The following is a 246,317-nucleotide window of genomic DNA, read 5'->3' as shown; positions in this document are numbered from 1 at the left end:
TATTTCATGCTTACTATAATGAACAAATAAAAAATATATTTTGTTAAATGTACTATTTATCAGATTGAACACTAATTCATTAATATATAATGAACGTGACATTCGTAGGTGTGTTTCACTATTTAAATGTGTACACTTAATCAATATTTAAAAGGTTTCTCATGCTTTTACACCATGAACTACATCACTTGGATATTCGATCAGTTGTTGAACAAGTCCACACCTATGTCCTAATAACACTTTGACATAACATTTTGGACATCTTGGATTTGTTAACATATATTAAACATTAATAATATAAAGAAATTGTGTACGTAATGTTTGATTTGTCCACAAAATTAATTTCTTACTGCCATGGTTTTTAGATTTAAGTATTTCAGTATTTTCACCAAACTTTATACCGTTCATTAGCATTAATAAGAGTACTACATTAAGCTGTGTGTAACATTTTCACAACTGTATTTTTAGGTTAAAATACACACTTTGCAAAATTTAAAAAAATAAGTTGAATATTTATTATTGTCACATTAAAATTGTAATAATTTAACATTCACCCTCTACATGCGGAAGAAGGACGTTTTAAATACCAAGCCATGCATTAAACCAGTACTTGAGATGTATGCGGGTTCCTGTTAACAAGGAAAATTATATACAGCTGGTCTGTTGATAGCGAGAATTGTTCAATAAATTTAAGTTATGTCGGAAACACAAGTACACTACAACCATTGTCATGTTCTCGAATATGTTTCTTCGCCCTCAGAAAGATCTATGGTTGGTAAAGAAGTTTGTTTTCAGTAAATTCAAGATGTGCACGTGTTATTGTGGCTCAGTTTAAACAATATCCACAAGAAGCTATGCAAAGTACTTTTATTTGACTGACATTTATATTAGTTTAAACCTATTTATTTTATCTCGATTGCATCGAAAGCCTTAGGTTTTTATATAAGCTCTCGAGTCCGTTTCCTGGGCCTAGAACCAATACTTGGTGTCGGTGAGGGAGATCTAAAGAACGCTCCCGCGGTGGGGATAGAACCCGAGACTTCCCGGTCGCTAGGCGGACACCATATCCATTACACCACGGCGACCTATATTCTAGCCGCTTGCTTCATAGATGTCCCCCACACACGCACATACACCGCCATGATAAAATTTCTTGCCCATCATTGTATACAAATTTGTAAGGATTACATTTCAATGATTGTAATATCTCGATATAAGAAGTCAATATCTTTTTTTATTATTAATCTTGTTTACAAATTAAGTTTATTCCATATTATAGCAGCGTTTCAGTTGCTATACCAGGTTTAGGATTCAGCTGCGAATAGCAGTATCAGTAAACGATATGCATTAAGCAATTCTGAGTAAAGTAAAAAAAATTCTAGTAATTATTTCGTCAAACAAATATACCAAGTATAAATTGTATATGCTATCAAATCGTGTGCTTTAACGTGACTCACAACTTCCTGTGGCACACACAGCGAGGCTAAGTGGATTTCAGTGACAGTACAGGTCAAGTGAAGACAATGATTTTGTTGCTGACAGCTTACTCTGTATCAGGCTAAATTAAAACAGACGTTTCATAATCTAGTTTAATTTTTGACAGAATAGTACTATAATGATGATTCCATTTTAATAAGCAGTTGAAAACTGGGCATGTTTGTAAATCCGTTTAGGATAAAGATTTATAAATGGCGTTCGGAAAATGTGGCATACTATGACAGCGCTCTTGCTAGTGTATTATGAGTGGGCGCGTGGGCTGTTGAATACGTGTTTGTTTAATTTTACCCAGCATGAATGTGTCTTCAAATAACTAAGCTTAAGTAACAAGCTTAAGAAGAAATTGTGAATCTTGCAAAAGTAGGCCCCTATTTCCAAAATCACATTTAAAGGTCAAGGGTCAAATGTAATGAACACTTATCCCTTTGCATGGAGAAACAATCTATCCATAAATAGAGTTTCAACTTATTTTCCACAAGCTGCCAGCATTGTGAGACAGGGTGACTTTCACAAGAACCATGTCCCTTTTTAAAGGTCCAAGGCAATGAATTGTCTGGATTATTAACATGTTAAGCATGGATGATTTTACTCTAAGCAGAAGTTAGAAGAATATATAGTGTACAATCAACGAACCCGAACCCTTTGAGCAAAGGCCAATGTTACACCAAATTTCACAGTTAAGGAACATTCGTTGTTCAGCTTATTATATATTAACAAGCATAACTGAACATGGTCTCGACATGTTGCAGACAAGCGTCTAGCTATGTCATAAAACATATCGATATCTTGAAAGTGACCTTGTTAATAATACATTATGCTTGCATTAACAACTCTGAGCTGTATGTCATAAATAACTTGAGACGAAACATTCAGTTAAGCAGGCTCAATTCTTAAAAAGTTACATCCTTATAGCAATCGGACAGCATTTCGGTCTACATCGACAACAGTTGAGGCTAAATTGTTAAAAGATTTGTTTCGGTTGTTTTTGATGCGTGTGTATTTTTTTCACTTTTGTATTTTAAATACATATTCTGTAAATGATATATTTGCCTTTCTATTAGTATGTCTGGGATAAAACTTCTAAGTTATTGTTTGAAGACAAGTACGCTGTACTTTATATCGTTTGTAAATAGTAACCGCGATCTACGGCTTCCGCTTTTAATAAAGATGCTTCTCTTGACGAGGGTCATTGAGATGACGTCAGACGGAATCCGGTTTTGCACACGCTACAATTAAACTATTTTGCACACGGTCATTCGAACGACGATAGGGAAGTTAATAACTAGTCAAGTACATTGGTATTAAAAGCTGAATGAATACTATTGTCTCGCAGTCTTTAAATATTTAGTGTTTACTGTTTATTTACAATAACAATTAAAGTTTATCTTTTTATTAATTGATAGTTCAAGATGAATCAAATTATGTGACCGCATATGTTTTCTTAGTTTCTGATAATGTTCGGTGCGGTATCTTTTAAAATATATTTAAACATCAGCAAATAGCTGACACATAGTTATTTCTATGTAAGGATGAAAAACAGCCAAACGCAATGCAATACTGGGAAGTTTAAGTCGTCAGGACGATGATGGAAGTAGACGTTTAGATATAAAAGTATGTGATTTCTTGAAATACTTATGATCTATGTTTGGACTTTCGGAAAACCGATCGATATATTATGGGATCCATGAATAATAAGGATACGCACAAATTAAAGTGATAGCGTGTGCTCTAGGTAAGTACTATGAGCTCGCAATTACAATTATAAACATTAAATTGCATATTCTAATGTGAATGCGTGCCACTAATATTGTTATGACGAAAACTTGTATCATGGAGTTAATGTTGAATTTGTCGTTCATCATTCATCAAAGAGTTTATTTTTCATCATTTGTCAGAGTTTATGGTAAATAATTTCATCATGGAGTCAATCGCTCATCATGTAGGTAGACTCTTATCATTCATCATTAAGTTAATGGTTAATCATTCATTAGGGAGTAAATGGTTCGTAATGAATCATAGATTTAAAGGTTAATCGTTCATCATGGAGTTAATCGTTCATCCTTTATCACGGAGTTTATGGTTCATCATCAAACATATACTTATTGGTTCATCATTCAGCATGGATTTCATCATTCATCATATTTGCAATTATCCATCATTTACTAATGAGTAATTTGTTCATCATTATTCATGGAGGTATCCGTTCATCATAGAGTTTTCGTTCAATAATTTTTTTTTCAAAGCATTAATTGTTTATTATTTATCATTGAGTCAATCGTACATCAATCATCATATATTACATTGTTTCTCATTCATGACATAGTTAATGTTAAATCATTAATCATATAGTTTATATTTTCACCATTATTCATAGTTTTAATCGTTCATCATTTATCATATAGGTAATCATTAGATTATTCGGTCATCATAGGGTTAATGATTCAATCAGTCGTCATAGGGTTAATTAGTCATCATTCCTTGTGAAGTAAACTGCTCATCCTATATCACGTAGATAATGGTTCATGAGTTTATCATTCAACATTTATTATTGAGATAATCAGTCACCATTCACCTTATATTTTATCGTTCGTCTTTCATATTAGCACATCGTCTTGTAGTTTGAGGACAAACCCAGTGGGCACCCAAACGTTGCTGCAACGTTGTTTTTAGGTTGCAGTCAAACGTTGCAGTTTGGTTGTACATATGGTGTATATGAATGTTTTTCCGACGTCTTTTCAAAACGTTGCTTCAACGTTGTATTTAGGTCGCATTAAAACGCAGTATTTTAAAATTCAATTTAAAATAATATATATATATATATATATATATAATATATATATATATATATATATATATATATATATATATATATATATATATATATATATATATATATATATATATATATATAATGATATTTAAAAAAATGCTCAGTGTGTGGAATTCGAACCCACCAACTCCCGATCGCTAGGCGGACACCTCATCCACTACACCCCGGGGACTGTTCTAATTGACAAAAATGTTGAATATTCATTTTTGGTTGAAACTTTGAAACTAGATTCTACCATTTTAATGGATAACACAACTTAAACAATATATTTTATCCGGCGATTTTGAGTTAAAGTGCATCTTTAGCATCTTTAAGTTTAAGCAACTGATTTGTAATTTAAAAAAATTGAATTTCTAAAATTTACAAGAAATCATATCTTCATTGATGCTATGCATGAACTGTATTATTATAAAGTACGATCCTACTCGGGGAGCGTTTCATTATCACCTCTGTAGACACCAAGTACTTGTTCTTTCTAGGAAATGGACTCGCCAGTGTGCATATCTGCCGATAATACTCGAAAGGGCGGTTGGCAGTAAATAGTTTGTATTTGTATATTATTTTAAAAAAAGAATTAAAAAATACTACGTTTGAATACAACCTTAATACAACGTTGCAGCAACGTTGGAAAAAAACGTCGGGAAAACTTTCATATACACCATTGTGACAACCAAACTGCAACGTTTATATGCAACCTAAATACAACATTGTAGCAACGTTGGAAAAAAACGTCGGGAAAACTTTCATATACACCATTGTGACAACCAAACTGCAACGTTCGAATGCAACCTAAATACAACATTGCAGCAACGTTGGAAAAAAAAGTTGGGAAAACTTTCATATACACCATTGTGACAACCATTCTGCAACGTTTGATGAAACGTCCGGGTAATGTTTTGTATGCAACGTTGTGGCAACGTTCGGTAATTGTTGCCGACGTTGCGACCTAAATATAATGTTGCATCAACGTTCGCAAAACGTTTGATGCCCACTGGGAAGGCGGGACAGTGTCGGTAAAAAACAGAATACGCTGCTTTGATTAGTTTATTAATATTCATCTGTATGAATATAAAATTCAAGTCAATGTATATTCTAAACGTAATTTGATAATACAGATAAAACAAAAACAACACAACACTGTGTGTAAATAACAACTTAGTGAATATAAGGGATATTGTAAATGATTGATTAGAAATTTGGTCAATTCACTAACATGTAGGTAACTGGGTCAATTTAAAGGAAACGCGTGTAAACATACAAGATATCACATTGAAAGCCACAGCTTTATAAAACTTGGTCAAATCGTAATTTCCAATAAATCTACAGAGTTTTAATCACGGCCACGTAGGTTGACAAAATTTGCAGGGCGTCACATTTAAGAAAAAAAGCTTGTGAACACAATTGAAGTCACAATAATTGCCAAACATTAATGGAACATGGTCGAAAATTTTTGTTCTAATTAGTTGATTTTGAAATCTATTTGTCTACAGTTAAAGATTGTGAATATTACCTTCTCATACAAACAACTTATTACAGTACTTCACCCTGAAACTTAAAAACTATTCGGGATTAAATACTAATGTTAATGATTAATAACATGCTTCGATAAGAAACTCCCATACTTACCCTTATTTTTCATTCATGACTACAGCCTTATCTATAGGTAACCCCCATTAGAAGTAGCGTTATGTACATCTTGATAATCCGCATCCTTAAAGAACTGAATGCCTGACAGATTATATATAGCGCATGTTTTGCATTATTATTTGATTGAATTTCATTAAGAAAATGAACCAGGAAACATATGAAATATTCATAATTGTACATAACTTATATAATGTAAACACACAAAAAAGGGATTTTTTCCAAAATTATGTATCCAATACCATTACTATTTGTAATGCATACACAATTTACATGAACCTTGTTGTTGTAATCTTATTAAAAATAAAGAACACAATTGTATTATTTTGTTTATGATAAAAACAAACATCCATAGAAAGTAATCGCATTTATATTTTAATTGAACATGATTTAAAGAAAAAAAAACATATCACAAATAACAAAATATAACTTTATCAAATTAAGATAAATAAAAAAAAACATCGTTTATAAAAATAATTCAATACGGATACATGATATGTTTTGATATTTAAGTCTTATTTTCATTACAAAAGAAGACTTAACAAATAAATGGCCAGATTCAGCAAGTATTTGTAACTAGACCTCTCATGGGTTGGAAATCTATCTAAAAATAAAGAACTCTGTTTATCAGGCATAGTTTTACATCATAATGCATTCAGAGCTACACCCTACAAAGGTGTCGCATTATTAAATCATTAAGAAATCACTGTGCTTTATCGGACAGATTTATACGACGTTATAATTTAGAAAATCATTGTAGTTTATTATACATTTATGCGACATTAAGAATTTACTGTAGTTTATCAGATTTATACGGCAGTAGAAACACCAGCTTACCTTTAAGAGCGAGGCTGAATAATTGAGATGGCCTGAATACAATGAAGACGATAAAATGGGGACGGAGATATTTTACCAGAATGCTTTATATTTGGGTTAATTTGGTCACATTTTACAAGCGGATGACGGCCAAAAATAATTGCAGACAAATGCAATACTTCTGTTGATTGTAACATTTGCATTAGTTGTGTAATTTGCAGGTTATACACAATATTTTGGTAATACAATAATGTGTTAATAGTTTTTGGTTCATATCATTTTTGGTATGATATCTATTAGAGTCATTTTTGGTAATCCGATTATATTTTGAAAATAAGTGTTTTGTTACGTAATGCTATTATACAATAAAGTTCTTTATGGAATAATGCCTTGTAAACAAAAATTGTGTGACAAGTTTTTTGGGGCCAAGAATGTACAATTCATATTCAATGCCATCGTCTAAAACCCACGTTTGAACCATTCCGTTGCTCTTCATTTATCGACCGTGGGACATTACGAACTCTTTTCACCGTTTTAGGGTGTGTCAAATCCAGTAATTTCATTGGTTCCCTCACGATTTCATGAGGATTTTTTACTAATGATACAACGCGTTCTATAGAGACTTCGGGTTTGTTGTCAAAATAGCGTCGTCTGTAGTAATGTAATTACTTCGTGGATGCGAATACTTTAAAATTGACAATTTAGACGACTTTCAGAGTATAATTGTTCCCTTTTATAATGCTACAACAAAACACACATTTACTTTATATGGCGACCGCCATTATCCAGGCGAAGCAATTACACTTCCAAAGCGAAGAGTATTATTTTGTAAACTGCGATTTCATTGGTCTTCCGAAAGATTACAGTAAATGTCAAAACGACGTGTATTGCTTATATTGTCTGCTTATGTTGTCTCACGGCTAATGCTTGAGAGTAACGGAATGAATTAGTCGTGGGTAACCGACGATGATTCAATGCGTACAAATGGAAATGTGACGTTATCCACAAATATATCCATGCAATAAAGACCATGCAATATGTATAATATCCTATTTTCGGACATTGTATTTTGGCAATAATTGTGTGCAACTAAATTTCGGTACAGGAACAAAGTATTTTAAAACATCCGAAAACTTGGAGAAATATCATATGTCCCTCAACATACTTACATTTGAGCGGTAATTTTTATTTCAGCGAGATGGCCGCCAGCACCAACGTTTTCACCAACAATGAGACCAATAACTGGTTCAAGGCATGCTTAGCACTCAATATAACGAAGGAAGGGCTAGCTAACTTTCTGGTGTCAGAATTACAGAAAGTTCACGTAACCGTTGGTAGTAGTTGTGGTAACTGCTGCATTGAAACACTCATCCCGTGTCCAACGCAACCGTATTGTAGCAAGCTGAAAAAGTCTTATTGCCCTTTCCACAAATCACAGAAACCGCAGCAATGCTTTACGTGTGATAAAGTAAAAAAGAATATAACATCAAATCACAGATACAATAACCCGTCCTGGCGGAACACAGATGCGAAAAAATGGGCAAGCGATTATTGGGAAATAGGCAAATGTTTCCTCCCTCCAGACGGATATAGCAGCGTTTTATCGGTCCAAGAATCGGACTTCAATGGCGTGATAAGCATCCTGTTGAACTGCACACATTTCCAGAACTGTCTCTCCCCTTCATGTCTATCTCCTCCACCACCGAATAAGCAATGTCCGCTCGAAATGGTATTTTTCAAGCAAGAGGTTTAATGCATACAAAACATTATGTTTATTAATTTTACTGGTTACTAAATTTATTTGCGATGAGTCATTTTAAATTGTTGTAGTATAATTTATATTATTATTTTATATAATATGGGGTCTTAAACACTGCATAAAGTAATATTTGAAATTAGATAAACATAGCACTTGATCATTTCCCACAATGTTTCCATAATTGTTGCTTAGGTCCGTCAGATAGGCCGAGATGTGCGTCACACTTCCGACTGCAAGGTTACAGACGCTGATCTCCAGGGATATTTCCAGAGACTGTCCACGCTACTGGCTGATCCAAAGTGCTTACTACATGACCATTCAGCCACGATAGCGCTTACTAGACTTAATGATGTAAGTCCATGAATAACAAGGACCTGTTTACGTATTTGTTCAAAACAGTTTGTAAAATTAAAAAAAAAATCACAGCAAATTATTTATTATGGCACACTATTGTAAACGACGAAAATAAAACTAAGTCAATAAAAAATAAGTTATGAAAAGGATTGTTTATAATTGTAGGAAATAGCATACACAGCATTTAATTTCCTCACAAAGTGGGAGGCATCAAACATTGAACTTGCCTGTACGTATAAACATAAGAACATAAAGAGGTTGTGCGGACGTTATTATTTGTTAAACAATGTTCTGGTGGAGAAATATATTATACAAACATGAACATTACCAGAAAATAATCGGACGTTGCACAAAACGTGAGCAACACTAAAATGGATGTGTATTTATTATTTTTATATTAATATCTCTGATATATACATACTGGTTTAATCTAATATTTTGGACACGGCCTCATTATTTACAAATTTCAATAATAATATATTCCAATGAAGATGTTAATTTTATTAAGTGAAAACACTTTGTGATGGTAAGTGTTGTTTTTTTATTTTACCTAGAGGGAAATGATACCGTGTGAAAAATTTAACTTTTGCCTGGAACCAAATCTTGTTTTTTTCATAATGCGTAACGTGCTCATCGTAAGCTTTTCTAATGGCCCATTGTTCGTCGTCTGCTGTCAACATTTGCCCAGAGATCAATTGAGAAGCCTCATGTTTAGCCCATTCTTTACAAAACTAGCTAAGAACATTTGTCTTGGTTATATCTCGGCCGAGAGCCATGCCGGGTCAAAACAAGGAAATATTGTGAAAACTCTGAAACCTTTATTGCCCTTTTTTCATTGAATTTGGTCAGAACCTTTGACTTTTGATATCTTTGCTGAATTCATATATTGTTCTCAGCCGTTGAAAATCATGCCCGCCATGGGTCAGGGCTGTAATCATTATATGGATTAATCTAAAGTGAAGCTGTGAAGCTTGAAAACACTCCTAAGTTCGCACGTATTGCTCAATCTTCATGAATTTTGCTCACAACATTATGTCCTCATTACTTATCAACTGACTTCAAAACTGTGTCGCATGTTGAGAACATTAAGGTTACAATTCAAATAAATGAACAAGCGTTTACACACTTTAGAGGCCACATTTATTTCCGATTCTTCATACTGCTAGATCAGAATATTGGTCCTTATGATGTTGGTCGTTTAGTTGCAATTCGGGTCTGTAGAAGACAATAAAAAGGCCAGTAGGTCTATTTAAATAACAAACCTTAAGAATACTCTAGCGGACACTTACATTTCCCTATCTACATGAAACTTTATCAGACCGTTTGTCCAAATATATTTTACACGAGTTTGAAACTAGTTTAAGCGGGGTCAATACTAAGTTAAATTTATTAAAACCTTCTTTGACTCTCTAGGTCACATGTATTGCCCAACATACACGAAATATCTTCAGAACATTTGAATTTCGGCGGTTATCGAAATTTGTTTATATGAAATAAACAACTAGGTCACTAAGTCAAATCAAAGAAAACGCTTGTAAAAACTCTAGAAGCAACAGTCATTGTTCAATATTTGCTAAATTAGTCGTGCATGAGAATGAAATAAAAGTGATATAAGTTGGTTTCAGATTTAGATCGTATTGCCATTAAATAGTTATCATAGTGGTCATACACTAAAAATCCGAAACTCATGAACATATGTTCTGTATGACCACTATGAAATGATAATACACTCGTATTAATATGTACGTTATATAAACAATGAAATGTGTATACTAATGTTTGTTTGGAGGAAGAAAAGATACAACAAAAAAATAGGATTTGCATATAGTTGCAGAATGATCGGCTGTCCCAAACAGACCTGGGCGAGCTGTTAAAAGAGGCCTATCAAACACTTAAACATGCGAACAAAACAGGCGAACGTGTAGCTAAGGAGGCAGAAAGAACCCTAACAGAAGCTTTGCAAAAATTTGAAAGCAAGACTCTTGATGTTGAAAAACGAATTGAAACGAAGGGACACGATGTGGAACAATGCCTTGAAAGAAAACTAAAGGACGGGATACAACACATCACTCGCCATGTTCAGGATGGTATTGTGAGCTTGCAGCAGGCAGCGAACAAAACTGAAGCAGAAGACTATGAACGAGGCGTAGCAGGTTTGTAAATTGTTTTCTTTTTAACGCAGGTTAGTCTCAATACACTAAATGCATGAACGCATTATCATTAAAAAAACTTAACAAACCTTATGTGGCCTAAAATTTGGAAAATTAATCCATAGTTCATTTGTTGATTGGTACGTTTTGATATAGACTAAAGCCCTAATACGTTTGTTAAGCTACACGTCTGCCTTTTTTATCCGTGTGGTGTTCTGATTAAGGCTTGTTATTTGGCTTCTTAACATCTATATAATTATATGTAACTACTTCACTTGAAACTTAACATATGGCTGATGTAAGGTAACTGAAAAGGGCTCATCAATCTGTTCTGCTATTGATAAGAGTTGAAATCATTTTCTTCAACTAAGATAATCAATTTATAGTTCTTCGTGATAAGCCTTTACATCGATGTATGTATGTATGTGAACTGATAATGAAAATAATGAATTACAACTTCAAACTTATTAGGTGTCTTTGTTTAAGATCATGGACCAAGGACCATATTGTACAATGATTTCCAAGAACATGCCTCAGTAACATTTAGAATGTAAAGTTTACAAGTTATGTGTCAATTTATATATTTTTTATTTATTAATTTCAATACATATAAATTTGACATATAAACACACACTGTTTACATATAACAAATTAAACATTATATTAATTTGCACAAACAAGTGTATTTAGTATAATAAGTTAGCAGCATAATAGTCGATCGCATTATTTTAGGATATTTGTCAGACAAATTTATTATTCCTTCACTGATACATATAAGCCGTTTTTCTCACCAGTTTGACCTCGTTGGCTATATAACCTGGTTAAGTTTTACACGAAACAACTGCAAATCTGCTAAAAATAAATTTATTCAATGGAAAATTCGCAATCTTACTATAAATCATTATATAAGGTCCTGCAAATTATGCAGAATTATGCCCCATTTTGGTACTAAGAAAAACCAGATTAACTTCGCACAATGAAAATACAGTTATGATTTACATACAAATGTACATTTAACTACTTTACATACGCACATATGCAGTTGAAATGTAAAATCACATGCTGCATAGACCAAGGCCCATAACTGACTTAGAAATTTAGCTCATGTAATTATATGCCGCTTCTTACACTTAAAATGTTAAAAGTAGTTTTTAGGCAGGACATTTATTGAGGAAATTTCAAAAAGCTTATATGTTCTGACACAAGTTAGATTAAGTTTTGCTTGATGCTTTCATTCTGTATTTTAAAACTATATCTAAATAAAACTCAACACTTCTGTACAGTCTTTATTTAAGGATTTTAAGAAGTCCCATATATTGGATTTGCATTATATACTGTTATCGTTCGTGTGAATTTTCATAAGAATGACAGGTTAAGGTTTGCGTGTAACACCATTATATCTGTGTAAATATTTCATGTACTGAATGTACTCTAATGCTGCTTATTACCAAGTAGTCTACAGACTCGGGCTCATAACTCGTATCTGAAATCAAGCAAGATATTCTTATATGTAAAAATTGTATGCTCTAATAAGGGTAGATGTGTAATAAACTTAAGGCATAACTTTAAAACGTTCCATGTTGCTCTGTAACAACTTCAACTTAACTTGTGTAACATATCATATGAACAGTAAAGCGCATTTGATAATGGCCACTTATCGTGTTCTTATATATTATTACACATGTTTAGAATTTAACGTACCTGTCATTAGCCGCTGATGTGCTATAATTTCAGATCTTCTGTAACACTTGATACTGCTGTACAATGACAAACTTGTTATGTGCCACTTTCAACATTAGATCAAAGTCATGATAAGCAAATAACAGACATATATGCAACGCCCAAACTACACCAAATCAAAATAGAAAAAGATGGGAAACACGTGAAAACAGACAAACAAATACTGACTTACAAAGAACTATTTTAAACTGACGATAAAGCAAATATGTACAGAGCGAACCTGGTAGAGGAAAATCTACGTTTGCTGTTAAGTTACTTCATTATTGGTGTAACGATAATTAGCCTTCACGAATCTTCCTTGATTTCCCAATTTGTGTTTAAAAAAATCCCAATTGAAGGTTTCTTAACAAACACACAAAAACCGCAACATTTAGTTTCTACGGAATCCGGATAGTGCCATATATAATCTCGCCCTTCCTCATCAAGGGCGACACACGACAAACGAAGCGATACACGATATTTTGCGCGAAAGTCGCGGTGACGCATGATATTTTGCGCGACAGTCGCGGCGAGACACGATGTTTTGCGCGATACACGAAGCGACGCTCGAGAATGTACCCCGAAATATCGCCCTTGTGTAGGTAGCCCAAAAAGGCGATATATCGTGTTGAATAAGTTTTTGCGACACGCGATATTTATACTCTTCAAATATCGCTGAAATAATATCCCCTGTCGACTGTCGCGTTTTTTTAAACGGTGTTACAGTAAATTTTAACCATTTATTATTAATATGGCTGCCCTCGACACACTTATAAAAGATCATTCTAGCATTAATAAACCGAGTACAAAGAAATTAATTTTCATAATAATATTGATATATATTGATAAGTATATATGTTAAAAACTATTCAGAAATTTGAATTATGAAGTTAACTTTCTATCAATTTAAAGATAATATATCATTATAATCTGTATCACATCCAAAAGGATTGCAGATTTGTAGATAACGTTTAACTCCAAGTAAGACATCAATATGAAACCAGAAGATTTCTTTTTAGTACATCATCTTTTATAGGTTATCCAAATTATTCACGAGCAACATTAATGTCCAGTCTATTAATACATTAATTAGACGGTATTTTTGTTGCTGGTATTGTTTTACCTTTTAAATACCTTTTATTATGCTTTATCAAACATATTATCGGCATAAATAAAACTTAATACAGTGCAAACAACAATTTTATAATATTTATATTGGCAAACACAAACGCTTTTGAAGGGCGCAAAACGTTTGTTTCATATTGCTTAACAGGGGACCATATATAAATGACTATTATATAATTATATTCAGATAAAGACCACACTGTTACTTTTGTGCATGTCTAATATGATTTAAAAAAAAGCACGTAATTCACGTTTAACCGTATAATCGAACAACTAATAACTCAATCTAGGAAACTAAGTGTTATATTCACAATCGTTACTTCAAGCGATTTTCCTATCATCAAATATACGTTTATATAAAATAATTATGTAATATTGAATATTTATTGATGGCCAGATTGAAGTATAAGAAGCGAATAGCTTGCTATATCAATAATATACATTTCAATTGCTGATCAGACATAAATATTATTATAAAATAATATTATATCCAAAAGATATATATACGACATGCTACACATGCTTGATGACGTAAAGATATCCCCTTTTTGTCTCCCCTGATTTTTTTGAAAACGGTACAGTCGGCAGGCGATATTATTACAGCGGTATTGAACAGTACAAATATCGAGTGTTGCCGCGACTGTCGCGCAAGTTATCGAGTATCGCTTCGTGCGTCGTGTGTCGTGGTCTGAAATTAGACGCAATACACGAGATTCAGATAATATGGGCGATATTTGAATAATAAAATTTCGTGCGTCGCCGCGACTGTCGCACAAAATATCGTGCGTCGTTTCGTGTGTCGCCCTTTGAACGCGAGACACGACACACGAAGCGATACACGAAATTTTGAGCGACAGTGGCGGCAACGCAATATATTTTGCGCGACGGTCGCGGCAACGCACGATATTTTGCGTGACCCTCGCGGCGACGCTCGATTTATTTAACACGATAAATCGCCTTTTGGGCTACTTACACAAGGGTGATATTTCGTGGTACATTCTCGCACGTCGCTTCGTGTATCGCGCAAAATATCGTGCGTCGCTGCGACTGTCGCGCAAAATATCGTGTATCGCTTCGTGTGTCGTGTGTCGCCCTTGATGAACGAAGGGCGAGATTATAGATGGCACTATCCGGATTTCGTAAGTTTCCATATGCAGCTTTATGGCTTGAACCTCAGTAAATATAATATTGATAACTTGACAACATTTAGTTATCAAGTTTAAAGTATTTGGGAGCAAAACTCAAATACACCAATTTCCAAATATGAAGACTTCATGTCGCGAATTTTCCAAATGTCAGTGTTTTTTCGCAAAATTTTCCAAAAAAATCACTTGGCTATAGTAAATACTTGTTAACACTCTAATTGTCACATTTATTGTCCAATCTACATAATTCTTGGTCAGAACATTTGTTTTAATGATATCTTGGATCATTTCGAAAATAGAACCAGTCTGTTAAAAAACATGGCTGACAGGGGTCGGGGAATTTATTCTAATATGCCTATAGTAAACCTTGTAAGCACTCTAAAAGTCACATGTATATTTCACTCTTCATGAAACTTGGTCAGAGCATTTGTTCTAATGATAACTTGGGGCTGCACTGAGCAGGTCAGTTCCTTTGTATATCAGGTGAGCGACTTGTGGCCTTTCAGGCCCTCCTGTTTTCGTATATACAATTAAAACTCAGTACGTCTTTTGGAGTCTTAGTTTAGGGCCATTACCAACGTGAATAACATTTCATTAAACAGACTGAGTGTTATTTTTCTTTTTGAACGCATATATCAGGTTAAGGTTTGCGTGCAACTGCATTATATGTATGACTTGTACTCATTAGCAAGTTCTGCCTATCCTCAAGGTTGCCGAATCAGGCTCACACCTCTTTATCTGCAATGAAGCAGAAAAATGTATATACTGTAAAATATTGGTTCAAATAAAGGTGTTTGTTTTATATACGAAGAAATAACTTAGGATCACTATAAACAGTAAACTCAATTAACATATTATATGTACAACTTATAAGTACAACTAAAACTTGATCTCTTTCTTTGTATCATTGCACATGTTTTTAATTTGACGTACCTTTTATAAACCATTGATGTGCTATAATTTCAGATCTTCGACAACGTTTGATGAGACATTACGATGACAAGACTTGCAATGTACCTCTTTCAATGCTAGATGACAGTCTTGATAAGCGAATAACAGACGTATATGCAACGCCTAAATTACACCAAATCAAAATAGAAAAAGATGGGAAACGCGTGAAACATGTACAAGTACTGACCTACAAAGAACTATTTTACACTGACGATAAATCAAATCAACGTATATACATACAGGGCGAACCCGGTAGAGGGAAATCTACATTTGCAGTAAAGTTAGTTCATGATTGGTGCAAACAAAATCAGACTGCATCGGCAGCTCCAATAGAAAATGCAGCGTTTGGAGATTTGTTAACCATTCACAAATTCAAGTTGTTATTTTTCATCACGTTGAGAAATTCTAGGGAAAAGACAGACGTGGCGGAGATGATAAAGGAGCAGCTAATTAATGAAATGTTTTTAGAAGCCAAACGCGCCGATGTGTACACACTTTTGGATAAAATAATAGAAACTGAAATTTGCCTTGTAGTACGAGAAGGTCTAGATGAATGGGTGTCTCCTGGTAGTAAAGACCTACCTGAACCTTCCATGGCTGGATTTCCAAAGGAAACGTGCACGGTACTTACAACATCTCGACCATGGAAGCTTGTTGATGAACGTATCAAAAACTCACAAATCGACAGTCTGATAGAGATCGAGGGGATAAGCGATGCATATTTATTTAGTGAAACTATACTTCGATGCATAATTGATCAGAGGAAAAATCTAGAAGAAACAGTGAACAAATTTAACGATTTCGCAGAACGTCGTAAGCTCAAATCGTTATCATCTTCACCAATGTTGTACGTGTTGGTCATATATATCTGGGAACACACAATTGATGAACGGGAACATTTGAAATCATGGTCATTGTGTTCTCTGTACACTGCTATGCTTGAAAGTCTGTGTAAAAAGGCTCACAGTGCCCCTGGATATTTTAACCGCCCACCAGTGCAATGTTTTTCCAATCCAAGTTACCTACAGCCAAACATTGAACACTTAGATAACGTAGCTGAAGTAGCGTGTCAATTGCTCTTCTCTTCTGAAAGAGAATCTTCGATTGTTTTCGATGACAACACATTGTCAAACCATCCTAAAACGTTTGCAGATTGCAAGATGTTCGCTCTTAGGGCAGGAATATTTACAAACAGGAAAAATAAATGTTGGAAAGGGAGCTCGATTTCGTTCATACACAAAACTGTGCAGGAATTTCTCGCAGCATATCATATCGCCTGTAATCCAAATGTCATTGATGACATCATTTCCAGATATCTTAACTGCTACAATAATTCATATCTGGAAATATCGCAAGTTTTCATATTTTTGTGTGGAATGAACATTTCTGCTGCGAATAAACTGTCGGCTTTGATGAATCAATGCGACATTGATCATTGTAACTATGATCCTTGTTATTCTAAGGAGTTTCGTCCCTGTGCTTTTCAAAAAATCATTGAGTCTGGAATCAGTGAGGCATTAGCCAACAAACAGGATGGCATTTGCCTCGAACTCAGTCACGTTTGCATAGAAACAGAACAGATGACTGAACACAACAAGACACATTTAAATTTGATGCTGTCCAATGTCCAGTCATTGAGTGTATGTACCTCTTCCTCCTACTGGATGCACAATAAAGTATTTGCACGCGATAAGCCAACATCTCCTGCTGTTGAGGTAAACCTGTCATCATGCCACAAGTTGAAACTGTTGAAATTAAAGGGGGAAAACATATGGCTTAGAGGTAAATTAGTAACATTTACGATATATCATAAATGCATTTAAGGTTGGTTTATATCAAGATTATTTTGATAAGTTCTATACCTGTTTTTTCAATCGTCACTGACATGGAATGTATGTTTATAAGCTGCAGTTAGGTGTTTGTTGTTTTGTGACTGATAATAGATACACATACTTTTCGTTAATTGAAATTGCAGTTAATCATAAAACCTCCCTTACAAACATTAACACTAGCACCAATATTACTCATATTGGTGCTAGCGGTAACATAGAACAATTAATCGCACTTGATAAATATTTGTCAAATAATTCCAGTTTAAGAAACATATAACAGAAAAAGCGTTGATTGTAAAATTGTCTCATTTTATTTGTAAAACATATTAAAATAGTTTATAATTAAGACTATGTAGTTAATCAATATGACTGAACATAACACAGATCGAATACCCGTATTGTGTTAATGAAATTTTAAATAATACTTATCACTAATAAAAAATATCATTTAACAACAAAAGTTGTCTTTGAGTTTAGAAAACTGCCTGTTTTACTTCATTTGAATTGGTCAAAAAGGGATCAATATTTCAGTCAAAACAGACGCTAACGCTGAAAATACATCAGTGTTTTTAAATCATATGTATGCCTTTTTATCATCACTCTCTTCTTAGGTTTAGAATTTTGTATTTGTGTCATTGATTTAATGTTTTTATATATATCGTCAGTTTGAAATGCCATGGTTGTTTAAACGAATCGTTATTTTATTTATAGACGCATGGTTTTAACATGCAGTTCACGATGATATCCGAAACCGACGCAACCAAATCGTCTTGTATTAAACAAGTAGAAATCAGTAGATGGCTAGACATGTGTGATAAACATACCACACGATTTATTCTGTACGACATGCAGTTGTTTATGGACCGATTAATAATGAACAAAATTAAAACTAAGTTATATAAACACGATCCTACTAGTTATGGCTGTATAATGATTAAATGAAAGCGTGTGTCAACATCAAATAACTCAAAGTAGTTGTACGGGCGATGATAAGGTGACGAACATAAATTTAAAAATAATTTGGTTAGTTCTACGTGAATCTACGTACTTAAAAATTTGACTGATGCAATATGTTCATTGACGCAACGAGGGAATTTCAAACAAGAAAATCAGATCAATACTAATAGTAAGGAGTGCCTACCTTAACCACAAAATGGGTTCTTTATGGAATAAACGTAGAATATTGTCTAATTATTGATGTTTCTTAGCTACATTTTGTATTGAGAAACAAATAAAAATCAGATAGGCATCAAATTATTAATGACATTTAAAATTGCTAGAGCATTCCGCCCTGAGAAATGTGCAAGTACTGTAATACATGTTTATTGTATTTTTCATGTTTTGCGAAATGATTGTTGATTGGTACCTGTAATCGCTTTAATAACTAGATTTTACGTTTTGTTCTATCACATTTTAATTTGTGAATGCCAACTATATGCATATTATTATAGGTTGAAGATAAATTGCATTTAATTAAAAACAAGTTACAAATAAGAATGATAAAATATTATGAATGGATCAAGTTATGACGTTCACAATAAAGGGGTATTAACCGCTGCGAAAACATTAGAAAGGTAACAACATGTTTTTTCTCCATTCGACAATAATTTTATTGCACGTGTGCTGATTTATAACTTTAACTGTGATATAGCCGTTTAACAAAAACAAAAACATGTTTAAATGCATGCGTGTAATGTAGGTAGCGTGCAATGTTGTAAATATTGCCATCTATTATACATGTACGTATCAGCAATTTAATTATAAAATTAATTAACTACACACATGGCTGCCGTGGCTGATGGATATGGTGTCCGCCTAGCGACCGGGAGGTCATAAGTTCGATCCCTACTGTGGGGGCGTTCTTTAGATCTCCCCCATGAACGCCAAGTACTGGTTCTAGTCCAAGGAAACGGACACGAGAGCGTTTCAAATAAGCCGAAGGCCTTCTATGCAATCGAGCTAAAATAAAAAGGTTTAAACTAATAAACTATTGTTTAACATTCGATCAATAGAGCTCAAAAAGTGCGTGTTTTAATTTATTTATTTATAATTTAACACACACTGTTTTTATTGCGATTTCTTAGAATTGGTTTAAATTAAATAAATGTGTGCCACTTACAATCAAAGCAACTCTAATTGACATTTTCGTAGCCGATAAACATTGAAATTAGTAAATATTTTGCAGATACAGCCATTTCGGACACATCGCAGCATCCGGTCTCCATTGTTCTAAACAATGCAGAACAAGTCCAGTGTGCAGACCCTCGTCCAGTACTGCCCTCACTAGAACGCATTGATTTAGATGATGTCGCATGCTCCTCTACCTGGCTACATAGTCTGTTCAGCACTCTGTTGACATGCGATCACGAGGTGGTGTGTGAGCTGAAACGTGTCATAACTTTGTGTACTGAGTGCGTTTCATCCAACATACAGACGGGTAAACGTGCATTTAACATGCGCATGAGTAACAACCCCGGTCTGTGGAAGGCTCTCCATGGTCTGAATATTAAGAGTCTGACTCTGAGTTGTTGTATGGAACGTTTGTACGTGAATCATGTAGAGTTGTTGTCGCAGACACTATCATCGCTCAAACAGCTCGAATCGCTTAGTATTGATATGAGTGGTTTGGATAAACGTTTGCAAGTGAATCATGTAGAGTCGTTGTCACAGACACTATCATCGCTCAAACAGCTGGAAACGCTTAGTATTGATATATATAACAGCCCCTTTCTGTGTGAGGCTCTCCATGGCCTGAATATTAAGTGTCTGACTTTGAGTGGTGGGATGGATGATTTCGAAGTGAATCATGCAGAGCCTTTGTCGCAGACACTATCATCGCTCAAACAGCTCGAATCGCTTAGTATTGATATGTATATCAGTCCCATTCCGTGGAAGGCTCTCCATGGTCTGAATATTAAGAGTCTGACTCTGAGTTGTTGGATGTATGATTCCGAAGTGAATCATGTACAGTTGTCGCAGACACTATCATCGCTCAAACAGCTGGAATCGCTTAGTATTGATATGTGTATCAGTCCCTTTCTGTGGAAGGCTCTCCGTGGTCTGAATATTAAGAGTCTGACTCTGAGTGGTTGGAATGAACGTTTGAAACTGTATCATGTAGAGTCTTTGTCGAAGACACTATTATCTCTCAAACAGCTCAAAACGCTTACCATATGCGTATTTAACTATATCGACATACATACCGATTTTCGCAAACTTGCAGAAACACTGTCAGCATGTGATCAGAAAATTGAGGGAAGACTGGAATTCGGCTGTTCATTCAGATATTCGTTTTCAAATAATTTCGTTTTTAAACCAGTCCCAGTGGAGGAATACATGGCCAACCGACAGGAACTGGAGGCGCTGAAGAATGTTGCAGTAAAACGATTCCGAATATTTAATAGGATAAAACCCAAATCGCGGACTGGTGATGCAGCTTCTAACTGGTCTGTACGTGGTATTCGTAATGCCGAGGACGATCATGAGGATTTTCGCAAACTTGCAGAAACACTGTCAGCATGTTATCAGAAATTGAGGGAAAACTGGAATTCGGCTGTTCATTCAGATATTCGTTTTCAAATAATTTCGTTTTTAAACCAATCCCAGTGGAGGAATGCATGGCCATCCGACAGGAACAGGAGGCGCTGAAGAATGTTGCAGTAAAACGATTCCAAATATTTGATAGGATAAAACCCAAATCGCGGACTGGTGATGCAGCTTCTAACTGGTCTGTACGTGGTATTCGTAATACCGAGGACGATCATGAGGATTTTGGAAACGTTCAAGATGATGTATACAGAAAATTCATTAAAACTATTGTAGATCTAAATGGCCTCGTGAATCGTATTTCAATGCGAATAGTGATACGTCCAGCTTCGATCTCATAAATCCATGATTGCGAAATGTACGAAAAGTTAATGATATGAAAAATATCATAATTTATGTATTGAACGCATTATGTAAATAAGAACACTTGATCCCACTATGATATCATAATTAGATTGTTTAGGTTATTTCTGACAAACATAAAAAAAAATAAAGTAATTATATTAGAAGTATATTGGTTAATGACCATACTATATATTCCGTAGCAAACTATCATCGAAATCTATCATTTTAATTCAAGCGACAACAAAGCCTTATTTCTTAAGGATTGTATTTGCTCGAGTTTTTCATTTAATTGACTGACAATACGACCAAATCATAATGGTAAACCCTATTTCCATAATATTCATTGATAAAAATCAAAGAACAGTATCGCGTCCTGTATATTTTTTCTTCAGTGTAGGTTACTTTAAATTTACATTAATTTTATGTAACGATTTCGTGTTTGTTGTTTGTTAATCATAATGTACACTATGTTATAGATGCCATTTTTCTTAGTTTTGCTTGCATACAAATACCATTAGATTGGTGCAATTTACATGTACCTAGTGTGCATTAATACACGTGCATTTATATGTACACATTTCGAACAATCTTCGCAACCACTTAAAAAACTGGCCCGTCTATAAATATTGCAGAATATCCAAAAATATGTGCTCATTTTCTCTGTCGCAATTTGCTTGTTATTTTGATCGTTGCGTTTTTCATAACAGTAACATGCAAATTTGTGGGAAGCGGACAACGACAACGAGCGAGGCCTGGTATAGGGGAGATAACCCTGGGTTATGGTTAGGGTAAGGGTTAGGGGTAGGGTACGGGTTAAGGTTAGGGTTAAGGCTAACCCAAACCCGACCCCTAACCCTACCCCTTACCCTAACCCTCTAACCCCTCCATGCGCATCTCGTTGTCGTTGTCCGCTTCCCAAAATTTTTCCGAGAAAAAGTGACTTGGTAGAATGTAAGAAAAAAGTAAAAAGTAAGTTGCCTACATTAAGTTCTCACAGAGTATCACTTAATGTTCAGGGACAAAAATAAACCTACACTTTAATGTAACATTTTTGTTTATTTTTGAATAGAACTCTTAGTTATATGTTTTGAAACGTATTGTTTATATAATTTTACATGTTTTGGAAATAACTTCGGGTCAAGTGTTAGATTTGGACTCCTTGAAGCCGGTTAAATTTAAACCCCCTTTGCTTTGCATTTGGCGTCCAAATGCAATTGCCATATATGTATGTATTGTGTGAGTTTTGTTGTGTATTTGTGCGTATTGTTTATTCATATTATCCATTGGTGTTTTTGTCACAATATTTGGCAATGGGCTCCTTGAAATAAATAAAGGGCCGCATGTTCTTGTCCTGGTACAGCCGCAGTTGGCCGTTTTTTTATTTAAATGAATTACAAGTTATGCTCTTTTCCTATTGATGATTTTTGTTAAAATGATGAAAAATCCAAACTATGAAATAAAATAAGTACAAATGTGTTTTTTTTTTCTTTTTCTTCTTTGTTTTAGTTATTAATTGTATTTCAACTGGATTTCAATGTGTATCCAAGATGGCCTTAACGGTATTCCGTACCTGTTACATGACCCTGAGACGATGGTCACGAGTGTTTATGACATGATGGTAACGATGATAAGAAGGAAGATAAAATGTAGAAGGAAACGGTGATTTAGTTAATGTTGGTGATGTTGACGATTACGAAGAACATGTGGAAAGATGTTGGTTGTTGACGATGCACTTTATGTGGAACTGCATGAGTGTATTTCAATACAACTGCAAATCTAATTTACTTAACTTGTTGTTGTCGTTAAGCAGGATATACATGCATTTTTAATTTAAAATTTGAATAAAAAAGAACTCCATAAAAGCAGGATTCAATATATACTTTATATACGTGATATGGCAATATTAGTCTGTTAAAAGCGTATTGCAATAACGGAGCTCAGGGATTTATTAATTGTATTGTTTGTGTACCATTTCATTGACAATCAGCTATTACTATCAAAGTATTGCCGACTTAAGTAAGGCGTGAATATCTTCTTGAATCGGTGAGAAACTTCACGGTTGCGAACACGTTAGTAATATCGCGACATTTCTATTTGGTTATTTAACGAAGAGACCAAATAATACATTAGTAAAATCGCATCTTTCACCCGATCGCAATTTCATTAAAAAATATTTCTTTTTCAATTAAATATATACAGTTTAATCGGACAGGACCGGCTTCTCCATTCGTTTTCCCCCAATCAGATTTTTGTATCGCGATTCGTGATATCTCATTTCGACTTTATTTAAAAGGCCCGTATTTGACAGAAAATCATACATGAAATGATTTAAAATGTGACGAAATAATTTAATCACATTTAAACTAATTTGATATCTATTCTCTCTTGCTGATGCACCACTTGTTGGTAAGACAGATATATGTCGTCTTTCTAAAGCCTTTATTAAACATACATACGAAATAAAAATTATATTATCAATATCACCATAATAAAAAACTGTTTACCAGCCTGTCTTGACTGGCCCTTGCGTTTGGTCAAGCTGGACATAAGTCACAATTCGGACGGACTGACTACTGGTCGAACCTCGCTCTTGAGCTATGTGCTCGTCTTAAAAACTGAAACCAATATCGACATGAACCTTTTAATTACAAGAGCAATATTAAAAAAAACGGGGCATTTGTTAATGAATGATTAACTGTTATCAAATAAATGCCGGGTTTAAAGCTCACCGGAGATTTTGGGATCACCTTTTGTCCGTCGTGCGTCGTCAACATTTTGGCTTGTTAACACTCTAGAGGCCACATTTATTGTCTGATCTTCATGAAACTTGGTGCAAAGTTTTGCCCTTATGATATCTTGGTCGAGTTCAAACTGGATCACGTGAGATCAAAAGCTAGGTCACTAGGTCAAATACAAGAAAAAGCTTGCTAACACTCTAAAAGTCACATGTCCGATCCTCATGAAAATTGGTCAGAACATCTGTTTTCAATGTTGTCCCAGCCGAGTGGGAAAATGGTTTTGGTTAGTTAAAAAACATGGCCATCAGGGTGCGGGGCAGTTTTCCTTGTATGTCTATAGTAAAACCCTGTAAACACTATAAGTAACATGTATTGTCCAATCTTCATGGGTCACAACATTTGTTCTTATGATAGCTCGGCTGAGTTCAAAAGTGGTTCCGGTACTTAAAAAAACATGGCCTCCAGGGGGCGGGGCATTTTTCATTAAATGGCGACAGTAAAATCTTGTCAACTTTTACCTTGTTAACATTTTAGAGGCCACATTAATTGCCCAATTTTCATGAAACTTGGTCAGAATATTTGTCCCATTGATATCTCAGCCGAGTTCGAAAATGGTTCCGGTCCTTTGAAATACATGTCTGCCAGAGGGCGGGTCGGTTTACAGTCAACTCGTACCTAAGTCAACTCGCACGGTAGTCAACTCGCACGTTTTTTGGTTAACTCGCACGGAAGTTAATTCGTACCTAAGTCAACTCGCACGGTAGTCAAAATATTGATGTATTAATGGGTTCTAAATGAGTAATTTATGCATAAAAACAAATGATTAATACTTTCAGAGCTAAGTTATATTTATATTGAAAAATATTTACAAAATAACAACAAAAAAATCACAAAATATTGTTTATACCATGTTAACGTTACGCTATCGGCACATTAAAACTGACATTTTAAGTACTTTTAAAAATATATTTTTTTAACAATTTGATATTTTAATTTTTATTACATTATTAATACACATTATCAAAGCTTTATAGATGTACACAAGTAGACATACATCTTCATACTTTAATTGTAATATTTATTTCAATATAGTTACACACAGTATCATAGCTTTACAATATGTACACAAGTAGACATACATTTACATACTATATTTATTGTATACTGTTAGAAACGCTTAATTTTATGTCCAGAATTGTGCATCTTATTTTCGGGTAACAATATATCAAATTAATAGAAGTTTACGCACTTGCGTTAAGACCCGATTTCTCAAAGCAATACTCATTTTGTAAACACGTTTTCCATTTGGAAGTTCAAATCATGCTTGTAATTTATGAAGTTGTAGAAATATTTAATACATGAACAAATAATAAATAGAAATGGAATTAATAAACAAATAAATAATGCATGCACATAATTATTAATAACTATTAATTATTTAGACGTTAAACAATTAATGAAGATCCCGTTACGTATGGAAAACTTATTGAGCACACAATTATAGGAAAAAACGTATAACAATAATGTCAACGTGAGTACAAATACGTATAGCTTAGCTTAGTATCATATAAACCGCGGATATATGATTATCATACCTACACATATTTAAACATGGTTGTACGAAACAATGATTAATTTTACAATAATTCTCAATCATACCATTTTACAAGAATCAAATGTTTATTTATTTAATACTTTAATAAAATTTACGAACATTTTTAAAATTTGTACATGAGTTACGGTTCTACATTAATTAATTAAATAATAAATTGTATAGCATGAACAAATAAAAAATATTTATTTAAGTATTCCATACTACAGCCTTATCTCTAGACAACCCCTATCAGTAATAGCCTTATCTACTCCTCGATCATCAGTACCCTCATCAGCTCTGAATGACTGACAGATTATCTGTTTATCGTAATTTTAGTGGTGATAAATAGGGTATTGTTACTGATTAGGTGACAGCTGTTTTCAATATCTTTCATAGGCTAATCATAGCTCATTAAAAGTAAAATATATAAGCTTATACAAAGTTTATAACAATTAAATAGAAATTAGAATACAAATAATTAAATACTTTCCACTATTATAAATCAACACGCGAAAAATTAAACGTATTTGAATTAATAATTACAAATTACATATATTCCATTATTGGTTAAAAATACTTGGATCGAGTGATAACAGTATCACAAAAACAAACATTCATCTACAATACAATACAAATAAACAACGTTTATTAAATAACTTCAAGCAAAGCTGGTATATTGAGAAAAGCTGGTATATTGAGATAACTACTTGACTTTATGACAAATCAGAAATAAGAAATACAACACACCACTAACACGATTTCGATTATCTTCACATTAATTAGAAATCTAAAGAGGTCGTTATAATAACATAATACGCGAAAATAGAAAATGTAAGTTTTGCAACGGACACACTATAGAAAATGAGTAACACTTTCCACTTGTTTGAAATATTATAGTATACAATGACATGAATGGTACTTATCGGTTTCGCATGTTCGGTGTTGCCATTTTTGGCAACTATCGCATTCAATTGCTTGCTGCCTTGGACCCACATTCCTTGAACACAATATACACGGATAATCCATCACACAAAAACCGCATGAATTCACTATACGTATGTATTCCGTAGCACATATATGTTGATTATGATAACCTATTCTTAATTTAGTCGATTTATATACATAACTAAGAAACTTTGATCTATTATGAAATAACCGCATGCAACAAACATCACCTAATTTTCGTTTTAATTTTCTTTAATTTAACTCACACCTGATTATAAAAGTAAAACATTTTAATTACAAGCTAAATTAACATTCTCCGTTTTGTGACAAACATTAAAGTATCACTGATTAATTATCATACCAATTTAGTTTAATTGATTAATGCTTTGCCATTTTAATAATTGTTAGTTGTTAATAAGACCTTTCACACCTATTACAAACATTCCTATAACCCGTGAAAAACACCGACCACAAGTGTAAAAGAGCCATTAAATGTGACAACCGTATATTCAGATTATTGAAAAAGGACATAATTATTATTATTTTTACTTAAAAACTTCTTATAAACTACTGATCATATTACATCCTTCATTTATTTCTATAATTTTTTTTGAGGCGTGCGAGTTGACTTTGAAAAGCGCGAGTTGACCAGAAATGCCGTGCGAGTTGACCAAAAAACGTGCGAGTTGACTACCGTGCGAGTTGACTTAGGTACGAGTTGACCGGCACCCGGCGGGTCAGTTTTCCTTATATTGCTGTAGTGAAACCTGGTTATCACTCTCGAAGTCACATTTATGTTCCATTCTACATGAAAATTAGTTAGAACATGTGTTCTTCTGATACATCATTGTGAAATTGGTTAAATTAATAGAATATCTAGTGTCACAGGCGACTATTAGAATGACTTTTAAACTAACAACAATCGTTTGCATGAAACTGTAAAACACCGTAGCTCCAGCAACCTTTGAATGAATAAATTATGGCCTTTCCCGCAACGTGATATTTGCGTCAGAGACACTCGACGGCTGCCTTACGTTGTCTTTCTTCATTAGGAGGCCAACGTCGACTATCAGGGCGCTGTCTTCTCATGTAAAATTTTGAACTGCGGGTATAACACCGTCGCTAAATGTAACTTGACACTGCTCCACATCTAGGTTTGAAGAATTCCACGGTTTTCCGAACATATTTTGAAGCTAATCATCAATCTACTTCGTTGATGTATCAAATATGTTGTTACATCAGTAACATTTCCGTTGGACTCCTTTTTGCTAGATTAAAGGCTTCAAGCTACACAGCGTCCCTGATAGCATCATTGAGGCTTACTGGCCATGCATGTCGGGTCCTCTCATGTCCGCTCTATGAACAGCGTCAAACGTTTCGTTCAGATCCGCTTGTCCAGAGGGATTTGCAATGTTAATAAACCTTTTAATGTCTGGCGCAAGCTTTTACATCGTCTCCGATGCTTTCTGTCTGCATTAACGTAATTGCACTCTGTACTTGCCCTTCCAGTAAGGAGGCGCATAACGTTCTTTCAATGCCTGCAGCCAGAGATGTAGTGTTTGTACCTATATCATTCCCTATCGGACCTTGATCTTTCAACTGTTGGCTTTAAAATCAATAAGCAATTTCATCTCCGAAGTAACCATCAAATCAATTTGCAGGTCACACGGATTTTGATATGTTTCGTAGTAACAAAATGTTCGACGAACTAACCATTTGAACCTATAAGTGTACCTTCATAACCCCCTTGATCTTTCACATTTCTAGATTAAAAACGTTTTCCTCCAAAGTAACATAACATTCACGGCTACTTGCAGGAATATACATGGAAGAATAGTCAAATCAACCAAAGGAGAGATGCAAACCAATAACAAAAGGCGAACACAACAATAACAATATTGGCCATAAACTTTTTTTATTGACTTGTTTTAGCAACTTAATGAGTGTTATATTCAACATAAATAATAAAGCCTATACAATACATCATAAAGAAATCAATTAAAATCGCGTAATAAAACACAATAATAAAGAAGTTTTATACTATAAACAAGAGCACCGCCTTGCGGGTGCAACCGCTCATCTATTTTCTTTTTAAAGGTGAAGGGACTCTCAATTTCAATCTCAAAGGAGGGAGGGATGGAGTGAAGAGGGGTGTATAGTGTGGGGGTGTGAACATTTATAACATTATCTTCCAAAAATGCGGAAAAAAATGCAAAAAAAATAATAAAAATTTGGGGTGGGGGATGGGGGGGGGGGTATAGTGTGAGGGTGTGGTGGTCATTGTGAGATGATCTTTAAAAAAAAGGGGGGGGGAGGGGATTCTTGGTTGCGACGGTATTTCAAAAATAAAAGTAATAAAAATAAATATTTGTGTTTTTTTTAACCGTTTCAAAATAATAAAAAAATTGGGGTGGGGGGGGGGGGGGGTATAGTGTGAGGGTGTGGTGGTCATTTGTGAGATGATCTTTAAAAAAAAAAAATTAGGGGGGGGGGATCCGGGGGGGAGGGCACGGGGGATGGTTTGTGTGGAGTCTATTGTGGTATGTCAGCTCAGAGTAGTTTTGTCAAAGTATCAATCAAATCTTAATCATAAATAAAGAAGTTATGGCAATTTTAGCAAAATTTTATAATTTTACCTTGAGAGTAAAGGTCATTCAAAGGTCATGGTAAAATTCAACTTGCCAGGTTCAGTAACCTCATGATAGCATGAAAGTATATGAAGTTTGAAAGCAATAGCCTTGATACTTTAGAAGTAAAGTGGATCGAAACACAAAATTTAACCATATATTCAAAGTTACTAAGTCAAAAAAGGGCCATAATTCCGTAAAAATGACAACCAGAGTTATGCAACTTGTCCTTTTACTGTCCCCTTATGATAGTTTGCGAGTGTTCCAAGTATGAAAGCAATATCTATGAAACTTTAGGGGTAAAGTGGACCAAAACACAAAACTTAACCAAATTTTCAATTTTCTAAGTATAAAGGGCCCATAATTCCGTCCAAATGCCAGTCAGAGTTACATAACTTTTCCTGCACAGTCCCCTTATGATAGTTAATAAGTGTTGCAAGTATGAAAGCAAAAGTGTTGATACTGTAGGAATAAAGTGGACCTACATGTATACACAAAACTTAACCAAATTTTCAATTTTCTAAGTATAAAAAGGGCACATAATTCTGGCAAAATGCCAGCCAGAGTTACATAACTTTGCCTGCTCAGTCCCCTTATGATAGTTAGTAAGTGTTGCAAGTATGAAAGCAATAGCTTTGATACTTAAGGAATAAAATGGACCTAAACACAAAACTTAACCAAAATTTTCAATTTTCTAAGTATAAAAAGGGCACATAATTCTGTCAAAATGCACACCAGAGTTATCTAACTTTGCCTGCCCAGTCCCCTCATGATAGTAAGTAAGTGTACCAAGTTTGAATGCAATAGCATTGATACTTTCTGAAAAAAGTGGACCTAAACGCAAAACTTAACCGGATGACGACGCAGACGCCAAGGTGATGACAATAGCTCATAATTTTTTTTCAAAAAATAGATGAGCTAAAAATCATCAACACTGAACATTCAAATACTGTCTTAGCAAATCAATTTCATATATCAGTAAATTGAACAAAAAAATGTCTCCATGAAAACCCAACAGGTAAGATTACTTCAATAAATCCTACCAATAAAATTGAATATGTTACATTTCCAGAACAAATGTATGCACATTTAAATCATCTCATTTTAAACCAATATTCATGGTTGTTGGTATGTTAATTTTTAGAACATATCAAATATAGTATATCACACAAACATGATTAAAATGTTAACATGATTTCTATAATTCAAACATTAACAAGGGCTGTTTGTAAAACATGCATGCCCCCCATATGGGCTGTCCGTTGTAGTGGCAGCCATTGTGTGAATACGATTTTTGTCACTGTGACCTTGACCTTTGACCTAGTGACCTGAAAATCAATAGGGGTCATCTGCGGGTCACGATCAATGTACCTATGAAGTGTCATGATCCTAGGCAAAAGCGTTCTTGAGTTATCATCCGAAAATCATTTTACTATTTCGGGTCACCGTGACCTTGACCTTTAACCTAGTGACCTCAAAATCAATAGGGGTCATCTGCGAGTCATGATTAATCTACCCATGAAGTTTCATGATCCCAGGCGTATGCGTTCTTGAGTTATCATCCGGAAACCATTTTACTATTTCGGGTCACCGTGACCTTGACCTTTGACCTAGTGACCTCAAAATCAATAGGGGTCATCTGCAAGTCATGATCAATCTACCCATGAAGTTTCATGATCCTAGGCATATGCGTTCTTGAGTTATCATTCAAAAACCATTTTACTATTTCTGGTCACCGTGACCTTGACCTTTGACCTAGTAACCTCAAAATCAATAGGGGTCATCTGCGAGTCATGATCAATGTACCTATGAAGTTTCATGATCCTAGGCCCAAGCGTTCTTGAGTTATCGTCTGACAACCACCTGGTGGACGGACAGACCAACCGACCGACCGACAGACAGACCGACATGAGCAAAGCAATATACCCCCTCTTCTTCGAAGGGGGGCATAAATAATAGTGAATAAATTGACTTTCCATAAAATATTGTTTATGTTCCAAATAAAAGGAGAAAACACAATTCAAAGGGTACATTTTTAAAACTGTCATCGAAACGAAGGCTCCTAAGCAAATTGATTATGTAAAATACAAAGCCAACGTCAAGAAATGCTACAATACATGCTCAATAATCAGTCCTTCAAAAACATCAATCATTGTATGTGAACATTTAATAAATATAGTCATCTTCGCATATAGCTATGACATTATAATAAATAACTGCATTTCACAAGGAAACGATCACCAGTACTTCAAAATATACTTAAAGAAAACTTTTGACAGTCAATGAAGTGAACTATTTTTAGCGGACAAATTCATTTAAGTTTATCCATCATAAATTTAAACACACCTTATTTCAAATTGTACCGTAAAAGAATGCAACCAGCTATAAATGGAGTCAAATTTAAAAGTGTTATATTATGCAATCTAAGAAATTCTATGACAAAATGTAAACTGGTAAAATAATAAGAGTCCGAGAACAAAATTAATCATCTTAAAAACATAGTACATTACATTTAAAATACAACTTTTATGAACATAAATGATATATTCAAGACATTGCCAACATCAAAAGTACAGAAGAAAAAGAAGACTTTCTGTCTATCAGCTGCGATTTCGAATTCTCTCCCTTACACACAGCAGGGGCAGATAATTACTTGCTATTACTCTCCTTGTCAGTATCTCTGAAACCAGACCCAAACAAATACATGTATGATAGTAGAAGAAAGGCATGCTATATTTGGATTGTTGAATATTTCTTTAGATTGTTAAAAATCCTTGGTCATAGTCGTCTTACATGTTTATAGTCAATGAATGTTGATAGTCCCTAAAAATATCAGATTCACTTCATGATTGATCAAATTCATTAAACATGGTCATAGTCATTTAAGGGTCCTTGTCAGTTAACATTGTCTTAGTCACTTAACGTGGTCATAGTTATTTATTAAGGTCATAATCATTAAACATCGTCACTCAACATGGTCATGGTCAATTAAAATGGTCAAAATCATGAATCTCATGATTATCGAGGGTGACTTATTAAATTGTTGAATACAATTCTTTCGCACCCTGAGACATATCTCATACAATACGGAAGCATCCTGAACATAACTCATCAAAAAATACAACTGATTTTTTTATTATTTACCTTTCAAACTAGAATAAAACAAGCAAATTCATTGAAATGATATCCCCGCCAATATGCTTCTGGACACAAAAGTGTTATATTTGACACTCAAAAAAGCATTTTCTCAAGATACAAAGGGCCATAACTCCGTTATTAACAGATGGTTTACAATGCCATTTGGCGTGCATCATCCTTTTATCCCTATATATACTCATACCAAGTTTCAATGAAATCCGCCAAAGCACTTTCAAAATATGGCTCTGGACAGACAGACGGAAAGACGGAAGGACGGACAACGCCATAACAATATCCCCCGCCATAGGCAAGCAGGTTGCTATGGGGTAGTAGATTCATTTTTCCTATTGCTGACCTTCAATTATGATTTCACCAGAGTTGTAATAATGGCTTTTATAAAAAAACTGTTATTCAGCCATTGTAGTGAAAACCCATACATTGCCGTATCAGTTTAAATATAATTATCTACAAGACTCATAGAATAGAAGCAAACACAAAAAGTTGATAAATAACTAATATTAAAAGACGGCCACAAAATTGCTAGCTACATGTGAAAACTCACCCATTCCTTTGCCCAGGTGCTGATAGAGAAACAACTGCAGGGGGTGTCACTCTTTTCTTCTTCACAACCACATCCTGCTCAGTGATGTCATTTCCATTGATGATGTCAGAGCTATAAATAGAACAAGCGCCTGGTCAGAGAAGCCATCACAATATCAAAGCTATAAATAGAACAGGTGCCTAGTAAAAGGCGTCATTGCCATGGATGATGTATTTATACATTTATGATGTAAGAGCTATAAATTGAACAAGAGCGAGTTCAATAATGAAATCACTATTCATGATGTAAAAGCTGATTTGTATAGCCAATGATGAAATCACCATTCTTGATGTAAGTGCAATAATTAAAACAAGAGCTGTCACCACAGGATGACTTAAGCCCCCTATAAACGCTTGATAGAAGTTATGCGCTCTTTTCGAAACCTAAACGCAGATTTCGAAACCTAAACACGGACCCTATGTTCAAGGTCAAGGTCACAGGGGTCAAAATTTTGTGCGTATGGAAAGGCCTTGTCCATATACACATGCATACCAAATATGAAGGTTATTTCTCAAGGGACAAAGAAGTTATGAGCATTTTTCAGAACCTAAACGCAGATTTGGAAACCTAAACGCGGACCCTAACTTAAAGGTCAAAGTCAAAGGGGTAAAAAATCTTGTGCGTATGGAAAGGCCTTGTCCATATACACATGCATACCAAATATGAACGTTATTTCTCAAGGGACATAGAAGTTATGAGCATTTTTCGAAACCTAAACGCAGATTTCGAAACCTAAACGCGGACTCTAAGTTCAAGGTCAAGGTCACAGGGGTAGAAATTTGTGTGCGTATGGAAAGGCCTTGTCCATTAAACATCAATGTAGATGTCAGAGCTGCAAGAAGTACAACAAAGGACATGCCTGCTAAGAGCTGCATAACTTTCCATTCCAACAGACACATACAAGCGGTTGTAAACTTAAGCACATCAAATTCTGCAAAGGAGTGTTTCAGATGGGCTCATTCAATTTTTTTATATATAATACAAAAAGTGAGTGAACCCATCTGTAAATATACTTATTTATTTATGTATTTATTTATTTATCAAAAGACAACATAATTACACACATCTAGTAAAAGCACTAAAGAAATGATACAAAAAAACACAACATATCTGTCTAATTAAGTATGAAAGAAAAATACGAAACAAGAGGGCCATTGGCCCTAAGGCGCTTACCTGAGACCCGAAGGAACTAAACTTTTTTGGGAAGGTGGAGTTCAAAATAATAAAAGTACTTCATGAAACTTAAATATTATCATAAGGTCCACAAGAAGAAATTCGCTCGCCCCTGGAAACCATGCTCTTCAGAGCACCGGAGCCATTTTTTAAGAAAATCATTATATTATAGGAACATGTGTTCTCAGCATGTTTCATTAAGATTGAACTAAAATGTGACATATAGAGAGTTCACAATGTTTCTTTTTCGAATGTTCATGACTATTTTCAAACTCGTCCGAATATCCACATAACCAATGTTTTGACCAAATTTCTTGATGATTAGGCAAAAAATGTGACTTCTAGAGTGTTCACAAACTTCTTTACTATATAAATATAAGGAAAAAGACCCCCATGGCGGCCATGTTTTTTTACTGATCCGAACCATATTCAAACTCAACCGTCGGATCCAGGAAACAAATGTTCAAATTTCATGAAGATTGGAACAAAAATGTGACTTCTAGAGTGTTCACATGTTTTCACTATATACATATAGAGAAAACTGACCTGCCCCGTGGCGGCCATGTTTTTTCACCGATCTGGACCATTTTTGAACTCGTCCAAGATATCAATGAAACCAATGTTTCCAACAAATTTCATGATGATTGGGCAAAAGTTGTGACTCCTAGAGTGTTCACAAAGATTCTCTATAGCCATATAAGGAATACTGCCCCGCCCACCGGCTGCCATGTTTTTCAACTTACCCCAACCATTTTTGAACGCAAACAACATATCACTTAGACAAACATTTTGACAAAGTTACATGAAGATTGGGCATCAAATGTGACATCTACAGTGTTAACAAGGTTTGTCCTTTTTTGACCTAGTGATCTAGTTTTTGACCCAGCATGACCCAGTTTCGAACTAAGTCGAGTTATCATTGGGACAAATGTTCTGACCAAGTTTCATGAAGATCAGACAAGAAATGTGGCCTCTTGAGTGTTCACAAGGCAACATGTTGACGACGAACGACGCACGCACAACAGACAACAGACAAAAGGCGATCCCAAAAGCTCACCATGAGCACGTTGTGCTCAGGTGAGCTAAAAAAAAAACAATACAACAAACATAGATGTGGAAATTGAGCATCACTGACCTGGGCATCTCATCAAAGCTGAGCCTCTTGGATGATGTTCTCCTCACCGTGGTTACGTAAGGCAGGTTGCCTCTCGACTTGAATGCAGCCATTGACTCATTGATACTCTTCAGCTTCTCTGCAGACTGGAAAAGTGTGATAGTCAAAGTACTTAGTGGAAATATGTGAAATGTAAAGTAGAAAGTGTGACATTCAAAGACTTGAGTGTGATGTTCAAATACTTAAGTGTAACATTCAAAGAATTAAGTGTGACATTAAAGTATTTAAGTGTGAAATTAAAACACTTCAGTAAGGCTTTCAAAGATTAAATGTGATATTCAAAGACTTAATTTTGACATTCAAAGACTAAAGCAAGACATTCAAATGCTTGAGTCTGACATTCAAAACAGACTTTCAAACACTTGAGTGTGACATTCAAAAACTTGAGTTTCACATTCAAAGACTAAAACAAAACATTCAAATGCTTGAGTGTGACATTCAAAACAGACATTCAAACACTTGAGTGTGACATTCGAAGACTTAAGTTTCACATTCAAAGACTTATGTGCCACTTCAATGACTTAAGTGTGACTTCCAAGACTTAATTGTGACATTCAAATGCTTGACTGTGACATTCAAAACAGAAATTCAAACACTTAAATGTGACATTCAAAGACTTAAGTGTGACATTCAAAGACTTAAGTGTGACTTCAAAGACAGTATGGCACTCAAAGACTTAAGTATGACACTCAAAGACTTCAGTTTGACATTCAAAGACTTAAGTGTGACTTTAAAGACAGTATGGCACTCAAAGACTTGAGTATGACACTCAAAGACTTAAGTTTGACATTTAAAGACTTCAGTGTAAATTCAAAGACTAAAGTGTGACTTCAAAGACTTAAATATGACATTCAAAGAGGAAGTGTGACATTCAAAGAGGTCAGTGTGAAATTAAACAACTTAAGTGTGACATTCAAAGACTAAATGTGAACTTCAAAGACTAAAGTATGTCATTCAAAACTGTGTTTTCTTAAAGTTAGTTATGTTTGTGTTGTTGACTTTGACGATTTATAGAAGATTGAAATTAAATATGAATCAGCGAAAAATCAATCATTAGTGGGAAACTTTTAAATGAAACATCACAGAGTAAATAAGTCAAGGAATAGCAAAACAGATTACTTATAATGTGGTTTATGTCTATTTTGATTTGTTATTTTTTAATCGAATTCTGTAGAAAAGTGTCCAGGATTAGGCACTTTATAGCAGTAGTGCAGTACATATTTAAGGACTTTTTAAAATATTAAATATTAAAATATAAAACTAATTATTTTTGTTTCATGATTTGGTTTTTGCAGAAACTGGTCAAAACCCATCAAAAGTGTCCTAATTAAAGTACTCTGCTAGCAGAAATGTTTGCCATATTTTGGGAGAAGTTTTGGTTACATTTTCGGGGAAAAATGTTACTTTGTGCCATTAAAAAACATCCTTTTTTCACTTTATGCAATCGGGCAAAAGCCTGTTAGAGGCTGTAATTAATATGAAAAAATATCCCTGCACATGCATCACAATACTCACGCCAAGCAGTTCACCAAAGCTGTAGAGTTTTCGAGATCTTGGTGTCATGTTGCCTGGAGAACTTGGGGGCTTGAAAGGCGACTCCTTCAGCGGTGAAATGTAGAAATTCTTGCGTCCAGGGATACTGTAATGGTGGATGGGAAATAGTAAGAGCCTTTCTAAGGGAAAACTTCTAAGGGGCTTAATACAACTAGTATTATCCAAGATAAGCTTATGAAGTCTGCAACACTTTCCGCAAACACTGGATTTTTGTAAGGAAAAGAACATCTTTGAGCAAAACAAGAGATGTGTTTGTCAGAAACACAATGCCCCCTTCTGCCCAACTTTGAATACATATATTTGACCTTCGACCTTGAAGGATGACCTTGAGCTTGACTTTTCACCACTCAAAATGTGCCGCTCCATGAGATACACATGCATGCCAAATATCAAGTTGCTTTCTTCAATATCTGAAGGGACAAAGAAGTCATAAGCATTTTTCGAAACCTAAATGCAGAAACCTAAACGCAAAGTGTGACGGAAAGACAGACAGACAGACAAACGGACGGACGGACAGACGTGCGGTAAGATCACTATATGCCCTCCTTCGGGGCATAAAAATCTCCATAAAAGCTGAAAGTGCCTTCCTTCAGCCGGGAAATGTAAAAATTGTTGTGTTCCGGGTAACTATAATAGAACATTCAAATAGGGATAATGAAATGGTGGATGGGTGGGTTATTATAGTAGAACATTCAACCAGGGATAATGAAAAGGTGGAGAGGTAATAAAAGCACACAATTCAGAATGTTATAAAAGACATGGACAGTGTTTAAGCTTATTTGTGTAAAATTCTTGCATCCAGGGATACTAAAAAGGTGGATGGTTAATTTTATGGGTAATAGCATAGACAAATCAGAATGTTACATATGTCAATAATTTTATAGGTGAGTCCCACAGGTTTAAATAATGAACTAATTTAAAAAATAATCGACAGGTAACCATAAACGGTATGGAGTTCAGATGCATAGGAATTAAACCACGAGGGCGTAGCCCAAGTGGTTTGATAACAAGCATCCAAACGACATACCGTTGGTTATAAACGCAATAACCAACGGCGGGGTAATAACCCACGGTAAGCTCCCTTCTCATTCTAATGTGCATGCATGTGCGACTGTGGTAGATATGTCTATAAATGATATCAAGAGATCTTAGAGAGCACACAACAAGCTTTTTCGTACATAAAACATATCAATTAATTTTAGAAATATAAGTATGTTTTTCACATATCTCAAAATAATAAGACGCTGATTAATATTGTAAAATGTCACAATACGAACACAAATTGGCATGTTTTTTATATTGCGAGTGACTTGTTCTCATTTATTGTTACAATTGACTGACTGCCAATTTAATGCAGAAAAATTCTAACTACACAAGATTTAAAGCCATTTTTCGCACTTATATTTGTCATTTTTCATGCTTATTATCGTTGCTTTTTTCATGCTTAATATTGTCGTTATTATAGAATTATGGCATATTGTTTACACCTATTAATTTGTATTGCCTTGAAAGCATAAGGCTTATTAACACACCTTCTTGTCCATTTTCAATGTAGAACAAGTACTTGGTGTTTTAGAAGAGATTGAAATAAAGCTCCCACAGTAGCCCTCAAACCCATTGGCGAACATCGTATCCACTACGCCACAGCCATATCGAATTATGACATTTAATATTAACATGAAACACTTATAACCTTTTTCTATTTTAACACATACATACCTATAGACAGGGGATGAATTCAGTGAAGAATTTACTGGCTTTGGCAATGGGGACAAGTTGGGTTGCTATAGAAACATAACATACATTTAACATGTTTTCAGTTACTTATCAATCACTGACTTTCATCATAACATTGTCTATCAAATCTATCTCTGGAAAGGCGTACTACTTTATAAGCATATAGAAAACAAGACTGATAGCCCCATTTTACTTCCAAGGAACAAAAGCAACTTGCTAAATTAAAATTTACAAAATTTACAGATAGTATTTAAGACATACATGAAAGCTTTGCCACTGGTTTCATAAAACTACACAACAAACACATGAATCTACAGTCTGGCAATTGAATTAAGATCAAATAATCCACTGATCAGCATACCAATTTCTATTTACAGAATACAAAATATACCAACCTCAGTTTGTGATACAATGTTTCAATAACAAGAGCACCGCCTTGCGGGTGCAGACCGCTCATCTATTTTCTTTTTAAAGGTGACTCTCATTTTCAATCACAAAGGAGGGAGGGGTGGAGTGAAGAGGGGTGTATAGTGTGGGGGCGTGGACATTTATTACATTATCTTCCAAAATTGCGGAAAAAAATGGAAAAAACCAGGGCTGTTTGTAAAACATGCATGCCCCCCATACGGGCTCTCAGTTGTAGTGACAGCCATTGTGTGAATATGTTTTTTGTCACAGTGACCTTGACCTTTGACCGAGTGACCTGAAAATCAATGACCAATGTACCTATGAAGTTTCATGATCCATAGCATACGGGTTCTTGAGTTATCATCCGGAAACCATTTTACTATTTCAGGTCACCATGACCTTGACCTTTGACCTAGTTACCTGAAAATCAATAGGGGTCATCTGCAAGTCATGATCAATCTACCTATCAAGTTTCATGATCCTAGGCATAAGCGTTCTTGAGTTATCATCCGGAAACCATTTTACTATTTCGGGTCACCATGACCTTGACCTTTGACCTTGTGACCTGAAAATCAATAGGGGTCATCTGCGAGTCATGATCAATCTACCTATCAAGTTTCATAATCCTAGGCATTAGCGTTCTTGAGTTATCATCCGGAAACCATTTTACTATTTCGGGTCACCGTGACCTTGACCTTTGACCTAGTTACCTGAAAATCAATAGGTGTCATCTGCGAGTAATGATCAATCTACCTATCAAGTTTCATGATCCTAGGCCTAAGCGTTCTTGAGTTATCATCCGGAAACTATTTTACTATTTCGGATCACAGTGACCTTGACCTTTGACCTAGTGATCTCAAAATCAATAGGGGTCATCTGCGAGTCATGATCAATGTTCCTATGAAGTTTCATGATCCTAGGCCCAAGCGTTCTTGAGTTATCATCTGACAACCACCTGGTGGACGGACCGACAGACCGACCGACATGAGCAAAGCAATATACCCCCTCTTCTTTGAAGGGGGGCATAAAAAATTCAGGGGGGTGGTAGGTGGGGGGGGATTTTTGGGTGCTATGGTTGGACGGTATTTCAAACATAAAATAATAAAAATAGATATTTGTTTTTCAACCGTTTAAAAAAAAATTGGGGGGGGGGATGGGGGGGGGGGGTATAGCATGAGGGTGTGGTGGTCATTTTTGAGATGATCTTACAAAAAAAAAATTAGGGGGGGGGGGTAATTCGGGGGGGGGGGAGGGGGGGAGGTGGGGGGTATTCTTGTGTTCTTGTGTGTGATGGTTGGACGGTATTTCAACCATAAAATAATAAAAATAAATATTTGTGTTTTTTACCCGTTTAAAAAAAAATTGGGGAAATGGGGTGGGGGGGTATAGTATAGTGTGAGGGTGTGGTGGTCATTTGTGAGATGATCTTAAAAAAAAAAAAATTTGGGGGGGGGGGGAATTCGGGTGGGGGGGGGGAGGGGTTGGGAGGGGTATTCTTGGGTGCAATGGTTGGACGGTATTTCAAACATAAAATAATAAAAATAAATATTTGTGTTTTTTAACCGTTTCAAAAAAAAAAATGGGGGTGGGGTGGGGGGGGGGGGTTATAGTATAGTGTGAGGGTGTGGTGGTCATTTGTGAGATGATTTAAAAAAAAAAAAAAAATTAGGGGGGGTAATTCGGGGGGGGGAGGTGGGGGTATTCTTGTGTTCTTGTGTGTGATGGTTGGACGGTATTTCAACCATAAATAATAAAAATAAATATTTGTGTTTTTTACCCGTTTAAAAAAAAAATTGGGGAAATGGGGTGGGGGGTATAGTATAGTGTGAGGGTGTGGTGGTCATTTGTGAGATGATCTTAAAAAAAAAAAAATTAGGGGGGGTAATTCGGGGGGGGGGGGGAGGGGGGGAGGTGGGGGGTATTCTTGTGTGTGATGGTTGGACGGTATTTCAACCATAAAATAATAAAAATAAATATTTGTGTTTTTTACCCGTTTAAAAAAAAAATTGGGGAAATGGGGTGGGGGGTATAGTATAGTGTGAGGGTGTGGTGGTCATTTGTGATATGATCTTAAAAAAAATAAAAATAGGGGGGGTAATTCGGGGGGGGGGGGGGAGGGGGGGAGGTGGGGGAGGTGGGGGGTATTCTTGTGTTCTTGTGTGTGATGGTTGGACGGTATTTCAACCATAAAATAATAAAAATAAATATTTGTGTTTTTTACCCGTTTAAAAAAAAATTGGGGAAATGGGGTGGGGGGGTATAGTATAGTGTGAGGGTGTGGTGGTCATTTGTGAGATGATCTTAAAAAAAAAAAAAAAATTAGGGGGGGGGGGGAATTCGGGGTGGGGGGGGAGGGGTTGGGAGGGGTATTCTTGGGTGCGATGGTTGGACGGTATTTCAAACATAAAATAATAAAAATAAATATTTGTGTTTTTTAACCGTTTCAAAAAAAATTGGGGGTGGGGTGGGGGGCGGGGTATAGTCAAGTGTGAGGGTGTGGTGGTCATTTGTGAGATGATCTTAAAAAAAAAAAAAATTAGGGGGGGATTCGGGGGGGGGGGGGGGTTGGGGTGGGGGGGGGGGAGTATAGTATAGTGTGAGGGTGTGGTGATAATTTGTGAGATGATCTTTAAAAAAAAAAATTAGGGGGGGGGGGGATTCGGGGGAGGGGGGATGGGGGGGAGGGGGGTGGGGGGGGGGTATTCTTGGGTGCGATGGTTGGACGGTATTTCAAACATAAAATAATAAAAATAAATATTTATGTTTTTTAACCGTTTCAAAAACAAGCAAATTCGTAGAATTGATATCCCCCGCAACATATGCTTTGTTTGAGGATGGGTGCAAATCGGACGGATGAACATACTGACAGATGGACGGACGGAGGACAATAACTCAAAACTAAGACAGAGGAAGGTTCTTCAGCCTTCAAAATTTACTTAGGTGAATAATAAGTCGTGCGTTTTCCACAAAAACATTCAATGTTTATATACACTCAATTTTCAGAGTGTTGCAGAGTGAACACAACATCTGTTATGTTAAAAAAGATATGGCTCCGGACACAAAAGTGCCTATAGTAAAAAGCATTTTTTCAAGATACAAAGGGCTATAACTCTGGTTTTAACAGATGGTGTACAATGCCATTTGGCGTGCATCATCCTCTTATGCTTATATATACTCATACAGAGTTTCAATGAAATACGCCAAAGCACTTCCAAGATATGGCTCCGGACACAAAAGTGACGGACGGACAGCCGGACGGACAGCACCAAAACAATATCCCTCCGCCTCTGGCAGGGGATATATACTCATACCAAGTTTCAATGAAATCCGCCAAAGCACTTCCAAGATATGGCTCCGGACACAAAAGTGCCTATAGTAAAAAGCATTTTTTCAAGATACAAAGGGCCATAACTCTGTTTTTAACAGATGGTATACAATGCCATTTGGCATGCATCATCCTCTTATGCATATATATACTCATACCAAGTTTCAATGAAATCCGCCAAAGCACTTCCAAGATATGGCTCCGGACACAAAAAAGCCTATAAGTAAAAGGCATTTTTTCAAGATACAAAGGGCCATAACTCTGTTTTTAACAGATGGCGTACAATGTCATTTGGCGTGCATCATCCTCTTATGCATATATATACTCATACTAAGTTTCAATGAAATCCGCCAAAGCACTTCCAAGATATGGCTCCGGACACAAAAGTGCATATAGTAAAAGGCATTTTTTCAAGAGACAAAGGGCCATAACTCTGTTTTTAACAGATGATGTACAATGCCATTTGGGGTGCATCATCCTCTTATGCATATATATACTCATACCAAGTTTCAATGAAATCCGCCAAAGCACTTCCAAGATATGGCTCCGGACACAAAAGTGCCTATAGTAAAAGGCATTTTTTCAAGATACAAAGGGCCATAACTCTGTTTTTAACAGATGGTGTACAATGTCATTTGGCGTGCATCATCCTCTTATGCATATATATACTCATACCAAGTTTCAATGAAATCCGCCAAAGCACTTCCAAGATATGGCTCCGGACACAAAAGTGCCGGATGGACGGACAGCCGGACGGACAACGCCAAAACAATATCCCTCCGCCTCTGGCAGGGGATAAAAACCAATTTGGGGGGGGGGGGGGGGGGTAGGTGGGGGGGGTATAGTATATTGTGTGTGATGGTCATTTGTGAGATGATCTTAAAAAAAAAATAGGGGCGGGATTCGGGGGGGGGGGGGGGCACGGGGGATGGTTTGGGTGGAGTCTATTGTGGTATGTCAGGTAAGAGTAGTTTTGTAAGAGTAGTTTTGTCAAAGTATCAATCAAATTTAATCATACATAAAGAAGTTATGGCATTTTTAGCAAAATTTAATAACTGACCTTGAGAGTCAAGGTCATTTAAAGGTCAAGGTAAAATTCAACTTGCCAGGTACAGTAACCTCATGATAGCATGAAAGTATTTGAAGTTTGAAAGCAATAGCCTTGATACTTTAGAAGTAAAGTGGATCAAAACACAAAATTTAACCATATATTCAAAGTTACTAAGTCAAAAAAGGGCCATAATTCCATAAAAATGACAACCAGAGTTATGCAACTTGTCCTTTTACTGTACCCTTATGATAGTTTGCGAGTGTTCCAAGTATGAAAGCAATATCTATGATACTTTAGGGGTAAAGTGGACCAAAACACAAAACTTAACCAACTTTTCAATTTTCTAAGTATAAAGGGCCCATAATTCCGTCCAAATGCCAGTCAGAGTCACATAACTTTGCCTGCACAGTCCCCTTATGATAGTTAATAAGTGTTGCAAGTATGAAAGCAATAGCTTTGATACTGTAGGAATAAAGTGGACCTAAACACAAAACTTAACCAAATTTTAAAATTTCTAAGTATAAAAAGGGCACATAATTCTGTCAAAATGCCAGTCAGATTTACATTACTTTGCCTGCACAGTCCCCTTATGATAGTTAGTAAGTGTTGCAAGTATGAAAGCAATAGCTTTGATACTTAAGGAATAAAATGGACCTAAACACAAAACTTAACCAAAATTTTCATTTTTCTAAGTATAAAAAGGGCACATAATTCTGTCAAAATGCACGCCAGAGTTATCTAACTTTGCCTGCCCAGTCCTCTCATGATAGTAAGTAAGTGTACCAAGTTTGAATGCAATAGCATTGATACAATCTGAGAAAAGTGGACCTAAACGCAAAACTTAACCGGACGCCAACGCCGACGCCGACGTGATGACAATAGCTCATAATTTTTTTTCAAAAAAAAAGATGAGCTAAAAAAAATGGGGTCAAAATGTGGCCCCCTTCCCTAACTCAGAATTTACATACATTTACCTTATAATAACCGTAAAATTCTCCTCTCAATTAAAGCTCTTTTAAACAAAAAAAGACAACATTTAAATATTTCGTAATAATCAGCATGTGACTGAGGTATATGGACACATCTCACAACATACCACTGGTTTTGCAAACTGCAGAATGTAGTTCTTCATACACTGCATGAACACTCGGTTGTAGAAGCTGATAATGGAGTCATGGGTGCCGTTCTCCAACAGAGCCTGCTTGTAAACCTGCGAAATTAATATAACAAAAGACAAAATTTCAATGCTAAATGTGGTCTGGAAACATAGATTTAACAAGATACAAAATGCTCTTTTTATTTTTTTGCAGAACAATATATTTAACACAAGTTCATGTGCCAAGTTAGTGTTCGTGTCACGTATGAATAGTATTCATTGCGGGAAATTAAAATGGAATAAAGTGCTCAACACCAAAATAAAACGAGCTTTTTGTATCGCTTTAAATTTATGTTGCCATAGATACCATTTTTTTCAAAATATTGTACGAAATAATCGTTGACTTAGATTATTTATGTTACTTGAAATGTATAAGAGATACTGTAACCACTAATGCCCAACAATTGCATCTTGTAAACCTGCAATGAATGTGTTGAACTTGAAACTGTACATGTAAGTATCAACGTCCACTACTGCATACTTGAAAATCAGCAATGTACAAGTTAAAACCCTGTCACATTGTTAACATGCAATGAGGATGCCACAACAAACAATGAAAGATTGTAAACCTGCATTTTACATATAAAAAAAATTGTTACAAAATAACATGTAAACCTGTACGGTAATTTAGCACATAAACACTAATATCAGCGTCCAATGTTGTCTGGGTGTAATCATGCAAAATGTACAAACTGAAACTGTAACCATCAACAGGGTTTTATATGATATTTAAATTGACCTGATACCAAAGCAAACTGACCTGATCCCAAACGGAAATTGTAAAAAAAAATCCCAATTTCTCCAAAAAGAATATTTATTAATATTTTTTTTAGAAATAAGTGTCTTATGCTAATAATATACCAGTTATTTTTTATAAACATCTAACAAAGTTTATAACTATAATTTATATGATGTGTCCTTATGTTTCAATATTTGTTGATACAAAAATCCCACTTTGGTCCATTGTGTTGATCAAAAATCCCCAAATTTGCCATTTTATCGATTTAAAAAATCCAGATTTGACAAGACTCCTTTTCCCAAAATGGCTAGAAACACCCCTAATCAATGTCTAAATAAACGAGTTTTATCAAAAGCAATGTTACCAAATTGATCCTCATCAATCTACTACAAAGCCATTGGTTCAAGACAATTTGGTTATAAACCTGCACTAAACTTGCTGAAAGCAGCAAGAAGATAACCCACTTTCAAGTACCGTGAGTATTAGTATGAACCATTTTGACAGACGACAGAATCTCCTATACAATCAGAATATGGCAGCACTGGCCCTATCTTTGCCACTAATTGCCCATCAATGTCACTAAGAACTTACGTCACACATGGCATGGGACATGGTGCTGTACTCTTTCACGATGTCTTTAAAGCGAATCTCACAGTCTGACACCTTGCAGATCCCATACACTGAGCACATCATGATCTGTAACAAGTGAGCAATTGTAACATGGATAAGCCATAACTTTCTGTTGCAAAAAAATAGTCTTTAGCAGAATTCGTCTCACTATGGCAAAATGTGTGTAATTGCTGCTATATTATGAGTTTTAATGAAGAAAAAAATGTAGCCATGTATAATTTTTTTTGCCAAATTGGGTCAATATGTAGCTATCGTCAAATTTGGCCAATGACAGAGTAAGCCCTGGACTAAATTGATTTGTTTTGAAGATCTGCAACACAGAGCACATCATAATCTTACGATATTGAGTTTAAATGTTACATTATGAAATCAAATGTCCATTTAGCACAATAATATGGTGTTAATTCAATATTTTCTACAATTAGCCTCTAATTAAAACAAGGGACAAAATTGTCACAAAACCAGGTTTTCATTGTGAAAAAAAATCTGATAAAGGGAGACAACTCAAACTGAACTTTTGAAATGAACAAACAAAATTAACCCCCTTTGTAAGTTTGTTTTAAAATAAATCTATTTTTAGTCGTGGCGACCTTGACATTGGAGATATTGACGTGATTCTTTCGTGTGACACACCGTCCCATGATGGTGAACAAATGTGTCAAATGATTTTAAAATCTCATAATGAATGACATAGTTATAGCCCAGACAAGCTCATTTATGGCTATTTTTACCTTTGAACTCAAAGTGTGACCTTGACCTTGGAGATATTGACGTAATGTTTTCGCGCGACACACCGTCTAATGATGGTTAACAAATGTGCCAAATGATTTTAAAATCTCACAATGAACGACAAAGTTATGGCCCGGACAAGCTTGTTCCGCCCGCCCGCCAGCCAGCCCGCCAGCCCGCATTCGCCAATCTAATAACCAGTTTTTTCCTTCGGAAAACCTGATTAAAAAGTTGGGAAACTCACCCTGACATTGCTCTTAACCCTTTACCACTTAGATACGTATTTTGACGCATTTGTAGTTAAATTTAATGAAATAGAGGATATTTGTTGGAGTCGGTGGATAAGCGATTTTAATTCACAAGTGATCATTGAAAACAAGTGAAAATATTTATTTTGTATGATCACGAGTTGAATTATATGTACTGTTTTTATTTCATTTTTATTTCTTGTGGATGGACAGTTGAACAGAGGAAGAAACATACCACCTGACAAATGAGAAACCTGTAGCTAAATGAGTATACCAAGTTTAATTAGAATATCTCATGCTCTCTTCAGAGTCATTACAATTTTAAGATGAGTTCTATTTTTACAAAGAACAACATGGGCTTTGACATCTGGTAAAAAAGAGCTCTTGCATAATACTCATATTGTCCTCCAAAACTATAGAAATTTTAATCAAAGTATCTTTCCTACTTTCTGAGAAATTGCTGGAACATATTATGCAGACGGATTGATAAGACAGTATACACTTATTTCATGGATGCGCGGTGAACAGTCAAAACTGTTTCCCAAGGTATCAGGGATGACTTTGGTACTGTTGCCCGAGGCCGATAGGCCGAGGGCAACAGTTCCAAATGTAAGCTCTGATACCGAGGGACAACAGTTTTGACTGTTCACCAAGCATCCATGAAATAAGTGTTTTATTACCTGATCAAATTTCCAACATAGAAATAACAGCAAACTAACTTTTTATTCACACACAACAGTAATCGATAAAAAAAATAATTTTGACTGTTAAACTGTAAAATGACGTCATTTGTTCGACGAAATGACGTCATTATTTCAGCGGGCAACAGTTCAAACTGTTGACCGGTCAACAGTTCGATATTCATCGGTAACAGTTTAAAACATTGCAAATTTCTTTTTCGACAGAATAGCAAAAATTAATTTATTATCATTTATATAAGACATCAGGTAATAAAACAACTTGCAAGGGTCTCATTAATGTAAGGTTCACCAGAGCTTTGATGAATGTCAAACCTACCAGAAGTAATTGGCCATTGGACAATTTGAATTGATCAGTTATGGGGCCTTTTTCAATATTAAATTAACCAGAGCTACGTGCTTTGCTGGATGTCAAACTTACCAGAAGTCATGACCAGATGAATTTTTCAACGCTAAACTAACCAGAGCTACAGGTCTTTGATGAAAGTCAAACTGACCTGATCCAGATGTCTGTCTTTAAGAAGTTCTGGTCGACTGATGATGCAAAACTCAAAGCATGTCCAAATCTTCTGTTGCTGTCAAAGCAGGAAATAAATTATCATAAAAGTATACATTTTAAGAAAATTCAAATAAATTATAAGTACATTTTTCAATAGCGTACTTTCATGCCAAGTACATAAGCTATCTGGACACTATGGTGTTTAAGTAACTGATCAGTCGTCCTATATTGCATTTGAATGATAGTCATATATGAGCTGAGCTCTGTGACATTCAAAGTGATGTACTGCAATAATATGTAACGTAATTGAGCCATGCTATGTGACATTCAAAGTGATGTAGGGCGATTATATGTAATATAATTGAGCCGTGCTCTGTGACATTCAAAGTGATGTACGGCAATAATATGTAATATAATTGAGCCATGCTCTGTGACATTCAAAGTGATGTACGGTGATATGTAATATAATTGAGCCATGCTCTGTGACATTCAAAGTGATGTTCAGCGATAATATGTAATATAATTGAGCTGTGCTCTGTGACATTCAAAGTGATGTACAGCGATAATATGTAATATATGTTATTGAGCTGTGCTCTGTGACATTCAAAGTGATGTACGGTGATAATATGTAATATAATTGAGCCGTGCTCTGTGACATTCGAAGTGATGTAGGGCGATAATATGTAAAATAATTGAGCCATGCTCTGTGACATTCAAAGTGATGTATGGCAATAATATGTAATATAATTGAACCATGCTATGTGACATTCAAAGTGATGTAGGGCGATAATATGTAATATAATTGAACCGTGCTATGTGACATTCAAAGTGATGTAGGGCGATAATATGTAATATAATTGAACCGTGCTATGTGACATTCAAAGTGATGTAGGGCAATAATATGTAATATAATTGAGCCATGCTCTGTGACATTCAAAGTGATGTAGGGCGATAATATGTTATATAATTGAGCCATGGTCTGTGACATTCAAAGTGATGTACGGCGATAATATGTAATATAATTGAGCTGTGCTCTGTGACATTCAAAGTGATGTACGGTGATAATATGTAATATAATTGAGCCGTGCTCTGTGACATTCAAAGTGATGTACAGCGATAATATGTAATATAATTGAGCCATGCTCTGTGACATTCAAAGTGATGTACGGTGATAATATGTAATATAATTGAGCCATGCTCTGTGACATTCAAAGTGATGTACATTGATAATATGTAATATAATTGAGCTGTGCTCTGTGACATTCAAAGTGATGTACAGCGATAATATGTAATATAATTGAGCTGTGCTTTGTGACATTCAAAGTGATGTACAGCGATAATATGTAATATAATTGAGCTGTGCTCTGTGACATTCAAAGTGATGTAGGGTGATAATATGTAATATAATTGAGCCATGCTCTGTGACATTCAAAGTGATGTTCAGCGATAATATGTAATATAATTGAGCTGTGCTCTGTGACATGCAAAGTGATGTACAGCGATAATATGTTATATAATTGAGCCGTGCTCTGTGACATTCAAAGTGATGTACAGCGATAATATGTAATATAATTGAGCCGTGCTCTGTGACATTCAAAGTGATGTAGGGCGATAATATGTAATATAATTGAGCCGTGCTCTGTGACATTCAAAGTGATATAGGGCGATAATATGTAATATAATTGAGCCGTGCTATGTGACATTCAAAGTGATGTAGGGCGATAATATGAAATATAATTGAGCTGTGCTCTGTGACATTCAAAGTGATGTTGGGCGATAATATGTAATATAATTCAGCTGTGCTCTGTGACATTCAAAGTGATGTAGGGCGATAATATGTAATATAATTGAGCTGTGCTCTGTGACATTCAAAGTGATGTACAGCAATAATAGGTAATATATGTTATTGAGCCATGCTATGTGACATTCAAAGTGATGTAGGGCGATAATATGTAATATAATTGAGCCATGCTCGGTGACATTCAAAGTGATGTAGGACGATAATATGTAATATAATTGAGCCATGCTCTGTGACATTCAAAGTGATGTATGGCAATAATATGTAATATAATTGAACCATGCTATGTGACATTCAAAGTGATGTAGGGCGATAATATGTAATATAATTGAACCGTGCTATGTGACATTCAAAGTGATGTACAGTGATAATATGTAATATAATTTAACTGTGCTCTGTGACATTCAAAGTGATGTACGGCGATAATATGTAATATAATTGACCTGTGCTCTGTGACATTCAAAGTGATGTAGGGTGATAATATGTAATATAATTGAGCCGTGCTCTGTGACATTCAAAGTGATGTACGGCGATAATATGTCATATAATTGAGCTGTGCTCTGTGACATTCAAAGTGATGTAGAGTGATAATATGTAATATAATTGAGTCGTGCTCTATGACATTCAAAGTGATGTACGTCGATAATATGTAATATAATTGAGCCATGCTATGTGACATTCAAAGTGATGTACAGCGATAATATGTAATATAATTGAGCCGTGCTCTGTGAAAAGGGGGTCTAATGCTTGTGTGTATATGCATTTTAAAGACATTTCTTGTTTCACTTGCAAGCGTGTTGTTTAACAATAACTCTATTAATAAATAACCAAACCATTCTGTGTGGAATGAGGCAAAAGCCAATTTTCTGAGTTAATTTAATCTGACAAAATTGCTAAATGTACCGAAGATCTAAGTCTTTAGATAGATAAAACTAACTAAAATATGACTTCCAGAAAGCATTTAATTCTTTAAGCATAATGATTAGTTACAAATGTTAAACTTTCCAAAGCCAACGTGCTTTTAAAATTAAAACAATAATCTTACATCAGAAAGTAAGTTTTATCAATATTTTCAAATCTTTTCAAACAAGAAAATCAAAACTTACAGTTTCCGAGGTAATACGCAAGAGATCAGCCAAGGTTTTTAATCTGTGGTAGCCAAGTCGACACACTAAAAGAAAGAAAGGTTGACTGACACTCTTAACCTTTGTTCTGTTTCAATGTATATTGAAAATAATCATCGCGAGAAAACCAATCTGTCCCTTCAAAACAAAAATTCAGTCCAGGCAGACAGGATAAATATCCCCTGACAACATAAACTCTTGGATTGTTTTATATTTCTGATATAAGACATCACACCTTAAAGAACAAGCAAATTCGTTGAATTGATATCCCCCGCCAAAATACTTCCGGACACAAAAAAGCATTTTTTCAAGATACTAAGGGCCTAAACTCCCTTATTAACAGATGGTGTACAATGCCATTTCGCGTGCATCATCCTCTTATCCATATATATACTCATATCAAGTTTCAATGAAATCCGCTAAAGCACTTCCAAGATAGGGCTCCGGACAACGCCAAAACAATATCCCTCCGCCTATGGCGGGGGATAATAATATTAGTTTCACACTAACACAAATTAAATTCGAACTTAAATTCATTGATTTTTGTAATTTCTATATATAAGACATCAAACTTAAAAAAAGAATATTGGTTTCACACTGCGACAAGACAACTGCCAACCTTTGTTGAAGAACATGGTGAGTGCGTGAGATCGTCTGGGTGTGTCAGGGGCCCGGGTCTCGGGGCTGTCCTTGCTGTAGGCCATCGTGACCCCACCTATGACCCCGCCCTTGCGAGGGGACATTATCACGATGTGGCCAGGGTGAGTACCCTTGGTTGCCTGGCCTCGACTTGGGGACATGTAGCTTAAGTAAAACATTGTGTTATAAAGCATAACAATGATAAGTAACAAATGGCATACAACAGGCTGTCAAGTGACCTTTTTTCAAAAAGTAGGAAAAAATAGGAACTACTTTTTGCAAGAAAAGTAGGAAAAAAGTAGGAAAAAGTAGGAACTTTTCCCTCAAAAGTAGGAATACATACTACTTATTTTTTAGACACAGGTCCAGGAAACATAGCTTGAAACAGAGCAGGAGTGCAATCACATGTTCTGTATGGATACCCAATTGAAGCTACCTTAAGGGCCCAGAACGATTCAGCCTTTTGTACCTGTTCCTTGTGTGATGGATGTACTTGCATACAGATAGATTTATCCCCACAACCCTGAGAGCTGCTTGGCTTTTGCGCACATCCAAACAAACGCTTTTGTGAATTATCATGCATGTATTTCATGTTTTCCTTGTGTTTTTATCCATCTGCATGACTTAAAAGTTGATTAGCACCAGAATTACTACAAGATGGACTTCATTCAGACAGTACAATATCTTGCAAACTCATTGCCGGAATCTCTTGCACCATGATCCCAGTGTTTTTCCACTGTTGTCCAACTTCTCCATCCATGAAGGGTTAAACTTTGTTTTCCCACAAGGAATTTTAGCACTTATAGTGTATCTATGATAATTAAGTTTCAAGCAAAGCTACCCTGATAAAGAAGTATACATGTAATTAGATGCTGTTCATTTTGGTGTATCATCAAATAAGTGGTTAGAGGTCTTCTGTGTATCGATATAAAAATGGTAATTATATTATGCATGTTATATCCTTAAGCAGAAGACCAAATTTATTTAGTGATACACCAACTTGTTGTACAAGATTAATACTAGTATATAAAGCAGTGTAAATGCTCTGCTACAGCTACATTGTGAAACCTTTAAATTGACAATAGGGTGCAGTTATAATGACTTAAGTTACATTCAAAATGACTGGTCATTGCAGAGCAGATTATGCAACTGGAGATAGGACCTTATCACCTGACATCTTTTATGACAGCATTGATTGGGCAATGAAACAGTTGCACTACATTGTTTATTCCAGTTTCAAATAATGGCTTTTACATTATTGATGACTTTGCGGGAGTGTAATAATGCCGTTTAATAATTTTAATACTTCGCTTTAACACCTTGAAGTTACCTCACTAGCAATGGCATCATTAGACAAGAATTGTGTTTGTCCGAAACACAATGCCCACTATTGCGCAGCTTTGAAATAAAATTTCAATATATCATTTGGCAGGTTTAGAAATTATCTCCCTTTTAAAGCTTATTACTTGCCTTGGATTGTATTTTTTAACTTTTGACCTTGAAGGATGACCTTCACCTTTCACCACTCAAAATGTGCATCTTCATGAGATACACATGCATGCCAAATATCAAGTTGCTATCTTCAATATTGCAAAAGTTATGGCCCATATTAAAGTTTTCGGACGGACACACACACACAGACAGACAGACAAACGGACTGACAGTACAACTGCAATATGCCACCCTACCGGGAGCATAAAAATGTATCAGGGCATTTAGGCTCTGTGCATTTATCTTTAATTACTAAACATGATGTACCTATGATATCAATAGAACATCATATCCGTTGTCATGTAATACAGAATTTATTACATTATATTTGTAAATGATGAAAACTCGGCAAAGCATCAGTTTTATCTTTTTTCCAATAACTTGTGTAATAAATTCCATATTACATAACCACTCATACAATACATGTATCTCTATATCTCTACATTCCAAACAGCAATATCATGTAAACATGCATAAGGTTTGGTCAAATTGTTGTCAATGGAAACAAAATAAAACTGGAATAAACAATGGGTTCCCTCAGCTCTTGCATCACTGGGAACTGTGTAAGGTAGTGAAGTCTGCAGTGTACAAATGCTAAGTAAGTAAACAAGGCACCATTGTTACTTCAAAAAAAAACTTGTCAATAATTTTAAAAGTTACATAAGAAATAAATATTTATGCTCCTAGAGAGGTGCTAGCAGACAGTCAGCATGGGTTGTCAGGTCTCATCTAGATGAATGCACATTAACAGGGATACAGTCATGCCATAGATTCATTCATCCTGCAAGTTTACTAAATTAACTCTTTAAAAAAAATAATTCTCCATTGAAAATGAAAAAGTAGGAATAGTAGGAAGATTTGGTAAAAAAATAGGAAAAAGTAGGATCCTGATGAAAAAGTAGGAAATAGTAGGAAAAAGTAGGAAAAAGTATGACCGCTTGACAGCCTGCATACAAACAAAATGGGGTATTGAATTGGATATCGTCGTAATTAAGAAATTTTTGTCAGTCTTTCCTACAGTTTTGTGTCAAGTAGGATAAAAGTAAATAAACAGAAAAATTTCCTGAGTCAATTATTTTTTTCCCCGCAGTGGGTACGACTTTGAGCATAATCTTTATGGTTACCTTGAGAAGAACAAAAAAATATCGGATTTGGTTTTGTTTAGAAAGTGTTTTTTTTTTTAAATACTGTTCAACAAGAAAGAAATAACAATTCTAATGTTTAAAGACACAAAGTTAAAACAGGTAATCATACCATGTAACAAATTGAGCCTTGTTCTAAGAAAACTGGGCTTAATGCATACATACAGAATCATCCCAGATCAGCCTGTGCAGTCTTATCAGGGACACCATTTTCCGCTTTTAAGTTTTTTTTCTGTTTTACAGAATGGTCTCTTCTAATCGAAAATCTAGTCCAGGTCGAAAGTGTTGTTCCTGATTAGCCTATGCAAACTGCACCGGCTAATCTGGGATAACACTTTACACATATTCATTAAGCCCTATTTTCCCAGAACCAGTCTTAATTGTTGATAATGTTATGTACATTGTAGTGTGTATTTACATTTCAGCTGCCTTTGCTGCGTTGTTGTTTTCTGCAGAAATGAGGTCATTGCACGGAGACACATACGCACTGCTCATGGCACCACACCGGGATAGGAGATCAAATACTGGCGAGTCCTGCAATATAACACAGACATAGCACCACACCGGGATAGGAGATCAAATACTGGCGAGTCCTGCAATATAACACAGACATGGCACCACACCGGGATAGAAGATCAAATACTGGCGAGTCCTGCAATATAACACAGACACGGCACCACACCGGGATAGGAGATCAAATACTGGAGAGTCCTGCAATATAACACAGACATGGCACCACACCGGGATAGGAGATCAAATACTGGTGAGTCCTGCAATATAACACAGACATGGCACCACACCGGGATAGGAGATCAAATACTGGAGAGTCCTGCAATATAACACAGACATGGCACCACACCGGGATAGGAGATCAAATACTGGCGAGTCCTAAAATATAACACAGACATGGCACCACACCGGGATAGGAGATCAAATACTGGCGAGTCCTGCAATATAACACAGACACGGCACCACACCCGCATAGGAGATCAAATACTGGCGAGTCCTGCAATATAACACAGACACGGCACCACACCGGGATAGGAGATCAAAGACTGGCGAATCCTGCAATATAACACAGACATGGCACCACACCGGGATAGGAGATCAAATACTGGTGAGTCCTGCAATATAACACAGACATGGCACCACACCGGGATAGGAGATCAAATACTGGCGAGTCCTGCAATATAACACAGACATGGCACCACACCGGGATAGGAGATCAAATACTGGCGAGTCCTGCAATATAACACAGACATGGCACCACACCGGGATAGAAGATCAAATACTGGCGAGTCCTGCAATATAACACAGACATGGCACCACACCGGGATAGGAGATCAAATACTGGCGAGTCCTGCAATATAACACAGACATGGCACCACACCCGGATAGGAGATCAAATACTGGCGAGTCCTGCAATATAACACAGACATGGCACCACACCGGGATAGGAGATCAAATACTGGAGAGTCCTGTAATATAACACAGACATGGCACCACACCCGGATAGGAGATCAAATACTGGAGAGTCCTGTAATATAACACAGACATGGCACCACACTGGGATAGGAGATCAAATACTGGCGAGTCCTGCAATATAACACAGACATGGCACCACACCGGGATAGGAGATCAAATACTGGCGAGTCCTGAAATATAACACAGACATGGCACCACACTGGGATAGGAGATCAAATACTGGCGAGTCCTGAAATATAACAGACATGGCACCACACGGGGATAGGAGATCAAATACTGGCGAGTCCTGAAATATAACACAGACATGGCACCACACTGGGATAGGAGATCAAATACTGGCGAGTCCTGAAATATAACACAGACATGGCACCACACCGGGATAGGAGATCAAATACTGGCGAGTCCTGCAATATAACACAGACATGGCACCACACTGGGATAGGAGATCAAATACTGGAGAGTCCTGCAATATAAAACAGACATGGCACCACACTGGGATAGGAGATCAAATACTGGCGAGTCCTGCAATATAACACAGACATGGCACCACATCGGGATAGGAGATCAAATACTGGCGAGTCCTGTAATAAAACACAGACATGGCACCACACTGGGATAGGAGATCAAATACTGGCGAGTCCTGCAATATAACACAGACATGGCACCACACTGGGATAGGAGATCAAATACTGGCGAGTCCTGCAATATAACACAGACATGGCACCACACCGGGATAGGAGATCAAATACTGGCGAGTCCTGCAATATAACACAGACACGGCACCACACCGGGATAGGAGATCAAATACTGGTGAGTCCTGCAATATAACACAGACATGGCACCACACTGGGATAGGAGATCAAATACTGGCGAGTCCTGCAATATAACAGACATGGCACCACACCGGGATAGGAGATCAAATACTGGAGAGTCCTGCAATATAACGCAGACATGGCACCACACCGGGATAGGAGATCAAATACTGGCGAGTCCTGCAATATAACACAGACATAGCACCACACTGGGATAGGAGATCAAATACTGGCGAGTCCTGAAATATAACACAGACATGGCACCACACCGGGATAGGAGATCAAATACTGGGGAGTCCTGCAATATAACACAGCCATGGCACCACACCGGGATAGGAGATCAAATACTGGCGAGTCCTGAAATATAACACAGACATGGCACCACACCGGGATAGGAGATCAAATACTGGGGAGTCCTGCAATATAACACAGACATGGCACCACACCGGGATAGATCAAATACTGGCGAGTACTGAAATATAACACAGACATGACACCACACCGGGATAGGAGATCAAATACTGGCGAGTCCTGCAATATAACACAGGCATGGCACCACACCGGGATAGGAGATCAAATACTGGCGAGTCCTGCAATATAACACAGACATGACACCACACCGGGATAGGAGATCAAATACTGGCGAGTCCTGAAATATAACGCAGACATGACACCACACCGGGATAGGAGATCAAATACTGGCGAGTCCTGCAATATAACACAGGCATGGCACCACACCGGGATAGGAGATCAAATACTGGCGAGTCCTGAAATATAACACAGACATGACACCACACCGGGATAGGAGATCAAATACTGGCGAGTCCTGCAATATAACACAGACACGGCACCACACCGGGATAGGAGATCAAATACTGGCGAGTCCTGCAATATAACACAGACATGGCACCACACCGGGATAGGAGATCAAATACTGGCGAGTACTGAAATATAACACAGACATGACACCACACCGGGATAGGAGATCAAATACTGGCGAGTCCTGCAATATAACACAGGCATGGCACCACACCGGGATAGGAGATCAAATACTGGCGAGTCCTGAAATATAACACAGACATGACACCACACCGGGATAGGAGATCAAATACTGGCGAGTCCTGCAATATAACACAGACACGGCACCACACCGGGATAGGAGATCAAATACTGGCGAGTCCTGCAATATAACACAGACATGGCACCACACCGGGATAGGAGATCAAATACTGGCGAGTCCTGCAATATAACACAGACATGGCACCACACTGGGATAGGAGATCAAATACTGGCGAGTCCTGCAATAAAACACAGACATGGCACCACAATGGGATAGGAGATCAAATACTGGCGAGTCCTGAAATATAACACAGACATGGCACCACACCGGGATAGGAGATCAAAGACTTGCGAGTCCTGCAATATAACACAGACATGGCACCACAATGGGATAGGAGATCAAATACTGGCGAGTCCTGCAATATAACACAGACATGGCACCACACCGGGATAGGAGATCAAATACTGGCGAGTCCTGCAATATAACACAGACATGGCACCACACCGGGATAGGAGATCAAATACTGGCGAGTCCTGCAATATAACACAGACATGGCACCACACTGGGATAGGAGATCAAATACTGGCGAGTCCTGCAATAAAACACAGACATGGCACCACAATGGGATAGGAGATCAAATACTGGCGAGTCCTGAAATATAACACAGACATGGCACCACACCGGGATAGGAGATCAAAGACTTGCGAGTCCTGCAATATAACACAGACATGGCACCACAATGGGATAGGAGATCAAATACTGGCGAGTCCTGCAATATAACACAGACATGGCACCACAATGGGATAGGAGATCAAATACTGGCGAGTCCTGAAATATAACACAGACATGGCACCACACCGGGATAGGAGATCAAAGACTTGCGAGTCCTGCAATAAAACACAGACATGGCACCACACTGGGATAGGAGATCAAATACTGGCGAGTCCTGCAATATAACACAGACATGGCACCACACCGGGATAGGAGATCAAATACTGGAGAGTCCTGCAATATAACACAGACATGGCACCACACCGGGATAGGAGATCAAATACTGGTGAGTCCTGCAATATAACACAGACATGGCACCACACCGGGATAGGAGATCAAATACTGTCGAGTCCTGCAATATAACACAGACATGGCACCACACCGGGATAGGAGATCAAATACTGGCGAGTCCTGCAATATAACACAGACATGGCACCACACCGGGATAGGAGATCAAATACTGGCGAGTCCTAAAATATAACACAGACATGGCACCACACCGGGATAGGAGATCAAATACTGGCGAGTCCTGCAATATAACACAGGCATGGCACCACACCGGGATAGGAGATCAAATACTGGCGAGTCCTGAAATATAACACAGACATGGCACCACACCGGGATAGGAGATCAAATACTGGCGAGTCCTGAAATATAACAGACATGGCACCACACCGGGATAGGAGATCAAATACTGGCGAGTCCTGCAATATAACACAGACATGGCACCACACCGGGATAGGAGATCAAAGACTTGCGAGTCCTTAAATATAACACAGACATGGCACCACACCGGGATAGGAGATCAAATACTGGCGAGTCCTGAAATATAACACAGACACTTAAGTACTTTTATGTGGGACAACCATAACAATAGTCAATTAACTGGACAACAACAAAATCCAAATGTATACTGGGGAGTATTGAAATATAAAACAGACACTTTGAAGTCACAGACATCATGTTGTCTATTGCTTGACATTAAAGGCAACCTAGGTCAAACGAAAGATTGGTCTGGACAAGTTAACCTTTACCACTTAGATACATATTTGTAACCCTTTACCACTTAGGCACGTATTTTAATCCTTTACCACTTAGATACTCATTTTTTAACCTTTACCACTTAGATATGTTTTTAAAGCCTTTCAAACTTAGATGGGTATTTTTAACCCTTTACCACTTAGATAGTATTTTTGACCATTAACCACTAAGATACGCATTTGTAGTCCCTTAGAAAGTTATTTTTAATTAAAGACCTTTCTTATTAGATTCAAGTTATAAAGGCTCATTTTCAACACTTAGATACTGATGAGCAGCAAACAGCATAAAACCTTAACAGACTGCGAGTTACTCCCTAGCCGTTCTGGTTTTATGCTGTTTGCACATAGCCATTTTAAATTTGCTCCAGAGTGGGAGAGGGTTAACAAAAAATCTGCTTGTCCTACGTGACAAGTGAAACATTAAAATGCAAGACATTGATTGAAAGTATGCGCAAGTACCACAGGAGAGGAGGAAAAAATCACGAAATCTGTTGAAAGAATACAGTTATTAGGATGGAATTTCTTTTAAAATATAATTGCTTACATAAGCACAAATAAGCACACCAAAGCAGGAAAAGAGTCATGTAAATTTTATTAATTTAACAGTGTGTTTTTTTCGTTCAAAATCGGGGCCACTATTCGGCCCCATTCCAAATGGCAAAAAGTAAATATTTTTCCTAAATGGGACCTAAAAATTCCCAATTGAAGGTTTCCAAAAAAAAAATCAACATTTTGTTCATCTTAGCAAAACAATAGCACTCATTACCAAATTTTTGTCAAAATGCCAGGATTTTTTCCCAATAAAAAGGGACTCTGGCCAAATCCCAACATGGTGAAAATACACTGCTCAAGTTTGGCAAGTAAAATTGTTTCTCAATTCAAACAGCTGAACACAAATTTGAGGACTGTTTAAGAAACATCATTCAATTAGAATGGATTTGATCAAGAAACAACAGAATATTTAGTTTATTAACGACTTAAGCATATACAGCTCATCTTCAAAATAACAATGAAGATTAAGAATGGATTTGATCAAAAAGCAACATACTCTATGGTAGTTCCTATATAAGGATTGTGAGATTTTGTCCCCTACCGGTTTTACCGGAGGGGACTTATGGTTTGCGCTCTGTGTGTCCGTGAGTCTGTGTGTCCGTGAGTCCGTCAGTCTGTCACACTTTTCTGGATCCTGCGATAACTTCAAAAGTTCTTAATATTTTTTCATGAAACTTGAAACATGGATAGATGGCAAATATGGACATTATGCACGTCATTTCATTTGATTCCTACGTCAAAAATTATGGTTGCTATGGCAACAAATATATAAACAAAAGATGTGTTTGTCAGAAACACAATGCCCCCTATTGCGCCGCTTTGAAGCCATGATATATTTGACCTTTGACCTTGAAGGATGACCTTGATCTTTAATCACTCAAAATGTGCAGCTCAAGGAGATAAGCATGCATTTTAATATCTTGTTGCTATCTTCAATATTGCAAAATTTGACCTTTGACATTGACACTAAACGATGACCTTGACCATTCACCACTCAAAATGTGCAGCTCCATGAGATACACATGCATGCCAAATATCAAGTTGCTATCTTCAATATTTTAACATGGTTCAAACAGAAATCTCAAACCTAAATTCAAGCACTTTTCAAGGACTTTTTAAGGCCAAATTTTCATTTTCAAGGCCGAGAACCGTACATTAGTTTCCTTTAAAAAATGCATTTTGAAGCCAGATTAAAACAGTAATAATATCATTTATTTGCTCAAACACATAAAACTCATTTCACAATAACTCATACATGTTATTTCAAGTTATTACATACAAATACATGTTATACATCAGAAGTCCAGGGCTCAACATTAACGGTTGTCCGATTGCCCCTGGCAAGTAAAAGTTGGGTTCGGGCAAGTTATTTTATAATCTAGTTGTCCGCCCGGGCAAGTGAAAAAAAGAACAAAGAAAAACATGTGTTTTTGTGGTTAAAACCTAAATAGTACAAATAATCACAAACGATTTGCCTTATCAGGGCTCAACATTAACAGTTGTCCTATTGCCCCTGGCAAGTAAAAGTTGGGTCCGGGCAAGTTATTTAATAATCTAGTTGTCCGCCCAGGCAAGTGCAAAAAAGAACAAAGAGCATAACATTTAGACTTTAATTAGACTAAAATTGCTGTAATCATTTTGTAAATGTGCAAAAATAAAAAAACGGTTTTGTGGTGTATCATTTTGATGTTGATTTAAAAATATGAGGTTTACAGTTAATGTGATATTTCATGTTAGGGCAAGTGACTTTACATTCAGGGCAAGTAGATTTTCTAAGTACTTGCCCGGCAGGGCAAGTTGGTTTTTAGGTTAATGTTGAGCTCTGCTTATGCACTATTTTACCTCGGCGATTGTTGTTTGCGGAAGTCCGAACTAACTACGCATGGTGCGCATGCATTTCCAAATTTATTTTTTGAAACGCCGTAAATGGCTTGGGATTCCAAACATCGGTTTCAAATAAATTTGTGTTTATCTTTTTCATTAATATTCAGTTACACATAACATCGTTGGTGTTTTCAGTCACGAAGAAAACTACTTAAATTATATAACTATATAGAAACAACAACAAATAGCTTCGGTATATATATATTTATATATATATATATATATATATATATATATATATATATATATATATATATATATATATACCAGGGATCATATTTTCCCGCAACATCAATCGGTCCGGATTTAAATGGGGAAAAGTGTCCGAAAATTTATATCCGAAATCATGACAAATTACGTCAAAATATATGCCATTGATTTTACTATTAATGAAGATGGTGTAATAAATGTACAAGTTAAATTCCCTTAGGCATTATCTTTAAACGGAACATACTAGTTTTCTCATTTTGTTTTATCATTTGCTATTTCATTGACATTGGTTGTTTCGTGTGCTGTTTTATCTGATCTGTTTTTCATTGTGGTCAATATTATTAGTCTGCTCAAATCTGCCGATGTTTTAAATCGTTGTCAACTTGATAATAGCTTACAAACATGCATTGAACCCAACAAATGTCTGTGCGTAGGTTTGTTACTGACAATAACAAAACCAAATATTTAAGAAATAATTCATGTTCGTTATAGTTTGTAGTCGAATAACCCACGGCCGATAGTAATGATGCGTAGGGATTATATGATTTGAAACCACGCATCTAAACTTTCGGTCGTGGGTTATTCAACAACAAACAATAAAGAACACGAATTATTTCAATTCTAACACGATTTTTACTGAAGATTTATACAATGTAAATTATTTTTCTTGTGTACTATTTTATGTGAAGTTCCGCCCATAAAAATAACTTTCGGCTGTTCTGTCGATCAGATCCGCGACTTTTATTTATTTATTGCCGAATTATTACGCTGGTGGAAAATGTATCGGCATATTTTGTTTAATTACAGCGCGTGCTTTCAGTGTATAAGGTCCGCCCACAATTATTGCAGAATATCCGATTTTCTTCTTTGTTTATATGACAGTTTACTGTATCATGCATGAAATGCACAATTTCCACGAGGATAACATCGAGGTTTGTATCTCCTAAGTAACTGTCAACGATTTTATCCTGGACACGGACTCTAGTATACACTCTGTGTTCTGGACGAGTACACCTTACGGACCGATTGTGCTAGGTATAAGCCAGTGAAATTATCGATTGATATTGACACGGGGTTATTCACGCGTGCCTAATACACAGCCGCGCGAATCTTCGCTGCTTGGGGCCATACTCTGATACTAGTCTGTTGACGTACAAAAATCTGGTCCTGACCGGTTTAGAAACTGCAGCGAATGGTTTATCACACATAATCGAGATAAGAATGTAATTAGGGTGTGCACTGTGTAATCGATTTCATGAGCAAACAGAATCAGACCGACTGTTTGGGATTTTCAATCGGTCTTTCATGACCTCAATCGGTCTAGAACCGACAAAACCGACAAAAATATGATCCCTGATATATACATGTATATATATATATATATATATATATATATATTATATTTTGCTACATACATTTTCTTTTGCTTTACGTCAATTGACATTTTTGTTACGGTTCACGTGTTGTTCACATTACTGTTAGCAGACGAGAATCTGAAATGTCTAGTTTATTTAGCTTTGTCTTAACAAGTAACTTTTAAGTCTAAGTTGCTGACGAAGACGTGGAGGAGAATGACTAATTATTTCATTTATAAACAAACATTGGCACAAATCTGCATTTAGACTTAATGAGACTTTAATTCCTGTAATCATTTTGTTAAATGTGCAAACATAAAAAAAGGTTTTGTGGGGTATCATTTTGATCTTTATTAAAATATGAGGTTTACAGTTAATGTGATATTTAATGTTTGGGCAAGTGGCTTTACGTTCAGGGTAAGTAGATTTTCTTAGTACTTGCCCGGCAGGGCAAGTTGGTTTTAAGGTGAATGTTGAGCCCTGAAGTCAGTTACTATAACATTTTGTCTTTCACAGGGCTGTTGTTGTTTATGTCTGTTTTAGATTCAACAGTTTTAACAATAGTACCTTCCTGTTTCACCAAAAAACACATCGCAGGAACGCTGTTTGCTTCTCAATTTCATGTTTTCTGTGTGGGTTCCCCTTTATCGTGGCTTTTCAAAGCGCTTTCCCCTATCCCCCCAACACCAATGGTCTTCATATAGACCCAACATAGTGCTTTTCGAATGTCATTTGTTTTCTGTACCCAGGAATATTCATAAGTTTCGCGCAAAACATAACGATTAACGTCATTTTGACAGCTTGTTTATGACCAGAAAATAGCTCCATGAATATTCATGTTTAAAGAATGTTGAGGTATCCTATAAGTTGTAATTATTTAAGCTTTTTTCTGCATATCATTGGTGTTTATGACCAGAAAGTAGGGCCAGGAATATTCAGTTAACCACCCTGGTTTGAAACGTCATTTCCCCATCGCTGCATTTCTACTCGCGAAAATTGATCACAAAGGAGAACCTCTGACGTAGTACACATAATCTGTGACGTGTACACTTAACATTTTGTACCCAATAGTGTACGAAACTTATATTTCGTACTCAACTTTTAGCGCGAAGGAATTTATGATAAATTTTCGTTATATTTCCCTTAAGAACGATTTAAGTTTATAATTAAAGCAATGATTAAAGTAATTTTGAACAGAAAAAAAAAATTCAAGGCTTTTTTACAAGAAATAAGCACTTTTCAAGCACTTTTGCAAGGCCAACACTTGTTCAAGGGCTTTTCAAGCCTTAGACTCGTTTTCAAGCTTTTTTCAAGCCCTGTGCGAACCCTGTTAAATATTTGACCTTTGACCTTGAAGGATGACCTTGACCTTGACCTTTCACCACTCAAAATGTGCAGCTTCATGAGATACACATGCATGCCAAATATCAAGTTGCTATGTTAAATATTTCAAAAGTGATTGCAAAACTTTACTTTATTAAAGTTTTTAATTTTCGACCTTTGACCTTGAAGGATGACCTTGACCTTTCACCACTCAAAATGTTCAGCTCCATGAGATACACGTGCATGCCAAATATCAAGTTGCTATGTTCAAAATTTCAAAAGTTATTGCCAAACTTTACTATATTAAAGTTTAAAATTTTTGACCTTTGACCTTGAAGGATGACCTTGACCTTTCACCACTCAAAATGTGCAGCTCCATGAGATACACATGCATGCCAAATATCAAGTTGCTATGTTCAATATTTCAAAAGTTATAGCAAAACTTTACTGTAAGGTTAAAGTTTTGGGACAGAATGACAGACTGACAGACAGACAGACAGGCCAAAAACAATATACCCCCGATCTATCGATCCGGGGGCATTACAAAATATTACTTTTTTATATATTTCTGACAATGGTGGAGCCGATAGGGGATATAAATTGCTTGGCAATAGTCTTGTTTCACATAAGCCTTCAAATCCTCTCTACTTACTGACTGCCAGGCAACACTGTCAAGTATTCTGTTCTCTATGGACGTCAAATGCTGAAAAAATATACAAACAGAAAATTCATATTTTAATTTCTATAAACAAACAAGAAACACTCAATGTAACAAAACCTGGTTTCAACACTTAACGTTATTACTAAACTTGAATAATGACCTTGACTTTACTTGGCCAGCCACATATACAATCCAAGTTTAGATCTTCATGAAAACTTGCTTTGTCCATAGTCAAGCTTGACCACGCACACTAAACCCTTTACTAATCAGAAACACACGTTGACCATGTGTAGTCAGCTGGAAAATCAAATTTATTTGAAGAACTTTCTTTATAGATTCAAGTTTTAAAGGCTTCATGTAAAAACATGTGATACTGATGAGTAGCAAACAGCATAAAACCTGAACAGCTGCAAGTTCCTTGCAGACTGTTCTGGTTTTCTGCTGGTTGCATATGATAAAGCCATTTTCATTTTGCTTCTGAGGAGGGGTTAATACATTAGAATGCTAAGGATATTTTTATTTAGGATTATGCGGGCCTGCGACATCACCTGATCGACCGCCCCCAAAACCCTAAATAATAAGAGTTTTAGGTATATCACAACAGCATATTGAAAAACAAATCCTGGGTTACCTGTTGTACAAGATAATCTTTTTATTCAGGACCGTCAAAACCCTTAATAAAACGATTCACAGTTATATCACAACAGTCCAATTGCAAACTCACTTTTCCTGAGCTAGCTGGTTGTACTAAGGGCACATACTTGTTTTTTTTGTTTGTTTTTTAAACCTATTTATTAAAGCTCGCTTGCATAACAAGCCTAGGCTTATATGAAATGCTCTCGAGTCCGTTTCCTTGCACATACTTGTGCCAGTAACTGATCACTGCCCTTCTTGATTCAGAGTAAGGAAGAGAAAGGCTGTGAAAAGGATTTCATAACCAAACCCCAATGAATGTTTATGCACCCTGGGATCGTACTTGCGATCCATTGATTTTCAGTCCTGAGTTTTAACAACTGAGTTAGCAGGCCCAGTGTAAATCTGTCAACTACTCATCAGATACAAAAGTTCAAAACAATAAACCATGATTTCGCAAAATACACCAACGTATTTCCAACAATTTATACAGATATACAAGTTAAACTAGCCTTGATAATATCCCTAGTAAGATTTGGCTCAGCTTTCAGGTAGCTTTCCAGTACTTTGTAGAAGTCAAAGGCGTACAGCTCAAACACGTCAAGCACCCAGGGGAAATGGAACTTGCTGTCGCCGCTGTTCAGAACTGAGTGAGTCATCGACCCTGAAAGTAAATGGAAACCTATTTATGTTAGCGCTATAGCATTGAAGCCCTCTCGAGTGCGTTTCCTGGCTTTAACCAGTACTTGGTGTCTTTCAGGGGGAGGGAGGAATCTAAAGAAAGCTCCCACAGTGGGTGGGCTTCATATCAACAACACGAAGGCCACCCTGAAAATTCAGTTGCATAAAAGACTTAAAAAATTACTTGCAAGTTAAGCCATTTCCTAAAAACTGCCCCAAAACAATTTATTGTTGTCCAAAAAAGACAAGCAATCGAAAAAAAAACAGTTAATTCCCATTATATAGCATCAGTCCTTCCAAAAATTATCATTTATTGCCAGCCAGGAGGTCCTATAAGCATGCACCCTCTGGCCAGCCCGGACTTACCATTGCCGGCCCAAAAAATAAAAATTAAGAAAAAAAAAATATATTAAATTAAATAATTTAATATTATCATAATACTATACTATTTAATATTAATATTCATGAATTTCACTAAAAAAATGAAACTTTATTCCTTTTAATCAAATAATGTACTTCTGAGAGCTTCACTCTATTTATTCCATTGAGAGCAAGTTAATAATTTTATTATATATTTGTTTTCGTGTTTGTTTATTTTGTTGTTGTTAACACACTGTCACAATGCTTGGGAACTGACCGGAAGGTCACAATAAACTTTGTTTATGTCCCGCTTATTATGAATTAATAGGATATAACGGGAACCAAACGCACATGGTTGATTCTATCCATTTGAGGAATGTTTTTTTTTTTTTTTTTTTTTTTTTTTTTTTTTAAATAAGAAAACTTTATTTACCTGGTCAATAGGTATGTGTAGGACGAGGCCATCCTACTCCATACCTTACAAACATTATGTGTTAGTAGCAATTAAATACAGCCTGTGTTAGTATACAACTAAATGATTTGCACGTTTATAAACAGCGGATGCAAGTTTATGTTTAGCAATATACAATGTATGCATGTATACATAGATACATAGTAGATGAAAAACTTTGTGAAAGCACAGAAAATACAAGTAGCAACTATACTTTCTATATAACACAGGGATCTTCATACTTAATATGGAGATTTGTACTACACATATCATTGTGTTCTTTTGTAAAAGGTAAAGAAAGTGTAGATTTGAACAAAAAAAAATATGTGAAAAAAAACCACAGTGTATAGTTGAAAGCATTCATTTCAGTGCACATCAATGTAAAGCAAGTACATTTTAAGTTATGGGTTCATTGATTAATAATCTTACAACTGACTAATTTGGAAATTCCGAGCCTTGGCAAATGGTGTGCTTTTGAATTTCCCATGCTAGTTGAAAACTATTTTTTAGCCCTGGTACTGTTGGGATTTTACTATGTTTTTTACAGATAAAAACATACCTTTTCATTTCAGGAAATAAAATATTAATGGGGGTCATTTTTTCAGAACAAATCCCAAGTAGAACATCTTGGCAAGAGATGTTGGGAAAATTGATGTTGTTTACATTCATTGAATATTTTATATAGTTGATAATGGGTTGAATGTGTTCACATTCCCAGAAAAGATGAGTTAAGATTTCCTCATGTTTTTTACAAAAAGAACACAGATTGTCGTTAACAATTTTCATTTTATATAACAGAGATTTTGTACCCAAGATTCTGTGTACAATTCTAGTTTGATTCCATTGTATATATGTATCTCTGGAGTTTTCAAAAAGAAAGTTATGTACAAACTTCCAGTCAATGTTATTAAATATTTCATTCCACTTATTTTGACATGTAGGTTTTTCTTTATTAAATGTATATGTGCTATATATTGATTTATTTGGTTTTGCTTTAAAAACAATAACATTCAGATAGGAAGAGATGAATACTCCAGTGGTGTTTGGCTTGTTAACAGTTGCAAAACTTGATTTTTTAATAAAATCCGATACAGTTCTTTTAACTCCTTCATAGAATAAAAAATTTAGCACTTTTCCAGTGTAATTCTCAATATCATTCTTGGTCTTAAACCCTCCAGAGGTATATAATATGTCTCTAACAAGTCTAATTTCATACATGTTCTTATCATAAATGCAATTCATACCAATTTTAAAGTTGTCATTGTAAAATAATGGCATATTAAATACATCATCAAATGTACAAATCTTAAATTTGTTAACATATATGCTATAGTAATTTAGAACATCTTTCCAAAATGTGTTAGTTAATCTTTTAACAGTTTTTTGCACATATGCATTACCCATATTTAACATTTTTTTAACATCAAACAGTGAATAGACTAATACAAAGCATTTACCTGTACATAGTGCAAGTTTCTTTATCCATGTTAGCTTCATACTTTTTTCAAATGAGTATATATCTATCATATTCAGCCCTCCCTCTTCATAAGGTTTGATAAGAACATTGTGTTTGATTTTTAAAGGACCATCCCATATGAAGTTGTAAAAACAATTGTGTATTTGATTTAATATATGTACTCCTGGACTGGGAAGAGCAATAAATAAATGAGTGAAAAGGGGGAGTAACATGGATTTAACTACAGTTATCTTTCCTAAAGGTGAGATATTTCTCCTTTTCCAAAAATTTATGATATTTTGTAACATTGTCAATTTGCTAGAATAATTATAATCAATCATTTTCTCTAGGTTGACATCAAATATGATACCTAGTACTTTGAAATTGGTTGAACCCCAAATAAGTTTGTATTTAGTTTTTATTGAGTGTGTACTATATTTCTTGGAGCCTATCCATATGAGTTTTGTTTTGTCATAGTTAATTTTTAGTCCAGATTCCAGGGCAAAGGTATGCAATAGGTCAAGTGCTGTGTTAAGAGAACTTTCAGAACCGTCTAATAAAAGTGATGTGTCGTCTGCAAATTGGGAAATTTTGTATTCAATGTTTTCAATAGTTATTCCTTTAATTTGTTTTGAGTTTCTTATCTTGATTGCCAATGTTTCTACACATAGTATAAAAATGTAAGAACTGATCGGATCGCCTTGACGGCAGCCTTTTTCAATTTTGAATGATTCAGACAGGAATCCATTGATTTGAATGGCTGACATAGTGTTGTATAAAAAAAGAGAGATCCATTTTCTGAACATTGGACCAAAGTTAAAATAAATTAGAGTTTTTTTCAATGAAATTGAATGCCAATGAGTCGAACGCCTTTTCAAAGTATAACGTTAATCAGAGTCCAGGGATTTTGTTATCTTCTGGATATTTTAGTATATCATACAATAGTCTAGTATTTTCACCTATATATCTTCCTTTTATAAATCCAGTCTGATCTTTGGAAATTAATTTGTCAAGTACTGTTTTAAGTCTGTTTGCAATTGTGCCTGAAGCTATTTTGTAAACAACATTTAGGAGAGTTAATGGTCTAAGATTGTTAAAGGTTGTTCTTGGCTTATTTTTTTTTTGGTATACAGGTGATAATACCTTGTTTTTGAGTGATTGACATAGCTCCAGAAATAAAAGCATAATTAAGACTCCTTAAAATGAAATACTTAAGATCTTTCCAGAAAACTTAAAAAAATTCTGTTGTGAAGCCATCTGAACCTGGACTTTTAAAATGTTTCATATTTTTCAAGGTAGTTGAGATTTCTTCCATTGTCAATATGCCTTCTAATGCTTGAGCTTCCTCGTTATTCAATTTTGCACTGTGTATCAAATTAAGTTCATCAAATATAGCGTTATCACTTTCTTTTGTTTCACCTTTGGAGTATAAAGTCTTGTAATATGAGGCAGCTTCTGCTAAAATTTCATTTTGATCATATATATTGTGGCCATTATTGTTTATAATATAAGGTATTGTTTTGCTAGATGAGTGTTGTTTTTCCAAATTGCAAAAGTATTTCGTGGGTTTTTCGCCTTCATCAATCCATTTAGCTTTGGATCTTATGAATGATCCTTTTATTTTAATATCACGTATATCAGATAGTTCCTGCTGTAACAAATGAAGTTCTTCAATATTATTTTCAGTAATATTTTTTTCTAGAATTTCAATTTTTTTTATAATAAAATCTTCCCTGTCTTTCCTCTGTTTAGATCTGTATGATGAAAATGAGATAGTTTTGCCCCTGATTTCCATTAACAAGGTTTCTAAAAAAAGCTGGTCATTTATGGTAAACTGAATCTCACAATCATCAATCGTGTTCAAAGAGTCATTTGAGGAATGTAATCACATAGTGATGACCTAGTGTGTTATTCACTTTGACGAAGCAGCAAAAATCTTCGCATAGCCTACATACACTTACGTCATTCAAGAAATGCAACCAATGAACCACATTATTAATTTTCATTTATAATTCTGTAAAATCTAACTTTTGCCTTGAAATATTTCTGAAAATAGTTTATGGAATTCCAACTTTGGCCATAATTTGTATAACAGGAAATGATGTCCTGCCATATTGCTTTTTCAAATTATTATCAGAAAAAAATAGATGACTGAAGGTATTTCAAAAGGACTGTAGCGAAGCAATTTTTCTAAATAAAACCTTCTTAGATATTTGTTTCAGTCTGCTTTACAAATGAAGTAGTTTTTAAAGTTGAAAAGGCCTAGCAACATACCTTTAAAATTTCATTACTTAGTTTTAAGTAGTTGCTTTTGACAAAAACAGAAGCATGTCTGGTTTGAAATTACTACTTAAAGTGATATTATGGGCATCTAACAGTTTATAGGTGTCTATCGCAACTGTTGTTTATTTGTGGTGTTTTCACTTCATATACACTTATATTTGTTAATGCACCATCAACATACTAAAACAATATCCCGCAAAGAGAAAAATAATGCATTTGAATATCAACCGTACTTTCGTTTGACAACTGATCATGCATGTACGATGTGAACCTAAATTTAGTTTTCATGCAGATTCGTTCCTACGACACAAAGACACAATTTTGTTTTACGGATCATTTCGGCTTAGAGGACTGGGTGAGTCACGTAAGAATATTGAATATAAAATATTTCTTATAAACAACAGGTAGCAAGATGAGTTGCAGATAATTGGTCAGTAACCACATTTTAACTAACTCTTTTGACCTGTTAATTCTTTTCAGCTCAATTCAACAGTGAAAAATGCCCATAATATCACTTAAATAGTTTTCCCAGTATCAGACGATGTGAACCAAATGTTATTGATTAAAGTCTAGTGCATCTGTCAAATAGCATAAAGATTATATGTCACATACCGGTGTGTGTAATTAAGGTGCAAAACAATTAAAATTGTATTTTTACAATATCTAGCATATCAACTCGCTTGATTTATCATCAAACAAAAAAAGATTAACATTTTTTTAGTAACTGTTACTAAACCAAAATAAATTACACGAAAGACGGTTTATTTACGTTAAATATATTACGTGCCCATGTATATTTCAAATGCCATGTAGAACAAGTGCTTGTTTCAATGATTCTGAAAGTATTGTATCTACATTGTGCCTAACAAAATCTCAAAACCATCAAAAGCGAACACACTAGTTAACATTTTCCCACTCAGATGTACACATGTTAGCGGGTTTTTATTCCCGTACAAAGTTCAATTAAATTAAAGAAGTTTCTACTACATTCAAGTTTTTAAGCCTTCATTTCCAACCATAAAGTACTTATGAGCAGCAAACAGCATAAAACCTGAATAGACTGTGAGTTTCATACAGGCTCTCTGGCTTTATGCTGGTTGCATATAGCCATTTCCATGGATTATTAAGTATATATTAACTTACAAGATACATTGTATGTAGTTAGGACAATCTCTGTTGAACACGCGAGCAATGAGCGATGAAAGACATCGTTGTTCAGAAGGCTGCTAAAGTCCTTTAGAGGCGCCAACCTTTCCCTCTCCTGAAAGAATAGAACAAAAACAAATTAACATGTGTATCAATATAAAATATGCAGTGTAGTAACTCATCATCGGAACCCAAGTTGACTACAACAAGTTGACTACAATACTCAATGCTTATTGATTCAGATCAGACATAACTCATTGGGTTTTTTTCAGGTGTTTCATTGGCCCAGCCAGCACAGAAATCTATCAAATGGAACCACTCGATATGAGAACAGTTATACTTTCAGTTTTGTTGACATATTGGTTCCCATAGACCTCATCCTGGTTATCCTAATTTTATCAGAGACTGGTTCCCTTAATATTATTATACTCACAATGTCGAGGAGTCTCTTCATGACCCGGTAGTACAGGTTGGTTGCCTGCCTGTACCGTTGCTCGGCAACTGCACCCTGACCATTGCCGGAAGTCTCCAGGTAGTGAGAAAGAAACTTTAGCTTCATCTGTGAAGCTCGATCTGTGATTGACCTCTCAGGGTTGCTGGCACAGTTCTAGGAATGGAATTATAAGAATACATATACCTGATAAAAAAAATTAATATGTTTAGATACATAAACTGACAAAATAACACAAGTGAAGTAAAGTGACAAGATAAAATCTTATGTGATGAATAAACAAAAGCTGTCTCCATCGGAAGACATATGCCCCCAAAAAACGCTTTTTTCGAAACCTAAATGCAGAAAGTTCAACGTCAAGGTCAAAGGGGTCAACATTTTTGTGCGTATGGAAAGACCTTGTCCATACACATGCATACCAAATATGAAGGTTACATCTGAAGCGACATAGCAGTTATGAGCATTTTTCGAAACCTAAACGCACAAGTGTGACAGAAGGACAGATAGACGGACAGTGCGTTCACTATATGCCCTCCTTCGGATGCATAAAAATATATAACCTAGACAAATTAAAACAGTGGGATAAATTTAGGAAAACTTCTTTTCTGCAGATTTCAGTTGTCAGAGATAACAGCTGGCATACATTTTGCTAGCAAGTGTGGTGCCATAATATTATTTTGTTGTTTGATGTTACATAATATGAAGTTGCCAATATCATTTAGGGTCTTTCTTTTCCATTTTTTGACACACAAAAAACAAATATTGGTGGAATGTATAGACGACAGGTTTTAAAAGTGAATCTAAATAAATCAACCTTTCTTCAGGAATAACATATTATGCACACAGACACAAAGAAGTGTTTTTCTTCATTCTAAATCAGGTCCCGTTATCGGACCATTCCCAAAATGAGAGGGTCAAAGATCGCTTCAAAAAGATGAGAAAACACGCCCTAATCAAACCTATTAGTGTTTCCTGAGCAGCTGTAGGCCGTCCATGTTGGCTAAGATCAGGTTCTTAAATATTTGTGAAACTTTAAAGTTACCTTGTTTTTTCTTTCCCTTTTTTGTATACAAACAAGAGATGTGTTTGTCAGAAACACAGAGATGTGTTTGTCAGAAACACAATGCCCCCTACTGCACCGCTTTGATTTTGTTTTTTTGACCTTTGACCTTGAAGGATGACCTTGACCTTTCAGCATTCAAAATGTGCAGCTCCATGAGATACACATGCATGCCAAATATCAAGTTGCTATCTGAAGGGACATAGAAGTTATGAGCATTTTTTGAAACCTAAACACGAAATCTAAACGCAAAGTGTGATGGAAGGACGAACGGTCTGATCACTATTTGCCCTCCTTCAGGGGCATACAAAAGACAAATATTAGGGTGATATTCAGACCACCAGGCCAGCGGTTAACTTGTATATCCGGCAATTAATAAACCTAACTAAATGACATAATATGTTCACCAAAAAAGGCATTGATCTCTACACTTCATGCTCTTACATAAAGTAATTAGTTCCAAACTTATGGGCTTCAAACTTATGGGCTCCAAACTTATGTGCTCCCATTTAATTAGCTCTAAACTAATGGGCTCTAATTTTATGGACTCAAAACTTATGGGCTCCAAACTTAAGGGCTCCAAAATTTTGGGCTCCAAACTTATGGGCTCCAAACTTTTGGGCTCTAAACTTATGGGCTCCAAACTTGTGGGCTCCAAACCCATGGGCACCAATCTTATGGTCTCTAAACTTTTTGGGCTCAAAACTTATGTGCTCCAAACTTATGGTCTCTAAACTTATGGGCTCCAAACTTAAGGGCTTCAAAATTCTGGGCTCCAAACTTAGGGGCTCCAAACTTATGGGCTTCAAACTTATAGGCTCCAAACTTAGGGGCTCCAAACTTATGGGCTCCAAACTTATGGACTCCAAACTTATGAACTCTACACACCAGACACACCCATACCTGGAAATGTTCCCTGAGCGGCTGTAGATGGTCCGTGTTGGCGGAGATGAGGTTTTTCAGTTGCTGTACAGTGTTCATGGCTGCACGCACTGGAGTCACTGGGGTATCCAGGCCATTGTGGGTGGAGCTACCTGATTGCACACTGTCAAACAGAAGTGAAGACAATGAGAGAAATGATACCTAGAATTCAAAGCTAGCATAACATGAAAGTGATTATTTTTTTTAAATGAGGCTTACAGAAACAGCTCACGCATTTTTCACATGAACAAGACTATTGCCAAGCAATATAAGTCCCCTACTGGCTCCACCATTGTCAGAATTTTTTTTTAAATATTTCATAATTTGTTGCCATAGCAACCAGAATTCTTGATGTAGGAACAAAATTTAACGACATGCATAATCTCTAGTGCTGCAACAATGCGCCAAAAACCGTATTGCAATATATTGTCAGTTCAAAAACCGTATTGAAATATATTGCTAACTTAAGAATTGTGTTAATTTCTGTTGCTTCGACTTTCCTTTTTCGTTTGAAGCATCCATTTTTCCCAGAATCTGCAACTCACTTTCTAAATCGGTCTTTCAAGTAGCATAGCGACCGTAAAGGGAAGTTACTCTTGTCTACTTTTTTAGCCAATCAAAATCGTTGTTTCTTGGGAAATGAGTTTATAGTGGCAATGCCATAACTCCGCCCATCTTATTAAATGACAAATCCGTACTGGTCGATTCGATAACGTTGAATCGTAACATCTATAGGTCATTACACACCACGCTTCAGTGATTCAGTTATCACGTAAATTGCCAAGTAACCAAAATGTTCGAAAAAGTCTGGTCGCAGTGTACAACACCAACTTTTTTTCACATTTTCACAAGCTTCATCTTAAATTTAACAGTATGACATGCAAAAGCAGATCTTGCGGACTTTTATTTAACAGGGCTACTCTGTATAATAGAGTTTTTAGAATGCTATTTTTATGTAACAATTTATTTTTACTAAACGACCATTTGTTTTGTTTACCTTGATATCATTATTTCAAATGGCTTTTATGGACAAAATGTGGCTGCATTTTTGTAGAATTTTCGTACCGGTATGCTGAAAATCGTATCGCAATACAATATGCCGATTGCGATATATACCCTGACCCATATACCGGTTTATTAATGCAGCACTAATAATCTCCATATTGCCATCTGACCATGTTTCAAGTTTCATGAAAAAATATGAAGAACTTTTAACGTTATCGCAGGATCCAGAAAAGTGTGACAGACAGACAGACAGACTCACAGACAGACGCACAAAGCGCAAACCATAAGTCCCCTCCGGTGAAACCGGTAGGGGACAATAATGAAAAGACACCTCCAAATTTTGATAACCTTACCATTCAGAACCTGGTATTGGCCTCAGAGACTCTGATTTATATTCACAGTCTGTTCTATTTAATCACTAATAAATTGTGTTATTCACTGATGTTTCAATCAATTAAATTGTATGAGAGTCGTTTGTTCTCATATAAACCTCAATGTCTTCACAATGTTGACGAATCAGCAAAAAAATAACAAATATTCAAAGACCTATATAATTTGGCAGATTGAGAAACAACAGCCCATGACATTACTTGTTACAAAAATGCAAATAGCGCAGAACCAATAGCCAATTACATCACTTGTTATAAAAATGCAAAAAGCGCAATATGCGGATAATTCTACAAGTTCTATATGTCGAGAAGTATACAAATCAGAGTTTTCAGGCCGCGTCTGAAATATGCCACAGAATCTGTCACACCCCCTTAACCCCATTTTTTTATGAATTTACAATAATCTCAGAAAAAGCGTCGGGGTCAATTGGATCTGCAGGATCCGTGGATCTTTATAAAAAACATAACTCCCCTAAAACAAGGGCTGTTTTAACATGCATGCCCCCAATATGGGCTGTCAGTTGTAGTGGCAGCCATTGTGTAAAAGCTTCATGATCCTAGGCGTAAGCTTTCTTGAGTTATCATCCGGAAACCTTTTTACTGTTTCGAGTCACTGTGACCTTGACCTTTGACCTAGTGACCTGAAAATCAATAGGGGTCATCTGCCAGTCATGATCAATGTTCCTAAAAAGTTTCATGATCATAGGCGTAAGCATTCGTGAGTTATCATCTGGAAACCATTTTACTGTTTCGAGTCACTGTGACCTTGACCTTTGACCTAGTGACCTGAAAATCAATAGGGGTCATCTGCCAGTCATGATCAATGTACCTATGAAGTTTCATGATCCTAAGCAAAAGCATTCTTGAGTTATCATCCTGAAACCATTTTATTGATTCGAGTCACTGTGACCTTGACCTTTGATTGACCTGAAAATCAATAGGGGTCATCTGCCAGTCATGACCAATGTACCTATGAAGTCTCATGATCCTAGGCGTAAGCATTCTTGAGTTATCATCCGGAAACCATTTTACTGTTTCGAGTCACTGTGACCTTGACCTTTGACCTAGAGACCTGAAAATCAATAGGGGTCATCTGCCAGTCCTGACCAATGTACCTATTAAGTTTCATGATCCTAGGCGTAAGCGTTCTTGAGTTATCATCTGGAAACCATCTGGTGGACGGACGGACATGTGCTGTTGGACGGAGGGACAGACATATGCAAAACAATATATCCCCTCTTCGTTCGAAGGGGGGGCATAATAATATTTTATGTCAGGATAATAAACAATTTATTGAACAACAAATGTGTATACCCAAAATCAACAAGGCATCCCTACCGTGAAAAATTGTTAGGCATGAGTGTGGCCTCGTGCTGAAGATACAATAACTCATCCAGGCCCCCGGACTCTTTCTGTCGACTGACATACTGGTTCTCAAGATACGTGACCTGAATTGAATGATACAGTAACTAGTTAGGTATGAGTGTGGCCTCGTGCTGAAGATACAATAACTCATCCAGGCTGCCAGACTCTTTCTGTCGACTGAGATACTGGTTCTCTAGGTACGTGACCTGAATTGAATGATACAGTAACTAGTTAGGTATGAGTGTGGCCTCGTGCTGAAGATACAATAACTCATCCAGGCTGCCAGACTCTTTCTGTCGACTGAGATACTGGTTCTCTAGGTATGTGACCTGAATTGAATGATACAGTAACTAGTTAGGTATGAGTGTGGCCTCGTGCTGAAGATACAATAACTCATCCAGGCTGCCGGACTCTTTCTGTCGACTGAGATACTGGTTCTCTAGGTATGTGACCTGAATTGAATGATACAGTAACTAGTTAGGTATGAGTGTGGCCTCGTGCTGAAGATACAATAACTCATCCAGGCTGCCAGACTCTTTCTGTCGACTGAGATACTGGTTCTCTAGGTATGTGACCTGAATTGAATGATACAGTAACTAGTTAGGCATAGAGTGGCCTCGTGCTGAAGATACAATAACTCATCCAGGCTGCCGGACTCTTTCTGTTGACTGAGATACTGGTTCTCTAGGTATGTGACCTGAATTGAATGATACAGTAACTAGTTAGGCATAGAGTGGCCTCGTGCTGAAGATACAATAACTCATCCAGGCTGCCGGACTCTTTCTGTTGACTGAGATACCGGTTCTCTAGGTACGTGACCTGAATCGAATGATACAGTAACTAGTTAGGCATAAGTGTGGCCTCGTGCTGAAGATACAATAACTCATCCAGGCTGCCGGACTCTTTCTGTTGACTGAGATACTGGTTCTCTAGGTATGTGTCCTGAATTGAATGATACAGTAACTAGTAAGGCATAAGTGTGGCCTCGTGCTGAAGATACAATAACTCATCCAGGCTGCCGGACTCTTTCTGTCAACTGAGATACTGGTTCTCCAGGTATGTGACCTGAATTGAATGATACAGTAACTAGTTAGGCATAGAGTGGCCTCGTGCTGAAGATACAATAACTCATCCAGGCTGCCAGACTCTTTCTGTCGACTGAGATACTGGTTCTCTAGGTATGTGACCTGAATTGAATGATACAGTAACTAGTTAGGTATGAGTGTGGCCTCGTGCTAAGATACAATAACTCATCCAGGCCCCCGGACTCTTTCTGTCGACTGAGATACTGGTTCTCTAGGTATGTGACCTGAATTGAATGATACAGTAACTAGTTAGGTATGAGTGTGGCCTCGTGCTGAAGATACAATAACTCATCCAGGCTGCCAGACTCTTTCTGTTGACTGAGATACTGGTTCTCTAGGTACTTGACCTGAATTGAATGATACAGTAACTAGTTAGGTATGAGTGTGGCCTCGTGCTGAAGATACAATAACTCATCCAGGCTGCCGGACTCTTTCTGTTGACTGAGATACCGGTTCTCTAGGTACGTGACCTGAATTGAATGATACAGTAACTAGTTAGGCATAAGTGTGGCCTCGTGCTGAAGATACAATAACTCATCCAGGCTGCCGGACTCTTTCTGTTGACTGAGATACTGGTTCTCTAGGTATGTGACCTGAATTGAATGATACAGTAACTAGTAAGGCATAAGTGTGGCCTCATGCTGAAGATACAATAACTCATCCAGGCTGCCGGACTCTTTCTGTCAACTGAGATACTGGTTCTCCAGGTATGTGACCTGAATTGAATGATACAGTAACTAGTTAGGCATAGAGTGGCCTCGTGCTGAAGATACAATAACTCATCCAGGCTGCCAGACTCTTTCTGTCGACTGAGATACTGGTTCTCTAGGTATGTGACCTGAATTGAATGATACAGTAACTAGTTAGGTATGAGTGTGGCCTCGTGCTAAGATACAATAACTCATCCAGGCCCCCGGACTCTTTCTGTCGACTGAGATACTGGTTCTCTAGGTATGTGACCTGAATTGAATGATACAGTAACTAGTTAGGTATGAGTGTGGCCTTGTGCTGAAGATACAATAACTCATCCAGGCTGCCGGACTCTTTCTGTCAACTGAGATACTGGTTCTCTAGGTATGTGACCTGAATTGAATGATACAGTAACTAGTAAGGTATGAGTGTGGCCTCGTGCTGAAGATACAATAATTCATCCAGGCTGCCGGACTCTTTCTGTCAACTGAGATACTGGTTCTCTAGGTATGTGACCTGAATTGAATGATACAGTAACTAGTTAGGTATGAGTGTGGCCTCGTACTGAAGATACAATAACTCATCCAGGCTTCCAGACTCTTTCTGTCAACTGAGATACTGGTTCTCTAGGTATGTGACCTGAATTGAATGATACAGTAACTAGTAAGGTATGAGTGTGGCCTCGTACTGAAGATACAATAACTCATCCAGGCTGCCAGACTCTTTCTGTTGACTGAGATACTGGTTCTCTAGGTATGTGACCTGAATTGAATGATACAGTAACTAGTAAGGTATGAGTGTGGCCTGGTGCTGAAGATACAATAACTCATCCAGGCTTCCAGACTCTTTCTGTTGACTGAGATACTGGTTCTCTAGGTATGTGACCTGAATTGAATGACACAGTAACTAGTTAGGTATGAGTGTGGCCTCGTGCTGAAGATACAATAACTCATCCAGGCTGCCAGACTCTTTCTGTTGACTGAGATACTGGTTCTCTAGGTACTTGACCTGAATTGAATGATACAGTAACTAGTTAGGTATGAGTGTGGCCTCGTGCTGAAGATACAATAACTCATCCAGGCTGCCAGACTCTTTCTGTTGACTGAGATACTGGTTCTCTAGGTATGTGACCTGAATTGAATGATACAGTAACTAGTTAGGTATGAGTGTGGCCTCGTGCTGAAGATACAATAACTCATCCAGGCTGCCAGACTCTTTCTGTCGACTGAGATACTGGTTCTCTAGGTATGTGACCTGAATTGAATGATACAGTAACTAGTTAGGTATGAGTGTGGCCTCGTGCTGAAGATACAATAACTCATCCAGGCTGCCGGACTCTTTCTGTTGACTGAGATACCGGTTCTCTAGGTACGTGACCTGAATTGAATGATACAGTAACTAGTTAGGCATAAGTGTGGCCTCGTGCTGAAGATACAATAACTCATCCAGGCTGCCGGACTCTTTCTGTTGACTGAGATACTGGTTCTCTAGGTATGTGACCTGAATTGAATGATACAGTAACTAGTTAGGCATAGAGTGGCCTCGTGCTGAAGATACAATAACTCATCCAGGCTGCCGGACTCTTTCTGTCAACTGAGATACTGGTTCTCCAGGTATGTGACCTGAATTGAATGATACAGTAACTAGTTAGGCATAGAGTGGCCTCGTGCTGAAGATACAATAACTCATCCAGGCTGCCGGACTCTTTCTGTCAACTGAGATACTGGTTCTCTAGGTATGTGACCTGAATTGAATGATACAGTAACTAGTAAGGCATAAGTGTGGCCTCGTGCTGAAGATACAATAACTCATCCAGGCTGCCGGACTCTTTCTGTCAACTGAGATACTGGTTCTCCAGGTATGTGACCTGAATTGAATGATACAGTAACTAGTAAGGCATAAGTGTGGCCTCGTGCTGAAGATACAATAACTCATCCAGGCTGCCGGACTCTTTCTGTCAACTGAGATACTGGTTCTCTAGGTATGTGACCTGAATTGAATGATACAGTAACTAGTTAGGCATAGAGTGGCCTCGTGCTGAAGATACAATAACTCATCCAGGCTGCCGGACTCTTTCTGTCAACTGAGATACTGGTTCTCTAGGTATGTGACCTGAATTGAATGATACAGTAACTAGTTAGGCATAGAGTGGCCTCGTGCTGAAGATACAATAATTCATCCAGGCTGCCGGACTCTTTCTGTCGACTGAGATACTGGTTCTCTAGGTATGTGACCTGAATTGAATGATACAGTAACTAGTTAGGTATGAGTGTGGCCTCGTGCTAAGATACAATAACTCATCCAGGCCCCCGGACTCTTTCTGTCGACTGAGATACTGGTTCTCTAGGTATGTGACCTGAATTGAATGATACAGTAACTAGTTAGGTATGAGTGTGGCCTTGTGCTGAAGATACAATAACTCATCCAGGCTGCCGGACTCTTTCTGTCAACTGAGATACTGGTTCTCTAGGTATGTGACCTGAATTGAATGATACAGTAACTAGTAAGGTATGAGTGTGGCCTCGTGCTGAAGATACAATAATTCATCCAGGCTGCCGGACTCTTTCTGTCAACTGAGATACTGGTTCTCTAGGTATGTGACCTGAATTGAATGATACAGTAACTAGTTAGGTATGAGTGTGGCCTCGTACTGAAGATACAATAACTCATCCAGGCTTCCAGACTCTTTCTGTCAACTGAGATACTGGTTCTCTAGGTATGTGACCTGAATTGAATGATACAGTAACTAGTAAGGTATGAGTGTGGCCTCGTACTGAAGATACAATAACTCATCCAGGCTGCCAGACTCTTTCTGTTGACTGAGATACTGGTTCTCTAGGTATGTGACCTGAATTGAATGATACAGTAACTAGTAAGGTATGAGTGTGGCCTCGTGCTGAAGATACAATAACTCATCCAGGCTGCCAGACTCTATCTGTCAACTGAGATACTGGTTCTCTAGGTATGTGACCTGAATTGAATGATACAGTAACTAGTTAGGTATGAGTGTGGCCTCGTGCTGAAGATACAATAACTCATCCAGGCTGCCGGACTCTTTCTGTTGACTGAGATACTGGTTCTCCAGGTATGTGACCTGAATTGAATGATACAGTAACTAGTTAGGTATGAGTGTGGCCTCGTGCTGAAGATACAATAACTCATCCAGGCTGCCAGACTCTTTCTGTTGACTGAGATACTGGTTCTCTAGGTATGTGACCTGAATTGAATGATACAGTAACTAGTAAGGTATGAGTGTGGCCTGGTGCTGAAGATACAATAACTCATCCAGGCTTCCAGACTCTTTCTGTTGACTGAGATACTGGTTCTCTAGGTACGTGACCTGAATTGAATGATACAGTAACTAGTTAGGCATAAGTGTGGCCTCGTGCTGAAGATACAATAACTCATCCAGGCTGCCAGACTCTTTCTGTTGACTGAGATACTGGTTCTCTAGGTATGTGACCTGAATTGAATGATACAGTAACTAGTTAGGTATGAGTGTGGCCTCGTGCTGAAGATACAATAACTCATCCAGGCTGCCAGACTCTTTCTGTTGACTGAGATACTGGTTCTCTAGGTATGTGACCTGAATTGAATGATACAGTAACTAGTTAGGTATGAGTGTGGCCTCGTGCTGAAGATACAATAACTCATCCAGGCTTCCAGACTCTTTCTGTCGACTGAGATACTGGTTCTCTAGGTATGTGACCTGAATTGAATGATACAGTAACTAGTTAGGTATGAGTGTGGCCTCGTGCTGAAGATACAATAACTCATCCAGGCTGCCGGACTCTTTCTGTTGACTGAGATACTGGTTCTCTAGGTACTTGACCTGAATTGAATGATACAGTCACTAGTTAGGTATGAGTGTGGCCTCGTGCTGAAGATACAATAACTCATCCAGGCTGCCGGACTCTTTCTGTTGACTGAGATACTGGTTCTCTAGGTACTTGACCTGAATTGAATGATACAGTAACTAGTTAGGCATAGAGTGTGGCCTCGTGCTGAAGATACAATAACTCATCCAGGCTGCCGGACTCTTTCTGTCAACTGAGATACTGGTTCTCCAGGTATGTGACCTGAATTGAATGATACAGAAGCTAGTAGGACTCCTCATTGCACCCTGAAATTAACATTTTTGGTTTGTGCTAGACCTATTATTTTAGTAACACTTCAAGACTTCGATCTTATCAAATATTCAGAAAAACACATTTTTCATTTAAACCATAGGCTTTGAGTTATCACAATATTCATTTTAGTTTTGCAATGATACTAGGTTTTAATATTACTTTAATAAGAAACAAGAAACTGTCGGAGACGGGTGATGCTCCCCAAAGGTTTTTTTTGTCACAATATTGCACTACATATTCAGATAAAAGAAAACATCTTGAGGGGCATAACTTTAGACAATGAATGGTTTAGCAACTTAAAAATGTCAAAGGGCCATAACTCTCTAAATAAATCATCTAACCAGAACCCTCAAATTACATGAGCATCTCCTCAAGGTAGTTAAGCTTCCCATAAAGCTTCATTGAATTCCAGTCAGTAGTTGGTGGGACAAGAATTGCACTATATGTACAGTTTATAGAAAAGGGCCATAACTCCGTGAAAAATCATCCGACCAGAACCGGCTGATAATATGCACATCTCCTCTTGGTAGTGAAGCTTCCCATAAAGTTTAATTGAATTCCGGTCATTAATTGCTGAGAAATAGCCCGAACAAAAATTGTGCACGGACTGACACACGCACGGACAGACGAAGCGGCGACTATATGCTCCCCCCAAAAATTTAGGGGGAGCATAAAAATTAGTGCAATTAGGAAGCAAACTATTGTGCTAAAAAGACTACGTCTTATTCAGTGTCTACAAATAAATTACAATATTACAGTATCCAGTGACTTGCACTCTTGTACTTACATCCAGGTTTCCATTTGCTGCCTTCAAACTCTCAAAGTAGGTCTGGGTGGTAGTCTGCATAGCCTGCAGCTGAATCATGTAACATACTGGCATGAACACAGATGCAAACATCAGAGGTGTGAGTACAAATGTGAACACACAAGTAAACACTGATCTGAAGATGCAAGTAAAAAATGATGTGGACCCATACAAAATAGTGATGTGAACACACAAGTAAACACTGATGAGAACACACAATAAATCACCGATGTGAACACTCACATAATTACTGATGTGAAAAAGCAAACAAGATGTGTTTGTGAAACACAATGTCCCCCTATATGACGTTTGACCTTGAAGGATGGCCTTGACCCTTCACCACTCAAAGTGTGCAGCTCCTTGAGATACACACGCATTTCAAATATAAAATTGCTAGCTTCAATATTGAAGAAGTGACATTACATGAGCAATTTTTACCCATATATTTGACCTTGAAGGATGACCTTGACCTTGACCTTTCACCACTCAAAATGTGCAGCTCCATGAGATACACATGCATGCCAAATATCAAGTTGCTATCTTCAATATTGCAAAAGTATTCATAAAATAAGCGATTTGGGCCACATATATTTGACCTCTGACCTTGAAGGATGACCTTGGCCTTTCACCACTCAAAATGTGCAGCTCCATGAGATACACATGCATGCCAAATATCAAGTTGCTATCTTCAATATTGCAAAGGATTCATAAAATAAGCCATTTGGGCCACATATATTTGACCTCTGACCTTGAAGGATGACCTTGACCTTGACCTTTCACCACTCAAAATGTGAAGCTCCTTGAGATACACATGCATGCCAAATATGAAGTTGCTATCTTCAATATTGCAAAAGAATTCATAAAATAAGCGATTTTGGCCACATATATTTGACCTCTGACCTCGAAGGATGACCTTGACCTTTCACCACTCAAAATGTGCAGCTTCATGAGATACACATGCATGCCAAATATGAAGTTGCTATCTTCAATATATCAAAAGTTATTGCAAAATGTTAAAGTTGGCGCAAACCAACCAACAGACCAACCAACCAACCAACCAACAGACCAACCAACAGACAGGGCAAAAACAATATGTCCCCCACTACTATAGTGGGGGACATAAAAACACTGATGTGAACATACAAGTAAACACTGATGTGAACACTCAAGTAAAACAAGGACAGTGTGTTTTTCTTTATTCAAATGTGGGTTCCGTAATTGGTAATCAATTTCAAAGCACTTTGTAGCAAAACAACAATCATTTCCCAATTTTGGTCATAACGCCGCAATTTTTTCCAATCCAAAGGGACCCGGCCCCATTCCCAAAATGGTGGAGAAAAAAACACTAACTGATATGAACTCTAAAGTTAATCACTGATGTGAACACACAATTAAATACTGGTGTGAACATCCATGTAAACACTGATGTGAATATACCAGTAAACAATTATGTGAACACACAAGTAAACACTGATGCAAACACCCAAGTAAACACTGATGTGAATAGCCAAGTAAAGACTGATGCGAACATGCAAGTAAACACTGATGTGAACATGCAAGTAAACACTGATGTGAACAGGCCAGTAAATACTGATGTGAAGATCTAATTTTACACTATATGTGAACACTGATGTGAATATCAAAGTTAACACTGTTGTGACCACCCAAGTAATCACTGATGTAAACACCCAAGTTAACACTGTTGTAAACATGCAAAGTAAACACTGATGTGAACACCATCTTTAACACTGATGTGAACATCAACTTTAACACTGATGTAAATAGCCAAGTAAACACTAATGTGAATATGCAAGAAAACATGTATGTGAACATCTAAGTAAACACTGATGTGAACAGACAAGTAAACACGGATGTGAACACCCATGAAAATAGTGATGTGAACATCAGTGCTGTGAATATTTATGTGAGAATCCATGTGAAAACTGTTGTGAACACCAGTGTGAGTATTGGTGTGAAAACAATGAAAATGTGTTTGCTAAACACCCAAGTGACTACTAATGTGAACACCCATTTAACAAGAGCTGTCACCATAGGATAACTTATGCCCCGATATAAACGCTTGATAGAAGTTATGAGCTTTTTTCGAAACCTAAACGCAGATTTCGAAACCTAAACGCGAACCCTAAGTTCAAGGTCACAGTGTTCAAAGTTTGTGTGCGTATGGAAAGGCCTTGTCCATATACACATGCATGCCAAATATGAAATTGCTATCTGAAGCGACATAGAAGTTATGAGCATTTTTCAAACCTAAACGCAGAGTGTGACAGACAGACGGACGGACGGACAGTCCGATCACTATATGCCCTCCTTTGGAGGCATAAAAACTGATTGAGACATCATGTGAATACTGATGTCAGCAGCCATGTCAAAACTGATGTGAATACACAATTACACATGTGAATATTGACATGTACATTAATGCAACTGCTAATTTTAAACCATAGTGAACATTCAAATTTTGACGTCAAATAAAGTTTCCCCCCTAATAATAGTCTTACTCGAGTTAAAATTAAAGCAAACTTGTTGCTTGCAGGCATTTTAATGTAATTAACTTCTACAAAAATATGATTATTACATTGTTTTATTGTAAAAATATGCTTACATTCTATCATTCACTGTGATTTCTAAAACCATACTCAAACATAATTTTCTGCAGTTCTTCTAAGATTTGTAAAAAAAAATGAGTGTCTGACAAGTGGCTGCATGGTTTCACATCATGCCTTACAAAAGCATGTTTACTTATAACTGCTAGCTTACCTCGTCTAAACTTGTGTGGAATTTCTCTGCCAGCCTCTGCACAAAGTTGAGACTTGGAGAGCTCCCTCCTATGGCACTGTGCTCAAGCTTCAACGAGTCTGAAATACATGTTATCTCACGTTTGAGACGCGCCCAGGGAAAACCAGCTTTTATGGATGTGCGTGAAGTGTCATATCAAATTAACCTGCACAGTCAGCACAGGCTTATCTGGTACGACACTTTGCAAAAAGACTGGATTTTTATTTTGAAGAGACTTTAAACTATAAAGAAAAATTCCATAAAAGTGTTGCCTCTGATAAGCATGTGCAGACTACAAAGGTTGATATGGGATTTCACTTTAACCTTTTCAGTGCTGGAACCGAATTTTGAAGGCCTTTGCAAACAGTTTGGATCCAGATGAGACGCCACAGAACGTGGCGTCTTGTCAGGATCCAAACTGTTTGCTTTTCTGATAGTATTCTTTGAAAAAAAAATTGCAGAAAATGCTTATTTTAGAAATTCAGCAGACGACATTTTAGCAGATGACAAATTTCCCAGCATGCAAAGGGTTAACCCTTTCCCACTCAGAAGCAAAGTGAAAATGGCTATGTGCAACAGCATAAAACAGAACAGCCTGTGAGTAACTCGCAGTCTGTTCAGGTTTTATGCTGTTTGCTGCTCATTAGTTTCTAAGGGTTGGAAATGAAGCCTTTTAAACTTGAATATAGTAAGAAAGGTATTTAATTAATTTTAGCTTTCTAAGGGACTACAAATGCCTCAAAATACATATCTAATTGGTAAAGGGTTAAAAATACGTATCTAAGTGGTAAAGGGTTAAAAATACGTATCTAAGTGGTAAAGGGTTAAAAATACAAGTGATAAAAGAGTTAAAAATATGTATCTAACTGGTAAAGGGTTAAAAATATGTATCTAAGTGGTAAAGGGTTAAAATAGAGTAAGTGGTAGAGGGTTAAAATATACGTATCTAAGTGGTAGAGGGTTAAATATACGTATCTTAGTGGTAAAGGGTTAAAAGTATGTATCTAATTGGTAAAGGGATACAAATATGTATCGAAGTGGTAAAGAGTTAAAAACACCTATCTAAGTGGTGGAGGGTTAAAAATACCTAATCTAAGTGGTAAATGGTTACAAATATGTTTCTAACTGGTAAAAGGTTAAAAACACGTCTCTTAGTTGTAGATAGTTAAAAATATAAATATAAGTGGTAGAGGGTTCAAAATACGTATCTAAGTGGTAGAGGGTTAAAAATACATATTTAAGTGGTAGAGGGTTAAAAATACGTATCTAGGTGGTAGAGGGTTAAAAATACATATCTAAGTGGTAGAGGCTTAAAAATACATATTTAAGTGGTAGAGGGTTAAAAATACATATTTAAGTGGTAGAGGGTTAAAAATACATATTTAAGTGGTAGAGGGTTAAAAATACATATTTAAGTGGTAAAGGGTTGAGCACATGCACTAAGCCTGGTTTTCCCAAGGCAAGGCTCATTTGCTAATCAACATATGTTACACATAGATATAATAATTTTTATTCAAATTTAAGTCATCTTATTTTGAAATGTATATAACAGTAACAATAATTGTTTTGACAACTTCTCCTTGATAACAGAAACATGATCTATTAAAGTTTCAAAGGATATTTGAATTTCATAAAAAAAAGGCATGAGAATAGAAAAACTTAAAACCTACGTATGCCATCAAACACAAATATTTCAAATTATTAGATTCAAACAATTCAATTAATTCAAATAAAAATTCAAATTCAAATATGTTCTTGAGATAGAATTTTTTTTTAAATGGAGTGGATAACACTTATTGAACAATTAGTATCAGAGTTCTTAGTATATATGTACAGTGTACTGTAACTTTCTCTTTCCTTCTCAGAAACAGTATGTAAAGACTTGAAAATATACTTTAAACACACTTATTATGCACTGAAGAGAACTTATTTAATAGTAAAGTGTACTTTTCACAAGGAGTTTTACGTTTGTAATGCATTTAATTGTATTAATGCTGACAAAATTCAGGGAAAAAAATCTATTCAAAGTGAATTTTGTCTAAATTTTCATGTGTATAAAATTCACACAAAAAAAGACGAAAATCATTAACTCAATGCAGCTGCTTTTAATTGGCATAAATGCAAATTTAATACACTTTTCTAGAAGGTTTCTTTACCAAAAGGTGGGTGTAACAAGAAGGCGGGTGAATCCCTCAGTATAAACTCCAGACAGCACAACAACAGGTGGTAGGTCTGTATCAACTCCTCTGTTCCAGACAGTATGTCATCTGAAAATGATGGCAATGGTCAAAGGTAAGTAGACAGTGTTTTCTGAGGGAATTGTGGGAAGGATTGACCACGGCTAGGGGAGAAAGGATTGACCACCGCTAGGCAGCCCCTGCCTGGGAAATCTGGGCTTAATCCATGAGTGTAAAGTGTCGTCTGCACAGGCTTATCAGATTCGACACTTTTCGTTTTTATGGAATTTTCGTTTAAAGAAGGTCTCATCATAACAAAAATCCCGTTTAGGCGGAAAGTGTCTTCCCTGATTAGCCTGTGCTGATTACAAAGGCTAATCTGGAACAACACTTTATGCACATGCATTAAAGTCTCTATAACGCTCAAAATCAACGAAAATTTCGTTAAGTATTTCATAAAATAAAGTTAACACCTTAACAATCAGTGTTCCTTATAGCAATATCCAAAATTTCAACCCTAGATGTGATATGATTACATAGATTTTTGTAGATACAAAATGCTCGTGTTTATTTATTTGTGGCCACAATTAATTCCCGCGAATATATCTATTCATACGACACACGAACACCATTTTAGTGTCCATGTGTCGTATGAATAGATATGCAAAACAATAATGAAAACGAGCATTTTGTATCTACAAACATCTATTTTACCAGTCCACATCTGGCGTTGAAATTTCGGCAATTGCCATAAAGAACACTGATTTTTAATTGGTTAAGTTAATTTTACGAACAATTGTATGAAATGTTCTTTGATTTTGAGAAGTAATGTTACTTTAAGCCATTTGTTTCCAAGCTTCAGTATTACTACCATTTTCTCACTGAATGATCAGAAAAAAAAAAATTGTAAAATATTAAAGTCTAAGGTTACTGTTTTTATGGATTGCCATTATCCTCATTAATATCTACATACCCATGAAGTTTCATGATGGAATCTCGTACAGAATCTAAGATATAGCCCTGAAAAGTTACATCATACAAAATAAACCAAAAAGGGCTTAAACTCTTATTTAGGAAAATGTAGAGTTATGGTTCTCTTGCATTTCACTTCTCCTCATTGATATCTATAAACCCATGAAGTTTCATGTTGAAATCTTACATAGATTCTGAGATATAGCCCTGAAAAGTTATGAAAAATGAAAGACAGAAGGCACCACAAAAGCTTACCACAAGCACATTGTCCTCAGATGAGCAAAGATGACTTCAAAGATGACATGATTTTTTTCAATCTGATAAAATGTCTTATATGAAAATAACTGCAAAGCTACACAAACCAGATTTTTAACCTAAAGGTAAATTTATTAACCACATGCTTTTTCCATATTTTTGTCTAAAAAGAATTAGGGGCGCATAGAATCTGATAGCGCATTATTAACAACATTTTACTGTAGTTTTGTATAACATCAGGTTAATATTATACAGTGCTCCAGCTAGCATTTGAAAAGGGCATGGGGGAAAGGGGAGGGGGCTATTTTTGTCAAAAGGGCACATTTGAGCGTGCAGTCTTTTGTCAAAAGGACACTTTCGAGCGTGCAGTCTTTTGTCAAGCGGGCACTTTCCAGCATGTGGTTGTATCTGGAATGCTACCTGTTGCATATTATTTTTTATATAATAAATAATTGTTAGAACACATTATTTCCATTGTTATTCAACCATGCAAATAAAATGTCTACAACGAGGTATAAATTAATAACAATGTAATAAGAGATTTATAAGTTCTAATGTCTCCAAAAAAAATATATTACTTCCCTTATTTTTATAAATACAAGGGCAGGGCCTCGGAAGGGATGGCAGGGATTTTGGAGGGCAGGGAGGGTGCCGTTCCATTTAGGCCTTGCTGGAACACTGATTTTATGTACCTTTTGCATTTAAGAATAGCAGCCAACACAGCTTCTTTGGATCCTGCACAGTTTCTGTTTCATCTACAGACCTAAAATATATAATAACATATTTTCAATCTAATGTGCTGCATTTTTATCTGCCATCATGTTAACCCTTTCCAGCTCAGAAGCAAAGTAAAAATGGCTAAATCAGAGGAGGTAATCATGTGATAGTCAAGATGGCGACGTCCATGCTGAGACATGTATTTTTCGGAATTGTCATACCCTTTATTACTTTTTAAAATAATTTAATGACGCTCACTTTCCAGCCATATCAGCAAGAAAGTGAACGTTTATTTCATACTTCTATTCATTCTATATCTTGACTTTACTCGCAAAAAAATTTCTGAGCAGGATAAAAAAATACAGCTCCGTAAAGAAAATTTGTTTAATGAAGTTTAAAGAAGATTGTGCAATAAATGTGCAGGCTTGTCAAAATTGGAAAAAATCTGCCGTTTATACATACAGGCATTTCAGAAAATGTGCCGGTCTGGAGAAAATTTAGCCGGACCGAACAAAACAACATAAAAACAACATATTGGATGTTGACCATCCAACGAAATATGTAACAGGGCATTTAATTGGTCAAACTATATTTAACTGTCCAATGATATCCATTTAGGCATGATAACAACATAAACTAAAGTAAGAAAAAGTATTGAAAATAAAATTGCGGTTAACAGACACTAACTTGTACAATGTAAAATGATAACATTTTTGGAGACCTATGACAAGTGGATGTTATAAATATATCACTAGAACAATGTTTATAATTAATAATAAACAACCATTTTAAAGCCATGCTTCATAAAGAAATTAATATTTTAATGTCCTTATCTATTCGAAAAATATGTCAAAGCTATCAAGATCTTTTTTGTTAGAACGCAGTCGCCGATTTTGCGACCGAGTTTAAAGTAGGTGTTGTGTAACCATTTGGATTAGCTAATTGCACGTAACAGACTTATTGCAAACATCAAAACAATGAGCGATTTCATTTTCATGATGTAGTTAGGGGTTTGCTCTTCGAATTTTCAACTTTAAAAAAAATTGATTTGTTTTCATACATTTAGCATTTTGCCGGTCTCCAGGACCGACATTCTTGTTAAACCTGTCAGACCAAATGGAAATCTGCCGGTCAGGACCGGCAGACAGGCAATATCGCCAAGCCTGCATGTGACCTCTATAGTGTTCACAAGCTTCCTCTTAAATTTGAGTTAGTGACCTAGTTTTTAGGTTGTCAACCAGTTTCAATCAAATTACAGGAAAATATGACTTTTTTATGGGCAAATTTAGGAGTATAGAAAATATTTACAAAAAAATGCTGGATTTTCTTGACAGTGTAGTCTTCATTTATATTGGGACAGAGATTTGGATTTTGAAGGTCTGACATTATAATGTATACATGAAACAAAATTTAGTAAAGCTAGTATTTTTCTTCCGTCACCTTATGATTAAAAACTTCGCCAGGCATAAGTTGCCAAACAACTTTTCAAACAAGTAAAACAACACTCCAATCTCTAAAAAAAAATAATTAATGTTCATATGAGATAAACATTAATTTAATTATAAAAATAAAAAATAAAAATAAAGTAAGATATTTCATCAATAAGTTTGAAAAAAAAAGCATTTTGTTTAAAATATGCTGTAACAATTAAAAACTTTCCACACCTTAAGTCCCAGCTCAATCCTGGGAAAGGCAAAAGGTTTATCTTTTTTTCTTGCAAGTTTATTAATGTAAAACTTGTTCCAAAAAATTTGATTACTAAATGTATGTGTTTGCATTTAAAACAAGAGATGTGTTTGTCAGAAACACAATGCCCCCTACTGCGCCCCTTTGATACATGTTTTTTTTACCTTTGACCTTGAAGGATGACCTTGACCTTTCACCACTCAAAATGGGCAGCTCCATGAAATACACATGCATGCCAAATATCAAGTTGCTATGTGAAGGTACATAGAAGTTATGAGCATTTTTCGAAACCTTAACGCGAAACCTAAACACAAAGTGTGACGGAAAGACGGACAGACGGTCTGATCACTATCCGTCCGAAGGAGGGCATAAAAATAATCTGTTCACAACTAAGACATAAAGAGGAAATAAATTCATCCTACTGTTCCTGGTCTTCTTCTCTGAACACAGTGCCCCATTCTCTGAAAGTGAAAAACAACATTCTAATAAGCCTCTGGGAAAACAGGGCGCAATGCATGTGCGTAGTGTCTCTCAAAAGCCTGTGAAGTCCAAAGGGAAGATCCTTTCGACTTTTATAGAAATTTTGGCTATAAGAAGCGTCTTCTAAACAAAATCCAGTCGAAGCGGAAAATGTTGGCCCTGCAGTCTGCACAGGCTTATCTGAAAGGACACTTTGTGCATGCATTAAGCCTTGTTTCCCCATCACTATTTTGATGGAAACGACAAATGTTTTTGCTGGGTTAGATCTGATGTGTTTCATAACAGTGTCTATAAACATCATACACATCATGGCACTCAGATTATCCTACTAAAAAAATATCCCAAACTAGAGGAATTCTGATGCAATACCAGTGTTTTCGCTAGGCCTTAATGTAAGAGTGCCCCAACAGTGTTTTTTTCACCATAATGTGGATGGGGTCAGGTCCCTTTAGATTGAGAAAAATTGTCGCGTTTTAACTATAATTGGGTAATTAGTGTTATTGTTGTTTTGGTAATAATGCTTCAAAAATTAAAATAAATGTGTTTACAATATTATATTTGCTAAGGTTCAACTTATACTTGTAGAGCTGGATGGGGAATGAACTCAACCTTTAGATTAAAAAAAAATAATTAAAAACACAACTTCAATTGGGAATTGTTAGGTCTTAATTGGACAGAAAATATACTTTTTTCCACTGGGAATGGGGCCGAATAACATCGCTGAATTTAAACGAAAGAAACACTGACCCTGTTACCCCTTGGGACCACCCTGCCTTATCAGGGCATCACCATTCCCCTTTTTTTGCAAGGATCACATTATTTACAGCAAATTAAAATCGTTGTTGCAGCCGAATATCAGCGTTAATTTGGGGCAAAAAAATCACTGATAGCGGAGGGATAAAACAGTATCTCTAAAATCAGACCTGTCAAACCTGTTGAATAGCTGAGAGATAAAACAGTATCTTTTAAATCATACCTGTCAAACCTGTTGAATAGCTCAGAGATAAAACAGTATCTCTAAAATCATACCTTTCAAACCTGTGGAATAGCGGAGAGATAAAACAGTATCTCTAAAATTATACCTGTCAAACCTGTAGAATAGTTCAGAGAAAATAAAGTATCTCTAAAATCATACCTGTCAAACCAGTGGAGCAGTGGAGAGATAAAACAGTATCTCTAAAATAATACCTGTTCAACCTGTGAAATAGTTGAGAGATAATACAGTATCTCTAAAAGATTACATATAAACTTGTGGAATAGCTAATAATACAGTATCTCAAAAATCATACCTGTCAAACCTGTGGTTTAGTGGAGAGATAATACAGTATCTCTAAAATCATACCTGTCAAACCTGTGGAATAGTGGAGAGTTAATACAGTATCTCTAAAATCATACCTGTCAAACCTGTGGAAAAGAGGAGAGATAATGCAGTATCTCTAAAATCATACCTGTCAAACCTGTGGAATAGTGGAGAGATAATACAGTATCTCTTCTCAACACTGCTGAAGTGTTGTCGAACCACCTCGCTGAGATCAACTCGGTCACGGAAATGCCTCATCAACTCCGAAAACTTTATAAAACTGCAAACATATTTCAAAGACATATAAGTCCTTACCCAGAAGCAAAGAAAAAACAGCTATATGCAACCAGCAGAAAAACACTACAGACTGCGAGTAACTTCGGCTGTTCAAGTTTTCAGCTGTTTGCTGCTCGTAAGCATCTAAGGATTGGAAATGCAACCTTTAAAACTTGAAATTATTAAGAAAAGTCTTTAATTGAATAAAAAAAATAGGGACTACAAACCAGTCCAAATGCGTATCTGAGTGGTAAAGGATTCACAGACGGACGGAAGCGACACACGACCGTCAACCCCATCCAGAATTCGCCATGGTTCGACTTTTTTAAAACCACACTTATTAATTTTAATGAAAACTACTGTATGTTATGTTAAAAATGTGTAAAGTCAATTGCTAGCAAGGTTAGTAAGCATATTTGTCTGCAGTATGTCACTTTTGTATGTGAAAAAAAAAGAAAAAAAAAGTATGTCTGTGTATTTTCCAAGAACAGATTAGGTGTTAAACCTTAGCCTCTGCAAATGTACTTGAAAGTGCAAAAGGTTGGTTTCATCTGAGATGTCCTGTATTGCATCCAAATAATCATGCTCAATTTTGTGTTCACCTTATTTGTGTTGATTCTTAAGTCTGCCTTGAGGAAGAATATGTGCATATTCTCATAGCTGAGATTTGACCGCCGTTCTCAGTACTCTGCTGAGTGAAACTCTATCAGGGCAATAGATATGCTTCGTTATATCATTTTTAAGATTTTTATTTGACAGAAGACGAATTGTAATAAACAAGGATATCAGTAAAACTGATGGATGCTCCCCAATGATGCTTTGTCGATATATGGTTTAATTGTGTGGAAAAAAGTGTGGCCTTGAGAAAATCTATTATTAGCCTCAGTGACCTTGACCCCAGTGACCTGAAGCCTCATCAAAAAGGTAGAGGTCCATGCAAGGTACCTACATCCCAAATATATAAGAGATCGATCAAATATTGAAGGTGCTATGAGAAACTGTAACCAAAGTGTGACCTTGAGGAAATCTATTATTAGCCTCGGTGACCTTGACCCCAATGACCTCAAACCTCATCAAAAGGTAGAGGTCCATGCAGACAGAAAAATATATTTTTAGCCTTGGTGACCTTGACCCCAATGACCTCAAACCTCATCAAAAGGTAGTTGTCCATGCAAGGTACCTACATGCCAAATATGTAAGAGAACGGTAAAATATGAAAAGCACTATGAGAAACTGTAACAAAATTGTGACAGAAAAATCTAATAATATCCTCGGTGACCTTGACGCCAGTGACCTAATCAAAAGGTAGAGGTCCATGAAAGGTACCTACATGCCAAATATGTAAGAGATCGGAAAAAATATTGAAGGTGCTATGAGAAACTGTTACAAAATTGTGACGGAAAAATCTATTATTAGCCTCAGTGACCTTGACCCCAGTGACCTCAAACATCGTCAAAAGGTAGAGGTCCATGCAAGGTACCTACACGCCAAATATGTAAGAGATCAATAAAATATTGAAGGCGCTATTGGAAACGGTAACAAAAGTGTGACAGAAGTAAGGAACCCCAAACTGGCAACTATATGCTTCCCATATATATATGGGGAGCATAAAAAATCAATCGTACTGAAAATGATAATGTTAATGGACAAACGAATTGCATTCAATTTGTGGTCGTTTTAGTTTTACCTTATCCTCCATTCCGTGTATAATTTAAATTAGAATATTTTAACCTTGCGTGTGGTTCATAGTAAGTTTATAAAGACACCAGTTCGGGGTGGTGTCTACACAAAAAGTTACTTCCGTCGCAAAAAGTTTGGGAAAATGTTTGCTGTTATGCAACATTTAGCAATTCGTTATGCAACCCGAACCAGCGAAAAAAGACATTGTGAATAGTATACTATCAGATTTAATAGTGCAGGTGGTGACAGAAATACTGTAATATTCGGCTCAAAACACTGATGCAATTCCGTGTCTGAAAAACTGATAACATCGTGATTTCCACTGGTTTGTTGTTGATGAAGAGGGTTTCGCAATATGAGTGTGTTCTGAGACTAAAAAGTAGGAGTGTAGAAACTGGTTGAAACAAAATGACTCATCATCATCCATTTGTCAATATATAATTAATACTTATATTTATTAACAACCATTGACACTGTGAATTTATAATGAACGAATAAGAATTGCTGATAATTATTAATGCCGAAAATAAAGCGCTCATCTGATCCACAAATATATGTCAGTTTTTATCAAATTGTAAAACAACTAATTGACAAATCGTTTTTAGGGAAAAAACTAATTGTTACAAAAAGCTTGTAGTAAATACTAATTGACAAGAAATCTTATCTGTTTCCCTGCTCAATTCTCATCTGAGTTGAGCTAAAAAGAGAAAGTTTATGATACTGGGCTCAGTACTTACTTGAGATCTGAGGCCTTCAGTATAGCCCCAAGACTGCAACATGGACTGGATTTATCACTGTGAGGATCCTCTGGGCCATAGGGCTGACTGCAAACAAAACATTGACACGTATATGAGCCAGTTCTGAGATATTGGGGCTTCATTCATGTGTGTAAAGTGCTCTCAGATTATCCTGTGCACTCTGCACAGGCTAAGAGTGAACAGGCTAATCAGGGAAGACAATGTCCGTGTAGACTGGATTTTGGTTTAAAATAGACATTTTTTAATTAATTCCATAAACGCAAAAAGTGTTGTCCCTGTTATTATTGTGTTAATTTATACTTCAATGAAGTTCACTTATATATATTTATATTGTCATTTAAATCTGTGTTTAAGTTGTAACAAGTATTTGGCACAGTTTTACAACATCAACTGATAACATGAGCCTTGTTATGGGACAACTGAGCTTAATGCATAAGCATAAAACATTGAACCAGATCAGCCTGTGCAGTCTGCACAGGCTTATCAATGACGACACTTTCCGCCTTATCTGGACTTTTGCTTAAAAGCCCAATTTTCTCATATTGTGTTACCTGGATTCTATTGCAGCAACATATATTACAACTGGGATCCATTGAAGTGCTTGAACACTTCCACTGTCATGCTCACTACTAACATCTTTTACTTCTTTCCACAACTGTAACGCCTTTGATTTAATGGACGCTGGTACATCAAGGTCCACACAGTACTTTCCAAGTAGTGATGAACTAGAAAGTGAAATAACATGGTTCTTATCTGGTTTTTTATCTTTATTTCTAATGTCTATCTGCTGTTTATTTATATTTCTTAGAATTCACACTACTTTCTTCTAAACATTCACACGTCCCTTAACAAGACTTATTTTCAGCTTTACTTATTAGCAAATCATCAGTTAAAGCATAAATACATCTCATACATGTTTGTGAGCTAGCTATTTCCATACTGTCATTACAATAACCGAAAAGCACCGAATAGCACCGAAAAGCACTCAATTTCTCTCTCTATATATGCAATATATCGTTTATAGTGTGTGTTAACGAGTTTAATTAGTAATAAATGGTTATATGATTGTATGTTTATACTACATTGTGCCCAAAATGGTAAATATCGGCAATTACCGACCGAAAAGCACTTCATGTGAAGACCGAAAAGCACTCAATTTCTCGCTATATATATAATATTTGCGTTCCTTTTGTGTGTAAACGGTTTAAATTAGTTATAAATGGTCATATTTCATGCATATTATACTACCTTGTGTTTATTATGAGGTATTAATGCCCAAAATTGGATAAATATCGGCAATATACCGACCGAAAAGCACTTCATGAGAAGACCGAAAAGCACTCAATTTCTCGCTATATATATAATATTTGCGTTCCTATTGTGTGTAAACGGTTTAAATTAGTTATAAATGGTTATATTTCATGCATATTTATACTACCTTGTGTTTATTATGAGGTATTAATGCCCAAAATTGGATTAATATCGGCAATATACCGACCGAAAAGCACTTCATGTGAAGACCGAAAAGCACTCAATTTCTTGCTATATATATAATATTTGCGTTCCTTTTGTGTGTAAACGGTTTAAATTAGTTATAAATGGTCATATTTCATGCATATTTATACTACCTTGTGTTTATAATGAGGTATTAATGCCCGAAATTGGATAAATATCGGCAATATACCGACCGAAAAGCACTTCATGTGAAGACCGAAAAGCACTCAATTTCTCGCTATATATATGAATATTTGCGTTTCTATTGTGTGTAAACGGATTGAATTAGTTATAAATGGTTGTTTTTCATGCATATTTATACTACCTTGTGTTTATTATGAGGTATTAATGCCCAAAATTTGATAAATATCGGCAATATACCGACCGAAAAGCACTTCATGTGAAGACCGAAAAGCACTCAATTTCTCGCTATATATATATATAATATTTGCGTTCCTATTGTGTGTAAACGGTTTAAATTAGTTATAAATGGTATTATTGCATGCATATTTATACTACCTTGTGTTTATTATGAGGTATTAATGCCCAAAATTGGTTAAATATCGGCAATATACCGACCGAAAAGCACTCCCGCGACAGCAGAGAATCACCGAAAAGCACTCAAGTTCTCTATATATACATGAAAGTTAACTATAAGGGCCGATTTTAATGGATTGAAAAGATGTACATATTTATTTAGTCAATGTCTGTTCATATTAAAACTTAATTTTAAGGTCTGAAGTCATCATTAACAACTTGTGAACGAACGGCCGGTACGCTTCTTTAATCAGCACAAAGCAGTTTGGAAATAGATTTTCGCACCTTCAATTAATTATATTCCAGATAATGATGAGAAGTTGTGTTATGATCGGCGCCTTTCATTCATGTCCGAACAGTGCGGCTCGTGTGAATTAATTTACAGTTTTGTTGAATTACATGTGCTCAATTAATTATTCGATGTACGATGTGAATCTAATCTTAGTTTTAGTGCAGATTTGTTCATACGACACAAAGACACTATTGAGGACAGTCATGTTAAATATCAAATATAATATATATTTTTTATAAACAAGAGGGCCATGATGGCCCTGAATCGCTCACCTGACTCATTAAGATCAGATGAAAACTATGACCTCTATTGTCTACACAATGTTTTTCTATGATTTGACCTAGTGACCTAGTTCCTGACTCTAGATGACCCAAATACAATCCCAATCCAGATTTCATCAAGATAAACATTCTGACCACAGTTCATAAATATTGGATGAAAACTGTGACCTCTATTGTCAACACAAGGTTTTTCTATTTATTTGACCTAGATTTTTACCCCAGATGAACCAAATACAATCCCACCAAGATTTCATCAAGAATTCTGACCAAATTTCATAAAGGTTGGATGAAAACTGTGATCTCTATTGTCTACACAAGGTTTTTCTATTATTTGACCTAGTGACCTAGTTTTTGACCCCAGATGACCCAAATAAAATCCCAACCCAGATACAAGACCAATACTTAAGAATGATCAAATGGGAAAAGGTAACCTAGCACTGGCAGTAAATATGGGGCTCATTTACAGGTCGGATTTGGAATCTCTGCTGTAAAATGAGATTTTAAATGAATTAAAGGGAGGCAAATCTGTAATAAAAAGAACATGCATAAACCGTAGTTGTTTCCCTTGTATGAACCATGCTAAATCCTTACAAGTTTGGAAAGAATTGGATGAAAAATTTGGACTTTATTGCATAAACACCATTTTCTCAATTCAAGGGGAGGTAATTCTGTACTTCATGGACCAATAATGCTCATTTTTTGTAGGGTTCGTGTCCTCATTGATATAAAGACACTGTGCAAATTTGGAAAGGATCAGACAAAAAATGTGGAAGATTTTTGAAAGTTTTCACAAAATAGGCAAAAACGAATAAACATGCAAAGTTCAACGAGCTCCTGCGGCCATGTTTTTTGACGAATCAAATTTCTTTGAACAACTTTTTCAGGGGAGCCTTCAAAGGTCATCCCTGTGAAATTTTTTGAAAATCTGATGAGCGGTTTCTGACAAGAAGATTTTTTAAGGTTTTTACCATATATGGTCATGGCGGCCATCTTGGTTATGTGATCAAATTTTTTTTAACAATTCTTTTGTCCCATGACCTAGGGATGCTCCACATGAAATTAAGTTGAAATTGGCTCAATGGTTTAGTAGAAGAAGATGTTTACAAATTGTTTACAGACAGACAGATGGACGGACGGACGGACGCCGGACGCTGAGTGATCACAATAGCTCACCCCGAGCTATCGCTCAGGTGAGCTAAAAACTGGTAGCAAGTTATAAATATATCGGCAATGTATCAACCGAAAAGCACTTCATGGTGTTTATCATCTTATACGTAAATTGATGTATATGTTTTAAGTATTTCTAATTGACGTGAAACTCTTAAATAGAAATTGCAGCATGACTTTTAGTTAATGTGCTTTGTATTAATAATAGCGATTTTAATCGTTCCATTAAAACCATTCATTGCGCGAGTATCGAGTGTACGCTGGTAACTTAACACGCCTGAGTATGGGGCCAGACCCTTATAAGCAATGTATATATATACCCATATTTTAACATGTCCTCACCACTTGATATTGTAAATTGTGTTTTTCGGTCAGGATAGCTTACAAAATGTCTGAATTTCCGTGCATTGAATGCACGTTAGAGTGCAATGAGGATACTATTCAGTGTAGTAATTGCAAAAATTGGCTTCATCGCCAGTGTACTAATTTAAATACTGAAGAATATAAATCTTGGTCAGACAGAAATTTGAATTATTTGTGTAAATATTGTGCATTCAGAGGAACGGATTATGATGCAGAAGGGTCGCTGACAAGGGTAAGTGCATTAGAACGATAAGTTGTTAATTCCTATTACTGTTTTCAAAAAACAAAACAAACAATAAAATAAGACAATGCGTTAGATCAAAGATTTAATACATGTTATAATAAAAATAATAATAATACATATATCACCAATATTACATAAACAAAATTGTAATGGAATTTAGCGTTTGACACTACATTAGGAGAGTCTTTGTAGTCGACACTGATACTTGCGCATGCCGTTGTTTCCCGGGGTACGGCTCTCCAAATGAACCTGATCTTTGGCATAGTCAGCAGGGAATTTAATATCAGGAAATTTTAGTAAATTGTTCTTAAATGTTTTGGCTAGGCACTTGTTTATTTTGATTCTCTGTCTGTCGAAGACTATTTTCTGCAAGCCCGGACTTTTTGAGAAATTTCCACGTGTCAGTATTTCTGTGATGTACACGTGCTCACATCCATTTCGTGATATGTCATTAACGATTTCGGTGATTCTTCTCACTATCTCTTTGGGTTGTGATGTAGGGGTAATGTCATTACCGCCGACAGCTACGATGACGATGTCCCCTTTTTCCTTTAACATCTTGCCGTACAGATCTGTGTTCATTCTGTCCGTTCTCAAACCGCCTTGACCGTACCATTTTACATTATAAGGCACGTGTAGTCCTTTTCTCTCGTCGCAAAAGCAACATAGACGTTTGATGTAACTATTGCCGAACAATACTACTTTAGCCATTGTAGAAAAATATTCTGCCAGTTAGATTGTGCTGTTCTTATTTATATTAGTTGATACTGTTGAGTTAAAGATGTCAGCACAATTCAAGCTGACATAATAATATCAGTTTGTAAGATTTAATCCACACCTCTCGCTTATGCAGTATTCACTCAACGTGCTGGCACAATAGTATCTGTTTTTGGATTATTGACGCAAAGCGGCAATAATACACAGTAGCCAATCTTCAGCCTAATTTGCATATTACTGCAAACTTCGGAGCACTTCTGTCTACGCCGCAGAACTAACTCTCTGTTAACGCAATTTGATTGGGTGTTGTGAAAATGTTAGTACATGCGCATTGAAAATGCACGGAAATAGCCGATATGAAAATGCACGGAAATAGCCGATCATATCGGCTATTTCCGTTATTTAACGGTGAATAGGTTGTCAAATAGTGCGGGGTTAACATGTACACAATGTCTTGCTCAGCTTTTCTTTTTCAGGATATGTAGTAACAAAATGACAAACCCAATTATTTTTTAACGTTCAGTCTATCTAACATTTGTTCCTCTCTAGGGATAAATGCAACGAATGCGCATGAATCTTTCCCGCGAATTTTTTCCCGCGAAAGATCACGTGACCCACGCTTTCTGAAGACCGAGGACGCCATCTTGTCGTAAAGAAATCAAGCAAAAATCAATACATTCCTGTCAAAAGTAAGTATTTTTGCGGTGACAATTAGTCGTAAGTTGAAGAGTATTGTGTTTTGTATACATTGTGCATGCTATTTATTAATCTTTTGCGTTAGCGTTGCTGCATTTCGCGTTTATTTGTCGAAGAAGTGACCTGGCAAAGACGATGACCATGAAATGATATTTTAAAGCATTTGGGGAATTTAAGGGCTGTGTTGACAATACAGTGACGTTATTTTTGTGAGTCAACACTGCACTGAGACAATGTAAATGTTGGTGAGTTTTCTCACGAGTTGCTGAATCCACAATTTGGCATTAAAAAAACAAACAATAAAAGTCCGAATCATTCAGGCGAAAACCGAAGGCTAAATATAACTGAGCTGAGATCCGGTGTAACATCTGCCACGAATATTCTATATTATTTGATAAAGATGAAATAAAAATGTGAAACAAGTTGCATGTTTGCGTTTCCCCATTTTTCATTTGAAGCTCATCTGGAGACCAGGAGTTATTGCACAGAATTTGACGCTGACTTGCTTGTAAGGGTGCACACTTGTTCACTGAATTTCCCCCAAATACTCCCAAAATTGTTAAAGCCTTTGTTGTGAACTAATGCAGCTGAACTTATGTAAGAAAAATACTGCTTCCAGCGAATTTGACCAATTAACTTTTGCTTCAATCAGAGACTTGCAATAATGTTTAATTAAGTCTCAGCCAGCTTGCGATATCAATTCCTGTCCGCGACTAAACTTGCCTTCATGACAAGCAAGTTGCACATTCAGTTACTCTCTTTGTTGTCACAGTCTGGTTTTAGTGATGCAGTGCGGTAATTTCCCCCAACATTGTTAAAGCTAGCAGCTCCTGTTCCAACCTGATGCAATTTATTATGTAGGAAAATATTTGCTGCGGATAAACTGAACAAGTTCAAGTTTCTTGTAATCGGAAACTTTGAATTAAGCCACGGTCAGGTTGGTAATTTGATTCCTGCTTCGGGAAGTATTCTCAAACTGTCAAAGCTGCATCTACTTGTTGTTGGGTAATTCTGGCAATTACTGCTTCTTAGGCCTTCAGTTACTGTTTTTCCAGTTTAATATCACTTCACTGATGTGTTTTATGATAGTTTAATTTGGAAATATTTGAAATGATGTTTTTTACAAAACAGTTTTGTTTCCATCAGTTTGTTGTTACCTGTATTTGAATATTTCTTGAGTTGTACCCCTTTTGCTAATTTTGCCTTCCTTTTGAAACATAGTCGTTTTTTCTAAGAATTCGGCCTATTTCAAATCTACTGGCTATTGGCAAGATTGTTCAACCCAGACGGTTCCATTATCAATACAAAACTTTTGATACATCTAGAATGTACTTCATGTATTTGAAATGTTATCTGGTCTTGAGAATCATGAAGTTCAACTTTATTTGAGAAATCATGGACATGAAATACACTTGAGAATCATGGACATGAAATACACTTGAAATACACTTGAGAATCATGGGCATGAAATACACTTGAGAATCTTGGAGATGAAATACAATTGAGAATCATGGATATGAAATTTACCTGAGAATCATGGAGATGAAATACACTTGAATATCATGGATATGAAATCTACTTGAAAATCATGGACACAAATTTTTCTTGCTAATCATGGAGATGAAATGGACTGTAATATCATTGACATAAAATTTACTTGAAAATCATTGACATGAAATTTACTTGAAAATCAAGGACATGAAATGTACACATTGCACTTGAAAACTGTGAATCTTGGACGTAACTAATCACTTAAGAAACAAACAAAACCTCTTAAGAAACAAGCAAACAGTTAATAGTTGTGTCTAATTTCTGAGCCATTGTTGACATTTTGCTGTTGAAAGTTAATTTGAGATTAATGATATCAACCATTGTGATATTCATGACAATCAATCAACTGTTTAATGGTGTTGAAATTACCTGTTGATATATTTAAAAAAAATATTCATTTACATTACGACTTTAGCTATTACGCATAGCCTACAAACCCATGAAAAATGGCATTTGCACTTTTGTGCTGTGCCGACTTTAGTCAGTCTGCAGAATGTTTACCAGTTGAAGCAAGGGGCAAGCAGTGTGTCACCAGTTGTTTGATGTATTTGATAACTGCATGTCAAACCAATCCAGTGAGCATGCAAACTAGCTGTCTAAATGATATTCTCTTTGCTGGTAGTCACATGTACTCTGCTTTGTGTGAGGCAACATGCACCTCAGGGTTGATTGATCCAGAAAATTTGCCATGTCGTTTGGTTTACAAAAGTAAAACCTGGTATGTAGTACACGAGGGTGTCAAATCTGGTTTCATACAAGGTAACTCTCTCTCCAATGTACACACCAACCATACACTTGGATATGCCTTTAGAGAGGCATGCCTTGAAGCTCGACATAAATGGAAAAAAATTATCATTGTATTCAGTGGTATGTCAGTTGGCATTTATTCTGATGGGGTTCACTTCTATGTATTTGACAGTCATGCACGTGGAAGCAATGGAATGAGTGACCCAGATGGAAAGTGTGTTCTTGGGGTCGTTAAATCAGTTGATGAACTATGTCTTTTTCTTCAATCATTGGCCAGTTCTGTAAACTCAAACACAGACAGTATGCAGTTTGATCTGCACACATTTGAATTCCCAACGAGGTACCGCTTTACCCCATTTAGCATAGAAATTCTTGACAGGCGGCAGGGGTTTACTGTCAAGAGAGTTCAGAAGAGAGTCGCTAAGCAGGATAGGATTTTTCATGCAAAGATGCTTAAACTGATGGATGGGAAGTCCTTCAGGAATGTTGTTGATGATCGGCATGATTCAAGTGGTTGCTCTGAAGTAACTCCGGGTTCGGGAATACAAAACTTACTAGAAGGCAGAAATTTGAGAGTTCTTGTTGATGACTTGCATGTTGACAAGTCACCTGGTGTGTTGGCTGGTTCTAACTATTCACAGGAGGAACTGATTGCATGTTTCACAGCGCTTGTTTCAAGTGGGCCCAATTATGTTTGTACCTGTTGTACTCAGACATTCTTTTCTCATAGCATGAAATCAGTAGATAAGTTGCAACATGACAAAAAAGCTACAATTACTCGTTATCTTACTAACTTGAAAAGTGTAGACGGGTTTGAATGGATTTGTCAAGCCTGTTTTGCGGCTGCTAGTCATCAGAAAATACCTAAATTTTGGGTACATAATGGCCTCAAATTTCCTGATAAACCAACAGAGTTGGACCTTTCGAACTTAGAGGAAAGATTGGTTTGTCCAAGGCTACCATTTATGCAGCTAAGGGAGATGCCTAGGGGCGGACAAATCAATCTGAAAGGTAATATTGTTAATGTACCTGCTGATGTCAACAACACAATTAAATCTTTGCAAAGAATGCTTAATGAAAATGAAACAATTATGTTGAAACTAAAGCGCAAATTGTCGTACAAGCATCATGTTGCTTTTGAAAACATTCGCCCAAATAAAGTATTCAATGCTGCGAGATGGTTAATTGAAAACAGTGTACTGTTCCGAAATGAAGGGATAGTTGTCAATGAAAATTGGCTACAATTTCCACATGAAATACCAGCCTTGAATGAACAATTGGAAGATGATGGAAGTGCTAGTACCAATGAAACAGGTGATGGTTGGACTGAGGATGACAGCTGCAGAGACAGACTTACTGGTAATCTCGATACATGCCTGCAAGCGATGGACTTTCGCGAGTTTAATCAGGTCTTGTCAGTAGCCCCAGGTGAAGCAAATTCTCCAATCAGTATATTTCAGGACATACATTCTGAGGCACTTTCTTTTCCTGTCATATTTTGCGGCAATGCTAGAGTAACGAATGATGATCGTTTTGTGCCTCTGCATTATAGTGAAATCTGCAAATGGGAACTCCGTAATGTTGATAGGCGTGTTGCATTGTGTGTGCCAAACATATTTTTCAAATTGAAGCGGCTACAAATAAAACAGATCAGAGACAAGGTTTCTCTTGCAGTGAGGAAATGTAAAACAAAGGGTGCAACTTTCACTGCTGGTGATATTCTTAGTCCTGGTTTTGTTGAAAAACTTACTATGCAAAATGATGGCTACCGAGTACTTCGCACACTTCGTGGCTCACCACCTTACTGGGAAGCATCTAAGCGTGATGTGTTTGCTATGATTCGTCAGCTTGGCATTCCAACCTGGTTTTGTTCTTTTTCGGCAGCTGAAACCAAATGGGTGGCTTTGTTGAGGTCACTGGCGATGCTGGTGCAAGGAAAAGAGCTTTCCACAGAGCAAATAGATAACCTGACTTGGTCTGACAAATGCCTGTTGATTAAATCTGATCCTGTAACATGTGCTAGATATTTTGACCACAGGGTTCAGAACTTCCTGAAGCATGTTCTTCACCACAAATCGCAGCCTATCGGTGAAATACTTGACTTTTTCTACAGAGTTGAATTTCAGCAGCGTGGGTCCCCGCATATTCATATGGTGATCTGGGTTAACGGTGCACCTGTACATGGAGTATCTTCTGATACAACAATAGCTGCATTTGTTGACAAATATGTTTCATGCTGTAAAGATGATACCATGCCTGAATTGATAAATTACCAGACCCACAGGCATGCCCCAACTTGCAGGAAAAATGGCAAAAGCCTCTGTCGCTTTAACTTCCCGATTCCTCCTATGCCAGAGACTATTGTTCTACAGCCGTTGATAGCTTCTGAAGGGAGTGTTGAAAATGCTGGTATGTATGAACAGGTGTTGACTGTTCTGAATGATACACAGGCTGCAGGTGATGCTTTGTCGTTCGATGATTTTCTTGGAAAGCTTGGTATTGATTACGACACATACCTTCGAGTAATACGATCGTCTTTGACTCGGGCAAAGGTATTTTTATAAACGCTCTGTCTCTGAGAATAGAGTGAATAACTATAATTGCGTACTGTTGAAAAGTTGGCAGGCCAACATGGATATCCAGTATATCCTTGATCCATTTTCATGTGTTTCATACATTGTTTCATACATTTCAAAAGGGCAGAGAGGTCTTTCTAACCTTCTCAGTGATGCATGCAGTGAGGCCCAAGAGATTGATAGTGATGTTAGACAACAGGTTAGGAGAATTGGCAATCAGTTTTTGTCTAGTGTTGAAATAGGAGCACAGGAGGCTGTATATCTGGTCCTTCAAATGCCACTACGTAGGTGTTCAAGGGAAGTGGTGTTCATTGATACAAAGAAGACAAACGATAGAACAGCTCTTATAAAACCTTTGTCTGCTCTGAAAGAACTACCAGCAAATTCCAAAAACGTGGAAATGGACAGTGTCTTGAAAAGGTACAAAAGAAGGCCAATTGTTATAGAGCTTTTGTGTTATGCTGATTTTGCATCTTGGTATCAGTGTCCAAACACTAAAGAAAAAATGCCTATATCTCGTGATGATGGTCAAGAATTGCTTGAAACAGAATATGAACATGACACAGTTGATGAATTGGATGTCGCTGATGAAGAAGTACACTTGGATGTTATACAATTTGCCTGTGGGGTTCAATTGAGAAAGAGAAAGCGTCAAAAGGTCTTATACAGCCACGTCACACCGTTAAGTCAAGATGCGGAAGAACATTACCGGGAAAAGATCATGCTGTATTCACATTGGCGGGATGATGAAACTGATCTACTAGGGACATACCAGTCATTTGAAGAGAGCTTTGATGCCAAGTCAGACGAAATAAAAAGCAATCAATCAAAGTATGAGAAAAACGACGAAAGCTTCTTTGAGAGCATAAGTGAAGATCTGGAGTCTGAGCAATTGTATTCTGCAGTTCATCCCGAGGCACATCACCAGGAGATGATCGATCAAGAAGAGACCTTGTTGAGATCCGAAATGCATGGTTGTTTTGATCCTGGGCCTTCTGCAGCAGTCGAGAATTATGATCTTGGTGAAGATTTAGGCATAAGCAGAAAACAGGCTTGTAGTGGAGTGTTGCCTCAACAAGAAATGGACAATGAAAGGTTTTTGGAGAATGTTCGCAAATTGAATTGTGAACAAAAACGTTTTTTTTACCATATCCTGCACAAAGTCAAATCCAATTCATTACCGTTTTACACTTTCTTGTCCGGAGGTGCTGGCTGTGGCAAGTCCGATGTCATTCGTTCCATCAACCAGGCTCTTGTGAAGTATTACAATCACAATCATGATGAGGGTCCAGATACTGTTAAAGTGCTGTTGTGTGCCCCCACAGGAAAAGCCGCACACAATATTGGCGGCAGCACAATACATTCTGCTTTTTGCATACCAGCTTCACAAGGTTTTCAGTTCAGACCACTTGATATGCAGCAATTGAATACAATGCGCTCTCGCTATCAGGCTTTGAAAGTTGTCATCATTGATGAAATCTCCATGGTAGGTCGGGAAATGTTAAATTTCATCAACTTAAGATTGCAAGAAGTGCAAGGATGTGCTCGTCCTTTTGGGAGTGTTAGTGTCCTTGCAGTTGGTGATTTGTTTCAGTTGAGACCTGTACAGGATGCTTGGGTTTTTTCACAAGTCTACAAAACGCCACAAATGCAATGTATGGGAACAAACTTGTGGGTAGACCTTTTCGAGTTTTTTGAATTAAAAGAGATTATGAGGCAAAAAGATGATCGTGAATATGCACTGCTTCTTAATAGGCTGCGGGAAGGGAATCATACAACAGACGATTTAGCTGTACTTGAAAAGAGGCAAGTTCAGAACTTGGCTTTGAGTGATCATGACAAAGACCATCTTCCACATTTGTTTTGCACAAGAGCTGATGTGAATGCCCACAATAGCACTGTCCTAGGCAGTATGCCTGCCTCAGATATTTTTACAATAAAGGCAATTGACACTGTTTCTGGAAATAAAGGTAATGCATTGCATGCTAGCATCCTTTCAAAGATACCAGGGGACCCATCAAAAACAATGGGCCTTCATCAAAACCTTGAACTTGGGGTTGGTATGCCAGCTGAGTTATGCTCAAATATAGACACTGCTGATGGTCTTACAAATGGTGCATCTGGCTTGATAAAGCAATTTGACTTCAGGGTTGAAAATTCATCAAGGTGCAGTATTGTCTGGGTTGAGTTTGATGATCCGACTATTGGCAAAAAGTGGCGTGTCAAGTACAAGCATTTGTATACCAGTGCAATCCCTTTGGCATGGACACCAGTACTTGAGGTATGTCGAAACTTTGCTTTCCGGCATTACAAAACATACCTTATCATTCGTCGCCAGTTTCCATTGTATTTGTCTGCAGGCAAAACAATCCACAAGGCGCAGGGCTCTACCATCAAGAGTGGAGTTTTGCATTTTGGCAAACGAAAAATAGATCATATCCACTATGTTGGCCTTAGTAGAATGAGTAGTCTATCAGGCATCCATATATTGGAATCAAATTGGAAGAAAATCAGCATTTCCACTGCTGTTGAAGCAGAGATGGTCAGACTTAGGACACAGAAGCAGATAGTGGAGTCTTTGCCAGATTTGCATTCTTACGGTGACAGTGTAATGAAAGTCTGTTTCCAAAACTGTAGATCTTTAAGAAAGCACATTGGTGATGTGAAACAAGAGCATAACATGTTGTGTGCGGATATAGTTGGATTTGTCGAAACCAGGCTTTCTGGTGAACTTGGTGAGAATTTTGAAATTGATGGGTTTGATGTTTTGTCTTCAGACCATGGTGAGTCTGCACATGGTCTTGCTGTTTACTATAGACAGGGTGTTGAAGTTAGTCACTCCTCATTCCAAACAATATCAGGTATAGAGTGTGCTGTTTTGTACTTGCCAAATGACATTTTACTATGTTTTGTGTACTGTCCACCAAACATTGCCTCTATTGCAAATTTTTCAGACTTCTTATCTGTGTTTGGAGACAGGGCATCAGCACTTTTTTGTGACTTCCTTAATGATAACATGAAGCTTGTGTTAATGGGTGATTTCAATTTCAATTATCCAGACCGTGGAAGGATTGCGAAACTTTTTAGTGAAGTTCTTGGTTTGAAGCAGCTGATTGATTCTCCAACAACCGAATATGGCAGCTGTCTTGATCACATTTACACCAGTTTGCAAGAAAGTTGCTTGAAGGACTTTGGCGTGTTGGAGACCTACTACTCTGATCATAAGCCGTTATATCTTGCATTTACACAGAGTGAAGTATAGAACCATGCAGCAGCGCTAGCCAAATCTTAACACATTTTGTATATTGTTGTATATATTGGTTTTTGTTTTCTATACCAACTGGAATTGTACAAATAACTACATGTATTTTGTTTTTTATTTTATATCATGCATTTGCCCTGATAGATAACGTGTGTATATTTTAAAAGTCTTGTTGCTAAATATTTCTTGTTTGAATATTTGTTTTTGTGAGTAACAGTGCCAATGCATTCTGATTTATGGATCTTTATACTATTATTATTATTTGCAGATGTCTATTGGACTAGCTTTTGGAAATCGGGCGTCTGGCCCATACAAGACACCTATGAGGGTGTGCATTGTGGCGGTGGATGAAGAGCCGTCCACATTCAGAGGGAAGGATGGCACAGAGCGAAAGGTGTTGGCGTGTGCCGTCAGCGACGGCTGTAAAGTGGTTCGAGTGGTCTGCTATGCGTCCAACCTGTTTGGACGACTCAAGGTATGTCAACTACCTTATTTGTAACCACGCCAAGCATAAGTTTGCCATGGTTTGTTTCATTGTTGGGAGTCATCTTGCATTCTGTCCGTTTCTTGATCATGTAGGTAACAAAAGATTGCTCAGGCCAAAAAAATGGTTTCGTTTTTTATTTCATTTTGTTAGTCATGTTTGTTTGCCTATCTGTATATTTTTGTAAAAATATTTCTCCAATGTACAGTTTCGCTTGGTTCAAAGTGGCCACATTCTCGGTTAACCCAAAGCTTTGATACTTGCAGTGATGTTGTATTGGATCGCTTATCACATACCCACATCACATGACCTCATTTGAACTTGAATTGACCTCATTTTGGACTTGGACTCATTTTGAAATGGCCAAGTTACTAGTTTGAACTGTTTAATCTGGCATCGATACTACTTGCATAGAAGAAGACAAAATTTGACAAGTGGATTTTGTGACAATGCCATTTTGGCGACATTGCAACGTTCTGTGACAAACACTTGTTAACGCCTAAGTTACATTCCTTTGAGGATATTGACCTTAGTTATTATAAATATCAGATTTGTTGAAGGTCTTATCGTAAATTTAATTTGGACACGCAATACCAGAGACTACAATTATTAGTAATGTCTTTGAATTGTTTGCTACACAAACAGATTGCAATTTGTTTGTAAATTAAGCTTTATCTTAAAAATTTCAACTTATCAACCCTATCTTTTATTGGCGTAACTAAAATTAACATGTGTCTGTTGTCCAGGTTGGATCATCCATAGCGATGAGAGAAGTCATCCGGAAGACCGATGCACGACAACCGTATATCGTTATGACAGAAAAGTCGAAGGTATTTGCAACGGCTGCTGTAAGCCACCCAGCCAGCCACACGGACGAGGGGACCACCCTTCTCAACCCTCTGCCGGCAGCAGATGTGCCAATAGCAACGGCACTATCATCTCCATCAAAACAGAAAAACAGCGTGGTGGGGAAGATTGTTCAGGTATAACACTCCCAACAATACTTTGCGTTTTAACTCAGGCTGTATGGTATTACATTTATGTCTTGTATTTGAATACATTTGTACAAGAAATTGTACCTTGACTATACAGTTGTTGATATTTAATACAAACATCGAATCTCTGCAATATTTCATTAATTGAATATCCAAATAAGAACTTCCTTACAAAATATAGGTTTTAGTTGTACTTCCTGGCTCTGCAGGTAATACTGGGAAAACCTTGGTTTTAGCAAGTCATTCAGGGTTATAAGAAACATTATCCTTTGCCCAGATAAGCTGATTTCAGGATTTTGCCCGCACAGTGAAAATCCACACAGAGCTGATAGTTTCCAAGCCTAAGTGAACAAGTATGGTGTCCGTCATTGTTATCTGTCGTCCTAGTTTCCAAGCCTAAGTGAACAAGTATGGTGTCCGTCATTGTCATCTGTCGTCCTCAACAATTTCTTTGAACGGCTTCCCTTCCTAAATGGCTTGGCAAAAAATTGATAAAACTTCATAGGAATATTCCTTGCTTAGAACTCTCCTTAAGGTTGTTCTGGTCTGTTGATTAGTTAATTAGGTCATGGGGGTACATACAGGAGTTTCAATAATGTCAATTTAACAATTTTTTCATAGGCCGAAGTCCTATAATTTTCATTTTTTTTTTTGTAGCATCTTTTGGAGGTCCTCTTTCCTCTCAGGTAACCTGTATTATATAAACTAATATAAACATAACTGGCCCCTCAGGTTTCTTATTTATTGCTACTATGCTGTTTTAGGAGGAAGCACCCCGGACCATTCGGGTCAATGATGAAGAGGTCACCATCAAGGTGGTGAAGGTGGAAGACTCCACCTCCAACTGCAATGTCACACTGTGGAGGGCCGCTGCCGCTGCAGATGTGAGGCCAGGTGACTACATCCGTGTCACAGACGTCATAGTCAACCATTACAATGGTTCAACAAGCCTGTCCACTACTGCTAGAACGAAAATTGAGGTAATTTAACATCCTGCTTGTTTTCAAGTTTAATCAAGATTGAACATAGGGATATCATGATAACCTCTGTTCAAGTTATTGTCATTCATTGTCTTTGTTGGACAGCTTTCCTCAGATTTATTCCTTAGCAACTGTAAAGGCATTTACTTAAAATTAGGTATCATTTATTCCTTCCACATGGAGCTAACATAACCAACACCACCAACCAGTCCATCTTTCAATATATAATCAAAGTATGCCTTAATTTTGGTCAGGATTTAGTTTAGCGCTAAAAGTTGCTTAGCAAACAACCGTATTGCAAAAAGTGGCATCATCCCGTGGTCACAATTGACGTATTGCGATATATGCGCACTGTGCTTAATCAGCCATTAATCAGCCAATGAAAAAAATCGATAGTCTTCAGCCCGGCGCTGCTGGTCCGACATTCGCACCTTTTTACCCTTGAAGAGTATTCATAATACATTTAATTTCTCAAATTAGGAGGGCTTGTTCACTGAAACAAGGTTGGTTTTTGTTCTTTATGGGTATTTTAGTATTTTCGCAGGCGAGTGTTTCTATTACCTCCCCTGTCTCTAAGCACTATTTACAAAAATCTGCCGTACTGTTTTCCTGCTCAGACAATAACGTTAGAGTAGTCTCCCTAAAAACACAGTGCGCGTAGCGTCACGATACGTCAATTGGCCCCATCCCAGAGACCCATAGTTTTAAAAATGAATTACAATAGGGAAAGCTTACAAAATGACTGAAAGCAAGAGGCCAAATCTTTCATATTTTTTTAAAGGCATCATCTAGTGATTCCCAACAAATATTGTTCAAATAATGCCCCTGGGATTAAAATTGGCCTGACCCAGGTTTCACCAATTCAACAAGAAACTGCAATATATCTTATCTTGTCAATGAACTGAGTTATAGGAATTGTACTTGTATGCAATACAATTACATCCATGATGCATTTATATCCTTCAGAAAACTGAAGTGCCAGTGTCTGAACGCGATGTGGTTGTTGTTGGCGCTTGTGTCGACGGTGCTACAGTCGATCTCCTATTGGATGATGACACTGAAGTGAAAGTGCCTGTGGTCATGATGCAGGGGTTAGTTGGGGACGAAGACATTGAGGAGGCATCTGCAGCAGGCTTGCAAGTGCACATAACTTCGCAAGGGCCGGATATCGTGAGCCTGGAGCTGATCGAGGAGGCCTTAATGCTTGGGTGAAAGTTTTCAGACATGCCTGAAGTTCAGGTTTTTTGAAAGGCAATTTTTTTACTTTTCTTAAGTAATTACTATTGAAAGTACCGCCATTTCATACTTTTCTGGTTTTTCAATATTTTGTACTTTCACCCATGTTAATGTGAAAGCCTAACTTGTGCACTACTCGACTGACTCTGAATGGCTAGTCATTCTTTGTGCAATTTCATTGCTGATCTCACTTACCTGTACAATAGTTGAAAGGCATAATGTTTTGTTTTTTCTGTTCTTGTCATATTTGTTCAGTTGACCACTCAATTTCTACTAAAAACATCTTGAAAAAAAGGAACATATTCAATTTATTTCAATTACTGGTCAATATATGCAAGCAAGTTGTGTTTTAAGATAAACTGAATATTTAATCATTGTTTGAAATCCATGTCAGCCTCGATATCAGAATTCACTCTTTGGTAATCTTTGCAAGTCATACCTTCCCTAAGGTTTTACCACTTTATCTCATCATCATTTATAAAAGTTACATTGTGGAAAGTTGCATGTAAAATTACATGGTGGAAAGTTGCATATATGCAATAAACAAGATAGGAAAATGACACTTCAATATATATTTTTACTTTATTAAATGTTCTTGCTAAATGTTCTTGCAAGAACCGTCACACTAGCTCAATGAAAATACACATGTAGTGTTAGTTCATTATTTTGCTCAGGCAATTGTTTTATTTGTTTCAACCTTTGAAGGTGGTCTGGTGCTGTTTTCAATTTGCTGGTAATTAGGCCAAAAAAATTGTTTGTTTCTGGTAACATTGCAAAAACTAAATAGGTATGGGGGTATTTTTAACTTTTTTTTTTATTGATTGATTTTACACAAACAATCTCATTTTTAGGCATTTTTTCCTCCAAAAAAGTCAATAAAAAGATAAGGGGAGGGGTAAAAAAATTATGCGGGGGAGGGTTACCAGAAACAAACAGCTTTTTTTACACCTTACATGTAGTAAACAATTTTCCCTGGTAGGCATCAGTGATGTCGCACGATAGTAGTAAGTTAGTCCAATATTTATATTGCATGAAAGTGTTTTTGCTATGATTTTATTTTGGATTCTTTAGAAGATGATGAACTCCAGATTGCTTGGAAAAAAGTTTGTATTCAAATGTACTACTTTTTTATAACTAACAATATATATGTGAAAAGACCATTAATTTGAAAGAAACAAAACAATTTAGTTGGAATTCTGGATCAAACTCTTTGGAGAACCTTACACTCCAAAAGCTAACTTATGCACCAATGCCACATCAATGAAAAGGCATTTGTCATTATAGAACCATTTGCTTTTTGTTTCAATAGGCTTGCAATACATCAGTATTGTAAATGTTAATGCATGCAACAAAACCAGAAAAAAATAACTTTGGCAATTTCATTTTATTTTTGCTATACAGTTCTCTGGAGTCCAGTCCCTTCAGTTTCACAACATTGTTGTTTAACCACCAGCTTCATACTTGTGACATTGTGTTGGTTTTGGGAAATGCGATCAGAGACCATGGAACAATAACGACACCATAGACTCTTGTTTTACATTACACACGGCCAGGTCAGATTTCCCAAAACACGTAATGTTTAACAGTTTTGTCCATGTACATATTTTGTTACATTTCTGTGTTATTGTTTTGTAAATCGTTGTTCATGTTTAACTCTTTAAACCGGCCCTTTTGAGACACTCTAGTCTTAAGGAGGTTTTGGCCATTAATGCTTCATTATTAACTTTAAAATATTTGAAGTTGCATTAGTCGCTTAATTGTTTTTGCATTACTTTACAGAGGTACATGTGCATATAGTGTTTCATTTATTTAGATGCACATTTGATTTAGTTCCATTTTCGTCTTTGTTTTTTATAATCATTGTATATTAAACTTCTTCGACATGCTCCAGTTCAAAGTGAGATTTTGACCACTAATACTTCACTAACAATATTTGCAGTTGAATTAGTTGATTATTTTTTCTCACTTTACTGGACATACCTTATAGAGTGGTACATGTACACATGATATTTTATGTACGTCTTCTAGAATTGAAAAAAAATGTCTCTTTGAATACCACATGGAATATAAAAAAAGTTTGATTTTTACAATGTGAAGTTTCACAATTCTATAATGGTTTATACTACAAATACTTTGATTGTTATATTTGATTCTCTGGTGCTTGTTCAAACCTGATGCAAGTTGCACAAATAGTTTAAGTTTGTGTCTATATATCACTTGCCTTGTACTCATGGTGACTATTGTGTCAAATTGTTAAACCATCAGAAATACCTGAAATCCCATCTTGTTTCATTTATTGTTTTACTTTTATATTAAAGTTTATGTATATTTCTTTGTGTTCATGTTTTATAAACCCCTTCCCCATTTCAACTAGCTCACTTTGTTGACTCACTTAAGCATATATTAAAATCCGACCAGCCAACCTAAATTAAAGCTCATCCGACTTAGTTGTCATGGTGAGTTTTTGTAATACCAATTTGTCTGTCAGCAATTTTCTTGCATACACACTTGGCCACAGTTTTGATTACTTCTTCATAATACTTCATGTGAATGTTCGTCTCTGATTACGATTGGATATGCATCAAGAGTTGAGAACTAGGTCAAATCTTATCCCTTGGTGGTCCACTACTAAACTTGTATCACATGTAAGGCAATCCGCTGCGTAAGGTCAAGAGTTTGATAAAATTCATTTTAGCTCATTACCACTAGATGCCAGTTTCGGTCCAAGCTTGGTCAGCATGTTTGTCTATGCAATCTAGACAAAAATGGAATGTGGGTAGAGGTCAAAAACTCGGTCACCGGGTCAAATCTTAGAAAATCCTAACAACCACAGAGGCACAATTTTAATCCAATCTTTATGAAACTTGGTCAAAATGTTTGTCTATGAAATCTGTGTTATATGAGGTAAAAAAAAACTAGGCCTAAGAGTCAAATCTTAAAAAATATTATAACCCACTGTAAATGCCACAAGTTTGATCCAATCTTCATGATACTTGGTCAATTTGCCTCATATGATACTTTGAACTAGTTCGAATCTGGGTCTTGTGGGGTCAAAAACTAGCTCACATGGTCAAATCAAAATAAAGATTTACATGAGCGTGCCACAAAAGCCTCTTCTGTGTATGCAGCAGCACGCAAACGCGCGTAAGTAAAATACGTGTTCTTCACCAGCTGGTCCGAGACTAGTAACACACTAAACATCGCAGTGGCGAAGACAGGGTTCAGAAACTTGAATGTTTTTCTAAATGAACTTAGTTTCCTTTTGAATCAGGGCCACGTTGTGAGATTTCATGTCAATAATCCACCAGTACTTTCAGTGCTTTGATTAATTATGTGTAATTGCATTCGCACCTCTCGCTTAACTCAACGTTCAAAGGCACGGGCACATTCACACTTTATTAGCGCCGTCTTTAAACCCTTTTAATCTCTAAAGAACAGATTAATTTGAACTTAATTAACAAAATTATTTTAACTAATGCAAGCTAGAATTAATATGTGACTACTTGCTATACAATCAGTATCATTCGAAAATGGATCGTATTTAATTGTGGTTCCTTCTTTGAACTTATGTTGTCCGCCGACTTTTAGAATAGCTAGTGCCAGTAATAAATGTATTGCTTTAGATTCACATGTTGTTTTTTTAAGATATGAAAGATGCAAATGTGTCTTACTTATATTGTTGTCTGGTCTTTAATCTATCTTATATATATGTGACTACGTGCTAATTTTTTGGAGAAATGAAAGATTCAAATGTGTCTGATTGATATTTTATCCATGTATCATGTGTATTCAGTGTCATGCGAAAATAGATCTTATTTCTTAATTTCCACCTTCACACTTTATTAGCGCCGACTCAGTAAATTAATTAATTTAATAAAAAAAGAGCAACGGTGAGGTGGATCAATTTTAAGTGCACACCACTTCAGCAATAAATGAAAGTTATTTTGGCTGTAAATCCGATATTTCCAGTACAGTAGCCATGTTCCTGTGAATTGAGATGATAAGATAAGATCACCACAGCAGGTTGCTAATACACAGTGTAGACTGAAATGAAAACAGTTATTTTGGCTGTAAATCCAATTCCAGTACAGTAGCCATGTTCCTGTGTATTGAACTGATAAGATCATCACAGCAGGTTGCAAATACACAGTGTAGACTTCCCCTGTTTTATTATAGTAATTGTTATTTACCTGCTTGGAATAAATGGTGTATTCATTCGGGTCTGATGGCGTTACAATTTCATGAAACAATGGATATATTGGCGTGATGGAACATGATTTATAAATCAAGCTGACAGAATAGTATCAGCTTTTAATTATGTGTAATTTAATACGCATCTCCCCCGTAACTCAACGTTCAATGGCACGCGCACTTAACAACATTATAAAATATCATGTGCATCATTATTTTTCTTTTTTATAAATTATGTACAAATATTATATGTTATACATGTTGTTTTGTGTTTTTTTTTACTCAACCATAAAGAAGTAATATAACATTGTTATACAGTACAGCCAAAGCGGAACAAACGTATTTCGCGATCCGCGGCGGCAAGGCGAAACGAGTCGATGCCGCGTCAGTCGTTGAAGCCGTGTCAGTATGCGGCGGCAAGTCGCATTTCGCCGCGAAACTTCGCATCTGTCCGCCGAGGCATGCCGCGGTCCGCGACATGATGCCGAGTCGATGCGATCATAAAATATTTTTTTTTAATTATTAGTTACATGTAGTTAACAAATTTTGAAAGAACAATTATAATAATAATTAAAATCATAATAAATTTATTGTGCGCGGATTGTATTAGCATATACATGTAAGCATAGTTAATGTGTCCTATTATTAAGTTTGTTTCCCGCCCGTAGCGTATGTATTTCACACATAAACAAGGTCACGTAATTATGTTTTCGCACATACAAGTGGTCAAGGCTCCAGCATATGGTGGATTTATAAATTAATTGCATGTTGATTCCGCTATTATATTTTAGCTGAGAAAATTAGCAGTTTGAAGCCACATCAATAATCAAGACGGTGACGACGTATTTGTAGTTTTGTAAATTATCAGCTTATTACAACTATTGTTTGAATATGCGTATTTATTTTATACTTTCCGGTGGTTTATAGAGAAATATCAGTGAATTAAAACTGATAATTTCACTGTTTCAAACAATGAAAATTATCAGTGAGAATTATCGATAATTTTCACTGTTTATGTTAAATGACGTCATTTTTTGGACGAAATGACGTCATTTTCCCAACGTAATTCTTTAGTTAAACTCTTTAACAATGTATATAAACTGTGAAAAAAAGCATAAAATAAAAAGAAAATTTGTTGGGTTCGGTGGATTATCGATTTTAATTCACTCGTGATCATATAAAATGTATATTTTCACTCGTGGCTGCGCCACTCGTGAAAATATTATTTTCTATGATCACTCGTGAATTAAAATCGATAATCCACCGAATCCAACAAATATCCTCTATATAAATACGTTTTATTTTGTTCATATTATACAGTTTATATCGCTACTAATTACCCGATAATCCCGTATATTCCAGTTTTAAAGCAAATGCTGGTAAATATTTACGATACACAAACATTCTCGATATTTCCTTAAGTATCAAATACATTTGGGCATTTGTTACTATTTATAGAGATGATGAAATAACGTCTAATCGGGGCGTTTTTTTTCTCCACTGAACACGCGATTTACGCCTGACGTGATGTTCATGTATTTATACAGCACAAAATACACCCAAACTTTCCAAACGACGTTCTACATGTCTGCATAATTTTCGCGCGCTTTTTATGAAACAAAGGATATTTAAGCACTGTTTATTTGACGCTAGAATTTGCCAAAGGACGCGTTAGCATTAAAATTCTGAAGTGTGTTTCGGATTACAAATATAATAATGATAATCGAACGAAACATAAACAGTTGCGCGTAATTAATTCTACGCTACACATACATGTATGTACATGTAGGTGGATATCTTTTCACTCGATCCGCCGCGTACGTATGCGGCGGATTTACTCTGCGAAAGTACGCGAGGTTAATACAGACTCAGCGTCGTTGCGCGGATCGATGCCGAGTGCCACGGCGATACGCCGCGTGAACACACGATTCGGCCGCCGCGGACTAATAATCTGGCCGTGGCGTAGCCGCGGATTATGTTTGTGCCGCTTTGGCTGTACTGTATATAAATCTCGTTAATTTTGCAAAATTCTACATTAAATAAAGAAATATATATTTTTTTAAAGTGTACGTGCTTGATTTATTTATATAAAATAACAGTTTTTCTAATACACTCGGAATTTGACATTCAATTTGATGCATTCCACATTTTTATTTAAAGCGGCCAATTCTGCGCTCGGCCGCTGATGGTGTATTGTAATATATATAATTCTGATAAGAAACAGTAGCACACAACAGGAATTTGGTTGATAAAAAGAACTGATATATTTATTGAAAGTGAATAACAACACCAACTAAAAATGTTTTGAAAATATAAATTTGCCCAGAATAGTTGTATAAAATTATTCATCTAGTGGCCAAGTGCATTAATCCCGATCGCTGTTGGGTATTTTACTGTTTAGTAACACCTTAATACCATCATTTTTAAACTTCTTTGCATATGTATATGTAACATAGTTGTATGTATAGTTTATCAATTTTTATTCTATGTTTTTATATTATGTACCACTTATTAGTTAGTATGTACAATATATTTATATACACATTGCGTCCCATATGCCGGTGTATGTCCTGGATTTTTTTTTACATATCATTACTTTCTATAATCATAATCTGATTTGAAATTGAGGGTAACATAATCATTGACAGACAAGCTTATCTTAAGCTGTGCAGTTTTATTTCATTACAAACAGCTGCAAATATTTAATTTCTTGTTTATACAAATGAGACTATTTCCAGTTATTTTTTTTTATTTCTTGCATAAATATTTGGGAATATTTCAGCCTTTTTTTTCAAAATTCGGCTCTTACAAGAGGTGGCCTCCACGTGGCAAGAGCTGGGCAACATATTCATAATGTTGGCAAACTACCTCATGTATATATGAGTCGTGTTCTGGGAAGAAAAAGGAGCTTAATGCATGTTCGTAAAATGTCATCCCAGATTAGCCTACGCAGTCCGCACAGGCTAATCTGGGACGACACTTTCCGCTTTTATGGTATTTTTAGTTTCAAGGAAGTCACTCCTCACCGAAAATCACGTTTGGGCGAAAAGTGTCGTCCCTTATTAGCAGTGTGGACTGCACAGGCTAATCAGTGACGATACTTTACGCACATGTATTAAGCCCACTTTTATGAGAACGCGCCTCACATATATATAGTGCTTTATTTTTAAACTTAAATCAATATTTAACGAAGTCATCATTGATTATATTAAATATAGAGAGAAATTGAGTGCTTGTGCTTTATCTTTAAACTTAAATCAATATTTAACGAAGTCATTATTGACTAAATAAATATGTACATCTTTTCAATCAATTATAAACGGCACTTATAGCTTAGTTTCGTTTATATATAGAGAAATTGAGTGCTTTTCGGTGATTCTGTGCTGTCGCGGGAGTGCTTTTCGGTGGCCACCAAAAATAGTAATGAGCTTTATATTTAAACTTTTTATTTAATGAAGTCATTATTGACTAAATAAATATGTACATCTTTCAATCCATAAAAATCAGCCCTTATAATTAACTTTCATGTATATATAGAGAACTTGAGTGCTTTTCGGTGATTCTCTGCTGTCGCGGGAGTGCTTTTCGGTCTTCACATGAAGTGCTTTTCGGTCGGTATATTGCTGATATTTATCCAATTTTGGGCATTAATATCTCATTATAAACACAAGGTAGTATAAATATGCATGAAATATGACCATTTATAACTAATTTAAACCGTTTACACATAATAGGAACGCAAATATTATATATATAGCGAGAAATTGAGTGCTTTTCGGTCTTCACATGAAGTGCTTTTCGGTCGGTATATTGCCGATATTTATCCAATTTTGGGCATTAATACCTCATAATAAACACAAGGTAGTATAAATATGCATGAAATATAACCATTTATAACTAATTTAAACCGTTTACACACAATAGGAACGCAAATATTATATATATAGCGAGAAATTGAGTGCTTTTCGGTCTTCACATGAAGTGCTTTTCGGTCGGTATATTGCCGATATTTATCCAATTTTGGGCATTAATACCTCATTATAAACACAAGGTAGTGTAAATATGCATGAAATATAACCATTTATAAATAATTTAAACCGTTTACACACAATAGGAACGCAAATATTATATATATATATAGCGAGAAATTAAGTGCTTTTCGGTCTTCACATGAAGTGCTTTTTGGTCGGTATATTGCCGATATTTATCCAATTTTGGGCATTAATACCTCATAATAAACACAAGGTAGTATAAATATGCATGAAATATAACCATTTATAACTAATTTAAACCGTTTACACACAATAGGAACGCAAATATTATATATATAGCGAGAAATTGAGTGCTTTTCGGTCTTCACATGAAGTGCTTTTTGGTCGGTATATTGCCGATATTAATCCAATTTTGGGCATTAATACCTCGTAATAAACACAAGGTAGTATAAATATGCATGAAATATAACCATTTATAACTAATTTAAACCGTTTACACACAATAGGAACGCAAATATTATATATATAGCGAGAAATTGAGTGCTTTTCGGTCTTCACATGAAGTGTATTTCGGTCGGTATATTGCTGATATTTATCCAATTTTGGGCATTAATATCTCATTATAAACACAAGGTAGTATAAATATGCATGAAATATGACCATTTATAACTAATTTAAACCGTTTACACATAATAGGAACGCAAATATTATATATATAGCGAGAAATTGAGTGCTTTTCGGTCTTCACATGAAGTGCTTTTCGGTCGGTATATTGCCGATATTTATCCAATTTTGGGCATTAATACCTCATAATAAACACAAGGTAGTATAAATATGCATGAAATATAACCATTTATAACTAATTTAAACCGTTTACACACAATAGGAACGCAAAAATTATATATATAGCGAGAAATTGAGTGCTTTTCGGTCTTCACATGAAGTGCTTTTCGGTCGGTATATTGCCGATATTTATCCAATTTTGGGCATTAATACCTCATAATAAACACAAGGTAGTATAAATATGCATGAAATATAACCATTTATAACTAATTTAAACCGTTTACACACAATAGGAACGCAAATATTATATATATAGCGAGAAATTGAGTGCTTTTCGGTCTTCACATGAAGTGCTTTTCGGTCGGTATATTGCCGATATTTATCCAATTTTGGGCATTAATACCTCATTATAAACACAAGGTAGTGTAAATATGCATGAAATATAACCATTTATAAATAATTTAAACCGTTTACACACAATAGGAACGCAAATATTATATATATATATAGCGAGAAATTAAGTGCTTTTCGGTCTTCACATGAAGTGCTTTTTGGTCGGTATATTGCCGATATTTATCCAATTTTGGGCATTAATACCTCATAATAAACACAAGGTAGTATAAATATGCATGAAATATAACCATTTATAACTAATTTAAACCGTTTACACACAATAGGAACGCAAATATTATATATATAGCGAGAAATTGAGTGCTTTTCGGTCTTCACATGAAGTGCTTTTTGGTCGGTATATTGCCGATATTAATCCAATTTTGGGCATTAATACCTCGTAATAAACACAAGGTAGTATAAATATGCATGAAATATAACCATTTATAACTAATTTAAACCGTTTACACACAATAGGAACGCAAATATTATATATATAGCGAGAAATTGAGTGCTTTTCGGTCTTCACATGAAGTGCTTTTCGGTCGGTATATTGCCGATATTTATCCAATTTTGGGCATTAATACCTCATAATAAACACAAGGTAGTATAAATATGCATGAAATATAACCATTTATAACTAATTTAAACCGTTTACACACAATAGGAACGCAAATATTATATATATAGCGAGAAATTGAGTGCTTTTCGGTCTTCACATGAAGTGCTTTTCGGTCGGTATATTGCCGATATTTATCCAATTTTGGGCATTAATACCTCATTATAAACACAAGGTAGTGTAAATATGCATGAAATATAACCATTTATAAATAATTTAAACCGTTTACACACAATAGGAACGCAAATATTATATATATATATAGCGAGAAATTAAGTGCTTTTCGGTCTTCACATGAAGTGCTTTTTGGTCGGTATATTGCCGATATTTATCCAATTTTGGGCATTAATACCTCATAATAAACACAAGGTAGTATAAATATGCATGAAATATAACCATTTATAACTAATTTAAACCGTTTACACACAATAGGAACGCAAATATTATATATATAGCGAGAAATTGAGTGCTTTTCGGTCTTCACATGAAGTGCTTTTTGGTCGGTATATTGCCGATATTAATCCAATTTTGGGCATTAATACCTCGTAATAAACACAAGGTAGTATAAATATGCATGAAATATAACCATTTATAACTAATTTAAACCGTTTACACACAATAGGAACGCAAATATTATATATATAGCGAGAAATTGAGTGCTTTTCGGTCTTCACATGAAGTGTATTTCGGTCGGTATATTGCTGATATTTATCCAATTTTGGGCATTAATATCTCATTATAAACACAAGGTAGTATAAATATGCATGAAATATGACCATTTATAACTAATTTAAACCGTTTACACATAATAGGAACGCAAATATTATATATATAGCGAGAAATTGAGTGCTTTTCGGTCTTCACATGAAGTGCTTTTCGGTCGGTATATTGCCGATATTTATCCAATTTTGGGCATTAATACCTCATAATAAACACAAGGTAGTATAAATATGCATGAAATATAACCATTTATAACTAATTTAAACCGTTTACACACAATAGGAACGCAAATATTATATATATAGCGAGAAATTGAGTGCTTTTCGGTCTTCACATGAAGTGCTTTTCGGTCGGTATATTGCCGATATTTATCCAATTTTGGGCATTAATACCTCATTATAAACACAAGGTAGTGTAAATATGCATGAAATATAACCATTTATAACTAATTTAAACCGTTTACACACAATAGGAACGCAAATATTATATATATATCAGTGCCTTCCCCAGGAATTTGTTCAGGCGGCCCGGGGGTGGGTTCGGGAGGGGTGTCCCCTCCCGACTTTGATTTTTTTTTTAAATTAACGTGTCAATTCACGTTCTGTGGTGCGTTATAACTCAAAGAAAAACAGCGTCAAAAGACGTCATTTGGTGCACTATGACTCTTCAAAAAAATCCCCCAGTCATTTAAAAATATATTTTTTTATTGTTTAATTGTTTTAAAACTTTTCCGCACAAATAGTAAAATCCCGACTCGAACGATTCCCCAATACATCCGTTTCAACCCGACTCTATTACTGTATACTTACTATTTTTCAAGTTTCTATTTATTACCCGATAATCCCGTTTATTCCGTTTTTATCAATCTCTTTCTGGTAAATATTTACGATAAAAGCTTTCAGTTATTTCTTTAACACAAACCTTGCCATTTTTTAAGTGACTATTTATAGATTTTATGAAATATTGCCTCTGAATATGCGTCAATCCCCTAACCTGTTGTGTGCTTGTTAAAACGCTCAATACACGTCATTTGTATGCAATAGACGCGACGTTGTACATGCTGCATAATTTTCGCGCTCTTTTTAATTGAGAAAAAGATTCGACACAAAATAAATTTGCACTGCTTATTTGAAGCAAAAATATTTAACGTTGCTGTAACATTTACATTCGGTATGTGTTTCGGATTAAAAACGCGTTAACATCGACTTACGGTAATGGGTTTCGGATTACAAATTTAATTATTCCCATTTGAGATTTCAACAAATATTAACCGTTGCGTAATAAATTCAACGATAATTTGTTTACACACTTTACGAGTCGAATAAATGTTTTGACGGAATTATGCATGAAATTCACGTTGTCCACGAGGATCACGGCCGGTTGCCATCATCAGTCTTCTAACTATCGATTATCGGACGAAACATTTACAAGTGTGCGTAATTAATTCAACGAAAATTTGTTAAAGCGCATTACGAGTCGAATAAATGTCAAAAAAACGAGGTGAATCAGTTCTATAAATGGACATGTTGAAATATACATGTTCTGGAATTAAATAAATTGTTATCACATAATTGTAACCGCTATAATAATTAATTGTTTACCACTTGCAATTAATTTCGCGTATTAATTATGAGTCATAGGTAACACTTGTTTACAGTAAAAAGGTGTGATGATGATGCCCGAAACCGTCTTTAATGTTGTGCACTGTACTAATTACCGGTTTTATATTACTCAAATGGTACAACTATTTGCTAATCAAGCTGCGATAAACTCTTATTTCATGCCCGACGTCAATCAAAAATAATGGTCGATAGTTAACCCCGCCCCCATAAGCATTCGCGTAACCGATTGGACGATGAACTTCACAGTTTGACGACTGGAAAGTTACCAGATACATCCTTGTCAGCATTTAAATGACCGTGTAATGTTAGAATAATCGATACGCGCGTCATGCTATTCTCTTATCAGTGGATTATCCATTACCCCATGTGGTGTTTATGGCGATTACTTGTGAAAGTAGGTACCGAGTGCTCTTTTAAAACAGGGAATATTGATACACTGATAGGGAAACCTTGATTTTTTTGGACAATCTCCACTTTCTTTTACTGAAGAATACACTGATCGGAAAATTTCAAGCGCCCCGGGGACTCTGATTTCGAAATTCAAGCGCCCCGGCAAGGGGCGCTTAAATGGCCTGGGGAAGGCACTGCTATATATAGCGAGAAATTAAGTGCTTTTCGGTCTTCACATGAAGTGCTTTTTGGTCGGTATATTGCCGATATTTATCCAATTTTGGGCATTAATACCTCATAATAAACACAAGGTAGTATAAATATGCATGAAATATAACCATTTATAACTAATTTAAACCGTTTACACACAATAGGAACGCAAATATTATATATATAGCGAGAAATTGAGTGCTTTTCGGTCTTCACATGAAGTGCTTTTTGGTCGGTATATTGCCGATATTAATCCAATTTTGGGCATTAATACCTCGTAATAAACACAAGGTAGTATAAATATGCATGAAATATAACCATTTATAACTAATTTAAACCGTTTACACACAATAGGAACGCAAATATTATATATATAGCGAGAAATTGAGTGCTTTTCGGTCTTCACATGAAGTGCTTTTCGGTCGGTATATTGCCGATATTTATCCAATTTTGGACATTAATACCTCATAATAAACCCAAGGTAGTATAAATATGCATGAAATATGACCATTTATAACTAATTTAATCCGTTTACACACAATAGGAATGCAAATATTCATATATATAGCGAGAAATTGAGTGCTTTTCGGTCTTCACATGCAGTGCTTTTCGGTCGGTAATTGCCGATATTTACCATTTTGGGCACAATGTAGTATAAACATACACTCATGTAACCATTTATTACTAATTAAACTCGTTAACACACACTAAAAACGATATATTGCATATATATAGAGAGAAATTGAGTGCTTTTCGGTGCTTTTCGGTGCTTTTTTGGTTATTGTATGGACCGGTTATTTCCCATTAAGAAAATATCTGCCTGGGTAGATGAACAGCTGAAAGACCATTTTTAAGGGTCTTCCCGATTAATTAAAGTTGGTATGACACTTTTTGTTGTTGACATTTTTTTATATATCACAATTACCTGCCAGTAGTACTCGCGAGGGGAGTCTGGCAGTATTTAAAGATAGATAGTATTTGATTAAATTAGTGCAAGTCACTGAAATGGTTTATGCATTTGTAGATTTGTATAATGTCTAAATATGATAAAAAGGACCACGAAAATAAATGATTAAATAAAATAATGAATGCATGAAAACTACTTTTCCTTAAATAATGCTGATGGCAATAACCAAATCATGCTCAATTGTGTCTAGGCTTGACAAAGACAATGATTTTCTCGCGAAAACATATTACATTCTGACTTTGTAAAATTAAACAGTTTAACAATATAAATTGAAATAATTAAAACAACAAACTAAACATTACTTACTCTTCCTTTTCCTTTTCGCCCATTTTCTGTTAGTGGAATTTATTTTTAATTATTTGTTTACAAACAAGCTAAGCGGAAATTACGTTCCCGCGAAAATAAGGTTACATGCAACTCTAAGGTTTGGGATTGTTCTCGATACACCATAAAAAACATAACGATCTGCCTTGAAAACCATCTTTTAAAAGATCGTTGTATAAAATGCAAATGTAATTTTCTCATTAGTGATATTATTTAAGAAAACTACTTTTAATAACTATGCAAGGTGAAATGCTGACCGAATCTTGCTTTATCAACATTTATTGCAGATGGAGTATTGGACTAAATTAAAGAGACCTTTTCACGTTTTGGTAAATTGACAAAATAAAAATAATTGTTTAAGATTCGCAAATTTTCGTTGTAGTTATGATATTTGTGAGGAAACAGTAATAGTGAACATTTACCATGCTCTAAAATATCCATTATATGCATCTTTTGACGATGTAAAAGCCTGCAAAGTAGAAAGCGTTGCAACGCGAAACGAATGAATAATTTGGAGAGTTCTGTTGTTGTCGTTATATTTTGTGACACTACGAGGATTGGTTATATCAAGTATAAAATACATCACTCATTGTATGAGCGTTAGACTTTTACTCCAGGGGTCAGTGGTTCGAGCCCAGTTAAGAGTTATGATTTTTTGTCTTTAATTTTATTCTTGTTACTGGTGTTTTTTAGATCCAATGTTTACATTAATCAATATAAAGCATTTAATGACAAACTTCAATACATGCTAAAATCTGTGAAAAAGTCTCTTGTAATTGAAACCGGTCAAGTTATTTAAAAAACAAAACATTAAACGACATATTTCATCATGTTTTCAAAACAGTGTTTGTATAGTCCAAAATCGGGTAATTATAGTCTGCTTTGTTTTATTTCAATTGTGATGTTTTGGTAAAGCGTCGCGCAATTTCAAAACTTCTAAATATTTTAATTACAGCTTTCAAAATAAGAGGAATTTCAGACCTCCGCATGTTGAAAGGTTATGAAACCTTTAAAAATTACACACGCCTCTATGTTAGATGCCAACCACCCAGAAGATAAACCATAAAATGCGTAAAAAGGTGCGCTTTTTATCCACTGACTTTACCAATCCTAATTTACGTTCCAACGATACATAGAGAATACTAGGTCGGTGCCGAATAAAGCAAAGTTTATTTTGCGAGGCTTAGAAAATCTGACATGAGCCTTGGCGAGTGGTTCAGATTTTCGTGCCGAGCAAAATAGACGTTGCTTTATTCGGCACTGACCTAGTATTCGATTTATCCCATCAATTTTCTTCGTCGTAAATTATTTCTTTAAAAATAGAATAGGAAAATCGAACTACACGGAAAATCCCAAAGTTATTTTAAGCAAACATTGTTTCGTTATTTTAATCGTGCCGAGCCTAATACATATCAAAAATATCAGTAACTAACCTGTTTTTCTGCTTATCATACCTCTACGTCCCCGATTTTTAAGAAATAATGGGAAAAAAACACTAAACAACTGCAGCTTTAGCGTGAAAAAACATGCATTGTGTCGTATGACGTGTTAATAATGACGTCACGAGTACGCGCACTTAATATTTGTGAACACTGTTTTTTGCTTTTTCAGTTGCATTATGTGTCAAAAATATATTACATCGTGGTATCAAATTGTTTGTTTTGTTGAATCTGATTCGATTTTACTAAAAATGATTACTTTATAGCTGATTCCGAGTAATATGACCATTCTTCGCCGCGCGTGACAGCTATATTTCAGCACTGCTGAAATAGAGGAAAGTTTATTCCACAGTGGTTTATTTCGACAATGCACGTCTGATGATGGGATAAACTGTATGCGTTACAAGCTGAGTTTGTGTGCGTTTTCGCTAGAAAAGATCGATTTGTGTGAAATTAATTTCACTTACTACACAGAATAACATCCTTAAGATTTGGAAAATTACTTTTATCGAAAAGCCTAAAATTAGGTAGAAATAACATGTGTATACATAAAATAACGAAATAAATTTCGGCCGATATTCTAACCCTATTTATTTTTGGGGATGTTAGAGGAAACAAACAACTTGTTATGCTAAACCGAGTATTAATATTTTATGTTCAAAAGTGAGTTTATTAAATACCCAAGATTTCTCTTTTCACAGTTAAATTCCCCATAGAAAAACGCAGAAAAAGCTGGTGTATTAATATTTGTATAAAGTAATACTATTATGTACAATTATAGACGCAAAATATAATTGCACAAATCGGCATCTTCTACTGTACATGTATAATCTTTCCACAATTAAGATCGTCGTTTGAAAAGTATTTATTAAATGATTAGTATTCAAAGGATTCAAGTTTGTATTAAAGCTCTGCAACAGTCCATGTATATAAAAAAATCCCTTTTCACAGGTTTCAGTATCTGAATATCTGAATCTATATCTTTCCAATAATATTGACTTGTATATCAACTAAAAGCTTACGTGCGCAATTCCTTCTACACTTTGCATGCGACTTTCGTCAATTTTTTCAAAGTTCTGAAGATTATTAAAAACAAGCAACATAAACATTCATCACTAAGAACAATGTTAATAAATATGTGTATACCACTCCGATATCAGGATATTTTAACCCACATGTGTTTATTTCGAACTGTAAATTCCGTCCATCAGCCTCTTCATAAAGTGCATTTGTGCGCGGACCTGCTGCCGTGACCTTACAGGGAATTTTTTTTATTCCGATCCAACCAAGGTAAAATTTACCCCGGCTTCCCCGGTATTCGCCAAAGCTTTAATTTAAATCCAAAAAGACCAGTGCACGGTGGCCAAAGAGACCTTAAAGTGCACTTGAAGAAAACTCAAGATACCGGTAATTGACCGGTAATTGCCGATAGATCAAGATTGCACCGCCAAGATAGTGTTGGCAATTCACAAACACGCCTCCTTTCCGCTCCTAGCGCGCTGTCCCGCCTTAATGGTACTTCTAGACGTCACAAGCCGTCGAAAAGAACGAACAAACGCCAGAACGGTTGACCCAGCACATTGAGCGCACTGAGTACCGCCTTACTATGAAATGTCAATAATCTTCTTTAATGTGCCACCTCCCTTGACCTGCTGCTCCTGTCCCGCATCCGACGGTGTATTGAAAATACTATCCTCCCACGCTCCATTACGAATGCACTCGACGATTCTTCCAAGTTTAGTGAGTCAGCAAAGTCAGCGAGAGAGGATGACGGTACTCGCTTGATAAGCAGAGCCACACACAGAGGTTTCCACAAACAGGCCCTCTTCAGACCCACCCGCCGACAGTTAGAAGTTGTCCCGGCTACTTCAGATACGCCTTCAAGACGTTTCTTTGCGGTAGACTCTCGCCCCGGTCGGGACGTGCAGGCTGCAGCTGCCTTACCGAAAATTTGGTAAATTCTGTGTTAGTATACCCATCTGTATTGGGACATGGTGTAGCGGACCCTGATGTATGTGTATTTCCCAGTGTATTCAGTCCTTTCGCGTCTGAGGCTACATTATGTGTGGACACGGAGTGTCCCAGCGCTCCTACCTTTATAACAAGACTCACGAAAAATGGCACGAATATTGAATATAACTGCAGTTTTCAGCTATTTATTTTTAAATGACTGGCATTTAATTTTGGAGAGATCTTGTGCTGTGGAGAATAGCCGGAGGATTCAGATAAAACCATACATGTCCGTTATAGTGGCGATCAACCCAAAACCACATACTTCTAGGAAAATGGGCTTGAACACTGGTCGCTATGTGTGAAGCGCGTGTACCAACCACTGTGCTAAACGGACAAGTTTACCCACCTTTGCCTAATCTCGGGTATTATAGTAGTGAATTTATATCCCAATGTATTGACACCCCCGCTGTGGTCATTGCAATTCTCTTAGTGCAGAGACAGAGGATAGCATACATGTATACTATAACGTGTCCTAGAGTATGGCCGGATGACTTTCAGCGTATTTTCCGAAGCCGGCGTTCATCGTAGCGTAGTTAAAAGTACCGAGGTACTTTTAAGCAAAACTGAGCCAACACTGACCAATAATTCACCATGATATTTAGACTGAGGACCAAACAGGCCCGCATTTCATCTATGCATCTTTAATTCAATGATTTACAGTAAACGGTATGCTTTTAAATCGTTAATTGTATGTTGTGCATTGTCAAACATCATCCATCAATAAACACGTTTATTGGTAGTTTTTTGTTTGCTTTTTTAACGATAAAACTAAACAGAACAGATTAGCTTATTTTGACTTAAGCATATATACAGCTCATCGTCATAAACATGCACATAATGTGTTGAATACAGCCTGTGCTGCATGAAGCCACTGACTCATCAGCTGGGAGCCGCCCATCAACAAGTGTTTCATCCTTTAATCCCAGGACACTCTCCGGGCGGTGGAACCGCAGTGCTGATCAGGCACTACGGGTCAGTGGTTAGCTGCCAGCTCTTCTCCTCCCTCTTAATCCATAGCCAACTAGACGCTCGCTCTGCTGCTTGACCCAGTCTCCCAACAGCTCTCTTTCTCTCTCCTCCTCTGATTCCTAGGGCACTTAGAATCCTCCACAGTGATTGTGCGGGAAAGCCTCTGGCGCCAAGTTCGATCGGGAACAGCCATGTTTTCCAACCGCGGGAACTGCACTGGTCTAAGAGATCAGTGTATTTGGCTTTCTTCCGCTCATATGCCATGTCGCACCTTGATTCCCATGGGACGATGAGTTCAATAGTCACCAGCTTGTTGTGTTTGGTGGACCATATCACTATGTCAGGCCTCGGTGTAGTTTGGACGATCTCGGGGAAGACAAGCTTCTTCCCTAAGTCGACTTTCATCTCCCATTGGTCTGATTCATCTAAGATCGACGCGTTTCGAGGAGCTTGCTTTGTGCTTGTTTACCCTGCCTTGACAAAGTTTATCTTTGAAGATGCTGTATTCTTTGCTGTTCTTTTCTTCCTTCTCTCGCGCTCAAGTACATCTGCTAACTCCCTAAGGACAGCATCGTGTCTCCATCTGTAGCGGCCCTGAGTCAGCGATGCCTGACATGATGACAGGATGTGTTCCATGGTTCCTGGCTTGTTGCAAAGACTGCATCTTAGGTCTTCCACTAGATCCCAACTGTGAAGGTTGGTTGGGGATGGCAGCAGGTCGTAAACTGACCTTAACAGGAACTTTAGTCTTAGCGGCTCATACTGCCAGATGTCTGCCCATGTCAACTTCCTCTCTGTTGTTGTCTATTTGTTCCAGGCACATTGTCCTCCCATTTCAACTGATCGGGCTCTTCTGCTCTCCTCTGCGCTCGCCCTGATTTCCTTCTGCACCATCTGACTCCTCTCTCTTTTATCTGCCGTGCTCCATCGCTGTGGTTTTATCATATCAAGCCCTTGTCTACCTCCGTAGTATTTCCGACGATGTCTTTGTGTCTCAGTATACTTTCAGCTTGGGACACCGCCTGGCTTGCCGACCACTTCCTTCCGGTTCTAGTCTCTATGCCTGCCATCCAGATCAGGTCATCAGAAGATTCTTTCAGTGTCACCACCATCCTGGCCTTAGCAACTTTGTACTCCTCAACAACTGATGTTATTGGGAGTTGGAGCTGATTGGTCCTCCCATACAGTCCGATGCTGGTGAAACTTGGTGGGACCCCTAGCCATCTACGGAGGTATCTGTTGATGGTTCTTTCAAAGCCTTCCACAGTAGAAACTGCTATCTCATTCAGCATTAGAGGCCACATGAGCCTTAATAACAATCAATGTTGGTATAACCATGCCTTGAATTTCCCAGGAAGTGATGTCTGGTCTATCTGCTTTAGACCTTCTTGGAGTTGGTTCTTGGTGCGGTTTATGCTGCTTGTATCATTATGGCTGGCATCGTACCATTTTCATAGGCATTTGATATGATTGTCTACTATGGATGGTATGTCTTCGCTCTGTACCTGGAGGTTGAACCTTTGAGTAACCTTTCCCTTCTTGATTACCAAGCTTCTCGATTTCTTTGGTTTGAACTTCATTCTTGCCCAAGTCACTGTCTCATCTAATGCTCCAAGATCCCAACGAGCTTGCACGTGTGTCGTTGTAGTTACGGTGAGGTCATCCATAAAACCTCTATTTGATGGAAGGTATATCCCCGAGGCTGTCTTTAGTCCTCTGGTTTTCCTCTTTGCGGCATTGATAATTAAGTTCATCCCCATCACGAATAACACGACTGAAATAGTGCAGCCTGTTACTATTCCTTTCTCGAGCCTTATCCTAGGTGTTGATTGTTCTCCTACAACAAACCGTAGTTGTACAATAACAGCATATGCATTTCAATAAAAGACAAAACAAATATCATTTAAAAAAAAGATCGATTTATAAAGGAATGAAATACAGCATGTTTTAGTAATGTCACATGAAAGAGGTTAATCGAGCATACCCGTACTCGGGGTACATGTAAGTATACTGTACTTAAGAGTACCCGGGGTACATGTAGTTAGTACCCGAGCCGACAATGACCAATTGAACGCACGTGCTTAAATTGTTCTTAATATAGTATCTTCTTAATGGAAAACGAAACTCTTGCTCATGATGATGTTAAAGGGGCCTAGGTTTGGTAAATTGACAAAATTGAAAAAAGTTGTTTCATATTCGCAAATTTTCGTTTTAGTTATGATATTTGTCAGGAAACCGTAATACTGAACATTTACCATGCTCTAAAATAGCCTATATATGCATCTTTTGACGATTTAAAAACCTGAAAATTATAAAGCGTTGCAACGCGAAACGATTGAATAATTCGGAGATTTCTGTTGTTGTCTTAATATTTTGCGAAACTACGATGATCGCTTATATGAAGTATAAAATACCTTTTTCATTGTACAAAGAAGGATGGCCGAGTGGTCTAATGAGCAGACTTTTATACTCCAGGACTTCAGGGGTCAGAGGTCCGAGTCCTGCTGAGGGTAACTTTTTTTTCGTTTTTTTAATTTTTATTCTTGTTATTTTTTACTGGAGCTTTTTATATCCAATGTTTACATTGATCGATATAAAGCATTAAATGACAAACTTCAAAACATGACAAAATCTGTGAAAAGGCCCCTTTAAAGTAGTTTCACATTTTATTCAACAATAAGCGTCATATTAAACATAAACACACTGACTAAATTATGTGTTACGTTATTTAAAAATCATAGCATCACCCTGGAATAAACATGATATACTTTCCAATTAACACCGGAAATCACGAGAATGATCGTCGTTAGTCATCGATAGCCATCTAATAAATTGCAACTTCTAAAAACTAAATAATAAAAATTAATTTTGCAGCACTTCTTGAGGGGTTTTCGTTAAATTCACGATACTATGAGGAGGGCCGATACTATGAGAATAAGGGTTACAAACATATTGTTTGTATAGGTCCCTGGTAATCTAAGCTTGGTGAAAGATATCAAGTGTATACTAAATATGTAAGACATGTTCTCGCATTTTAAAGCCTTTTAAACAAAACATGGCTTTAGATTTAAAGGCTTCAAATGATTCCGACTATATCTGGTAGAATATACAAGATACAGTCTATAGACGATGCACTTGGCCGCATAGGTCACCGCTAGGTGTCGTCTCTCAATGAATCCTTAACATCTTTGGCTTTTATCACGTAGCGACTTTCGTTTACGTGGAAGGATTAACACATTTTTCGTGGTTTAACCACTACATTGAATGTACGTATACTGTTTTATGTTCTCTAACGTTCATAAAGGTTAAAATCGTTAATGTCATGTAATGTTATGTCGGAACTATGTGCTGAAAATATTTAATTTCCGTATTGTTTCTTGTGTTTTCGCGAAAACATGTGATATGTATAAACTAAATCCCGCACAATTACCGGATTTGTATTTTGTAACGTCTTGATTGGAAATGAATGAAACCAGGTTAGCATTAGCTGTTTCTTATGTATTTGTACATGACCTATTTTTTCATTAATGATCTAACGATTTAATTAATCAGATTACTTAAGAAAACTGAAGATAAGATAACAGTGGAATTTAAAGGAGCAAATACTGAAATATCAGATAGATGGGATTTTTCCTAAATTGCTGTTAGGATAGTGGATTGGATGTAACACACACCTTTCACCAAGGAGACTTGAACTCCGACTTGTGTTAAATCCCTGCTCCTTGTGCATGCGAGCACAAGACTACACCAAATTTCATTATCTTTCATAAAAAAATAAACAGCTGGAAATCACAAACACCACAAACACCATCATGATCAACAGTTTTCCACATAATAAGCTCACACAAAGTCTTCAGTCACAAACTTATCATCCCCCGCCAGAGGCAGATGGATATTGTTTTGGCGTTGTTCGTCCATCCGTCCGTCCGTCTTTCCGTCCGTCCAGCACTTTTGTGTCCGGAGCCATATCTTGAAAGTGCTTTGGCGGATTTCATTGAAACTTGGTATGAGTATATATATATAAATAAGAGGATGATGCACGCCAAATGGCATTGTACACCATCAGTTAATAACGGAGTTATGGCCCTTTGTATATTGAAAAAATAAATTAAAGGTCGCTGTGGTGTAATGGATATGGTGTCCGCTTAGCGACCGGGAGGTCACGGGTTCGATCCCCGCTGTGGGAATGTTCTTTCGATCTCCCATATAGACACCAAGTACTGGTTCTAGGCCCAGGAAACGGACTCGAGAGCATTTCAAATAAGTAGGAATTACTTTCTATGCAATCGAGCTAAAATAAATAGGTTTAAACTAAAAAATAAATAAAATTAAATTACCGGTACTATCATTAACAATGGAAGGAGTTTTGATGGGAGGACTTGTTCTTGTTGAAGATGTTTGTTTATTTAATGACACCTGCTTAAAAAAAATCATCAGTTTTCGTTTTGCCAGGTTTTTGCTTAGGAATCTTTTTCATGTAATATTTCAAATTGTGGGACATGCGTGTATTTGTTTTTCATTCTGCCGAATCACAAAACCCTTGAATTTTATTGCACATATAATGAGGGCCTGAACAACACAGAGAATATCGGGCACACAAATAATGCAGACATTTTCCAAATCGAGGTATACAATGTACGAGAGCGGATCGGATTACACTTTGTCCGGACCATAACTATGCCATTTATCGTTAGATTTTAAAATGACTTGGTACATTTGTTCACCATCATGGGACTGTGTGTCGCGTCAAAAAAGTATGTCGATATCTCTAAGGTCAAGGTCACACTTGGATTTCAAAGTTCGAATGCTTGTCCGGGCCATAACTTTTTCATTTATTGTGAGACATTAAAATCATTTGGCACATTTGTTCACCATCATTGGACGGTGTGTTGAGCGAAAGAATTACGTCGATATATCCAATATCAAGGTAACACTTTGAGTTCAAAGGTAAAAAATGGCCATAAATGAGCTTGTCCTGACCATCTATGTCTTTCATTGTGAGATTTATAAATTACTGGCACATTTGTTCACTATGATTTGACGGTGTGTCACGCGAAAGAATTATGTCGATATCTCCAAGTACATGGTCACACTTTGAGTTCATAGGTAAAAAATGGCCATAAATGATCTTGTCCGGGCCATAACTATGTCCTTCATGGTGAGATTTTAAAATGACTCTGTACTTCAGTTTTGTTCACAGTCATTGGACGGAGTGTCATTGGAAAGAATTCATGAGTTCAAAGGTCAAAATGGCCATAAATGATAATGGTATAATAATTCTTAAAATTCGCCATAAATTAGCTTCTCTTGTTTTGTGAAGACAGCATGCAAAATATTCTGTTTCAATGCAGCATGTAAGTGTATGCGTTTGTGACAAATCTCGAGTTATTTAAGCTTCCAGGGCCCTCGTTTGGCCGTTTTTGCAGCTGAAATTCGGCCCCATAGTATAAAAATAGTATACTTTTTTCCCCTATTTCAGCTTAAAAGTGCTCCCTTTTTATGCCTCCCTTCGAAGAAGAGGGGGTATATTGTTTTGCTCATGTCGGTTCGTATGTCCATCCACCAGATGGTTTCCGGATGATAACTCAAGAACGCTTAGGCCTAGGATCATGGAACTTCATAGGTACATTGATCATGACTCGCAGATGACCTCTATTGATTTTGAGGTCACTAGGTCAAAGGTCAAGGTCACAGTGACCTGAAATAGTAAAATGGTTTTCGGATGATAACTCAAGAACGCTTATGCATAGGATCATGAAACTTGATAGGTACATTGATCATGACTTGCAGATGACCCCTATTGATTTTCAGGTCACTTGGCCAAAGTTCAAGGTCACGGTGACCCGAAATAGTAAAATAGTTTCCGTATGATAACTCAAGAACGCTTATGCTTAGGATCATGAAACTTCATAGGGACATTGATCATGACTCGCAGATGACCCCTATTGATTTTCAGGTCACTAGGTCAAAGGTCAAGGTCACAGTGCCAAAAAACGTATTCACACAATGGCTGCCACTACAACTGACAGCCCATATGGGGGCATGCATGTTTTACAAACAGACCTTGTTTATTTTTTTATTTTTATACCTCTGTTGCCAGCTGGTATCATTCTATTAACCTTTGATTAAATGTATATTTATGTAAATTACATTAAAATATAGCAATTTTAAGTGTTGAATGGTCGGTGAGAAGATCGTCTAAATTCCCCTTTTTGCCCAAAACAACGCAAAATTCCTTCCTTTAAGGGTCCCAGCCCCAATACCCCAAAGTGTAGCAAGGGCCCTGGCTTCTGGTAGGCTATAGGTTTGTTTGCTCCATTTTATTATACGTATTAACAAGTATAACAAAGCTTATGCTGTATGCTTTATATGTATCAACAAGTATAACAGAGTGTATGAACACTTATGATGAACTGATAGTTGTCATTGGAGCAATAAGCTTAAGCAAGCAGGCATGATCTGGCTGTATTCCAACCAAACAGTAACAGTAATATAAATAACAACAGTTGTACTAACCTGCAGAGTCTCAGCCTCAGCAGCTCATACACATATTTACTTACCAGACCCCATTGTACCAGTGTATTACTATTATGCAAGGTAAGGGCAAAGGAAACTATTGTTTCTTATTGAACATGCATATTGCTCAAAATTGTATCATCTAAGATTAATATCATTTGTACTAGTGATAAAGCATTATCAAGATTGTCAAAATAGGCTTAGAAGAATGGAAGCATGGTTTGATTACGATCATGCATTATAATTGATATAAAATGAATAATTGGCTAAGGCAGAATAGCATTTGCAGCGGTGATCGCAAGTTGAACTGCTCTGCACGTTTTCCTCTATGATCAATGCAGCAATAACAGTGCACTGCTGTTCCTCTATGATCAATGCAGCAATAACAGTGCACTGCTGTTCCTCTATGATCAATGCAGCGATAACAGTGCACTGCTGTTCCTCTATGATCAATGCAGCAATAACAGTGCACTGCTGGCTCTATGATCAATGCAGCAATAACAGTGCACTGCTGGCTCTATGATCAATGCAGCAATAACAGTGCACTGCTGTTCCTCTATGATCAATGCAGCAATAACAGTGCACTGCTGTTCCTCTATGATCAATGCAGCAATAACAGTGCACTGCTGGCTCTATGATCAATGCAGCAATAACAGTGCACTGCTGGCTCTATGATCAATGCAGCAATAACAGTGCACTGCTGGCTCTACATGTATGATCAATGCAGCAATAACAGTGCACTGCTGGCATGAGCAGATCAATTAAAATATACATAAATTAACATTTATAGATGATGTGTGCTGAGTGCATTTCAATAAAACTCATGCGTGACTAATGGCAAGTCTGAAAGTGATTATTTTTGTATGCCCCGGTAGGGTGGCATATAGCAGTTGAACTGTCAGTCAGTCAGTATGTCAGTCTGTCCGTCCGTCCGAAAAAAAAAGCTTCAACGTTGGCCATAACTTTTGCAATATTGAAGATAGCAACTTGATATTTGGCATGCACTTGTATCTCATGAAGCTGCACATTTTGAGTGGTGGAAGTTCAAGGTCAAGGTCATCCTTCAAGGTCAAAGGTCAAAAAAAAAAATATTTTTTTTTTAATTATTTCTAAGCAGAGCAGTAGGGGGCATTGTGTTTCTGACAAACACATCTCTTGTTTAGTCATGGTATGTTGGTGTCATAGAAATCAAACTATCAAGTCTCATCATCTTGTAAAACACAATTCTTTCAAATTCAGGGCCTGAGTATTTGGCCCAATGCCCAATTAAAAAAAGTATATATTTTATCCTAAAGGGGACCAAAAAATTACCAGTTATTACATCATAAGTTGAACCATAGTAAGTGTAATATTAACTTTTGTTATCAATTTTGAAACATTTTTTAGCAAAACAACAACAGCACTAATTACCCAATTTTTAGTCAAAACACCATGCTTTTTTCCCAATCCAAAGGGATCAGGCCGCATTCCCAAAATGGTGAAAATAAACCACTGTTGTCTTTTCAGTAATTTCAACATATCCAAGGACTGCCCCTGTTAGGCAGTGTTACTCTTCGTGATGGGGCGTAAACATCTGTCCTGGGAACCATTCGTGTTTGGTGGAATGGCCTCAGTTGTCGCTGAAACTGGTAAGGAATCCTCTACATTTGTCAAATTTTAATGATAATTGAGCCTCGATCACTCTGGGAAACAGGGTTTAAACCTTTATCAATTAGTTACGTATTTCGACGTACTTGCAGTGCTTTCGACAGGCCATTTGATTTAACGGTCCCTCACCGGGGCACTTGAATTTCGAAATCAGAGTCCGTCTGAAATTTTAACAATATTAAAACAATAAGTAAAGGTTAAATTCAATTAAAGACCTTTCATACTAGATTCAAGTTTTAAAGGCTTCATCACCAAACCTTAGATACTGATGAGCAGCGAACAGCATAAAACCTGAACAGACTGCAAGGTACTCACAGGCTGTTCTGTTTTTTTAACTGTTTGCATATAGCCATTTTCACTTTTCTTCTGAGAGGGAAAGAGTTAATGCATGAGTGTGAAGTGTTGTCCCGGATTAGCCTGTGTATTAAGCACCATTATCGCAGAACAAGGCTACAATTATCTATACAATAAGTATGATTTTACCGCACAGCTAAGCTGTTGAGGCTTTTAAGGTTTGTGACTCCTTTTATGAAACACTACAATTTTAGATATGTACTAATTAAATACAATTGTTAATTTATAACACAGTATTGGACAATACATGTACATGAAATTGTTGAGTTAATATTATTATTATTCGGTTAAATTTTGTATGATAGTCATGGTAGAATTACCAGTTCAGTATAACATGACATTTCAATGACCCACCATAAATTAATTTGAAATTACAAGCTACTAAATGAACTTTTCTACCCTCAGTGCACCTAAAATACTACCCGCGCTTACCCCTATTTATAAATGACAACTGTTTTTCAGGAACCTTTCCGATTGACACAACAAAGACGAGGCTTCAGATACAGGGGCAGAAAATAGATGCCCGACTGACGCAACTCAAATACAATGGCATGATACATGCCTTGTTGCGAATATTTCGCGAGGAAGGACTGCCGGCTTTATACTCAGGGTATGCAATCTTGATCCAACATGTGTAATATTTGTATGCCCCTGAAGGGTCGCATATACTTTTGAACTGTCTGTCCGTCAGTCAGTCTGTGCGTCCGTCTGAAAAGTTTAACATCGGTCATAACTTTTGCAATATTGAAGATAGCAACATGATATTTGCCATGCATGTGTGTCTCATGGAGCTGCACATTTTTAGCGGTGAAAGGTCAATGTCAAGGTCATTCTTTAAGGTCAAAGGTTAAATATATGGCTTCAAAGCGGCGCAGAAGGGGGCATTGTGTTTCTGACAAACACATCCTCTTGTTTTTACTGGATTAGTTATTGCATCTGCTTTTTTTTTTACTATTTAAAAAACAAAGTTTATGTTGATGTAAAATAAAGACTTTGCAATATGTGAACCGAGCAATGACTGCACAGGCTAGTCTGGGGCGACCCTTAATGCACATGTATTAAGCCTGGTTTTCCCAGAACAATGCTGGATTTATTTTAACGGAAGACGCCTTTGAAACACAAATTAAAATTATAAAAGTGTTGCCTTCATTTACTACGCAGGCTGATCTTGGATAAACTTTTGTGCACTTGTTTCAGATAAGTAAATTCCTCTCTTCGCCACATGCCTTTAATAGTCAGTAATACTGTAAAATCAATTTTTTCATGGGACATACATTTTTTTATTTTGTGGGTTTACCGATCCACATATTTAACACAAACATACCGGAAAATGACCACCATTTATCAATGTACGTGTCCACAAAAAAGTTTTTTTTGAAAAAAAACAACAACAGGAAATTGTATGCCGAAGAATATTTATGATTTTACAGTGGTTTATAGCATACTATAATAATGCATGTATAGTCTTTACTATTTATAGTAGATTATAATTACCTCTCACTTCTTTCCCCTCTAAATTGAAGTGAAAATGGCTACCGGTATATGCAACCATGCGTATGTTTGTTGCTCTGCAGTATCTAAGGGTTGGATATGAAGCTTTAAAACATTTATCTGTTTAAAGAGGTTTTTTTTTAAGGGACTACAGTGTGTTTTTTTCACCATTTTGGGAATGGGGCAGGGTCCCATTGGATTGGGAAAAATTATGGCGTTTGATTCGAATTGGGAAACACGTGTTCTTATTGTTTTGATTTTGAAAAAATGCTTCAAAACTGGTAATAAAAGTGTATTCAATATTATACTAGCTAAGATTCAGCTTAAAGAGCTTTATGTGAGATGAGCTTAATGTTAAGATTAAAAAATAGTTTTGGGGGTAAACCTTTAACATGGAATGTTTAGGACCCATTTAAAAAAAATGTACTCGTTTGTGAATGGGGCCATTTTCCGGCCTGAATTCGAATGATAAAACACACACTGGACTACATATGTGTATCTGAGTGGTCAAGTCTGTATCAAAGTCTGTGTCTCACATCATGCCTGTATGTTCCAGTATTGCACCGGCACTTTTACGGCAGGCCAGTTATGGGACCGTGAAGATTGGAGTCTACCAATACATGAAACGTGTATTCGCTGATAATGAAAAAGGTACGTTCTTTTGACTGTGCATGGAAATGAGCCGTGCTCTGTGAAAAAAGGTTTAATGCATTTGCGTAATGTGCTGTCTCAGATTAGCCTGTGCAGTCCACACAGGCTGATCAGGGACGACATTTTCCGTTTTTTTGTTTCTCTTCTTTGCATAAATAAAGTTTAGATTGATTAGCCTGTGAGGACTGCACAGGCTAATCTGGGATGGCACTTAAAACCCTTTTTCATAGAGCACTGCCCATAATTATGTTTACCATGCATTATTCTCAGTCATTTATAGTGAGCACTTGATTTTCTAATGAAGAAATGGAGCATAAAGTTTCGTGATAAAGAAAACTTGCAAATCGGAATTCAAAACAGCTGCCATTTTATTATTGTGCAATCGCGGGTTTGTGGGTGTTTATGTTTTGTATGGCAAAATGCCACTTGGGCTAGTTACAAAACCTAGACACATAAAACCTAAGATAAAAACTGGCCGAATAGCTTAAAGTTATTAGTTAAATATGAACATGAATTTGAAATACAGTCTGTGAAATAAGCACAGGCTTTCAAGCTAAGCAAAGTTATAAGCCAAAACTGGCTTGATTTGCCCAAATTATTGAGCAAGGAAAATGTTTGCTTTTTAAGTTAATCTGTGGAAAGATGTCCAATAAATTGATTATCATGATCTCCAGAAATTTTAACATTCTAATCAACATCATTGACGTTCTTCTATTGCAAGTAAAATATAGATTATTACAGAAATCTTTTTTACATTTAGGAATGCAAATTGAACACCCAAACTGGTTAACTTCTTATCGGTTTGTGTAGCTTAACTGGGATGCACTATGAAGCTAAATAGAAATGTTTATAATTGAATCATGAGCAAAACCATTGCTTCAAAAGGAAAAACAAAGCAACCTGCACGAGCACTTGACGTCGAGGATGTTATAATACACCCATATAATCACAAACAGTCTTTACACAAAATATAAACCAAACAGCCTATTGCAAGTGAAATGTTATTTGAGCTGCTAAAAAAGAATAATTTACATAAGCAGAATATTGGATTTTTAAAATCTACGATTTGAAATCAGTGTTAATCCAACTTGTGGTTTAAATTTCAACTGATAAGTGCATAATACAAAAACTGTTATTTGAAAAATCCCTACAGACTTTCTTATTCTTTAAAGAATGTTAATAATTAATTACTTATGTATGTACTACTCATAATATCCTGTATTTGAAATGTTGATCAAGGTTGTATGATCATAAACATGGGCACATTTTCAATTGTATACTCAGGCAGTTTTTGGCAAACATGCAAAGTTGGCATTAAAGATGATTACCAAATATGAAATTGAAGGTTTTCCTTTTCTTGAAAATAAGCTGTAGAACAGACCCAATCCCAAAAGTGTTTGAAACTTTTTTGTCTATTTTAGAAGAAAAACATTATTATTGAAAATTAAAACTTTTTAAAGTGTTTATTTTAGTTTAAATCAAGCATATTTAATAAATGACATGTAAATACCAGTCTAACTGCCCAGTGTAAACTCAAAGTATTTAAAAAAATTAACTTCTCAATTTAAAGGCTGTATAATTCACATAATATTACATAATCCTAATTTTTACAAAAATGCCAAATGTGACCATTTGTTTACTTTAACAGGCAGTGGAAATACATGCTGAATAGAAATCTTTGAATCATGACCAGCATGATCAAACGAGTCGCATTCTGAGAAAACTGGGCATAATGCATGTGCGTAAAGTGTCGTCCCAGATTAGCCTGTGCAGTCCCCACAGGCTAATCAGGGACTACACTTTCCGCCTAAATTGGATTTTTGCTAAGAAGAGACTTCATTTTAGCGAAAAATGTCTTAAAAGCGGAAAGTGTCTTCCCTGATTGGCCTATGCAGACTGCACAGGCTAATCTGGGACTACACTTTACGCACATGCATTATGCCCAGTTTTCTCAGAATGTGACTCAAATTGTTAAAAGTTTCTCATAAGGGTGTGTCCAAAAATTTAGATAAAAAAATAATTTAAAATAGAGGTGTTTAAACGAATAATATCAGTTGTGTGTAAAAAACCACACTGTAGTGTATAGGATAATTTATTTTTATGCAATTTTCACTTAAAGTTGATGGGTGAAACCATTGTCCATTACCTTTATACAGTACAGGCACCGTGTACTTAAACAAAAACGCCAGTCCGCGATGTTTACTTTTCCCCATGGGTGACATTTCGCAGGGGATGGACACAATACTGATTGCGGTGTTCTGTGAACACCCGAAATCGTATCGATTGCACGCTATCGTTAACGGGAACTACCGTGATAACCACAATGCCGCGCAGCCACTGAAAACACCTGTCTGCAAGAGTCATTCATGCGTTTTAAATGTACATCTACAAAAGAAAATCATATACTACATGTAGATATTACATGTTATTGTATGTGCACATGTACGCGTACTTAATGCGGACAATACGTAAAGTCGGAAACGTAAATAAAGCGTTCAGATGATCAATACTATTATCTCTTATGGTGTTAATGAATGCAATTGCCCTTTTTACAACAAATATCGAGTTGTCCAAAAAACTTAAGGGTCATTAATTTTCAACAAAAACCTATATGTCAAAAAATAAAGAGTCACTAAAAAATAATAAATTTACAGATTACAGTTTACAGTATTTTTTAAATTATACCCAAATTTTGTCACATATCTGTTACGGTTGTATTCGAAATGTTCTGTTAAATAAATTGCACTCTGTTTAAACTCTAGTTTTCCAGCTTGATTGTAAACTGTTTGCACTTATCATACATGAACTGGGTCACAATCATATACATGTTGGTTGATTAAGCGGATGCAATTCTTGCAATAAGGAATATCATCTGTCTTCTGCATGCGTATTGAATGACATAAAGATTCCCCCAAAATTGAGTCTTGCTTGAAATGTTACACAAAGTTTATTATTTGTAATATGTTATATATAAAAGTAAAGAAATAAGTTTTAAATTTGAAATTTGATCCATTTTTATGCCCCTCTTCGAAGAAGAGAGGGTATATTGTTTTGCACATGTCCGTCAGTCTGTATGTCCGTCCATCCGCCAGATGGTTTCCGGATGATAACTCAAGAACGCTTATTCCTGGGATCATGAAACTTCATAGGTACATTGATCATGACTCGCAGATGACCCCTCTTGATTTTCAGGTCACTAGGTCAAAGGTCAAGGTCACGGTGACCCAAAATAGTAAAATGGTTTCCGGATGATAACTCAAGAACGCTAACGCCTAGGATCATGAAACTTCATAGATACATTGATCATGACTCGCAGATGACCCCTATTGACTTTCAGATCACTAGGTCAAAGTTCAAGGTCACGGTGACTTGACACAGTAAAATGGTTTCCGGATGATAACTCAAGAACGCTTACACCTACGATCATGAAACTTCATAGGTACATTGATCATGACTCGCAGATGACCCCTAATTATTTTCAGGTAACTAGGTCAAAGGTCAAGGTCACAGTGCCAAAAAACATATTCACACAATGGCTGCCACTACAACTGACAGCCCATATGGGGGGGCATGCATGTTTTACAAACAGCCCTTGTTTCATTTCTGGACTATCTAAAAACATGTGCAGGAAGAGCATTTATGTAACGTAAGTCATATTTACAGTCTGCCAAATACAAATCTGAAAATATTATAACACATTTTTTGTTGTAAATGTTATTTTACATTTCTCTACAAAAATTCGTGCAAACAGCCATGGGAAGCTCTTAAGCATGAATTTTACCAATTCTGATAAATAATAAATTTGTATAATTCCTCTGGTGCAGACAGATAAAAGCAAGTGAGGATAACAGTGATAACAGAATAACAGGGCCATAATGTATCACTTGTGAAGGTACAATGTAGATAGTTTCACTCATGCTATCAGTATGGTAGCCACTGTGGTCAGTTTACATGAATAGCAACAATAATACTTTTCAACTCGGTTGAAGAACGCATTAAGTGCTTTTATATGGTACAAAAGATATTGAGTTATATCTCTTAGTCTGATGTGAATAATAGCCTTTAGTCTGAACTCCACCAAAGTTTATGTTGACAAGATTAAATGAGCGTGCTCTGTGAAAAGGGGGTTTAATGCATGTGCGTAAAGTGAAGTCCCAGATGAGCCTGTGCAGTCTGCACAGGCTAATCAGGAACAACACTTTCCGTCTAAACTTGATTTTTTGCTTAGAAGAGACTTTCTTTAAACAGAAAATGTAAAAGCGGAAAGTGTCGTCCCTGATTAGTCTGTGCGAACTGCACAGGCTAATCTGGGACAACACATGCATATGCATTAAACTCCTTTTCACAGAGCACAGCTCATATCATTCGCTCAGCTATCCATGCCTTGCTTATTTATCAGCCTAGACAAAGGTGACAAAAGTAGATTAACTGACCCCTGTATAACTAATGAAATATGGCAAACAATCCAAACAGTCAGTTTCCTTCCCTCTTTCGCAGAGGCTTGATAAAGGCCCCTTTCCTTACAAGGACGGCTACTGTTGAAAATATAATTTATTGAAAATGAATAACCTTTGGATCCCCTCCCTCTCCATTCTCAGTTTTGTTGAATTATTCCTGTTAATGGGGACTAGACTGTTTCCCCAAATGAAGAAAAAAAGCCCTGTCTGCATGAAGTGGCCCTGTGATGCCACTGTCGACAAAGTTGGTTGGAGGAAATGTCTGTATAAGATAATTGGAAAATGGGACTTAATGCACATGCATATAGTGTCTTCATATATTAGCCTATGCAGTCTGCACAGGCTAATCAGGGAAAACACTCTCTGTTTTTTTATGCGTTTTTTATGGCCCCCTTCGAAGAAGAGGGGGTATATTGTTTTGCTCATGTCGGTCCGTCTGTCCGTCCGTATGTCCGTCCACCAGATGGTTTCCGGATGATTACTCAAGAACTCTTAGGCCTATGATCATGAAACTTCATAGTTACATTGATCATGACTCGCAGATGACCCCTATTGATTTTGAGGTCACTAGGTCAAAGGTCAAGGTCTCGGTGACCCGAAATAGTAAAATGGTTTCCAGATGATAACTCAAGAACGCTTACGCCTAGGATCATGAAACTTCATAGGTTCATTGATCATGACTCGCAGATGACCCCTATTGATTTTCAGGTCACTAGGTCAAAGGTCAAGGTCACGATGACCCGAAACAGTAACATGGTTTCCGGATGATAACTCAAGAACTCGTATGCCTAGGATCATGAAACTTCATAGGTACATTGATAATGACTCTCAGATGACCCCTATTGATTTTCAGGTCACTAGGTCAAAGGTCAAGGTCACGGTGACTCAACTTAGAAAAATGGTTTCCGGATGATAACTCAAGAACGCTTAGCCTAGGATCATGAAACTTCATAGGTACATTGATCATGACTGGCAGATGACCCCTATTGATTTTCAGGTCACTAGGTCAAAGGTCAAAGACACAGTGACAAAAAGCGTATTCACACAATGGCTGCCACTACAACTGACAGCCCATATGGGGAGCATGCATGTTCTACAAACAGCCCTTGTTTCATTTGAAAAAATCCAGACTGCAGAGGCTTATCTTGCATGATACTTTACGCACGTATTTCAGAGGAGTCACTACCGGTTAACGTGTTCTGCGGCATGGTTGCGGGCATCATTTCCAGCTCCATCGCAAATCCAACAGACGTTCTCAAGGTAAATATGGAAACCATTTATATACAACTTGATTTAAATAAAATAATGTTTTGGATTATTAAAGGTACAATTTTAATATCAGCTGAAATAAAGTTGAATAACACGCATGTCAGGTGCAGCTGATTTCTTTATATTTACTCTAAAGCTGAAAAAGGTATTTAGTTCCAAATAATGCACACATTGAGCCCACTATAGTGATATATATATTTAAGGGGCATTACATATGATCACAAAATAAACATGGACGTATATTATTGAGCATCTATTGAAAGTAATGAACATTGTGCTTCATGCTTAGAATGCAGACATTGTTGGTGTTGATACTGATGATAAATCATGATTATAAATGCTGCTGCTGCTGTTGATGATCATGATGAAATTTCAATGGTAAATTTGGACGACCAAAAACAAAATGTACCTGTAGTAAACATATTTTAATGTCTACAAACTTGTTTGTTGAGCTGTTACACCAGAATGCCTCAGGGTTTGCAACACAAGGAAGTGTTGTCTATATGAGGATGTGAAATGAAACCCCCACTGGCCTTCCTCTGTCTAGAATGTGCATGAATATGTCATGTAAAATTGTGTCGAATTATGTCTTATTAATAGTTGTACATGTATTTACAATAACATAACAAGTTTGTATTGGTTATGTTCAACAGTTACTGTATTTTCATATCTGTCTATTTTCGTCAAATACTCAGTGACAGCTTGAAACAGACTATACTCAGTGACAGCCAATTGTTGGACTCTTTTCAAGTCAGATTATTAAAATGTGCATGTAGGTCGAATTTACTATCCAATAGTAGTTGAGAATTTATTGTTCTCAATCACAACAAGGATTTAACATTCCTTTGAAGTATTTCAAGTTTCATTTGGCAGTATGCCGGATTTTAAAGTACCCTTGTATGCAGAATGTGGGTGCAATTTAACAAAAGCTATTGTATTCAGTAATGAAGCAGCCGGACATTGAAAAATCTCATGGGTTTAAAGTTATCTTATTCAGGTTGTGTTTTGCTTATTACATAAATTATAACTTGGTCATTTACAATATATATTCGAAACTTAATTACTCAACGTTTTAGTTATAAGCTTTAAAATTAAAAGGTCCGTTTATATCTGATAACAATTAAACTTAGGTCAATGATAATGGTGTGCATCTGTCTGGTAATTAATTAGCGCAAGGAATTTTGGTTATTAATAATCAATATACTGTGAAACCATTATTAATCGTCAGGCATTAATTTTCATAAATTTCGTCAGTCGACCGATCGGCGAATTTAAGATCCTAACGAACAATCATGCTCTATGTTTGAACAAAAACAAACACTAAGTTGAACAATATTTTAAAACTTTACCGTAGACATGAGGAATTAAATTCCAACATAATCCATGCACACATTCACTGCTGTTTCGTAATCAAGATTAATCTTGTTTTGACACAAAGGGATGTAGATTACACAAGGTACTTAACTGACACGTTACACTTCTTTAAAACGCATGTGCAGTACAGCTGTATCGAATGCGTTGACTTCGTTTATGTAGAATGGTAATGAATTAGCGCTAATTGTTAATAACTTTATTACCCATTAGGTGCATTGTGTTTTTCAAGGGTGTTGCATATTAGCCATCACGCAGCGAATGCCGATGAAAGACAATAACCAAATGAAAAGATGACGATGTGTGATCAACATGCGTATTTATCACAAATTAATAAAGAATATTTTAATTGCTGTTTGTTGTTTGCGTTTAATCACACTTATTACTATTTTATATGTATCAATTTATTTATTTTTAAATTTTTGACATTATTGATTTATATACCGGTAGTTTACTTTTTAAGAACAAACACACACATAGAGTTTATAATTTTAATGTTGATATCAGAATAAAAAAAAGCATTTTATTTGAAAAAAAAACACTTAACAATCTGCAACCTCTTTCATATAACACAAACAGTTTTAAAACGGTATTGACAGCATTTTAATAAAAATAGAATAAGGCTAATTGGCAATTGGCTTCGTTGTTACAAACACTCGTTAACGGTTATTCGATCCCATTCGATACCGCTAATCATAACAATGAACGTGTGAATGGCATACATTAAGAGGGCCATTACTGTCCCTTGATAACAAAAGACTAGTTTATTGGCATGTGACAAACAGGCCCCCATTCCTGCAGTGATTCTCAAGTGTGTTTCCGCATTCGTACCACGATTTTTTGCAACTGCGAGTGATCGCGAATATGTATTACACACAAATCGGATATTGACTGACGCATTTTTTAAAAATTCAAAATCAGAAATCGGCGAATTTAAGTGCTGACGAAATCGTCATTTTTATAAAAATGACGAAATTTTGTGTTGTCGAAAATAAATGGTTTCACAGTATAAGGACTGTAAGGTTTGTCATGCAGTTGGTGTGTGATCGCAACATGACATTGAGCTATACATGGATTCATGTTCTTGACCAGTTGGCTTGACTTTATGCTGCAGTTGCCTTACCAGACAAAGGTCACAGTAATTGTATTTGAGGAATAAATATCAAAAGTTTGTATTGCCCCACTGACATTTTTTGAAACCATGTTTTGTATATGTGCAAATGTGACATCCAATGTTAGCATGTCAAGTTTCACAGAAATCATCTTGCACAATATACAACAATAAATACACTTCTCATACAACTTGCCATCTTGGATCAGCCTTATCAACCTGCAACACTTAATTCACGTGTATTAACCCAGTCTTTCCCTGGTTTCCCACAACATGCATGATGTTCATGTACTCTTCCACGTGTCTATCTTCAGGTGCGTATGCAGGCCCGATGTTCCCTCAAGGGAGATGAGAAGATGTTGAGAGCCTTCAAGGACATCTTCCGAGAGGAGGGAGTCAAAGGACTGTGGAGGGTATGTAGGGTGCATTTTGGGGTCAAAATTACCACCAATATTTGCCTTTGTTTCCCATAAATCTGCCCACAATTTCCCACAAATCAATTAGAAATTTTATTGAACAATTATTCCATGAACAGTCTGCTAAAACACATGTAAAACAGTTCCCTCCCTTTTGGAGATTTCACATGGACTGTTACTCTTGTTCTGATTGGTTAAAATTCAAATTATTATTGTAATATTGTATTTCTGACCAATCAGAATGAGCCTTACATTTTGTCAAGGGTTTCTTTGGTGATAACTCTTCTTAAAATGAAAGTAGGGAAACGTGATATTTTAGTCGGTAGTTAACAGGTAAATTTGCATAAAAAAGAGTCTAACATGTCTATTATTATTGAAAATCAATAGTGAGCAGCCATAGAAATTTTTGTATTTTTGTGTTTTCAGGGGGTAGTACCTACAGCCCAGTGTGTAGCCTTAGTAGTCTCTGTATTTGTCGGATTTCAGGGTGTAGGACCTACCGCTCAGCGTGCTGCTATTGTAGCTGGTGTAGAACTGCCAACCTACGACGTCATCAAGAAGTACCTCCTCCACAGTGGCATCATGGGAGACAACACACAGAACCACTTTGTGTGAGTAGAATCATCTAGCTCTGGGTTTGTTTGTTTTTCAAATGTCAGGCTGTTATATGGACTCATTGCTTGATAAAGTGATATTTATTTCCCAAATGGGACCTAAAAAGTCCCATCAAAGGTTTCCAAAAACAATAATATATAAATCTTTTAGTTCATCTCACATCCAGCTCTTTAAATTTAACCTTAGTAAATATAATATTGAAAACACTTTTATCCTATAAAAGCAACACTGATTCCATCGTTGTAATCAAAAGGACTAGATTTTTTTCCCAATTCAAAAGGATTCGGCCCATTTCTCAAAGTGGAGAAAAAACACTGAAGCTGATAAAAAAGGCATGTCTTATATATGAGCGGCGTTCTGTGAAAACTGGTCTTAATACATGCTCATGTACTGGTTTGTAAAGTGTTATCCCAGATTAGCCTGTGCAGTTTGAATAAGCTAATCAGGGTTGACGATTTCCGCCTTAACAAGATTTTCATTAAGAAAAGACCTAGTATAAACAGAAATTTCCATTAAAGCGGAAAGTTCCAACACTTATTTCTGGTAGCCTGTGTGGACTGCACAGTCTAATCTTGGATGACACTTTAGGTACATTCATAAAGCCCTGTTTGGATGACACTTTAAGCACATTCATAAAGCCCTGTTTGGATGACACTTTAGGCACATTCATAAAGCCCTGTTTGGATGACACTTTAGGTACATTCATAAAGCCCTGTTTGGATGACACTTTAGGTACATTCATAAAGCCCTGTTTGGATGACACTTTAGGTACATTCATAAAGCCCTGTTTGGACGACACTTTAGGTACATTCATAAATCCCTGTTTGATGATACTTTAGGCACATTCATAAAGCCCTGTTTGATGATACTTTAGGTACATTCATAAAGCCCTGTTTGATGACACTTTAGGCACATTCATAAAGCCCTGTTTGATGATACTTTAGGTACATTCATAAAGCCCTGTTTGATGATACTTTAGGCACATTCATAAAGCCCTGTTTGATGATACTTTAGGTACATTCATAAAGCCCTGTTTGATGATACTTTAGGTACATTCATAAAGCCCTGTTTGATGACACTTTAGGCACATTCATAAAGCCCTGTTTGATGATACTTTAGGTACATTCATAAAGCCCTGTTTGATGACACTTTAGGTACATTCATAAATCCCTGTTTGATGATACTTTAGGTACATTCATAAAGCCCTGTTTGATGACACTTTAGGTACATTCATAAAGCCCTGTTTGATGACACTTTAGGTACATTCATAAATCCCTGTTTGATGATACTTTAGGTACATTCATAAAGCCCTGTTTGATGACACTTTAGGTACATTCATAAAGCCCTGTTTGATGACACTTTAGGCACATTCATAAAGCCCTGTTAGGCACATTCATAAAGCCCTGTTTTCTTCCCAGAAGTCAGCTCTTATTAAAGCCAGCAGATTAGGCCCTCATAGGTAGATTAGTAGAGAGTGTTTGGACTACATGTCAGAAAGCCTTGCCCAACTTTGATTTTTTCCCAACTGTTGATTTGTTCTCATCATTGTAATTTTGAGTGTTTTTTCCCCGTATATAAAGCACTTTAAAAGGTACCTTTCCAATCCAATTTATGTTTGCATGTTACTTATGTTAAGATAATTAAAACCTAATATCTGATAAAATAAGCAGAAAATATACCCCCGCCCACCAAACAATATTTTTTTATGCATGTGCCAATAATTGTCCTGTATTTTACCACATAGTAGAATAAGTTCCAGTTTAAAAATGCATGACAAAGTTGTGTAAGACTTTATTTATTTGTATAATTTTCAAATTTGACTGAAAACAAAACCTTATTTCCCTCTGTACACATGAACTGGTAACAGACGGAAAGTAGCTAGAAGCAATCACTGATTATTTGACTTTGTTCCTTTCAGCTCCAGTTTTATAGCAGGGCTAGCTGGGGCAGTAGCTTCCACACCTGTGGATGTCATCAAGGTAACACATCCAGTTTACATATGTAAAGGCATTTGAGGGTTATTGCCCTTTGTTTCAGCTTTCATTTTTCACAGAATTCTCACCAAAATGTCCAGATATGGGGTCCATTTGTTTATGATGAGCTTTTATTTCTTTTCATGATCGTTTTAAACATTTAATAATATGTAATTGCAACGATGCTGCATTTTTAGCTGGAATGAACACGCGGTATGACTTTTCACGTGTTTATAATGATGTCCAATTTTGCAGGCAGTAAAATTGTCCACAAACTTTCTGTGACACAGTTTGTGGGCTCTGTTTCTTAGTCCTTTTCCAAAATCAGCAGAATCCCATACAAAACTTTTGGTGGTGTAAATGTTTTCCCATCCAATTAGTCCCTTTATTTATTTTTTTTTACCTTTTTAACTCTTACAGGTTATTACATCAGACAGGTCACATAAGTCCTCCCACATGTTAATATTTTTAATACAATTTACTAAGCTAATGTATTTTAATTTAATATCTCAAAAATATAACCAAATAAAAAAGAAACAAGAAAGGATATTAATATGACAGAAGTCCTTTTCCTTTATTGTTTATTTTAAATTTAAAATAAAATAATTTTACATCATTTTGACCCACTTTGAGACCACGAGGTGTTAAAAATACAGTAAAATAAGTATTATTGATTGTAGATTAATCTTTCATTGTTTATTTTGTGGGTCTACAAATTTAACACAAAAACATTAAACAATCACAAACACTTTCGTATTTTTTTCTGAATACAGAATCCAAGACTTTACCTACCTACAAAAAATTTTTTTTTTTTAACTATGAAATTCTATTCTGAAGTATATAAATGAGTTTACAGAAAATATGCTGTTTTTCAGACTCGTATGATGAACCAACGCAATCTCAAGTCCTCTGTGGTGTTGGCCAATGGTGTAGCTGTGTCCGCCATATATACCTCATCCTTCGACTGTCTCATGACGGTAAGTGAAATGTGTTCGTGGTTGATATTTTTTATAGATTTTAAGTTATTACAATTTTTTTGTGTGGAAACCTTCAATTGCAAAGTCAGGAAGTTTGTCAAAATTATATCCTTTTTAAAACTGGAAAATGGGCTAAATTTGACCCAAATAACCACTGGTATTTTGGTGCTCAGTATTAAAATACTTTGATAAATATGTTTCATTAATTTTTGGAACACAATATTTTTATGCCCCCGAAGGAGGGCATATAGTGATCGGACCGTCCGTCCGTCTGTCCGTCACACTTTGGTTAGGTTTCGCGTTTAGGTTTCGAAAAATGCTCATAAGTTTTATGTCCCTTCACATAGCAACTTGATATTTGGCATGCATGTGTATCTCATGGAGCTGCACATTTTGAGTGGTGAAAGGTCAAGGTATCCTTCAAGGTCAAAGGTAAAAAAAACATGTATCAAACCGGCACAGTAGAGGGCATTGTGTTTCTGACAAAGACATCTCTTGTTTAAGCTATATTTTTAAGAATTAATATTTTTCTTTATTCGTACAAAATTTCAATTTATATTTAACCTCAATTTGCAGACCGTGCGCACTGAGGGAGTCCTGGCGCTGTACAAGGGTTTTATACCCAACTGGCTACGTTTAGGTCCATGGAACATTATTTTCTTCATGACATATGAACAGCTCAAGAAACTGACATAAATTTCTCACCAAAGTCAGCTTATCTAACATTTCCAGTGGCTCTCTCAATTAGTCTTTTGCAGGGTAATCCTTGACATCAAGTTCTTAAGTCTTTGCGCAGGCTATTCCTTGACATCAAGTTCTTAAGTCCTTGCACAGGGTAATCCTTGACATCAAATTCTTTAGTCTTTGCACAGGCTAATCCTTCACATCTAGTTCTTGACTCATGGTATCATATTCTATTTAGAGAATTAAGAAATATGATGAAATATTTGAATATTCAATCATAAGTCAAATAAATACAACAGTAAAATTAAAGAGACAACTAATTAGGACAAGGAATTTTTGAGAATGAAATGTCAAGGTATTCAACAAGCAAGATTTCCCGACATCTTCCATGTTTTTCGGCTTTTCTTATCTGCCTAGATCAGACAGACTGTTGTTATGGAAACAAGAAACGAAGATATAAAGTTTTGCTTGTATCGAGTTAAAAAGGGAATGCGGTTACACATCAGTAGAAAGTGTAGCCTTGAAGATAGGTTACACAGGAGGTGACGGTGATAGAAGTGTGTGAGAGACGAGATCCAAGAAATTAGATACTATGGATAAGGCATCTGTGATGAAGAAAAATTGTGATGGAATTTTAAAGTTACCAGTACCAGTATGCTTGTAAACCTCAGACAAACTATGGACCTATCAATAGATGTAGTTTTTATTTCTCTTTTCGCTGTGTTTTGTGTCTTACATATCAAATTTGTTTAAACCTAAACTCAATAACATCCATTTTGAATATTATTTAATACATGTTCATTGACATTTAGCCATAGTTCTAATAAGAACATTTGTTTATTTTACTAAAATTTATAGATATATATATGGAAGTCATTCTCACTTTTTTATTTGGAAAATGCGTGATATGCACAGAATTTACCGGTACAATAACATACATGGCTTCTTTTACAAAAAACCCACAGGAATTCTGATCTATAACCATAAACCAACAATGAACATTAACATAAGAACAGCATTATTATAGCTTCAACTTTGATGTTGCATTTTTATCTTAATGAAGTCCATTAAAATCAATTTCAACACTTTTGAATCTTGCAAATGTTTTGAAAACATCAAATTTATTTCGGCCATTGTTCTTTTTTTCAGTAGCTTATTCACCTGAATTAAAAGATGTTTTATTGTTTTGGATATTGCCATTTAAAAAATACACAGCAAATTGTGTTTTAATTCTGTAAAACATCAGTGCTGTGTAGTTGTTATTTTTCATTGTATGTGCAATACATTTTATTGTGGCTTCACAACAAAAATGAATATAAGATTTTTAGCTCATCTATTTTTTGAAAAAAAATTATGAGCTATTGTCATCACGTCTGCGTCGGCGTCCGGTTAAGTTTTGCGTTTAGGTCCACTTTCCTCATAAAGTATCAATGCTATTGCATTCAAACTTGGTACACTTAGTAACTATCATGAGGGGACTGGGCAGGCAAAGTTAGATAACTCTGGCTTGCATTTTGACAGAATTATGTGCCCTTTTTATACTAAGAAAATTGAAAATTTTGGTTAAGTTTTGTGTTTAGGTCCATGTTATTCTCTAAGTATCAAAGCTATTGCTTTCATACTTGCAACACTTACTAACTATCATAAGGGGACTGTGCAGGCAAAGTTCTGTAACTCTGACTGGCATTTTGACAGAATTATGTGCCCTTTTTATACTTAGAAAATTGAAAATTTGGTTAAGTTTTGTGTTTAGGTCCACTTTTTTCCTAAAGTATCAAAGCTATTGCTTTCATACTTGCAACACTTACTATCGTAAGGGGACTGTGCAGGCAAAGTTATGTAACTCTGACTGGCATTTTGACGGAATTATGGGCCCTTTATACTTGAAAATTTGGTTAAGTTTTGTGTTTTGATCCACGTTACCCCTAAAGTATCATAGATATTGCTTTCATACTTCATACTCTTACCAGACATACCACAATAAACCCAAACCACCCCCCCCGAATCCCCCCTCAATCGCCCCCATTATATATTTTTTATGCCCCCCTTCGAAGAAGAGGGGGTATATTGCTTTGCTCATGTCGGTCAGTCTGTCGGTCGGTCCGTCCACCAGGTGGTTGTCACACGATAACTCAAGAACGCTTTGGCCTAGGATCATGAAACTTCATAGGTACATTGATCATGACTCGCAGATGACCCCTATTGATTTTGAGGTCACTAGGTCAAAGGTCAAGGTCACAGTGACCAGAAATAGTAAAATGGTTTTTGAATGATTACTCAAGAAAGCATACGCCTAGGATCATGAAACTTCATAGGTAGATTGATCATGACTTGCAGATGACCCCTATTAATTTTGAGGTCACAAGGTCAAAGGTCAAGGTCACAGTGACCTGAAATAGTAAAATGATTTTCAGATGATAACTCAAGAACACTTTTGCCTAGGATCATGACACTTCATAGGTACATTGATTGTGACCTGCAGATGACCCCTATTGATTTTCAGGTCACTAGGTCAAAGGTCAAGGTCACAGTGACAAAAATCGTATTCACACAATGGCTGCCACTACAATGGACAGCCCATATGGGGGGCATGCATGTTTTACAAACAGCCCTTGTTTAATTAAAGATCATCTAATAAATGACCACCACACCCTCACACTATACCCCCCCACCCCCACCCCCAAAAAAAATAATTTATGCCCCCAGTAGGGTGGCATATAGCAGTTGAACTGTCCGTCAGTATGTCAGTCAGTCTGTCCATCTGTCCGAAAAAAACTTTAACATTGACCATAACTTTTTCACTTTTGAAGAAAGCAACTTGATATTTGGCATGCATGCGTATCTCATGGAGCTGCACATTTTGAGTGGTGAAAGGTCAAGGTCATCCTTCAAGGTCAAATGTCAAATTCATGGTGTCTGTCCGTCCAAAAAGTTTAACATTGGCCATAAACTTTTTCAATATTGAAGATAGCAACTAGATATTTGGCATGCATGTGTATCTCATGGAGCTGAACATTTTGAGTGGTGAAAGGTGAAGGTGAAGGTCATCCTTCAAGGTCAAATGTCAAATATATGGCATCTGTCCGTCTGAAAACTTTAACATTGGCCATATCTTTTTTTATATTGAAGATAGCAACTAGATATTTGCCATGTGTATCACATGAAGCTGCACATTTTGAGTGGTGGAAGTTTAAGGTCAAGGTCATCCTTCAAGGTAATTTTTTTTTTTTTATAATTTTAAAGCGGAGTTATTATGAAGCTGCACATTTTGAGTGGTGGAAGTTCAAGGTCATCCTTCAAGGTCAAGGTCATCCTTCAAGGTCAAAGGTAAAAAAAAAAATCAAAGCGGCGTTCTTATGAACAGCACATTTTGAGAGGTGGAAGTTCAAGGTCAAGGTCATTCTTTAAGGTCAAGGTCATCCTTCAAGGTCAAAGGTAAAAAAAAATCAAAGCGGAGTTATCATGAAGCTGCACATTTTGAGTGGTGGAAGTTCAAGGTCAAGGTCATCCTTCAAGCTCAAGGTCATCCTTCAAGGTCTAAGGTAAAAAAAATATATAAATTCAAAGTGGCGTTTTCATGAAGCTGCACATTTTGAGTGGTGGAAGTTCAAGGTCAAGGTCATCCTTTAAGGTAAAAAAAAAATACAAAAGAATTGCAAACGGAGTTCTTATGAAGCTGCACATTTTGAGTGGTGGAAGTTCAAGGTCAAGGTCATCCTTCAAGGTCAAGGTCATCCTTCAAGGTCAAAGGTAAAAAAATAATAATTTCAAAGCGGCGTTCTCATGAAGCTTTACATTTTGAGTGGTGGAAGTTCAAGGTCAAGGTCATTCTTCAAGATCAAGGTCATCCTTCAAGGTCAAAGGTAAAAAAATAATAATTTCACAGCACTGTTATCATGAAGCTGCAAATTTTTAGTGGTGGAAGTGCAAGGTCAAGGTCATCCTTCAAGGTCAAGGTCTTTCTTCAAGGTCAAAGGTCAAAAAAAATATTTCAAAGCGGCGTTCTCAAAAAGCTGCACATTTTGAGTGGTGGAAGTTCAAGGTCATCCTTCAAGGTCAAAGGTAAAAAAAACAAAAAACAATTTTTTTTCAAAGTGGCGCAATAGGGGGCATGCGTTTCTGACAAACACATCTCTTGTTTTTTTCAAACATGTTTAAAAAACACAAATATTTATTTTAATGATTTTTTTTTTAAATACTGTCCAACCATCCCACCCAAGAATCCCCCCCCCCCAAATTGTTTTTTTTTTTTTTGCATTTTTGGAAGATAATGTAATAAATGACCACACCCTCACACTATACACCCCTCTCCACTCCACCCCTCCCTCCTTTTTGATTGAAATTGAGATAGGTCCCTACACCTTTAAAAAGATAAATAGATGAGCGGTCTGCACCCGCAAGGCGGTGCTCTTCTTGTTTGTTCATGCATTCATGAGGTTTACGGTAATATCAGTGATTTTAATGCGGTAATTCACTGTTTTAAACAGCGACAAATACAATAAAAGAGATTAATACTGTAATTTTAAGTTTAATTGAAAATATAAACGATAATATCAAGTCAAATATCATACTTTAACTACAGAAGCGTATTTCCTGCTGCCAATTTCAATCATGTTGATCAATAGAGATAGTAGTGTTTATTTTATAATTTCTGTTTAAATAATTGTAAAAAATATATATTGATTGTGTTTGTATTGCTTTTGATATGATTTTAATAGATATTTTAGTTTGGCACCGATTGTTCAGGAATACAGACATGTTAATACATTTTATAAATGTTCTTGTTCTTCCATGTTCCAAAACATTCCGTGGCCTACATAAATGAACATGTACATGTCAACGGTAGATCGTGACAGGATTTTTTTAAACGATTTTTTTCTTCTTTTTTTTTTTTAAGTTTACGTACCTGTTAAAATAAGTCGAACTATGCTGTTATTAATGGAAATACCTCTGGAATAGTGTACGCCTCTTGTGTGGCTACTTGTTTGATACATAAACAGAAAACACTTGAAGAGAATAAGGTTAACTGTTTTTGAATTTTGATTCCAATGGATAAATGGGTAACATACCAATAGCAGCTGAATAATAGACTTGTGTTAAGTCATAACCTTGGCATACGTATTGTTTTTTTTGTACTTTTTTATGTTAATTTACTGTAGTTTAAATTGTTTTGAGGGGAGGTTTGTGCCATAACTTCAATTTCGAAAATAATAATTTTTAAATCTGAGTGTATGCTACGTTCGTTGATTGGCCGATGTTGTTTCCACCCTTTTAGTGGAGGTATCTCCATGTTGTAGTAAACTTTTTTATGAAGGTTTGCAGAGATTTTGGGATTTATAACTGTAAATAATCGTTTTATGAACATTTATGTGGGTAATTTTAGTAACTTGTTAAATATGAGCTGAAACTGCCATATTTGGTCAATTATTTTTGTTTGCATTAATTATAATTCAAGGGAGCTTTTGTTTGCTGAATTAACAAATAATGATACATTTGTTTAATTCAGCTTTCATATTCTTATTTGTTCAATAATGACGGTATGTAATGATTCTGAAAAAGGTATTAACACTTGAAAATATTTGTTATATTTATTGAAAGATTTATTTGGTATAATAACATTATACCTGCACAGAAAATCTGTATTTTCTCAATGAAAGTAAAAGGCAGTTTAACAAATAGCTTGCATGTTTTACTTTTACATGTTTCATATACAAATTTATTTAGTTATTTTAGGTTCATATTTCTGTCTGTAAAATTATTACATGCAACTAACAAGTGTTTTGTCTGGCTATGGCAGTTTGATTTCCTTGTGAAATTGTTGTATTGTTACTATTTATTTGGAATAGTTTGCAAACATAGACCTGCTACTTTTGAACTCTTGTTAATATTGCCTTTTTCTGGGAAAACTCTGGTAAATGCATTTTGGTAACGTGGCGTCCCAGATTAGCCAGTGCAGTCAGCACAGGCTAATCATGCACTACACTTTCTGCTTTTATTTATTTGTTCGTTAAAGTCTCTTGTAACTAAAAATCCAGTTTAGGCTGCAAGTATCTAGTCCCTAATAAGTCTATGCAGACTGCACAGGCTAATTTGGGACAACACTTGAAGCACATGCATGAAGCCCAGTTTTCCCAGATGAATGCTAAGAATATAGGAGTCGCAATCAGAGAAAACTGGGCATCATGCATGTGTCGTTCCAGATTAGCCTGTGCAGTCCGAACAGGCTTATCAGGGACGGCACTTTCCGCCCAAACTTGACTTTTGCTAAGAAGAGACTTTCTTGAAGCGAAAACTATCATAAAAGCAAAGTGTCGTCTCTCATAAGCCTGTGTGGTCTGCACTGGCTTATGTGGGACAACACTTTACGCACATGCATTAGACCCTCTTTTCACAGAGTGCGGTTCATATATATGTGCCTAAATATCAGTGCCAGGTAAATGTTTGCAAGCTATTGAATGTCACACAGGGCATAAATTCCAGATTATGATAATGTTACAATGAGCAATGGATATTGTGTATTTTACAGATTTTACAAGCAAGAAGACATTTGCTTTTTATTTCCTTTGCTCGAAATAAATTTAATATGAGCAGAAATGTAGTGCGTTTATACTTAACTTCTATACAAGTTTGTTATGCCCCCCAGCCCCTCTCCAATATAACGATGCCGAAAGGCATATAGCTTTTGGCCTTTTTGTTTTTTAATTTTCAGTCTATATGACATTAACCCTAAATGACATGTATAGTTTTACATCAGAAATGCTTCTTAAATGGATGGCCTACTTTTGAATTTTGGACTGATACAGAGGCTTCAAATTCTTATTAAAATTCAAAATGACGTTATTATCGCATGCCAAAAAAGGTGTGATTTTTACATGGATATTTTGAACACACTCATATCACCTGACATCCCTCTGATCTTAGCTCACTTTTGGACTTATTCAGAAGGTCTTAAAACTTGGTTTACCAAAAAATGATGTGTTACGTCTAAAATCAATACTGCTTGCTAAAAAGCTTTGATACTTGAATTAATAATATCTTTGAACTCATAAACACACTCCTGTTATCCTACGTCATTTTGACCTTGACATTTTCATACATTTTAGTGTAGACTAATTTTAAAGGGCAAAAGACTTGGTTAACCCAAATTGGCTAACATGGGTAGAACTTACTAATAAACTTTGATTAATCCATTAAGACTTCACCGACTCGCATCTCCACAACTCCTGTTGACCTTGACATTATTCTAATTTTGGACTAAGACCTGAGAAGCCATCCTAAGAAGGCACCACAGGGCTTGAAATTAACGCTTGCAAAATGCGAGTGAAAAATACCGATTGCGAGTTAAGTTTTAAGCCACTAGTATTTTTTTGTGAGTAAAGAAATAGTAAAAAAAACGAGTAATATTGCTAAATTCGCTCGACGTCGTGAACGCTAATACATGGGTCATTTAATAGAACATCCGAATACCTGTATGCAGAAGCACGAACCTTGTATGTAGACTGGTATACTTATAGTACAGATATGCGGATGGTATTGGTACAAAGAACGTGAAACGGTCGACTATTTACATGTGTTCACTATACAAAACATTAAACTTGAGCAGACATGGTGTCGAAGTGAAAAAAAACTTTTTGCCCACGGACGGAAATAACAATACGAAAGATAAAGCAAAGTTAACTGGTGAGTTAGAAAAAAAAGGAAATTAAATCCTTCTATGAAAACAGTGAAAAAGTGGGAAAAAGAACTAAATATAAAACTAAAACTTGTTGTCATATTTCTTTTGTTTTAATAGTACTAAACTTATGTCCCATTAACTTGCTTTTATTTATGTTTCCAGCAAAATTTGCAAGAATGTTTTTGATTTTGCGAGTTGGTATTGAAGCTGCTCGCAATGTTTTGCAAGTAAAAAAAAAGTTAAATTCGAGCCCTGCATCACAATTTATTGAATGAAGCATCTTGTTTTCACATACTTTTAAACAATTTTCTAAAACAAAACAAAACAGTATATTGTGCACTAAAGAGTATAGTTTTTTGCTAGTAAAGGATTTTTTGTTGAGAATAACTAGTAGTTAAAATGCATCAGTTAAATACAGTCAAACCTTTTGCGCCCAAAAGCAATGTGAAAATGGCTACATTGTATGTCGCTATGTGCAACCAAAATAATACCAGAGCAGCTGGCGAGTAATTCACAGGCTGTTCAGGTTTTATGCTGTTTGCTGCTCATCAGTACCTTAGCGTTGTAAATGAAGCCTTTAAAACTTTAGTCTCGGCGAACAGATCTCATATGTATTTTTATGACCCCGGATCGAATGATATTGTTTTTGGCCTGTCTGTCTGTCATTGTATGTGTCCCAAAACTTTAACCTTGGTCATAACTTTTGCAATATTGAAGATAGCAACTTGATATTTGGCATGCATGTGTATCTCATGCACTGCACATTTTGAGTGGTGAAAGGTCAAGGTCATCCTTCAAGGTCAAAGGTATTTTTTTTCCTCTAAAATAGCTGCTGTGCGGCTTCAAAGCGCAAAAGGGGGCATTGTGTTTCACAAACACAGCTCTTGCTAAGACATATTTCTTCTATTAAGACCATTCCTGAGCTGATATCTTTATCCACAGAGTTCCTTATGAAAGTAATTAAGACCTTTAAATAATTAAATTCCTTAATTATAAAGGGAAACAATACTAGTCCATCCTTAACAATTTTATTAAAGATATTTCATTTATCATTTCTATTATTCATTCACATGGAGTAAATCTCAGTATTGTACAACAGGGGAGGCAAACATGTAAATCTGTGTTTTGTTACAGGTTATGCTTCAAATGCTTGATATTGCCTATAGAAATGATCTGGGCTCTGGTCAAATGGGGCTTTATGCATGTGGGTAAAGTGACATCTCAGATAAGCCTGTGCAATCCATGAGGATGAGTTTTTCTGCTTTCATGAAATTTTTCATTAAAAGAAATCTCTTTTAAACAATAATCCAGTAAAGCTAATCTGGGATGACACTTTTTGCACATTAAGCCCTGTTTTCCCAGACTGTGGCTCAAATGTGTAAGCATGTGAATATTAAAACATGAAGTCATGGATGGAAAAAGTCACCTTCATACAATGTTGGAAATAATATAAAAAAAGGTTTCTGTATAAAGCCCCTTATTATTTTTAACTACAATATGCATACTGTGTTATATAAAAATATCGTATAAATTGTTTTGCCATTGATCTGGGTACGAAATTGGAAATTAACTATAAATTAATGAAGCGCTGCCTATTATTTTTCTTTTTCATGATCATTATATATCATGCTATCTAACACAGTAATGGCTGCCCTATGAACCTCTTTCTCCGTGATGGTATCGATTTCCTCCGCCTGTTTGTGAGTCACATACCACCCCACACCAAAGTTTGCGATCACTAACAACAGGAAAATATTGAACGACTTCACAGACGGCCTCAGCCCATACATCACTGTGGGCTTGAAAGTGTTTTCAGGGGCGAGGTACGTATGATATTTCCTCGCGTAGTACACACACGGCCACGGTGCAACAAGCGCTGAATAGAAACTTGAGCTTAATGTCTGTAGAATTCCTGCGCGAATTTCATAACATGATACAGATTCGGGGACAGTTAAAATACTTCTGCGCATATGCTCGCTTAAAAATATTGAGGCTAATGCAGGAAACGCAACTGTAGGAGCGAAAGTAAAGATGACGCCGTATGATTGGAGCCGAAATTTTTTACGGAAATACTGCGTGATGAGACAGCCCGTGATGTTGGATGCTAGGAGGGTGAGGAATTTTCCTTGGCTGTGCCACCATCTGAAACATATTAATATTCTGACTGGATTATGAGTCTCATTACCACAATAGCTCAGCCTTGAGAAGTTTATTATAATATGAGCTAATAAGCAAATTTTAAGGTCGCCATGGCGAAGTGGATGTGATGTCAGCCTACTGACTTGGAGGTCACTGGTTTGATCCTCACTGTGGGAGCGTTCTTTAGATCTTTACCAAAGACACCAAGTACTGGTTCTACCCAGGAAACAGACTCGAGAGTTTCAATAAGCCTTAGGCATTTGATGCAATCCAGCTAAAATAAATAGGTTTAAATTAAACACAAGGGACAAAATTGTCACAAAACCAGGTTTTCATTGTGAAAAAAAAATCTGATAAAGGGAGAAAACTCAAACTGAACTTTTGAAATGACCAAAAAAAATTAACCCCCTTTGTAAGTTTTTTTTTTTTTTTAAATCTATTTTTAGTCGTGGCGACCTTGACATTGGAGATATTGACGTGATTCTTTCGTGGGACACACCGTCCCATGATGGTGAACAAATGTGCCAAATGATTTTAAAATCTCACAATGAATGACATAGTTATGGCCAGGACAAGCTCATTTATGGCCATTTTTGACCTTTGAACTCAAAGTGTGACCTTGACCTTGGAGATATCGACGTAATTATTTCGCGCGACACACCGTCCAATGATGGTGAACAAATGTGCCAAATGATTTTAAAATCTGACGATGAACGACATAGTTATGGCTCGGACAAGCTCATTTATGGCCATTTTTGACCTTTGAACTCAAAGTGTGACCTTGACCTTGGAGATATCGACGTAATTATTTCGCGCGACACACCGTCCAATGATGGTGAACAAATGTGCCAAATGATTTTAAAATCTGACAATGAACGACATAGTTATGGCCCGGACAAGCTTATTCCGCCAGCCCGCCAGCCAGCCAGCCAGCCAGCCCGCCCGCATTCGCCAATCTAATAACCAGTTTTTTCCTTCGGAAAACCTGGTTAATTTCCTTCGGAAAACCTGGTTAAAAAGCAAATATCATGACTAGGATATATACACTTGTTTATTATTGCAATATCTCACCCTTAAGAACTTGCTTGTGTACATTTATATTTTTGTATTATAATCTTCACTGATGAAAGAAATCATTCAGATCACTTATTGGGATGTACACACGCCAACAGGGTTTACAGTGTAATGTAAACAACCCTTCACAATTAAATTGAACTGAAGGAGGGCATACAACTTCCAAATCTTTACATTGGTGAATTTTTCTTCAAAATGTTTAGTTTTCTCCCCTTACTCAATATTGTTGATTAATTATTACACCAAACTGAAGGCTAAATCATTCTCCTTAATCAAGTTTTTTTTCCCTGAAAAAGTTTGTTAATGTTCAGGTAAGGTTCAGCTTATAGAGCTGGATAGGGAACTAACCTTAATGTTATACATTATTTTTAAAATCTTTTCTTTTTTCTTGAAACGCTCAATTGGGCATTTTAGGTAGCCATTTGGGTAAAATATATACTTATTAAGATTGGGATGGCGCTAAGTTCTTTCTTCCTCTTACTAAAGTTGTGTTGATAAATGTTTAGTTGAAGGCTACACCATATTCCCAATCAAGACAACAATAACTGCAGGTACTGTGAAACCATTTATTTTCGTCTGCATGAAATTTTGTCATTTAAAAAAAATGACTATTTCGTCAGCACTTATATTTGCCAATTGCTGATTTGGAAAAACAAAATGTGTCTGTCAATAACCGATTTGTTTGTTATGCATGCCCGCGATAAAGCGCAGTTTGGGGGTTGCGAAAAATTGTGGTGGAGAAAAGGGAGGACACTTGGGAGTTCTGTTTGTCATATGCCAATTAAGAAGTCTTTTAATGTTATCATGTGATAGTTATGGGCCCTTATTATTGTATGCAATTGAAAAATTAATTGTTATGATTAGCAGATCAGCGGGACTGAATAACAGTAAACAAGTGTTTGAAACAACAAAGCCAGTCGCCAATAAGTCAACATCCTTGAAAAACACAATACACACAATGGGAAAAAAAGTTGTCAACAATCACTAATCATTACTATTCTACCTAAACGAAGACAACTGCATCCACATTTTACAGCAAGTCCAAGTGTCAGTTAAGTACACTGTGTAAAGTGCAACCCTTTGTGTCAAAACCGGATTTATCTTGACTACAAAACAAACTAAGTATGTATGCATGGATTACATAGAATTTTAATGTCTCATGCCTATTGTAATTCAGTCTTAATTTTGTTAAAACATTGGACATAATTCTTTGGTAGGATCTAAAATTCGTCACCGGGTCCACAGACAAAATAGATGAATATTAATGCCCGCCTAGCAATCGGGAGGTCACGGGTTCCATCCCCACTGCGAGAGCGTTCTTTTAATCTCCCCCAAAGACACCAAGCACTGGTTCTACCCAGGCCCAAAAATCGTCAAATAGTCAAATTGCTTCAATGCTCCAGAGGAGCCCTGCAATTAATGAACAGAATAATAATAATAATAATGGTTTCACAGTATACGTACACATCAGACTGTGGTTCCCAAGCCTGGATTCTTGTGTTTTGGTAGTCAATCACATCTCTGTCTGTCATCAGTATGGCTCCAGGTGGGATCTCATTCTTCCCGGCGTGAACAATTGTTCCCCGTCCAAACCCATCAACAAAGTTGCCTTTAGGGGGCTTGGAAAAATCGTCTTCGTTTTTCATGTTGAGACTGTGTTTGGAACATAAATATAAAAATATATATGAATCAATAAAGTAAAGGGATTACAGGCTGTCCAGCAATTCATTTGACAAAATCTAGCAGAAAGCCAGGCCCCATGTTCACAAAATGATTTTGCAATCAACAAGAGCTGTCACCATAGGATGACATATGCCCCCTATAAACGCTTTGATAGAAATTATGAGCATTTTTTGAAACCTAACCGCAGATTTTGAAATCTAAACGCAGACCCTTAGTTCAAGGTCAAGGTCACAGGGGTCAAAATTTGTGTGCATATGGAAAGGCCATGTCCATATACACCTGCATACCAAATATGAAGGTTACATCTCAAGGGACATAGAAGTTATGAGCATTTTTCGAAACCTAAACGCAAAGTGTGACTGAAAGACAGACAGACGGACGGACAGTCCAATCACTATATGCCCTCCTTGATAAAGTAGGTGGTTTATGATTTGATGTAAGGAGTGAGGCTAAGGAATGGGATACAATATATACAAGCTAATGCTGACCACTTGCATTCCAAAAACCCATGGTCATCATAGTGCAATCTGAAACTATTTTTCTCTAATGTGAATTGATTCTAAAATTGATCCCTGGGATGCAAAATCTATGTATGTGCATGGTTGTGCAGACAAATTTGATAGTGTAGTGTATTTTAGCCTTTGCTGTTTTTAAAAAAACAAATAATTTTGTAAACTGGTTGACGACAGTCAACCCCAAAAAAGTCAAAATATGAGTGAAACAAACAACCACAGCCCCAAATAAGGAGTTCCAGTAAAAGGGACTTGAACCCACAACCGAGGGAATACTTCATGGTGCTCAATATCCTGGTACAACCCGTTTTCGACCGCTTAAGACATTTTTAGAAAGCCGCTTACATCAACAAAGAGATACATATTTAACTTAAATGACAATGAACTTGATACGCAAAACAAAGTAAAAAAAAATAATTTTTTAGACTAAAAACTGGTCGTAATACAATGTATCTTTTTATTTCACACTTCTTTTATCAAGCCAAAATCACCATTTTTATTTTCATCCAACCTGTTTTCGACCACTTTCAGATAAGTTTTCCCAACTACATGTATACTGCACAACAAAAGTAAGTACATGTACACAAATAAAATCGTTTTAGAGTGCTTTAAACAACAGTTACTATAATCTAAAGTAATTTAAACTGCAATTAACTGTTTTATTTTGAACATATTTTGAACATTTTTACAATACTTGTTTAATTGTATATTCATGTTAATTTGTTGAGCACTGGGGGCACAAGAAGATGTCTCCCCTTCTGATATAAACTCTGATAGTTGTGCAGGACAGGTGGACCCAGCCAGAACACTTGTCACACTGTCTCAATTTCACTATAACAATGTATGGCCTCTTACTTAAGTCAGGGCTAAACTGTTTTCACACAATGCATTTATCAGAGTCTGGTATATCTTTGTCAGAACTTTCACTTTAACTAGTTTCAGTCACTGTTCTTATAACCTTAGGTTTTTGGCACAACCAGATACACTTGATTTGGGATTGATATTTTCTTTATTTGCATCGTTTGAACATTGGTTACTTTGTTATCCCCACGCTTTTTGAAAAGCGTAGGGATATTGTGGTTATCTCCGCCGTCTGTCCGGTTGTCCGTCTATCCTGGCCACTATCTCCTCCTACACTATAAGCACTAGAACCTTGAAACTTACACACATGGTAGCTATGAGCATATGTGCGACCCTGCACTATTTGGAATTTTGATCTGACCCCTGGGTCAAAAGTTATGGGGGTTGGGTGGGGCCGGGTCAGAGATTTTCACTAAAATTTTTTTAGGTTATTTTACATTAACTTCTTCATTTATACACCGATTTACTTCAATTTGATACTGAACCTCTCTTATGACAATACGGTCAATCTCAACTATGCATGGCCCCATTAACAATCCTGGGGCACCCCACCCATACAGAACACACCAACCCAAAATTGCCTTTTACTATAATTTCTTCCTTTCTACACAGATTCACTTTTAATTGATACTGAACTTCTATAATGACAATACAGTCAATTTCAATTATGCATGGCCCCATTACCAACCATGGGGCTCCCCTGGGTCAAACATGCGGTGTGGGGATACGCGTCGGCCTCTGCCGCGCCATTTCTAGTTTCTGTTTGTGTCTGAATTTTGTTAAGGACTTCAGTTTCAGTAACAGCTTGTCCAACTATAACTTTGCTTAGTGTGTTTCTTTGTTTTTTTTGCTGTGTCTACATTTTGTAAAATCTTGCCCCCACGCTCCTGTAAAAACTGTTCTGCCTTTTCATATTTCTCACATGGTTCAGACCCTTTACTACGCGCATCACCTGCAGCTGTAACGTGGAAACAGGTTGATGGGGCCACTTGGTGATCAGATATCACATTTTTGTTCAATGGGTAAACACCACTCTTACGGAAGGCAGCTAGAATGTTGGTAGCTGTGGGTGTTGAGCTGTACACTTTACAAGCTAAACTGGCAACATCGTATCAGGATAGTGTACAACCCCCAGATGCTCTTAAGTTTCTGTGTAGAGCTGCGTTTCAAGCAACCTCAAAGTGTCCAAAGCAGATGACATCTAGGGGTTGTAACAGATGGCTGCAATAAGGGGGTAATACAACCAGTGTTTTTTTTTACAAATAGGGGAATGGTGGCGGGCCCATCCAAAGGGGAAAAACGCGTAGTTTTTTAGTTAAAGGGGAAAATTAAAAATTCACTCTTTTATATGTTATGATATTTATTATATGAATACACATGTATGTATGAATGAAATTTTCACAGCTGAATTTCTCTGTCCTTTTTCTTAAATATATATCAATGATTTTTCAACATTAGTTTAAGACAGTTCAGCCTTCATGCACAGTCTCAGTTTTTCTAGCCATTTGAGTCTAATTGGGATTTTTTAATCGATAAAATGGCAAATTTGAGCATTTTTTATCAATAAAATGGACCAAATTGGAATGTTTTTATCAACAAATATAGATACATCAGGTCTTTTCATGGCCATTTTGGGGAAAATGCAATTCATATGAAAAGTCCACAGATGTGGGAAAAACTAATTGAATATATTAACTCTTTATAATAATTCAAAATCATATTAACTATGTTAGTTGTTTATGAAATTAATTTGAGATATATTTATCATTAGAGAGTTCTTTCTAATAAAATATTTTTTATTTTTTTTTTAACTTCTAAAGGATTTTTTCTACAAAATTGGGGGAAAATATATACTCTTTTTTTAGGGGAATGGGGCCAAATATCGGCCCCGAAATTGCCATAAACAACACTGACAACAAGGATAATATGTTCCTGTTTAGCCAAATGTATTAGGTCCAGTGAAATGTGACTACTGTGGCCATCATAAAGTATCAAGACTGGTTTATCTTGTGATCGTGGGGGTCAGTATTGTAAGACATGCTCCTTCAAATAATCAGAGAACACCCCTGTATTAGACCATCCTGTTGGGGAAACAGTTTCATTTGTACCAGGTGTCACACCATCTAACACACTTGGCTGCATTCTCTGACCTGGAAAAACAAAGTAAGGAGGCACTTGCTGACCTACCCCATTTACACAACCAATGACAGTTACATTTGTACCACTGCTACATGTCACAGCAGGAGTTGTGCCATGCTTTGATGAGACAATTTTTGGTGGTTTTTGTTCTAGACTGAGCCCCTTCTCATCAATATTGTACAACTGATGGAGTTTTGACAAGAGATCATATTTCACAAGAATTTCATGTAATTTGTCGAAATATCTATCAACAGCATCTCTTGTAGCACATCTTGCCCGGGCTATATCAAGACTTCTAGGTTTCTTCACATTTAGTGCTGGCCACCGGTCCAATAACTTATACAGCCAACGATCAGTTAGAGGTTTATCTCTTGGTCTCCGGCCTAAGGTGAATGCATAGTCACTTGTAAGGTTAATAGTCTCTTGCCTGGTGAACCCAAAGCCTACTTCACCCATAGTTTGGATGTGATTTGCCAGTAAAGACTCCTGATCAACGGTAAATAGTGGGGCAGGGCCTGGTTTTACAGTGTCAATACTGATTATCCCATGCAATCTGTCAATAAGGGTTCTTTTAGGGACATTGAAGTACAAAGCTGCTTTTCTTATGGACATTTGATGGTCTTTTACAGCCATAAAGGCCCTTTGTAAATCATCAAGGTCATAGGATGACCTATAGGGGCCACAAACAGGATCAGTTTTCTGAAAATATACCAATTATGTTCTGTTTTAATATGAACAATAGAAGGAATATATAATCAATTACAAACCAATTACTTGTTATAAAATGGTTTTCTGATGCACAGCAAACTATGTCTACCAAACGACAATTTAGGTGGCCCTGAAGAAAAATGTAAAACACCTTCGTTATGAGAGAGAAATAATCGGTCAAGTTTAAAGCGCTTGAAACCGTTCTAGAAGCTAGAGGTAGTAAAGGATTACCGGGTAGTAAAACCTACGTAAAGTGCAGCATTTTCATATTAAGGGTGTTGCGGCAGTTTATTTAACTGAGTATATATTTATAGCAACACCGATGATGCTATTATCACAACTCAATATTTTTGTTATCAGTATCATCAGAAATGACCGAGTTGGTTCATAATACAATTGTCAGTGGTTCGATCCCAGGTGGGGTTCACTTTTTTAAAACTTGTTTTCTTTCTTTAATTTCATTCTTGTTTTATACAGGAGCTCTTTAGTCCTGTTGTTTACATTTATCAATTTAAAGCATTTAATCACAAACTTCAAAACATGCCGAAATATGTGAACAAGTACATGTAAGTTATTAATGATTAAGGTCTAGTTTGATACTGTATGGTATTATGTTTGTGATTAAATATTGTTTTTTATCAATGTCTTGTAGTGATCCCAGATAAGATTGTAAACAATTCCTAATGTTTATGCATATTTCAAACAATCTATGTACCGGTACTTGGGTTTTGCCTAATTGCTGTATTTTATGAAATTTGACGTAGACGATAGGGGTTGTTAAAACAAAAAATCTCTGTTAAAAAGCCGGTGACCCCCTTTTTTTATTTGTATTTTATGATGACAAGACGTAGATTAACATATCTGAGCAGTTTCGCAGAATTCTATTACACAGAAAAAAAAAATCCATTTATGTGGTTACAATAGTAAAACAAGAGTGCCAAACTGTCACAAGATACCCCCGTTCGAAGGTTTTGGACACCATGCTCAATGCTTGAAATGCACTAAGTGACCTCGAGACCTAGTTATTGACCCGGCATGACCCATATTTGAACTTGATCTAGATATCATTTAGACGTAACATCTGACTAAATTCGGTGAAGATCAGATGAAAACTACTTCAATTAGAGAGCGGACACCATGCTAAATGCTTGAAATGCACTAAGTGACATTGTGACCTCGTTTTTGACCCGGCATGACCCATATTTGAACTTGACCTCCATATCATCTAGACACAACTTCTGACCAAATTAGGTGAAGAGCGGGTGAAAACTACTTCAATTAGAGAGCGGACACCATGCTTAATCCTTGAAATGCACTAAGTGACCCAGTTTTTGACCCAGCATGACCCATATTCATACTTGACCTAGATATTGTCTAGACACAACTTCTGACCAAGTTTGGTGAAGATCGGATGAAAACTATTTTAATTAGAGAGTGGACACCGCTGTGGACGCCGCCCGCCCACCAAGGGTTAAACTATTATACGTCCCGTTTTTAAAAACAGGCGTATAAAAAGGACGTTTTTTTGGGTGACATAAAATAAAAAAATAAAAAAATTCTTCAAATTAACTTGTGTACTCCATTTTATTGATAGTGTGTGGTTTAATTAAATAGTATATGATGATGTTTCTTAGCTTACATAATATCTATATGTTGCCAATTTCATTGGTTATTAATTATTTTTATGCAATTTGAGATTTTTCAGTTTATTGAAAAAGTACATGTTAATGGTGAATAAAATCAAAACAAGGCCGATGACCCTATGTTTTTATTTAATTTTTCATATAGTATTTGTATATTTATCTTAAATATAAATTTTGGACAAAATCTATTGCATGGAAAACGCCATACCGGAATTTTGTGTCGTGAAAAATCCCATTTTGGGAAAAAAATAATCGTAAAACTGGCTCAATTGGGAAAAATAATGACATGTAAATAGTGTTTCATATATTTCAAAGAAGCCATTAACTGGTAAATAACGACTATTTTGTAACCATATTATTTTATTTTTTTTCAAAATATTATGAACATTTGTGATAAGTATACATTACCATGCCTATGTTAACAAGAGCACCGCCTTGCAGGTGCAGACCGCTCATCTATTTTTCTTTTTAAAGGTGAAGGGACCTATCTCAATTTCAATCACAGGAGGGAGGGGTGGAGTGGAGAGGGGTGTATAGTGTAGGGGTGTGGTCATTTATTACATTATCTTCCAAAAATGCAAAAGAAATATTTATTTGGGGGGGGGGGGATTCTTGGGTGGGATGGTTGGACGGTTTTTTCAAAAATAAAATAACAAAAATAAATATTTGTGTTTTTTAACCATGTTTAAAAAAAATTTATTTTTTGGGGGGGTGGGGGGGGGGGGGGGGGGGGGGTTGGGGGGGGTATAGTGTAAGGGTATGGTGGTCATTTATTAGATGATCTTAAAAAAAATTGATACTTTAGAAGTAAAGTGGATCTAAACACAAAATGTAACCATATATTCAAAGTTACTTAGTCAAAAAAGGGCCATAATTCCGTAAAAATGACAACCAGAGTTATGCAACTTGTCCTTTACTGTCCCCTTATGATAGTTTGCGAGTGTTCCAAGTATGAAAGCAATATCTATGATACTTTAGGGGAAAAGTGGACCAAAACACAAAACTTAACCAAATTTTCAATTTTCTTAGTATAAAGGGCCCATCATTCCGTCAAAATGCCAGTCAGAGTTACATAACTTTGCCTGCACAGTCCCCTTATGATAGTTAGTAAGTGTTGCAAGTATGAAAGCAATAGCTTTGATACTTTAGGAATAAAGTGGACCTAAACACAAAACTTAACCAAATTTTCAATTTTCTAAGTATAAAAAGAGCACATAATTCTGTCAAAATGCCAGTCAGAGTTACATAACTTTGCCTGCACAGTCCACTTATGATAGTTAGTAAGTGTTGCAAGTATGATAGCAATAGCTTTGATACTTAAGGAATAAAATGGACCTAAACACAAAACTTAACCAAAATTTTTAATTTTCTAAATATAAAAAGGGCACATAATTCTGTCAAAATGCAGGCCAGAGTTATGTAACCTTGCCTGCCCAGTCCCCTCATGATAGTTAGTAAGTGTACCAAGTTTGAATACAATAGCATTGATACTTGATGAGAAAAGTGGACCTAAACGCAAAACTTAACCGGACGCCAACGCCAAGGTGAAAATAGATGAGCTAATAAAATATAATCAAACAAAGTGTCAGTATTCAAAATTTCTTAACCACAAAGTTACAAGAGAAGCATATGTGGCATAATCCCCCAAGAATCGATCTATATTCAATTTCAGATATCAAAAAAAATAAAATCTTATGTTGCATCTTGGTGTTGAATTTCGGAAATCATTTATAAAGATCTTTGTTTATTACTCGAAATATTTCGGAGTATTCTTATACTTTAATTACCCGATGTTGTTTGGTTTTCTTTTTGCTTGTTGAAAAGGGAGGGAATTGTTGGCGTATTTTTTTAATCTTTTGTCTTATTTTGGCAACGTAATATTTGCTATTGTGAGACGCCATTTTGATGATTAATGATTACCTGCACAGTGGGCGCAGTATTGATCGAAACAAAGCTGGGCTCAAAACAAGCAGAGTTTCCCCAATGTTTAGTTTGCGGATTAAGGTAATGTTATTTTGCGCATTTTTAGCGGCCGAAAAAAATCCACTTTGCATGCAATAGTTGGAAGTTGGAACTGGGAATGTTTTTTTCCATTGGGAAAAAAACAACCAGATTTGCATTGGGAATGGGGCAGATATTAGGACCAGTGGCATAAGGCGGAAAAATCAGGTCTGATCTCCATTTTACGTCATTTAAACCTGAATGACATTTTACCGACACTTGTAAACAAAACCTGCGCGCCACTTCCAGAAACTCTCTTGTTTTTCTTATGAATGAATAATTTACCAGGGCCGGTCTAAAATAGGAAGTGGTCGAATACGGGTTGTTGCAGGATAAACTGAGCAAATATTGGCTAAATCTTGCCAAAAAACAAAATGAATATAATGCATAAACGCAGGTCAGTTTCTTCCCTATGTAAGTTACCTATTGCATGTATAATCATTTCCAGATTATTTACTGGTCACTATAACTAACCTTGACACTGAATTGTACTGGGTGGGGTAAATTTAAAGATGTTGATATTGCATGAGTACAGAACAATTATTCCGAATAAGATGAAACATGGTAAATCAGATTCACCTAAAGTTATCTTTAACAGCTTTTCTTGGAACTTGAAATCAATAATTTACGTAGAAATTCAACGACATAGACAAAACTCATGTGCAACCGGACAAAATGTCATCATAGTTCTCGAGAAGCTTGATTTGTAATTGATGTGGAACCCAAAGAAGTTTAATGTGGAAAAGGTAATGGCTAACGTCAAAGCTAAAGTCTGGATTTTCCATGTAGACCGGTATCTGTATTTTCGCATACTTTGCTCAAATTTTCTAGCAGTACATGTATAAACTCGATAAAATATTCATCTTTCTTGATCTAAATTTACACAACGTTTGAGATGCTCTTGTATCTCGGAAATATTTAGTTGTTCTTAACCTCGCCATGACGTCGTCGACCGACTTTCCTCAATGTCCGCCATTACTTTTTGACAGGAAATCTTAGTCTTGCCCTCGACAAGTGCATTAATATTTAACAAAACATTGTCATGTTTAATCATAAAACACATCAAAATTAGGTATCCGCATTATGGAACTAATCATTGATGATTGGAATTTTAGCGCTAGAATTTTGTGTATGGAAGAAATTGTGATAGTTATCGAATTAATGTGAAAAGTGAGTACATGTCAGAAATGGCAGACAGACCAACTAACGTGAATATTGCAGTGACTTCAGCATTTCAGGAGCTTAAAAGTACACTAAATCGCGATGACCTAGACCAGAGAGCTGGTTCAAATAGTCCAATGGCAGTGACAGAAGGTGCACCAAGGAAAAAAGGGGCGTTCAAGATCACTAGTGTCAAACGACCCCAAGAAATGACTATTGATATTGACAGCAATGATGATTTAGATGAAACTCATACAGAGGTAACTGAAAATGATTCATCAGTTTTGGAATCTTCGCATGACACTGACTATGGAGGGCAGGAAACTCCGTCCGCTGTTGATGATATTCCATCCACAAACCAAGCAAGGGAAGGTAAAGACAGTCAGTCTAGATTTAGAGTGGTTAAAATTGTAACAAATGAACATTTTAAACGTGGTCGTTGGACCTGTCATGATTACATGGACCCTCAACAATCAACAAATGTTAATTATGGAGCCAGTGAACCCAAATTTAATGATGAGGGAAATTCTGGTAGCTCCAGTGCCGGAAGTTCCATACATTATGTTCACGGCCTTGATGATCCGTCTAAAAATCCATTGCTTGCTGGTGCTACAGGTACAATACATTATCAGATGCACGAGGGTGTTATAGGGGGGCAGGACTCATTTCAGCCCATCCACCCAGCTCCAGTCACTGCTGTCCACCAATCGGGAATGGTGAATAATCAGCAGAGTCAGATTCCTACGAAGACGTTCAACAATGATGTGTCTGCTGGTTTTCCTGCCTCGTCAATATCCCAATCACACTCTAACCAAAGTATTAGCTATGTAGCATCAATGAACGAAAACATGCATCATGTGTCTAGTGGACATCCAGTTCAAATAAGTAGTCAAGTTATTAACCAAACCCCTATAGATCCTTCTAGTTCTGGCATGTATATGCCACACATGTCTGCTACAGGCAGCTCGATATCCATGCAGTCAGTGTACAATCCTGCACAGTCATTGTCTCAAATGCAATCAGAACAGGGCCAGACACACATAAACCAGATTCCAAATGTGGGCCAAGGGTCATCTACAATACAGGCTTACAGCCATCAAATACAGAATCCAAAAGTTTCAATAAGTGGTCACAATGAGACACTGCCGTCTGAGATTAACGCAAGCCAGCATTCTGCTAGAGATAATCTCAATGCATTGAAGGATCCGATTTTTGGGCCGTCGACAGACAAGAAAAGCTCTGGTGCTGATTTTGGCGCGCTTGACAAGAATTTAAATGTGTTACAAAATGCCGACACATTGTCACCTGCTCTGGCTGCCACTATTGCTGATCTGACCCCAACTGCAGAAGACAAAGGCCAAGGGTAGGTAACAGTTTTTTGTAGTGTAGAGAAAAGTTAATCACAAAAGCTATCACATATAATTATGTTTTTACAGGTACTGCCATCTATAGCAAACATATGTTTTTACAACTGATGGGTCACATTTACTGACCAGTGTAATTAAATACATCGAGAGCATTGTCCAGTTTTAAGGAGGAAACACATATTTTTATTTATTCTTGGACAAAGTGCCACCTCAACATTCTTTGTATGGCTCAACTCACTATTTGTTATTGTTTTAGTTATACATTATATGAATGATTAATATTTTAATATAAAATAAAATGTTTCAAAATTTAGAATAAAAAAACTATGTTTAAATCCTATCTGAATACTGTAAAACCATAAAATTTCGTGTGGTACGAATTTTCGTGGATTTCGTTGGTCCGCTGAACCACGAATTCAAGTGCCAACGATTATGTATACAATTTTAATCCGAAATCGGTCATTTCCAAAATTTTCTTTTGTTGTCGGTCATCCGAGATATTTGTTTTGTTTTTTTGTAACAGTTAATTGACTTCAGTTGGTCACATTACACTATAATTTGACTACATGTAAATAACATTTACGATTTGAAAATGTAAAGTGTTTGGGTAATAATACTTTTTAAATCATTAGAACAGTATTTAAACTGTATATCAACTATTGTTCTCTTTTACGTGACGTCATCAAATTAGCATTTTGCAGATTAATCACATGTCTATTAGTGCCAATTAAAGTTAAAAGAGGTTTTAACACGTGTATTTTGGGGACCTTATTACTCAATTGTTACTACTAGGAGACCGATTGCGCTGAGAATTGCAAATATTGCCAAAACAACATTGATGGCAATTTGCGAGCGGGGACCCACACGTGCGCCGCTTAATCGCTCTTATCGACCCTTATCGGCAACACTTTCATGCTTCAGTGCACATTAACATCCTGTCTTGCTGTCAACACAGATTAGCAGATTATGCTTCGTTATTACTCTGGTTGTTTTAATAAAAGTTTAATTATAATGATGGTCAGTCTTAACCCAGAAAATTTGAAATCCACGAAATTATATGTCAACGAAATAGTTGTTTTTTATTAAACCACGAAATTTCATACCGAAGAATTTCTATACATTTACAGTACATGTATTGCTAAGCTTTATTGATATTCATATATTTTATTTTGCTTCACTGTAAACATTTCCCTTTGTGTTCCTGTTGGTTTGTAATTCTATGTTTGTCTCTACTGTTAATAAATAGTTTCAGCTCTTGTTTGAGAATATGTGAGCAAAAATATTAAGTAACATTATATAGACTGCATGTGCATTTATTGGGTGCGTTCAAAGCTGAACATAGCTGGATGTTGGATTACGTTTTAGTGTTGAAAACCAAACTCAGACAAAGCTAACACAAGCATAGTTAATGTGGAAAAAAAGGATATATTTCAATACTGCAAGAAGAGCCACTGGAGCTCTTTATCAGTGAACAGTTTGATACAATTTATTGTGCATGTTTATCATGAACAATACTGGTGTTGCATAAAGAGGCACTTAACAGTTTTTTGCACAATGGTACACAATCTGAGCTGCATTTTGTAATCCTGTTTGAATTGACTGTACATACAGAATTGCAGTCTTCACCAACCAGGGGTTTTTCAGCACTGTCTGCACCACCGGAAAACGGAGGCACTCCCAAAGCAAACGGACCCGATCCCAAACACCGCAATATGCATGCACCATTTTTCAGAAGTGTAAAGAGAACAGTGCATTATGGGGCAGAGCTTTCATTGGAAAAAGCGAATCTAAATTAAGATTGACTAAATATTAGAATGATAATGAAATGACAGAAAAACTTGTTTTATACTGTGCGCAGTATATTTTTCAGCAGCTCCTTTTTTATAGAGTCAAACTGCAATCATATCAATGTAAGAATATTTTTATCGTTTTGAATAACTTTAATTTTATTATTATCCCGCTTGCACGTTCCTTATCGAAACTAGCGCAATGAACAGCGTATAGGGAATACATGTACTAAACACTGGCGAGTATTCACACCTTTATTGACATTACACAACAGATTAACCCCAATTAGCTGTTGAGTGTCGTTTAACCTATAATCGATTAAAATCAGTTACACGGACGGATAAAGCAATCAAGCTGTGATATCCGGCTTCTTTGAATTTTCTGAAAATACATTTAGTTGCATAACATGGATTTGAATCAGAAATGGAAGGTTAGAGAAAAAACGGGATCCAAGCACCCCCGCGTTATATTGGACACAGCGTTATAACGGACCGCACTATATTGGAGTTACAGTGTATAATTTGGTAAACATATTGCTTTACAATATGCTACTGCAGTGCTTAACATTGCTATGAATTGATCACTTAAAATTTCAAGATGGCGGACATTAGCAGCATTTCGCAGAATCGTAAGATTTTTTTAAAGTAGCGAAGAGGTTTCGTCAGTTACCGTTCATTCTTTGCCAGCCGCTAACCAATTAGAAATCGATAAATAAAAGACCGAACAAAATTGGTACCAAGCGCAAATTTCCGGAATGCCCAGGAATATTCGTTCTCAAATGATCGCACACTGGAACGAATTCTATAAAATAAATCAACTTTTCTTCTTGAATTATTTCCCCGACATTCGGACCAGCAACATGGCATTTTCAATCGGACCTGTCTGTAAAAAGTCCGTCAGGTCCGACGGTCCGACACTTTTGGGAATGTCTGGATGGTGTTTTTTGTATTACGGGAAAGCAAAAATAAATTTCCCTAAATTGTAAGCCATTTTGTTGATAAGTGCTATGCATATAAAAAAAAGTTGGCAGCGTGATTTCATGACTAACAGTACATGTAAGTCCATTGTTCTTTGAAATGTGACATTTGACGACATAGTATGCAACGTTTTTATACTGGAATTACATCAGTAAGATGAAATATGACAATGTTCAGTCTTTGCTGTTTGAACATTAGAAAGTTAAGATTTAGTCTCCTAAGTATTATTGTATCATCATACACAGGCTAATAAGGAGGTATTAAAACATTTATGTACTAAAACACAAGCCCATGTTTTACTGATGATCTCTAGCTATTATCTTATTTGTTTCTGGTCGAAACTCTGATATGGCAAGCAGTTCGACGCATAATCCCAAGAAACTAGGTTTCTCATGAGAACCTAGGTTTTCAAAGGAGAACCTAGGTTCTCATGAGAGCCTAGGTTTTCAAACGAGAACCTAGGTTCTCATGAAAACCTAGGTTATCTCATGAGAAACCTAGTTTCTAGCAACCTAGTTTCTTGGGAACTGCAAGAAACTAGGTTTCTCATGAGAACCTAGGTTCTCAGAATGAGAACCTAGGATCTCATGAGAACCTAGGTTTTCAAATGAGAACCTTGGTTCTCATGAAAACCTAGGTTTTTAAATGAGAACCTAGGTTCTCATGAAAACCTAGGTTCTCATTTAAAAACTTTGGTTCTCATGAGAACCTAGGTTCTCGCTTGAAAATTGCACATGGCATCAAGGACCCAAGTTTTCAAATGAGAACCTAGGTTTTCATGAAACCCTAGGTTCTCATTTGAAAACCTAGGTCCTAGGTTCTCATGAGAAACCCTAAGTTTCTTGCGGTTCCCATGAAACTTGGTTTCTCATGAGAACCTAGGTTCTCAGAATGAGAACCTAGGTTCCCATGAGAACCCAAGTTTGCAAATGAGAACCTAGGTTTTCATGAGAAACTAGGTTCTCATTTGAAAACCTAGGTTCTACTGGTTCTCATGAGAAACCTAGTTTCTTGCGGTTCCCATGAAACTAGGTTTCTCATGAGAACCTAGGTTCTCAGAATGAGAACCTAGGTTCTCATGAGAACCCAAGTTTGCAAATGAGAACCTAGGTTTTCATGAGAAACTAGGTTCTCATTTGAAAACCTCATGAGAAATCTAGTTTCTTGGGATTATGCGTCGAACTGCTTGCCATACTCCGATACTGGCAAGCATTATATCAAGTAGGTACTTGACCTAATTGTTTACTTTCTAATGAACAGAGTTGATTAATATTTTGTTAAATGGGTGTGCAGTGTCATATTTTCTGAAAGTGAAATCAACAGATATAAGTCCTGTTTGTGCTGCCTGTTTTTATGCCCTTCAAGGTCAAAGGTAAAAAAAACAAATCAAAGGGAAGTAACAAGATTTAAAGGGAGATAATTACTATTTTATATCATTTGGCAGGTACAGATCACTTCAACAAGGGAAGTCATACTTTTTAAAGGGATATAATAAAAAAATATTTTTATCCCCACGCTTTTTGAAAAAAAGGTGGGGATATTGTGGTTATCTCCGCCGTCCATCCGTCCGTCTGTCCGTCCGTCCGTCCTGGCCACTATCTCCTCCTACACTAAAAGCACTAGAACCTTGAAACTTACACACATGGTAGCTATGAGCATATGTGCGACCCTGCACTATTTGGAATTTTGATCTGACCCCTGGGTCAAAAGTTATAGCAGTTGGGGTGGGGCCGCGTCAGAAATTATCACTCATTTTTTTAGGTTATTTTACATTTACTTCTTTATTTCTACACCGATTCACTTCAAATTGATACTGGACCTCTCTTATGACAATACGGTCAATCTCAACCATGCATGGCCCCATTCCCAACCCTGGGGCGCCCCGCCCACATAGGCCACACCCACCAAAAATTTCCATTTACTATAATTTTTTCATTTCTACACGGATTCACTTCAAATTGATACTGAACTTTTGTTATGACATTAGGGTCAATCTCAACTATGCATGGCCCCAATCCCAACCCTGGGGCGCCCGCCCACATAGGCCACACCCAGCAAAAAATTCAATTTACTATAATTTTTTCATTTCTACACGGATTCACTTCAAATTGATACTGAACTTCTCTTATGACATTAGGGTCAATCTCAACTATGCATGGCCCCATAACCAACCCTGGGGCCCCGCCCACATAGACCACACCCACCAAAAATTGCCTTTACTATAATTTCTTCATTTCTACACCGATTCACTTCAAATTGATATTGAACTTCTCTTATGACAATACAGTCAATCTCAACTATGCATGGCCCCATTACCAACCCTGGGGCGCCCCGCCCACATAGACCACACCCACCCAAAATTGCCTTTTACTATAATTTCTTCATTTCTACACCGATTCACTTCAAATTGATACTGAACCTCTCTTATGACAATACGGTCAATCTCAACTATGCATGGCCCCATTACCAACCCTGGGGCCCCGCCAACATAGACCACACCCACCCAAAATTGCCTTTTACTATAATTTCTTCTTTTCTACACCGATTCACTTCAAATTGATACTGAACTTCTCTTATGACAATATGGTCAATCTCAGCTATGCATGGCCCCATTACCAACCCTGGGGCACACCTAGGTCAAACATTCGGCGTGGGGATACGCGTCGGCCTCTGCCGCGCCATTTCTAGTTTATTTCAAAGTGGGGCAGTAGGGGGCATGTGTTTCTGACAAACACATCTCCTGTTATTGTCTGCATTGCTTGTCACAGTGGTAGCAATCTGTGAAAAAAAAACAGTTAACGTAATGGTGCAAACAAAGTTTTGAGTTTGGAACGTCAAATCTAAAAAAAATGCAAACGACTTAAGACGTGGAAGCAGAATAGTTTAACTCTGTATGTATAACTTTATGTTTTGTCTATTTCTGTATGTATTTTTGCGTGTGAAAACGAATGGTGATATGAACAAAAAAGCTTATTTTGTTAGCTTTATTTTGTTTGCATCAGATAAGCTAGATACGATCCATTAATAATAAGATTTAAACACTTCAAACAGTATATTTCCCAGGTTGGTTGAGAGGCGTGCATGTAAAGGGTACACAAAATTCATTGATAAATCCACATCAGTGGGAGGTGTTCATTTAAATATGGCTATTGTGCAAATATGGACTTGTACAAGATAATGTACAGCGTTTGATATTAAACATGGTAAATGGTGTACTTGATAGGTGTTGGGTTGTTTTTGGCAGCGGACAGACCGGACAGACCAAACCGGTGGAGGTTTCAATTCATGTTTTTAAGGCTGTGTAGATAACAGATTTTGGCTAACCAAAGTTGGCTGCATTGTGGTATAGTTTGAAATTATAATCAGTAGAATTATTAGAGCCTGCTCACTAATTATAGAAAATAAATTAAACCCCTTGGTGCAAAAAGGTACCATGTGCCTTCATATTTCAATGTCACATGGTACCTATTTGCACCAACGAGGGGGAAATGGACTGTTAACTGAAATAGCATTTTGAAATGGTTGTTACCGCAAACCTTTAGATAAACGATATGATGATGGTTGTGGAAAAGTACATGTATACAGAATTTACTCAATATTCTATAACATTAAACCATAAATAGTGCACACAAAAAAATTAGAAAAGAAGGTGTTGGATGATGATTTGTTTTTAATGTTCTCCTTCAATGTGAAGATCCGTTCAACTGTGGATTCCACACACATGAGTCACTTGATTTGCTAATAGTAATGATCCTCAGTAATATGCACATACTGCTGCAGCAAAAAACATGAAAGCACTGTGCAGTGCCGTACTATACCTTTTAAGCGTAGTGGTAAAAGTTGTGAGATGATAAGAATTTGTAATTGATGTTATTATTTCGAATACAATTTGTCCAAAATATCAATGGAAATATCATGGTAAAAACATAGGCTTTTCAAATTCAGTTTTTAGTCTATTTGCAACGCAAATAGACTTTTTTAATACCGCATTTCAAAATCACATGGGAAACGGTTGTCCTTTTCCAAGCCTGTTCCCTGATTTTGGGTAGATGAAAAAGATATTTAATATAGTAATTCCTAATTCTTACAATTTTTCATTTAGAAACTTTTTTCTAACATTTTCTTCCAAGAACATTGTTTACACCAATTTCAGTGAATTTTTCTAAGACCGTTTTACGTGAAAAAACGTTCTTAAAAACTAAACAAATTTCATTCGTAAAACAATTCTGTTATTGGCAAAAGCGATTGACTAGAAATATTGGGATTCCATTATTTTTATTTTTTATAAAATTACCATCTTCAAGGCAAACTTAAAAGAATTACGTCCCTTGAAAACAAAGGGAGACAATTATAATACTGCTTCATGCGAGATATGGGACTTTTATTGCTTGGCAATAGTCTTGTTCTTTATAAAAAAATCTTTTTGATAGCCTTTTACATTTTCATTCAGACAACTAATCCTTTAACATTTACTTCAGCAGAAACGTCCCTGTATCTTGCAAATAGACTTTCAACGCCATCTGCGCTCTCGTTTTCTTTTTGAGTTGGTCCAACCTATGGTATGATTACCCGACAATAAAAGCATATCTCTGTTTATTGGAACAACTATGGTAGTCTAGACATCTGAATGATGTGATTATCAGGGTTAATGACCTGGGGGATAGTGACATAAGCAGTCTGCTGTTATATCGCCCTGCAATTGTTGTCACTTTATTCCTACATGTTTGTATGTTTTTATACCTAGTGTTTTATGGGGGGGCTTATATATCCCCCAGCTGCATAAGGACATTCTTTTGATTTTTCCTTGCTAAATTGTGTATAACTACATGACAACAGCACTTTTGTTTTTTTTATATGAACAGTATTATGGGAAAATGGATCTTATGCCGTATGCATCCACATGACTAGCTTCAGACCAGCCTGTGAATCTAACCTGGAGTACCTTAACTCTTTCAGTGCAGGAACCGAATTTTGAAGGCCTTTGCAAACAGTTTGGATCCAGATGAGACGCCACAGAACGTGGCTTCTCATCTGGATCCAAACTGTTAGCTATTCTGATAGTATTCTTTCAAAAAAATTAAAGAAAATGCTAATTTTAGAAATTCAGCAGACGACATTTTAGCAGACGACAAATTTCCCAGCATGCAAAGGGTTAATAGCAGTTAGTGTAGCTTCTGCCCTGGCTGGTCTTGAGCAAGGCACTAGAGACACAAATAACATAAGACCAATTTTTTCATGATGCGGATCATATGTGGTTGAAATGATACAGCGTTAATACTTCTTAATTTTTCTTGTCAGTCCCTTCATTAATATAATTGCTTTTTGCATGTATTTGACAAGTGCTTTCAAACTTTCTGCTTTCTGACTGCAAAATTATAGTGTTTATTCATACCACATTTCTTCCATTTGATGAAACATTGTTTTTGTTTTCTGAGCATGTTTTGACAAAAGCACAATTTCTGCAAAGTTATGAGTTAAGAATAGACTTATTAAAAAATATAATTTATTTGCAAATAACACAACCTGCTTCATAAACGTTGCTAAACAGCGTATTAGTAAGGCTTTGAACTTCTTTGATGTTGATTCGTATTACCAGTTTTGTCTTCCAAGCAGCAGGTGGATCAACATGTATACAAATGGACAAACGGTCAAATCAACATCAAAATCAGGATCAATTGTCATTTAGCAACATGCTGCTATCATTAACCCTTTGCATGCTGGGAAATTTGTCGTCTGCTAAAATGTCGTCTGCAGAATTTCTAAAATTAGCATTTTCTTCGATTTTTTTTCAAAGAATACTATCAGAATAGCAAACAGTTTGGATCCTGGTAAGACGCCATGTTCTGTGGCGTCTCATCTGGATCCAAACTGTTTGCACAGGCCTTCAAAATTTGGTTCCGGCACTTAAAGGGTTAAACTGCTTCAATGGAGTGACGGATATTCCCTTTTATAATGTTTTGGGTGATAAATAGTCCTGTGTCTTGTTATTATTTACTGTGATTGTTATTTCTTTTCAACTGAAAATGTGAATTCCTTTTCATTGAAACTGTTGAGTCTTGGTTTACTTTCAATTGTCATGTAGCAATATACCACATCTTTACATTACTCTGCAGGGTTTTTTCTCACCTTTTTGGGAATATGACCTCTACCCATCCAATTGTAAGGTATATGGATATTAAAACTTGAGACATTTCATTTGTATTCTTAATAGTTCTATCTCCAAACATCTGAGGGACATTCAAATCATCCATTAGGAATATTCGAATTGGATTTAGGAAAAAGGGTACTAAATTTGCTAATGGGAATGTAACAGATTAATGACTTTAAAGACAGCCAAAAAAGTGTCTGAGCTCATGCTTTAAACATTTCTTTCCATGCCTTGAAAGCCAATTCACATAGGATGGATTTTGTTTGTTAGCAGAAAAATTGATGCCAAGTTGTAAAGTTGTATGAGATAACACAATACTAATCCGGTGTGTTTTTTCGTAAAAAATCAGGTCCAGTATTCGGCCCCATACCCAATTAAAAAAGGATATATCCCTAATCGGACCTAAAAATTCCCTATTGAAAAAGGTTTCCCCAAAAAATACTAAAAATTAAAAAAGTTCTAAGCTTTTTTTTCTCCATGTTGTGTTTTAATTTGCCAATATGTGCATATAAAGGCAACCCTATTGATAACTGGGCGAGAATGAAAGAGAATTTCTGTTAACAATAAACCTTTATTTGCATCAAACAATAGATAATCACACTAAACTGTCAGATGCCCCAGCAATTGTTAGTCTCTAATCAATTATAAATGAGCAATAATTCAATCAGCTCCATAAACGCTGCCATGCATGTATTTGAATTTCAAGTAAACGCTCTACAAAAATGGAAGGTTGGAGAAAATGGAAGGTTGCCCCTTCCCCCCCCCCCCCCCCCCCCCCTCCAAAAAAAATGGTTTTAAATAAGTTGCAACATGTACAGTCGAAACCAGATGGCACAAGCTTTTTCCGGCTGGCTCGAACTCTCCTCAAAGCACCGATCTTTTATTGCTATATATTCAGAAAAAGTTTTGTCCAATGGCTCGAACTCACTTGGCCGACGAATCATCAGATAGCTCGAACTGTTTTCACAGTTCCTGCCACAGTTTTCACAAGTTCTATTGTTTGGTTGGCTGGAACTCGCTATGGGTCGCATTAAACTGTTCATTGATTAGGCCCTTTTGATTAAAGCTACACAATAATTTATGTCACACTGGTTGCAAACATGCCTTCGACTTAATCGTTAATTTGTTTGAGTAAAAGATGACATTCTGAATAAAATCAGGCGTTGTTTGAAGACACATGATTATTATGGCTGAAACGGCTAAATCGCTTCTTGCTTAGCATGCTAGAGAAGGCTACGGTACCCAATCTGGGTGGATATCTAGATCAGCAATACAGAACAGGTGAGCTGTAGGAAGTAAAGGAACAAAGAGAAAGTTGCACGTAAAAAGTAACAGAGAAACATATGAAGCCATTTTGGCAGTAGAAATTGGCAAAAAGCGGAAATTGCCGAAGAATTAGGAATGCATATTTAGTTTCTAAGTTCGCTGTTCCATGTACCCATATTTGTGCTACGTAAAGACCTGCTGATATAATTTACTATACGTGTAACTGTTTTAACATATTGGTTAATAAAAAAATAAAGTATATATTTGGTTCTTATTAATTGAAAAGCAGTAAGTAGTACGAAGTAGTACAGAGTTTAGGCAGTATGAATACTCTTCAACTGGAGGTGCAAATGTATTGCTTACTTATGTAAGTTAACTTAACAAAGTATGTTAGAAATCAGATGGCTCGAATTCCAGATGGCTCAAACTGTTGTTGTCGGTCCTGGCGAGTTCAAGCAATTGGGGTTTCGACTGTAGTTCATTTCAGCTCTTTAACCCTTTCAGCGCTGGAACCAAATTTTTAAGGCCTTTGCAAACAGTTTGGATCCAGATGAGACGCCACAGAACGTGGCGTCTCATCAGGATCCAAACTGTTTGCTATTTTGATAGTATTCTTTGAAAAAAAATCAAAGAAAATGCTAATTTTAGAAATTCAGCAGACGACATATTAGCAGAAGACAAATTTCCCAGCATGCAAAGGGTTAAGTTGAAAGACCCAAACCCCATTCCCAAAATGGTGAAAAAAAGACTTCCAACAATTCCTAATCAAAGAGTTAATTAACCAATGTCAGCCAATACCCTTAGGCTTGTAAAAATTTTCATGCAAAGGGATACAAAAGTAAACTCATACTTTATTATTTCATAGTTTTAATTTTTATTGAATTTACTTCATTCAGATTTAATAGCTGCTTCAAGCCAGTTTGGACATTTAAGTTTTCAGCAATCCTGTGTTGGTCGTTTTTAACCCTTTCAGTGCGGGAACCGAATTTTAAAGGCCTTTGCAAACAGTTTGGATCCAGATGAGACGCCACAGAAAGTGGCGTCTCATCAGGATCCAAACTGTTTGCTATTCTGATAGTATTCTTTGAAAAAAATCGAAGAAAATGCTAATTTTAGAAATTCAGCAGAGGACATTTTAGCAGACGACAAATTTCCCAGCATGCAAAGGGTTAAATTCCAAATCACTGACCTTGTCTACATTGTATTACTCTATATCTGATCTGCAGTTAAAGGTCATAATAGTAGTAAGTTACTTCATAGCCAGTTTATGAATATAGGTCACTATTTGACTATATTGTATTCAGTATTGTAAGTTACAGTGTTTTCTTCACAAAATCGATCTGGTCTAGTCTATTTGTTTGCTTTATCTTGATGAAATATGAGGTGTTCTTATCGTGTAATTGATTGGCATTCTGTCATTTTGAATGATCTTGATGTTATGTAAATTTAATGACACCATATAAAAACAATTTTAAACAAATTAGTTTTTTATTTGATATATTTACACAAGGGGGAATTAATATTACCTAAGTTAACTCTGTTTTTTTTTCTTCTGCTATGTAGAGAAGGCCTTAAACGGACCCGATCCCAAAGCAAACAGACCCAATCCCAAACAGAAAAATCCCAATATCAAATTATATATATATTAATTAGAAATAAGTGTCTAACTATTATTATATCTCAATGTTATTTCTTAAACATTTGACAAATTATAGGACTATAATTTATATGATTTTTTCCCATAATTGCCAGGAAAAGAACTAATGTGTCAATATTTGTTAATAAAAAAAAATCCCAATTTCTCAAATTTGCCATTTTATCGATTGAAAACATCCCATTTTGACCAAACTCCTTTTTTCCCAAAATGGCTTGAACCCCCCCCCCCCCCCCCCACACACACACTGTAATTATTGCATTTTTCAGATTTTTGCTGTTTTCATCTGGCTTCACTTATATGATAAATTTTAATAGCAGAATAGAAAGAATATATAACTATTACTCACCAACCAAAACATTGTTGATTGGAGGGAAACTACTCTTACAGAGATTACTAAACACTGGTTCCCTCCCTTGGATAGCTCTGATTAAGACCCCATTATTGTGTTCATTAAGATTTGAAGAAATTGTACAAGTAATAATAACTGGTGACCTTCAGAACAGTAAAAATCTTCTACATAATGCTCCTTATGAAATTGCCCTTTTTTGAAGAAATTTTGTGTGACTATTATTTTGAAATAGTAATACGGATGAATCTGACATGGATATTTTTTTAACTTAAAAGTGCACCTCTATAAACTTGGCAAGGTCTTGTGACTTTACAAATCATCAGTGATTGTGTAGGAGGTATAAAGGACTCTGTCTAGGGAAGACATGACCTGCCTGTTAAAGTGTGTCAAAACCTTGAGGCATGTCTTTTTTTCAAGGAATCAAACAAGATCAGATTGTAGGTCTGATGTACATTACTACATAATTATGGATGCCAACATATTTTACAGGCGTGCTTTATGCATGTGGGTAAAGTGTTTTCTCAGATTAGCCTGTGCAGGCTGCACATGTGTTAAGCCACATTTTACCAGAGTGAAGCTCAATTTTTATGTCCCCCACTATAGTAGTGGGGGACATATTGTTTTTGCCCTGTCTGTTGGTTGGTCTGTTGGTTGGTTGGTTTGCGCCAACTTTAACATTTTGCAATAACTTTTGCTATATTGAATATAGCAACTTGATATTTGGCATGCATGTGTATCTCATGGAGCTGCACATTTTGAGTGGTAAAAGGTCAAGGTCATCCTTCAAGGTCAGAGGTCAAATATATGTGGCCAAAATCGCTAATTTTATGAATTCTTTTGCAATATTGAAGATTTTTGAATGAATTAGCAAGAATTGCTTTTAACTTTATCAGACAATAAGTCTTCAAAGTTTGTTGGAGGTAAATTCATAGCTTGTAGGCACTATCTAGGAAGTAAAGTATATGATCAATACTGCCTGAATAGCAAGGGCGATATTGTGGGACAAGCAAACTTCTCTCAGTATGTATGAAAGTGTTATTGCTTGTTGTTCCTTTATGTTATTGTTAGATTGGAATGAGGCTTTTCACATTAACATTGTTGTTGTGGAGAATTGTCTTGCCCTTTGATTGCTGCAGTAATGAAATGGCTTTGGATTCTATTACCCAACACCATTCCATGAAATTTACTGAAACTGTCAGTTGTCACATTGACTGAGGCATTTTGAGATGTTTGTTGATTGGGGCACCTGTAGAGTTTTGCCAAAACGCCAAACTTTTGTAATGCAAATTTTTGAAAATTATTAATTTAATATTAAATGAAAATACATAATTTTATTATGTGTGGTTTTTGCAAATGTTTTCATTTCATATGCACGTTTGAAAAAATGACAATAAAATTATTATGGGCACACAAATTCAGTAGAGGTGGTTACAGGCTGAACACACTTTTTCCTGAGAATTTGTTTGTCCCCTAAAGAAGGTTTTAAAATACTCAGCAAAAGTGATAAACATGAGATGGAGTGTTGCATATTAAGAACCAATCCCTTTGCTCAGACAGAGTTCAAAGTCCTAAACTTGGCCAAAGTTTAAGCATATTGTGATGGAGCTGCACACACATAAACCCCGTCACAAGGTCAAAGCTCAAGGTCACAATTTTTACCTCAAAGTTGAAACAGGAGAAATCCATTGACTCTTTGACAATGGCACTCTTTCTATGAATATATAAGGATTGGCTAGCTCAATTACCAGAACCTAACTACAAATTGGAGGAAGGCATGTTAACCCATTTAAGCCTAGCGTCTGGAAAAAAATGGCCTTGGCAAACAGCGTAGACCCAGATGAGATGCGGCGTCTCATCTGGGTCTGCGCTGTTTGCTTAAAGAAATTTCTGTAAGAAATATTCTTAATAAAGGAATAAATATACTAGACATCCCTTATTTTGAAAATAAATTGATCCAATTTAGATGGATGGGAGAGTCCACTACGCATAAATGGGTTAAAACAAAAAGCTTTATCAGAGAATGTGTGAGTAGAAGTCCTATCTGCCTTTAACCAATGATCCTTCTTGTTTGACTGTGAATAATTTTCAAGATATATTTAATTGTTTTAATCTGGCCACTGACAATATTGCTATGGGTCGTAATAAGTTTTTGAGTTTCACTTCAGGTCAGATCCCAAATTGAGACAAAAATTTATAATCTGTGCTGCTACTTTTTTTTTCTTCTATATGTGTTGACCTATATTGTCTCTTCGATTGTCTTGTATACCATAACAGTGAATGTAAGATCAGATCATCAGTTGGCAAGGGAACAACTTGGAAACACTAGACCTTGTGTTGATTGATAATTGTGTAAGCTTGATTGACAATATGGCCTGATAGCTGGTTAGGGAATTCACAGAGAATTGCTTATTGCCTGTGGACTAGTGTTGTTGTTCACTGGGAGGAAATTTGATTTGTTATCTTGTGGGATGTTGATGGAATTATTGGTGTGAATATGTAATTGGAGGACATATCAGTGGATTTGTCACCTATTTATATGTTCTTGTTGAAAAATAATATTTTTTATATTGAAAAACAATGAGCTATTGACATGTTTATGAATAGAAATGAGGATAGCTATTGTCCATACATGTATTAGCAGTAAACACATGAGGATAGCTATTGTCCGTACATGTATTAGCTGTAAACACATGAGGATAGCTATTGTCCATACATGTATTAGCTGTAAACACATGAGGATAGCTATTGTCCATACATGTATTAGCTGTAAACACATGAGGATAGCTATTGTCCATACATGTATTAGCTGTAAACACATGAGGATAGCTATTGTCCATACATGTATTAGCTGTAAACACATGAGGATAGCTATTGTCCATACATGTATTAGCTGTAAACACATGAGCCGCACTCTGAGAAAACTGGGCTTAATGAATTTGTGAAAAGTGTCCTCCCAGATTAGCCTTTGCAGCCAACACAGGCTAATCAGGGACAACAATTTTTGCTTTTATTGTATTTTCCGTTTTAAGGAAGTCTTTAAAAATCCAGTTAAGAAGGAAAGTGTCGTCCCTTATTTGCCTGTGCTGACTGCACAGACTAACCTGGAACAACACTTTGCCCTCATGCATTAAACCTTGTTTCCCCAGAGGTTGCCTAAAAGCTAATCCGGTTCCAGCTATGTTTTTGGGTCTGTGTGAGAACTGTTTTAGGATAGGAAGTGGTTGTGCAAAAGTCAGGTAATCAGGTAGAATTAGTGAGGAGGGGGGATGGGGGTCAAGGTTGTGTAAGGTTATCTAAAAATGTAAAATATTGTTGTCTAAATTTGTTTGTTGAGGAATTCATACACAGGTTTGCTTAATTATGGTATTCAGTTTCTGTTACATTCACTTGTATGATAGCAGTAGAGAAGGGATGGCATTGGGGTGTGTGGTTGGGGGTGAAACTATCTGAGATCTAAAGTTATGTGACATGTGATAGAAGGGAGTGAGCTGTTGGGTGTTCAATCTCAGGCAGGTGTGCAAGGTATTGATGGCATAGCAGTAAGTAGGATGGCATTGCTTGTAACATTGGAATGAATCAAAGGTTTTGGAATGTGCCCTTATATATGATAAGTTAAGCATTTCTCGGAAAAGTTGCTGTAAATGATAAATGATATGATTATAAGAGTGAATGATAATGTCGAGCAGTGTTGAAAGTATTTGCCAGAAATGCTTTATTATGGCTGTGATGTATTCTTTATTTGCACACAAATCTTAAAACAGAGGAATTTCATACTACCCTTGCATGCTTATCAGATAAGAGAAAGGCATAAAATATAAGAGAAAGCTGATTTTAGTGCCAATTATTTAAGTTGCCATCCGCCGAAAAAGTCCAAACTAATTTTCTTAGCCAAATGTTGGCGTTTCCGTCTGCATAATGCACTTGTGAAGTAAAGGTAAACATAGAAACTCTCCATATCTCTTAAGTTTTTGCATTATCATGTTAATACTCAACCAGTAATTTAAAATACTGAAAATATGTACTCTTTTAATAAACATTTTTTTTCTTTCTCTAAAAACTTCACAAAGAATGTCAGTTTACAGAGGTGTAAAAAACAGCATACAGGTGGATTTACTGCTGCTGGGAAATGCTAATGGCATGTTCTCATCAATAGATTAAAGATACAAAAGACTAAACCAATATTACATTATTGTATACTATGTGATGTATTGATTTGTCACCGTTTGTGATGTCGTAATCAATACTTGGCAAGCTAATAAAGGTCACCCAGGCTACTCCTGAATATTGAAAAATGCTTGAACCAGAAAAAAACAACAGAAACAGCAATCTGTTATTTCTCTTGGAAGATAAAATGTACTTCTCCGAAAAACAGGATATTTCTGGTTTAAAGATTTTGTGCTGGATTATTTTGTGGTAAGTCAATAACAAACTCTCTGAAGCCCTTGGGACAACAGAATGAAATGCTTTTTTCTCGCGGCATCAGGTGACTGAGGAATTATGAGTGTCTTGCTGTGATTATGACAATGCCCAGGAAGAAACAGTGGTTGACAGATGATTCCAGAGAGGAATGGATTTGTTTCGTGGTGCATTAAACTTGCTCATACTGTTGTCTTGAAAGGTTGAATTCCTCTAACAAGGTAGGGGAAAGGCTGAAGTGTTTAAGTTTCAATATGTCAACAAATCAGTGACCTTATAATTCCAAGACAAGCATTTAAGCCTTCAAGTAATGCAGCTGACATTTATCTAAATGACCTGCTTACATAAATAGGTTATGGTATACTTAAGTACATACAAGGGATTACATGTGTTATTGGTAAAATGCACTTTTTCTACATTCAGTAGCACGATTGTGGCCTGACTTGTCTTTGCTCGGAGATAAACAAGGTCACCACAGTCTGTTTTACGCTGCGCTGTTCAAGGTGTACTACAAGTCTGGTAGTTATCAATGGGTGAAATGTTTACTACAGTGTTCAAGTCTACAGCACATGTAACAGTTGTGTCTATTAATTAACCTGTATTATATACTTACTGCTTGAAATGGTTGAAATGTGCACAGTGGTTTTAAATCCCCTTGTGGATTATAGTGTGTGTGTGTTTTTTTTTATTAATAAGGGATTTGTGGGAAAAAAAATGTTTATTTAATAGTGCAGCTGTGTTAGGCATCAATAATTATAATTGTGTGAATGATCTTCACATTTGTTTAATACTAATAATAGAATACTGGAAGTGTTGATTAAATTCGATTATTGATTACAGTAGGGTTCATAGATTTTATGATAGATATACTGTTCTAGCATTGATGAAGTTTATTACAAGCTTGTGGTTGTAAGCGATGAAATTGAGATGTTCGACTATCATAGAATTCAGTAGCCATGAAATAACGTTCTCGTTAAAATGTTTGACCATGTCTAAATCAGTTATAATCGTAGACAAGCAGGTGGATAATGTCTAGATTATCTTCTTTAGCAGTTGCAAATATTTATCATATATATTTTGTATGTATTTAATTCCAAAACAATATAAATTTTTAGGTAAATTATCAAACATTGAAAGTGAAAAGTAAATGTTGAAGAAGATGTAAGTAAACATTTCAGTCTGTTAGTGATGGTTATTATCCCCACGCTTTTTGAAAAAAAGGTGGGGATATTGTGGTTATCTCCGCCGTCCGTCCGTCTGTCTGTCCGTCCGTCCTGGCCACTATCTCCTCCTACACTAAAAGCACTAGAACCTTGAAACTTACACACATGGTAGCTATGAGCATATGTGCGACCCTGCACTATTTGGAATTTTGATCTGACCCCTGGGTCAAAAGTTATAGCGGTTGGGGTGGGGCCGCGTCAGAAATTATCACTCATTTTTTTAGGTTATTTTACATTTACTTCTTTATTTCTACACCGATTCACTTCAAATTGATACTGGACCTCTCTTATGACAATACGGTCAATCTTAACCATGCATGGCCCCATTCCCAACCCTGGGGCGCCCCGCCCACATAGGCCACACCCACCAAAAATTTCCATTTACTATAATTTTTTCATTTCTACACGGATTCACTTCAAATTGATACTGAACTTTTGTTATGACATTAGGGTCAATCTCAACTATGCATGGCCCCAATCCCAACCCTGGGGCGCCCGCCCACATAGGCCACACCCACCAAAAAATTCCATTTACTATAATTTTTTTCATTTCTACACGGATTCACTTCAAATTGATACTGAACTTCTCTTATGACATTAGGGTCAATCTCAACTATGCATGGCCCCATAACCAACCCTGGGGCCCCGCCCACATAGACCACACCCACCCAAAATTGCCTTTACTATAATTTCTTCATTTCTACACCGATTCACTTCAAATTGATATTGAACTTCTCTTATGACAATACAGTCAATCTCAACTATGCATGGCCCCATTACCAACCCTGGGGCGCCCCGCCCACATAGACCACACCCACCCAAAATTGCCTTTTACTATAATTTATTCATTTCTACACCGATTCACTTCAAATTGATACTGAACCTCTCTTATGACAATACGGTCAATCTCAACTATGCATGGCCCCATTACCAACCCTGGGGCCCCGCCCACATAGACCACACCCGCCCAAAATTGCCTTTTACTATAATTTCTTCATTTCTACACCGATTCACTTCAAATTGATACTGAACTTCTCTTATGACAATACGGTCAATCTCAACTATGCATGGCACAATTACCAACCCTGGGGCGCCCTGCCCACATATGTCACACCCAACCAAAATTGCCTTTTACTATAACTTATTCATTTCTACACCAATTCACTTCTAATTGATGATGAACTTCTCTTATGACAATACGGTCAATCTCAGCTATGCATGGCCCCATTACCAACCCTGGGGCACACCTAGGTCAAACATTCGGCGTGGGGATACGCGTCGGCCTCTGCCGCGCCATTTCTAGTTAGATTTAAAATGACAGTCATGGAATTGAAACAGTGTATAATGCTATAATGTCAATGGAGAGTTTATGCTAGAAGTTGGTAGTATTAAACCATTTACCACTTAGATATGTATTTTGATGCATTTTTTAGTTCCATAGAAAGTTAAATGTAATTAAAGACCTTTATTACTACATTTACGATTTAAAGGCTTCATTTCCAACCCTTACTGATGAGCAGCAAACAGCATAAAAGCTGAACAGGCTGCGAGTTACTCGCAGGCTGTTCTGGTTTTATGCTGGTTGCAAAAGCCATTTTCACTTTGGTTCTTATGGGGGAAAGGGTCAATCCTGGATATAAATTATCCTGGCAAGTATGCCAAAATGACTGGAAATTATGGTAACAGGTTAGATAGACATTATTTCTCAAGTTTCTATTGGCATTGTGTCAGGACCATACAGAAAGCTGTGTACATTAGACTTTCTTGTAAGATGAGATGTTCTCATAAATTCATTGAAGTGTACACTCATGTGTACCATGTATAACCCTAGGTCAAGAAGGTCAAACATTATTTATGTTTTGTTTGTTATTATAAATATATGACCTTGAAACCAGTCCTTACTGGATTTGTTTATTACGGTTTAAATATAGTTCACAAACCTGAAACATTTGTTATTAAAATTCTGGTATCTTATTTGCTGAACCGCGACAAAATTCAGTTTCCAAGTAATGTAGCATGTACATTTGTGCGACGGTAAACTATTGTCACAAGGACAAATTTGGATCTGTTTAGTTTGCTGTAATTAAAGTCACTGACGTTTGAGTTATAAGTTTAGTATATTTTAATTCTCAGAAACATGACTGGCAAGTATTATGATCTGATTGTTTGTTCACAGTTATATATATATAATTATTCTGCCATTGTAATCCATGCCATTAAATTGCATCTCAAAAAAGACGTTGCGCGCGTGATTAACGGCTGTGCCTTAAAAGAGTATTATTCACAACAGTCAGGAAATTCCATACAAACAGCTACATATACAGTACAGCTAACACGGAACAAACATATTGCGAGATCAGTATGCGGCGGCATGTCATATTTCGCCGCGATGCTTCGCATCTGTCAGCGAGGCAAACTGCGATAAGACACCGAGTCGATGCACATCATAAAATAAAAATCTTTTTAAAATGATAAGTTAGTCAATAAATTTTAAAAGAACAATTATAATAATATTTAAAATCATAATTAATTTAATGTATCTATTACTGCATACTTAGTATTTTTCCAGTCGCTATATATAGAAATCTATACTGAGAGCAACACACCAGTATTCAAATTTAAAATCCATGTGCACAGATGGTGATAATAACAAAGGTAACAGTAAATACTCATTACCCGATAATCCAGTATATTCCAGTTTTAAAGCTGCAAATTCTGGTAAATATTTACGATAAAAGTTCTCATGAATTTCAAGAAATACAAACATTCGTCATTTTTCTTAAGTGTAAAATAAAATTTGGCATTTGTTTCTATTTAAAGATGTGATGAAATAACGTCCAATCGGGGCGTTTTTTTTTCCCACTGAACATGCGTACATCGCCTGACGTGATGTTCATGTTTTTATACAACACAAAATACACGTACACTTTCCATGTGACGTTCTGTCTGCATAATCTACATGTCTACATGTCTGCATAATTTTCGCACCCTTTTTACCGGTACCACGCCAATAGGAAACAATAAGCGCTGCAAAGTTTGGGATTGGGAAAAAGAAGCCCATGAAATTGCAAAAATTGGTGTCGTGAAATGTTCAAATTGGGTATTATAGATCGGTGTAATTACTTAGTACTTAGTCACACAAACCAATTAAAATATTCATTTACATGCATTTTGGCTTGAAAAGTTCAATAGAAGTGCACATTTGATTTGTTCACTTGCAGATAATGATTTTTTGTTATATCAACAAAATTGATGCAATTTTTCTTTCTTTTAGGAATTTTTCAGATTTTAATTGGGAATTTTTTAGTTTTCCCTCATTTTGAAAAGAACCTTTTATGGGTGCTCTAAAAGATGGAAAAAAAATGCTTTTAATATATGACAGTGAAACCAGTCCTAACTGGATTTGTTGATAACGGTTTAAAAATAGTTCACTGTCCTAAAACATATGCTATTAAAATTCAGGTATCTTATTTGTTGGACCATGAAGTCAGTTTCGAAGTACTTGAGCATGTTTATTTATGTGATGGTGAAAAACAAACTGACATGTACTATTAACTAATAAAATAATTTAAGTTATGAAGTTAAAGGGACAGTAACAGTTAAGTGAAGGGGTGGGGTGGGATAGTAGCTTAATGGAAGGGTGGGAAGAGGGGCAGGGGTGGGGTTGGGGGAGGGACAAGGTAAGATAAACTTTGCTGGTTGAAAACTGTCTTGTACTGCTAGCAGTATACATACTTTATTCAATTGTTTGTTTTGTTGGGGTTTTCACATTTTCTTTTTCAATAACAGTAATTCAGTCATATAATAACGGTCAGTAAACCAATTGTAACATCTACACTTTGAACTCGCATGACATAGTCCAAGTAACAATTGGATAACAATTGGCCTGAGGCCAGGATGACCGATAAATTATAGAGTATTGACCTTACTGGTCTCTGCACGTTGACATTGACACTGAATGACAGCCACTGGATTAGTTGTGATTGCTGTGGTTGAGAAAGGTTTTATTTAACCCTTTCCCAAATAGGTACAGATTTTCATGCATTAATTTTGTTGTACATTGAAAAGTTATATTTCATTTTAGACCTTTCTTACTACACTGTAACTCCAATATAGGGCGGTCAATGGGGTCCAAGCCGCGAAACAGCGTTAAAACGGATCCGCGTTATAGGTTTTGAGCTCATTTACTGCAGGACGCTATAAAAAAAACAGGTATAGAATAGCCTATAATATAGGTCATGTATATTGCCATGCTGTGTTGACGCAAATACATGCATATAAATCGATTCGTATCAATAATAGTATACATACCGCTTTTCTTATGTGCACATTTATCCGATAATCCAATAAAATTGCAACATCACTTAAAAAATAATAATCTTGAACATTAATGACGATATATGTTTAAGAAATTTGTAAACACAACCGTACGCATATATGCAATTTTCAGAAATGTAGAGTACAGTGCATTATGGGGCAGAGCTTTCATTGGACGAGCGACTTTAAATTTAGATTGAATGCAATACGACTCATGTACAAAAAATTGTTTTATTGCGTCATACGCATGCAAAAAACGTGTTTCCCGGGAACTTTCTGATACCGCGCGAAAATGAAAGTGAAACTGTTAACAATTGCCGGTACACTGCGTTCGCATGTAAATAAATCGTCTGCATTATTTAATTTCTTATACACGAACTGAAAGATTAAATGACATAATACTAGAATGATAATGAAATGACAGAAAAAGTTGTTTTATACAGTAGGCAGTATATTTCACAGCCGCTCATTTAATATAGTCAAACTGCAACCATATCAAAGTAAGAATGTTTCAATCGTTTTGAATTACTTGAATTGTATAACTATCCCGCTTGCACTTAACTTATGGAAATTATCGCACTGAACCGCTCTGATGAGGAATACATGTAATAAACACTGACACGCGAGTTTTTCACACCTTTATTGACATTACACAACAGATTAACACCAATTAGCTGTCGGTGTTGTTTAACCTCGAGGCGATTATAATCGGTTCAACGGACGGTTGAATAAAGCAATCAACATGACTGTGATTGCCGCCATCTTTGAATTGTCTGAAAATACATGAAGTTGCATAATACGGATTTGAATCAGAAATCAAATGGAAGGTTGGAGAAAAAATGGGATCCAAGCACCCTCCGCGTTATATTGGATTCAGCGTTATAACGGAGCGCTTTATATTGGAGTTACAGTGTAGATTCAATTTTTTAAGGCTTCATCTCCAAACCTTAAATACTAATGAGCAGCAAACAGCATTAAACCTGAACAGACATCGAGTTTCTTGCATGCTGTTCTGGTTTTATGCTGTTTGTACATAACCATTTTCGCTTTGCTTCTGAGTGGGAAAGGGTTAATAGAATGATGGAAAATAAATGTGTAATAATGAACATTTTTATGTTGCAGTTTGTTTCTTTGATTCTCTGCTATCAAATATACATTATATAAGAAATGTTAGCATTTGTTTGGTGATAAAAATAGGGTAGCATTAAGAAAATTATGAATACCATAAGCAAAGGTGGAATTAGTATTTACTTGCAGTATTTCATATGTCCCATTTTGAGATAAAATCAAGCAAATACAATTGTGCAAATATCCCACAGAAAAAAACACTTAATAAAATCAATGCAAACATTAATGACTAAATAAAGATCAATTTACTATGTCATTTATGGCATGCTATTCCAATCTTGTCAGTATCTTGTCACTAATGATTCCATATGGGCCAATTGCTCTGTGAAAAGGGGTTTTATTGCATGTGCGTAAAGTATCATCCTAGATAAGCCTTAGCCTGTGCAGTCCGCACAGGCTAATCAGGAGCCGTACAGAACGACACTTTCCGCCTAAACTTGATTTTTGCCAAGAAGAGAGACTTTCTTAACTAAAAATATCATACAAGCGGAAAGTGTTGTCCTTGATTAGCCTGTGCAGACTGCACAGGCTAATCTGGGACAACACTTTATGCACATGCATTAAACCCCCTTTTTCAAAGAGTACGGCCAATATATTTTATTTGGGAAAATTTGCGTCACAATTTTTTTTACAAATGATTTTGAATAGCCTATCTTTAAATAGGTCACTTCCAGTGGCATTGGTGTTAAGAATATTATATTGACTTTCTGGCAATTCAATTGTCTCTGACATGAGTAATAATTTTGTGAATATTTGTGTGTTGGTGAAATAATACTATTTGTATTTAACCCATTTATGCCTTAGCGTCTAGAAAAAAGGCCTTGGCAAAAAGCGTAGACCCAGATGAGACGCCGCATGATGCGGCGTCTCATCAGGGTCTACGCTGTTTGCTTAAAGGAATTTCTGGAAGAAATATTCTAAATATAGAAATAAATATACTAGACATCCCTAATTTTGGAAATAAATTGATCCAATTTAGAAGGATGGGAGAGTCCACTAGGCATAAATGGGTTAAGGATGCATAATTTTTCTCAGATACAAACAGGGCTGTTGTCAGTTCATTAGAATAGTGTTCTCTTAGTATTGGAGCTGTGCTCTTTGAAAAAGGGGTTAAATGCATGTGCATTAAGTCTTGTCCCAGATAAGCCTGTGCAGTCCACGCAGGCTAATCAGGGATGACACTTTCCGCTTTTATGATTATTTTTGTATAAAGAGTCTCTTCATAGCAAAAATACAGTTAAGGCGCAAAGTGTTGTCCCTGATACGCCCGTACGGACTGCGCAAGCTTATATGGGACGACACATTACACACATGCATTTAACCCTTTCAGTGTGGGAACCGAATTTTGAAGGCCTTTGCAAACAGTTTGGATCCAGATGAGACGCCACAGAACGTGGCGTCTCATCAGGATCAAAACTGTTTGCTATTCTGATAGTATTCTTTGAAAAAAATCGAAGAAAATGCTAATTTTGGAAATTAAGCAGACGACATTTTAGCAGACAACAAATTTCCCAGCATGCAAAGGGTTAAAGCCCTTTTGATAGAGCACGGCTTATTTATTAATCATGCTGCTTATCACAAAGTGTGAGCTGCTAGACTGAGATACTGTTCAAAAGGGGCAAAAAATCCTACAAAAACAAATCAACGCATGTTTGGATATCTGTATAAGCCTCAGTTCAGGATGGAATGTCTTATTTACTGCTTTTTGTTTTTTCCCTTGTAGCAGTATGGGATATGTAATGAATGTTGCACTCTGGGATGTCAGTAATGGTTGACATTTTATTGGAGTGCCTAATTAACCTACTTCAGGAAACAAATCTTGGGGATACATTATGATGCCAAATAATGTGTGTATTATTTTGATGGAGTGGTAAATTAGAGCTGGTGTTTATTCATGCTGTGGAACAATTAAACTGTTTTTAGGAGGGGTGAAGGTTGTTAGTATGTGTTTGTTCTTCCAGCACTTTACCTTTAAGGCTTATAATATTGTGTCCTTAAATATAATTATTCATGTGTTACGTAGAAACCAATATAGGTTAGATCAAACACCTTTTGGTGGAATTTGTCCGGGTCCCTTTCGAATAGGAAAAATCACAGAGTTTTGACTTATATTGGGAAATTAGTGTTGTTGTTGTTTTGCAAACTAATGCTTAAAAGTGAGAATAAAAGTGTTTACAATATTATATTAACTAAGGTTTAACGTATGGGGCTAGTTGGGAACTAAACATTCAGATTTAAAACAAATAATTTCATATTAACCCTTTAAGCGCTGGAACCGAATTTTAAAGGCCTTTGCAAACAGTTTGGATCCAGATGAGACGCCACAGAACGTGGCGTCTCATCAGGATCCAAACTGTTTGCTATTCTGATAGTATTCTTTGAAAAAAATCTAAGAAAATGCTAATTTTACAAATTCAGCAGACAACATTTTAGCAGACTACAAATTTCCCAGCATGCAAAGGGTCAACTTGGGAATTTGTAGGTCCCACTTAGGAAAAAATATACTTTTTTCCATTGGGCAATGGGGCCAAATTTGAACCCTAAAAATACTGCCACATCATGCCAGTTTGTTTTTTGCTTGGTAGTTTGATAATCCCATATTTCTTGTCAATTGTTTTCTCATTAGTTTAAACCATATTGTGTCATATTAACAACTTGATTAAATCCAAAGGGTAATGCTTATTTAAACACTCTTTAGTCTGGGAAGAAACAGAACTTGGTGTCTGTAGAGACAATATGGAGAATGCTGCTCCAGTGAAGATGACCTGTAACCTCACATTAGCTTGGCAAACACCATATGCATAATCACAGCGACCTCTTAATTGTGTAAATTGGCAAATACATTGTCCCTTTCCCACTCAGAAGCAAAGTGAAATGTCTAGAACAGCCTGGGAGTAATTCGCATTCTGTTAAGATTTTGTGCTGTTTGCTGCTCATCAGAATCTCAGGGTTGGAAATGAAGCCTTTTAAGCAGGAATCTAGTAAGAAAGGTCTTTTATTAAATTAAACTTTCTAAGGGACTTACACACATTTTTTTAAGGACTACAAATGCGTCAAAATGTGTATTGAAGTGGTAAATGGTTATATTTTGTGTTTAATGCCAAAAGTGCTTCTTCTGGCGTAGGTGTTGTGTAAAGGTATCCATGGTATTTCTGTTGTGTTAATATCTGTGACGTTATAATTAATGTATTATGATTGCTGTCTGTGTCTTGTTATGATGTTCATTTAAGCAAGTAATGGAAATGTCAGAAAAATATGTTTAGAGATTTAGTCTCAAATGTTGGTTGGTTGGGTGGTTACACAGTCCTGTTTTGTTGTTGTTAGTTGGTTGGTTGGTTGATTAGTTGGCTAGGTGGTTGAGTGGTTACACAGTCCTGTTTTGTTGTTGTAAGCAATGGTTCATTGGTTGGTTAGTTAGTTTGTTGATTGGTTGGTTGATTAGTTGTTTGGTTGGGTGGTTGAGTGGTTGCATGATGATGTTCTGTTGTTGTTGGTTGGGTGGTTGGTTAGTTGGTTTGTAAGTTGGTTAGTTGGTTGGTTGGTTGAATGGTTACACAGTCCTGTTTTGTTGTTTTTATTTGGTTCATTGGTTGGTTGGTTAGTTGGTTTATAAGTTGGTTAGTTGGTTGGTTGGTTGGGTGGTTGAGTGGTACCACAGTCCTGTTTTGTTGTTGTTAGTTGGTTAATTGGCTTGCTGGTTAGTTGGTTGGTTAGTAAGTTGGAAGGTTGAGTGGTTACACAGTTCTGTTTTGTTGTTGTTAGTTGGTTGGTTGGTTGATTAGTTGGTTGAGTGGTTACACAGTGCTGTTTCATTGTTGTTCGTTTGTTAATTGGCTGGTTGGTTAGTTGTTTAGAGAGGTAGTCTGGCAGATGTTGGTTGGTTGGGTGGTTGAGTGGTTACACAGTCCTGTTTTGTTGTTGTTGGTTTGTTAATTGGCTTGCTGGTAAGTTGGTTGGTTAGTTGGTTGGATGGTTGAGTGGTTACACAGTTGTGTTTTGTTGTTGTTAGTTGGTTGGTTGATTAGTTGTTTGGTTGGGTGGTTTAGTGGTTGTATAATGATGTTCTGTTGTTGTTAGTTGGTTGATTAGTTGGTTGGTTGGATGGTTGATTAGTTGGTTGGTTGGTTGGTTGAGTTGTTATATAGTTCTGTTTTGTTGTTGTTTGTTGGTTTGGTAGTTGTACAGTACAGTTTGGTTGTTTTTGATTGGATAGTTGTAATTACAATTTGGTTGTTGTTTGTTTTTTGGTTGGTAAGTTGTAGAGCACTGTTTGGTTGTTGTTGGCGTGTTAGTTGGGTGTTTTTAAAGTATGTTTTTTTCTTGTGTGGATGGGTGTTTTAAGAGTACTGTTTGGTTGTTGTCAGTTGCTCGTGTGGTTGTTGAGTTCATTTTTGGTTGTTGTAAGTGAGTTGTTTTGTTTGGTTGTTGTCGAGGACATTTGATAGTCCTGGATTGTCTGGCCAGTCGCTGATGTGTAGCCTGCTGAATACATAGCTGTTTATTTTTATGCCCCCCGAAAGTGGGCATATAGTGATCGCATGTTCGTCCGTCTTTCTGTCCGTCTTTCTGTCTGGCCATCACACTTTGCGTTTAGGTTTCAAAAAATGCTCATAACTTCTATGTTGCTTCAGATTCAGCCTTTATGTTTGGTATGCATGTGTATAAGGACAAGGCCTTTCCATATGCACACAAATTTTGACCTCTTTGACCTTCACCTTGAACTTAGGGTCCGGGTTTAGGTTTCAAAATCTGCGTTTAGGTTTGGAAAAAGCATTTTTTGGGGGAATATATCATCCGATGGTTACAGCTTTTGTTTAATTTACATGTGGTATGTAAGTGGTTTCACTGAATTGTCCATGATTGTTTTCAGTTTATCATACAACATAAATCATGACAAGACTTTATATGATAAACAAATACTGTGAATAGCATTAAGAATAATTTATGAAGCGTGTTTGCCAGACACACATTAATTAGTGGTTTTTCGTTTTGTTTTGACAGAAGACAGCTACAAACAAGTTGATGGGATGTATTATTTTCCTTCACGCACAAGGCAAAAAATATACATGGATTAAGTGTTTTGAGAATGTTTCATGCAGTAGCTGTGTTAAAATGCTTAAAAATATGTTAATGAAGAAATCTTTTGGTGAATTATAATTGTCCTTCATTAAATATTCTGGTTTGACTTTTTGTATGTAGGTTGTAAGACAGTTTGTGTAATAATGTTTACCTGCCGTGGTGTGATTATGGAATGAAAAAAGGCAGAAAACATAATTGTTGATAAGGCTGTTTTAAGATGTCATCATCTGGATTGCATTACAAAGATATGGATCTCGGAAATTTAGTTTGAAGTATTTAGGATGTATGATATGTATGACCTAATTTAGATTAGCTATTAATAGGGTATAGGTATGGCAGCATATATTGTAAACAGTGTGTACAGATTGAGTATGTATAAGATAGTAGAGTTGGATAAGACTAGGAGAGGAATTAAGATTTGGGCCATGCTCTGTGAAAATGGGGTTTAATGCATGTGCGTAAGGTGTCTTCCCAGTGCGGATTTGTACAGGCAAATCAGGGAAGACACTTTCCGCTTTTATGATATATTTTGTTTAAAGAAAGTTTCTTCTTAAAAAAAATCCAGTTTATGCAGAAAGTGTTGTCCCTGATTAGCCTGTGCAGACTGCAGAGGCTAATCTGGGAAATACTTGACGCACATGCATTGAACCCTCTTTTCACAGAGCACGGCTCATTTGATTTAGAAAAACTTCTGAACCCTTTGCATGCTGGGAAATTTGTCGTCTGCTAAAATGTGGTCTGCTGAATTTCTAAATTTAGCATTTTCTTCGATTTTTTTTCTAAGAATACTATCAGAATAGCAAACAGTCTGGATCCTGATGAGACGCCACGTTCTGTGGCGTCTCATCTGGATCCAAACTGTTTGCAAAGGCCTTCAAAATTCGGTTCCCGCACTGAAAGAGTTAATGAAAATGCTCTTGTAGGAGGATATACAAGATTGTCAGATATATTTACTGTTACTAAGTGACAATTCCAATTTAAACAATCCGGAATGGTGTAGTGGGAGTGAATTTAACTAACGAGCAAAATCGATGATGTAGAAATAGTTTGGATATGGACTAAATTATTCTTTACTGGATAATGGAGTTTGAATGCTTTAAAAGCAATATAAAAAATAAAAGATCAGGAGTAAACTATGAACAACAGGACCTATGTGATGTGATTATATTTTAAGTGCTGCGCAGAAATTAATCCACGGAAGTTTTTCTGTATGTTTGTTTGGCTATGAGATCTTTAGGATGATTCATTAGTCTCTTAAGTGAATTACATGTTTGAAAGAGATTGTTATAAACAAACAAACAAAAATGTCGGATGCACAATACTATAACACTTTGCCGTATGCAGGTGGGAAAAAACAAGGGGCGCGTGAATCTCAAAATGAGCGCCCGTTAACGATTGACCTAGTTTCTAGTCGTTATGCTCATTTCTGCCCAAGTCCTGTACCAATGGACATGGAAACTGCGGCTAATACGTCCATGAACTCTGCACAAGCTGTGCACTTTAGTCCGCCAAGCTTTCGGCGGATGATTCCTCAGTCAATTGCCTTGGAGATGTCGTCTCCAACTGGGCCGTTCCGTCAGTACTCGGTAAGCCCCATAACAGTGGAGAACGACCAGTATTTCTCGTACCCAAACATGGCTGCCATGGGGATGACATTTATGCCCTGCGTCTGCATGCCAGATTTTTCTGTGTCCGAGAACGGGAAAAGTAAGAAAGCGTGTCGCCGATGCTCCATCACCCCGGTAAAGAAAAGGTAAATTTTGTGAACCATTTATGTTTTTAGGCTTTGTTGCTTGATTTATATTAGATGCACTCTGGGAAAACAGGGCTTAATGCATGAGGGAAAAGTGGTGTCCCAGATTAGCCTGCGCGGTCCTCACATGCTTTTCATGGAAGACATTAACCCTTTGCATGCTGGGAAATTTGTCGTCTGCTAAAATGTCGTCTGCTTTATTTCTTAAATTAGCATTTTCTTCGATTTTTTTCAAAGAATAATATCAGAATAGCAAACAATTTGGATCCTGATGAGACGCCACGTTCTGTGGCGTCTCATCTGGATCCAAACTGTTTGCAAAGGCGTTCAAAATTCGGTTCCCGCACTGAAAGGGTTAATGATCTTATGGAATTGTTTGTTTAAAGAAAGTTTAGTTTCTGCTTGTCTAAACTCCAGTCTAGGCAGAAATTGTCTTTATTGATTAGTCCTTGTACTGCACAGGGTAATCTGGGACGACATATTTTGCACATGCATTAATCCTAGTTTTCCTAGAAAGCAAATTATATATGACCACCTCTGATAACTGCAGTTTCATCAATACGAATGAGCTGAATTTCATAATTATATTGCACGTTTATTCATGCAGGTATGATTGTGGTAGCTAGTGGGTGTTCCAGATAATTGAAAGTTACGCCGCCTGAACAATATCTTATTTACTATGATGTTAATATGCTAAAAGTCACCTTGTGTAAGAGTGTTGTAATATCGAAACCACATGTCAATGTTTAACCCATTTATGCCTAGCATCTAGAAAAAAGGCCTTGGCAAACAGCGTAGACCCATCATGCGGCGTCTCATCTGGATTTGCGCTTTTTGCTCAAAGGAATTTCTGAATATAGAAATAAATATGCTAGCCATCCCTAATTTTGGAAATAAATTGATCCATTATTTAGAAGGATGGGAGAGTCCACCAGGCTGAAACGGGTTAAATATTCTCTTACAATGTGAGGCCTGCAATGCAGACATGACAGTGGCAGTTCCAGGTTGAATTGGTATTTTGTTAGTTAAGATTGCATCGATATCATTTTCAATTGAATTGAAATCATTTTCAATTGAATTGAAATCATTTTGATGCCCCAGGATCAAATGATCAGGAGTTTATTGTTTTTGGCCTGTCAGTCTGTCATTGTATGTGTCTTTCACATTTTAACTTTAACCTTAGTTTAACTTTTGCAATAACTTTTGCAATATTTAAGATAGCAACTTGATATTTGGCATGCATGTGTATCTCATGGAGCTGCACATTTTGAGTGGTGTAAGATCAAGGTCAAGGCTATCCTTTAAGGTCAAAGGTCAAATATATGGCTTCAAAGCGGCACAGTATGGGGCAATGTGTTTCAGACAAACACATCTCTGGTTTACTATTGATATTCATCTGTCAGTGTACAAATATTGTCCAGTTTTCATCAGAAGGAATTATTTTGTCAGAACATTGCCAAATTGTAACTGTAAGGTTGCGACTTGTAAACAAAGGGAGATAATCTAATCTTTAGAAAACAACTGGTTTCTCTTCTTTGATGAGTTTTCTCCCTTGGTGTTTTTCCATACTTTGTGTTATTTACACCTGATTTGAATGCGTAATTAGATAGTATTGACTTTTTCAATAGTATTTTTTTGATAGACAGATTAAGGTCAAGTGAACCACTGTTTTGGAATGAACTTTAATTAACCTTGTTCTGTTTTATTGGTAAATTTTCCATGGGCATTAGATACATGGGTTTTGTTGCATACATTTATTCTTATGAGATCGTGAACCATTGTTTACAATCATAGACATAGTATCAAAGTTTAATTGTTCTCCTGTTGTTTGTTGTGATTTTATTGGAAACAATTTGAGACATTTGACAGGTGAATGGTTTTATACCATTTAGGCTCTGTTGGAGTATGATTGTGTGTAACATGTACCCGTTTTGAGATTACATAGTTGGGAAGTCACTGGGAAATGGGAATTTAAACTTGAGCCACGCTTTAGGAAAACAGGGTTTAATGCATATGTGTAAAGTGTCATTCCTGATTGGCCTGTGAAGTGTGCTAACAGTGGCTGTACATTTTGACTATACAGGATTTTAGTTTTGAAGAGACCACATTTAACCCATTTATGCCTAGCGTCCTGAAAAAAGGACTTTGCAAACAGCGTAGACCCAGATGAGACGCCGCATGATGCGGCGTCTCATCAGGGTCTGCGCTGTTTGCTTAAAGGAATTTCAGTAATTAATATTCTAAACATAGAAATAAATATACTAGACATCCCTAATTTTGGAAATAAATTGATCCAATTTAGAAGGATGGGAGAGTCCACTGAGCATAAATGGGTTAAATGAACATTCGATATAAGACGAAAGTGTTGACCTTGATAAACCTGTATAGACTGCAATGGCAAACTGGGACAACACTTAATGTGCAGCATTAAGCCCCGTTTTCAAATTGCGCAGCTTATGTGTCTTCCCAGGCTTACTGATATTATGCATATCAAGTAACTGTGGTGGTAGACAGCTATTATGATGTTGGGATTTTATATGAGAAATTAGTGTTTGCCATGGTATCAACTTTTTTGTGTTATGTTACATATACATGCAGGGTTGTCATTATTAACCGATTGCCAATCAAATTCATTGGTTAAAATTGCCAGAAAATTGGTTGTTTTTTCCAGAATCTTTAAAATTGCGATCGGAAGTTTTGATCATGCAAACCGACAATAATTGATGAGGAATAACCGTACTATAGTAGAGCGACGCCCGGTCATTCAGTCAGTCCATTAACTCCGCCTAAGAGCTACTGTTTTCAACGAATTTCTCAGCGAGTGGCCAATATTGATTTTTCCAGCTGTCAATCAAATTCTTCTTGGTAAGCACGTCAACCAATCAGCGCTCAGGCAGCCGAATACACGCCGACCCCACGTGAAATTGTATCAAATAGCTGTACATTTCACAGATTATTACTGACCATATCTCAACGAATGTTGCACTGTAGAGCGTAATAAACCAGTTTTTTTAGTTAGAGAAAAGGTTTTCACATATTAAAAAATGCTATTTGATTTTCTACCAAAATAAAAGATATTAGCGACCTCTGCGCTATGAAGTTGATATTCAGCATCTTAATATTAAAGTACACGCTTTCCCGGAGGAAGAATGACGTGATGTTATACATGAAGTCTAACTTTAGCATGATTTTCATCTGTACATGAAAAACATGAGAAATGTGTCTCTGTTGCTAGAATTTTCTTAATTTTACATGAATAATGAAATCTGAAAATGATTTCGGATAACACATTTAATTATACGCATTTGAAAATACTTCAATTAAATAATGCATTTTGATACACAAATGGTCATAACACATAATGTAATAAGTAGGTAAATAACGTGTTTTGAGATTACCAAACTATGCATGCAAATAGCTAGGTTGGCGCTAAGGAAAAAAAATGAGTAGCCAAATTTCAGCACTACGATGACGACCCACATTATTACCTTATTTGCTCAATGAACGACATAATCATTATCACGAATCTATAGGTATCAATAATGACTGTATTAAATTATCAATGAAGTCACATTTAAATAAATTATTTGTTACGTGAAATCAAATGATTTTTTTTTATTTTTCATTTATATTTATTTTCATGCACTGGCATAAACGGTATACAATGTTAGAACTTTCAGATATGTCCTGGTCTTTGATTGGGTGGGTCTTGCGTAACTCCTATTTGCCCCCCCCCCCCCCTTCTCCCAATAATTTTTGCCGTAGTCTGGTGCTTCTTGATTCTTGAAAAATACATTTACTGCAATGTATTCTTGAATTGACATATTTTTCCATAGTTGCAATATATAATTTATTCAAACGTACCGGTAAATTTGTAAGTCTTAAATACTGCATGTACTGAGCGGCTAGGCTATATTTAGTTACACATCGTCTGTTTTAAAAAAAGCATGCTTTGCATGCGTAGAACTTGGCATTGCAGACGACAGCAATAATTTCGCGCTCTTTTTTATAACACGGGTTCTACATGGCATACCGGTATTAATGCATAGTGAATAGTTATTATCACATGGCTGTAGAAAAACGGTGTAAATCAGTTCTACAAATAGACATGATAAAATATACATGCACTGGATTTAATTTGTTACCGCATCAAATTATTAACGGGTTTTGTTTTTCACAACTTACTCGCCGTAAGTAAATTTACACTGCTCACCAATTGCAATTAACTTCTCATAATTAATGATTGTTTACAGTACGGTAAATAGGTGTGATGATGATGCCCGAAACCACCTTTAATGTACTGCTTTATTTACCGGTTTTATATCACGTATTAATGCGACAACTGTGATTCATTGTTAATAAACCTGCGATAAACGCTTACTCTGTGACCGACGTCAATCAAAAATAATAATCGCTATATAACTCCGCCTCCATAAACATTCTCGAAACCGATTGGACGTTAAATATCACAGTTTGGCGACTGGAAAGTTACCAGAAATTTTCCCGTCATGCATCTGTCAGCATTCATGACTGTGTTATGTGGCTTGAATATACGATAAGGGCATCCGGTTATCTCTTATCAGTGGACTATCTGTTACCACCTGGAGCTTTTATGGCGATTACATGTGGAAATTGGTACTGAGTTTTCTTTAAAAGTAGGGAATATTATATACTTATAGAGAAATATCAGGGTTTTTTGCAATCGCCATTTTCATTCACATTTTAAACTTTTAATCGACAGCTGAAAGATTCAATCGCCTTTGGAGATTTTGGCGATCGGAAACGCTAACATAGAAATAGGTCTACATGCATGAAAGACCTGACAAGTTATATCACAATCCGGAATGAAAAGTACTCGGTAAAATTTAAAGAAAGGCATGTTTTTATTCTCAGAAATTCACTTTCACTTTCGCAAACTTTTCTGAAAGGAGGTACTGTACATGTAACAGTTTAGATTGAGTGGTTCAGACTTGTCGTAATTACTTAATATAAATGGTTCTCAATGCTCTCAAATCGCGTCACGTGATTCACGCATGTTCAATGGGAATTCCCCAATCCCACAATTCAATTTGTATATGCACTTGCGTTAAATGCCGGACGACATTCATCGTCAAAATAGGGCGTAATTTGGTTTTGCAAAAAAGAAATCGTAATAATACTGGATTATCGGGTAATGGATAGAATTGGAACATGCAAAGATCTATCAATATAATATGTTTTTACATTGTACAGTATACTAAAAATGTTAAAATCTTAAATTTTTCTATTCTTTTTAGACCTCATTTTAACTTTTTATGCTCTGAGAATAGCAGTATTTTGTCCCTAAAATGTCTAGAATTTGTTTTCGGTCGGGGGGCTTCGCCCACCTGACCTCCCTTCCAGGGCCTTGCCCTGGACCTACAAGGGGGCCTAGGCGGCCCCCTTGACCCCCGGCCATATCGGTTAATTTTCCAAAATAATCCTTTGTTTACAATCATAATGACAACCCTGTACATGGATCAGATTGTCGTTTTAACTTCTGAATTAAACATTTCAAAGGACAGCTAAGATTTCATCATATGAAAGTAGAAAGATTTCTTAAAATTGCACAATTGCACAGATTGAATAGTTTCTTGCTTTTACCTTAAGTGGGACGTACATTTTACCTTAGCCTCCGGTGTAAAATAAACTCTAATGAAATAATTTCAAGTGTAAACCAACACTAGACTTTTATCTTTTCCTGAGGTTTTCTGTATGAAATTGGTTGCACACAATAAATAGAACATGTTTGAATGAAACATGGAATCTAACAGTTGGCAACAGAATTTACGTTTGTGAGAAAAATGTTGTGTTTGTGATTAAAATACAGAGATGAATGTAAGGACAAGTTAAGTTGGATGTACAAGAATTTGTTGGAGTTGTGATGTCTTTATTAATGGACATGTAATGGTATTCGTATAAACGTGGCAGGGTTTTTCTAATCATTTTTGGAAAGGAGTGGTCAAATTGGGATTTTTAAAACTGATAAAATGGTAAATTTGGTATTAAATTTGTTGACAAAATGGACCAAATTGGGATTTTGTTTATCAACAAATATTGACACATCTGGCCTTTTACTGGCCATTTTGGAAAGAATGCAATTTATGCGAAAAGTTAAAGCTAAATACTTTGTTTGATGTATATGAAATAAAATGAGATAAAATAATCATTTACGCTTCTTTCTAAAAAAGAATTTTTCGTTTTGATTGGGATTTTTTTATATAACAATTTCGGTTTGGGATCAGGTTTGTTTGCTTTCGGATCCATTTAAAACATGATGATATGTGTATACAAAATTACCATTTAACTGCATCATATGGGAAAAGTTGATTTTATTGTATAAAATAGAACATCATGTCTAAATGTTATAATGGATATTTATTGATATGAACCTTTCTTATCACAAACTTTATTTGTTAATGTCATGTTTTGTTTGTTAAATGTTCTCAAACAAACTAAAAGCTTTTAATGCATTTTATTATAACAAAATAAACATAAAAGCATGTCAAGTAGATTCTATGAATACCTTGTGCCATATTGAACATTAATTTTCACCTTCAGCAGTCAACTGTTATCAAGCAACTTCAATGTCTATTAAAGTCTATTAAACGACTTATTATGCCCCCCTTGCTTTGCTCATGTCGGTCTGTCGGTCGGTCTATCGGTCGGTCTGTCCGTCCACCAGGTGGTTGTCAGACGATAACTCAAGAACGCTTGGGCCTAGGATCATGAAACTTCATAGGTACATTGATCATGACTCGCAGATGACCCCTATTGATTTTGAGGTCACCAGGTCAAAGGTCAAGGTCACGGTGACCAGAAATAGTAAAATGGTTTTTGAATGATAACTCAAGAACGCATACGCCTAGGATCATGAAACTTCATGGGTAGATTGATCATGACTTGCAGATGACCCCTATTGATTTTGAGGTCACTAGGTCAAAGGTCAAGGTCACGGTGACCCGAAATAGTAAAATGGTTTCCGGATGATAACTCAAGAACGCATACGCCTAGGATCATGAAACTTCATGGGTAGATTGATCATGACTCGCAGATGACCCCTATTGATTTTGAGGCCACTAGGTCAAAGGTCAAGGTCACGGTGACCCGAAATAGTAAAATGATTTTCGGATGATAACTCAAGAACGCTTTTGCCTAGGATCATGAAACTTCATAGGTACATTAATCGTGACCCGCAGATGACCCCTATTGATTTTCAGGTCACTAGGTCAAAGGTCAAGGTCACAGTGACAAAAATCGTATTCACACAATGGCTGCCACTACAACGGACAGCCCATATGGGGGGCATGCATGTTTTACAAACAGCCCTTGTTAAAAGCTAGTGTGATTTACAATCAAATTTAAATCTAGTAATATGGAAGGTTGTTTAAACAGCTTTGAAGTGTTAACCCTTGAAATATTGCAAAAATCAGTTGTTGCAGTTGTGTAAGTTAGGTAATTAAATGTAAATACATGTATAATAAAGTTATCAGTATTTATTGTTTATAATGTAACAAAACGTGTTTGGTTAATGCTCTTTTTCTCAAAACAGATCAACAAAACAAAAAAACAAAAAACAACAAAAAATACTGATTTTTTTTTACAACTAGATATAAATAAATTCAACGTATAATCTTCAAAAATCTCAACATAATCATCAACATCATCAACATAATCATCAACATAATCATTTTCATTATCTAGTCATTCTCATCATCACCATTCTTGCTGTTTTTGCATCACTCTTCCTCCTCACATTTGTGTCAGATTCTTCTTCTTTTAATAATAAATCATATGGGCAGATGTGCTCTGTGAAAAGGGGGTTAAATGCATTTGCATAAAGTGTAGGCCCAGTACCTGTCCATCTTTCTGTCCAGTCAATCAGAATTTGGATTCAGTTATAACTCAAAAAGTCCTTAGGCTAGGTTGATAATAACCCTATTCCACTTAGATACTTATTTTGACACCTTTGTAGTCCCAAAGAAATTAAATACCTTTCTTACTTAATTCAAGTTTTAAAGGCTTCATTTCCAACCCTAAAGGCCCAGTCTCACTATGATGCCGGTGAAGCCCCGGTGCGTGATCCGGGATCTACCGGGATGAACCGGGGCTCTACTGGGATGAACCGGTATAGCTACAGTACATCGGTAAACAGGTGCTCAGCAGAGACGACACCGGCATCTACCGGGGCTCCGACAGGGCATTACTGGTGATGACCAGGGTTAAACCGGGGCGTTGCCGTAGCTCTGCCGGGGTCTGATGCTGGTATAGCCCCGGTATACCAAGGCTCTGCCGGTACGCTGCTGGCTTTCACAGCGGCTTCACTGGGATAAACCGTAGCTAGTCCAGGGTTGACTGGAACTCTGCCGGTTTGTTGAAATAGTAAATCTTACTTTGACCCTTTCCGTCTCAGAGGCAAAGTGAAAATGGCTATGTGCAAACAGCATAAAACCAGTTTGCTTCTCATCAGTATCTGAAGGTTGGAAAAGGAGCCTTTAAAACTTGAATCTAAGTAATAAAAGTAATTAATTAAATGTAACTTTCTATGGGACTACAAATGCCTCAATATCCGTATCTAAGTGGTAAAGGGTTAAACAACATAAGCACTTTGTTTTCATTTTGTAGTTAAATATTTTTCTTCCTGATAAACATTGCAACATGCACATGATTATATGTTACTCTTGGGAAAGTGCTTCTTATAAAATACGTCTGTAATTAGATTCGTTTGTGCGAACTATTTGCTTGTACAGCAGCAAAGTGTGAAAAAGCTTGATTGATATTGGTTTTCCACACGGTGTTGCTTAATCGAATAATCGGTTCAAGAAAGTTTACAGGAATTTTGGGATAAAATGGCTGTGCAAAATGGAATTTGTGTTTGGATTTTGGAATTCACTGTTCATGGATTTATTGTTTTGGCTTTACAAATTTGATGCCTAATTTTGTTTGCGATAATATCTCAAATTTCTTGTTTAATGTAAGAAACAGTGAAATGGAGGGTTTTAAAACACTATCATGCAGAACAGATAAATTACAGACTACACCCTTTGTTGACTAGATGCAAAAGATGGAATATTGTCGTAATCTTAACATATTTCACTCTTTGCTCATCCTTTTTATCATATCAGTCATTTCCTTTATCATCACTATCACTGACATCATCATCATCATTGTCATCTCCATTAATATATATCATAATCGCTGGCATCATAATAATTGTCATTATCATGGTCACTTAGACATCGCCATCAAAGTTATTATCCAAACAATTTCCAGAACCTGATTAGTTATCAATAGAGGTTTCAGCAAAGCAGATCCCCCCATGGGTGGAAAAAGATACCATGGTCCCTTCTAATTCCGCTGTCACATGGTACCAGTTTTTGCACCAAATGGGTGTTAATTTAATAGCATTGGCCTAAAAATCTGAGGAAGGTGGGTTGGATCTGTAGCTACATAACTTGTAAGGGCATTGCCATTGGTCATGAAATGTTTTCTTGGGTCATTCCTTGTAACCCTTTGCATGCTGGGAAATTTTTCGTCTGCTAAAATGTCGTCTGCAGAATTTCTAAAATAAGCATTTTCCTCGATATTTTTAAAAGAATTCTATCAGAATAGCAAACAGTTTGGATCCTGATGAGACGCCACGTTCTGTGGCGTCTCATCTGGATCCAAAATGTTTGCAAAACTAAGGCTTTCAAAATTCCATTCCAGCGCTGAAAGAGTTAATCTGATTCAGGGTAGTTGTCAGGTACTGGCATAGCTATGTACACTTGGCACTGGTAAAGTAGCTATCTCAGGTCGTGTTTGAGTTGGTTAACTGACCGCAATGGTATGAGGGGTTTAACAACTTTTCAACTGGGAATAACCCAACTAAACAAACAAATAGCATAACAAATTAACGGGATTAAATAATATGGTCAATCCAATACAACCAAATAGTTTGTTACCATAAGTTACACTTGAGTAACCTGGAAATATGTATGCTAATCATATGACACAAATGTCTTTGTTATTTAACTCAAATCTGGGATGTTAAAGGGATACAAACATGAGTGTGTGCATAATTCAGTGTCATGTTTCAAACTGGACACTACTATGGATTATAAAGTTTATTAATAATATCAGTATCAAGAGAGAGGGCCATGTGTTATGAAAGATCTTTTGACTAGTTCCAGTTAAATTTGAAGTTGCATTTTAAATATGGCCTTCAGTGTGATTTATAAATAAGGAACATGTGAAGATACCACGGAATTAAATAATTAACATGATTAGACATTGAGTTCTCATACATGTTGGATTTAAGCCAGGGGAGTGCATACTTTTGGGCAGGGAGGAAAACAGCTAAAGTTGGCTGCCAAAATGGAGTACTATTAGCCTTGTAAATAAATGATCTGTATCCTTCAAATTATTTTGTTTTTTGTGTAATGAATAACATGGTGCTGGGATGTGTGTCTTTATTATCATCATGCAGTTTTACTTAATAGGAACTCTTTTTCTCTTTTAATTTAACTTATTTTATGCTTTCCGGTATTTTATAGAGAGTATCAGTGAATTAAAACTGATAATTCACTGTTTCAAACAGTGAAAATTAACAGTTACGTTTAATAAGTTTTAAGTGTACTTCAAAACTCAATAATTCAGCGTAAAATTCTAATCCGGAAAGGAAATTACCCACATGGTGTGTACATTTTTAAGTAAATATCACATTGACATCAAGTTAACTTGCTTGGTTGGGCACTTATGAAACCTGTTCGCATGAAAACCACACATATTTAATCATTTCTATGAAAATTGTATAAGCCCACCTGAACATTAAGTGCTGAAAATGAGCTATTACGGTGCTGGGCCCTCTTGCCTCATAGTGATTTTTTTCCCAATATGGAAAAGTACTGGTATCGGTACCTTTACCATGTTGTAAATAACTTAAACACACTTCTTCTTTTAAACTGCAATGGTAAGGGGTTAAATATTTGTTATGTGGTCCTTTACTAAGTTTGTTTTACTTTAAAACATATGCCCCTTGGGTTAAAACTTGCCAAGCTCAAGGAATCACCTGATCTATATAGACTGATATATAGTCTACTATAAATAACTTTAAAAATTGTTGCATGAAACCTCAAGGGTCTGGGGTGAAATTTCTGTTTGTTCGATGGTTTTCTCCGACCTTCTATTTCTGTCTCAATGTTTTTCTTAAACTTCAATTATGGCGGTGCCAATCGTGCTGATTTATTTACTACTCCATTATAGTTAATTAGAGGCTTACCCATACAGGGGCATTTGACAGTAACAATGTGATAATCTAATTAGTTTGATGTACACATGTGTGGACAAATAGCATGTGTTTATCAATAATATAGGTGGGATCAGGGACAGCTTTGACTGTGAATTTTGACAACTTTATCTAGAATTGTTTTATTTCATTGCTATTTGTTGACATGTGGCTTGGACGGTCAATGTAACGTGTAATATTGGAGTTATAGTGTTTTGTAAATAAACTTTTTTTTTTTTGTTCTTAATTTACTTAAACCGCAAGTATAGGGTGTTATATATTTGGTTTAGAACATAGTATAGTGGGGTCTCAACTGACCCTGCCTCAGTAGCAACTTGATTTATATAGAGGATATTTGTTGGATTTGGTGGAATATCAATTTTAATTCATGAGGAGTGATTATAGAATTTTTTTTCTATAATCATGAGTGAATTAAAATGGATTTTCAACCAAATTTTATTGTTATTTTAATGCTTGCAAATTATTATTTTTGTATTTTTGCTGAAAAAATGACATTTTAACGTCATGAAAACAATGTCATTTCAGAGTATAACCGTGAAAATTATTGATCATTTTCACTGTTGATTTTCACAGTTTGAACAGCGAGTACCGAGTAATCAGTTTTAATTTTCTGCTATTTCTCTATATACCACAGGAAAGCAAAAAAATAGACTATTCAAATATCTGTATCTGCAAGTGAAAGACTGGTTTACTATTTGGTGTCGTGTTCTGAGAAAACTGTGCATAATGCATGTGTGTAAAGTGTCGTCCCAGATTAGCCTGTGCAATCTGCACAGGCTAATCAGGGACGACACTGATTGCTTTTATGAAATTTTTTGATTGAATGAAGTTTCTTCTTAGAAAAAATCCAATTTAGGCAGAAAGTGTCGACCCTCAGATGCGCCTGTGCGGATTGCACAGGCTAATCTGGGACGACACTTTACGCACAAACATTGTGCCCCGCAGTTTTTTCAGAGCGCGACTCTGGTGTCTTACATTGTGGTTCTTTACAAAGATTGTTCAAATCAGGCCCTCGGAAACTGGCCGCGCATCATTACACAGGTGAGCCATCAAGGGCCAACTTTGCCATCCTGTTTTGCATAATGTACAAACACTTCAATGTAATTTAAACTTTTAAAGCTGAAGTTTAAAACAGCTTTGTTATTGGATTAAATTTGGTAAACATAACAGGTATGTTTATTGTTTATTGTTATAATTTTGTTCTGTAGACTTTAGTTTACAATCATGATATTTATAGGAAGTGTCTAAAATTATAATTATGATGTTTATAAAATCTTGTAAAATAATCTTTAGTGAATTGAAAAGATGATGTCTTAGTGAGGATTTTATAGTTTTATTTGATAAATGTGATTTATTTAAGATTGGCAAATTAGAATCATATTGCAGAATGAAGTTTTGAAAATATACAAATAAAAACAAATGTTTATAAAAATTATCACAGTTTAACCAATAAATTGTTTTCATGCCAATTTATAAATACAAAAAAAATATAAATTTTAGTACCGTAAAACGGTGTGTATAACGCGCATTTATGTATAACGCGCATCTACTTTTTAAAGCTAAAAAATCGGGAAAAAAAGTTTTTGAAGCAAAAAAATCGGGGGAAAAATTCCGTACCGCAGGCTAACTGAAAATCTTATATTTACATTGCCGATCTTACTTATTCTTTTATTGCTTCAATTATAAATTATTTTTAAAACAATAACGATACAACTAGTTGGTGTTTTTTTTAAATCATATTATGCGTAAAAATAAATGTTTGGATTTAAATGAATTATGCATGAAATGCACACTTTCCACGAGGATACCATCAAGGTTTTCATCATATGTCTCCGAAGTAACTGTCCACGATTTTATCGTGGAGTACACATAACGGATGGATTAGTTATAACTAAGAAACTGACATTATTGATTGATATTGTCACCTGGTTATTCATGCATGACTAATTCACAACCGCGCGTTTTATTTACAATGCCGATATCATGCGTTCTTTTCGAGTGTCTTAAATTGACAGGAGACTTTAACGACTCAAACTTCTCAACACCATCACGACATTACCGGCGATAAACAAACAATGGAGGTGTGAAGCCGTTTGCCGGTTCGCATGTTTTGATAATAGCCCAGCTACACAAAACTTGACAGCAAATTGCTCAATAATCACATCCTCAATTTTGACAAGACGTATGAAAACGTGTAAACAAACACAGCATCAATTTTATTAACACATTTGAAAAGCAAGAAAAATAATCTTAAATATATCGGGAAATACCTTGCCGACATACTATTGTGAATCGACAAGTGCCCCCAAATAAATTGTGTAACCCTAGTACAGTAGGGTATAATATTGTGGGATAAGTAAACAATAACATTTAAATAAAAATGGCATCCTCGTTTTTCATTCTCTTCTTCAAATTTATTTGATTTCAATGCTCTGTACGTACCTGAAAAAGATAGAAAATATATATGTTAACTTTATAATGTTTGTTCATCTTATTCAGATCGTCAATATAACACTATTATTAACATAGTTACAGTTAAAACACCGGAAAACAGAATGATGCGAATTACCGCTACTGGGTAACTGACAGCGAAAAAATGTCTTGGCATGGCTGTAGTTGTGCATAACGCGCATCAAGTTTTTAAAATGAAATTTTGGGGTAAAAAAGTGCGCCTTATACACAACTTTTTACGGTAATTTTAAATGGTAGAGTCTAGGTTACATGGAATTGGTTATTCAACGCATTTTTTTTTAAATTAGGTTTTAACTTAATCCAGTTTTAAACTTCATGTCCAGACATCAGAATAATTTGTAATTAATAAATTTAAAAATTGCTTTCAAAAAGAAGTATCAACTGTTAAATAGGGACATTAACATGAAAGATGCTTTTCTTACCTTTTAAGTCATCTCTTAATATTATATTCAATAACCAACTAAAAATCTTTTCCAACTTACAATTATGGTTGTTAGTACAATGCAAAATAAAATTTTATAAGCCACTATGATCCCATTTCCAAATAATAATAATATATATATATATATAACCGTTGTATATATATGGGAAAACTGGGTTAGATGCATGTTTGTAAAGTGTCGCCCCAGATTAGCTTGTGCAGTCCACACAGGCTTATCAGGGATGACACCTTCTGCCTTTTTGAAATTTTCTGTTTAAAGGACGTTGTTTTTTCAACGAAAGTCCAATCTCGTCATAAAGTGTTGTCCCTGATTAGCCTGGGCAGACTGGGACAACACTACTCAAATGCATTTAAGCCCCATTTTCCCAGACCGAGGCGCAAATATAGTCTATCTTGCCCCATGAGTGCAAACAGGTACCATGTGACATTGAAATAAGTAGGCACACGGTATCTTTTTGCACCAATGGGACGATATTAGGTACTACACTGTTAACAAGAGATAAACAAATTCAACAGTAGTATACTGATATCAAGGATTATGTGCAAATAGTTCAGGTAACTTGAAACCAAAAAGTCCAAGGCTCATTCATCACAGAAATATTGTTTTTTCTTTAACATTAACTGATGTTTGACCTCTGTTAAAACGTTAGTTCACACATAAACCTGTACCAAGTTGTATGACACTATATCTTACTTTTCCAGTCTGTTTTATGGAGTAAAACCCATTTGACCATGTTAATATATGCCGATCAGACTCGTTATTCGCTTGAAATATCTGTCTGTTTACAGAGATCTGATATCTTTTATGGGTGAAGATTCAAAATAAAGTTTTGTATCTAAAAACCAGTACACTATAAAAATATGAAAGAAAACGACAACACTCTGGATAAAAGTTTCTGTACAGAAAAACATTTGGATGTTGATTGGGAGTGACATTCCTTAACCATCGGTCCACTTTCTGCAAGCAGGCAGAATGGAAAGCAGGGGAATGGATTAGCTCAATGAGCAACAGTGTTAGGTTAGACTTATTAACAGAAAGGTGTAAGGTTAGACTTATTAACAAAAAGGTGTAAGGTTAGACTTATTACCAGAAACATTTCAGTGGATGTATTGACATGCATGCCAAATAATCAGCTTATCGATCCTATTGCCTGATTTGTATGTGTACTTACCATGGAAAAAGATCCATCAACGGAGAAAACCTGTTTTCCAGTCAGTGACGTGGCAATGTCGGAAAATCAAACTTTGACGATGAATTCTAGTGCGAAACCTGTTGTTAGCATAAAATTGAACTCTGATGGGAACAATCTTTTAACAAGTAATAATAACACTAGTAATACTGATGTAAAGAGGACTATTACAAGTGGGAGTAGTCTTGACATTCCGAAACCCTTGCCACGAACAGTGCAAATGGCAGACAGGGGTCAAAGGGGGAGAACTGTGTATAGTTTTCCATCCTTTCCAAATCAGGATTACCTCTCTTGTAGACGATTATCCCATAACAGGATTACAGCAATGTAAGTAATTTTTGTTAGTAACTTAATGTTTTTTACATTTTAGATAATTATCTGAAAACCGTTGTTTTGCATAGGGAGTTTTTGTGTTCATATTGATCATAATTGATATGAAATAAAAATGGAATTGAATTTTTGAACATTTTCTTTTGAATGTATGTTTCTCAAAAGATTTCAATGTTGTGAAAAAACAAGTCAAAAACATTCATAAAATTATATATGTAATTAAAATTGTATAATTACTTTTAAATCAATATAGAAATTTGAATTATTAAAACCTATTGCATTCAACAAGAATCGACAGAGTGTCAGAATCTGAGTGCATAAATAGTTAACCAACACAAGAATTATAGATCAATTAAGTTGCCTTAATTTGCATACAATATTAGTTATGACTATAAAATTGCCGTATCCAGAATACAAATTTCAAACAGATGCAACTGTTTTGCACCTTACCTTTGATCTAGGTGACAGATGTCAATGTACAGGTTAGGCATTAGTGGACTGTTTATTGCTGCCCCTGGTGATTCGAGTCCCTTGTTATGATTATGGGCCATGCTCTGTACAAAAAGGGGTTTAATGCATGTGCGTTAAGTGTTGTCCCATTTTAGCCTGTGCAGTTTGCACAGGCTGATCAGGGACTACACTTTCCGCTTTTATGATATTTTTCTTTTAAAAAAAGTTGCTTCTTAGCAAAAATGCAGTTTAGGCGAAAAGTGTTGTCCCTGATTTGCCTGTGCAGACTGCACAGGCTAATCCGGGACAGCACTTTACACATTATTGCATTTAACCCCCTTTTCACAGAGCATGGCCAATATATTTTAGGACATTGAAGGTGTGTGTGGTGTCCCATGTTTGTCCATTAAAACTTAAACATTCTTGGTTGTCATCAGTGGTATGAATTTTCTTAGGTGGGGGGAGGGGATGGGGTCACTGATGAATCTGGAGTTAACCCTTTCAGTGCGGGAACCGAATTTTAAAGGCCTTTGCAAACAGTTTGGATCCAGATGAGACGCCACAGAACGTGGTGTCTCATCAGGATCCAAACTGTTTGCTATTCTGATAGTATTCTTTGAAAAAAATAGAAGAAAATGCTTATTTTAGAAATTCTGCAGACGACATTTTAGCAGACGAAAAATTTCCCAGCATGCAAAGCGTTAACCTTGCTTATAACAGACAAACAAACACATCTTGTAATGATCTCTTGTGCGTAAAGCAAGTGCAAGGAAATGACTTTGATCTTATTGTTGACCAAGTTAAAGTACAAGTCTTTGTACTATAGCGGTTTTGTAAAGCTTGTATTTAGAGCAGGAGAATTGGGTCCTCGGACAAAACAAATCTGACATATGACTTGTATCCGAATTCCCATATGGAAATAAACACATATTGCTTTATCTACTGTTGTTTGCAATTAACATCAACAAAGTGAAACATTTCTCCTTAACCCTTTAAGCGCTGGAACCGGATTTTGAAGGCCTTTGCAAACAGTTTGGATCCAGATGAGACGCCACAAAACGTGGTGTCTCATCAGGATCCAAACTGTTTGCTATTTTGACATTATTCTTTGAAAAAATATTGAAGAAAATGCTAATTTTAGAAATTCAGCAGACAACATTTTAGCAGACGACAAATTTCCCAGCATGCAAATGGTTAACCAAGAAGCTGTACTAGTTGGTCTGGAATTAATGAGCCATGTTGTTGGAAAACTTGGCTTAATGCATGTTGGTAAATTGTGCATCCAGATTAGCCTGTGCACTTTGCACAGGCTGACAGGCTAATCAGGGATTACACTTTCAGCCTCTTGAACTGGGACCCCCCTTGAGTATAATGCAATAAAAGCAGAATGTCTTCCCTGAGATTAAATTGTATGGATTGCGCAGGCTAATCTGACACAACACTTAATGCATTAAAACCCCTAATTTTCAGTATGAGGCTCGTTTTAAGTCTGGACCCACTTTATATTTAGCCATAGATAAAAGTTTCAAAGTTGCCTTAGACCAATAGGATTATACAAGTTATTTACAAACAAATACTTAACTTTCTGAAATTATTGTTTGTAACGTTTTCTTTTTAAGGTATATTTTTATAAAAATGTTTAATTTAGATTCAATTATAATCTGTATGCCTCTTCTGGAAGAATAAAACATTTAATTTTGGATTTGGGAAAGATTTTTAGGGGAGGGGGGCAGCTTTTCCTTTGAAGTTAATTAAAATTGTGCAATTAGCCATCCAGATGTTAATTCCAAGTCTTCTGTAACATATCCATAGCATTAAAAAAAACTTGTGTCTTTATTCATAACTGCTATGAATCAAAATAAGCAAATAAGAAAAAATCACTGTAACCTTGGATTCTCTCCTTGTGATGTTTGAGAAACCAAGGCCCAAAGAATGCAAAGCAAAACGAACCACACATTTTAGGATGATTAGACAATTAGTTTTTACCTTCCAAAACTGCTTAAAAGCAAATGAACATAAAAAACATTAGATAAAGAAACAATCTTTCTTGCCAAAAGTTTAATTCATGTTTAATATTAGTTGCACAATACCACGGTGCAAGCATTTCTTTGATGTGTGTTTTAAAGTATTCATCTGTTCATGCATAGGCAAATTGTCACTGAACGGTATTGTAATAATATATATATTATGTAGATGCTACTGGGATATTTTGCTATTGAAGACTTTAACTGCATGCTAAAAATGCAAAACCTGTCTACAAAAAACTACTGTTTCAACACCTGTCTGTATTTTGCTCTCCTCGGTACGACTTGCTAATGGTGAGCGTTTGAAATCCTGTTTTGTCAATATGACTGTGTCTTCTGTCAACAACATATGCCTTATCTAGATGGCACATTTATTGACTAATCTTCATAAAACTAAGTCAGAACATTTTTCGCAATTATATTACTGCCCAGTTCAAAACTGGATCACTAGCTAGGTAATATTCACCAACAAGTTTGTGAATAGTGTAGGGCCATATAAGATTGTGGAGTGTTAAGAGTAAACTTGATGGAAGCAATCAGATCAAGAACAGTTATTATGACATCTTCAAACACTTCTGTTTATACTTTGTTTACAAATAATGTAATTTTTAACAGCTATTAATTTACTCTGTATTAATTTGTTTTCAATATATTTCAAGACATGTTTTTGTACTTGCACATTTCAGTATTTAAGTATTTAAGTACTACGACAATGTAATTAAGAGCTCAGCCGTGGTGAGTGCGACATGGGCGACAACTTCGCCCTTTAATTACAAGGAGGAGAATTCCATTTTCTATTATGTTTTGTTATTAATTTTGTGCCATAAATTGACAGATTATTAATATCAGATGTGGAGAATGGCTGGACAAAGGTGGAGTCTCTGTAAATAGTTGCCCCAATTACAAGTTGTACAAAGTTGAACATTGAAATGGACAGTCAGGGGCCGTCTAAGCCTTCTTGACATTGTTTATTGATGATGTCTTAATTAATTGCCTTGTGCTATTTCACTATGCTTCTGCACACTTGAATGGCCTCTAAACAACATTCAAGAATAAGAAAATGGGAAGAAGTAACAATCTGCTGGAATAAAAGTTTTTCGTTGCACTGGCAATAAATAATATGCTCTAAAACAAATATTTGTAACTAGATACAAATTTGATTTTTACTGTTACATTGTTTACAATTTACAAGGAAGTCAACAAATATACTAAACATTACTGGTTAATGGTTACAATTTTTAGAAGTTAATACAATATATATGTTCAGATAACACTAATATCTTCTCATAAATGAAATGCAGCCTTTTGAAATCGACCACCAATTTAAGCCTCAATTATAGAAATTAAATCAGCAGTAATAAGGTTTAGCAATTATCATATACATTAGTAGCACAACATTAACGCTTATGTGTGTTTATTTATATTTGTTTAAGGTTTTTACCCCATTTGCCAAATGTGAGTTGTTTCTAATAAGTGATGATGGACATGGTGTAATTAGGGGTTTAAAACAATGCTCTGTAAAATTGGAGTTAAATGCATGTGCATAAAGTGTCGTCCCAGATTAGCCTGTGCTAATCAGGGATTAACCTTTCCGTCAAACTGGATTCCTTAAAAAGAGATTTCCTTAAAACAAAAAAATAAAATAAAAACGTCCCATGCTCTGTGATAAAGGGTTTTCATGCATGTGCGTCAAGTGTCGCCCCAGATAAGCCTGTGCAGTCCACACAGGCTTATCAGGGACAACACTTTCTGCTTTTATGGTATTTTTTGTTTACAGAAAATCTCTTCTTTTCAAAAATCCATTATAGGTGAAAAGTGTCATCCCCGATTAGCCTGTGCGGACTGCCTGTGCGGACTGCCTGTGCAGACTGCCTGTGTGGACTGCCTGTGTGGACTGCCTGTGTGGACTGCCTGTGCAGACTGCCTGTGCAGGCTAATCTGGGACTACACTTTACACACTTCATTTAAACCCTCTTCTCACAGAGCACGGCCCAAATGGAAGTGTCGTCCCTGAAAAGCATTAAGCCTAGTTTTTCCCAAAGCTCATTTAATTCATACTTTCATGGCAATTTTAAAGGTACCTTTGGGTCATGGATGGGAGATGAGAATTATGACCAGTGGACAGAAAGTTGTTGCTATCCTTTTACATGTGAGGCTCCACAGTTGGTTTTGCAATAAAACTGTCTGACAGAGGTTGAAAGAATATGGATGTAGGAAACACTCATTTTGTGATGTTTGTTTAAGCAGATATTGGAATAAATTCTTCATTTGTAGATACAAAATGTATATTTTGCCATGATAATAGGGGTTCCTTCCGAAAAGTGTAATCATTGTATAGGAAAATAGTGAATATTGGAATAGTGATTATGTCTGGGAATGTACTCCATAGACATTGAAATTAAAGAGCAGGGCTTTGTGTGGCATTCATTTTTATGCCCCTGAAGGAGGGCATATAGTGATTGCACTGTCCCTCTGTCTGTCTGTCTGTCTGTCTGTCTGTCTGTCTGTCTGTCTGTCTGTCTGTCACACTTTGCGTTTAGGTTTCGAAAAATGCTCATAACTTCTATGTCGCTTCAGATGTAACATTCATATTTGGTAAGCATGTGAATATGGACAAGGCCTTTCCATACGCACATAAATTTTGACCCCTTTGACCTTGAACTATAAGGGTCCGCGTTTAGGTTTAAAGATGCGTTTAGGTTTTGAAAAATGCTCATAACTTCTATCAAAGCATTTATCGGGGGCATATGTCATCCTATGGAGACAGCTCTTGTTAAGAAAAACATTGGAGATTGCAACAAGTTTAATTGTAAAATGCAAATTCAAGCAATTGGATATGGATGGATTGAGTTTAAAGATTTTAAAGCGCTATTACCCCTGCGAAATGTTTTCTGCAGTTCACGAATAATTTGTGAACTGTTCATGAACTGAGTTCATGAATTGTTCACGAATAGTCAGTGAACAGAAAATGAGCCACGTCTGTGAAATGTTCTTGAAATTTAATTTCATGAACTATTCATGAACACTAATGGCATGCAGTGTTCATGAAATATTCTTGAAACCTAATGGCATGAAGTGTTCATGAACTATTCTTGAACCCTTATGGCATAAAGTGTTCATGAAATATTCTTGAACCATTATGGCATGAAATGTTCATGAACTATTCATGAACACCAATGGCATGAAATGTTCTTGAACAGTTCATGAACAACACAATTCTTGAAAATTTATTCAGGGTTTTGCTGTTCATGAACAGTTCATGAACATTTTTCTTCTATTTTTCAATGGCTCATTATCTGTTCACGGACTGTCAGTGAATAGTTCATGAACCATAGTTCTTCAATAGTTCATGAACTCAGGTGGCATGAAGTGTTCATGAACTATTCATGAACAAGATTTTGTCAATTTATGCAAAGGTTATCATAAGTGTTACCAAAGCTCAACAAACAGGTCAGGGTAAGAAGAAACATGTCTTGTATTAGCACTTAACATATTGATAGCAACATATAACAATAATTTAAATATAACACTAATAACTGAGATACAAGTGGTTTAATAATACTCTTTAAATTTCATAATACAACTTTGCACTATATGTTCATGAATAATTCATGTATTGAAAAGATTATGAATAGTCTCATTTTCAGTTCAAGAATCATTTACTAATCAATGGTTTCCCTGAAATGGTTACACTTACAGTGCCAAAGAACTTGAAATGGAACCAATGGCTGATCAGTTCAGCCGGTAATTTCTTAAAGACTTACATTTTCAAATATAACATAAACCATGTGCCTTCCGTTTCAACTTCCTGTGCACACAATATTCTTCCTTTGTAAAAACAGCAATGCAATGTACATGTTTGAGTTCTTGATATCATCTTAAACTGTTCTTGAATAAGATGTCCTTAAAACGTTCTTAAACTTGTCTTTTAAGTCTCCCAAGAACAATGACAGATCCTTTTAAGAACATATTGGATTCTTATAAAGTCCATCATATGTTCATAAACATTGTGTAGACCTGTTTAAGAACATCAGAAGGAAACATGTTGTTCAAAAAAGTTCTTCAAGTGTTCAAGAATAGTTTAAGAATAATTCAAGAACAGGAAAGGTCCTTAAAAAGTTATTGAACTGTTCCTGAAGGCAGTTCTTGAACAGTTCTTGTACAAATGTTCTTAAAATTCTCTACAACAGGTCAAGAACTCTTACTTACAGCGGTTAAAATACTATGCATATTCACAGGTTTCACAAATCTACAAGATTAGTATGCTAGACATTTCAATATTACTTTCAAAAATATTTATGAAACATCTAGCACAAAGGAATTCATGAATTATTCATGATGGATCCTCAAAGTCTGTCTCAGAAAAGTCATCAGAAATAATTGTTCATGAAATGTTCATTACTAAGTATTTATGGTTAGTAGTGCTGCAACAATACGCCAAAAACCGTATTGCAATATATTGTCAGTTCAAAAACCCGTATTGCAATATATCGCAATATATTGCTAACTTGTACCAAAATTATAACTTGCCAATTACCAAATAATCCCGTATATTCCAGTTTTAAAGCAAATTCTGGTATATATTTACTATAGATGTGCTCAAGAATAACAAGAAACATAAACATTCGCAAATTTTTTTAAGTATCAAATACATTAATTTTGGCATTCGTTACTATTTAAAGATGTGATGAAATAACGTCCAACCGGGCTTTTTTTCCACTGAACACCAGAATTCACCTGACGTGATGTTCCCGTTTTTATACAACACAAAATACACCCATACTTTCCATGCGACGTTCTACATGTCTGTATAATTTTCGCGCGATTTTTATTGAGACAAAGGATAAAGCACTTTTTATTTGACGCTAGAATTTTTTATTGTTACACTGTAACTCCAATATAGCGCGGTCAATGGGGTCCAAGCCGCGAAACAGCGTTATAACGGATCCGCGTTATGGGTTTTTAGCTCATTAACTGCAGGGCGCTATAAAAAAAACAGGTATAGAATAGCCTATAATATAGGTCATGTATATTGCTATTCTGTGTTGACGCAAATACATGCATATAAACCGAATCTTATCGATAACAGTATACATACCGCTTTTCTTATGTGCACATTTATCCGATAATCCAATAAAATTGCAACATCACTTAAAAATAATAATGTTGAACATTAATGACGATATATGTTTAAGAAATTCGTAAACACAACCGTACGCATAGATCTATATGCCATTTTCAGAAGTGTTAAGAGTACAGTGCATAATGGTGCAGATATTTCATTGGACGAGCGACTTTAAATTTAGATTGAATGCAATACGACTCATGTACAAAAAATGTTTTATTGCGTCATACGCATACAAAAAACGTGTTTCCCGGGGACTTTCTGATACCGCGTGAAAATGAAAGTGAAACTCTGATAACAATTGCCGGTACACTGCGTTCGCATGTAAATAAATCGTCTGCATTATTTAATTTCTTATACACGAACTGAAAGATTAAATGACATAATACTAGAATGATAATGAAATGACAGAAAAAGTTGTTTTATACAGTAGGCAGTATATTTCACAGCCGCTCATTTAACATAGTCAAACTGCAACCATATCAAAGTAAGAATGTTTCAATCGTTTTGAATTACTTGAATTGTATAACTATCCTGCTTGCACTTAACTTATGGAAATTATCGCACTGAACCGCTCTGATGAGGAATACATGTAATAAACACTGACACGCGAGTTTTTCACACCTTTATTGACATTACACAACAGATTAACACCAATTAGCTGTCGGTGTTGTTTAACCTCGAGGCGATTATAATCGGTTCAACGGACAGTTGAATAAAGCAATCAACATGACTGTGATTGCCGCCATCTTTGAATTGTCTGAAAATACATGAAGTTGCATAATACGGATTTGAATCAGAAATCAAATGGAAGGTTGGAGAAAAAATGGGATCCAAGCACCTTCCGCGTTATATTGGATTCAGCGTTATAACGGAGCGCTTTATATTGGAGTTACAGTGTATTCGGATTACAAATTAAATAATGCTCAATTCAGAATCGAACGAAACATTTACAGCTGTGCGCAATTAATTTAACGATAATCTGTTCAAAAGCATCGAACGAATGCTCCGATGTAACAACGCTACTCCGTATAATAAACTTTCAGAATGCTATTTTTACGAAAAAAAATATTTACACTGCTTTGTTTTGTTTACCTTGTTATCATTATATCGGATGGCTTTTCTGGAAGAAATGTGAATGAATTTTTGTAAAATTTTCGTACCGGTATGATGAAAATCGTATCGCAATACAATATGCGGATTGCGTATTGCGATATATACCGATATACCGGTATATTGTTGCAGCACTAATGATTAGATGAAGAACTGTTCATGAACTTTGAAGTGTTCAACAAAAATTCATAAACTGTTCATGAACGTGTCTTAAGAGCAGTTCATGTCCAAAAGTTCATGAACCAAGATCAGGAACTTTTTGAGAACGGTTCATGAACAATTCCTGATTGGCTTGAAGTGTTCATGAAATCATGAACAACATTTCGCCAAGGTACCGTTGGAATATTACATGCCAAGGCTTTAGTAAGCTATAGGTCATTTATTGTTCAAGTGTAATTTCTTAATGATTCAGCTCATTTTAGTAGTAGTTTAAACTGGAAATGTTGCTGACCAATTCTGTCCCCCAGGGATATAGGTGTATTATAACCTGATATGTTAACAATGGTTGGTTAGTTTGCAATGACCTTTAGATCTCGGCTGGTAACATGCAGATGGAAACTTGTTTTATTGTTTTATCCAAATGACATTTATTGCAGCATGCATGATATTTATGTGCAGACAAAAAAATCAGTAACATCCCTGTGCATTTTAGATATTTAAAACTGCACCCTGGGAGGTGGAACATGCAGATTTGCAATCACAGAGGAATTTAATGATGTCTGTGTTGTTATTGTTGTTGCTGAAGTAAATTGTCTTGATGACCGTTTTATTGAAGTTTTGTTGCAATGACAAATTATTTTGTGACTTGACTTGGATACAGATGGGAGTAGGAATTACCATCAAGGATTTTGCTTTACGTTACCCTTAGATTGAAAGCGATTGTATTGGATTAAATGCTATCAAACACGGGAGAAAATATTATCTGTCTCTGCGTACTTGAAGCATTCATTTTGTGTATATTTGGATTTACAGAATAATATTTCCATGAATATTCAATGTTTTACTGTTTTTCCTTGATAGATTTAACAGAAATTTCTTCAATCTTGCCTATCTGGTTTGTTTTATGTGTTGGTTTTTCAACTGACAAATATTTTTATTTGGATCTAGAAAATAATTCTTAAATATATCGGACAAAATTAGATTCTTTAATTTCAATGTCATCCAGTGCTTTTTTCTCTGTCCTGGTTTTGTTCTAAGGCAACATTATGTCAATTATTGTAATTGTAATGCAAAAAGTTCCTTTGAATAAAAAAATAAGCTGAAGTTGTCTGTATTTAGCTTGTGTATTTTTTGGTTCTGTTTTGTAAACAAAAGAATGCTTGGCCTATTGATGTTTGTAATTATTGTGTTCTTTAAAACAGATGCTTTATTATTGTTATGAAACATGGCAGTTATTTCAAATATGTTCAGTGTAGGGCAGGCCAAAACCACACTGGGTCAGAACAGAAATGTCTGGATGCATGTTGGATTTTAAATACAATAATTGCTTGGAAATTAGAAATGTGTCTAACTTATAAACACAGTGTTAAAATGTGTCTTGTTCTGTGAAAATTGGGCAAAATGCATGTGCGTAAAGTGTCGTCCCAGATTAGCTTGTGCAGTCCGCACAGGCTAATCAGGGACTACACTTTCCGCTTTTATAACGTTTTTTGTTTAAATGAAATCTCTTCTTAGCAAAAATCCAATTTAGGCTTAAAGTGTGTCACAGCAGTCTGTGCGGACTGCTTAGGCTAATCTGGGACGACACTTTACACACATGCATGATGCCCAGTTTTCTCAGAACGCGACTCAAATGATTTTAATATCAAGTGAATGTTGGCTGCAATCGTACTAAACACGTGCTTGCGTTCGTAAATCACATGAATTAAGGATTTATGGTAAAATATGGTTTAATTAACTCATTTATGCTTAGGTGGACTCTCCCATCCTTCTAAATTGGATCAATTTATTTCCAAAATTAAGGATGCCCTGTATATTTATTTCTATGTTTAGAATATTCCTTACAGAAATTCCTTTAAGCAAACAGCGCAGACCCTGATGAGAAACCGCATCATGCGGTGTCTCATCTGGGTCTACGCTGTTTGCAAAGGCCTTTTTTCTACTCGGACGCTAGGCATAAATGGGTTAAATTAATTTTAATTTTTGAACTAATTGTCTTTGCATAATGACTGCTGATTTTTAAAACATTTAAGCAAGAAATGATTTTCTGATTTGTTGAAAGTATGAAAGTTTTGTGGTATTTTATTACAAACCTGGCTTGATGTTTTGAAAAAATTGACAGCAGTCTCATTGTATGACTTTCTTTCCTTAATATGTCATCATAAATATGAATAAAAGACTCGAATGAATTTTTTTAAACATATGAACCGTCATTAAGTATATAGCCTTGAATCACGGTATTTCTGGAAGTAAGCATGTGTCGTTTTATTACATGTTTATTTACTACATTAGCACATTCACAACAAAGGCTTGATGTTGAAATTGTGTATTTACAGTGATGAAGATTTAGGTCATTTTAATTAGGTGTGGATGTTTGAAGATGGACCACCAGTCTGTCTGTGTTGCTGTGTATACCTGGTACGCCTCTACGTAAATGGATTTGACCTATTTGGGGCAGCTGTTGACTGACAAACCTAGTATGACCCTTGATTTGAATTACATTTTGGTCTGAAATTTTTGGATGACAAAGTGATTGTTAGTGTGGCTCTAAGTGGTGCGACTAAAAAGAATTAATCAGCTGGATTGTTTGAGCAAATGTGACTAAAACTATGCTGAGAACTGGTTGTAAATGTTGACTTAAACTATGCTGGGAACTGGTTGCAAATGTTGACAAAAACTTAGCTGAGAACTGTTTGCAAATATGGCTTATACCATGCTAAGAACTGATTGCAAATGTGGCTTAAACCAGAACTGATTGCAAATATGGCGTATACCATGCTAAGAACTGATTGCAAATGTGGCTTTAACCATGCTAAGAACTGATTGCAAATTTGGCTTAAACCATACTAAGAACTGATTGCAAATGTGGCTTTAACCGTTCTTAGAACTGATTGCAAATTTGGCTTAAACAGTGCTCAAAACTAAGTGCAAATGTGGCTAAAATATTCACAACTAATTGTATGTGTGTTTTTGAAAACTGTTTTTGTGGTTAAAACACTTTTTTGAAGTGATTGCTTATGTAGCTAAGCTATGACAGACATCAATTATTATACTATGTTTGATTATCAAATTCATCTTGAGTGTGTTACCTTTGATAATATTTAAGAATGAGCAGCCCTAGTGAAAATAAAAACCTGAAGTCAAGAGAAAATACTTCTTGCGAATTTATTGTTAAACCAGAAAATAGAACAGAAAATATTACAAAGAGAAACGTTACCTGGCACAACCCTGTAAAGCCAGAAATGGATGTAGAGAAAAATACAAAGAGAGTAGTTAAAACAGAACCGCGATCTTTCTTTGGAAATGCGCATGAAATGTCAGTGAGTTCTGAACTTGGGCTAATTAGCCAACCAAAAATTGTTGCACCAATTTATCGTATCAATCCAATAGACACCAGTGGGGGAAATGCTGCCATCAAAGGTCGTAGATATTCCCTGCATGAAGTTCGGATTGTGCAAGCAAACAACGCGTTTCAAGCGATGAGTTTGAATCCTATGCCACCCAATTATGAGCAGAATTTAACTGTATACACCTCTAAAAATGCGCCAAATCGTTCTTTATACAGACGGATGTCTGTTCCGGCGTACAGATTAAGGTGAGTTTGAAGATCTGGATGTAGCTGCTTAGAACATTGATAAATACATACATGCCATAATATTTCCGACCTATTCCGGGACATTGAGTTAAATTGTCCGGGACTTTTGCCGATTTTCCGGGACATGTATAAAATGTAGCGATATTTATAGACATATGCATTTTTGGTACGTTTTTTTTTTTGTTTCGCATCGTTAATTGCAATAGTTCGAAAGCCTACCCGAAATACACTTGATCTATTAACGTCAAATTAAACATTACTACTTTCGTTACTAGATACAAGCCACGTGTTTTCAGAGTAAGCGTTCTAAACATAGATCGTGACGTCACTGTGCTATTGTTAAGACCGGTGTGTAACGCGTAGTTGTTGATACGCCTTTATTCACTCAGCGATGTTGAATTTAGATGTGTGAACAACTATCCTTTGCCCTTACGCAGCGGGAAATAATGACGTAGTAGATTAAAGTCATTTAACAACCACATTAAACAATGCCGCCTTTTCGGTTTGACCGCGAACGCGAGACAATCGAAATGATAACAGGACCCCTGTTAATTGATCGATTTTGACAGGTAGCGTAGTCTGCCTATTCGGGTAGGCATTGCCATGGAGACGCTGCAGATATACACAGATTCGAGGTGCTGTTAAGCCTAAGATAAGGTACATGTATATATGGATTTTGTAAATTCCGGGACATTTGACAGATTTCCGGGACAGCGGGACAAGTTCTTCATTTCCGGGACTGTCCCGGACAATCCGGGACGTATGGCATGTATGATAAATATGAAATTGTGTAACTCGTTATGTTAAGTATTGTAAACCAGCATGGTATATAAAGAAGACTTATACTCTTAATTTGAATGTTTCTATTTAAAATAATTATATCAGAAATAAAAATGTTTAATCCTTTACCACTTAGATACGTATTTTGACGCATTTTAATTACCTCAGCAAGTTAAATTTAGTTTAAGTCACTCAGTTACTCGCAGGCTGTTCTGGTTTTATGCTGTTTGCACATAGCCATGTTCACTTTGCCTCTAAGTGAGAAAGGGTTAAAATAAAAGTATAAGGTAAAGTGTCAGGGAAACTATTGTGTCTCATATGGTTAGACATTGAAGAGATAAATAAGTTTAATGCATCATTAATCATCTTAAGATCAGATACAGCATATTAATACTCAAGTTCTTGCTTTCATAATTTGTGTTTTCAGTTTCAACTTTACATCAACTGGAGTTTACTGGCTCAAAAAATGATGTCTCCTCTAAAATTTGACTCATTAACCATACATGCCATACGTCCCGGATTGTCCGGGACAGTCCCGGAAATGAAGAACTTGTCCCGCTGTCCCGGAAATCTGTCAAATGTCCCGGAATTTACAAAATCCATATATACATGTACCTTTTCTTAGGCTTAACTGCACCTCGAATCTGTGTATATCTGCAGCGTCTCCATGACAATGCCTACCCGAATAGGCAGACTACGCTACGTGTCAAAATCGATCAATTGACAGGTGTCCAGTTATCATATCGATTGTCTCACGTTCGCGGTCAAACCGAAAAGGCGGCATTGTTAAATGTGGTTGTTAATTGACTTTTATCTAAGTTCTACGTCATTATTTCCCGCTAAGGGCAAAGGATAGTTGTTCACACATCTGAAGTCGAACATCGCTGAGTAAAAAATTAAAAGCAGTTTATGTTCGCACGTTTAACCGACAATGAAGTAAGCATATAAAAACGTCATCCTCACTAGGTTTATTAATTTCTTGTTCTAAACCCCCAGTAAACTTAACGTTAATTTTATTATATAAATGTTATTAATGAATAAAGGCGTATCAACAACTACGCGTTACACACCGGTCTTAATAACAATAACGCAGTGACGTCACCATCTATGTTTAGAACGCTTACACTGAAAACACATGGCTTGTATCTAGTAACGGAAGTAGTAATGTTTAATTTGACGTTAATAGATCAAGTGTATTTCGGATAGGCTTTCGAACTTTTGCACACACAAAAAAGTACCAAAAATGCATATGTCTATAAATATCGCTACATTTTATACATGTCCCGGAAAAATCGGCAAAAGTCCCGGACAATTTAACTCAATGTCCCGGAATTGGTCTGAAAAATTATGGCATGTATGCATTAACCCTTTCCTCCATAAGATCAAAAATATAATGGCTTTTACAACCAGCATAAAACCAGAACAGCCTGCAAGTAACCCGCAGTCTGTTCAAATTTTATGCTGTTTGCTGCTCATCAGTACCTAAGGCTTGGAAATGAAGCCTTTAAAACTCGAATCTAGTAAGAAAGGTCTAAAATTAAATTTAACTTTCGGAGGGACTACAAATGTGTCAAAATACGTATTTAAGAGGTAATGAGTGTAAGTTGGAGTCTAAATAAACATCATTATCTCCATGAAGAAACATGAACTTCATTCTTGTGATTTCAATGTAACATTATAACTGTTTATTATAGGAGATATAAATGCTATTAAATATTTTTGTAAGGGATTAAAGTTACAAACTATTATAAACAGGGGAGAATAGAAAAATGATGCACAACATTTATCATGAATACGCGCTCAGTACAGGTGTTATAAGTAACTTGAAGTTTGAAAGCAGTGGTTTTTTTTCAGCATTTTGGAGGGTTTTTTTGGCCCGATTTTATAGCCGAAATTCGGCTATGTTCCCAATCCCAAAAAGTATACTTTTTTCCCAAGTATGTGGCAAATAATTCCCAATTTCAAAAAAAAAAAAAAAAAAATTTTTTTTTTTTTAGAAAGAAGTGTCTTATGCGTATTTTATCTCAATTTTAATTCAATTACATATAACAAAGTATTTTATGATTTTGTTCTTTTAATTTTAATGATTATAAAGTGTTATATCAAATTTAGTATTTCCCTAATTAGGGTAGTGGACTTTTCGTGTGGAAAAAAAGGCTAATGAATTAATTTTCCAATTTCAAGAAAATGCAGATAAAATTCCCAATTCCAAAGCCATGGGCTATCTTCCCAAAAAGTAGGAAAAAAAACCTGTTTTGGGAATGGGGCTAGGTCCTTTTGAATTGGGAAAATTTGTGGGTTTTATGACCAAAATTGAATAATTAGTGTTGTTGCTGTTTTGCTATAAAAATGCTTCAAATTTGACAATAAAAGTGTTTTCAGTATTATTTTTACTAAGGTTGAAATTATATGGCTGGAAAGGAGATGAACAAAATGTTGAAATATAAAAAAAATAAAATACTTTTTACTTTTTGAAACCTTCAATTTATTCTTTTGCCATTGGAAAAGGGGCCAACTACTACCCAATTTTTTACAAAAAGAAACACTGAGGTATGAGCAGGAAGCTTTTATCTGCTCAACATGTTAATATCCCTTACAATACTTTCACTCTCCGACCTTGAGTTCAGTACCATGCAGGAATGTTCACCGTGACTATAAATGAGCCCGCTCTGTAAAAATAGGGTTTAATGTAGGTGCGTAAAGTGTAGTCGAAGATTATCCTGTGCAGTCTGCACAGGCTAATCAGGGACAACAATTTCCGCCTAAACTGGATTTTTGCAAAGAAGAGATTTTCTGTAAACAAGTAATACCATTAAAGGGGAAAGTGTCGTCCCTGATTAGCCTGAGTGGACTGCACATGCTTATCTGGGACGACACTTTACGCACATTCATTAACCCCCCCTTTTCACAGAGCATAGTCCAAATGTGTGTATTATTGTTGCAAGTGGTTTCTGTATGGGGTCTCAAGCTTTTTGTTGATGTTCTTTTATTGATGTACACATCAAGTGTCCTTTGTAGATATTTTGCAGTTATGTTCACTGTCATAAAAACATTAAAGTATTAAAGCCCAATTACCGGCTTTAGCCGATCACATGTCTTGACTTTTTACAGACTTTTATCACCATCTAATCAGGATAGAACTTGAAATTTCATGCAAAACTACACCTGAATATCAATAACACAATCATGGATTCTATTTGCAAACTATTGTAGGTTTAGAAATTTCATTTAAGAGTTCCTAAATTATTTTCATGTTTTTTGGTTTATTTAAAGGGAAGGAACTTTTGGTGTATCAAGAATGATTTGGACAGGAGTTGTTTCCCTTATCACAGTTTGTTGCTTGCCAGATAGCTAAAGAAACTTCAGCAACAGTTTATATAGTATTGACAGACCTGTACGCTGCAGCGAACCCCATATTGAAATTCAATCAGAGTCGTAACATATTTATGTCAAGCTATAAATCAAAGACATTTCATTTTCTTGGATACATTTCTACATATATTAGTAAATCAATATAAATTACTGCATCAGGGCATATTTTAATGTTCAAATGTTTCAAATGCATTTTACAATAGATGAAAATAACTCTAACCAGCCTGAAATTCACAATTTTGACGCCATTGTCGCTTTGTCACGTGACAAGTTTTCATTTGGATACTTTCGGATCGACCTTGACATTTTTTGCTGAAATTGTAAAGATTATTTTCGTTTTCTGAAATCTATTATTTGTGATTAACAACTGTCTGGTGGATTAAAAGACTGATTTCAAAGTGAATCAGGTAATTTTAAATATTTTTTACTTTGTGTTTGTATTTACACTACAATTTGTTTAAAAAACAAGCATGAATAATTTAAAATACCGGGAAATGTCATTAGGAATGTGAAAACACTTTCGCACATGGTATGTTACTAAAAATAGAAATAATGTCATATGACTGTGAAATCTCGGGAGATTCTCATTTAAAAGATGTCGCATCCCTCTTTTTCTCAATATGATAGAGCAGAAAAGATAAATTTAAAATGTTACAGATAGTATCTTGTGCTTGCGATGAGACCACTTTAAATCCCACCCGAGCGTTTAAACTATATTTTCATATTGTATTAAGCGACTTTTGTCTTAAGCGACCAGCGACCGCTGATTTTAGTGTATTTTGATGCCCAAGTCTTGAATTAAGCAACCGCTTTAAGGTAAAAGTGGTAAATTTGTTGACCGTTCAGGGACAAATCAGTGTTGATTGTTTATCTAAGCCGATAACATGAACGATTAAATCTTTGTTTTGATTTCACACCAGCCATTTTCCTTTGTCTGGATGACCGGTTCTGACCTGTGTTTATGCTGACTTCGTATCAATTTTCGGTGTCGAATAATACAGTGAGGTATTGCCAACAGTCTATGGGTTAAAGGGTTTACTATCTGGGACGTTAAGTGACAACTTTGAACGCCGATTTTATTGCAGAAACAATGCACCGACGCGCCAAACATTTTCACAGTGTTCTCGAGAGGTGTAAAAAATAAACTTTTAATCGGTAACATGTCAGGTTTTTTTTTCCTTCTTTGGGACCCGGGTAAAATCGGCCCTTTCCCCTCGGATTTTTTTCTCCTCAGCTGGTAAATTTTCCCCTAAGTTTCATTTTCCCCTCAAAATTTTTTATTTTATTTTTTTTTACCTTTAAATACATATTAACCTGATCCACTGTAGAAAATATAAAACTATTGCATAATTAAAGTATCAGTTGCCTTGAATTTGTTTTAAAAACAGTAAAATATGTTAAATTGATTATTTTAGACTTTCCTTATTTTCCCAAAAATTTGGCTTTTCGCACGATTTTTTTCCCTAAAATTCGACGTTTCGCGCAACTTTTTTCCCCCCTAAAAAAAGGCCAGGCCCTTCCCCAAAATTAGATGAAAACCCCTGCATGTAGCAAAATCTGTTCATTAAAAAATGTAATTGTTATTATGCTTATTAGTTTTTGTTAGCAAATTTTCAAATCAGGCGTGTTTATTTAGTTTTCAATCAAGGTGTTTTATTTATTTCCCTATGTACCATAATCAAGTCAGATATATATAAGCTTACATGCAGAAATTAAAATGTCAAAACAGAAAGTATTAACTTTAAATGAGAAAATTCATGTATTAGAAGTGTCGAAGAGTAAAAATGCATGTAAATTTAATCGCGAATGAGTTTGGAGTCGGAAAAACCCATTCTCCGTGCAAACCATTTAATTGTATTTAGAATTAGAGAGAACAAATACAACTTATTTTAAGTAAAAAAAGTGTTTTATTCATTTTATTAGCTCATCTATTTTTTTTTTTAAATTATGAGCTATTGTCATCACCTTGGCGTCGGCGTCGGCGTTGGCGTCCGGTTAAGTTTTGCATTTAGGTCCACTTTTCTCAGAAACTATCAATGCTATTGCATTCAAACTTGGTACACTTACTGACTATCATGAGGGGACTGGGCAGGCAAAGTTAGATAACTCTGGCGTGCATTTTGACAGAATTATGTGCCCTTTTTATACTTAGAAAATTGAAAATTTTGGTTAAGTTTTGCGTTTAGGTCCACTTTTCTCAGTAAGTATCAATGCTATTGCATTCAAACTTGGTACACTTACTTACTATCATGAGGGGACTGGGCAGGCAAAGTTATATAACTCTGGCGTGCATTTTGACAGAATTATGTGCCCTTTTTATACTTAGAAAATTGACAATTTTGGTTAAGTTTTGTGTTTAGGTCCATTTTATTCTGAAGTCTCAAAGCTATTGCTTTCATACTTGCAACACTTACTAACTATCATAAGGGTACTGTGCAGGCAAAGAATTGTAACTCTGACTGGCATTTTGACAGAATAATGTGCCCTTTTTATACTTAGAAAATTGAAAATTTGATTAAGTTTTGTGTTTAGGTCCACTTTATTCCCACAGTATCAAAGCTATTGCTTTCATACTTGCAACAATTATTAACTATCATAAGGGGACCGTGCAGGCAAAGTTATGTAACTCTGACTGGCATTTGGACGGAATTATGGGCCCTTTATACTTACAAAATTGAAAATTTGGTTAAGATTTATGTTTTGGTCCACTTTACCCCTAAAGTATCATAGATATTGCTTTCATACTTGAAACACTCACAGACTATCATAAGGGTACAGTAAAAGGACAAGTTGCATAACTCTGGTTGTCATTGTTACGGAATTATGGCCCTTTTTTGACTTAGTAACTTTGAATATATTGTTAAATTTTGTGTTTCGATCCACTTTACTTCGTAAGTATCAAGGCTATTGCTTTCAAACTTCAAATACTTTCATGAGGTTACTGTACCTGGCAAGTTGAATTTTACCTTGACCTTTGAATGACCTTGACTCTCAAGGTCAAATTATTAAATTTTGCTAAAATTGCCATAACTTCTTTATTTATGATTACATTTGATTGATACTTTGACGAAACTACTCTTACCTGACATACCACAATAGACTCCACCCAAACCATCCTCCGTGCCCTCCCCCCCTCCCCCTCCCCCCCTCCCCCCCCCTATTTTTTTATTTTTTTTTTAACATCATCTCACAAATGACCACCACACCCTCACACTATACCCCCACCCCCCACCCCCCCCCCCCCCAATTTTTTTTTTTGAATTTGTTTTTGAATTTTTATT

The 246,317-nt window shown here is 36.1% G+C and overlaps 6 protein-coding genes across 7 annotated transcripts in view; 4 read left to right on the top strand and 2 right to left on the bottom strand.

Annotated features, from left to right (window-relative positions):
• The first annotated feature begins 2,780 nt into the window (after positions 1–2,780).
• Positions 2,781–28,827, top strand: LOC127835822 (uncharacterized). Its single transcript, XM_052362254.1, has 8 exons — positions 2,781–3,229; positions 7,982–8,516; positions 8,739–8,897; positions 10,729–11,053; positions 16,006–17,772; positions 20,008–20,352; positions 21,142–21,279; positions 28,808–28,827. The coding sequence occupies exons 2-8, from the start codon at positions 7,986–7,988 to the stop codon at positions 28,825–28,827; spliced, it is 3,285 nt and encodes a 1,094-aa protein (XP_052218214.1). The 5' UTR covers positions 2,781–3,229; positions 7,982–7,985.
• A 2,914-nt stretch (positions 28,828–31,741) lies between these two features.
• LOC127835820 (retinoblastoma-associated protein-like) lies at positions 31,742–129,779 on the bottom strand. The gene is made up of 29 exons (XM_052362253.1): positions 129,645–129,779; positions 98,384–98,557; positions 97,812–97,898; positions 95,267–95,398; positions 93,761–93,799; positions 91,628–91,698; positions 89,688–89,798; positions 87,514–87,611; positions 84,718–84,786; positions 77,999–78,108; positions 75,249–75,390; positions 73,268–73,441; positions 72,832–72,949; positions 66,970–67,121; positions 65,816–65,866; positions 56,788–56,914; positions 56,141–56,237; positions 55,703–55,736; positions 55,090–55,202; positions 52,019–52,203; positions 51,382–51,446; positions 48,476–48,553; positions 46,265–46,369; positions 44,845–44,988; positions 38,977–39,041; positions 37,219–37,342; positions 35,665–35,789; positions 33,318–33,428; positions 31,742–32,297 (listed from the first exon to the last, which is right to left on the bottom strand). The coding sequence occupies exons 1-29, from the start codon at positions 129,665–129,667 to the stop codon at positions 32,267–32,269; spliced, it is 2,955 nt and encodes a 984-aa protein (XP_052218213.1). The 5' UTR covers positions 129,668–129,779; the 3' UTR covers positions 31,742–32,266.
• LOC127833612 (uncharacterized) lies at positions 112,034–116,534 on the top strand. The gene is made up of 4 exons (XM_052358973.1): positions 112,034–112,234; positions 112,990–113,226; positions 114,003–114,218; positions 115,185–116,534. The coding sequence occupies exons 1-4, from the start codon at positions 112,082–112,084 to the stop codon at positions 115,428–115,430; spliced, it is 852 nt and encodes a 283-aa protein (XP_052214933.1). The 5' UTR covers positions 112,034–112,081; the 3' UTR covers positions 115,431–116,534.
• Positions 129,780–137,217: 7,438 nt separating the features above from the next.
• On the top strand, positions 137,218–158,623 carry LOC127833611 (kidney mitochondrial carrier protein 1-like). Its single transcript, XM_052358972.1, has 10 exons — positions 137,218–137,349; positions 142,106–142,227; positions 143,063–143,210; positions 144,648–144,742; positions 150,374–150,459; positions 153,265–153,363; positions 153,853–153,977; positions 155,900–155,960; positions 156,830–156,931; positions 157,508–158,623. Exons 2-10 carry the CDS (start codon positions 142,158–142,160, stop codon positions 157,625–157,627), a joined length of 906 nt encoding a protein of 301 aa, XP_052214932.1. The 5' UTR covers positions 137,218–137,349; positions 142,106–142,157; the 3' UTR covers positions 157,628–158,623.
• Positions 158,624–166,304: 7,681 nt separating this feature from the next.
• Positions 166,305–178,769, bottom strand: LOC127833617 (uncharacterized). Its single transcript, XM_052358978.1, has 3 exons — positions 178,630–178,769; positions 169,968–170,156; positions 166,305–167,432 (listed from the first exon to the last, which is right to left on the bottom strand). The coding sequence occupies exons 2-3, from the start codon at positions 170,147–170,149 to the stop codon at positions 166,886–166,888; spliced, it is 729 nt and encodes a 242-aa protein (XP_052214938.1). The 5' UTR covers positions 170,150–170,156; positions 178,630–178,769; the 3' UTR covers positions 166,305–166,885.
• A 239-nt stretch (positions 178,770–179,008) lies between these two features.
• LOC127833607 (TSC22 domain family protein 3-like) overlaps positions 179,009–246,317 on the top strand; it is a 121,055-nt gene continuing 53,746 nt past the window's right edge. Inside the window, exon 1 of one of the 2 annotated variants that reach the window (XM_052358966.1) lies at positions 179,009–180,574. In XM_052358966.1, coding sequence (XP_052214926.1) covers positions 179,229–180,574 — 1,346 coding nt within the window. In that variant the 5' untranslated portion in view covers positions 179,009–179,228. Of the gene's footprint in view, positions 180,575–210,195; positions 210,680–246,317 lie in introns of those variants that run through there. The other variant, XM_052358968.1, reaches the window with a different exon arrangement.

This window comes from Dreissena polymorpha, chromosome 6 (assembly GCF_020536995.1).
Source record: "Dreissena polymorpha isolate Duluth1 chromosome 6, UMN_Dpol_1.0, whole genome shotgun sequence".
Lineage (NCBI taxonomy): Eukaryota > Metazoa > Mollusca > Bivalvia > Myida > Dreissenidae > Dreissena > Dreissena polymorpha.
The sequence above is the reverse complement of the archived record's forward strand: the minus strand, read 5'-3'. Positions and strand labels throughout refer to the sequence as shown.

Excerpts from the sequence above, each read along its gene's own strand:
- LOC127835822 (XM_052362254.1), top strand. The coding sequence starts at position 7,986 with ATGGCCGCCAGCACCAACGTTTTCACCAACAATGAGACCAATAACTGG. Across the intron at positions 8,898-10,728 it reads CGCTTACTAGACTTAATGAT|TTGCAGAATGATCGGCTGTC; the intron begins GTAAGTCCATGA and ends ATTTGCATATAG. Across the intron at positions 11,054-16,005 it reads CTATGAACGAGGCGTAGCAG|ATCTTCGACAACGTTTGATG; the intron begins GTTTGTAAATTG and ends CTATAATTTCAG.
- LOC127833617 (XM_052358978.1), bottom strand. The coding sequence starts at position 170,149 with ATGAAAAACGAAGACGATTTTTCCAAGCCCCCTAAAGGCAACTTTGTT. Across the intron at positions 167,433-169,967 it reads TGGGAACCACAGTCTGATGT|ATGGTGGCACAGCCAAGGAA; the intron begins GTACGTATACTG and ends AATATGTTTCAG.
- LOC127833611 (XM_052358972.1), top strand. The coding sequence starts at position 142,158 with ATGGGGCGTAAACATCTGTCCTGGGAACCATTCGTGTTTGGTGGAATG. Across the intron at positions 143,211-144,647 it reads CTGCCGGCTTTATACTCAGG|TATTGCACCGGCACTTTTAC; the intron begins GTATGCAATCTT and ends TGTATGTTCCAG. Across the intron at positions 155,961-156,829 it reads CACCTGTGGATGTCATCAAG|ACTCGTATGATGAACCAACG; the intron begins GTAACACATCCA and ends GCTGTTTTTCAG.
- LOC127835820 (XM_052362253.1), bottom strand. The coding sequence starts at position 129,667 with ATGGGCGAAAAGGAAAAGGAAGA. Across the intron at positions 97,899-98,383 it reads GTTGCTGCAATAGAATCCAG|TCAGCCCTATGGCCCAGAGG; the intron begins GTAACACAATAT and ends TTTTGTTTGCAG. Across the intron at positions 56,915-65,815 it reads ACAGTGTTGCCTGGCAGTCA|GACTCGCCAGTATTTGATCT; the intron begins GTAAGTAGAGAG and ends GTTATATTGCAG.
- LOC127833612 (XM_052358973.1), top strand. The coding sequence starts at position 112,082 with ATGAGGGTGTGCATTGTGGCGGTGGATGAAGAGCCGTCCACATTCAGA. Across the intron at positions 112,235-112,989 it reads ACCTGTTTGGACGACTCAAG|GTTGGATCATCCATAGCGAT; the intron begins GTATGTCAACTA and ends TCTGTTGTCCAG. Across the intron at positions 114,219-115,184 it reads CTGCTAGAACGAAAATTGAG|AAAACTGAAGTGCCAGTGTC; the intron begins GTAATTTAACAT and ends TATATCCTTCAG.